This window comes from Artemia sp. Qi Xiang Cuo, chromosome 7, assembly GCF_049724085.1.
Source record: "Artemia sp. Qi Xiang Cuo chromosome 7, ASM4972408v1, whole genome shotgun sequence".
Classification (NCBI taxonomy): Eukaryota; Metazoa; Arthropoda; class Branchiopoda; order Anostraca; family Artemiidae; genus Artemia; species Artemia sp. Qi Xiang Cuo.
The window spans coordinates 51227116-51489600 of record NC_142800.1 but is presented as its reverse complement, the minus strand read 5'-3'; the positions used below and the strand labels follow the sequence as shown (position 1 = coordinate 51489600).

General features: G+C 36.4%; 4 protein-coding genes across 6 annotated transcripts; 3 read left to right on the top strand and 1 right to left on the bottom strand.

Moving 5' to 3' along the window:
* The first annotated feature begins 36222 nt into the window (after nucleotides 1-36222).
* Nucleotides 36223-135124, top strand: flfl (serine/threonine-protein phosphatase 4 regulatory subunit 3 flfl). 3 transcript variants are annotated; one of them, XM_089092381.1, is made up of 16 exons: nucleotides 36223-36313; nucleotides 71704-71850; nucleotides 77633-77787; nucleotides 80057-80200; nucleotides 83108-83244; nucleotides 87012-87173; nucleotides 89405-89585; nucleotides 91695-91844; nucleotides 105149-105310; nucleotides 107319-107511; nucleotides 115196-115399; nucleotides 122440-122609; nucleotides 125982-126124; nucleotides 127388-127548; nucleotides 130787-130911; nucleotides 133710-135124. In XM_089092381.1, exons 2-16 carry the CDS (start codon nucleotides 71709-71711, stop codon nucleotides 133791-133793), a joined length of 2313 nt encoding a protein of 770 aa, XP_088948507.1. In that variant the 5' UTR covers nucleotides 36223-36313; nucleotides 71704-71708; the 3' UTR covers nucleotides 133794-135124. The 3 variants fall into 3 exon arrangements, with proteins under 3 accessions (XP_088948507.1, XP_088948505.1, XP_088948506.1); XM_089092379.1 differs by having other exon boundaries at nucleotides 77618-77787; XM_089092380.1 differs by having other exon boundaries at nucleotides 77618-77787; nucleotides 89405-89589; nucleotides 91699-91844.
* On the top strand, nucleotides 51791-52471 carry LOC148950395 (uncharacterized). The gene has a single exon (XM_089091860.1). It carries the CDS (start codon nucleotides 51791-51793, stop codon nucleotides 52469-52471), a length of 681 nt encoding a protein of 226 aa, XP_088947986.1.
* A 7051-nt stretch (nucleotides 135125-142175) lies between the features above and the next one.
* On the bottom strand, nucleotides 142176-187332 carry LOC148950393 (BTB/POZ domain-containing protein KCTD3). The gene is made up of 8 exons (XM_089092378.1): nucleotides 187154-187332; nucleotides 180343-180518; nucleotides 170887-171027; nucleotides 157061-157177; nucleotides 154447-154606; nucleotides 150565-150757; nucleotides 146946-147828; nucleotides 142176-142411 (listed from the first exon to the last, which is right to left on the bottom strand). The coding sequence occupies exons 1-8, from the start codon at nucleotides 187198-187200 to the stop codon at nucleotides 142239-142241; spliced, it is 1890 nt and encodes a 629-aa protein (XP_088948504.1). The 5' UTR covers nucleotides 187201-187332; the 3' UTR covers nucleotides 142176-142238.
* Nucleotides 187333-187408: 76 nt separating this feature from the next.
* Mdh1 (malate dehydrogenase 1) lies at nucleotides 187409-255816 on the top strand. Its single transcript, XM_089092377.1, has 7 exons — nucleotides 187409-187484; nucleotides 192625-192820; nucleotides 241074-241210; nucleotides 242844-243005; nucleotides 246789-247077; nucleotides 249891-250000; nucleotides 255611-255816. The coding sequence occupies exons 1-7, from the start codon at nucleotides 187482-187484 to the stop codon at nucleotides 255713-255715; spliced, it is 1002 nt and encodes a 333-aa protein (XP_088948503.1). The 5' UTR covers nucleotides 187409-187481; the 3' UTR covers nucleotides 255716-255816.
* The last annotated feature ends 6669 nt before the right edge of the window (nucleotides 255817-262485 follow it).

The following is a 262485-nucleotide window of genomic DNA, read 5'->3' as shown; positions in this document are numbered from 1 at the left end:
TTCCAGAATGTAGGAGGACACTAAATCTGATTCTGATACTATTTCTGAAATAAATTCACTTCGGATTTGAATTTCTACGTACTCACTATTAAGGTCCTCCAGCATCTTCATCCTTTCCCTTTCGTTTCTGCAGTCTCTAACAGCAACATATTGAAACATCTATAGAAGAGGGGAAAGTGACATAGTTACGTTGCTCATAGCTTTCAGTGGATCCAGGAGTTCTGAAGATGTATGAACAGGTCCATCTAGTATTATCCTAGTATGGATCTTCTTAGCAAGTTCAATAAGATAAGCAAGGCAGGCTTTTCGAATAGCTTGCACCCAGTGACGTCAATCTTCCACTGACAGGCTTACAAGGTGCAACTCGGTATTCATCCCAAGTCTAACATTTTCAAGCTTCAAAAAGTTTTCAGGACTGCTCACGTTCAGGGAAGTAAAGTTACCTTTGAGCCTCTCAGGACGAAGGAAACACAGCAGAGTAGACGAGTAAAGCTCATGGGTACGTCTCAAAAGGCAATGAATCCTTGTTCCGCTTGACTGGAACTCAAGGTTGAATTTGTTGATCTTCGCCAGTATATACGAGAGGAAGTATTAGTAGGCCTGATTCACATCCATATCCATCGCACTTAGCAGCTATTTGGCTTTATCTCTTGTAGAGATGTCAGACGATATTAGGGACAACTCTGTCAGATATAAATGCAGGACTAATCTATTCAAGTTATCTGTTAATTCTGGCTTCAAGCGACAACCAGCGCGTGTTGCTAATTTGCAGAAGTCTGTGGTTGGCAATTTCACAAACTCCTGGAAAACCTTCAGTTCCAACTGTCTCTTAGGGCTTGCGCTTATGAAGTTGATGAGTTCCTTCACGAAATTTCGACTTTAGCAGGTAAGTGCTTCGCGGCAGAAAAAGCACACAATGCAGCAGTATGGCAAGTGCAACCAAAGACAAACAGCTGCGGATTTTCACGCAGCAGCTGGGCTGTGAGGCCGTTTTAGCGCCCCATATTGACCAACGCATTATCAAGACCAATCCCAATCATATTTTCTAATGGAACATCAACTTTCTTAAAGTACTTTCTCAGATCCTTTGCCCACTTACAGTTGCGTTGTCCACCTTTAGTAGTGCCAGGAATTCTTCCCGCACGGTATTCTCACTGTCTACCTACTTCACAATAACAACTAGGGACTTTGTATCTGATCTGTCTGTGCTTTCGTCGGTGATTATTGAAAAAAGGTTCTTCTGAAGAACAGATGCTAAAGTGTTCTTGCCATGGAATCCTATAACATTTTTAATAATGCCAGTCAATTTAGTTTGCTTCATTTCAGTATGTTTGGCTGTAGCTGAATCCCCAAAAGACTTTTTCAAAACGGGAACAAAGTATCAATTTTTGTCAAAGGAATATCTTCAGCTGCAACTCATGGCGCAAGGCGTAATTCAGTAGCTGACACCATCCTATCACTGTTCTCTTTTTCTTGCCTTTGCTCGTTTCCAACTGCTCCCTCAACTGTCAGTTGTCCCAATGCTGCTTTTACGTTCTTCTTATGAAGCTAGCTTGTTGCTTGATTCTTCATGACAGTCAAACTTCCCATCAGTTTTTGCTGACAGTATCTGCAATAGGCCTTTTTGCTTCCGTCTGGCGATTGAATAAGGAAAGGTTTCAGCACTGAATCAGTCAACCACTCTGGTCAAAACTTCTGTGCATAGTGCATCTTCTTAGACTTGTGACCAACAGACTTCCCCCGCGTCTCTAAGTCCTCCGTCAGATCGATTGTGGCAGATGTAGATGCAATTTCATCGGATTCCTGCAAAACAATGCTTTCCAAAATTGCTATTGATTCTTGAACACAGTCCAGCCCAGTTTGATAATGGTGCTGATTAGCAAGATTAGCTATCCCTATAGTGTAGGGTGCCTGATAGAACCAGAATAGACATTAAAAAATGAGTTGTTCATATCCTGTATCTACTGGGCAGCATTTCTGTAACTTTACAGTACATGTTACTGAATAACACAGATTGAGAAATGAGTTGTTTTTGGTTAAGTTCAAATATAGGATGATAATGAGATATTTAGGAAATAATCATACCATTTGAATCAGAGTTTAATGCTGTCTCCAAGTATAGCAATCGTTTCCTGTGTAAACTCATCCTCTAGATTCTATAAGTCAAGCTTTTAAGGGGTACAAAGGGATTCAAGGGTGGGCTGCAGGGTTGTAAGTGTGGTGGCCTAGACCATGAATTCCAAGTAAACCAAAAACTAAACTGAAAATAGGGTTTTCTATCTGAGAATCTGGAAACTCCAGGCCTTTTAAAATTTCTGGAATTAATATTCTCGAGAAATGATTTTTATATTTGGACTGAGGGTTGAATTTGGTAAAATTCTACTTTAGCTACTTTTGGCTGTCTTGGAAAGGGGTTGGGTTAGGAAAATGAAACTTTCAGGTTTGGGTCTACAGGCTAAAGTATGTCTGGGAATGTATTTTGAAGTATTTACCTCCACTCCTTCTCTCTCTAGAAGGTCCTGGAAATTTGCCCACATGGCAGGTGTATACCCATTGAAATTTTGACAAAAGAATATTTTACCTTAATTTTCGGTTATCAGTTTCTTTTTCTCTGGCTTTAGCTCTGAAAATGCAATTTCAGTTATTTGAGTAGAATTTCAAGTCATATCAATGTTTTATTTTAAAAATTTAGGAAATGTATTCGCATATCCTTAAAACCTTATAAATCGGGATTGAGCAAAGTTGTGAAGCTGAAAACAATTTTGTTATAATTCATTTAGGCAGAAGATCTATTTTGCTAGGTTTCACTTCTATAACTCATAGATTTTTAAAGGTCATCAAAGGTCAGGACCCACTAGAGGGAGAAATGGAGATAGGTACTTCAAAATACCATACTGGGAAATATTTTAGCCTGTAGACCCATCCCTGAAAGGGAGAATTACAAGGAAATACAAATAGACTAGAGGAGACTTAAGAGAAGGATAAACACAAAGGGGTCACTCCAAAAATATTCAACAGGCATTCAGCCTGCAAACATGAACATACCTTTTATGACTTATCGCCTAATTATAAAATGAAAAATTCAGATCCAATAAGTCCAGATCTTGATTAAAAAAACAGATTTCAAAAGTGTCGAGTTTCACGCCAAAGGACTTGAGCAGTTTGTCGTGTTTTGTGACCACAGAATAAATGTCATAGGAGCAGTAAGACAACAGTCAACTGCCTCCGGTACGTTTTACCAACAAAATACTTTCAGATGAGGTTAAAAAATTGACTAGATTTTGGCAAAAATTTACTAGATTTGTTTGATTTTACTAGATCTGACCCCCATTTTACTAGATTTACAAGGTGGATATGCTTTTTACAAGATCTAGTAAAATTTTACAAGGGGTGACAACCCTGTCCTGAACATCAGATCATTTGCCCCTCTTCTTTCTGGGTTGGGTTCAGAATTGCCACTCAACAGGTTTTTTGGTACCACTTTCGGTGGCAAAATAGTGTCACTTTCGTATAAAAAGTGTCATTTTTCAAAAATTTGCCACTCGCGACGCTTTGCGTCGCTCGCGCTGGTATCAACAAGCTTTTCAAATTGAAAGTATTGGCCAATCCTCTCGGGATCACCTCCGCGCGTTTTTCCGTATCTTTAAATTGACCAGCAAGAAAAGTCGGCTCTAATTCCATCTATCAAATATAAAAAAGTAATATTGAGTTTACTTAGGTAGTGCTAATGCATCCACTTTGCACAGCATTTCAAATTTTGTCAACTTTTCAGCCCCCCCCCTAAAAACCCGCTAGAAAGCAAACGGTGCTTACTGCATAATATGGAAATTCGTCCCACAGAGTAATTTCTTCTTTTTTTCTGAGCAGTCTTTGCTCATAGAAGGCAAAAGGAACAAGAAAAGAAAAGAGGAAAAGCCGTCAGTTTCTTTTTCTATTGAGAAAACGGAAAAAAGGGACAGCTATACTCGTCTACATTGTGATTTTTTCATCCAGTTTTTCCACAAAATGGACTATCTAGACTATTACAGTACGTTCGTGTACTTGAAACTTTTCTTTTCTCCGAAATACTCAAGAGAATGTCACGAACATAAATAGCAGCTATTGATGACCCTATGATAAATACAACTAATAATCGATCACACACTAACTCTTTTAAATAATTTACTTGGCAAAAACTTTAGGATATCCTTCTGCTGAGGTATATGGGAGACAAAACTTAAGGAAATTATGACTTATTACACTAAAAATTTCGTGACCAGAAAAGACCTAGAAGGAGGAAGTGCGTCCAAATTCAATGTATGAAACAACGCAGCAAACAATTAATACCGCCAAGGGTTTATAGAAGAAATATGACAAATCCAAATGGGAATATTGGTTTTCTTACTCTTTCCTTTTTTGAATTGCGGTCAATCTTCAACTTGTCCTACATAAAAATTGGATTTGGACCCGCTCAAGAATTGCGACCTGCTTGGCTGTTTCATCATCTACGAGCCTACGAATTATTGCAAAATTACGAAATAGTGGACAAAAAATGACTTCAATAAGACAGCTATATCATCTAATCTGTTTATCACAACCTGAATAGAATTAGTTTCACGAGAACTCCCGGTAAATTTTTCTTTCCAACATCTCCAGGGACTAGAGCATAGGAACAGTCAACGAACATTTTAAGCATCCGTATGAAAGCACCTTTCTAATAAAAAACGAGCATCTAGAGTATCAGTATGAAAGCAAATTTACAATCAAATATTAGTGGGAATGATATAACTAAAATGAGAAAGTATGTCAGAATTCAATTTATGTAACGATTCAACATAAATTTAAGTAAGAGAAAAAAAAAAAAGATTGTGATTTTGCTAATGATTGCATTGGATTTAAGATAGTGGAAGTTTTGTTATCATTTCAGTTTTTAGTATGATGCCTGTGTATGGCCGTTCATTCTTTTATTGCCGAGGGTTGAAAGAAGAAATGTGAAAAATATGAACGGAAATGTTAGAGCGTATTTTTGCGTCACTGAAGAGGTCACTGGATATTCTTGCGGCACACCAGTGACCTCAGTGGATGTTTTTGCGTCGCTGAGTCTTTGTGTGATGTCACCAGTGGGATTTTCAGTCACTAGGCTTGAAGAGCTCCAGTCACTGAAATCAATGAAAAGACGCGTAAAGTTAAGCAGTCATAGGCCCAGTGACTGGTTAACATGGTAACGGCTATTAATATAGTGGCGTAAAAATGCGCTCTTTGCTTTTCTTACTCTTTTCTTCTTTGAATTGTAGTCGACCCTCAACTAATAAAACATAAAAATTGCATTCTGAACCACTTAAGAATTGCATACCGCTACTGCCTTATCATCTACGAGCTTACAAATTATTGCATTAACACAAAAAAGTTGAACGAAACAACTGAAAACAACTGAAGGCTTCTTCACCATATTACATTTAACTATGTGTGTCTGTCTTCTTCATTGATAAGTATTTTGTACCGAAGATCACTGGGTATGATTAATGTGAAGATGATGATGAAACATAAGATTTATGATCAATATTATGGAGCATTAAAATAGCAATAGACCGTTTCTGAATCTGAAGACAGAGAGATGGAAAATGAAAGAAAAAAGGATATCGATGCATATCTACATTGAAAGTTTTACTTCCGTTTTTTTGGTCTGAAAAAATTTCTTTTTTTGTAAAAAAGTGCTCTTAGAAAAAAAGTGCCACTTTTGCTAAAAAGTGTCACGTTAACCGAAAAGTGTCATTTGAAAAAAAGTGCCAAAAGTGACACGAAAGTGTTACCGGTGGCAACCCTGGCTGCTTTGACAATGTACCCCAATCTTTGAATTTTTCTTCTTCTTCTTCTTCTTCAATTATAGGCTTCGAATGAATCCATTTAACCTTTTTCGTATTGTCTGATTATGTCAGGGGTGTCCTGGGAAATCAAATATAGAGATTAGACTATTATTATTCAATAATAGATTTTATACATTTATTTCTTCTTCTATTTCACAGCAGGCGGGCTTTTCAGTTGATACTATTTAGCCCTTTTCCTTTTGCTTCACTCTGTGGGCTACAGAGCTACTGGCTTGGTTGTCTCTTATTTGTTAGATATTCTCAGATATCTTTCAGTACGTCTTTCGACTCAAGGAGTTCAAATATAAGGTGATAGATGTCGATTTCTATGCTCTGTGTGCAGGTATAGTTGGCTAATAGTGACTCTTGGCTATATTAACTATAGTTGGCTATAGTTTGCTCTTGGCTGATAGTGAGATTTTGTGGTGTTTGAAGCAATTTAACAGTTTACAAAGCAAGGTATGTTGTGCAGACGTCAGCATATTACATTCAAATAGGCAGTGGTCAATTGTTTCATTTTTCATATTACAATACCTGCAGAAAGGGGACGGGGGAACTGAACCACTTGAATTAGGAAACTGGTACGAGAATGCAATAAAATTTAGTCCATTTGTTCCAGAACAAAGTCTATGATAAATTTTAGAAAAATACTTATTGGGAAAGGGGGAAAGGATAGGATTATTTTTATTAAACATAGTATCTGATAGTCTCCATCGATAAATATCTCTAATGGGGATTGGTCTCCCACTTGGCTGGTTGATATTTATAGCATTTTTTGTTATTTCATCAACCTGATGATTACCACTTATACCAGAGTGGCTAGGAATATACTAAAGATAAGTTCTTATGCCACTTTAAGCAATATTATCTATAATACTAAGACAATGATAAGTGTCAATATCCAACTTATACTGAGGAGCTGAAGACAGCAACTCAATGCTTGATAAAGAGTCGGAATAAACTATAATATTATTAGAATTAGCAATCAGAGGTTGGTTTTCCATAAGGTGTTCTAATGCCATGATTATGGCATTTAACTCTGCAGACATTATAGGTACATTATTATACAATCTCCCACCCATTGCAATTTTCAGATTAGGAAGGAAAGCACCACTTGCTACCTTCTCATTTATTTTGGACCCATCAACAAAGTTTTGGAAATGGTTTTTATAAGTAATGTGTTAAGTTCGGCAAATTTTTTCTGGACAAAAGCGATGGGGGTTAAATCTTTAGTCCACTTTGAGAAATCAGTATTTATTATGGGGATTAACAAATTCCATGGAGGGGATTGGGGGAAAGTAGGTGCTATAGAATTTGCGGGTACAGGGAACTTCTTCTGAATATTGGCATTTATCTAGACCTGTGGACGTTTGACACATACAAAATTAAACTTCAAAATACAACTTAAAAAAAAGAGATTCGCGTCTCATATGCCATCTTCTATTCGAAGTACCAACTCCATAACTCGTAATTAGCAGACCCATATATACGATGGATATGTCTTTATATCCATGTTAAAAGCCAAAACAAGAGAAATTCAAGTTTTGTGACAAAAACCAGTTTTTGAGGTAGTGCCTAAACGTACCGCATTTCCATAGAGTCGCTTTTGGTTTAGAATTGATATGTTATCACCTTCGTATTAGCTTCAGAAACAAAACAAGTCTTGTGACGTCAGCTCTTAAACATGCCCCTTTTCGACAAGAATTCATTTATGTTTAAAAGCGGCTTGGCCGCATCAAACCTGTTTCAAACAGGCCACAAAGCGGCTGATTCTTTTTTTGACCGACCCCACATACAGTCCAAAGAGACGCACGCAACCCGAAAAGAAACACAAAGCCTAAGAAGTTACACAGCCCAAACAGACACACAAAGCCTAAAGAGACACACACAGCCCAAAGAGACAAACACAGCCCAAAGAGAAACACACAGCCCACTGACACACACACTAAAAGCCCAAAAAGACACACATAGCCCAAGGAGACACACAAAGCTCAAAAAGACACACAAAGCTAAAAAAGACACACCCATCCCAACGAGTAACACACAGCCAAAAAGGACTCACACAGCCAAAATAGACACACACAGCCCAAAGAGACACAAAAATTCAAAAAACACACAAAAATCAAAAAGAAACACCCAGCCCAAAGAGACACACACAACCCAAGAGACAAAACAGACAAAAGAGACAAACACAGCCCAAAGAGAAACACACAGCCCAAACAAACATAAGAGCCCAAAGACACATAAGCAGCCCAAAGAGACATACTTAGCTCAAGGAGACACACGCTGCCCAAAGAGACATACATAGCCCAAAGAGACATACATAGCCCAAAGAGACACAAACAGTGCAAAATGACAAACACAGCCAAAAGAGACACAAACAGTCCAAAGAGACACACAAAACCCAAGAAGACACATATAGCCCAAAGAGACACACCCAGCCAAAAGAGACACTTACTTCCCAATGAGACACACACAGCCCTAACAGACAGCAAAAAGAGAAATAAGAATACGAAAGAAACGCAAACACCCAAAAGAGACACACACTTTCCAAAGAGACACAAACAGCCTAAAGAGACACACGCAGCCCAAAGGGACAAACTCAGCACAAAGAGACAAAAACAGCCCAAAGAGACACACACAGCCCAAACAGACACACAAAGCCCAAAAAGACAAACCCAGCTGAAACAGACACACACAACCAAAAATGACACCAACAGCCAAAAGAGACACGAAAAGCCCAAAGAGACAAACACTACCCGAAGAGACAAACATAGCACGCGCAACCTAATGAAAATCGCAGAGACAAAAGAGACACACACATGCCAAAGAAAAATACACAGTCAAAAGAGAAATACATAGCACCAAGAGACACAAAGTGACATATTCTGCTCAAAGACACCCTCAGCCCTAAGAGACAGACACAGCCCAAAATGAGAAACACAAAAAGAGACAAATGCAGTCCAAATAAAGACACACAGCCCAAGGAGACACACACAGCCCAAAGAGACGCATACAGCACAATGAGACACACACAGCCCAAAGAGACAAAAACAGCCCAAAGAGACAAAAATAACCCGAAGAGAAACACACAACCCAAAGAGACACACACAGGCCAAAGAGGCACACAAAACCCAAAGAGACATATACAACCCAAAGAAGCACACGCAGAACAAAGAGACACACAGACCAAAATGACACACACAGCCCAAAGAGATACAAACAGTGGAAAGAGACACATGCAACCCAAAGAGACACAAAAAGTCCAAAAAGACACACAACCCAAAGAGATGCACATCCCAAAATGACATACACTGACCAAAATGATAGACACAGCCAAAAGAGACACAAACATCCCAAAGAGAAACACACAACCAAAAGAGACAAAAACAGCCAAAAGAGAAATACACGGCCCACAGACACACAAAAAAGGAGCCAAAAATACACACACAGCCCTAAGAGACAGAGACAGCCCAAAATGAAACGCACAGACGAAAGAGACACACACAACCCAAGGAGACACAATTAGCACAATAAAAGGAGCCAAAAAAACCCACACACACCCAAAAGAGACAAACACAGCCCAAAAAGACACACACAGCCCAAGGAGACAAACACAGCCTTAAGAGACAAAAATAGACCGAAAAGACACAAGCAGCCCAAAGAGACAAACACAGCCCAAAGAGACAAAAAAGGCTTAAAAACCACACAAAGCTCAAAAAGACACACCCTGCCCAACGAGACACACACAGCAAAAAATGACTCGCACAGCCAAAATAGACACACACAGTCCAGGCAGACACGCACAGCTCAAGGAGACATATTCTGCTCAAAGAGACACACAAAGCCCAATGACACATAAGCTGCCAATACACAATACATTGCCCAAAACGACACACAATGCCCAAAGAGACATACATAGCCCAAAGACACACAAACAGCCCAAAATGACAAACACAGCCAAAAGAGACGCAAACAGCCCAAAGAGACACATTAAATCCAGGGAGACACACATAGCCCAAAGAGGCACACACAGTCCAAAGAGATATACACAGCCCAAAATGGCACAAACATCCAAAAAAGACACACCCAGCCCAAAGAGAAACACACAGTCCAAAGAGGTACGAACAGCCAAAAGAGACACACAAAGTCCAAAGAGACACACACAGCCCAAACAGACGCACAAAGCCCAAAAAGACACACCCAGCCGAAACAGACACATACAACCAAAAATGACACCAACAGCCAAAAGAGACACGAAAAGCCCAAAGAGACAAACACTACCCGAAGAGACAAACATAGCACGCGCAACCTAATGAAAATCGCAGAGACCAAAGAGACACACACATCCCAAAGAGAAATACACCGTCAAAAGACGACACACGGCACCAAGAGACACAAAGAGACATATTTTGCTCAAAGACACCCTCAGCCCTAAGAGACAGACACAGCCCAAAATGACAAACACAAAAAGAGACACATGCAGTCCAAATAAAGACACACAGCCCAAGGAGACACACACAGCCCAAAGAGACACATACAGCACAATGAGACACACACAGCCCAAAGAGACAAAAACAGCCCAAAGAGACAAAAATAGCCCGAAGAGAAACACACAACCCAAAGAGACACACACAGGCCAAAGAGGCACACAGAACCCAAACAGACATATACAACCCAAAGAAGCACACGCAGAACAAAGAGACACACAGACCAAAATGACACACACAGCCCAAAGAGATACAAACAGTGGAAAGAGACACATGCAACCCAAAGAGACACAAAAAGTCCAAAAAGACACACAACCCAAAGAGATGCACATCCCAAAATGACATACACTGACCAAAATGATAGACACAGCCAAAAGAGACACAAACATCCCAAAGAGAAACACACAGCCAAAAGCCAAAAGCCAAAAGAGCCAAAAGAACAGCCAAACAAACAGCCAAAAGAGAAATACACGGCCCACAGACACACAAAAAAGGAGCCAAAAATACGCACACAGTCCAAAAGAGACAAACACAGCCCAAAATGACACACACAGACAAAATAGACACACACAGCCCAAATGAACACACACAGCCCAAGGAGACAAACACAGCCTTAAGAGACAAAAATAGCCCAAACAAAGCCCAAAAAGATACACCCAGCCGAAACAGACCCACACGACACAAAATGACCCCAACAGCAAAAAAAGACACAAAAAGGCCAAAGAGACAAACACTGCCCAAAGAGACTAATATAGTCCAAAGAGACACACACAGCCCAAAGAGACCAAAGAAATACACAGAGCCCAAACGGACAAACACAGACAAAATGACACACAAAGACAGCCCAAATAAAAACTCACAGCGTAAAGAGACACAAACAGCTCAAAATATACGAATAGCTGAAACAGACACACAGAGCCCCAAGAGGCACACACAGCCCAAGGTGGCATACTTAGCCTAAAGAAACTCACAGAGACCAAAGAAAGACACACATTTCAAAGAGAAATACACAGTCAAAAGAGAAACACACAGCACCAAGAGACACAAAGAGCACAAAGAGAAAAATTCAGCATGAAGAGAAGCACACAGCCCTAAGAGACACACACAGCCCAAAAAGAAGCACACATCCCAAAGAGACATATTTTGTTCCAAGAGATACACACAGCCCAAAGAGAAACAAGCAGCCCAAAGAGACACACAGAGCCCAAGGAGACCCATACTTTCCAAAGATACAAACATAGCCCAAGAAACGTAAACAGCCCAAAAAAGATACATAAAGCCAAAAAAGAAACATAGCTCAAAGAAACACACACAGCCCAAGGAGACACACACAGCCAAAAGTGATACCTACAACAAGACGAGAAACAGTCAGCTCAAAGAGACACACAAAGCTCAAAAAGATACACAAAGCTCAAAAAGACACACTCAGCCCAACGAGACAAACATAACCAAAGAGACAAGCACAGCCCAAAGAGACACACACAGACGAAAGAGACGCAAACAGCCCAAAGAGACACACGCTACCCAAAGAAAAGCATAAAGTCCAAAAAGACACACATAGCCCAGACAGACACAAACAGCCCAAAATGACGCACACAGCCAAAAGAGACAAAAACAGCCCCAAAAGAAACAAACAACCCAAAGCAACACGCGCAGCCAAAATAGACACACAAAGCCCCAAAAGACACACAACCCAAAGAGACGCACAACCCAAAATTACATACACAGACCAAAAATACACAAACGGCCCAAAAATACACAAACGGCCCGAAGAGACGCATACAGTCCAAAGAGACGCACGCAACCCAAAAAGAAACACAAAGTCTAAGAAGTTACACAGCCCAAAGAGACACACAAAGCCCAAAGAGACAGACATAGCCCAAAATGAAACACACAGACAAAAAAAAACACGCAGCCCAAATAAACACACACAGCCCAAGGAGACAAACAAAGCCCAAACAGACAAACACAGCACAAAGAGAAACACACAGAATACCCAAAGAAATGTACAGCCCAAAATGACACACACAGTAAAAAAAGAGACATACAAAGCCCCCAGAGACACAAACTGCCCAAAGAGGCACAAACATCCCAAAGAGACACAAACATCTCAAAGAGACACACACAGCCCAAAGAGAAACAAAAAGCCCAAAGAGACACACAGAGCCATAAGAGACACATACTTTCCAAAGATACAAACATAGCCCAAAGAAACGTAAACAGCCCAAAAGAGATACATAAAGCCAAAAAAGAAACATAGCTCAAAGAGACACATACAGCCCAAGGAGACACACACAGCCAAAAGTGATACCTACAACAAGACGAGAAACACACAGCTCAAAGAGACACACAAAGCTCAAAAAGATACACAAAGCTCAAAAAGACACACTCAGCCCAACGAGACAAACACAGCTAAAAATGTGTCACATAGCCAAAAGACACACACATTGTCCAAAGAGACACGCACAGTCCATAGAGACATACACAGACGAAAGAGACGCAAACAGCCCAAAGAGACGTATGCTGTCCAAAGAGAAACATAAAGTCCAAAAAGACACAAACAGCCCAGACAGACATACACAGCCAAAAGAGACAAAAACAGCCCAAAAAGAAACAAACAACCCAAAGCAATACACGCAGCCGAAATAGACACACAAAGCCCCAAAAGACACACAACCCAAAGAGACGCACCAAAGAGACACACACAGCCCAAAGAGACGCAGACAGCCCAAAGAGGCACAAACAGCTCAAAGAGACAAACACAGCCCAAAGAGACATACGCAGAACAAAGAGACACGCACAGCCCAAAGAGACCCACAAATCCCAAAAAGAAACACACGGCCCAAAGAGATATACACAGCCCAAAATGGCACATACATCCAAAAAAGACACACCTCACCCAAATAGAAACACACAGTCCAAAGAGACACGAACAGCCAAAAGAGACACACAAAGTCCAAAAAGACACAGAGCCAAAACGGACACACACAGCCCAAAATGACACCCACAGCCAAAAGGGACGCAAAAAGCTCAAAGAGAAACACACTGCCCAAAGAGACAAACACTGCCCAAAGATATTAACAGTGCCCAAAGAGACAAACACAGCCCAAAGAGACACACAAAGCCCAAAAAGACACACAACCCAAAAAGACACACAGCCCAAAATAACATACACAGACCAAAATAACTCACACAGTCAAAAGAGACCTACACATCCCAAAGAGACACAATCATCCCAAAGAGACAATAACTTCCCAAAGAAGCACAATCATCCAAAAGAGACACATAAAGAATAATGAGACAGACACATCCGACAGGAGACAAAACAGGCCAAAGAGACAAACAGCCCAAAGAGACACACACGGCCCAAACAAACACATACACCACAAAGAGAGACACACCGCCCAAAGAGATACACAAAGCCCGAATAGAAACACACTTCCCAAAGAGGCCCACTCAACCCAAAAAGACACAATCAGCCCAGGAGATACACACAGCAACAATGACACACAAACAGCAAAAAGAGACACACAGCCAAAACAGACACAAAAAATTCAAAAACACACAAAACTAAAAAAGAAACACCCAGCCCAACGAGAGACACACAGCCCAAAGAGACACAGGCAGCCCAAACAAACACACACGGCGCAAAGAGAGACAGACACAGCCCAAACAGAGACACACATCCCAAAGAGAGACACACAGCCCAAAAAGACACACAAAGCCCAAGGAGACACAAAGCTCAAAAAGACACACAAAGCTAAAAAAGACACACCCATCCCAACGAGTAGCACACAGCCAAAAAGGACTCGCACAGCCAAAAGAGACACACACAGTCCAAGGAGACACAAAAAGTTCAAAAACACACAAAAATATAAAAGAAACACCCAGCCCAACAAGACGCACACATCCAAAAATCATTCACATAGCCAAAAGAGAAGCACAAAGCCCAAAGAGACACACACAACCCAAGAGACAAAACAGACAAAAGAGACAAACACAGCCCGAAGAGACACACACAGCCCAAACAAACATAAGAGCCCAAAGACACATAAGCAGCCCAAAGAGACATACATAGCTCAAGGAGACACACGCTGCCCAAAGAGACACACCTAGCCCAAAGAGACACAAACAGTGCAAAATGACAAACACAGCCAAAAGAGACAAAAACAGTCCAAAGAAACACACAAAACCCAAGGAGACATATATAGCCCAAAGAGACACTTACTTCCCAATGAGACCCACACAGCCCTAACAGACAGCAAAAAGAGAAATAAGAATACGAAAGAAACGCAAACACCCAAAAGAGACACACACTTTCCAAAGAGACATACACGGCACAAAGTGACACAAACAGCCTAAAGAGACACACACAGCCAAAAGAGACAAACTGATCACAAAGAGACAAAAACAGCCCAAAGAGACACACACTGCTCAAAGAGATACAACAAATAGCCCAAAGAGACACAAAAAGCCCAAAAGACATACACAGCTGAAAGAGACAGACACAGCCCAAAATGACACACACAGACAAAAGAGACACACAGATACCAAAGAAACACTCACAGCCCAAGGAGACACAAACAGCCCAAAGAGACATACACAGCACAACGACACACAGCCCAAAGAGACAAACACAGCCCAAATAGAAACAAAAAGCCCAAAAGACACACACAGTCCCAAGAGACAGACACAGCCCCAAGAGACAGACACAGATAAAAGATACACACACAGCCAAAAGAAAGACACACTGCCCAAAGAGACAAACATTGCCCAAAGATATTAACAGTGCCCAAAGAGACAAACACAGCCCAAAGAGACACACAAAGCCCAAAAAGACACACAACCCAAAAAGACACACAGCCCAAAATAACATACACAGACCAAAAGAACACAGATAGCCAAAAGAGACATACACATCCCAAAGAGACACAATCATCCCAAAGAGACAATAACTTCCCAAAGAAGCACAATCATCCAAAAGAGACACATAAAGAATAATGAGACAGACACAGCCGACAAGAGACAAAACAGGCCAAAGAGACAAACAGCCCAAAGAGAGACACACACGGCCCAAACAAACACATACACCACAAAGAGAGACACACCGCCCAAAGAGATACACAAAGCCCGAATAGAAACACACTTCCCAAAGAGGCACACTCAACCCAAAAAGACACAATCAGCCCAGGAGATACACACAACAAAAATGACACACAAACAGCAAAAAGAGACACACCCAGCCAAAACAGACACAAAAAATTCAAAAACACACAAAACTAAAAAAGAAACACCCAGCCCAACGAGAGACACACAGCCCAAAGAGACACAGGCAGCCTAAACAAACACACACGGCACGAAGAGAGACACACACAGACCAAACAAAAACACACAGCCCAAAGAGAGACACAAAGCCCCAAAAGAAATATACATACCAAAAAGACACACAGCCCAAAAAGACACACACAGCCCAAGGAGACACACAAAGCTCAAAAAGACACAATAAACCTAAAAAAGACACACCCATCCCAACGAGTAGCACACAGCCAAAAAGGACTCACACAGCCAAAATAGACACACACAGCCCAAAGAGACACAAAAAGTTCAAAAACACACAAAAATCAAAAAGAAACACCCAGCCCAACGAGACACACACAGCCAAAAATCACTCACATAGCCAAAAGAGAATCACAAAGCCCAAAGAGACACACACAACCCAAGAGACAAAACAGACAAAAGAGACAAACACAGCCCAAAGAGAAACACACAGCCCAAACAAACATAAGAGCCCAATGACACACAAGCTGCCCAATGAGATATACATTGCCCAAAACGACACACACTGCCCAAAGAGACATACATAGCCCAAAGAGACACAAACAGCCCAAAGAGACACAAACAGTGCAAAATGACAAACATAGCCCAAAGACACACAAACAGCCCAAAGAGACACACAAAATCCAAGGAGACACATATAGCCCAAAGAGACACACCCAGCCAAAAGAGACACTTACTTCCCAATGAGACACACACAGCCCTAACAGACAGCCAAAAGAGAAATAAGAATCCGAAAGAAACGCAAACACCCAAAAGAGACACACACTGCCCAAAGAGACACACACGGCCCAAAGTGACACAAACAGCCTAAAGAGACACACACAGCCAAAAGAGACAAACTCAGCACAAAGAGACAAAAACAGCCCAAAGAGACACACAAAGCCCAAGGAGACACACAAAGCCCAAAAAGACACAATAAACCTAAAAAAGACACACCCATCCCAACGAGTAGCACACAGCCAAAAAGGACTCAAACAGCCAAAAGAGACACAAACAGCCCAAAGAGCCACAAAAATTCAAAAACACACAAAAATAAAAAAGAAACACCCAGCCCAACGAGACACACACAGCCAAAAATAACTCACATAGCCAAATAGAAACATAAATCCCAAAGAGGCACACACAGCCCAAGAGACAAAACAGACAAAAGAGACAAACACAGCCCGAAGAGACACACACAGCCCAAACAAACATAAGAGCCCAAAGACACATAAGCAGCCCAAAGAGACATACTTAGCTCAAAGAGACACACGCTGCCCAAAGAGACATACATAGCCCAAAGAGACACACATAGCCCAAAGAGACACAAACAGTGCTAAATGACAAATACAGCCAAAAGAGACACAAACAGCCCAAAGAGACACACACAACCCAAGAAGACACAAAAAGCACAAAGAGACACACCCAGCCAAAAGAGACACTTACTTCCCAAAGAGACACACACAACCCAAACAGACAGCCAAAAGAGAACTAAGAATCCGAAAGAAACGCAAACACCCAAAAGAGACACACACTTTCCAAAGAGACATACACGGCCCAAAGTGACACAAACAGCCTAAAGAGACACACACAGCCAAAAGAGACAAACTCAGCACAAAGAGACAAAAACAGCCCAAAGAGACACACACTGCTCAAAGAGATACAAAAAGCCCAAAGAGACACAAAAGCCCAAAAGACATACACAGCTGAAAGAGACAGACACAGCCCAAAATGACACACACAGACAAAAGAGACACACAGATACCAAAGAAACACTCACAGCCCAAGGAGAAACAAACAGCCCAAAGAGACATACACAGCACAACGACACACAGCCCAAAGAGACAAACACAGCCCAAAGAGAAACAAAAAGCCCAAAAGACACACACAGTCCCAAGAGACAGACACAGCCCCAAGAGACAGACACAGATAAAAGATACACACACAGCCAAAAGAAAGACACACAGCCCAAGGAGACAAACATTGCCCAAAGATATTAACAGTGCCCAAAGAGACAAACACAGCCCAAAGAGACACACAAAGCCCAAAAAGACACACAACCCAAAAAGACACACAGCCCAAAATAACATACACAGACCAAAAGAACACAGATAGCCAAAAGAGACATACACATCCCAAAGAGACACAATCATCCCAAAGAGACAATAACTTCCCAAAGAAGCACAATCATCCAAAAGAGACACATCAAGAATAATGAGACAGACACAGCCGAAAGAGACAAAACAGGCCAAAGAGACAAATACAGCCCAAGGAGACAAACACAGCCCAAAAAAAACGCATACATCACAAAGAGAGACACACAGCCCAAAGAGACACACAAAGCCCGAATAGAAACACACTTCCCAAAGAGGCACACACAACCCAAAAAGACACAATCAGCCCAGGAGATACACACAGCAACAATGACACACAAACAGCCAAAAGAGACACACAGCCAAAACAGACACAAAAAATTCAAAAACACACAAAACTAAAAAAGAAACACCCAGCCCAACAAGAGGCACACAGCCCAAAGAGACACAGGCAGCCTAAACAAACACACACGGCGCAAAGAGAGACACACACAGACCAAACAAACACACACAGCCCAAAGAGAGACACAAAGCCCCAAAAGAAATATACATACCAAAAAGACACACAGCCCAAAAAGACACACACAGCCCAAGGAGACACACAAAGCTCCAAAAGACACACCCATCCCAACGAGTAACACACAGCCAAAAAGGACTCGCACAGACAAAATAGACACACACAGTCCAAGGAGACACAAAAATTCAAAAACACACAAACATAAAAAAGAAACACCCAGCCCAACGAGACACACACAGCCAAAAATCACTCACATAGCCAAAAGAGAAGCACAAAGCCCAAAGAGACACACACAACCCAAGAGACAAAACAGACAAAAGAGACAAACACAGCCCGAAGAGAAACACACAGCCCAAACAAACATAAGAGCCCAAAGACACATAAGCAGCCCAAAGAGACATACATAGCTCAAAGAGACACACGCTGCCCAAAGAGACACACATAGCCCAAAGAGACACAAACAGTGCTAAATGACAAATACAGCCAAAAGAGACACTAACAGCCCAAAGAGACACACAAAACCCAAGGAGACACATATAGACCAAAGAGACACACACAGCCCAAAGAGACACTTACTGCCCAATGAGACACACACACAGCCCTAACAGACAGCCAAAAGAGAAATAAGAATCCGAAAGAAACGCAAACACCCAAAAGAGACACACACTGCCCAAAGAGACACACACGGCCCAAAGTGACACAAACAGCCTAAAGAGACACACACAGCCAAAAGAGACAAACTAAGCACAAAGAGACAAAAACAGACAAAAGAGACACACACTGCTCAAAGAGAAACAAAAAGCCCAAAGAGACACAAAAGCCCAAAAGACATACACAGCTGAAAGAGACAGACACAGCCCAAAATGACACACACAGACAAAAGAGACACACAGATACCAAAGAAACACTCACAGCCCAAGGAGACACAAACAGCCCAAAGAGACATACACAGCACAACGACACACAGCCCAAAGAGACAAACACAGCCCAAAGAGAAACACGCAGACCAAAGAGACACAAAAAGCCCAAAAGACACACACAGTTCCAAGAGACAGACACAGCCCCAAGAGACAGACACAGATAAAAGATACACACACAGCCAAAAGAAAGACACACAGCCCAAGGAGACAAAGACAACCCAAAGAGACACACACATCATAAAAAGTTACATTAAGCCCATAGAGACAGACGCAGCCCAAAGAGACAAAAATAGCCCAAAGAGATAGACACAGCGCGAAGAGACACACACAGCCCAAAGAGGAACACGTAGCCCAAAGAGACACACACAGCTAAAAATGAAAAACACAGCCAAAAGAGACACACACAGCCCAAAGAGACACACATTGCCCAAAGAAAAACTCACAGCCCAAAGAGACAAACAACGCCCAAAAACGCACAGAGCCCAAACAGACACACAGTCCAAAATGACACAAACAGCCAAAAGAAACACAAACAGCCGAAAATACAAAACCAATCCAAAGACACACACACTGCTCAAACAGATACACACAGCCCAAAGAAACACACGCAGCCCAAAGAGACACAGAAAGCCCAAATAGACAAACCGAAAGAGACACAAAAAGCACAAAAAGACACACACAGCCCGAAGAGACAGACACAGCCAAAATGATACACACAGAAATAAGAGATAGACACGTTCCAAGTAAACACACACAGCCCAAGGAGACACAAACAGCCCAAAGAGACACATACAGCACAAGGAAAAAAACAGAGAGCCCAAAGAGACAAACACAGCCAAAAGAGACAAAAATAGCCCAATGAGATATGCACAACCCAAAGAGACACACGCAACCCAAAGAGGCAAACACAACCCAAAGAGACACACACAGCCAAAAATGACAAAACAGCCAAAAGACACACACAGCCCAAAGAGACATACATAGCCCAAAGAAAAACACACCGCCCAAAGAGACAAACAACGCCCAAAAAACGCACCCAGCCTAAACAGATACTCAACCAAAAATGCCACAGAAAGCCAAAAGAAACGCAAACAGCCCAAAAGACAAAACCAGCACAAAGATACACACACTGCTCAAAGAGATACACATATCCCAAAGAGACACACAGAGCCCAAAGAGACACATGCAGCCCAAAGAGACACACAAAGCCCAAAAAGAAACAAAACCCAAAGAGACACAAAAAGACGCTTGACACTTAGGTTTTGATAAGATTAACCAAAATATCCGACAAAGGATGTTGACATAGAATCTAATCAATGTTATATTTAGATTTTGTGAATGTTATCTGATGTAACATGCAAAATAAGTTAATAAAGAATTCCTTCACTCTGATACTTACATTTTGATGATGTTATCCGAAGTATCTGACAAAAGATACTGAGAAAGAATTTATTCAATCTGATAGTTAGATTTTGTCAATGTTATCTCATGTATCTGACAAAATAAGTTGATAAAGAGTTTAATTGATGTAACAGACAAAGGAAGTTGATACAGAATTTATTCACTCTAATACATAGATTTTGACAATGTTATCCAACGTATCCGACAAAGGAGGTTGATAAAGAATTTATTCAGTGATACTTAGATTTAGTCAATTTTATCCGATGTATCTGACAAAGATGTTGATAGAAAAATTTATTCACTCTGACACTTAGATTTTGTCAATGTTACTCCATGTATCTGACAATAGATGTTGATACAGAATTTCATCACTCTGAAACTTAGGTTTCGATAACGTTAACCGACATATCAGGCAAAGGATGTTGATAAAGAATCTATTTGCTCTGATACTTAGATTCTATCAAACCTATCCTGACCTATCCGACAAAGGGTGTTGATAATGAATTTATTCATTCTGATACATAGATTTTCTCCATGTTAACCTATCTATCCGACATATGATGTATGCAAATTCCTTTTCTTACACCCCCGATGTTTCAATAGAGATTCTAAACGTTTGATATGGTAGCATACTCTAAAAATAATGAACACGTAACAATGTAATGCATAATATATTTTTAATGAAATAATGTCATGTAGGATATTAATACAAAAAAATATATTATTATACGTTATTAATATAAATGAACAACTTTAGACATTTTAAATCTGTTCCATAAAATAGCTCACCATGTCCTCTCTTGATATTGTAGCTATTGTCTTCTCTTAGTTCGTAATCAGTAGAATATTAATTCATTAATTTATTTTGAGTCATACACAACTTTTACGGAGGGGGGGTCATCCACATGTTCATTATGCATTTCGTCTTTGATATTGTTTGGTTTATTGACTATTTGATCAATAATGGTAGTAGCGTTTGCTGGCACTTTTTTCATCGATTCATCTTTATATTCCTTAGTGATATTTTCTACCAATGCCCTTTTTATTTTTCCGGCAATTTCACTGTCTACATTTCACTGTTACACAGGTAACAGTTCTGGCACGTAGACAAGATATGGTTTATTATATTAGTCGAAGAGTAGGCCTGACTTCTTTTGACCTTTCGTTGAATGCTAATACCCGAAAGCTGACGATAGGATGTATCAATAGGTAATGTGTTACCTGCAACAGTAGCAAGGAGTTGTCCTCTATCATCAACGATTATTTTTATGTTGGCATTCTCTTTGAGTGCCATCATCTCCGGATATCCCAATCTTGCATATCCACCAACATAAAAGCTGAATTTTTTTGGTACTCCAATGGAATTTGATTCCTTACTGTCATGAAAATGCACGCATACGTATCCGATAGTTCTACCACTTGTACTTGTTTCATAGTTCAAATACTTCTCTTTGTCAGCATTCAATGCTACAATCATAGGCGTAGGCAGCATATTGTCTAGGGGGGCAGTCGATAGTGTGATGGAGGGCCTTTTATCAGCTGCTTTTCCAACATTCTGCTTTTCAGCCATATCTAATGTAAATTTGAAGGTTTAGGGGGGGGGGAAGCTACCCCCCCTCCCTACGCCCATGGCTACAATAACACTATCATGTGCACACACTTTCTTAGAATGCTTCATCTTCACTTTTTTAAAGATATGAGTTATGTGTTTATCCTTCCACTGCGTAAAAAATACTGATTTAATACATGACACTAAACTAGGTAGTGTCGATAAGCCGCCATAGAGTACCATTGGGAAAGCCGCATCATTTTTCTGAGCAAGCATAGTAGCAAGATATGAGCAAGATTAGTAGAGCTGCAAGCATATTTCATGTCATTTTAAGATACGCAAAAAAAAGTTGAATAAATTCCAAGTCCAACAAATTCAGTCCACAAAAAAAAGAAAGTGCTACTACAAACATTATTTTTCTAATTGTAAAAGTCATGACTAACATATCTATACTATTTTCATTTTGAGTTTGGAAAATATTGAATGTAAATTTCTTATGTTTTAAGTTTGTTTTATCTTATTCTAAGACATGTAAAAAAAATTTTAAAGAAATATACCATGTTAAGAAAATAATAATAAAAAAAAATTAAAAAAAACTTCAAAAAAAGTAAAAAAAACTGGGGGGAGGGGGGCCCACAGAATTTGGAAAGAGGGGCCCCTTGGAGATAGGGGATAGGGGACCTTTGGAGGTTGCGGTCCTTGGTGTTTAGGGTTATTGATGATTGCGATCCTTGATGCTTCAAACCTTTAATCTTCCCACTACTTGATTTCTAAGGATTGTTCTGAATTTCTTTATTAAAGTTCTTTTCTTGGCATCTACATCTCTATTAGTATCAACTTTTTAGTATACTACAATGTAAGGGCATATTTAATATTGAAAACACTGTTGACATGGTATTTGTGTATTATACAGAACACATCCAAGAAGTAAAGCTAGGTTAAGTGACAAGGTCATTTTGTCATCGTTAACCATTTCCATAGATTGATGCTATTCCATACTTATAATAAATTGCCTATGAGTTAACAGCCAAGACTGTTGAAGACACATATAGTTTTCAGTAAAGCGCCAACGACACAAAAGGCTTGGACTTTTACAGTGAGAGAAGGAGGTGATACCCAAACTCTTGTTTGTAGTGATTTTTTTTCGTTTCAAGCTTGATTTGTATATTTGATTTATGTTTCATACATTTTGAGATTTATTTATGAATTTACATTAATATCTATTTTATGTTTGTTTGCATTGATTGTTTATTTCATTTCTGTTCGTTTTAAGTTTCATTTATGCTTCAATAGGATTTTTTTTTTCGTTTTATGCTTGATTTTCATATTCAATCTAAGCATTACTCGCTTTAAGATCTATTTATTCATTTATATTGTTACTTGTTGTATGTTTTTTTGCTATGGCTGTTTATTTCATTTCTATTCGTTTTGGGTTTCATTTATTCTTTAATAGTAATTTCTAATCATTTTGAGTTTGAATTTTAACAGGTATTTGTATTTGCTTAGCTTAAGTTTAAAATGGCCTTTACTTTTCTTTGAAAAACTTATTTTTCTGAACGTTTTTTTATTAATTAATTTTTGTTCGTTTTTGATTGCAAAAATCAAAATCAAACTCTTCTAAAAAAAATCATATATTTATCAAAATATAAAAAATGGTAATAAAGTAACAATATCAAAGTGAAAAAATGGGTTTGTGTCAACCTTGGAGTTTTTATTATCTGATGTTTGGACTATTTTTAACAAAATGGCTATCTCAAAATTCTTATTGGATAGGTTTTGGGCGAATTGACGGGGGGGGGGGGCTAATTAACCTGCGGTCACTTTTGACTCTTTAAAAGTGAACTAGAACTTTCTATTTTCAATCAAATGAGCCCTCTCTGAAGTTATACGAGCATTCCTTCCATAAAAACTGTATATGCCCCAAGAGCATTACTCATAACGCCTGCTCCGGGCCCTGTGGGGTTGTGTTGACACCGGAGTTTTTGTTATCTGACCTTTGAACTATTTTGAAAAAATGGCTCTCTCAAAGATCTTATCGGATGGGTTTGAGGAAAATAGGTTTTGGAGAGGGGGGCTAGTTGCTCTCCCATCTCTTTTGACTCTTAAAAAGTGAACGAGAACTTTCAATTTCCAATCATATTTGAACCATTTTTAATGCACTGGCCATACGTAAAGGAGTTTTTGTTATATGATCTTAGAACTATTTTTAACAAAATGGCTACCTTAAATTTTTTATCAGATGTATTTGGGGAAAAAGGGTTTGGGGGCTAGTTGCCCTCCGATCACTTTTGACACTTAAATAGGGCACTATAACTTTCAATTTTCAATTGAATGAGCCCCCTTTGAAGTCTATACGACGACCCGTTCTATATGAAGTGGGGAAAAAATTAAATGGTGTGTGTGGGGAGGCTAGCTGCCCTCCAATCACTTTTAACTCTCAAAAAGTGAATTACAACTTTCAATTTCCAATCAAAGGAGCCCTCTATGAAGTTTATACAAGCATCCTATCCATGACAACCATACACGCCCCAAGGGCATAACTTACAACGCCTTCCCCCGAGCCCTGGGGGGCTGGGTCGACACCGGAGTTTTTTGTTATCTGAACTTTGAACTATTTTTAACAAAATTTCTATTTCAAAATTTTTATCTGATGCATTTCGGGCGTGGAGGGGGAAGGGGCTAGTTGCCCTCCGATCTCTTTCGACTCTTAAAAAACGAACAAGAACTTTCAGTTTCCAATCAAATGAGCACTCTTTGAATTTTATACGAGCATCCCTTCAATAAGAACCATATATACCCCCAGAGCAATACTCAAAACGCCTGCCTCCGGGCCCTGGGGAGTTGCGTCGACAAAGGAGGTTTTCTTATCTGACCTTTGAACTATTTTTAATGAAATTGTTATTTTAACAATTTTATCGGATGGGCTTGAGGAAAAAAAGATGTGGTGGGCGGGGGGGGGGGGGTGCTAATTGCTCTCGGATGTCTTTTGACTCTTAAAAATTGAACTAGAACTTTCAATTTCAAATCAAATGAGCCCTCTCTGAAGTTTATACGAGCATCCCTTTTATAAGAACCATATATGCCCCCAAAACAACACTTACATCGCCTATCCCACGGGCCCTGGGGGGAGTTTTTGTTATCTAATTTTTGAACAATTTCCAAAAAAACTGGCTGTCTCAACATTTGTAGCGGATGGGTTAGGGGAATAAGGGCGATGGGGGGGGGGGGGGCTAGTTGCCCTCGACTCTCTTGACTCGTAAAAAGTAAACTAGAACTTTCAATTTCCATTCAAACGAGCCCTCTCTGAAGTTTATACGAGCATCCCTTTCATAAGAACCATACATGCCCTTAGAACAAAACTTAGATCGCCTTCCCCTGGGCCCGGTGGGGGGGGGGGGGCTGTATTGACAACGGATTTTTTCTTATCCAACCTTTGAACTATTTTTAACAAAATCTTTATCTCAAAATTTTCATCAGATGGGTTTGAAAAAGAAGGCGTGGTGGGGTGGGGGTGCTATCTATTCTCGGATCCTTTTTTACTATTAAAAAGTGAGCTCGAACTTTCAATTTCCAATCAAATGACCCTCTCTGAAGTTTTTTACGAGCATCCCTTTCATAAGAACCATATATGCCCCAGAGCATAACTTACAACGCTGCCCCCGGGCTCTGGGGGGTTGTGACGCCACCTGAGTTTTTGTTATCTGACTTTTGAGCAATTTTTAACTTAATAGCTATCTTAAAATTTTTGTTGGATGCATTTGGGGAAAAAGAGGCATGGGGGGGAGGCTAGTTTCCCTCCAATCTCTTTTGACTCTTAAAAAGTGAATTACAACTTTCAATTTCCAATCAAAGGAGCCCTCTATGAAGTTTATACGAGCATCCCTTCCATAGCAACCATATATCCCCCACGGCCTAACTTACCACGCCTTCCCCCGGGCCCCGGAGGGCTGTGTCGACACCGGAGTTTTTGTTATCTGAACTTTGAACTATTTTTAACAAAATGTCTATCTCAAAATTTTTATCTGATACATTTAGGGCGTGGAGGGAGGGAGGGGCTAGTTGCCCTCCGATCTCTTTTTACTCTTAGAAGTGAACAAGAACTTTCAATTTCCAGTCAAATGAGCCCTCTCCGAATTTTATACGAGCATCCCTTCCATAATAACTATATATTCCCCTAGAGCATTACTCATAACGCCTGCCTCCGGGCCTTGGGGGGTTGCGTCGACGCAGGAATTTTTTATCTGACCTTTGAACTATTTTTAATGAAATGGCTATTATAAAAAAAAATATCAGATGGGCTTGGAAAAAAAAAGATGTGATGGGGGGGGGGGTGCTAGTTGCCCTCGGATATCTTTTGACTATTAAAAATTGAACTAGAACTTTCAATTTCCAATCAAATGAGCCCTCTGTAAAGTTTAAACGAGCATCCCTTTCATAAGAACCATATACGCCCCAGGACAACACTTACAACGCCTATCCCACGGGCCATGGGGGGAGTTTTTGTTAAATAATTTTTGAACAATATCCAAGAAACTGGATATCTCAAAATTTGTAGTGGATGGGCTTGGGGAAAAAGGGCGAGGGGGGGGGGCTAGTTGCCCTCGACTCTCTTGACTCTTAAAAAAAGAATTAGAACTTTCCATGTTCAATCGACTAAACCCTCAATAGTGTTTATATAGGTGTTCGTTTCATAAAAACTTTACATTGTCTAAGGGCATAACTTAGAATGCCTTCCCCTGGGCCCGTGTGTGTGTGTGGGAGGGGTGTATTGACAGCGGAGTTTTTCTTATCAAACCTTTAAACTGTTTTTAACAAAATGTTTATCTCAAAATTTTCAACAGATGGGTTTGGAAAAAGAAGGCGGGGGGGGGGGGTGCTATCTGCCCTCGGATCTTTTTTTACTGTTATAAAGTGAGCTCTAGCTTTCAATTTTCAATCAAATGACCCTCTCTGAAGTTTTTACGAGCATCCCTTTCATAAGAAACATATATGCCCCAGGGCATAACTTACAACACTGCCTCGGGCTCTGGGGCGTTGTGAAGACACCTAAATTTTTTGTTATCTGACTTTTGAGAAATTTTTAACTTAATGGCTATCTCAAAATTTTTGTTGGATGCATTTGGGGAAAAAGAGGCGTGGGGAGGGGGGCTAGTTTCCCTCCAATCTCTTTTGACTCTTAAAAAGTTAATTACAACTTTCAATTTTAAATCAAAGGAGCCCTCTATGAAGTTTATACGAGAATACCTTCCATAGCAACCATATATCCCCCAGGGCATAACTTCCCCCGGGCCCTGGGGTCTGTGTCGACACCGGAGCTTTTTGTTATCTGAACTTTGAACTATTTTTAACAAAATGTCTATCTAAAAATTTTTATCTGATACATTTAGGGCGTGGAGGGGGGAGGGGCTAGTTGCCCTCCGATCTCTTTTGACTCTTAAAAGTGAACAAGAACTTTCAATTTCCAATCAAATGAGCCCTCTCCGAATTTTATACGAGCATCCTTTCCATAATAACTATATGCCCCTAGAGCATTATTCATAACGCCTGGCTCCGGGCCCTGGGGGGTTGCGTCGACGCAGGAATTTTTTTATCTGACCTTTGAACTATTTTTAATGAAATGGCTATTATAAAAATTTTATCGGATGGGCTTGGGAAAAAAAAGATGTGATGGGGGGGGGGGGGGCTAGTTGCCCTCGGATTTCTTTTCACTCTTAAAGAGTGATCTAGAACTTTCAATTTCTTATCAAAATAGCCCCCTGTGAACTTTATACAAGCATACCTTTCAATAAGAGCCACATACGCCCCCAGGACAACACTGACAATGCCTATCCCCCTGGCCATGGGGGGAGTTTTTGTCAAATAATTTTTGAACAAAATCCAAAAAACTGTCTATCTCAAAATTTGTAGTGAATGGACTTGGGGAAAAAGGGCGAGGGGGGGGATAGTTGCCCTTAACTCTCTTGACTCTTAAAAAGTGAACTAGAACTTTCAATTTCCAATCAAATGAGCCCTCTATGAAGTTTATACGAGCATCCCTTTCATAAGAACCATACATGCCCTTAGGGCATAACTTAGAATGCCTTCCCATGGGCCTCTGGGAGGGGTAGTATTGACACCGGAGTTTTTCTTATCCAACCTTTAAACTGTTTTTAACCAAAAGTTTATCTCAAAATTTTTAACAGATGGGTTTGGAAAAAGAAGGCGCGGGGAGGGGGTGCTATCTGCCCTCAGTTCCTTTTTCTACTATTATAAAGTGAGCTCGAACTTTCAATTTCCAATCAAATGACCCTCTCTGAAGTTTTTACGAGCATCCCTTTCATAAGAAACTATATGCCCCAGGGCATAACTTACAACACTGCCCCGGGCTCTGGGAGGTTGTGACGACACCTGAGTTTTTTGTTATCAGACTTTTGAGCAATTTTTAACTTAATGGCTATCTCAAAATTTTTATTGGATACAGGTGGGTAAAAAGGGGTGTGGGGGGGGGGCTAGTTGCCCTCCAATCTCTTTTGACTCTAAAATACTAAACCAAAGCTTTCAATTTCCAATCAAATGAGCCCTCTCTGAAGTTTCTACGAGCATCCCTTCAATAAGAACCATATATTCCCCAAGGGCATAACTTACAGCGCCTGCCCTCGGGCCCTGGGGGGCTGCGTCAACCCCAGAGTTTTCGTTATAGGGTCTTTGAACTATTAAAAAATGGCTATCTCAAGGTTCTTATCGGATGGGTTTGAGGAAAAAAGAGTGTGGAGAGGAGGGGAGGGGGGGTAGGTGCTCTCCGATCTCTTTTGACTCTTAAAAAGTGAACTAGAACTTTCAATTTCCATTCCAATGAGCCCTCTTTGAAGTTAATACGAGTATCCCTTCCATAAGACACATATATGCCACCAGGCATAAATTACGACGCCTGCCCCTGGGCCCTGGGGGGCCCTGTCGACACCATAGTTTTTGTTGTATGATCTTTGAAGTATTTTTAAAACAACAGCTGTATCAAAATAATTTATCGGATGCATTTGGAAAAAAGGGTTGGGGGGGGGGGGAGCTGGTAACCCTCCAATATCTTTCGACACTTAATAAGTGAACTAGAACTTTCAATTTCCAATCAAATGAGCCCTCTTTGAAGTACATACGAGAATTCTTTCCATAAGAACCATATATGCCCCCAGGGCATAACTTATAACCCTTCTCCTAAAGACTGTGGGTGAGTGTCCTGCTCAAAGATATAATTTCCAGAACTTTCAACTACGTTGAACAAAATGGCTATCTCAAAATTTTGATTGGATGTGTATGGGGAAATGGTGGGCGTGGAAGGGGTGTTAGTTGCCTTTCAATCACTTTCTACTATTAAAAGGAGAACTAGCCATTTAAATTTCCAATCAAATGAGCCCTTTCTGAAGTTTCTACGACAACGCTTTCTATAAAAACCTTATTTTCCCCCAAGGCATAACTTACAACCTTTGCCCTGAAGGTTGTTGGGGGGGGGGGGGTTTGGTATGCTCAAAGACCTAGTTTCCTTAACTTTCAACTAGGTTGAACAAAATGCCTATCTCAAAATTTTGATTGGATGTGTTTGGAGAAAAGGTGGGCGTGAGAGGGGGGTTAGTTGCCCTCCAATCACTTTCGACTATTAAAAAGGGCACTAGCCCTTTGAATTTCCAATCGAATCAGTACTTTTTTGAATTTTCTGTGACGAAGCTTTCTATAAAAAAACCTTATATGCCCCTAGGGCATAACTTACAACCCTTGCCCTGACCGCTGTGTGGAGTGTCCTCCTCAAAAACATAATTTCTGTCTGGAAATCAACTACGCTGAACAAAATGGCTTTCTCAAAATTTTGATTGGATGTGTTTGGGGAACTGGTGGCCGTGGAAGGGGTATTAGTTGCCTTCCAGTCACTTTTGACCCTTATAGAGGACACCAGAACTCTCGATTTCCAATCGAATGAGCCCCTTTTGAAGTTTCTACTACGATCCCTTCCATATCAAGTTTCTCTGGGGAAAAAAATATTAACACATTGGAGCCGTATGTCCTTTACTATAGGCAACGCTATAGCATTACCTCTGATCCCTTCTACAAGAGCCATATATTCCCCCATGGCATAACTTGCAAAACCTGCCCTCGGGCCCTGGGGGGCTGTGTTAAACCCGGAGTTTTCGTTATATCGTCTTTGAACTATTTTTAAAAAAAGGGCTATATCAAAGTTCTTATCAGATGGGTTTGAGAAAAGCAGGGCGTAGAGGGGGGGGGGGGACGACGAGTCCACCGGTTGTGTTGACACCGGAGTTTTTGTTACCTAATTTTTGAAAAAAAATTTTAAAACTGGATTTTCCAAAATTTGTAGCGGATGGGTTTTAGGAAAACAAGGCGTGTGGAGGGGGCCAGTTGCCCTTAAATCTTTTGACTCTTAAAAAGTGAACTAGAACTTTCAATTTTCAATAAAATGAGCCCTCTATGAAGTTTATGGGAGCATCCCTTTCATAAGAACCATACATGCCTTTAGGGCATAACTTAGAACACCTTCCCCCGGACCCTGGGGGGTGTATTGACACCGAGAATTTTCTTATCTGACTTTTGAACTATTTTTTTTAACAAAATGTCTATCTCAAAATTTTCATCAGATGGGTTTGGAAAAAGAAGGTGGGGGGGGGGAATAGTTGCCCTCGGATCTCTTTTGAAATGGCTATCTGAAAATTTTGATTGAATGTATTTGGGGAACTGATGGCGTGGAAGGGGTGTTAGTTGCCTTCCAATCACCTTTGACCCTTAAAAAGGGCACTAGAACCCTCAATTTCCAATCAAACTAGCCCCCTTTGAAGTTTCTACGATAACCCCTTCCATATGAAGTGCCTCTTGGGAAAAAATAAATAAATAATAAAACATTAGAGCCGTATGGCCTTTACTATAGGCAACGGTATAGCGTTGCCTCTGATACAACCCTAAGAGGAAAAATGAAGTATTTGAAAAAAAGCACATTTTATCGAGTGGTGAACGCCAAGAGGGGTCATACATTTTTGTTGTTCAATTGGCAGTGATGTTTAAAGGTAAGTAGACTGTACCAAGAGAGGCTTAACCAGAACAGTTAAAATAAAATAAGACAAGTTTTTTCAGCTCAAAGTAAGGAGCATCATTAAAACTTGAACCGAACAGAAATTAATTTGTGTGCGAGGGGAGGGGGGGGGGGGCTGCCCCTTCCTCAGTGCTCATTCTTTACGCTAAAATCTTAAGGCTTCTTAAGAATATTTTTAATCCAAGTTCACTCTCATTTTCTGTGACAAAATTTAGCGTAAAGGGTTGAGGGAGGTACAGCCCCATTCATATTTGGTATAATTTATGAGTGTTTTAAGTTTCCAATTTTTTATAGTTTCTGTTGCTCTTGAGACGATCCTTACTCATAATAGTTCGTTACCATGAACAGTTTGATAAGTTTTGGAAAGCAAATGTGGATTGAAAAAGCGGGGAATAAGGAAAAAGAAAAAGTTCGAGTCCTAGCACCAAAAAACTTTTTTTATATGCTAATCTGCTTCAAAATATCAGGATTTGTAGACATTTCAGTTAAAACCTCAGGACCAAGGAAACCTTAATAAAAAAATTATGGCAAAAGTTGTAGTTGTATTGATTCGTCAGTTACTTTTTAAAGACGCTAAAATAGAGCCCTCTATAATAAACGGCTTAGACTTGCATTGGTCGAAGATCAAAACATTTCCACCAAAACATAATACCTTATTTTAATAAAACTATGGATTGAGATCCACGTATATTCAGAAATGTGTAGAAAATTTGGTTTAGGAGGATTTGGATTTATAAAAGAAAAATTACAATTTTGTACAGCACAACATATCTGAAACTTTTGTTTTTCATGGTTATTTAAGTATTTTTATTATGTTATTTCTGTAAGTTTATGGGCTATTTAAAAATAAGGATACAAAAGCTTCGACAATTGATCAATTAAAAGTAATTTACCAATCAGAAACAACCTCAGGTTCTTTTGGACCTAAAATAACCCAGTGCAATAGGCCAACATGACTTTCTGGCACACATGTTCTAGTCGTAAAAGGCGAACTATTTTTGTTTCGTCAAGTTAACTATTTGCGGTGGTTGCGACATAGAAGTTTAGTTTTACTAGATTTTCTGCATAGATTCTCATCATTGCGAAATGAAAAAAAGGACTTTATCTGTACTTCGAACTGTTTTTAACAAAATGTCTATCTCTAAACTTTGATCTGATACATTTAGGGCGTGGAGGGGGGGGGAGCTAGTTGCCTTCGATCTCTTTTGACTCTTAAAAATGAACGAGAACTTTCAATTTCCATTCAAATTAATCCTCTCCGAAGTTTATACGAGCATATATACCCCCAGAGTAATACTTACAACGCTTGCTTCCGGGCCCTAGGGGTTACATCGACACAGGAGTTTTTCTTATCTGACCTTTAACAACTTATATTGAAATGACTATTTTAAAAATTTAATCGGATCGGCTTGGGGAAAAAAAGGGTGTGTGGGGGGAGGGGGCTAGCTACCCTCGAATACCTTTTGACTCTTGAAAAGTGAATTAGAACTCTCAATGTTCAATCAAATGAGCCCTCTCTGAAGTTTATACGAGCATCCCTTTCATAAGAACCATGTACGACCCCAGGATAACACTTACAACGCCTACCCCCCGGGTCCGGGGAGGGGAGTTTTGTTAATTAATTTTTGAAAGATTTTTTAAAAACTGGATTTTCCAAAATTTGTAGCGGATGGGTTTTAGGAAAAAAAGGCGTGTGGAGGGGGCTATTTGCTCTTAAATCTCTTGAATCCTAAAAAGTGAACTAGAACATTCAAATTCCAATCAAATAAGCCCTCTATGAAGTTTATGGGAGCATTTATTTCATAAGAACCATACATGCCTTTAGGGAATAACTTAGAACGCCTTCCCCCGGGCCCTGGGGGATTGTATTGACACCGGAATTTTTCTTATCCGAGCTTTGACCTATTTTTTTTAACGGAATGTGTATCTCAAAATTTTCCTCAGATGGGTTTTGAAAAAGAAGGCGTGGGGGGGGGGGGAGGGGGCTAGTGGCCCTCGGATCTCTTTTGACTATTAACAATTGAACTCGAACTTTTAATTTACAATCAAATGAGCCCTCTCTGAAGTTTATACGAGCATCCCTTTCATAAGAACCATATATGCCCCAGAGCATAAATTAGTCTGCCCCCAGGCCCTGGGGGGTGTCAATACCTGAGTTTTTGTTATCTGACTTTTGAAAAATTTTTAACTTAATGGCTATCTCAAATTTCGTATCGGATGCATTCGGGAAAAAGGGGCGTGGGGGGCTATTTGCCGTCCAATCTCTTTTGACTCTCAAAAACTGAAGTAGAACTTCCAATTTCTAATCATATGAGTCCGCTCTGAAGTTTTTACGAGCATCCCTTCCATAAGAACCATATATTCCCCCAGGGCATAACTTACAACGACTGCCATCGGGCCCTGGGGGGGGGGCTGTGTCGACCCCGGAGTTTTCATTATATGGTCTTTGAATTATTTTGAAATAAATGACTATCTCAAATTTCTTAGCAGATGGGTTTGAGAAAAAAGGGCGTGGAGGGGGGGGGCTAGGTGTCGTCCAATCTCTTTTGACTCTTAAAAAAACTGTCAATTTCCAGTCAAATGAGCCCTCTTTGAAGCTTATACGAGCATCCATTCCAAAAGAACCATGTATGCCCCCAGGGCATAACTTACAAAGCTTGTCCCCGGGCGCTGGGGGCTGTGTCGACACCGGAGTTTTCATTTTATGATCTTTGACCTATTCTTAACAAAATAGCTGTCTCAAAATTTTTTGTCGGATGCATCTGGGAAAAAAGAGCGTGGGGTTGTTATCGTCTTGTTATCCTCCGATATCTTTTGACGCTTAAAAAGTGAACTAGAACTTTCAATTTACAATCAAATGAACCCTCTGAAGTTTATAAGAGTATTCCCTCCTCAAGAACCATATATTCCCCCAGGGCATAACTTATAACCCTTGCCCTGAAGACTGTGGGGAAAGTGTCCTGCTCAAAGATATAATATCCAGAGCTTTCAACTACGTTGAACAAAATGCCAATCTCAAAATTTTGATTGGATGCGTTTGGGGAAATGGTGGAAGTGGAAGGGGTGTTAGTTGGCTTCAAATTACTTTTGACTATTTAAGAGGCACTAGCCTTTTAAATTTCCAATTGAATGAGCCCTTTTTGAAGTCTCTACGACAACGCTTTCTGTAATAAAAACAAAAACTTATATTTCCTCAAGAAATAACTTATAGACCTTGCTCTAGGGGACGTGGGGGGGGGTTCAATATAAAAGACCTAGTTTCCTGAATTTTGAGCTATGTTGAACCAAAAGGTTGTTTCAAAGTTTGTATTGGATGTTTTTCCGGACAAGGTGGGCGTGAGAGGGATTTTAGTTACCCTCTAATCACTTTTAACTATTAAAAACGACACTAGCCCTTTTGTATATCCAATCGAATGAGTCCTTTTTGAAGTTTCTGCGACAAAGCTTTCTATAAAAACCTTACAAGCCCCCAGGGCATAACCTACAACCCTTGCCCTGAAGGTTTTGGGGGAGTGTCCTCCTCAAAAACATAATTTCTATTTGGAAATTGACTACGCAGAACAAAATGGCTAAATGAAATTTTTGATTGGATGTGTTTGGGGAACTGATGGGCGTGAAAGGGGTGTTAGTTGCCTTCCAATCACTTTTGACTCTTAAAAAGGGCACTAGAACTCCCGATTTCCAATTGAATGATCCCCCTTTGAATTTTCTACGACGGCCCCTTCCATATGAAGTGCCTCTTGGAAAAAAATAAATAAATAATAAAACATTAGAGCCGTATGGCCTTTACTATAGGCAGCGCTATAGCGTTGCCTCTGATACAACCCTAAGAGGAAAAATGATGTATTTGAAAAAAGCAGATTTTATCGAATGGTGAACGCCAAGAGGGGTCATAAATTTTTGTTGCTCAATTGGTAGTGATGTTTAAAGGTAAGTAGACTGTACCAAGAGAGGCTTAACCAGAACAGTTAAAATAAAATAAAACAGGTTAATCGTTAAAACTTAAACTGAGCAGAAATTAATTTGTGTGTGAGGGGAGGGGGGCTGCCCCTTCGTCAGTGCTCATTCTTTACGCTAAAATCTTAAGGCTTCTTAAGAATATTTTTAATCCAAGTTCACTCTCATTTTCTGTGACAAAATTTAGCGTAAAGGGTTGAGGGAGGTACAGCCCCATTCATATTTGGTATAATTTATGAGTGTTTTAAGTTTCCATTTTTTATAGTTTCTGTTACTCTTGGGCCGATTCGTTCCTTACTCATAATAGTTCGTTACCATGAATAGTTTGATAAGTTTTGGAAAGCCAATGTGGATTGAAAAAGCGGGGAATAAGGAAAAAGTTCGAGTCCTAGTCCCAAATTTTTTTTTTTTCTGATCTGCTTCAAAATATCAGGATTTGTAGACATTTCAAATAAAAACCTCAGGACCAAGGAAACCTTAATAAATAAAATTATGACAACAGGTATGGTTATATTGATTCGTCAGTTATTTTTTAAAGACGCTAAAATAGAACCCTTTATAATAAACGGCTTTGACTTGCATTGCTCGAAGAACCAAACATTTCCACTAAAACATAATAGCTTATTTTAATAAAACTATGGATTGAGAACCACGTATATTCAGAAATGTGTAGAAAATTTGGTTTAGGAGGATTTGGATTTATAAAAGAAAAATTACAATTTTGTACAGCACAACATATCTGGAACTTTTGTTTTTCATGGTTATTTAAGTATTTTTATTATGTTATTTCTGTAAGTTTATTTCTGTAAGTGGGCTATTTAAAAATAAGGATACAAAAGCTTCAACAATTGATCAATTAAAAGTAATTTGCCAATCAGAAACAACCTGAAACAACCTCAGATTCTTTTGGACCTAAAATAACCCAGTGCAATAAGCCAACATGACTTTCTGGCACACATGTTCTAGTCGTAAAAGGCGAACTATTTATGTTTCGTCAAGTTAACTATTTGCGGTGGTTGCGACATAGAAGTTTCGTTTTACTAGATCTTCTGCATAGCTTCTCATCATTGAGAAATGAAGAAAAGAGGCTAAAATGGCGCTTATTTGGTGTTAATTTTAAATGTTTACAAACATTGGTGACATATATTGACTTTGTATAGGTTTGGATCTTTGAATTAATTAACAGATACTATCTTGCTGAAGAACTTGTCATTATTTTATTAACTGTTCTTGTTGGAACATTGTCTAGCTCCAGCAGTTTTACTTCCATTGCATTAGCACATTTAAACTGCTTTTATTTTATTCCTGAAGGTCTAGAGACGAGCGTGTTTATGCCAAGCTGGACTTTTAGATACTTTAGAAATCAAAAAATTAAAACTTTCTCTTGTCAGCCCACTAGGCATTTTCATCTTGACCATGTTCTACCCTTGAATAGGCCTAGGTGTGTAGCCTATGCCCTTAGCTGCTTTGTATAAGCAATACACATTTCCCCAGAGGGAAGTGCTGGCCATTTAGTTGTTTATTTTCAGAACAAGATAACCTAATTTATTTTAGTTAGGATAAGATGTTTTAAAAAATTGTCTCAGTAGGCCTTGTAACCTATTCAAGCACACAGTAAATTTTATGTTTTCATATGACTTAGCAAGGAATAAAAGTGGTAAAATTCTACTTTAGTTACTTTTGGCTATCTTGGAAAGGGGTTGGGTTAGGAAAATGAAACTTTCAGGGATGGATCTACATGCTAAGGTATGTCACGGGAAGGTACTTTGAAGTAACTACCTCCACTCCCCCCCCCCTCTATATAATGGTAAATTACTGCACATTACTAGTTGTTTTAGCTCACATCTCATCCTATATTACAATCATAATTATAAATCACTGCTTACCTTACACAACTTCAGCTTTTAACCTTGTTCATTGAAATATATTCCAAAATCCTATTTTCCTTTAATATTCTTCCCTTTAAACTTATTTACTATGTAGCTAATCTGCTTATGAAACCCGTTTGTGATGTCAGAACTTTGTTATCATAACTTCTTTAAGGGTATAATGCAAATGCAATGGGGTAGAAGAGCACATTGATAAGCAAGACATTTAAACTATTAGTTAGGGAAAGGATTTGACAAGAGATAAGACCAGTAAAAAAATCCAAATTGTTATGATAGGACATATTGTGTTATGAGATGTTTTTATTTTTATCGGTCCATGCGCTTATAAAGTTTCTGTTGAGTGTATTGAAACACTAGAATGGACTTTGTTTAGTTATGGACTCTCCATCAAATATTAAAAGTTGCAAAGATACACCTTAGCCAGGGGGGACGTTGTGCTTGGGGTGGATTTCTAAGGGTAGAATGTTCCTTTGGGAGGGAAATTTCAAATGAATGAACTTTCTGGAGGAAATGTTACACTGGGGGGTATTGACGGAATTACTATATGAAATTCTTTTTAATTGTTTTACATTCTCTTTGCCAAATTTTTTATTTGGAGATGTTCCAGGGGCTTTTTCCTGTGCGTTTTGTTTTCTGGGAAATAATTTCCACGGAAGGGGGCATTTCTAGAGTGGCCAAGAAACCGATATATAGATTAAAGTCTTATTCCAACAAAATAATGCTAAGGAGAATTTTTCAGGGTGAGTTGTCCACAAGCAATTTTACAGAGAGGGGAGATTCTCAGCGAGGAAAAAATTGTCTGGAGGGAATTTGACGGGGGGAGGTGCACTTTACGTTGGATGAAATTTCCAATGTAAATAGATAGAGTGCTAAAAACATCAGAATCGACTTCAGAGGACATGTTATATCATAGGAAGAGGTTTTGAAAATCCCCCTTCCCCCCAAACTCAAAATTTTAAAAAAATCTACTTTAGAAGCTTTTAAAATATTTATAAAGCACTAATAGATAGAGTGCTAAAAACATCAGAATCGACTTCAGAGGACACGTTATATCACGGGAAGAGGTTTTGGAAATCCCCCTTCCCCCCAAACTCAAAATTTTCCAAAATTTTACTTTAGAAGCTTTTTTAAATATTTCTAAGGCGCTAAGACACAGAGCGCTACAAACCTCAGAATTGACTTTAGAGGACAATTTATGTCATGGGAAGATGTTTTTTAAATTCCCCTTCCCCCAAACTCAAAATTTTCTAAAATTCTAATCTAGAAGCTTTTTAAATATTTCCAAAGCACTACAAGATAGAGCGCTAAAAATATCGAAATTGACTTAAGAGGACAAATTATGTTATGGGAAGATGTTTTTGAAATCCCCCTTCCCCCAAACTCAAAATTTTACTTTTGAATCTTTTTTAAATGTTTCTAAAGCTCTAAGACATAGAGCGCTACAAACATCAGAATCAACTTTAGAGGATAAATTATGTTATGGGAAGATATTTTTGAAATCCCCCTTTCCCCCAAACTCAAAATTTTCCAAAATTCTACTTTAGAAGCTTTTAAAATATTTCTAAAGCACTAATAGATAGAGCGCTACAAACATCAGAATAGACTTAAGAGGACAAGTTATGTCATGGGAAGATGTTTTTGAAAGTCCCCTGCCCCCAAACTCAAAATTTTCAAAAATTATACTCTAGAAGCTTTTTAAATATTTCCAAAGCACTAATAGATAGAGTGCTACAAATATCGGAATCAACTTGAGGGGATAAAATATGTTATGGGAAGATGTTTTTGAAATCCCCCTTCCCCCAAACTCAAAATTTTACTTTTGAAGTTTTTTTAAATATTTTTAAAGCGCTAAGACATAGAGTGCTACGAACATCAAAATCAACTCTAGAGGATAAATTATGTTATGGGAAGATGTTTTTGAAATCCCCCTTCCCCCCAAACTCAAAATTTTCCAAAATTCTACTTTAGAAGATTTTAAAATATTTATAAAGCACTAATAGATAGAGCGCTACAAACCTCAGAATCGACTTAAGAGGACAAGTTATGTCATGGGAAGATGGGTTTTAAATCCTCCTTTGCCCCAAACTCAAAATTTTCCAAAATTTTACTTTAGAAGCTGTTTTAAATATTTCTAAAGCGCTAAGACATAGAGCACTTCAAACATCAGAATCAAATTTAGTGGATAAATTATGTTATGGAAAGATGTGTTTGAAATCCCCCTTCCCCCAAACAAAAAATTTTACCAAAATTTACTTTCAAAGCTTTTTACAATAGTTACAAAGCTCTAATAGATAGAGTGCTAAAAACATCCGAATCTACTTGAGAGGATAAATTATGTTACAGGAATAGATTTTTTAAATCCACCTTCCCCCCAAACTAAAGATTTTTCAAAATTCTTCTTTAGAAGCTTTTAAAATATATCTAAATCATTAACAGATAAGAGAACTTAGAAAATCAGAATCGACTTCAGAGGACATGCTATCTCACGGGATGATGTTTTGAAAATCCCCCTTACCCGCAAACTAAAAATTTTCCAAAATTCTACTTTAGAAGCTATTAAAATATATCTAAAGCAGTAATAGATAGAGTGCTAAAAACATCAGAATCGACTTCAGAGGACAAGTTATGTCACGGGAAGAGGTTTTGAAAATCCCCCTTCCCCCCAAACTCAAAATTTTACAAAATTATACTTTAGAATATTTTAAAAGATTTCTAAATCAGTAAGACAAGGAGTTCTAAAAACATCAGAATCGACTTCAGAGGACACGTTATTTTATGGGACGAGGTTTTGAAAATACCCCAGCACCCCAAACTAGAAATTTTACAAAATTCTTCATTAGAACCTTTTAAATTATATATAAAGCACTAATAGATAGAGTGCTTAAAACATCAGAATCGACTTCAGAGGACATGATATATCACGGGACGAGGTTTTTAAAATCCCCCGTCCCCCCCAAACACAAAATTTTCCAAAATTATAATTTAGAATCTTTTAAAACATATATAAAGCACTAATAGATAGAGTTCTAAAAACATCAGAATCGACTTCAGAGGACACGTTATGTCACGGGAAGAGGTTTTGAAAACCCCCCATCTCCCCAAACTCAATTTTCCAAAATTATTCTTTAGAAGCTTTTAAAATATTTCTAAAGCACTAATAGACAGAGTGCTAAAAACATCAGAATCGACTTCAGAGGACATGTTATATCAAGGGAAGAGGTTTTGTAAATTCCCCCTTCCCCCCAAACTCTAAATTTTCCAAAATTTTACTTTAGAAGCTTTTTTAAATATTTCTAAAGCTCTAAGACATAGAGCGCTACAAACATCAGAATCAACTTTAGAGGATAAATTATATTATGGGAAGATATTTTTGAAATCCCCCTTCCTGCCAAACTCAAAATTTTCCAAAATTCTACTTTAGAAGCTTTTAAAATATTTCTAAAGCACTAATACATAGAGCGCTACAAACATCAGAATCGACTTAAGAGGACAAATTATGTTATGGAAAGATGTGTTTTAAATCCCCATTTGCCCCAAACTCAAAATTTTACTTTATAAGCTTTTTTAAATATTTCTAAAGCACTAAGACATAGAGTGCTTCAAACATCAGAATCGGCTTGAGTAGACAAATTATGTCATTTGAGGATGTTTCTGAAATCCCCCTTCCCCCCAAACTAAAAATGTTACCAAATTCTAATTTAAAAGCTTTTTTAAATATTTCTAAAGCGAAAAGACATAGAGCGTTACAAACATCATAATTAACTTTAGAGGATAATTCATGTTATGGGAAGATGTTTTTGAAATCCTCCTTTTCTACAAACTCAAAATTTTCCAAAATTTTACTTTAGAAGCTTTAAAATATTTCTAAAGCACTAATAGATAAGAGTGCTAAGAACATCAGACTCGACTTCACAGGACATTCTATCTCACGGGATGAGGTTTTGAAAATCCCCCTTCCCCCCCAAACTCAAAATTTTCCAAAATTATACTTTAGAAGCTTTTAAAAAATATCTAAATCAGTAAAGTCGATTCTGTTGTTTGTAGCGCTCTATGTCTTAGCGCTTTAGAAATATTTAAAAAAGCTTTTAAAGTAAAATTTATGAAAATTTTGAGTTTGGGGCAAAGGAGGATTTCAAAACCATCTTCACATGACATAACGTGTCATCTTAAGTCGAGTCTTATGTTTTTATCGCTCTATCTATTATTGATTTACAAACATATTAAAAGATTTTAAATTATAATTTTGGAAAATTTTGAGTTTGGGGGGAAGGAGGATTTCAAAAAAATATTCCCATAACATAATTTATCCTCTAAAGTTGATTCTGATGTTTTTAGCACTCTATGTATTAGTGCTTTAGAAATATTTAAAAATTATTCGAAAGTAGAATTTTAGAAATATTTTAGCTTGGGGGAAGGGGAATTACAAAAACATCTTCCCATAACAAAATTTATCCTCTAAATCTGATTATGAAGTTTGTAGCACTCTATGTCGTAGTATTTTAGAAATATTAAAAAAAGCTTCTAAAGTAAAATTTTTGAAAATTTTGAGTTTGGGACAAAGTAGGATTTCAAACACATTTTCCCATGACATAACTTGTCCTCTTAAGTCGATTCTGATGTTTGTAGCGCTCTGTGTCTTATCTAGATCCCAGCACCATGCCGGCGCATCAACCAAACGCCGCCAACGAGAGGCTTGGTTGACCGTCACTGTAGTGTCACAACATTGCTGGAACGCCTCGGGAAGAGGCGGTGGTGTTTGGTTGACTTTGAAATAATTTTACGGTAATTCGTTATTGCGTCAACCGCAAAGTCAAAGCTTTTCTTTTCTCGTGTGGTTTAAGCATTTCGATTTTCCTGATTAGAAATCAAGCAGGGCTTGCACTATTCCCAAATTTTCGGGGATTTCCCCTGATATCTATGTGCCACCCCAAAAAAAATTTGGTTCCCCAAATCCCTGAAAATCATCCAATCATGGTGCCACCTCAAATGATTTATTACTAGTGACTATCCTTGCCAAATATTACTTTGTATACCATAATTCTTCGCTACTCTCTTGTATATTAATTTTCGCCTCTTGTGCTACTTTGCATATAAACCAGACAGATACAATTGCAATATACACGGTTTTTCATATGCTGACAAAAGTATTATTTTTATGAGATTAAGTAATAAAAACAAGTTTTTTTTTTAACTGAAAGTAAGGAGCGACATTAAAACTTAAAACAAACAGCAATTATACCGTATATGAAAGGGACTGTCTCCTCCTCCACGCCTTGCTCTTCACTCTACTTTATCATAAAGAGCTTAGGGTTGAGGAGAGGACAGCCCCTTTTCATATACAGAATACTTACTGTTCATTTTAAGTTTTAACGTCGCTCCTTACTTTCAGTTAATAAAACTTGTTTTTTATTTAATTTCTGAACGTTTTTCAACTAATGCTGGTTTGATTTTGGCTCACAGTGCATTAAAAATTAAAACACAATTGGCATATTAGTTTTGGAAGATTTATTCCGGATATGAAGCGTTGCCCCTCTTCAATACCTTGCTCTTTGCGCTAAAGCTGTTGGCACTTTTAAAAAAGCTTCCTATTCTAATTAAAAAGCCCCTTTTTTCAATTTTAGTTAACAGCCAAACTTTAGCATAAAGAATAAGGTATTGAGGAGGGGCAATCCTTCCTATATGTCATAATTTCTTTTTATTTGTTAAATAATGCTGCTAAATCTGGCTCACTCTCTAGGTAATATACCTCTCACCCTCACGAAAATCCTCCGTGAAACTCTCATGCCAGGTAATGTGCACCTTCCCCCTGTCAGAGTTCCTCCCGACAATTCTTTCCTCGCTGAGAATCTTCCCTCTGTAAAATTGCTTGTGGACAACTCACCCTGAAAAATTCTCCTTAGCATTTTTTTGTTGGAATAAGACTTTAATCTATATATTGGTTTCTTGGCCACTCCAGAAATGCCCCCTTCTGTGGAAATTATTTCCCAGAAAACAAAACGCACAGGAAAAAGCCCCCAGAACATCTCCAAATAAAAAATTTGGCAAAGAGAATGTAAAACAATTAAAAAGAATTTCATATAGTAATTCCGTCAATACCCCCCAGTGTAACATTTCCTCCAGAAAATTCATTCATCAGAAATTCCTCTCCTAAAGGAAAATTCTCCCCTTAGAAATCCACCCCAAGAACTACTTTTCCCCTTGCTAAGGTGTATCTTAGCTCTTTTAAACATTTTATTGAGAGTCCATAACAACACAACATCCATTCTAGTGCTTTAATAAACTCGACGGAAGCTTTATGAGTGAATGAACCAATAAAAATAAAAACATCTTCTCATAACACAATTTGTCACATCATAACAATTTGGATTTTTTTACTGGTCTTATCTCTTGTCAAATCCTTTCCCTAACTAATATTTTAAATGGCTTGCTTATCAACGTACTCTTCTACCCCATTGCATTTGCATTATACCTTTAAAGCAGTTATGATAACAAAGTTCTGACATTACAAACGGGTTTCATAAGCAGATCAGGTATATAGTAAATAAGTTTAAAGAGATGAATGTTAAAGGAAAATAGGATTTTGGAATATATTTTAATGAACAAGGTTAAAAGCTGAAGTTGTGTAAGGTAAGCAGTGATTTATAATTATGATAGTAATATAGGATGAAATGTGAGCTAAAACAACTAGTAATGCGCAGTACTATACCATTATAGAGAGGGGGGGAGGAGTGGATGGATTTACGTCAAATTACCTTCCTATGACATATCTTAGCATGTAGTGACATTCCTGAAAGTTTCATTTTCCTAACCCAACCCCTTTCCAAGATAGCCAAAAGTAGATAAAGTAGAATTTTACCATAAAAGTAAATACATCACTTAATGCTTTTTAATGCTCATTCTAAGTTCTGGAATAAAACTAACTTTTTGCTTTGTTCATAGTTTTAGACTATGATAGGCCTATATGGGCTTGTTATTAAGTTGATAGGCCAAAGGTCTAGACAATTGAGAAGGAATCTTGTTAAGAAAACAATTCTTGCTTCATAATTTGCAGAATAATTTTAGCTAACACATTTCAACTACAGTTTCACTATACTTTAACCCCCCCCCCCCCTAATGTACAAATTATGCATCTTCCATGCACTCTGCCACATGTATCTCTTATGTCAACCCATAATTTGAATCAACTGTGGTAAAACAAGAGTGATCCATGGCAGAATACATAGGCTAGGAAATATTTTAGCCTATTTGGCCTACATATATCCTATGTGACCATATTTGAAGGGGTTGAGGATAAAGTACAGTAGAGTTACAGTCCAAATGCGTCAGCTACAATTATTCTGCACATTTTGAAGTGAGAATTGTTTTCTTAACCTGTTTCTTTGAAATAGACCCAATTATATACCTTTACAAAAAAATAGCTAAAATTTTGTAATTCAATAATTAAATCTGTTACTTTAATGAAATATATACTAGGCATTTACTTACAGGATCCTCAGTGCCTTTGGGGAAACATCCCTGTTATGGCACTCTCTAGATGGCTGTCAGTTTGTTTGTCAAGTCTTACTGACTAATGAATTTATTCATTCATCCCAAATCCATACAATCTAATTCAATAAGCAATAGAATTTGCAGAAGTTATTCTGATCCCAAATGTTTTCCTGATGTTTGCATGTAAGGGCATGTTTTCTGCACAATAATGTTTACTGTGACAAAACAATAGAGAACCGGTCAATATCTACCAAATCATATTATTGAGTTAGGAATAAAGTGAATACGCCATTCGATACCTTTTTTTATGCTGTTTACGAATATAATAAGAATTTCTATTAAAACTGAATTTATGCCCCCCCCCCCCGATTATTGGGAAAACTAAACAAAACCTGAAATTGCCTAGCGAGGGGGGGGCTGAAACTCATTTACGATAGAAAATCTTATTATATTCGTAATCAGCATAAAAAAAGGCATCAAATGGTGTATTCACTTTAGTCCTAACTCAATAATTTGATTTGGTCTATATTGACCTTAAAAAACCTTAAAAATCTGCACAAATGAAAAAACTGAGCAAAAAATAACTAGTTGCCTTCCTTCTACAAAAATGATGGAAGAGTAGCTAAATTACACAATGAATGAATTAAGAAATTATGAGGATAAATAAAAAGAGAAACATAATCTTCAGGCTTGTAAGTTTCAAGGAAGAGAAACCTAGGAATGTAGGCCTACTGCTTCAGGTACATGCTCTGATACCTGACCTCTTAGTATATTTTTCAAAAATTGCCACAGCCTCCCAACACACTAAGTTTAAATCTTCAAGTTAAAAAGCTTTCCTAATGAATAATTTGGTGGTGAGAATAGCTGAGTTCTGGTAGACCAAAGTAGGTTCCCCAACACTCAATCATTATTGTTCAACCTGGCTATATATATCACACTATAAGAGAGATCAGAGTTGTTCCATCCTGTTTCAAAGTCTCCCAACTTCCCAGGAAAGGGATTATAAATTCATTTGCTGATCCTTCCTCTAAATTCCCAAATTTGGGTGAGAGGCTTCCCCTAGTTAAAATTCGGACAAACTAATACACTTTCATCTATTTTGACAACAGTGCTCTCACCACCAATGGGCTCTTGGTGTGCAACATGATGCTAGGCCTATCCCCCCTCCCTGAGAAAATCCAGATATATATAAACATAATGATGAAAAGAATGGAATGTTCCAATATAGGCAGAATATATTGTGTAGAATGTCTTATACTATTTATTTTTATATTTTTGTTTCATTTTAATTCTTTTTGTATGTTTCTAGAGATTGAGCCATCATTACAGGGTAAGATAAGTTTAATATTGGGATTATGGTGGTGATGTCAACCCCAAAGGCACACTTAATGTGTGAATTAATTAAAAAAAACTTTTTCCACAAAATAAGCTTTTCAAAGAAAAGTCAAGAACTCCATTAAGCCAAAAATGAGCAAAATAAAAATCAAATAATCTACCAAGTGTGAAACTACTACAAATCAGCATCAATAAATAAATGAAACCCAAAACAAACTTTATTAAATCAAATAATATTAACATTTTTATTAATACATATCAGTATATGCATATTAAACTGACAATGCACATTCATTTCTATTTTATTCAGTAAAGTGCAAATTATGTTCTGGTCTTGGGAGTTTTGAGCCCTACTCATGTTAATCTCTGCTTGTTTTAAGTTTGATTTAGTTATTTATTGTAATTTCTATTTGTTTTGGGTTTCATTTGTTTATTGATGCTGATTTGTGGTAGTTTTATGCTTGGAAGATTATTTCACTTTATATTTGCTCATTCTTGGCTAATGGAGCTCTTTACTTTTTTTTAAAAAACTTATTTTGTGGAGAAAGTTTTTTTAAATTAATTTTTGTTTGTTTTATATTGACATAGTCTTTTCAGGGAAAAAGAAAATAATAGTTTAAATCTTTTCGTTTTTTAAAGACTTTATAGTTTGGCCTGCTATTTGTGTGCTGGAGAAAATTTTTCAGTAATTTTTAACAGCGTACATCCTTTTAAAAATCTGGACACAAATAGTAGTGTTTAATTTAGTTTCATACCTCCTCTGGTTGATTTGAAATAGAAAACTTGATACCATTTGGAAAAAAATCTGTTTACTTTCTTTGATAGCTTGGATACACTTTTGCTATTTTGATTTGGTTAAATTTTAAGAGCAGAAGTAGCCCTGAAAGTTTGAACATAATACCCTCAGTCATTCTTAGGATACTGCTGAGATGCCTTGTTAGGAATTAGCATTAACAGGGTGCATTTTGATTTAATCTTAAGACAACATTTAGTTTTTAAACATAATGGGCAAATGGGAGGGTGGCCATGAGAGAGGGATTAGTTGCCCTCCAATCACTTTCAACTATTAAAAATGACACTAGCCCTTTGTATTTTCAATTGAATGAGCCCTTTTTGAAGTTTCTATGACAACTCTATGACAAAATGGCTATCTCAAATTTTGATTGATGTGTTTGGGGAAATGATGGGCATGAGAGGGGTGTTAGTTGCTCTCCAATCATTTTCAACTATTAAAAAAGGCACTAGCCCTTTCAATTTCTAATTGAATGAGCCCTTTTGAAGTTTCTATGACAATGCTTTCTATAGAAACCTTATATGCTCCCAGGGCACAACTTACAACCCTAGTTCCGAGAGCTGGGGGGGGGGGGGGTGTAATCCTCAAAGACCTAATTTCCGTAATTTTCAACTATGTTCAACAAAATTGCTATTTCAAAATTTTGATTGAATGTGTTTTGGGATATGGTGGGCATGAGAAGGGGGTTAGTTGCCCTCCAATCACTTCCAACTATTAAAAAGGCACTAGCCCTTCCAACTTCCAATTGAATGAGCCCTGTTTGAAGTTTCTATGACAATGCTTTCTATAGAAACCTATTATACCAGGGCATAACTTACAACCCTTGTCCTGAGGGCTGCGAGAGGGTTGTCATCCTCAAAGACCTGATTTCCAGAACTTTCAACTACTTTGAACAAAATGGCTATCTTGAAATCTTGATTGGATGTGTTTGGGTAAATGGTGGGCATGAGAGGGGAGTTAGTTGCCCTCCAATCACTTTCAACTATTAAAGAGGGCATTAGCCCTTTCAATTTCCAACTGAATGGGCCTGTTTTGAAATTTCTTCAACTCCACTTTCTATAAAAACCTTATATGCCCCCAGGGCATAACTTACAACCCTTGTCCTGAGGGCTGTGGAGGAAGAGTCATCCTCAAAAACATAATTTCCCAACTTTTTAACTACTTCAAACAAAATGGCTATCTCAAAATTCTGATTAGATATGTTTGGGGAAATGGTGGGTGTGAAAGGGGTGTTAGTTATCCTCCAATCACTTTTGACTATAAAAAAGGGCACAATTCCTTCTTATATCCAATTGAATGAGCCCTTTTTGAAGTTTCTACAACATCGTTATCTATAGAAACCTTATATCCCCCCAGGGCATAACTTACAACCCTTGCCCTGAGGGCTCTGAGGAAGTTATCATCCTTAAAGACCTAATTTCCAAAATTTCTCGCATATGTTGAACAAAATGGCTATCTAAAAATTTTGATTGGATGTGTTTGGGGAAAAGGTGGGCATGAGAGAGGGGTTAGTTGCTCTCCCATCACTTGACTACTAAAAAGGGCACTCTCCCTTTGAATTTCCAATCGAATGAGCCCTTTTTCAAGTTTCTATGACAGAGCTTTCAATAAAATATATCCCCAGGGCATAAATTACAACCCTTACTCTGAGGGCTGTGAGGGGAGTGTCATCCTCAAAGATACAATTCCTGGACCTTTCAACTACTTTGAACAAAATGACTATCTCAAAATTTTGATTGGATGTGTTTGGGGGAAATGGTGGGCATGAGAGGGGGGTTTGTTGCCCTCCAATCACTTTCAACTATTAAAGAGGGCATTAGCCCTTTCAATTTCCAACTGAATGGGCCTTTTTTGAAATTTCTTCAACTGCACTTTCTATAAAAACCTCATATGCCCCCAGGGCATAACTTACAACCCTTGTCCTGAGGGCTGTGGAGAAAGAGTCATCTTCAAAAACATAATTTCCAGACTTTTTAACTATTTCAAACAAAATGGCTATCTCAAATTTTTTATAAGATGTGTTTGGGGAAATGGTGGGTGTGAGAGGGGTGTTATCCTCCGATCAATTTTGACTATAAAAAAGGGCACAAGTCCTTCTAATTTCCAATTGAATGAGCCCTTTTTGAAGTTTATACAACGTCACTATATATAAAAACCTTATATGCCCCCAGGGCATAACTTACAACCCTTGCCCTGAGGGCTCTGAAGAGGTTATCATTCTAAAAGACCTAGTTTCTAAAACTTCTAACTATGTTGAACAAAATGGCTATCTAAAAATTTTGATTGGGGTGTTGGGGGAAAAGATGGGCATGAGAGAGGGGTTAGTTACTCTCCCATCACTTGACTATTAAAAAGGGCACTCTCCCTTTGAATTTCAAATCTAATGAGCCCCTTTTCAAGTTTCTATGACAAAGCTTTCAATAAAAAACCATATGTGTCCCCAGGGCATAACTTACAACCCTTAGTCTGAGGGCTGTGGGGGGAATATCATCCTCAAACATACAACTCCTGGACCTTTCAACTACTTTGAACAAAATGACTATCTCAACATTTTGATTGGATGTGTTTGGGGGAAATGGTGGGCATGAGAGGGGGGTTAGTTGCCCTCCAATCACTTTTAACCATTAAAAAAGGGCATTAGCCCTTTCAATTTCCAACTGAATGTGACTTTTTTGAAATTTCTTCAACTGCACTTTCTATAAAAACCTCATATGCCCCCAGGGCATAACTTACAACCCTTGTCCTGAGGGCTGTGGAGAAAGAGTCATCTTCAAAAACATAATTTCCAGACTTTTTAACTATTTCAAACAAAATGGCTATCTCAAAATTTTGATAAGATGTGTTTGGGGAAATGGTGGGTGTGAGAGGGGTGTTAGTTATCCTCCTATCACATTTGACAATTAAAAAGGGCACAGGCACTTCTAATTTCCAATTGAATGAGCCCTTTTTGAAGTTTCTACAACATCACTATCTATAAAAACCTTCTATGACCCGAGGACATAACTTACAACCCTTGCCCTGAGGGCTCTGAAGAGGTTATCATTCTAAAAGACCTAGTTTCTAAAACTTCTAACTATGTTGAACAAAATGGCTATCTAAAAATTTTGATTGGGGTGTTTGGGGAAAAGATGGGCATGAGAGAGGGGTTAGTTACTCTCCCATCACTTGACTATTAAAAAGGGCACTCTCCCTTTGAATTTCAAATCAAATGAGCCCCTTTTCAAGTTTCTATGACAAAGCTTTCAATAAAAAACCATATGTGTCCCCAGGGCATAACTTACAACCCTTAGTCTGAGGGCTGTGGGGGGAATATCATCCTCAAACATACAACTCCTGGACCTTTCAACTACTTTGAACAAAATGACTATCTCAAAATTTTGATTGGATGTGTTTGGGGGAAATGGTGGGCATGAGAGGGGGGTTTGTTGCCCTCCAATCACTTTCAACTATTAAAGAGGGCATTAGCCCTTTCAATTTCCAACTGAATGGGCCTTTTTTGAAATTTCTTCAACTGCACTTTCTATAAAAACCTCATATGCCCCCAGGGCATAACTTACAACCCTTGTCCTGAGGGCTGTGGAGGAAGAGTCATCATCAAAAACATAATTTTCAGACTTTTTAACTACGTCAAACAAAATGACTATCTCAAAATTTTGATAAGATGTGTTTGGGGATATGGTGGGTGGGAGAGGGGTTTTAGTTATCCTCCAATCACTTCTGGCTATAAAAAAGGGCACAAGCCCTTCTAATTTCCAATTGAATGAGCCCTTTTTGAAGTTTCTACAGCAATGACCTCAGCACAGTGGATTGGGGAAAAGAGTTCAGTTTGACTGAAAACTGTAAAGAAATGTACTTCAAATTCCTCTCTGTCATGTCTCAAGCTGAGGAGAAACATGTACCAGTTGCCAAACATTATAAAAGATCAACCCTACCACACGCTGTTTTGGACCTCATCAAAGAAAAAGCAAGCCTGTTGGAAAAATTATGTAGCTGACCAGTTGAGCCCTCTCAATGCAAGAGCCTACCACAGGCTACAAAATAAGGTGAGGCGACAAACTAGGCAAGCAGCTGGCATGCGAGAGCAAAACCTTGCAGAATCTATCAAGACAAACCCCAGTACGTTTTGGAACCACATTAATTCTAAATACATTGCAAAATCTGACATTCCAAGCTTAAAAAACCCTATGACTGGACTCCTGATTGAAAGATCTGTAGAAAAAGAAGATTTACTAAACACGTATTACACTACCGTCTTCACCCAGGAACCTATTCAGTCATCACTACCAATCCTGCAAACCATAGTCTCTGAATCAACACCCAGGGTCAAGATAGACCCACAGGTGGTCCTGAAGAAACTCAAAGAGCTAAGGATAAGCAAATCGCCAGGTCTGGATGGACTTCATCCCAGAGTGTGAAATGAAACTGCAGATCTAATTGCAGAGCCTCTACTGATGATTTTTCAAAAATCCTTACAATCGAATGAACTCCCTAGTATCTGGAAAAAGGCAAAAGTGATACCATTGCACAAACAGGGAAACTGCCACAATCCTCTAAATTACTGCCTGATCAGTCTAACCTGCATATCCTGCAAAATACTGGAATCTATCATATCTGACCATATCCTTGAGCACATGAGCAAAAGAAAGATAATCACTAGCAAGCAATTTGGTTTCTTGAAGAGAAGGTCTGCAGAGTCACAGCTTCTTATTGCGGTGGAAAACTGGAAAATGCATGCAGATAAGGGTTATCAAATCAATGTCATTTACATAGACCTTAAAAAGACCTTTGACAAAGTACCTCATTGTTGCCTCTTATACAAACTCTGCAACCTTGGTCTGGGAACCACAGTTGATTGGATTGAACAGTTCCTTATTGGAAGGTCTCAAACAGTATCAGTACACAGAGTTTTGAGCACACTTTAAGTAGAGGTAATCAGCAGTGTTCCCCAGGGCTCAGTCCTTGGCCCTCTCTTATTTAAACTTTATCTCAATGATCTAGTAGAAGGTATCAACTCAGAGATTCTACAGTACGCAGACGATAGCAAGCTGTATAAAGTAATCAAAACAGCTACCGATGCACAATCTCTGCAAGAGGACCTTGAGAAGCTCAATAATTTGATGTCCAACTGGCAGATGGAAATCAATATTAACAAGATTCACAAGCTAACGGTAGAGAAACCTACTATCCACTATAAATATAGATTAGGAGACTTACCAATCACATCCTGCCGGGAGGAGCACAACTTGGGAGTTGTCATTGACAGCAACCTTGACTTCCAGGCCCACTACAACAGCATTATTGGGAAAGCAAATCGTGTTGCAGGAGTTTTAAGGCGCAACTTCACTTTTGGAAATGATAAGACCCTTTGCCTTCTCTACAAAGCTTTGGTACGGCCAATCCTTGAATATGGTCATTGCACTACACGTCCCTTTTACAACAAAGACATTGAAGCTCTTGAAAAAGTTCAAAGACGAATAACAAAGTTCTGTCTGACTTTGAGAAATTTATCCTACAAAGATAGGCTCCAGAAGCTCAAACTCCCTTCACTAGCTTACCAACTGCACCAAGGAGACCTCATTGAGGTATACAAGCTTTGCTATGCTGCCTACAAAAACATCCAGGCTACCAATGTTCTCAGCTTCAGCCACACGAACCTTTGTGGTCACAACCTCAAGCTTCAAGAGGAGAGGTTCCAAAAGGACATCAGCCGTTGGGCATTCAAGAACCAAGTAACACAACACTGGAACAAGCTCCCCTTTGAAGTCATCAATGCCAACTCATTAAACTTGTTCAAGCAGGAACTGGACAAATAATATGGTGAAAGTGCCAACAATTTTTTTCAATTTAAAAGATTTTTGTAGAGGCCCTGTGGCCTATTTGTTTTGCATTATATTACTATTATTATCACTATCTATAGAAACCTTATATGCCCCCAGGGCATAACTTACAACCCTTGCCCTGAGGGCTCTGAAGAGGTTATCATTCTCAAAGACCTAGTTTCTAAAACTTCTAACTATGTTGAACAAAATGGCTATTTAAAAATTTTGATTGGGTGTGTTTGGGGAAAAGGTGGCCATGAGGGAGGGGTTAGTTGCTCTCCCATCACTTGACTATTAAAAAGGGCACTCTCCCTTTCAATTTCCAATCAAATGAGCCCCTTTTTAAGTTTCTATGACAAAGCTTTCAATAAAAACCATACATGTCCCCTGGGCATACAACTTATAACCCTTGCTCTGAGTGCTGTGGGGGGAGTGTCATCCTCGAAAATACAATTCGTGGACCTTTCAACTACTTTGAAAAAAAATGGCTTTCTCAAAATTTTGATTGGATGTGTCTGGATAAATGGTGGGCATGGTAGGGGTGTTAGTTGCCTTGCAATCACTTTTGACTATTTAAAAGGGCACTAGCCATTTCAATTTCCAGTCAAATGAGCTCTTTTTGAAGTTTCTACAACAATGCTTTTTATAAAAACCTTGTATGCCCCCAGGGAATGACTTACAACCCTTGCCCGGAGGGCGGGGGGGGGGGGGGTTGTCATCCTCAAAGACCTAATTTCCAGAACTTTCAACTATGTTGAATAATTTCCCGACTTTTTAACTACTTCAAACAAAATGGCTATCTCAAAATTCTGATTAGATATGTTTGGGGAAATGGTGGGTTTGAGAGGGGTGTTAGTTATCCTCCAATCACTTTTGACTATAAAAAAGGGCACACACCCTTCTAATTTCCAATTGAACGAGCCCTTTTTGAAGTTTCTACAAGATCATTATCTATAGAAACCTTATATGCCCCCAGGGCATAACTTACAACCCTTGCCCTGAGGGCTCTGAGGAGGTTATCATCCTTGAAGACCTAATTTCCAAAATTTCTAACTATGTTGAACAAAATGGCTATTTAAAAATTTTTGATTGGATGTGTTTGGGGAAAAGGTGGGCATGTTAGAGTGGTTAGTTGCTCTCCCATCATTTGACTATTAAATAGGGCACTCTCCCTTTGAATTTCCAATCAAATGAGCCCTTTTTCAAGTTTCTATGACAAAGCTTTCAATAAAAACCTTATATGCCCCCAGGGCATAACTTACAACCCTTACTCTGAGGGCTGTGGGGGAAGTGTCATCCTCAAAGATACAATTCCTGGACCTTTCAACTACTTTGAACAAAATGACTATCGCGAAATTTTGATTGGATATGTTTGGGGGAAATGATGGGCATGAGAGGGGGGTTAGTTGCCCTCCAATCACTTTCAACTATTAAAGGGGGCATTAGCCCTTTCAAGTTCCAACTGAATGGGCCTTTTTTGAAATTTCTTCAACTGCACCTTCTATAAAAACCTTATATGCCCCCAGGGCATAACTTACAACCCTTGTCCTGAGGGATGTGGAGGAAGAGTCATCCTCAAAAACATAATTTCCCGACTTTTTAACTACTTCAAACAAAATGGCTATCTCAAAATTCTGATTAGATATGTTTGGGGAAATGGTGGGTGTGAGAGGGGTGTTAGTTACCCTCCAATCACTTTTGACTTTTAAAAAGGGCACAAGCCCTTCTAATTTCCAATTGAATGAGCCCTTTTGAAGTTTCTACAACATCACTATAAAAACCTTATATGCCCCCAGGGCATAAGTTACAGCCCTTGCCCTGGGGGCTGTGAAGAGGTTATCATTCTCAAAGACCTAGTTTCTAAAACTTCTATCTATGTTTAACAAAATGGCTATCTAAAAATTTTGATTGGATGTGTTTTGGGAAAAGGTGGGCATGAGAGAGGGGTTAGTTGCTCTCCCATCACTTGACTATTAAAAAGGACATTCCCTTTGAATTTCCAATCAAATGAGCCCATTTTCACGTTTCTATGACAGAGATTTCAATAAAAACCTTATATGGCCCCAGGGCATAACTTACAACCCTTACTCTGAGGGCTGGGGGGGGGGGGGAGTGTCATCCTCAAAGATACAATTCCTGGACCTTTCAACTACTTTGAAAAAAAATGGCTATCTCAAAATTTTGATTGGATGCGTCTGGATAAATGGTGGGCATGGGAGGGGTGTTAGTTGCCTTGCAATCACTTGAGTATTTAAAATGGCACTAGCCATTTCAATTTCCAGTCAAATGAGCTCTTTTTGAAGTTTCTACAACAATGCTTTCTATAAAAACCTTATATGCCCCCAGGGCATAACTTACAACCCTTGCCCTGAGGGCTGTGGGGGGGGGGGGTTGTCATCCCCAAAGACCTAATTTCCAGAGCTTTCAACTATGTTGAACAAAATGGCTATTACAAAATTTTTATTGGATGTGTTTGGGGGAAAGGTGGTTGTGAGAGAGGGGTTAGTTGCTCTCTAATCACTTTGGGCACTAGACTATTAAAAAGGGCACTAGCCCTTTGAATTTCTAATCAAATGAGCCCTTTTGCAAGTTTCTATGACGAAGCTTTCTATAAAAGCCTTATATGCCTCAGGGCATAACTTATAAACTTTGCCCTGAGGTCTGTAGGGTGAGTGTCCTTCTCAAAAGTATAATATTTATGTGGAAATCAACAATGCTGAACAAACTGGCTATCTCAAAATTTTGATTGGATGTGTTTGGTCAAATGGTGGACATGGATGGGGTGTTAGTTGCGTTCCAATCACTTTTGACTGTAAAAAAGGGCACTAGCCATTCCAATTTCCAATGAAATGAGCCCTTTTTGAAGTTTCTACAACAACTCCTTCAACACAAAGTGTCCTGGTATGGAAAGAAAATAATTCAATACAAAGTCCCCCAGAAATGTTTGGGGGAATGGTGGACATGATAGGGGGTTAGTTGCCCTCAAATCACTTTTGACTATTAAAAAAGGCACTACCCCTTTGAATTTCCAATCAAATGAGCCCTTTTTCAAGTTTTTACAACAATGCTTTATATAAAAACCTTATATGCCCTCAAGGCATAACTTACAACCCTTGCCTTGAAGGTTGTGGGGGGAGTGTCAGCTCAAAGATATAACTTCCAGACCTTTCAACTACATTGAACAAAATGGCTATCTCAAAAGTTTGAATGGATGTGTTTGGGGAAATGGTGGGCATGAAAAGGGTGTTAGTTGCCTTCCCATCACTTTTGACTATTAAAAAGGGCACTAGCCATTTCAATTTCCAATCAAGCCCTTTTTGAAGTTTCTACGACAACGCTTTCTATAAAAAAACCTTATATACCCCCAGGGCATAACTTACAACCTTTGCCCTCAGGGCTGTGGGGGGTTGTCATCCTCAAAGACCTAATTTCCAGAATTTTCAACTAGGTTGAACAAAATGGCTTAATGAAAATTTTGATTGTATGTGTTTGGGGAAAAGGTGGGCATGAGAGGGGGGTTAGTTGCCCTCCAATCACTTTCGCACTATTAAAAAGGGCACTAGCCCTTTGAATTTCCATGCAAAGGAGCCTTTTTTGAAGGTTCTACAACAATGCTTTCTATAGAAACCTTAAAGGGCATAACTTACAACCCTTGCCCTGAGGGCTGTGGGGGAGTGTCCTCCTCAAAAATATAAGTTCTGTCTGGAAATCAACTATGCTTAACAAAATGGCTATCTCAAAATTTTGATCGGATGTGTTTGGAGAAATGATGGGCATGGAAGGGGTGTTTGTTGCCTTCCTGTCACTTTTGACTATTAAAAAGAGCACAAGCCACTACAATTTCCAATTGAATGAGCCCTTTTTGAAGTCTGTACAACAAATCCTTTGATACAAAGTGCCCTGGTGTAAAGAAAAAAAAAACAATAAATAATACATTGTGCCAGTATTGTTTTTTACTTAGGCATCACAATTGCACTGCCTATGAAACGGATATCTCAAAAGTTAAGTTGATATAGGGATTAGAGGAGAATGTGGCAGAAAAGAAACAAGGAGAGAGGCTGATTGTCCTCCAGTAGCTTCTGGCCTTCTAAAAGAACACAAGAACTTTAAGTTTTTCATCAAATGACCCCCCTCCCAAGTTTTTAAAATATTCCTTCCAATTGAAGTGGGTAGGAAAAAAGATTTGGCACTTTCCTGGCGCTTTTTGGGCTGCATTTTCAGGGAAAGCTATATTTTCCTTCTGCATTGGGGATCCCTTAACCCAAAGTATAAAAAAACATATGTGAAAAATAACAATAAATAGAAACTGAAAAAAGTGATGACTATTAATTGATGTAAACTGAAAGAAAAAAAAACATACTTGACCAAAATAGCAATAAATATAGCCTCAGACAATAATAAATATTAACTAAAAGAAAAATAAAACATACCCCTAAAAAAATAACATTAAGTATAAACTGAATAAAGCAGTAAATATAAATGAATGTGAGCTAAAAAAAAGAAATATACCTAAAAAATCAATATTAGTATCATTTTTTCAAAAAATTTAGTTCTGCCTCAAGGTACATGCAGGTACAACCTTCACAAGTTGCTATGGCCACCATCTTTGAAAATGGCAGTGTATTTTCACTTTTTTGACCATATTTAACTAACCATTGGAAACACAAAACAAAAGTTAAAGAACACACAAAAAAATACATCTTTTTATTCCTTTTGACTGTTGTCCTGTCTCTAACAGTTATAGAGAAAAATTCAAATTATTATTAACAAAACTTGAATTTTGGTAGTTTAATTTTTTCTCAAAAAACACACTGCAGTTGTGCTAAGTGAAAATTCACTTGACAGCTGGGTCTAGGTGTAAAATGTATAGATAAAAACATATATTCAGATATTCTAAAAAAATTAAATGGTAATAGTAATAATGTATGTGTCAATGGTTACACAATTGTGGTAAGATACTGGGTGCAAAATTAATTTTTACAAAACAGTGTTTTCAATGACAGATATGCAACCACGCAACAAATTGCAGCAGCAGGAGAGACCTTTATCATTGCTTTGTATGGTAAATCAAAGAATAAATATTTTATGAACACAGATTTTACATGCACCCCCAGCATACCACTAAGAAAAGGCTGCAAGCAAACTTTGATTTGGCTATGCTACCACGAACTTATGCACAACTGATGCTTCTCAACACAACTTCTGTGTATATATCTAAGTTCAAAAATGGCTTGGAAATGGTTTAGATCTGTGCCATTGGGGGGGGGGGGAGTTTGGCTGACAATTCACTGCAACTACTCTTCCACCAGCACCCATAGGAGTCCTGCATTTTATTTCTTGTAAGAGTAAGAAGTATTCTGACTACTGTGAGTGTAAATGTGGTGTTCAGCAGTGTGTGGTAAATATGACAGATTATCATATGAGAATCATCTGTTGTGTTCAGCAGTGTGTGATAAATGTGAGGGAATATAATGTGAGAACTTGCCATAGCTGAATGTGGATGAATCCAAGATTGTAGAACAAGATGAATAATCAAAATGTTTTAAGTATGGCACATAAGTCTGGCCATAGCATAACATCCACAAATGTTGATTTTTAATATGTAGTTACTGGGTTCTAGTACTATGCATAAGCAAATTTTTCCTTTTAGAGAATTATTTCCATGTAGAGGTTTTTTTTTTCTAAAATGACTAGATTGTTTTTAGAAGTGCTTGCTTTTTTCAAACAGGCAATGCACCCTTTTTTTACAAACCCCAGGAAAACATTTGACATTTAAGGATAGTATTTATAAATCAAATTTTTGTGGAATCAGATTGTGATAAATCTGTGCCTTTGGAATATATTACTTTTAAATAGTTGATTTACAAATGAATGCTTTTTAATGTTTTTAACAAGTTTTAAAACCTGTTTCTAGTGATTACCTTAATTACCTGCCATTAATTACTTAATTACCTGCCATTTCTAGTGATGATAATTTTTTTTTTGTGTAGTGACAAAACTAAGATATATCTTTTGGGGCCTGTTTAATGGCTAAAAATAGAATTTTTCCCACAAGCAATTATTCCAGAGAGAGAGAGATATTTATTAAACCAAAAAATAACATCAGTATTAACAGCCACCCTGAGAAGTAGAAAAACTTGTCCAAGGGGGTTTGCAAAAATACATTAAAAAATAATACAGGACTAAATAAATTACGAAACAACTAAGACAAATCATACATCCTAATCAGCACCACACACCTTACAGCAAAACAAATTCAACTTTGCTGTTACTATCATACCCCAAGAGGCCATAATAAGCTACTCACTTATTTATTTGACATTATTTATTTATTTAAAAAAAAGCAACAAAAGAACTAGAGTTCATACTCACTAAAAAGGATCTCTTTAATTGCACTCTTTAACACAGAAATATCACTATTATTTTTGGTACTTGTCTATATAAAATGCGCTTTATCCTAGAAGTAAAGTTTGGTGACAATAAAATATGATGAAAATAGAATACTTTATAAGCAAAATTATGAAGGTCATTTGTGAAATATTAAATTGGGAGCTTGGCATTGGCTGACTGTCTCAAAGACAAAGAAAACTTCATTATTAACATCTTGACCTAGTTCATTTTAGTTCATTATTAATGTGATTCTTGAGGACACTGGTTTGTTTGCTTTGTCTAGTGATAGAATATAGTGTCTCACCATGGAAATTCAAAAATCATTTCAGAATGCTGGAAGGGCTACAACACAACTGAGCTAGAACAAACAGGTTTCACTCATTTAAAAATGAACCACAATAAGAATTTTGTTGATCCAGGAACGAGCATCTCTACCCAAACAGTAGAGAGAATGTGGGGTTCTGCAAAGGGGAGGAACAAACAGCACCAAGGTACATCCTGCGATCATTTACCTTCATACTTAGTAGAGTACATGTGGTGGGCAGCAGTAAAGCCATAAGGCCAAGTTCATTTTAATGTGATTCTTGAGTATATTTCTGTGTTCTGGGAGGATATTTTCAAGTTGTACCCAAATTTGTTTCTAATTTATTATATTTTCATCATAATTTTGTTTTATTTCATTAGCATTCACCAAACTTCACTTCTTGAGTGTGTTTTATATTATAGACAAGTACCTTATTTTTAATACTCTGATCTAGATGATTCCACCTTTGAATCCCCCTATGAAGCAAAGAAAATGTTGACTGGGTTGAAACAATCAATCAAGTACAGAAGATTGAGTATCATAGTTGTGGATCATGGATCTCAAATTAATTAAACTGTCAATACATGAAAGATTTGTACTGGGTTGTAGTCTAAAAATAAACAACAGTGTACATAGCTCCAGAAGCTGGCAGTATCCTTATTTGCTTGTAGATTTTCTAGACTGAATCCCAGGGTTGCAGGCCAACCAACAAAAAAACAGTGTTATTTTGAAGAACTCGTACAGGCCAGACAATGGAAGCAAATGTACCAAGCCAAACATTACTACAGTACAGAATATCTCGATGGATAAGGGAAAAATAAAGGAGGCATAGGACATATGTATGGAAAAATGCTCAAGTTTTCTCATTATTCCTAGGTTATGAGACAAAATCTTACTCACAGACTATGCATGGCACTTGAATGATAAAATCTCATCAATATAAACCCCCAATAAAGCATGCTTTAAAATTCCACAATGTGTTCGAATTTCGTGAATCCAAGGATAAAAACAGGAGATCATGAAAAAATAACAAAATTTGACTTACCAAGATTAATCTTAAGCCTGTTTACCCTCAACCAGGAATGTAACCTATCCACATTATCTTTCATTGATGTCAGGAGTAAGGATTTGCAAGATTTGTTCTATTCAGTTCTGTGCTGTAAACTGACAGGAAACACCATTTTTCTGTTGTGCAATTCTGGGCTACTTAAAAAGGGCACTAGAACTTTGAATTTTGCTTGAGTTTGCTTTCTTTCAGTTTCCTAGGACCATTGGTTCAATACAATCACCCTGAAAAAAACAAAAAAACAAAGGCATCAGGCATGATCTTTCTTCTTGGGGAAAAAAAAAGCAAAATTCTAAATTTTTTAGATATGAGCTTGAAACCTCTGAAATAGGGTTGTGTGTTATACTGAGTCTGGTGGTGTGATTTTCATCATGATTACTCACCTTTTAAGGGTTGTTCTTTCCCTCTTTCAAATATCAAGCAAATTTTCTCAGGCCTGTAGCCTCTGATGGGTTGTATTAAACTTAATGAATTTTATATATTTAATGTCAGCAATCAAAGTTGATTCCTTTGACTTATTCCATGTTGTCAAAACCGCTTTTTTTACAGTTTCAATTATTATAAACCCATGTTGCTCCTTACTTATAGTTTTTTAACACTAATTGTTTGAACATACCTGAAAAAGTGCACCACTTAAAATATTTTTGAGGAGCAGGGGGGGGGGGATCTGAAATATCAGAAATCCATATTAGGGTAATAATTTTTGCATTTTTCAAGAAGTGCATTTTTTCAAAACATGCAATTTTTGCATTTTTTCAAAACATGCATGTTGGATACTCTCACGATTACCTAAACTTTCACAAAGTGTCATGGACACTGTCCCTTTTCAGATTCTCTGTATTTTTCTACATATGTGTGCCAATTTTCGTGCTTTTACCATAAAATATACAAACCTTATGGAAATTGGTGCTTATATACCTAACTAATAAGTTAACATGGTATTCATGTGATGGTAAGACAGCAAACCTTATTGATTATGTTATAGTAAACTGAAGACTAGCAGGATCAATACAATATACTAGGGTGTATAGGAGTGCTGTCATTGATGTTAAAAGTAAAGACCACCATCTAGTAGTGTCTAGGGTTAATCTAAAGCTGAAGTTTTTGAAGGGTAACTACCTCCCAGGACGTTATGATGTTGGTAGACTTCAGGATGAGAATCTGAGAGAAACTTTCCATGAACAGTTGAATGCTAAACTTGAGGGTTTAAAGTTTGACAATGTAGAAGATGGTTGGAATAATTTTAGAAAAACAATTTGTGAAGTTACTGATGGTGTCTTAGGGAAGAAAGTTGGGACTGCAGCTAGGAATTAGTAAGAAAGTTTTATGTTTAATAGAGAGAAGGAGGCGCTTGTACAATAATTATCTGAGTGATAGATCATATGAAAATAAAAGGAATGTAAAGAAAGTGTAGAAAGCATTAAAATATTAACTAAGGAGGTTTGAAGTAGTTGCCATGGATAAATTTGCTGAGGATCTGGAAGATGCAGCTAGACAGCATAATAGTAAAATATTGTTGTGGCATGTTAATAAATTCAAAGGGAGCAGTCAATTTGGACTTGTTCCAGTTAAAGATAGTAATGGGGCTACAGTTAGTGATAAGGAAAGAGTTAAAGAGAGATGGGCTAAACATTTTGAGAATGTGCTAAAACCAAGATAGAATTGAAGGAAAAGATATAGAGGAAAATGAAAAAGTATGTGATACCTTGGATGTGAAGGAAAATTTGTTTTGTGAGGGAGAATTAGCAACAGTACTAAAAGGATTAAAAAATAATAAGGCTCCAGGTGCTGATAGTGTGGTAAATGAGTTTCTTAAATATGGTGGTTTTGAGGTTAGAAATAAGTTCCTGAAGATTATGAATATGATTTTTGAAAAAGGAGAAAAAGTGCATAACGATTTTAGGAAAACCTTAATAAACCATTGCATAAGAAAGGTGATAAGAGTGAGTGTGGTAATATTATCAAGGCATTAGTCTGTTCTCTGTATGTAGCAAATTACTTAGTAATATGATACTTTCTAGACTGAGAGATCTGTAGACAAAGTTTTAAGAGAAGATTTAAAACTTTGATCTTAAGAGAAGATCAGTGCATCTTGATCTTAAGAGAAGATTGCACTGATCTTAAGAGAAGATCAGTGCATTTTTAGAAAAGGTAAAGGATGTGTTGACCAATTTTTCCCTCTTAGGCAAATAATTGAGAAGTGCCTGAGTTGTCAATCACCTTTTGCCCTCAGTTTTATGGATTATGAGCAAATATTTGATTATGTTGATTTAAGAGCTTTAGCAAAGGTCTTATCTTTGTATGGTATACCAGACAAATACATTAAAGTGATTAGTGATATGTACAAGAATAAAACTGCTGCAGTTAAGGTAGGAAATGAGATTTGCAGCTGGTTTTGTATTGAATCAGGAGTTAAGCAGGGTTGTGTTCTATCCCCCTTTATATGGATCATTTTGATGGACTTTGTCTTGAGGAGCACAGGAACAGCAATGGGAGACCATGTAATCAAATGGAGAGGAAAAACCCTCCTAGGCTTAGATTATGCTGATGATTGTAGCATCCTCGGTGAAAATATTAGCGATATGAACTAGTTTTTAGAGGTTTTGTGAGTTCAGGGTGCTAGAATAGGTTTGAAAATTAATGTTAAGAAGACTAAGTCACAAAGGCTGGGAATAAGGAAAGATGAAAAGGTGACATTGGGTAACGAAAAGATTGATCAGATGGACAGCTTCACTTACCTTGGTAGCATTATTAGTAAAGACAGTGGGAACAGTGAAGCTGTTAAACGTACAATAGCCAAGGCTCAGAGTGTTTTTTTTTGTTTTTTTCACAGTTAAAAAAAGTTTGGAAAAATAGGAAGATAAGTCTGCAAACCCTAATTAGAATATTGAAAGCTACAGTGATGACAGTGGTCAAATATGGCCCTGAAGCATGGGCACTCCAAAAAGCAGATGAAGATTTGCAAGATGTTTTCTTGAGAAATTGCCTATAGATTGTTCTGGGTACCCAGTTGACTGACCATATTTCAAATAGAAGCTGTACAAAAATGTGGTTCAATCTCCCTTTCTAGGGCTTTAATGAAAGAAAGGTTGAGATGGCTAGGGCACATTCTGTGGATGAAAGATGACAGATTTCCAAAGATTGTCCTTTTTGACCAACTGTCTAGGGCTAAATGGAAAGCAGGTCGTCCTCCTCTGGGGTCGAAGGATGTCCTAAAGAAAGATTTAAAGGAAATGGGACCTTTCTGGGAGGGTGTAAACATGGAGACTTTGAATAGACTGGGATGGAAGAGGAGTGTGCATAGTTGTGTTGGCCTCAGACAACTTGATGCTGTGGTGAGTTGTTAGTAGTAATAGTTTGCAGTGCTGATAGCCACAGTGTCATCTGCAAATAATGGCACAGTTTTTATTCTGGAGACCTTTAGTCATATCACTAACACTAAAACAACAACTATGGATAATATTAGGCATATCATTAATAAATAAAAGGAAGCGAATTATGGCCAATAACATATCCCTGTGGGACACCACAAGTGACTGTGTGCAATTTACATTTTAAGCAATTCATCTCTACAAACAGGTACTGTAAAAGCATAATGAAACTCTATATAAGACCAAGAGCTTTACCTTGGATCCCATACACCTCGCATTTTTCCAAGAATAGACCATGGTCAACTGTGTTAAAAGCCTTCATTAGGTCTAGAACGACTGCACCAGCCTTAAATCCTTTGTCTAAAGCCACACTAATAATACTTGTCAAAAATATTAATGCATCCTCCATCTTCCTATTCTTCTGGAATCCAAACTGATTAATATTCAAAAGATTAAACTTCTCTAGAAATGTGGCTAACCAAGAACTAAAGCATTTTTCAATAAAACAAGAAATAACTAGCAAAACTGATATGGGCGATAATTGCCAAGATTATTTATATCACTGCCTTTATAAACTGGTGTCACTCTTGCATATTTTAAAGAATCTGGAAACTTACCCTGTCGGAAACAATCAATAATTAATGATGTTAGAAAGCTAGATATGGATGGAAAAATACATTTCCAAATTTTTAAACTCATCAACTCACTACCAGACAAACTATTTTTCATGGCATACATAGTATCCCTTGGCTTGTCCATGGTAATCATTTTTACAATGGTATATCAATAGGGGATGGTAAAGTGGATCCAAAAGGTAGATATTCTGGAAATGGGGAAATTGCACTGACTATTTTTGAACCTACTGAAATATAATGATTCTGGAACTCATTACAAATTGTAAAACCATCTAAAGCCATGACCTCATTCACTATCACTTCAGATGGTAGTATATTAGGTCTCTGATTGAACACTACGGATTATTTGCCAGGTCTTCAATGTATTACCTTCAGCTTCCTTAAATTTCATGCTAAAATACTTTTTTTTTGCCTCTTGGAGAAGATTAGTCAAACCATTATGAAAAACACAGCATTGTTCTTTATTCTCATCTGTAGGTTTTAAAGCTTGTAACTTACACGATCAATCTCTTAAATTTATTTATTAAAGAAGATCCAGTGTTATCCATGGGCTCTTCCCATTATGTTTTTTGCCCTTTCATATTCTTAATTAGTCCCACCTCCTTAGTCTTTTCTGATAACTTACCGTAAAAAAGCGCAAATTTACTGTTTGTATCTTTTTCCTCTCCAATCAGTGACATCCAGTCAACTTGAACCATATTATTATTTAGTTTTAGGAGGGCATTTTGATCAAAAACTACAGTCCTTTTACTCAAGCCAGAAATTACTTGCTTATGAGTAAATACCTCAAATTCAGCAAAAACACCAAAGTGGTCAGATTCAACATTTACAACACCTCTTGGAGATCTAAAAGGTACATTTGAAAATATATTGTCCAAAAGCTTTGCAGAAGTTCTAGAAACTAGTTGGAATGTTAATCATAGGGATTGAACCATAAGAAAGACATAGACTTAAAAGTTGAGAAGTCACCGAAAACTCGATATCTAATATGTTGATGTTGAAATTACCAAGAATGAAACAAGCCTTATTGCTAAATTCCACTTTTGCCATCTGTTTATGAAAATTCTCAAAGAATTCTTGAATAGAGCTAAATGGGAGACCTGTACACAATGACTAAATAAGCATCAACATTGTTTAATCTAGCTTGTAGAACTAGTGTTTTACACACCATTTCATTATATTTGCTCAGATCATGACGGATTTTCACGTACATAGGCTGCAAGACTGTGCTGACATAGCTCTCGGTTCCGAATTTGGAAAGAGCATAAGAAGAGCAATTCCTGTGTAACTAAATAATATGAAAAAGTAAAAATTTGGCAAACAGTCTAGGCCAAGATACCCAGTAGCTGGTTTAACAATTTTAAATGCACAGATAATCAACATTGGAGCTTAAGCATGGATACATGTGTTAAGTTTGAGCTAAAGCCCTGAAAATGCTGCCAAATCTTGGACATTGGATCTTAAAGTTGGAACAAAGGGAAAAACTACAGGAGAAAATTTATGAAATTATATTTATATTTCTACAGCCTAGTTGAAACTGCATTGTGAATGCATATTTTGCACATAAAAAGAACCCATTCCTTCTATTTATGTTATTCTTGAGTTAAACAAGAATCACCTAAACCACTAGATTTTGGGTAGACTCAAAGATATTATGTTTCAATGATTTGAAATGCCTGCCAGCAAAGAATGTTACGAAAATATCAAGCACAGTTTTGTATCACCAATGATGAACTTTTGCTGTTCTACTGCGCCATCTACAGGCTCAATTCAATCAAAAACCCTGCTCAAACAGTTTGTGGTAACAAACTTAAATGCATTTAAAAGAATCAGTCCCTTATGGTGAAATCAAGTTTATACACTTCAGCATATTTTAAAGTTACCCATCAAGGGCTACAAGCCAGATTTTTCGAAAAGGGGCAAAACACCCCCAAGAGGGTATTGACCTTGACAAAAGTCATATCATCAAGCTCAGCATATCAGAGAATCCTATCATAAAGGTTTCAAACTCCTGACAACAAAAAATGTGGAATTTGATATTTTTTTCAAGAAGAAAGATTGTGGTTGATCATTCAAATAGAGATTAAAAGTCCTAGTGCCCTTTTTAAGTAGCCAAAAAGATCACAACACAACAAAGCAGCGTTTTCCGCCATTTTGTGGTGCTATACAACAATGTCGACTAAGAGGAACAATTTGCAATCAATTAAACATTCTGAGATAGCCATTCAGTGAAAAAAACAACTTTATTTTGCTAAGTTGATTCACTAGATTTTTGATAAGATTTTCCACAATAATGTATAATTTGTATTGGGGTGCTGCCATTTCGAACAACCGTCACAAGCAACAAACGCCATAACATCCAACCGTTAAAACCACCAACCATTACAACATCCAACAAAATTTATAAGTTTATATAATAGTAATAAGTCTATAGTAGTTTAGAAACAAATTTCGACGATATATTTGCACATCAGGGGGGTGGGGGTAAAGAATAGCATATAATAAATACGTAACCTAACCTTGGTATCTTTTTCCCCCTCAACCCCAAAAAACTAAAGTTTTAAAATTTTGGGTGTTGTAATGGCTGATGGTTCTGACGGACTTTTTTGTCAATGTTATGACGGATTTTGTGGATGTTATGACGTAGGATGTCCTGGCGGTTGGGTGTTATGATGCCTTCCCTTTGTATCAGCTATATGGAGGAAGGCCAGTGGGGGGGGGGGTATAAATTAAGGCTTGAGGCAGGAGAGGTAGAAATTAATCTCTAAACTCCCTTTGTTTGCCCTAAGCGCCTCTGGAGGCACGGGAGGATCTAAGGTCTAAGTTAAGGTCTCCCTTTGTTTGAACTAAGCCTGAATATGGATACTGCATCGTAATAGCTTCCATCTCCTCTTACTGGAGGAACACATAAAACATAACATTTGTAACATAAAAGATTACATTCACATGCTTGCCAGTACAAATCGTGGGAAGGTAGGCAGGAGAGGGATCATGACCACCATCAGGGAATTTCTCATAGGGGGGGGGGGTGGGCAGCAAGTGTTGCCAGAGAACCTAGTTTTAATTGGTATTTAAGTGGAAAAATTGGATTTCATGGTGATTTCATATATGTTTAACAGTTGATGGTTTTAACAGTTGACAAACTGCAAGTAAGGAACAACTCATGCTAATAGTAATCACAACTCTTAAAAAAGGTGTTTTGAAATCAGTATGTACATTAAAAGAATTGTTTTTTTATGGTGATTCCAATTCATAAAGTTTAATAAATTTAAATTTACCTAGAAAAAGTGGCTTGCCTGAGAAAATTTGCCTAATTTTGGAAAAGGAAGAGAAAACTTCATAAGGACAAACGCCTTCATTGAAAAGCAAATAATCAAATTCAGCATATGAGAGAACTTCAAAACAGAGCAGACCTAGTCTCACAATCTGTCCTTAATCATGAAACTGTGTGGAAGTGATTCAAGCTATCAAAGCCTCAAGCAAACCCTTCAATTAATATACATGAGCAGCAGTGACGTAAACATTAAAGTAATGTTTTTGACTGAAAATATGGTAGTGTTTTCAGTTGAAAACATAAGAAACTAACTAAACAACTTGAAACACTACTGCAACAAAAAAATTACTTTACAGTATCCAAGTCTCAATTTTTTTTTATCAGATTAAGCGACTGAAAAGAGGGTAAGTACTAGCCTCCTGGGACCTGGTGTCCACGTCTGTGGACACCCCCATAAAATATTTTTTGTGCAAAGGCCTCGCCACCTAGCAAAGATTTCGTTGTTTCAACATGCTTTTTGGACCTGGAAAGTCATCTACGATTTTTTTCAGAAAGTTTCTGCGACTTTTAGTGGTGTTTTTACAAACTAGAAAAGGATAAAATAAGGAGATGAAAAAAAGCCAAGGTAAGAAAAAAGAAAAAAAAAAGAAAGTGGTGAGAACGAGTTCTGAGAAAAATCAGGTGTACTCTCTTGATTGTAGACAGTGCTTAGATAGTTTAAAAGCAGTTAGTTCGATAAGTACCATCTTTTGGAACTTGGAAAATCTCCATGTCCACGTCTGTGGACAGGCGGTTCCAATCGAGTAAAAGGCTAGGGTTGATTTTTTGTAGTTCAAATCTTGATTCTAATGGGGATAGCAGAAGCCAATGATTGTTTTATTTACTAAATTGGCGACAACCTAGCCGCCACTCACCCATAAGAAATCGCCACCCCTGTAAAGTGTCCCCACCCACCCCCATTCTGTCTCCCATACCCTTTTCTTCCTTACTTTATAAAAAACTTTTATTCCCTTTTTTTCAAATAAAATCAACCAAAATCACAACCCGTAAGTCTGCTAAAAATTAAACGATTTTGTATATATTATTTTTTCATTGTTGAATATTTGGTTATTTTATTTCTTACCCTTTTTATCTTTTTATATTATGACCTTTAAAATATTTTATAGTTATGACCTATATTTATGACTTTTGTATTTTGTATTTTCTGACTGTTACCTGTCGTGTTTTTGTTACAGTGGTAACTCTGTGTTGTTATTGTATTATTTTGTTATTGTATTTTTTTTTTACTAAGAAAAGCAAATTTGGTCCACTAGGGTTTGTGATAGTTATTTTGCCAATCACTATCTATCTATCTATCTATCTATCTATCTATCTATCTAGCTATTAGTTCAAGCTTACTAAACCTGTTCCTTTATTGTAGTTTCCCTTGATGACGCCCTTGGAATGCTCGATGAGAGTGACCTGGACATCTCTGATTTAGATGATGATGAGGAATGGATAAAAAACCACTCCTTGTCGTCTTCAGACTCTGACGGTGAACCAGCTGTTGCAGCCATTCTGTCATCAAGCAGTTATGCTGTTCCTCCAAATGTTGAAAGTGAATAATCTGATGACAACGCACCCTTAGCAACCCGTGCCAAACGCTTGAAGGCTGACAAAGTATCAGCAACCTTGTCCTGGAGGAAGTCTAGGCGGTTCGATAATCATCGTGGCCCGGACGTGGGCCCCGCTCATTTCCAGGACCACGACGATTGGAGTACAGAACCATTCTTTTTGCAATATTACCCGGAGAGCTTCTTCGAACGTATAGCTTTTTGTATGAACTGCAACTATCAGTTGGCCCACCACAAAAGCTTGAATGTAACTCCAGACGAGCTGAAAATTTTTGTTGGCATTGTCATCCTCATGGGGAACCTCAAGTTTCCTTGGATCCGCATGTACTGGTCTGGGAAGTTTAGGGTGGAAGCCATATAACAAAATATGACTCGAGACATATTATTCACAATCCGGTCTAACCTTACTTTCGTTTTTTATTCATAAATCACACACTAAAAAAAAAAACAAAAAATAGGGTTTGGAAGGGGCAGCTGATCCTTGACAACTTCAGGAATATCTGTCTCCAGTTGCCACGGGACAGGAACTGTTCAATTGACGAACAGATGATACCCTTCCAGGGTATGTCGACTCTCAAGCAATATGTCCCTAACAAGCCCAATCCGGGTGGATTAAAGAATTTTGTCCTTGCCAGCTCCTCAGGGCTGATACTTGACTTCCAAATCTACCAGGGAGCCACCACCCTGGGAGAACAGCTAGTAGCACATGGCTTGTCAGCTGGGATCGCACTACGCTTGTCTGAGACCCTACCAGAAGGTACATACCTCTATTTTGACCGATTTTTCTCGTCTGTTAAGCTCCTCGACATGCTGGCTGAAAGAAAAATAAATGCGACCGGAACTATCATGAAGAACCGTTTGGGTGCCAACGGTCCAACGCTTTTTACAGAAATGAAAAGAAAGGGCAGAGGAACCTCTGTCATGTCTGTGCGCTCAGATAGAAAAGTAGCCGTGACCCAGTGGTATGGTAACAATGTGGTTCTCCTGTCTTCAAACTGCAAAGGTAGAGAAGAGTAGACAGAGTTAAAACGGTATGACAAGTGCCAGGGGTCTTACGTGCAGGTCAAATGTCCACGAATAGTCTCCGACTACAACCCCTACATGGGTGGGGTCGACCTTGTGGACCGCATGGTCAGCTATTACCGGTTTGAGACACGTACTAAAAAATGAACTGTGCGTCTGTTTCATCATTTTGTGGATGCTGCACTAGCCAAAGCATTTCATGAGCTGAAGGGCCATGGGCCAGAATTTTCTGGGTGACCTCAAACAGCTCATTGATCTTCGTTTCAACGTGGCCGAGTTTTTGCTCAATTCTGGAAGCTCGGAGTCACGAGGTCAAGAAAATAGCAACGAAGAGCCATTGGGTGAAACTCAACACCGTGTTTTGAGTTTGAAAAAGAGGCCAATCACTCCACCATATGCCAGAGCTGCACTGCATCTACCAGAATTTTGTGACTTGACGAATGCAGCTCGGTGCAGAAGGCCTGGATGCTGCAAAAGGTCAAGATGGATGTGCTCGCAGTGTAAAATCATTCTCTGCTTGACGCGAGACAGCAACTGCTTCAAGAAATTTCATGAAGAGTAATGTTTTGTTTTCAACGTTTTGACTAATCTCTTTCAATAGACGAAACAGATTTTTACTATACTCTTAGCTCGACAGGGACCCAATGTCCACATCTGTGGACATCCTCCAGAGGGAGAGGGGGGCACAACTTTTTTTTTTAGTTGATCAATGGTCAAAATGATTTTTTTTAAGTCAACTACAAAGAAATGAACATAATCAGAAAAGTATTTCTATGGTCAGGTCTCAGGAGGCTAGAGTTTGATGGAATATTTAACATTGCTGTTTCAAATGTGTTGATTCTGCTACATTTTCTAAATCCTTTTGTACAGTTAATGTGTCAAATATTAAAAAAGGGCAAAGAATAAGAACGCTTTCAGGAGCTGTTGGCTAATTACAGTTCAAAGCCCATAAGGCAAGATATTGAAAGACTCCAGTTACCTGAGTTGTTACGAAAGTGTAAAATATATTATAATTAATTTGGTTTCCAGTGTAAATTAGTGATTGTTTTTTGAAATCATCATCTAACAAGAATTATCATCAGTATACAAATAGTCAAAAATGTTTTTATTTTTTACGTATATACTATTGAAGTTGACATATCAGCAGCTTTTGATTCTGTGATATATTCCAAAGTGATCCTTAATCTGTTTGATGAAGGTGCATATTGCCCCCATATTGCCACAGGGGTTTAGTTTTGAAATTCAAATAGTTTCATACTGCTACAATAGTATAATTTCATCTGGTCACCACTAGTGAAATTAGCCTTGGATTACATCAGGGATCAGTTTTAAGCCATGTGTTTTTTAACTTGCTTATGCCTAATAAAGCAATATTTTTGAATATAACATTACTTCAAAAAATTGCAAATACAAACAAGTATACTCTAAGAGGGAGAGGTGAAGAATGGCATTTCCATTTAAGTACAGTTTTTATTTCTGATTTTTAGCTGTAAAATTATTTTCAAAAACCAATATTTTTATGCATCTTAAGCAATCTTATCATGTTTCAGAAAGTATGACAGATACAAGGAGAAGAGTAAAGCTTTATGCCTTGAATGCAGATAGACAGTGGGATGACAGAGGTACAGGGCATGTACAATCTTTATATGTCGACAAGTTAAAAGGAGTTGGACTTGTTGTAAGAGCTGAGTCTGATGGTAAGTTACTATAAAAATGCTTGTTAATTTTCAGGAGTTAAATGACCTATAATTGTATCTTGTTGACTGTGAATGAGTCCTGAGTCAAGGAGGACCCACAGGCACAGAGTGTAGTGTTTTTCTTTTTTTTTCATAAAATCTCCATTTAAAATGATAATCCTTAATATTGAATGGATATTATTTTACTGAACTGACTTCTGGTAAATGTCATCATGTGGTCATTGAATTTAGGAATATAGAAGACTTATAGGTTTAGATACATACAATTTATTTTGCTTATTTATTGGTTAGCATCTAAAACAGTAACCACACAATGCTTGTTGTTTAAAAATACATGAACAATGACAGATAAACAAATGAAAAAGATTCTAAGAATAATTTCTATGTCTCTTAAGAAAATGGTTTGATGTACTGTAATGAGTAGAACAGGGTATATAATTGATATTGAAATCCTATCCCTCTTGATTCCTTAGAGTATTAATCTACTCGTTTTTTATTGGTGCTGGGGGTTAATAGTACCCCTCTTATTTTGAAGGACTTTTTCTATGTAGCATAAAATATTGTGTTCATATGCCTGCCTGCACAGAGATGGAAAAGGCCTAACAGGGAGTTATTAGACTTACCAGGAAATTTCTGGCATGTGAGGGGATTGGCAAGTGCTTCACTGAGCTTTGTTTTTAGCGATTTTAAATGGTAATGTTTCTCTTCCTATTTATATTCAATGTATTTAAACGTATTTATACCATGTATTTGAATATCAGAGATCCCTATTGTAGAGGTTGTAATGACTTCAGCCACACAGAATATTCAATGTATTTAAATGTATTTATACCATGTATTTGAATATCAGAGAACCCGATTGTAGAGGTTGTAATGACTTCAGCCATACAGTATATTCTAAGTTATGTAGAATTTATGTTCATATGAACATTAATACCCCTCTCCATTTACCCAACATTCTGCAGTAAAAATGTTAGTAATTTGTTCAACAAAACTACTATTCATCAAAAAGTTTGACCAAACAATCAAATTTTGTCAATAATTTAGAATTAGAATCCCAGTATTTAATTCTTTAGTAGAAAAACTGAAAAAGTGGGATGCTACCAATCGATTTACAGCTATTGATATATAAAATTTAACACCAAGGATTTTGGGGTTTATGGGGCTGGCAGCCCAAATCATATTTTGGTAAGGCCTGGACAGGATTTAGAAAATGACCCGAAACTACATAAAGAAATTCTACTTAAAATAAGGAGCAACATTAAAACTTAAAACGAACAGAAATTATTCCAAATGTAGTGGTGGCTTCCCCCCTCCTCATACCCTTTCTCTTTATGGTAAAGTTTGACTTTCTGTCCTAATTCTCTAAGAACAACTGCTGATATACAAGGGCCATTAAATTGGAATAAGCTTATTTAAAGCACTGAAGTATGGTAGCTTAATGAGCGTATAAGGAATAATTTCTGTTAGTTTTAAGTTTAAATTTTGCTCTTTACTTTCAATTGAATTGTTTTTTTTCATTGAATTTATCCTATAAGATTTATTTTTATATCTATTTTCTTTAATTCCTCTTCTTGTGTTTTTTGGGGGCTTGGGATGAGTTATGATAGTAGTGTGTGATAAAAGTAAAAGAAATTAATTTGCTTGTTTGTTACAAATATGGAGTTCCATTCATCTTAAATTTTCTTACTTCTGTCTTAGAGTTTGACTCTATGTTATTAAAATTAAATTAAAAATAATGCCTCTTAAAGGTACTTTAGATAGAAAAATGTTTTGATATTTGCCTGTTGGACAATACCCAATTCTTTTTTGTGAACAGGGTTTCATGACTTTTTGAAAACTTTTTTTTTATTAAACGATTGATTGCTTATTTGGAATAAGAAGTTCTGTCAATTTAAGTTTACTTGATTCTGACTTAGATTTTGATTCTATGTTATTTAAATTAAAAGAATTAAGGAGGGTGTAAACTTTGAGACTATCATACTGATATTGAATTACAAAATAAGTTTCCGATAAAAATATTGGTTAATAAGAAGCTTCCTGGCTTCCCTGGGTGTCATGGATAGTGTGATAATGTAATAAAAAAAAATATGTATTGTGCCAGACAGAACCATCTATCTTGAAAAGGTAATTTTTTTTCTCATTTTGGGGGGTTGAGTTGTCGTAGCAAGGTAAGATAAAGTTTGAAGAAAAAAAAAATTAATAATAAGGAAGGTTGTAGGTAATTTGTTTTTACTGTAAATTTTTCAACAAATCCCATATCAACTAGTAATCTATCAGAAGTAGGGCTAGGTAAACCTTCCCTGAAGTTCCCATGCTCTTTTAGAAGAACTATAGTTTCATTTGAACTGTGTTGGAAGATGACCACTTTTATTTTCAAGCCCCCCCCCTTCAAATAAAATTCTTGCTTATGTGTTTGGGTCTAATCTCTTCAGTTTTGACAAAAATTTTGAGATCTCTGGCTGTATTGATGAATGTTATGCTATATTTTGGAAAGTTGTGCCTAAATCTTTCCTGAAGCAACCTAGGATGGTTGTTGCTTCTCCTTGAGCCACAAAGCCAAGTTCAAGCAGACAAGCAAAGCAACACCAAGTTCTGATCAACTTAAATTCTGATTGAAATCTGAACTTGCTTAAGATGGGTGCAGTTCCATGGCTCAAATGCCATGAAAATACAAAGAATAGAGATCCAAAAGATCGGAGCATTTTCCGATGGGTCAGGAAAGGCTACCATCTACTAGTATAAACCATTCATGTTCATAGTCATGGTTGAGCTTATTTTGTTCAGTGTAAAATACACATGCGTAAGCTTAGCATTTCCTCTCTTATATGTGGTAGAGTATAAGGGAGAAATTTCCAAGCTCGTGAGCAAAGCCAGCTTAGTTTTCCATCTGGTCTTGGCAACTAGCAAGAAACTGAGAGGCTGATATTCACGAAAAGCAAATAATTGGTTAGGCTTGGAAAGTGAATCTAGGCCATTAGTGGATAGTGTTTTTGGGTAGCGCTTTTTTGTGCCAAATTCAAATGATTACAATCATGACTCTAGAACAACCCACGAATTTTACTCTTCTTCATTTTTTAAATCAATAGCTTCATGAATTGAATAGTATTTTTGAAAACCTTGCAGAATCATAACTGAGACCCAATTACTAATTCTTATTTTTTTGAGATACATTGATTGGCATAATTGAAGCATGGACACTTTCAAATAAATACAGTCGGTATTGACGGGAAATTTATTACTCCTTGGGCTTATAACCCTGCTTTGCTTTCTGTTGGATATTTGCGATGGGCACATTTTGCTATATAGACATGGCTTGTCGCAAATGACCCATTAAATCTGCAGCTCCCCTTATTTTTTGGTAAGAAAAGCGCCTTTTATCCGTATGTGATTATTGACATTTAATTCTTCCAATTTGAAAATTAATATGCCTGATCTCAAATGGCAAATGTCTTGTGAATACATTTTATGAGCAATGTTCGTACGCTTTTATTCTTTTTCTAATTGATTCATAATATTTCATGGTACCGTTAATTTTCTTGGCCTGATTGCAGTTGGCTCATTATTTCTGTTCTTGTAAACCTTAACTGGTCAAGGAAATACTCCATTTGCTTCTGGAACCCAGAAACTCTGCTGCTTAGTTGGAGAATTAAGTTGAACTTTGTGTTAATATCCTCGAGAAATCAGCCTATTGCTAATGGGTTCTTCAAATCGACGCGGAGCTGCCATACTAACTTTAGATGACTGTGCATGTAGCAAAAAAAAAAAAAACGAGCTCGTATGCCTTTGTTTCTGCTAGCAGAGTTGTTTTAACCTATTGCGCTGTGCCCCGAATCTGATCTATTAGCTCTTTTTTGCACCTCATCAGATGAGGTGCAGTATTATTCAGACCGTCATATCAAACGGGTATGGCTAATTCATTTGAATGCTGTTAGTTTGCTAAAACTGGTAACTAATTTTAGCAACATGGTGCACATTAAGTCCCCTGACTTTCAAACAAATCCTGTCAAATGATCGGTTTGCTTATGTCACAATCTGAAAGCTTTAGCTTAAAACTGGCGTATAATATAATTGAGTCATACTTGCAGCAGTAGATGCAACCTAGAAGAAAGCAAACCACAGACCATAGTAGCCGAAATTTAAAAATGGGTTTCTAAAGAAACTGTCTAGTGGCAAGTATTTCTCATATAACACTATTTCGAAAATGTTAATTGTCGTTTAGATTCAACTGAACAGGAATCTGCAACTACAATAAGAATTTCTTGAGTATTTCAAAGAGCCTGAAACCAGGCGCGTACGCCCCAAAATCCTAAATTTTTCAGATATGCCCCCCCTCCCCACACTTAGATATGACCTGCTTGTGTATGTACCTGTTGAAACATCAAATAGAAATTAAGAACAAGGAAAATCACATTTTTGCATGGGTATCACTGAATTAGTTCTGATATACATGCCTTTTTTCGTTTCTTCTTTTAGTCCAAGGGTAATTGTACCAAACCAATGGTTGTTTGATAGTGGGAGAGGGTTCATTTGAACGAAGTGAAAACATCTTGATGACTTTTTCAGTGATGTTAACAGAGGAGACGTTGTTGGGGAAATTACCCTCACTCCTCCAAGACGATAAAACTGTTACAAGACACCTCTACCAGGGGAATTTAAAAGATTAGTACCCAGAAAAGAGGTTTTTAGGCATTTGACTGATTCCCCTTTAAAACTTTCTAATACCTCTCTCCCCCAAGGCTAGAGCAGTATGCATCATTTGGGGAGTATAAAACTTATATACAATCGGGGGTTGATTAGTGGTGACCAAATTATTGGTTTAGAGTGTGCATGCGCTTAATTTTCTTTTTGGATGGAATGGGGGAGGGTTGGAAATTAAAAAACACAAAATACAGAAGAATCATATGTGAATTATTGTTAGTTGATAAAAATGTATTTTCTTCGACAGAATATCTAAGTATTTTCCTGGGGTATCAGCGTTAATGAGGAAAATCCTAGGCTTCTTTTACTAATCAAACTGATAAGATGTTACTTAAAGCTAATCAGATAACCAGGTGCTTAACTGTCAGCTGTTTTTTTGGACATCATCAAGCTTCTTTCTAGTAGATGAATTAGCAAGACAGGATCCTGCTATTTTACCCCCGACCCTTCAAGAAAATATATTTTCTTGAGAAGGGCCACTGTTTGGCTCATATTTTACGATCTTCATGAATGATGGGGTCAGTTGACCCCTGCCTTTTTCTTCCAATGACGTCCTTGCAGTTCTGTCGAATCCCTTTTATAAATGATCCCTTACGTATATACAGGCTGGGGCTTGCATTGCTTGAAGTTTATGGGGGAGGGAATCAAATGAGTTCTTTGGCAGATCTGATTGTAAACAAAAGTGTATTTATGGACTTGGGAGTCTGGGGTTTTCCCAGTTCATATTGTATTTCTTCCAGAGTGTTGCTTTTACGTCATTGGGTGGCTCTTACAAGGATGTCCACATTTTCGACTACCCCCAATTCTCCCCTAAGGATCATATGTATGTTTACCATACCTCCTTAAAAGGATTTTTGAGATATATTTATTCACTAATTAGTGTTGGAGAATGCTTCAATAATTTGATGTCTGCCGGTTAGGCAGAACTTAAAATCTATTTCTTTTCTACTTTAAGCTTCTTTTTCTTTTCTTTGTTTTCTTCTGTTTTCTTGTGTTGTATTTCTGACTATTCCTTGAACTAATTGATTGACTGATGAATGCTGTTAGAATATTGACGGAAAGATAGAATTATCTGTTTTAGGCAATGTTCTTCTTGAGTCGAAAATTCAGCCAGATACAGCTTACCAAAAGCAACAAGAAACTCTAATAGTATGGTCTGAAGGTGACAATTACGATCTTGCCTTAAGTTTTCAAGAAAGAGCTGGCTGTGACGAGATATGGGAGAAAATCTGTCAGGTAATATGGACATATTGATTTTTACTTCCGTTTTGTTTGGCAAATTAGTCTACTAAAATATTTTTAATATAAATTATTTGCCTTACAATTGTCTGTATATGTGCACTATAGGTGTAGACGCTTGGAGCCTTCATTGAGATACACGATGTTTATAAAAGCGGGTTGTTAGGTCAAATGAACCAGGTTTCTTTGCATTTTATGACGTTTTCCAAAAAAATGTCTTTGGGTGTTTAGTTAACCAATCTTGATGGGGAACCGGAATTCTGATTATGGATTCCTCCCCCCCCCCCTCCTGTGGCGTTACAACTTGTTCTGCATCCATAAAGCGACTTAGAAATCTCCTTTAGGTGGAATACTTTTTAATGAACCACACTTAAATTTTACCTAAAGAGTGCTAAGAAAATTTGTATGTTTCTGGAAACTTAGTATATTTTAGTAAATAAGCTTAGTAAATAAGTTTTGAAGATCTGACATCTATTTTAGATTCATTCACCAGTTATTCATCTGTTTTTAGCATGCTAGCTAAATGGCTATAACATGGCTATATGACATTGCTCGCCAACCTAAGCCAGGGGGAAGGGGACAAACTGGTCAGTGCTGTTTCTCTGTTTCTCCGTTTAATTGTATGGTATCTTCCAGGTAAATTTATGCTGCCAGCTGCTTCAAAAGATAACTTGTTTTTAAATGCTATTGAGCATGTGATTAATTAAACAGATAAAAAAGGAGGTTGTGACCAAATTGAGAATACCAAGCAAACATTGGGTATATCTATTTTTTTGGATACAAAAATGATTTTTTTTTCCGTATGTTGGGGTTAGAAAAACAGACAAAAATTAAATGAAAAACCTAGGTTATGAAAATGAAAATAAATATAATTATATTTACAATAAAGAATTAGTCTTTCTTAGTCATTTAAATTACTTTAGAAGAAATCTGAAATCACACAAAATCAGAACTGTGAGGTGCTATGTGCATTGGGTTTCGGAAAAAAACAATCTTCCACCCCATTAGTAGTATGAAATCAAACCTGGCTGGCGTTTTAGGTGCGTATGTCTACTAAACGAAATGGTTTATAGCCATAGAGCATTGACTTGGGGCTTCAACCTTGGCTTAAGGAGAGCGAGAGCCAATCTCACAAAATAACTGACTGTTTGGTTGACGATTTTAATGTCCGCGCGGAAACAATAAAAGAAAGTGCTTCCCAAATTTATTTCGGGTTATTTTGATCTTTAGCCTTCCCTTAATTTTTAAGTATTTTTACCTATCTTAATTTAAAATGCTTTAATAGTAGGAATACATTTTTATGCATTTTTCATATTTTCAAACAGGTTTTTATAGATATTTCAAGATGCGATTACGTGATATGATTTGGTTAATAATACTGTGTTTCGTAATATAACTGTAATAATTGTTGACACTAGAAGAAATGCCACTAATAAATCATTCTAAAAATTCGTAAGTGCAAAAATCATAGTGTTTACAAATGTTTTGTTTTTTTCTTTTGGTGGAGCGCTTGAGAAAAAGAATGAAAATTAATCTAACCAGTTGACTTAGACAGTGTTGGCCATGAAAAGCCTTGTTATTGAAAGTAGCTGTAACGTTTCTACGTTTCTTATTATGAGTGAAAAATCCGAAAAGTACATTCCTTCTCGAAAACTTTGTAGATGCGGCTATTATACAACTTCGGAGCAGAGTGAATTCTGCAGTGTTTGTTCTCGAAATAATCGGAGGAAGTTTGCTGACGAATATCCCATTGAAAAAGAACAAAATGCCATTGGTATTGAATCTAGTTGTGGCACTAAATCAAAAGTAAGAACACCTAGATGTGGAATGTGCAAGAAGAAAATTAAGCTAATGCCCTGTGAGTGTAGATGCAACAAAGTATTTTGTTTGCAACACAGAGCAAGGGAGGATCACGACTGCACTTTTGATATCCTGGGAAAAGGGGCTGAAGAGTTGAGTAAAGAGATCCCTCTTGTTGTTGCTGATAGAGTGGAAAAAATTTAAACAGTTTTGAATTTTTGACAAGCATAAAGAGGAGGGAGGGATCTACGGTCTTAGACTTCAAAAACTTCCGGAAAATCGCCAACTTTATAAAGGTTGAATGACAAAAATCTCAAAATCATTCCTGATTCCTGAAAAACAAGTACATTGCATGCAATTTTGTAGATCCACTGAAAAAGCAAACTTTTGCTACAATTCTAGCTGGATGTAATCTTTTCCATAGGATTTCAATTCACATTTTCTAAGATTAATATGCTAATTTTAGGTACAAGGAAAGGATCCAAGTGTTGACATCACTCAAGACTTCGTTGAAGATGATGAAGATGAAAGGTTTGATGAGCTTTCAGATCCATCACCAGCCGTTGAGCTACCCAATCCAGAAATGAGTAAATTAGACCAAATTAGCGAGGCAAGTAGTGTGTTGCTAACTGCATTTAAATATGCTTCAATTTTCGCCTTGGAAATCGCCTACTATTTGTTGTATGCATCAGATCGCTTGCATAGCGGTTTTGTACAATAGCTAAGTAATGTGTAGGTTCTGATGTAGATTTTAGCTGAAAGTCTTCTCTTCTTCAAAGCGTTAATGTTTTTTTTCTTTCGAAAAAATATTTTTTGCTTGGCTTTACGCTCCTTTAAAGGGAGTGTAAACTGGTCTCAACTGATGAGCCTAGGCTAAATTGCACCAGCTATTACTAGGTGAATTGCTTGTGCCATAAAGTTATATACATTCGGATTAATTGTGTGAAATATCCTCAACGACTCTGTAAAGTTTTTATTGCACATTGGAATTGTTGTCTGTACATGGCCGGAAAGGAATCGTCTTAATGAAAAAGAATTGCCGCCTGAAGCTAATCAGGAATTGTAACGTTTTTCCAGGTTCCTCAGTGTCGACAGTATTGGAACATCGTAGAGAGATCATTAGAGGCTCAATTGGAAGTTAGTGCTCACATGTAATTACTTCTTATAAACTCGTTCTACCAGCACTAGATCAAAGTGGAATATGGTAAAACTTCATTATTTGATGCATCATGTCTGTATGATTCATTGTCATCATCATCATATTATATACTCAGTTCCCATCGTTTATTATTCACGTTTAGAGACCTAATGTTTCTAAGCCAGGATATACATACTCTTTGAGGTTTAAGAAAGGAATTCTTACGATTTTAGAAAGATAGTGCACATTTAAAGTAATATTTGAGTATGTTTTTTCTGCCTCTGACGGTGATTGTGACTGATTACTACACAGGCTGCGGACTCGTCAAGGTTGGTAGTATGGTTGGTAGTAGATGAGAGGTTGGTAGTCGTTTTTGACTGCAGGCCAAAAGGCAAATCCTAAAGGAATGTTTGGGTCAGTGGTACTTTCATTTAGTCTTAGTGAATGGACTTTTATCAACTGTTATAGTAATTACGTCATAAGACAAAAATTTTGTTTGACGTATTCCTCAATATTTTTGGCCATATCTTTAACGCGAACCTAACAATGGCAATTGCGTGATTCTCAATGATTTGTTTTTATTTGTGAAGTCATTAATAGTGTTTTTAACAGTCTGTGCACTCATTTTCCAAAAACTCGCAGTTTGCAAATGGTGCTATGAGGCAAGGAAACAGTTCAAAGCTGCCAGTAGCAGAATTTGACAGAATTCCAAAAACTGCCGACACTTTAGCAGCACAGTTTGTGTTTTGACAGGTTTTCTTTGAACAATAAATATTTTTATATTTAAAAATGGTATTTTCAGACAAAATCTGCCAACAAATTTGAAAACTGCCAAGTAGCATTGTTACTTTGCTACGGCACTTTTTCCACTGCAGGGTGCTTTATTGGCACCAACGCAATAAGTTGAAAAAGAACCTGATAGGCAGCGTGGTTGTAGCTGGTAGCAAAACTCTTAAAGAACTTGTATTGTTTCCCAAAATATAATGTATGTTTAGGAATTTATTTAGATTTGTCGGAATTTGTTAATCTTTATATTCCGAGGAATATTGTCCTTTAATATTTAATTACATCATATCAAGTACACATTAACTTGTCACATTTTTTGATAAATCTGTATGCTTTTGTAAAATATTTTGAAATTACCATGGTAATATTTTATCATTTGTAACTCCATGGTAATATTTCGTTTTTATAATATCTATAATTGTTTCGCTTAGGTAACTCCATAATAATTATTTAGCGGCGCATCAGTGTGGTTATATTTGTGTTGTCGAGTAAAATCTATAGTCGAGAGAAAAATACGCAATGCTTGCCTAATAATGGTAAAAGTTTCACAGAATAGTGTTGTTTTCCCCGCAACTCATCAAACTAAAGTATTCTCTTTAGTACGTGTTTATCTATTTTCAATTTCTTTTTTTTTTCTCAAAATATTCGTTTCATTTTTGTGTTTTATAATTTATTTTTATATATCATACCTTTTTTTCGGAACGGGTCACTTTGAAATTAGTAAATGGAGAACCTCTCGACCTGCAGGTCATAAGTTGACCTGCAAATGGGTAATTTATTTTCACTTCCATTTTGAGATGCATATCCACTTTGTAGACACAAACTGTGTTTTAAGACGAGACGTGTTCTCTGAAGGGGGCTCTCTCCTTTTTGTTTGCAGGTATATTATTGGATATACGTGCTTGGTGTATCAGGATATTTGTAGTTTTATAATCCTTTCAGCACATTTTGATGTAGGCACTTCTTCTTGGTTGATAAAAACTTAAGTCTAAAATTTCAAATTTGACACTTATGTTCATCCGCAAGACATTTTTTCTGTCACTGTTACAACGCCACGTTTGTCATGAAGGCTTTTAAAAAGCCTTAATAATATAATAATCAGGAATAATCATGTATAGAAATGTTGTAATTTAAAACTTTTAAACTATGTAAAAAAAATTTTTTTGCACATAACACTAAAATAGGCAGCACAACATACATCCCTGAAAATATTACCTTTTAAACCATGTTTTGTCTGATTGGACCAAAACTAAAAAAAAGTTCTTTGAGAGTGCCCATAAATTTCTTGATATACTTTTATATTTGTATATATGTCTTTTTTATGTTTTTATATTTTATGTTTGTAGCTGTTTAAAGACTCGTGTTAAAGGAAATTGCTATATCTAATGCCTTTTATAATTAACAAAACTCAGCATTTAAATAAAATCAGTTTTAAAAAAAAAAAAAAAAAACTGGATCTTCGTATACAAGGTGACGAATCACGTCATAATCGTAGGTTACAACCATAAATGACTTGTTATAGTAATACACTTTAAAGCGTGCCCGGGATAGCAATGACAACGTTAGGTCGTTCTTTACTATTGTTTTTTTTAGATTGTACATAGTTGTTTAACTACTGCAGCAAGGAGAGAGAAGTTGGCATTAGCTTTAGAAACTGATAACTACATTAGAAAACTACTAGTTTTATTTCACGAGTGTGAAGACCTTGACAATATCACTGGCCTACATAGGTAAGCAAGAATAAATTTCAATTATGTTCATAATGCCGAATATGTCAAAGATATATTTTTCTTGTTTCTATAGTTTCATAAAATCGACATATTTTTGAAAAAACGTTAAACAATTGTAATTTGGAAGCAAACAATTTTTGCAATTCACAATCCAGGACTTCTGGAATGCCTGTAATTGACGTCGAACACCCCCGTGCTACACAGTCATTTGCACCAGAAAGAGGGAACCCCCCAATTCTAAGTGAGGCCATATCTGAACATTTCATAGATTACAACTTCTATAAATTGTAGAGAAGCCACAACGAGTCGACTCCAACGTATCACGAACTACCGCGCGTATCTTAAGGGCGGAGAAAAAATAATCTGAAGGAAGCACAAGGGACTGAATTCTAAACACGAATACACTGATGAATTGCACTATTTTGACACACCTATTATTTGACTTGTCAGAGGGAAGATGTCCATCTAAGTGTTTTAATAATGAAGGAACTATGGGTGTATAAGTGAAAATGAATGGTTCTTAAAACACTCAAAGGGAACGAATATTTTTGTGTTCTTATAATTCCTAAATTTCCGCATAATTTTGTACTGTTGTTTGCCTTATCAAGGAGGCACACTTGTGCCTCTATAAAGAGGCGACCCACCACAATGTTAAGCGATTTCAGGTCCTAGAGGTCGCAGAGAGACGGCGGTAATCGCATTTTGTAGCCCAAGCTCAGACTAAGAAACTTGAAAAATTTCATCCTCCTCCGACTTTATCTTCATGGGGTAAACTGGGCCAGAAGTTTTGACCCTCCCACCACAGCCCCCCTTTAACGTTGTCCGATTGCGCTGAAATTTAGAGGTTAAGATTTTCTAGGGCCCGGGAGCTTATCCTCGAAATTTCAGCTCAATCCGATCACTCCTTCCCTGTTTTCAAAAAACCAAATATAGCCACTTAAAATTCATTTCTTTTTTTTTTCTTATCCACGCCTACAGACCACAGTTGGAAATTGATCCATGTGAATGAGGACTCATTCGAAGCAGAATTCGACCTGTAAGGGTCTTTTGATATTTTCAGACCGAAAAAATTATCCCCAGAATTTATATTTACGAAAAACCTCGTTTTCCTATAATAGCCCATGTTAATTTTTCCCACCACAACCCCCTTTAACGTTGTTCTGATCGGGCTGAAATTTAGAGGATAAGCTTTCCTGGGGCCTGGGAGCTTATTTTCGAAATTTCAGCTGAATGCTGATCACTCCTTCCCTATTTTCCAAAAACCAAATATCAAGTTTTGTGGGAATTTGCTTGCGTCAAAAATAGATTCCATTTACTAAAAAACATTGACAATTGTGTCTCTTTAGTCCTGCGGTTGATACTCCAGACTGTCAGGCAGAAAACCCGGGTTGGATTCACTGTCAGAGCAAATTTTTTATATACTGAATTTAAACTTTAAAAAAGAAACTCAGTTTCTTTTTTAAATTATTTGAAAAAAATTACGTTTTCTAAAGAGTTAAAGAGGCTGAGTTACTAAATTATTTGAAAAAAATTACGTTTTCTAAAGAGTTAAAGAGGCTGAGTAACAAGGTCGACCCTTAAAACGTACAGGGATTAGGAGGCACAGTTGGGGGGCTGTTAAAGAGGCTGAGTCACAAGTTCGAACGTTAAAACGTACAGGGATTGGGAGGCACCCTGTACGACGTGATTTGAGTAATCAGGAATTAAAAGTCTTAACACTAGAATGTTCAAGAGCGGGGGGTTTGGGGGGCGGCAGCCCCCAACTTTAACTCCTGACACGATCAGCTAACAGTTAGTCAAGCAATAATAAGTAATAAACTGTACAAAAAAGTGCAGAAATTATTTGAAAAAAACTACGTTTTCTAAAGAGTTAAAGAGGCTGAGTTACAAGGTCGAACCTTAAAACGTACAGGGATTAGGAGGCACAGTTTGGGGGCTGCCGCCCCCCAAACCTCCCGCTTTCGCAGCCTTTAAATAAAAAAGTTCTTTAAACTGAAAGTAAGGAGCGACATTAAAACTTAAAACGAACAGAAATTATTCCGTATATAAAAGGGGTTGTGCCCTCCTCAACGCCTAGCTCTTTACGCTAAAGTTTGACTTTCTCACAACTCTTTTTTTTAAACAATAAAAACTTTAGCGTAAAGAGCGAGGCGGTGAGGAGGGCACAGCCCCTTTCATCTACGGTATAATTTCTGTTCGTTTTAAGTTTTAATGTCCCTCCTTACTTTCTGTTTAAAAAACTTTTTTTTTATTTAAAGGCTGCGACAGCGAGGGTTTTGGCGGACGGCCGCCCCCCCAACTGTGCCTCCAAAACCCAGTACGTTTTAAGGTTCGACCTTGTAACTCAGCCTCTTTAACTCTTTAGAAAACGTAGTTTTTTTTCAAATAATGTTCTCTTAAAGACACAGTCTCATGTGCCGTGAGACCTAAGTATCTTACAGATCTAACTCTTGATATCTCTCCATTTTCTGTTGGCATCCCTGTAATCTACGGGCAATAATTCGTAGATCCAGGAAAGACTGTATTTTGATCTACTTGTATTCAAATTTAGCTTATTAAACTTTACTCAAGAGTTTATATGATGTAGAAAATCTACTTAATTTGTCTCTAATAAAGATACTGTCTTAGCTGTGACTGAAATTAGGGTATCATCAGTGATTGAAGGTGCAATGTTGTTTAAATGTGTTTTCGTATCAGCGTAGCGGAAAGTGTTACCCGGAATTGATCGATGTAAGTCATGTACAAGCAACAAACAAGTAAAGGAACTAAAACTGGTCCCTGTGGAACTCAAAATAGTGTATTACTAGTATCTGATGACTAATCATGCAACATTGGGTATGGGGTCCTATCAGATAGAAAAGATATAAAAATTGAGAAGTACTGCTATGGTTCTGTTGTATGGAAAGTTTGGATAGAAGAAGGTCACGGCTAACCGCATCAAGAGCCCTAACAAGATCCAACAAAATAGCTACTCTTTTATAATCTTTCCCCATACTTGCTCTATTGTCACTTTCTTTTCCTAAAACCAAACTGCATATTGCTTATTAGCCAAGGATTTTCTAAGGGCTCATACACTAAAACGTTTCTCAACTCATCCAAAAATAACGGACAAAGTTTCAAGGCCTTGACAGTGTCAGGGTTTGATTGGTAGCAAATAAACAAAAATCAAACGATTGGTCACGCCACTCCCCCTGACAAATTAAAAAAGGACTGGCCTAGGTACGCACTTTTCGTGTTTTGATGCATTGTGCCCACACCCCTACCCAAGATTGGACCCTATTGCACTCGTGCATGGTATACTTAAAAGAAACATTGGAAATAGTTGCTTTAATTTCCTACGCTAGGGTCTTATACGCTTATCTTATTTTTGCCTAAAATTCATCAAAATTAGCATTGGGGATATATCTTGTCTTGGAAAAACTGAATGAAACAAGGTCTTTATTTTTTCTTCTCTATTAAGTAGGTTCTTAGGAGGGGGTGAAGCTTTGAATAGATTGTGGTGATGGAGGAGTGTTCGTAGCTGCGTTGGCCATAGGTGAGTTCTAGTAGTAGGCCTAGTAGTTGAACCAACCTTTGCAATTTATTATGCATCTCATCTTTCCTTTTTTTCACATTTCCTTCCATTTTTGGGTTTTTTTTGGAAAAGTTATCTATGGCAACCTTGTTTGGCAATTGTTTTACCTTGCCAAACTGTTTTCGAATCTTTGATTTAAACTTATTTATTTTTACTGCATTGGAGTCCTTATTTACTTGTTTCTTTATTCCAGGTTATATGAAATTTTTAAGAACATCTTTTTATTGAACAAAAATGCATTGTTTGAGATAATGTTTGCTGAAGATGTAATATTTGATGTAGTGGGTTGTTTGGAGTACGATCCAAATGCAAAGAAGCCTAAATGTCATCGGGAATACCTTAGAAAAATGGCCAAGTAAGTTTGACCTCTGTCTTTTTGTTTTTAGTTTCCTTCTTTGGTTATGTTCTAAATTTGGGTTCATCTTCCTTTCTTCTTTTTTATTCTTGAACCATCCAATCCAGCATATGTACTTCTTTCTTTTTTCTCTACTTGTTTTACTGTTTAATTTATTTGATTTTTCATTACGCCCTGCATTATTGTCATTTATTTCCGAGCACATGTATGAATAATATATGTGCCGCTTACCACTTCCACAAAGTGGAAATCAATAAAATAGTAAACAAATAATATAAAAAGAACGAAAACAAAATATGTACAACCCTACATTGCTTCAAGGATGCGGCTAAATCTGTGCTATTGTTGTGTCTAAATGTCCTTTACGTTATCAATCGTTGGTTTTTTTTTTTTTTTTTTTTTTGTTTTTTTTTCTTTCTTTCTTTCTTTCTTTCTTTCTTTCAAGAAAAGAACTAAACACTGGTGAGATAAAATCAGCCAACTTCCGTCATTGATAAACAAATAAAAATCGATTGACTGGTAGTTGAAAAAAACGTATATATATATATATATATATATATATATATATATATATATATATATATATATATATATATATATATATATATGTATATATGTATATATGTATATATATATATATATATATATATATATATATATATATATATATATATATATATATATATATATATATATATATATATATATAAGTATATTGAAACATGTTCAAATCAAAGTGAATATTATGTAGAAGATGATTTCCTCTGGTATGATTGACATTTTTGTGTCATAGTTTTATTTTTTTTTTATTTTTTTTTTTTGGAATCAAGCTGAAAAAACTTTTAGTTTCATAAATTTTAACCACGCAAAAGGTTGTAATCTACATATGCATATAAAAAATCTTGGTCTTTATGTGACGTCAACGGGTATATGACATCAAATGTTGAAGAGGCCCTCGTTGCTTGGGAGAGGGTCCCTTTTATTTTAGTGTTTGTTTTCAAGGCTATTATTTTTATATTATCCTCAGGACTCTTATGTGTGCTTTTTTTGTATTCTGAACTCAGCACTGAGACCGAAATGTTTGAATTTTTCTCTCTTTTGTCGGTGGTTCTGATTTACGTCGTCTTTTCTTCGTTTTCCTCTGTTTTCTCGTTTAATTGTGCTTAGTCAGTGTGGTCTCAGAAATCGTATAAAAAACCTATATAAATGGGGATAGACGCAAGCCTGCTCGACTCGAGATTCCACACTGGAATCACTTCAATGTACCTATTCGGTATACCATACATTGATAGGACATCCATTAAAGCTTTTCTATCAGTTGAATTAAATGTCTTTTTATAGTCTATAAGTAGTATCGCACTAAATTATTTGCTTCCTTCCAAGATAAAGCCAATTTCTCTGTAATTATTTTACTTTCTCTTATCATCTTTCTTATAAAAGAGATTTATTAAAACAATTTCTAATATCACTCGAGGTATCTCGCTTTTTCAAAATAGTGTTCGCAATTTTTAGTATCTTCAAGAAAAGATTTTTATTTCATAATATGCAGATAAATGGCTGCTAACATGTCTTGAAGCCGCTTCCGCTGTATTATAACCCCCCCCCCTCCCCACAAAAGTGCAAATATGCAAATATGTACCCCAAATTATACATTCCCCATGTTTTTTTCTGTTTCTTGGTTTCGTCAACTTTGATTCAATTTATGGGTATCGAGTTGAAACACGAGTGGCGCATGGCAAAATACATATGAAATACATAACGTGGTTTATATATTTGCACATTAGGGAGGGTTGGGGGTACAGTATAGTTGAAGTGGCTTCAAAATGTTTGAACAGCAATTTATATGTATATTATGAAGTAAGAATTTTCTTAACATGTTTCCATCCCAAGAGCTCCAATTATGCATTAATACCCTTTCAATCCAGACGTAAGTGGGTATTAAAACTTAGAGAATGTGAAATAACAGGCAAGCTTTCAAGAACACTAAAGTCAAATTACTACATGTCTAGACTTGAATACCCTGCCCTAGTTTTTCGGCCGATGTAAATAGAACTTTTGATTCGCCGTACATGCGATAGCGACATATGTAGAAACATGTTTGACGCAATAGCATGATTTCCTGATCAAAAAAAATTGTCCTACATCCCCTGTTTTTAATCATCTAGGTTTTTTAAATATAAAGATATTTTGAAAATTGTTTTACGTGGATAACTAGTTGTTTTTCTTTTAAGATTCAGAGAAGTAGTGTCTATCAATAATCCTGAATTGTTATCCAAAATCCATCAGACGTACAGAGTTCAGTATATACAAGATGTCATATTGCCACCACCATCAGTTTTTGAAGAGAATCTGATGTCTTCCCTTTCGTCTTTCATATTTTTCAACAAGGTTGAAATAGTTTCTTTAATACAGGCAAGTTACTAAATCGTTTTTATATTGTGATTTTCCAAGAATAAGTGATACAAACAGAATGATAGTTTGTTGTTAATCTTGGGAAAAGAGTCTACACTGCCATTTAGAGACTCGGTCTTAATGTGATTAGACTATGGGTGGGTTCCAAAAGCAAATTAAGGTTTCACGGAAATTAGTCACTAGCTATTATTGGCGTTCCAAAACACTAGATAATATGAAGTATTTGCTCGATATTCCGTATTTTTAGTGCGGAAATAACTAAAACGTTTTTTTTTTTCGTTAGAAAAGGAAAACAAAAGACTATAATTCTCCGAAATGTTATTTTTACCTATGGAGGTTCCAGTGGTGCAATTTTGTTGTTTTATATTCAACCGCCACTTAACAAAACAATTGTCTGTTTATGCTCGCATAAGAATTGAGAAGAGTTGAGTGTACCAAGGAAAAGATAAAACCTTGGCACTTAACAACTCAGTTATCAATTTATCATCGATACCGGGGGAGTGGGGGGCGGGGGGTACCCAAAAACATTTAATGGAGGAAATACTAAAAGACTTTTGGTTTGGGGGGATTATGAGTTTTTACCTAAACTTTCGATTGCAGAAGAGTTTGGATAATTTGCACCAAGTTTGATCAGGAACTTGATGCAAGTACAAAGATCGCTGTTTGCTAAGAAAGAGGAATAAACTTTATCCCTAAGCTGTCAAAGGATTTTTTTAATGGTTTAATCCAGGAAATAATATCATTCCAATGCATCATAAAAACCAGGTCAATGATGACCCAAATTCGCTGTAATCATTTTTTCCTTTGTGTATAGATTTTGTTCTAATTCTTGTCCTTGTTAAGTTTTGTTATTACCCCTCTTTCCCTGTCTGTTTTGCATAGATTAGGATAGAAATATCACAATGAAAACAATATCTTTCAGGTTGACTTAATTAAGCGACAAAAAATACAATTAGGGACACTTAAAATTGGTTCTTGTTATGTAAAAAGTAGATGGCAATTTTACTAATTTCATGGATTATTCGCAAATTAACTAGTGACAGATAAAAGTTGGCATGTTTAAAAGTAAAATAAATGTCAAGTATTTTTTTTGTCTCAAATACCAAAAAGTAAATTCTTAGTTAACTTTCCTTTAATTTACTGGGGAGGGTTTGTCGAATCAGTTTCAAGAAGAGGGATTTTCCCCTACCTCTCCCTGTGTGCAGTTATGTTTACATTCTTTATATTTTAGCTAGGACTACCTCACGACTAATTGCAAACTGAGTTGATAAGTGACATGGTCTTATTTTTTCCTTCATACGCTCAACCTCCAACTCTTACTTCTACTTTTCTATATTTATTTTACTATTATATTTACTACTTATATTTACTTATCTTAATAATATTTATTTACTATTATATATCTTTATCTTATATATCTATATTATCTTACTTCTGTATTTCTACTTTTGTAAACTGGTCTGATTTTGGGTAATTAGACTTCATGTGACTTAGTTTTTGCTCTTTGCATGTCCATTCGCATAGTGTCCTTGTCAGTGTGGATAGGAGTTCGGTTCCTGGTGTCGGTGGTTATTTGATTTGGAAAGAGGGTCAGTGCCGCGACTCTGTAAGCTCAACCAGAGTTGAACCAGCTCTAAATGGGTACCTGGAGAAATCTGGGGAAGATAAACAGGAAGGTTGTGGAAAATCACAGGATGGCTGCCCCCCCCCCCCCCCCATTGCACTTCCTGGCCATGTAACGGAGACCAGCACTGCTGATAGGGACTGTAAAGTCCAACGCCGTATTCCTTACCTTTATCTTTAATGCTTTTCTACTGCTGAAAATTTATCACAACCTTTACTGATTATGTCAAAAAATATGCAAGTGAGTCAAAAAGATTTGGGGTTATAAATTGTTTGAAAATAAAATTTCTCATTCGATGTACCATTACTACGTCTTAAAGATTGATAAATGCTTAAGCGAATATTTCTACTAGTAGTAAATTTTGTTGCAGGCGTGAGCCTGGTTTGGTGGAAATTTTATGTCCATTACTTTATGCATTTACATATAACTTGACTAGGAATTAAATTCTAATTGCAATGAATTTATTCTGAATTCTTTGTTTGTAGGAAGATGAAAGATTTTTATCAGAGATTTTTAACCAGCTATCCGACGAAACTTTGGATGACCAAAAAAGACGGGACTTGGTCTGCTTCCTAAAAGAGTTCTGCACTTTCAGCCAAACCTTACAACAACAGAGTCGAGAGGCATTTTACAAGGTTACTATTTTTACACTTACTCTTTCTGTGTCTTCTTTCACATAAGTTTTTATGTGTTATGTTTGTGTACAAATTGTGCTTAGTGTTATGATAAACAATTAATCATTAACAATTAATCATAGATAATTAATCGTCAACAATTAATAATAATTTAATATTTTGGTAAAACTTCAGAGGAGAAACTTTCCACTTATTCGAAAGCTGCTCTGCTAGGTGAATAAGGTGCGCTCAGGAATGAAAGTACAGTCTAAACTAGGGCTAAGGAAGGGATTTTCAAGTACCCGCCCCCTAACATTTTGTTAGTGTTAGGGGGTGTTTTCAAGTACCCATCCCCCCAATTCAGAAGAGAAGCTTTCCACTAAATTCGAAAGCTGCTCTGCTAGGTGAATAAGGTGCGCTCAAGAATGGAATTACAGTCTAAACTAGGGCTCAGGAAGTACCCACCCCCTAACATTTTGGTATTGTTAGGAGGTGTTTTCAAGTACTCATCCCCCCATTTAAGAGGAGGACCTTTTCGCTAAATTCGAAAGCTACTGTGCTAGGTGAAGAAAGTGCACTCATGAATGGATTTACATCTTAACTAGGGCTCAGGAAGGTGTTTTCAAGCCCCCCCCCTAACATTTTGGTAGTGTTAGGGGGTGTTTTAAATTACCCATCCCCCTATTTCAGAGGGGGACCTTTCACTAAATTCGAAAGCTATTGTGCTAGGTGAACGAAGTTCGCTTAGCAATGGATTCACCGTCTAAACTGGGGCCCAGAAAGGTGTTTGCAAGTACCCATCCCCCTAAAATTTCGCTAAAATTTCAGAGGAGGACCTTTTTACTAAATTAAAAAACTACTGTGCTAGGTGAATAAGGTGAGCTCAGGAATGGATCCACAGTCTAAACTAAGGCTGAGGAAGGTGTTTTCAAGTACCAATCCCCTTTCTCTGTAGGATAGCGACTTTAAGTGAAATTAGAAAATGTGTGTGCTAGGTAAATAAAACTCGGACATGGATATACAACCCTAATAAGGATCCAAGAAATGGGATTTCAGGATTCTACCTCCATTCATTTTCTGTTTGCAAGATGTGAAAGACTCTTCCAACTTTGAAATTAGCTCAAGTTTGGCTAAAAAATTTGGGCTCAAACCCTTGGTCCACAAATTTGCAAATGAATGACTAAATGTGAATAAGTCTAATTATCGGTTACTGTAGCAAAAAACTCGTATCTGGTTTTTTGGCTAAGAATATGGCTTAAAGCCTAGAACCATAAATTCGCGGATGAGTTATTAAAACTGAAAAATATTAAATGTCGTTTAATGCAGCAAAACCTCGTATCAGGTTCTTTTTCTTACAATATTTATTTTAGTGAATTTCTACATGGTACTTGTATTGATGAGAATTGCTATAATGGACGCGATGGTCCTAACTTAAAAGTCAGGGAGTGCCTCCTTGTGTCTTGAGTGTTTATATAAAGTTTTATGAATTTGTTTGCAATATTTTGACTAATTTTAAAGAAAAAGAAAGATTAAAATGTAGAAACGATATTTTTGCTGTCCACTAGTAACACCAAATTATAGTTTGTTAGGCGCAAGATTATTGATGTGTTTCCAAGATTATTTTTGTTTAATGACGATGTGCTAAGAGTACATACTAGAGTCCCTAGCGTACGAGAAAGCCCTGTAAACCTTGTCATAATTTAATAGGCTATAGGGAATGGAACAAAGTTCTGTAAAAGTTGAAAATTATTTGAGGACATTAAATTGCCAAGATAATTCAAGTCTGAGGGAGTATTAGGCGCATAGGTTCACATAGATCTGGCCGACGAAGGCCAGATAATCATTTTCTTTGGAAGGTAGAGAAACGAAAAATTAGAATGTGGATTTGTAAAGTATAGTTTCTGAATTTGCATGCGTTTGTACAAACTGGGAAATTGTGCACAATAGAACATTTGAAATATTGTGCAAAATGAGGGATATGCGCCCCTGTCTATTGAAAAATCAGGCAAAGTTTTTGACTAAATACAAATTTGTCATGAGTAAGCATGGGCACTGTTCTGTTTTTCTGAAGAAACAGAAAAAAAATAAACAGGGCTTGAATAAAACAGAACAGAAACAGAACAGGTCAACAAAAAACAGAATACCTGTTTCTGTTTCTGATCTTTTTTTTGGCAAAAACAGAAAACAGCTGTTTTTTTTCAAAAAACAGCTTTTTAAACAGCTTTTTTTTATCAAAAACTACTCTTGCCATGGGTAGTGCTTTTCTGTGGTGGTAACACTTTTGAGAAAACCTAGTACTCTTGGAGCATTTTTTCCACAAAAAGAGCAGTTTTTCTAATATAGGGACGAAAAATTGCCTGCGCACATAAATATTGCTATCATTTTTTTCTTTATGGTTATTTTTCTTTCATTTTCCCATTCCAAAAATAGACTTTTATGTTTATAATACATATTAGTTATTCGAGACATTTGGGAAAAAAAAATTTCAGTATGAAATTACGCAGTCAGCTCAAAGTCATTAGTATTTAAGCAGAGCATATAGTTGATTTGGGAGGAAAAAATTTTCCCCTCCAGACAATACTTCCCCCCTCCACTCTATCCTGATGTGTGGAAGTCATCTTAAAAGAAAGTAAGAAAGAAGAAAAATGCACGGGAAAATGACACTTCATACTGCCAATTAAAAAATTTTTTGTTACCTTACAGCATAAGGCAGCCTTTTAAGATTAATTATTTCCAAGCCAATTTGTGTGAAAATTTTTCAAATAGTACCCCTCAAATAAACCCCTATGCCTTCCCAAGGCCAGAACGTAATTTGCACTTTACTGAAAAAAATATAAATGTTTTTACTTTTATAACTTTGATAAATCAAATAATATTAACATTTTGATTGCTAGGTATAAGTACATGTTTGTCAAACTGACCCTGCATTTGTATATTTTTAATCAAGATGACACTTCGTTCTAGGATTGGGTAAGAATATGTTTTTTGCACCCAGTTTACTTTAGTTTTATCTCATTTTCAAATTGACTTGGCTATCTATTGTAACTTCTGTTTGTTTTTGGTTTCATTTATTTATCGATGCTGATTTGTGGTATTTTCACGCTTGGTAGATTATTTGATTTTATTTTTGCTCATTTTTTGTTTAATGTAGTTCTTTACTTTTCTTTGAAAAATTTATCTTGTGGAAAAAGTTTTTTAATTAATTTCTTTTCGTTTTATATTGACATATTGACAATTTTTAACAACCTACACCCTTTTAAAAATCAGGACACAAATAGTACTGTTTGCTTTAGTTTCATACCTCCTCTAGTTGACCTGAAATGGAAAACTTGATACCATTCGCAAAAAAATCTGTTTACTTTCTTTGATAGCTTGGATACACTTACGGTATTTTGATTTGCTTAAATTTTAAGAGCAGAAGTAGCAACGAAAGTTTGAACATAATACCCTCAGTCGTTCTTGGGATACTGCTGAGATGCCTAATTGGGAATTGGCATTATCACAGTGCATTTTGATTTTATCTTAAGGCAACATTTAGTTTATAAACATAATGGGCAAATGGGAGTGTGGGCGTGGGAGGGTGGGAGTGGAAGGGGGATTAGTTACCCTCCAATCCCTTTCGACTATTAAAGAGGGCATCAGCCCTTTCTATTTTCAATCGAATGAGCCTTTTCGAAATTCCCACGACAACTCCTTCAATACGAAGTGCCCTGGTCTAAATAACAACAGGAACAAAAATAATGCATTATACCCACATCGATCTTTACTATAAAAATGTCAAACCTTCCAATCACTTTCGACTATTAAAAAGGGCACTAGGCCTTTCGATTTCTAATCGAATGAGCCCTTTTGGAAACGATAACGCTTTCTATAAACATCTTATATGCCCACAGAGCAGAAATTACAACCCTTACCCTAAGGTCTGTTAGGGTGGTTGTCATCCTCTAAGACCGAATTTCCAGAACTTTGAACTACGTTATACAAAATAGCCATCTCAAATTTTGATTGGATGTGTTTGGGGAAATGTTGGGCGTTCCATTCATTCAAATTCCAAAGCTGAACAAAAGAGCTATCTAAAAATTTTGAGTGGATGTGTTTCGGGAAATGGTGGGCGTGGAAGGGGTGTTAGTCTCCTTCCAATCACTTTCGACTATTAAAAAGGGCACAAGCTACTCCAATTTCCAATTGATTCAGCCCTTTTCGAAGTTTCTACGACAACTTCTTTGATACGAAGTGGCCAGCTCTAAAGGAAAAAATTATAAAATAAAAAATTGTGCCAACATCGTTTTTACATGCCCCCAGGGCATAACTTAAAACCCTTGCCCTGAGGGTTATGGGGGAGTGTCCTCCTCTTTACTTAGTCCCCGTTTCTTGTCTCGTTCTCGAGTGTCCCCGTTTTTTACTTAGGCAGCGCAATCGCGCTGCCTATGATTTATACAACAACTTTCTATATAAACCTTATATGCCCCAGGGCATAACTTACAACCCGTGCACTGAAGGCTCTGAGGGGGGTTATCATCCTAAACGACCTAAGTTCCAGAACGTTCAACTACGTTGAACAAAATTGATTTCTCAAAATTTTTATTGGATGTGTTTTGGAAAATGGGGGCCGTGAGAGGGGCCTTTGTCACTTTCCAATCACTGTCAACTATTAAAAAAGTCACTAGCCCTTTCAATTCCCATGTGAATGAGCCCTTTTTAAGTTTCTACGACAACACTTTCAATAAAAACCTTATATGCCCCCAGGGCATAACTTACAACCCTTGCACTGAGGGCTCTGAGGGGGTTATCATCCTAAAAGACCTAATTTCTCCTTCCAATCACTTTCGACTATTAAAAAGGGTACAAGCCACTTCAATTTCCAATTGAATGAGCCCTTTTCGAAGGTTCTACGACAACTTCTTCGATACGAAGTGGCCTGCTCTAAAGGAAAAAATTATTAAATAATACAATGTGCCAACATCGTTCTTATATGCCCCAAGGGCATAACTTAAAACCCTTGCCCTGAGGGTTTTGAGGGAGTGTCCTCCTCTTTACTTAGTCCCCGTTTCTTGTCTCGTTCTCGAGTGTCCCCGTTTTTTACTTAGGCAGCGCAATCGCGCTACCTATGATTTATACAACAAATTTCTATTTAAAGCCTATATGCCCCAGAGCATAAATTAAAACCCTTACACTGAGGCCTCTGAGGGGGGTCATCATCCTAAAAGACCTGATTTCCAAAAAGGTTCAACTACGTTGAACACAATGGATTTCTCAAAATTTTTATTGGATGTGTTTTGGAAAATGGGGGCCATGAGAGGGGCCTTTGTCACTATCCAATCACTTTCAACTATTAAAAAAGGCACTAGCCCTTTCAATTCGCAATTGAATGAGCCCTTTTTAAGTTTCTACGACAACGCTTTCAATAAAAACTTTTTATGCCCCCAGAACATAACTTACAACCCTTGCACTGAGGGCTCTGAGGGGGTTATCATCCTAAAAGACCTAATTTCCAGAACTTTCCACTAAGCTGAACAAAGTTGATATTTCAAAATTTTTATTGGATGTGTTAGGAAAAATTGTGGGCGTAAGAGGGCAGTTAGTCGCTATACAATCACTTTTAAATATTAAAAAAGGCACCAGCCCTTTCAATTTTCATTTGAATGATCCCTTTTGAAGTTTCTACGACATTGCTCAATAAAACCCGTATATGCCCCCAAGGCATAACTTAAAACCATTGCCCTGAGGGCTGTTGGGGAGTGTCCTCCTCAAAAACCTATTTTCTATCTGCAAATCAACTACGCTGAACAAAATGACTCTCACAAACTTGTTATGGGAGTGTTGGGGGGGAAGTAGGGGCGTGGGGGGGGGGGCTTTTTGTACTCCAATAATATTCAACAATTAAAAAGGGCAGTAGCCCTTTGAATTTCCAATCGAATGAGTCTTTTTTTAGTTTGTACGACAACGCCTTCTATAAAAACCTTATATATCTCCAAGGCATAACTTAAAACCCTTGCCCTGAGGGTTATGGGAGAGTGTCCTCCTCAAAAACGTATTTTCTATCTAGAAATCAACTACGCTGAACAAAATGGCTATCTCAAAATTTTGATTGGATGTGTTTGGGGGAATGATTGGCGTGGGGGAGGGGCTAGTTGCTCTCCAATCACTTTCGACTATTAAAAAGAGCACTAGCCCTTTGAATTTCCAATCGTATGAGCCTGTTTTGAAGTTTCTACAGCAACGCCTTCTATAAAAAAAAAAACCTTATATGCCCCCAAGGCATAACTTAAAACCCTTGCACTGAGGGTTGTGGGGGAGTGTCCTCCTCAAAAACATATTTTCTATCTGGAAATCAACTACGCTGAACAAAATGGCTATCCCAAAATTTTGATTGGATGTGTTTGGGGGAATGATGGGCGTGGGGGGGAGGGGCTAGTTGCCCTCCAATCACTTTCGACTATTAAAAAGGGCACTAGAACTCTCGATTTCCAATCAAATGAGCCCCTTTTGAAGTTTCTACGACGACCCTTTCTATAGGAAGTGCCGTGCTCTAAAGGAAACAAAATAATAAATGATACATTTTGCCAACATCGTTCTTATATGCCCTCAGGGCCTAACTTAACCCCCCCCCCCCCTTGGGTTGTGATACGAAGTGCCCGGGTATGGAGAAAAAAAAAAAAACATTGTGCCCACATCGTTCTTTACTTAGGCAGCGCTATCGCGCTGCCTATGACTAGAAATAAGGAATAGTCGTATGTCTACTCTTCTTATTCTATATTTAAATAATTCATTATCCTCTTTGTTACTTGCTATGCTATTGGGAGCTTTCTTTAGGGCAGCAGCCTGACTTGACATATATATTTTTTGAGTTGGTTTGGGTTTGTTATTTACTTCACCAGCCGCATATACTTTATTTTTGTGCACATCAATTATATCCTTCCTTTTAAGATGGTATATAAATGTCATGGTAGAGACTCCCTTAGCCTTTAGAGACGCTTTGCAGAAATTTCGCCTGATACTTTCTGTGATTCCTTTTTCAAATAGGATACCCAGAGAGATAGCTTAGAAGTTTTAGTTGGAAAATTCAAGTCGTCATCAGAAAATGATATCATGCTTGTCTTAAAATGAAAGTTGATTTTAGGATTTTTTACAAAATTAGAAGCACCTTCCAGTAGCCTACTATTTTAAAAATTGCAACTCCACCCAAATATCTGACCTCTTTCACCTCACTGGCATAACTAGGGGGAAAGGGACCAATTGCCTCCTTAACTGTTTTGTTGGCAGAATAAGCCAAAGAATCTGTCTGCTTATAAAAGGAAAATGACATATCCCAACTACAATTTCATACCAACTTAGACCATTTGAAGCACAATATTAATTTTTACGGGAATTAGCTTGTCTATAATTGGTATTTATGAGACTGATACATGAAATAACTCACTGCTCAGTGTTACTTTTTTGAATTTCTTTTTCTGTATGGTATAAAATACTGTGTTCACCGGAAGATTGGTATCCTATTGAATGAGAGAAGAATATCAGCATTTTATAAGAATTTGTTCCTTCCAGAAAATCAGCTAGTTTCAACTCTAGACTTTTCCTTGAAAGGATTTCTATGGATTTTAGAGATGATTTTAGTAACATGAGAAAAAGTATATTTGGCTATCTTGTTACGTTGATGCAAAAAAGATTTGCTAGCAAAAACTTATATTTCTACTGGACAAGACTTCAATACATTTACATTGCTCTCTGACTAAGCATTTAAGAGAATTTTACAAATTAATAATCAGTATTTATCATGTATACGTCAGCACGGTAATCGTAGCAAGTCAATGTTATTTAGCAGCATAAATTCCATAAAAAAGGTTAGAATAAAGTTCTCGCCGCTAAAGGTGCAAATTATTTCCCATATAATGTAGGAGATAGAGGCCCTACCCCTACCACTAGAACCAGGATACACAGTAATAAGGGATTTGTTTGTATCTTGCTTCTCCTGGACAGTAACTGGGCAACTTTCCTGCTTAATTGACGGAGTAATAGCCTATACTGTAAGCAATACGTCGTTTTAGTGGAATTAAACTGCACCTTTACCGTCTTAACATTCAGGGGCGCATCTAAAATAAAATCTCTGGCGAGGCCTAATTTGACAAGGCCACCAATGAGCAAAATCTTGGGGGGACCCAATGTGACAAAGGTACCAATAATTAACGAAATTGACAAATTCATTCTAAACAAAGGAGTGAAAAAAAAGTAAGGAATGAGGGTGCAGGAAAAAATCTTAGGGGGGGGGGGCGGGTCCTCCATGTATTCACCACTGCTAACACTTACGCAAATACCTACTATCATCTGACTCCAAGTCCCTAATTCTGCCTAGCTGAAACAATCAAGCAGCACTATTTGATACGCTTGACAGACTGAGTTCCATCATTTTACTTACGTTCCAATTCTAGAAATCACATGAGGCATAACCACGCTTCTACACAATTTAAAATTATGTTTTAAAAATCATTTTGTAAGTTAAAAATTCTCAAATATCTCATTCTCGTATCACTTAAATAAAATCAGAAACAGAACAGAAACAGGACGAAATAGCTATTATAAAAACAGAAACAGAACAGAACAGGCAAATAAAAAACAGGTCATCTGTTTCTGTTCTGTTTCTGTTTTTTTTGCATGAACAGAACAGAAACAGGTACCTTAAAAACAGAACAGAAACAGTGCCCATGCTTAGTCATGAGTAAATTTTTGACCTAACCTTCTTTTTGGCTTTGGGCTTCTTTCCTATAATTTTAATGGCTTTCTTTTTATTTAAAAATCAGGCAAAGTTTTTGACTTAGTGCAACTTTCTAATGAATAATATTCAATGACTATTTAACGTACATTTTGGCTTTTAGCGCTTTGAGTGAAGTTTTGATTCAATGACTACTTAACCTACATTCTAGCTTTTAGGGCTTGCTTTCTTTTTAATTTTAATTGCTTTCTTTTATTAAAAATCAAGCAAAGTTGTTACTTTGTCACGAGTAAATTTTCAATTCAATGACTATTTAACTTACTTTTTAGCTAATATGGCTGGTGTTTCCTGCATAGGGGCGCAAGGCCTAATTTCAAAATTTCAAATGATAGCCCAAAATAACCATGACCATTTAGATTCTATGGCAAAAATGAAGCGTTTTTTTTTCCTCCAAGGATCGTTTTTTGGCAATGCTCGAAAGTTACAAAGCTTTTGAAACATCTGTAAAATTAAAACTTTTTTTTGTGATTTTTGACGTGTCAAAACCGTTTGCGAATTTCAGATAAGTTTTAGAAAAAACTTCTATATTACAAAAATACTGTCCATTTTCCACGTGAAGTCCGAACCATCCGAAGAAAAGGATTTATCCCTGTAGCCCATGAAGCTTGTGCCGATGTCCCTTTCGAATCATTTTTTTTTAAGCTTCCCTGTGGCAACAAGTATGAGTGTAAAAATATTCGCTGCTAGTTATTTAGCAGTGGTCTATGTATGTAAGGCAAAGATTATTGGGTTGTAGACCATGGGTCGGCAACCTTTTGTTGTAAAAGGGTCAAAAGTTTACGTTGGGATATTACGCGGGCCGCACTTAGGTCACAAGTCATTAAACTCTAGCTGTACGTCTAGTATTGTAGGTAAATTATAATAAGTAGAGTATATCTACAATATTTATTTACAAATGCGTTTGGATTGAAAATAAGCGGCTTCATTTACGGTTTTACTACATTTTTTCTCTTTTATACAATCAATAAGATTTTCGTTGTTGCATTTGACTTGCAAGTCATTTTCTACACTACCTTGCATTTGACTTGCAAGTCATTTTCTACACTACCTTGCATTTTTGTAGTAGAGACGTGTAATATTGCGTCTAAATGTATGTCCAATAACCGAGAACAGTGTTTGTTTTTTCGATAATTCAAAATTGAAATAGTTTGCTCACAAATATATATACTACAAAACATAGTAATCAATTGCTCATCAATGGTTTTTCCCTTAAAAGCTTTTCCTAAAAAGTTTTTCCTAAAAAAAATCCACCAAGTTGGTTTTTCCCTTAAAAGCTATTTTAAGTGTGGTGTCACTTCGCAAATCTATCACCTTGATTTGTAAATCACTTGGTAACTTGCTGATATCCACTGCGAAGGGCTTTTCAAACTCAGTTTGAAGTTGTATTAATGCACTTTTTGTTTTTGTATTTTGCCAAACAAAATTTATAAAAGCTTCTTCTACTGCTTTGTTGCAATTTGGAAAATAATCGATGTGAATATATCCTTGAAGCGATGAATATAGTTCAAAAATAGATCTTGACTGTTCCAACTGGATGATCAGACTCCACCTGCTGAGTTTGCTGGAGCACCAGTTAGAATTTGAGGCTGAAAAATTTTCCTTGTAAATATAAATTAAGGTGATAAATACTGACTGCTTGCAGAAACAGTCCTGACAATGGTCACAAGGACACCTCTCTCGGATGATGTTGCCTTGCACAATATCATTTGAACTCTCCCCCTAAACACTTTAGGAGGAACGTCAACTGTGGTCACAGAATTTTCGTCATAGTTGTATGTGTCATTTGCATTAAAAGGAAGCTTTTCTAGAACTGACTTCGGGTTTGAGAATAACTGTTCAATGTTGACTTTGTTAAAGCTCGTTGCATGACCCAATCTTGTGGGTTCAGGCTTGCGTAGTAACAGTTGTTGATTTTAAGCTCGAAAACCTACCAGCCAGTCCATCCCTGCCTCTTTGGCATTGCTCCAGTTTGAAGGATTTTCTTGTTGTTTGCTATAGCAAAGTAGTTGATACAGTCAAAGCCACATGCACTGGCAACTGTAGTCACAACTAGTTGGGGTCGTGGTCACAATCAGTCACATTCACAAGTATTTGCAGTTGCAAGTAGTCACAAATTCAAACAGTTAAAAGCAGTCACAGTTTGAAAAAGTCACAATAGCAGTAATACTAATTGCATAAGTAGGAGTTGTAGCAGCCCTCAAAGGTTCAATTTATTCCTTTCAGCTGTTTTTCAGATATTGTTCATATGCCCTTTTGACGATCTGCATGCATAGAGTACATATTGATTCGTTCAATATACTTTGCAATATCCCTTGATAGTTTCGCCTTAATGTGCTTAGCCATCATATATATATTGCAGATAGACCATTTCAACATCCATATTTAGTTATAAATTCCCCTCAGTAGGTCCCTAGGTTTCAACTAAATACCTTTATCCGTTCCTAAGATGCCGTAATATGCCCCTATGGCAAACTTGGACGGACATACAGTCTTTTGATTTAGTTCAGCATCCCCAGTAATATGCTCTGTAAGTTCCAACATACCCCCCTTTTTTCCTGGGATATTGCACATACACCCTTTTGACAATCTGGATATGTATTCCCCTCTAGGTTTCCTGAAAGTGGAAACTTAATGCCTATTCTGTTCCTGAGATGTTATATCTATGCTCCTTTGACAACCTGGATGTACTTAAACCTCTTTGAAAACAAATTACCCTCGATTTGGTAGATTGGTTTTCATCTGGTACATGCTGGGAAATGTTCCAGTGTGTACCATATCTTCCCGTCCCACTATATGCTAGATGACACCCAACTGCAAAATCAAGCGTTATTTTTGTCTTCGGAATGTTTTGCCACAAGATGGCCACATAACATGACCAGATAATTTGGCTTTCATTTGGTATCCCAAACACTAAATTTTACTGAAATAAAAAATAAGTAAACAAAGAAAATCAAAAAACAAAATATTTTTTGAGGTGTATTTCCCCAACTTTGAGAAAGGGTTGCTGAAAAACAAAAATTGTGACATACCAAAACAATTGGTCTGGACTGGATTGTTGAAAATCAAACTAACTATGCTAGATGAGGCTTACGGATTTTTTTTGACAATACTAGATGGCACCCCCTTTCACTTCGTTGTGTATTGTTATGGTGAGTAATATGGTCCTTCAAGTGCGTTGCGGCGAGGGTCTTGCGGGCCGCATCAATACGCCTCGCGGGCTGCATGCGGCCCGCGGGTTACCGACCCATGTTGTAGACCAACGCTATTAAAATCTTTTCGATATTATTGAATTATTTTTGTATATATATATTTATGTCGATTAGCTGTATATAACAGTAATAACAATAAGCACAACGAGACTGAGTCTTATAACGTTGGACTCGTTAACGACATTACTTCTTAGGGGCCGAAGATAGTAAATTTTGTGTTTCTTTTATAATTTTTGGAAATAATTCCGGAAAGGTAAAAGAAGGGATATCGTAAATTCTTTAATATATTATTATTATTATTTTTTTCAATATAAAATTTTCAGTTAAATTTTCTTTATCTTAAATAAAGCTAGGGCTCAGAATTACACTGTGCAGCTGCAGTCAAAAAATGGTTATGAGGAATCGTTTGCAGATTTCTGCCATTTGTAAATCTACCAGAAGGTGGTATCAAATCTCAACTAAACTTAATAGGAATTAAAATTTAGGCTCCTAGTTGCGCATCGGGAACAACTTACCCCTCGTACACAATCCTACCACTGTGGGGGAAGGGGAGGGGGAACCGTAGATTGTTATCATCAAGTCATCTAGCAGAAGGGATTGGCGAATCTTGATCGTACCTGATGGCTAGATCTAGCATCCAAGTTATGCCTTTTGGGGTATCAGAACCTGATTCAACCTCATGAAGGGAGTACCTAAATTCTTACCATCAGGATGTATAGCAGAAGAGATTGACAGATATCCATCAAACTTTAGGGAAAGACAGAGTAAGTTTCCTGGATGTACTGTAAGCGTTTTGTTACTATTAACCAAAGCATTTTTCCAAAATTAGAAAACAACGACAGCTTTTAAACAAAACCTGTGGCATTTTTAATGGGAATCCAACTAGAAGAAAGCTTATGCACATTTCTGTTTGTAATTTTGAAGTACCTTCTGCCGTAATTAACCGTGTTAGGTTAGGGTAGCCCGTGAACCCTATATTTTATGATTCTGAACTTCCTCGCAAGGTTAATGAGCAGGAATATATATATATATATATATATATATATATATATATATATATATATATATATATATATATATATATATATATATTTATATGTGTGTATTTATATATAAATATATATATTTTTTGGACGCTGTAATAACTTAATGCAGATTTGTTTATATATATAGGTATGCACAAGTATTAGATTGGTGATCCCCTCCTAGGTTTCCCATGTTTTCTGGAAATGCAGAGGTGAAGTTTTTCGTGCTTTCATTCAAGGGGAAATCTTCTGATGCCACCCCTTCCAAGGATCACGAACCTTGTACACCTATTTTCATATGTAAATATTTTCTTCCTTTTTCAGACTTTGACCAGCTTAGGCGTCTTAGCTGCTCTTGAGACGACGCTAGCAGCAGACGACTTATCAACTAAACTGGCTTCTATTGATATCCTTTCTTATATAGTCGAATTTTCTCCATCTCTTGTTCGAGAGTATGTTCTCCAACAAAATACCAATTCAGAAGATGTAAGTTTTATTTTATTTGAATTTATATATACACATATATATATATATATATATATATATATATATATATATATATATATATATATATATATATATATATATATATATATATATATATATATATATATATATATATATATATATATATCTATATATCTATATATCTATATATATATATATATATATATATATATATATATATATATATATATATATATATATATATATATATATATATATATATATATATATATATATATATATATATATATATATAATAGAACTGTTTCTTATATATTTGTGTCGGTAGTTCAATAGAATTAATAATAGGCAAGGGGCTGGAACATGTGAGCTGTGAGACTCATTTGAAATGAATGGATTATTGATCCTTATAACCTTGATATTGGATGTGATCCTGTAGCACCAATCAGACAGAGTTAGAGGATTCAAATCTGTGGACGCATGAGCGCCCGGAAAATTTTTACCTTTTGTAGAGGGTAAAGGGTTGAAAATAATTGATTTCTACTAGAAAGGATTAAAATTATTTAAAATTGGTATGTGAAAAATGGGGAATGCGGACCGGATTTTAAGCTCCCCCTGTACATTTAGATGTAGCCTTTGATCTGAAATGGTGATGTTCGAATTTTCTTATTTTTCACACAAAAAACATTACGTCTATGCAACTATCTGAGCCACGTACTTCAAAGACCAATTTTCCATGTACTTCATATATCTTTGGGATTTCCTTTTCTCTCTACGACCCACAGGAAAAAAAGCACTAATTTCATTCTAAACTTACTTATAAACATATTTAACCAAATATAAAAATAAGAATTAAGTAGAGTCACTTTAATATTGAAAAGTGGTGACTTAATGAGATAAAAAGATATAAAGCAGGCATATTTTGAAGTATTAAACCTTTTTCTTACTCATTTTGACCCAACACCATCTAGATTTGATATGATCTTGATGTGTTCTTTTGTCAATTGATACCAGCATTTAGTCGGATTTCAGCCCATTGATGCATTTTAAAAGAAAAATTAGCTCAATTGAATTTGATGCCCATTATTTAGAGCATTAAAGGGTTTAGCAATATTTTCGCACAGCTAGAATGAAACTACTTTGTATCTACTACCCCTGTATTTTCCAAGGAGCTATTAGTAATTTTTAAAACATTCTACCCCTTCAACTTTAAAACTCCTGTTAGTCAAATAATTAAAAGCATAATTTCAATCAGTCGAACTACCAGTTCTTGTTTGAATTTCTGTTTTAATGGAGACTTTAAACTTGACAGGTTAATTTTGGAAATTTGGCATTGTTTATCCGATGGATCGACGATTTAGAATTGATTTGTCCGAGTCTCAGAGGTTTGATTGTCAAGGTCCCAAAAGTTGGTGTTGCCTGTACATACTTGTCTATTCTCGCTCATTTGACGCCTTTACACAGACAATGAGGCCGCGTTTACAATTATAATTTGGCAACTCTGTGTATTCTGTGGAGTAGTTCTAGTAGTAATATTAGAATTTTCTTCCATCTTAGAAGTTTTTTCTTATTAGAACTAGGGTAAAAAGTCACTTCTGGACACACTTTAATGTAAATAGTAGTCAGAGGAATACAATCCTAGTAGCAGCTCAGAAAACATTTCTGACAATCTTTTGGAGTTTCATTCACCGTTCTCAACCTTTCGAATTTGAAAATACACAATTTTATGTAGCTTAAGACTGATAATGAAGCTCTCTAACAGTGTTCATTAGCTTCTTTTACCGGCTATTCATTATGAAAATCATGAATTATGAAAACTGAATTATGTTAAAAATCGAAGAAAATTATGATAGTAATCGTAAGATGGTTAAGATTGGGATGGCCTCTGATATTGTCATGCTTGATACCATAGAAGGGGCTACTTCATTGAGTTTCGTTTAATGTTTATTCGCATGTTAATTTGTCGATCCTAGTTTCTCATTTTGTTACCTTAATACTTCTTGATTGTTTCCCCTTGATGTTTTAGGAAGCTCTTCTGTTGAATGTAATAATTGAACAGCTCGTCTGTGATAATGACCCAGAAATAGGAGGTGCTGTACAGTTATGTGGGATCCTTAGGATATTACTAGATCCAGAAAACATGATGGCCTCTATGAACAAGTCAGAAAAAACCGACTTTCTCTCTTTCTTCTATAAACATAGTGTGCATGTCCTTATAGGTAAGTCATATGGTTGGTTTTGTTTATATTAATGAAGGATTATTTTGATAAAGGTGATATAAATGATGAATGAAACGGTGCTGAAATTTGTCCTGATGCAGATTCTGATTCTACATCCCGTTGCCAATAGTATTAGCTAAAGTGAGCGTTCTATACTATTAGTATTTTGTATTTTTACTTAGTGGTAGCTGAAGTGCTTGTTAATTTCCCCCCCCCCCCCTTCCCTTCTAATAATGGCTTACTTTTGATTGTTTTAAATTTAATTGTTCTTAGTTCAATTTAAAAATATCGATTGTGTTTTTTATTCAATTAGTATTTCTGTTTACCATTTTTATGTCAGCAAATGAAAATATAACTTCTTTACGAGATTAATCATAAAAACTTTTTTGCACAAAATAAAATTTTCAAAAAAAAGTAAAGAACTCCATTAAACCAAAATGAAAAGAATTTTAGTCAGACTATCTCCAAATTATGCAAGAACCACAATCAGAGTCAATATATTGACAAAGCACAAAACAAACAGAAAATTGAATAAGTCAAACTCAAAATAATCATAGATTAATATGAGTAGGGTTCGGAACCCTATGCTTTCTAAAGGTCAAAACATAAATTGTACTTTACTGCAACAAAATTCAAATGAATTTACTGGGAAAAATGTGCATTGTCAGTTTAATATACATATGCTGATATTTATTCCTTAAAATCTTAACTGATATTTTATATCAAAAAGTTATAAAAGCGAAAATATTTAAAAGAATTTTTTTTCAGTAAAACACAAATTATATTCTGGCTCTTAGAAATCATAGGGTTTAGAACCCTACTCAGATTAATTTCTGCTCGTGTACTCAGATTAATTTGTGGTAGTTGTATGCTTGGTAAGATATTTGATTCTATTTTTGTTCATTTTTGGTGGAATGGAGTTCTTTACTTTTTTTTGAAGAACTTATCTTGTGCAAAAAGTTTATTTGATTAATTTCTGTTCATTTTATATTGACATAGTCTTTTTCATTGAGAAAGAGGGAGCCTCTTCTAAAGTTAAACAACCATCCCTTCCATAAAAACCTTTAATACCCCCTTGCCCCTAGTCTCTAAGGTTTGTTTGAATCCCAAAAGCCTTGTTATATGATATTTAGACTATTTTGAATAGAATGGCTGTCTCAAAATTTCTATTAGACGCACTTCGGGACAATATGACGTGTGTGTAGTGCACTAGCGTGTCTGATTGTCAATCCAATGAGCCCCCTATGAAGTTCATACGACCAATCTTTCTATAAAAATCCTATATGTTCCCGGGACAAATCTTAAAGCGCTTGCCTTCAGGGCTGGGGGAATTTGTTATCCTAAAAGATATAATTTCTAGACCTGTCTGATAGGCTTATATGGCTAAATGGCTATATCGAAATTTTGATTGGAACTGATTGAGGAAATGATAAGCGTGGAGGGAGACATTTGCCCTCTGATCACTTTCGACTAATAAAAAAGGCACTAATACTTTCAATTTTCAATCGAACGAGCCCTTTTTGAAGCTTTTACGACAAAAATTTCTATAAAAAATGTTATATGCCCCAAAGGCATAACTTGCGATCCTTGTCATGAGGGGTATAGGGGAAGGGTTGTCATCCTCAAAGACATAATTTCCAGACCCTTCAAATATGTTGAACAACATGGCTATCTGAAAATTCTGATTGGATGTGTTTGGGGAAATGGTGAGCGTGAGAGGGGCTTTAGTTACCCTCCAATCACTTTCAACTATTAAAAAGGGCACCAGCCCTCTCAATTTCCAATTGAATGAGCCCCTTTTGAAGTTTCTACGACGACGCTATCTATAAAAACCTTATATGCCCCCAGGACATAACTTACAACCTTTGCCCTCGGGGCTCTCGGGGGTTTATCATCCTCAAATACATAATTTCCAGAACTTTCAACTACGTCGAACGAAATGGCTATCTCAAAACTTTTATTGAATGTGCTTGGGGAAAGGGTGGGCGTGAAAGGGGGGGGGGTGGCAGTTGCTCTCTATTCACTTTCGACTATAAAAAAGGGGACTATCCCTTTCAATTTGCAATCAAATGAGCCCTTTTTGAAGTTTCTACGACGAAACTTTCTATAAAAACGATATATGACCCCAGGCCATAACTTACAACCTTTACCCTGAGGGTCGTGGGGGAAAGGGGGGGTTGTCTTTCTTAACGCCCTAATTTCCAAGCCTGTAAACTACGTTGAACAAAATCAGCATCTTCAGATTTCTATTGGATGTGTTTGGGGAAATGGTGGGCGTGAGAGGGGGTTAGCTGTTCTTCAATCACCTTTGACTATTAAAAAGGGCTCTAGCCTTTCCAATTTCCAATTGAATGAGCTCTTTTTAAAGTTTCTGCGGCAAATCCTTCTATAAAAAATTCATATGCCCCCAGGGCATAACTTACACCCCTTGCCCCGAGGGCTGTGGAGGGGTTGTCATCCTCAAGAACCTAATTTTTAGAACTTTAAACTACGTTGAAAAAAATGGCTATCTCAAAATTTTGATTGTATGTGTTTGGGGAAATGGAGGCCGTGAGAGGGGGTTAGTTCCCCTCAAATTACTTTTGACTATTAAAAAGGACACTAGCCATTTCAATTTCCAATCGAATAAGCCCTTTTTGAAGTTTCTACGACAACACTTTCTATAGAAACCTTATATGCCCCCAGGGCATTACTAACAACTCTTGCCATGGGGGCTGTGGGGGGGGGTGTCATCTCTAAAGACCTAATTTCCAAAACTTTCAACTAAGTTGAACAAAATGGCTATCTCAAAATTTGATCGGATGAGTTTGGGGTAAAGGTGGGCGTGAAAGTGGGGTTAGTTGGTCTCCAATCACTTTTTTCGAGTATTGAAAAGAGCACTAGCCCTTTGAACTTCCATTCAAGTGAGCCCCTTTTCAAATTTCTACGACAAACCTTTCAATAAAAACCTTATATGCCCCCAGAGAATAACTTATAACCCTTGCCCTGACGACTTTGGAGGGATTTTCCATCTCAAAGATATAGTTTCCAAAACTTTCAACTATATTGAACAAAATGGCTATCTCAAAATTTTGATTGGATGTATCTTGGGAAATGTTGGGCTTGGAAGGGGTGTAAGTTGCTTTCCAATCACTTTCGACTATTAAAAGAGCACTAGCCATTTCAATTTCCATTGGAATGAGCCCTTTTTGAAGTTTCTAGGACAACGCTTTCTATGAAAACCTTATATACCCCCAGGGTATAACTTATAATCCTTGCCCTGAGGGCTATGGGGGGGGGGGGGCCTGTCATCCTCAAAGGCCTTATTTTCAGAACTTAAAACTACGTTGAACAAAATGGCTATCTCAAAATTTTCATTGAATGTGTTTGGGGAAAAGGTGGGCGTCAGAGGGGGGTCAATCACTTTTCAATATTAAAAAGGACACTAGCCCTTTGATTTACCAATTGATTGAGCTCTTTTTGAAGTCTCTACGACAACGCTTTCTATAAAATCTCATATGCCCCTCGGGCATAATTTACAACCCTTGCCTTGAGGATTGTGGGGGAGTGTCCTCCTCAAAAACATAATTTCTATCTGGAAATGGGGAAATGGTGGGCGTAGAAGGGGTGTTAGATGCCTTCCAATCACTTTCGACTATTAAAAAGGGCACAAGCCACTCCAACTTCCAATCGAATGAGCCCTTTTCGAAGTTTCTACGACAACTCCTTCGATACGAAGTGCCCTGGTATGGAAGTGCCCTGGTTGTGCCAACATCGTTCTTTCATAGGCAGCGCTATTGCGCTGCCTATGAAAGAATATTCTTGGTTCACAAAAATCTTGCATCTTCTCGTTATAGTTAATAACTTTTGAATTCTTTGATGTTTTTTCTTTCATTTCAATGCTAACATGATAAAATGATGTCCCGCTTAAATTAGTGATTTTGCGATAAGTCTACAATTGTAACATGCACCAAATTGAATCGATATGATTGGGTTTATTGATGTAAGATTGCTATTAAGCTATTAATTGACTGTTTCTTGAAAAAAGGATCTGAACCTGCTTAAGAAACTGTAGAGTTGCCATGTTTCAACAATTTTTAGCCAATATTCAACATATTTTCAATCTATAAAACCATGTACACTGAATTTCAGAAATATTATTCGGTAGGGGGATAAAGCTGAATCTCAGCTAAGTAATAATAATAAAATTGTGGTTATTCATGAATATATCAAAATTGTACGAGAGCAAAATAAGAACATATCAAAAATTGCACAGGGAACATAAATCTTAATAGGATTTAAAGCGCGATTAGTCCTCCTTTGAAGTAGAAGAAGGCAGAAATATAGAAGCCACCAATAACATAAAATTAGAGGAAGGGAGAGAAATGAGATATAAAGAGAGAAATCACAGAGAGGGGATGGAGGAAAGAAACAATGTCTGAGAAGCAGTAGAAAGTGGGGAGATCTAAAAACAGTAGCAAACTCAAACTAACTCAGTAACAACAACTGGATTGCAAAACACACACACAAATAGGGGAAATCTCGAATTTCGTGAAGAACCAAAATAATAATCTGCATTAGAACTTGCTGGGATGGAAATACACAATGAACTAGAATATTCAAAGTTGCTAATGAGAATTTAGAGTGACTAGAAACAGCATCACGTGTGACTATAATACAGTTAGCAACATTTAGTTTTGTTGAACGGTTTTCCGAATTCTGAAATTTCGTCAAAACGGTTGGAAAACCTATGACTTGCTCAATTTAGTTATGCTAACGTGAAAAGATTTTAACTTTCTTGTTAAGAATAAACATTTTGGTTCATATGACCAACTTGATTTTGCACTTCAAAAGGCATGGACAAAACTGAGTCTTTACTGTTACGACCGATCTTCACATGCATAAAACTATATTAGTTTGCAGGGGCGTCCCGAGGCTCATTTTATTTGGGGGCGATCTTAGTAAATTTTACCGAATCGCTACCTGATTTATGCCGAATTTTCTGTAGAAATCAAGAATTTTGCTAAATTTCTGCCGAAATTGTCGCCTTCGGCGAAAATTTTACCGAATTCCAAAAAATTTGGGAGGGTGGTGCGCCCCTCCCTCCCCTTTCGGGACGCCCCTCTTCGTTTGTACATGGTTCACCTCATTCACAAAGAAGAACTAATCGACAATTAGAACCGGGAGAAAGTTAGCTGATCTTCTATCAGAGACTTGCCGAAAGTCCAAGCAATTGGTATATTTGCGTATTTAATGAGACCAAGACACGATATCTTTTAATTTAAAACGGAAATTTATTATATAATCGTTATGAGAATCACAAAAATGAATCCTATGCCAATTTAGATTCCAGAAAATCACCTGATTTCAATTATTTATCCCATTGGTTGTGTAAACCCCCTAAAATATAATGTTAGTGACATATTTTGTCGACCTGCACAGATTTTGTATATATATATTGAGAGCCATAGTCTGAAGGTTGTGAGATTTAAATTGACTTCACAAAACTTTTTTCTCGTATGTACCTGCAATCAAGAGGGAATTCTGTGTCCTACCAACTTGAGTTTTTTGATCACTTTTTGGAGGAGTTTGTCATCCACCTTTCTATAAAAAAAATCAGATAATTCCCTTTCCTTATAAAAAGTTTCCTAGCTTCTATGGATAAACTTTTTAGTTTGCTGGCTATAATAGTTCATTTTACTCATTTCAACAGGAAAGCCAAAAAATGAGCACCTGTTAATTGATTTTTATTATTATTGTGTGCTTTTTTTTATTGAGAAAATTAAAATTAGTAGATGAATACTAGCTAAAAATAAGAAACCCTTCCGTTACAACCTATTTCTGGGTGTGCCCATTTTCGTTATGCTTTATGCTTCGTGAAATTAGAAAGTTCTTCTCAAAATAATTTAATCAAGTGTCAGTGAGTGAGAGGTGTCCTATTACCATAATAGGAATTTATTTCGTTACAAAAGGAGAATATAAAGAATTTTAGAATTTATAGCCTTTAAGAATGGTCCTTTTTGTGGAAATTTCCTAAATAATATTTTGTCCTTTTACAACCCTTGAATAAAATAAAGTTTTTTTTGTTTAGTTCAAGTTGATCATTGTGCTTTTATTTTATAATTGAAGACCGATTTTATTAAAAGGAAGCTGAATAGACGAAAACTCATCCATGAGAACTCGAAAACCATAATTAAAACTTGTAATCGTTTATTATCAAAATTCCTTATTTTGATTAAATAAATGTGCAAATAAATAAAATCCCTTCTGGGTATTGCGATGGCTTCAATTTTCTTCTGACTTTGGCAATTTTTTTTTCATGTTATGACTTGATAAAAATAACTAGAGGATTGGAATAGGATGCATTTATTTACTCTAAGCAACAGGTTCCAGCATATTGTTTTACATCTGGGATAATAGCGTTTCTCTAAATGGACTCTATTGCTGGTTTAGAAATTGAAATGAAAGTTTTGTTATGCTGGAGTCTGATTTTTTTAAGGATTAAATATGGTCGTACCTCTGTTTCATTGTATCCTTTCCCTGAGCTTTTTTTTAATAATAATTATGTATACCCATACCTCTATTAATTTGGAACTTTTTTATTGTGTTTTAATGTAACTTTTACACTGATATTAAATAAAAGGATTTTTTTCCCAGACCAAAATTTTGAGTATTGTAATAATAATTAATTTTTTTATCCACTATTTTATAAAAGCTAAGTTATAAAAAGGGGGAAAAAAATCAAAAGACCACAATCATCAGTGATAAAAAAAAAAAAAGTCAAATGACACAAAACACGAGAAAATGAACCTATTTATGAGAAAAGGCGGATGAGACGGTGGAATGTACCAAGGCGTATATTTCTAGGTGAATTCATATTAAATTTTTAAAGAATTTGCTTTAGTAAGTGCAATTTTAGCTGTTAAAATCTTCCTTGGCCGCTTTACCTAGTACGAATTTTTACATTGAATTAAAGAATACCATAAGAATTTTTCTATCTCTCATAGTTGCCATGTCATGCAGGTTTTAAACCGATTTCTATACAACTGCATTGACATGCATCATGATTAAATGTGTAGAACCGTATCCTCTGTTATGTGTTATATCTAAACCAAGAGTTTGATAGTAACAAATTGATTGTTTGATCATGGGCGCCCATAAACTGAATTCTAGGGTGGGGGGTATAATTGGCCCTTCCAAGGCTGTATAATAGAAATATCAAAACAAAAATATAAAAATGTAAGGCAGCATCATTCATCCGGGGGGAGGGGCTGGCGCCCTACTGACCCCTTATGGGTGCCCATTTGTTTGATAGTAAAAGAGGCCACATGTTAAGTGCAAATTGCAATATCGTCACTGTTGCGCCTAAAGGTCGTATCTCACATTTTCAGACGTCTAAAGTATTCGCCAAAAGGCATTTGCTAAGATATTGTACAGGGAGGATTAGCATGGTAATGTAGACCACGAGGATCGAAGTGTAATTGAATGTAAATTGCCTAGCTAATCCTCCCTTTGATTGCAGCTCAGCAAACAGTTTTAGGCAATTATTTCATAACTTTGAAAATGTCAGATACGGTATTTAGGCATAACAGCGACGACATGTTATATGTTAAAGAGCACTTGTAACATGTTGATTTGAAACATGACTGATGCACATTGATTATTTACTAGCTTTATTTGAAATACATTTGATTTTTTTTTTCAGCTCCACTCTTGGCAAACACATTAGAAGAGGACAGGCCGGGAAGAGAAGATTTTTCGACAGTGCAGCTACTTGGTCAGGTTCTTGACCTCCTTTCCTTCTGTGTGGAACACCATGCTTATCATAGCAAAAATTTCATTCTCACTCGAGACCTAGTTCGAAGGGTTCTTGTATTGATGAAATCAAGACACACATTTCTCGCATTGAGTGAGTCGTACTATTAGTGTTTTCTATCTAGTTTTTACCAGGATTGGGGAATATGGAGTAAGGGGCTTTTTCAAGAGTATTAGTAGGAAGGAGTCACTAAATTTGTTGCTCTTGCTAATATGTACCAATTAGCTTTATTAATCAGTCAGTTATTTCTAGTGTAGAAGAGCCACAAGTCTCTTCATAACGTGTGTGATGAATATGACAACTTTATAATATTAAATTCATCTTTTACATAAATGTGCCTATAGTCCAAATTCACTAATAATTTACTTATATGTCGTTTGTTTTTATATATTGGTTGGTCCAAAACGAAGAGTGGCTCATTTCAGTTTTTAAAGCTTTTCTTGGGAATTTATTCAAGGATTTAAAGGGAAAAATGTATAAGAGAACAAAAATATTTAGTTGAATAATGTTGATGCGTTTGGATTTACAGTAAATAAAACTATGTCAGTAAGTCTTTAAGCTAGAAGTTATTGTTTTTCCCCTAATGTCGATTTCCCCTAATGTCGTTTTCCCCTAATGTATATATATGCTTCTGTAAATGCAACAGTAGGGAATAAGAATTTGCTTCAAAAATCTGTCTCACTTTTCAATTTATTTTCCAAAAAGAGTGGACGTGGTAGCGAATGAGTAACTTTGCAATAGCAACTTTTCATCAAAGAGAAAATTTTGAGTCAGATAAATGGGCGAGTAAAAATTGAAGTATTGTCACATTTAGAAAAAAATAGCTTATTGATAAGTGACGATTTCGATTCTTGGAAATTACCGATTTTACAGATTCTAATAATCCCAGTGAATAATCCTGTCTCTTGTATTATGGTTAACCCTTTTTCTAAAATTGGTTCCATGTATAATTATAATAATAATAATAATATAAGTGTATTTAAAAGCCAGTGGTCATATACACAAAACTCTGAACAAAAACAAAATAAACCACGCAATAACACTCAACAAATTTAAGTTGCTGCTTTCCGTACTTCCAATCCTCTCTCTAAGAAGCAACCTAGTGCAATAATTAGGTCACGTGAGGTAGTCCTCAAAATACCAGGAAGCAGCGGTACCTCCCCTCGAAAAAAATTATGCCTCAAAATCCCCAAACTTTGGTATCTGCTCAAAAAATGGTCCAGCCCATTACCCAACTCCCTACAGAGGGGGCAAGTACATTCGCCTCCCGAGCCGTCATCATCACATGACTCCCAATATCTTTTACGCAGGGTATACAATTTGCTCGTGCCTGCAACCAACACTTAAGGGCTCTCCACTGTAGGTTCAGTTTCAAATAAAACTTCTCTCCAAACACAACTTTAATCTGCCTATAAAAACGAATGTTACTGGATTTCTCCAAACTAGAGAGCCAAACCTGAATCACCTGATCCCGAAGGCGCGAAGCAAACTTACCAAGGAAATCTTCGGGGTTGCCTTCGGGACTTGGCCATCATTCCATGCCCAAGAAAGTCCAGCATTATCCAGCAGGCCTTTAACCTGTTGTGGCCATAATGTTTTTCTAGTACAACCCAACATCTCTATATAAGCCGCTTTCGCCAGACGGTTATCCGGCAAACGTGTTACCTGGAGCCAAAACTTGATCACTTGGATGGCCCTCATATGGCGCAGATCCATTAGGCCTAGGTTACCTTTGAGTACCAAACTACTAAAATTATTTTGGAGGCCTATAACTCTTTTAAAATACATAAACTGAAGAGATTTTAGTTGTTTCACTACAGCAGTCCCCCACAACTCGCAACCATAATGAGCAACAGGTAGGACTTAGGTCGTAAATAGATACTTGTGCATCTTCATATTTTTTATTCCCATGATACATTTTTGCCGAAGCAGAGCACAAGCCGTTGCGTTACCACGTGAAATCATCAGTTTAATATGCTCGGTCCAATTCCTGCTTGCTGCAACCACAAATCCCAAATATTTATACTGGGGTACACTTTTATTGGTTGGCCTTTATAGGTAAATGAAAAATCCTGGAGTCATTGGGCTTCTTACTTTGGAAGATGACAATCTCTGTCTTAGATGCATTTAGTTTTAACTTCTTAGAATCTAGGTAAGCTTCGGTTAGATTCAGAAGAGCTTGGAGGTCCTCAGCTGACTTGGCCACTAAGGCTGTTTCGTCAACGAACAGCAAACTCGGCAATACAACATTCTCTAGTGATGCTACTGGGGCCCATCTTCTTTTCAAGGAACTCTGCGAAATCACTAATATACAGAGTAAAAATTTTTGGTGACAGCGTACATCCTTGACGAACTCCTCTGAATGTTCTAAAAGGTCTAGATACGCCCTGCTTAACAATAATAACAACAGATAAGTTATCTCATACATATAAATAAATAACTTAATAAACTGTCTAGGTAGGCCTATCTTAACAAGGTAACAAAATGAAATAGGCCTATCAATGCTATCGAATGCCTTTTCAATGTCTAAAAAGGCAACATACAGCTTACCGTTTCCCCTAGGCCCTACAGTATTTTCCAATGAGGGCCTGGAGTATAAACACACGATCTGTTGTTGAATAGCCCTTTCGGCATCCTCCTCGTGTTTCACTAGTACTATTTTGCTTATCCAGCCAGCACCCTAGTCTAACATCTAGAACCCTTTCGAAAAACTTATTAACTGTTGGCAAAAGACTAATGGGGCGATAGTTACTATGTATCATACGGTCGCCCTTTTTAAATAACGGCATTATCATCCAAGTATTCCATGCTGCTGGCCAACTACAGGACCACATTAAATAAAGTCAAAAGAACTGGTAACAGGGGCCCCATTAATTTCATATACATTGTTGAAGGGATTCCATCAATTCCCGGAGACGATCCTCCACGGTGGCTCTTTTTGTTTTCTTTCAATTAACTCTCAGATATCTCCTGTATTAGCTGGTAAGAATGCTCTGGGAGCGGAAATTCGCTGACCACTGCATCTACCGGCTCGCTGTACACTTGGGGGTAGATGGGATCCTGGCCAGCTAAATCTCTATGGTACTCCAGATTTTCAAAATAGGTCGACCAAGAGTCAACTTCTGGGGTAACTTTTGACTGGTCACGTGGCTTCATACTGGCTGATCTATAAGCTTGGAAACACTTCTCTTGTTCTTTAATTTCATATAATGCTTTCTTCCTCTTTAATAAACCCTTATGTTCTTTTCTAGCTAATCTAAATGTTGTAAGAGCTTCTTGTCGTTGCTCGGGGCTATTAGCCTTTTTTTACCATATCAAGTAAACTAAATAGGCCAACCTTACTGATTTTATACTCATTATCAAAAGGGCCCGTTTTTAACGGTATTGGTTTCAGAACCTGGCCAGCTTCCTCATGGAGGAGTTGCGACAGGGAGGCCGTAATTATTTCAGGGTCCGAAGAAAGCTCACGTAAATCCTTTAGCTTATCCAAAATTTCTTCCGAGCAAAACCGATCTTTCAGTGTTTTCGTTTCTTCATCAGGCCAGTCATGTCGTAACCGCCTTGTCGCTAGAGTACGGGATGTAAAGCTAGGGTGGGGGAAGAAAGGAATATTAAATACCCTTGAAAGTTGGAGAGAAAGTTTTATCGGAAAAGGGTCTAAACCCAGCACATGAAGAACCTCAAAATCAACAACGCAGGCAGCGAACACCACATCCACCAAAGTGTAATCAATGACACTTGGGTTAGGCCCCGATAAGCAAGTGTACTCACCTCTACCTCTGTCTTCACCAAATCTTCCATTACAAATTGCCAGGCCATTTTCTTCAAAATATGCCAATAAATGTTTTCCCCAAACATTAATTCTTCTAAACTGATCGTCGCTGCTCCGTGGTATCCTGAAGACTTCCGGCTGAACCTCTGCACTCACATCTGAAAAATATTCGGGAGTTACCTCTAATACATTTGAAGTATACGCATTAAAATCCCCCACTACAACTAAACGATCCCCCGTGAACTCATGTTGTATTGATCGAGTTTCTTCATGTAATATAGTCCATGTGTCTTCTGACGCGTAAGAACTATTTTGCGGGGCGAGATACACACAACCAATAATAAAAAATGAATTCTCTCACTTGAATCTAGCCCACACAATATTCTCTGAACGGCTCCGTAGCCTAACTGCCGAAGAAAACGAATTCCGGTTGAAATACACGACTACGCCTCCGTAATACCGATTATTCTTGGAAATGTTTCTATTCACTGCATAAAATGAATAATTTTGTAAAGAGACTCAACCAGGCAAATAATATCCAACTCACACAATTTAGCTAGTAATGTAGTTTTCTCTTTGAGATCTTGAATATTCCAGCACCCTATTCTAATTTCACGATACATGATAACAGGTACATGGCCACACGGATTCTAGTCCTCGTCACTCATATTCTCGGGAGAATTCACAGCGTCATCAGTTGGGGTGAATCCACCCCAACTGTTCGGTTGATCAGTAGTTGCATTTTCTCCGTAAATTACCGACTTGCTATTTTTACGGACATTTCTGTTTCCGGTTTTATGCGCGTCTTCGGGGCTGATAATCGTTTCTAGACCTCTCTTAGCCTTCCCGTGGGTAACCATTTTGTGCGTTTGATCTGGCTAAGTAAGAGGCGTTCCGGTAGCTGCGTTCATACTAGAGCTGGCCCCGTGTTCTACAATTTGAGGGTTCTGGGTCCCTGGAGCTTGCGGGTGAACTTGCTGAGACTGCAATCTTGGCGCTGTATTAGGTTTCGCAGCCGACCTTTCAACTCTAACAGTGACTTGGTTATACAGAAATGTTTGGGCGTCAATCGAGAGGCGTGTTCCTCTTAATTTGGCGTCCTAACCACGCGGCAAAGCATCATTTAGCATCGGTTTGAGCTCCTGACGCATTTTACGCTCTAAATGGGTGTAATCCGGGGCTACCGAAATATCAAACTTTTTAAGAAGCCGGCCACTACGCAATATTATATTGCGAAGTTCGCGATTGATTAATTTCACCAAGACAGGGCGTACTTCACCCGGTTTACTTGATCCAAGACGGAAAACGTCCTTGAAATCGCGCCTAGAAAGACTTAGTTGGGATAAATAGCGATTTATCGCGGCCATAACCTCTTCTACAAGACTTCTTTGTGGTGGATTTGCCGGCTTCAAGTTATAGATAATTAAATTTTGCTGCTTCATCTCTTTTTCTAGTTGCTCTGATCTCTTTTTTTCTTCAGACAATAGGTTACGCAAATGGTCAATTTCAGATTTTACAGCATCACCACGGCTTCTATTCTCGGTTTTGAGGGACGCTAGTTCCGATTCGATTGCAGAAACGCTAGTTTTAACATCTTGAAGCTCGTTTAATTTCGCGTCCATTTGCGACAATTTTTTCAGAATCGCGGCAATTCCCGTCGATTCAGCCCTCTCTTGTATTTTCCTTCAACACCTTCAAAAAAATTATGTTAAAAAACGAATAGCAGTAAACGAAAACTTACTGGCTGGCAAGGGGGGCAATTAAATCCCACCGTTTTCCAAAAGTGCCTTGCAATAAATCACGTCCACCAGCGGTTAGTTTGCTTATCCAATAATTAGCTTGCTTATCCAATAGATTACGTCACAGTGTACTTGGCACGGAATTCAGCACTGGTAAAGTTTCGAACTTGCTTGGTTGAATGCTAATTGTATAGGTAACATGAAGAATTGACAATTGCTATAGATACTAAAGGGCATGCATTTAGATTAATTCTTATCACAAACACTTAAATCACGGCAATATTGAACTGAACCAGCATGAGCCCTTTAGTTATTAAATCAATTTCTCCGATGAAAATAAATGAGAAAAGTAATTCTAAATCTGCTATGGCCTTGCTTTACCGGTCATTAGAGGAGTAGGGGGGGGGGGTTGTCGTTTTTTTTTTCCTAATGTGTTTGAGTACTGCACGTACAATTCCTTAGGCCAGCTTTACTGCTGGACATAAATAGAATACGTTAAAGAACCAGTCGGAATATTGCTAAAAAGAAGAGTTCATGTCTAGAAATCCACTGCTGTAGGGGAGCTTAAACACCTTTTTCTGATTAAAGAGAATATATTGAGGTACACTTGAATTTGATGCTATCCAAAGTAAGTTTAAAAGGAATTCTTGCAAATTGGATTAGTGTTCGCCTGTCTTATCTTTTCAGTCTCGTCAATTAAATTTGGTCGATTTAGTAGTCATCCAATTTAGTCATCAAACGAAACTAGTATTGTCTAATTTTTTTTCTACGTCTCGTCATCTGTCAAGTTTGTGAAAAAAAAAGTCAGGGTTTGAGATAAATAGAAAAAAGAGGAATGACTGGTTTGGAAACTAGTGTCTGATATCAGGGATAAAGGCGAATAGTCCCTTGTTTGCTTCACGATTTGGTATGTATTTTTTTGAATGGAGTAACGCGGCGTTCTTATGCGTTTATTGTTGCTGTTCAAAGTTTGGAGGCAATGGATTTTTGCGGTATGGCTGTCGACTCGGTTTTGTGGGTCTGGCCTTAGTATAGTAATAATGCTATTCAAGTTGTAAGAGCCACAGCTTGTCTAGGAATTTTAACCAATCAGAATAAATATGACATTTTAAAGATGTTTACTTTTTAATCTACGTCTTCTCTGTTGGTTGAAGTTCTGTCCAGAGTTGTTATTCTTACGGCTTGAATTGAAATAGACACTCCTGTTTTCACTTTGGTGAGATAATATGGGCCGAAACTGAAAAGAAGTTAATTGGATACAACTTACGGTATTCTTTGGCCAATAGTTATGAGATATTAACTTCTTTCAGCATGGAGTTAAATTATTGAAATATGAGGGTATTTGTGCAATAACATAAAAAAATGAAAAAAATAGGTTTTGCGTACGAAAAGTTCTGATTGCTTTTTTGGCACAAATTTGTGATATCGCAGTAGATGAAGCTGCGTCTGGAAACCCTGGACGCTGCGGTTCAAACCTGCCTGCTCTATGGCCTTCTTTTGACGAGGGGTGACGCTCAATTTAAATATAGCCAAGAGACTGACAGGGCTTTGTGTCTGACGATTCCTTAGTAGTAGAAAGAGTAGTATCATCTCTTTTAACTTGATTTTTTTTTTCTTTTTAGGTGCCCTTAGGTTTTTACGGAAGATAATTGCTTTAAAAGATGAGTTTTACAATCGGTACCTGATCAAAGGGAACTTGATAGCTCCCGTTGTGGATGCGTTTTTTAGAAACCAAGGGAGATATAATCTTTTAGATTCAGCCATCATCGAATTGTTTGAGTTTATAAGATTGGTAAATACTTTTTCTCTCAATATAGTTTAGATAATTTCGGAGACCACACTGCCTTTTCATGACGATAAATAAAAGTTCAAATAAGGATAAAATCCTTTTAATAGACAGTGTTTCATAAACAGTGATAAAAATTCACAAAAAAATACCAGATATTTCGGTCACATATGCAGTGCCCGTTATGCAGTGACAGTTTTACTACTGATGACGGTTACTGCATATGTGACCGAAATATCTGGTAATTTTCTGTGAATTTCTATCACTGTCTGTGAAACACTGTCTATTAAAAGAATTTTGTCACTATTTGAACTTTTATTTATCCTCAATATAGTTTTTAAAAGTGTACATAGATGTTCATCAATGTTTTAGTATTTGAGGGTTGGTTTAATCAAGACTATTTATGAAACCGATTGATCGCCCAGATAATTAAAAATTAGTGAAGATAGGAACGTTTCCCGTAGCTCTTAATGCGTCTAATTTTTAGTTGAAATTGTTGTCTCAAACAAGACTTCAATATAGCGTGTTATCTATGGCTGCTGTCACAAAATATTTTTCACACTTGAAAATTCCATATTATTGTGCTTGCAAGCGCTGTAATCGTCATTACTTCATTTTTATAAGGATTGAAAACGTTCATTGGATTTAATTATTTAATTATCAGTTGGATTGGCTTAAGAAAATTGGACACATTCATGCTTATAATGGGAGATTTGAGAATATAATATATCTGGCGCCCTCTCTTCAACGTGGTGATTGGTAGGAGCTTCGTAAAGCATCACTTTTTGAGTAGTTACGCTACAAAAAAAGTAACTACAAAAAGTAGTTACTAAATTTAGTACTATGGAATATAGCCTATATTTGGCTTTTTTAATTGGACGCCAACTGCAATGCTAAGTTAAGGAATACTGGGCTAAGTAATACGTGTTTTTGTTTCGATTAACGAAGTAAATCGTGTAAGAGTATAGGAAATGATTCCAGTGTGGGGTTGTTTGGTACAACATTTATTCAACCTTTCAATATTATCAACTCTACTTCAGACATTTCGTAAAATGATTCATCACTAGATAACATGGTTTAAAGTTACACAGGAATGTTTCCTCAAAAAGAGTTTCTAAATAATCGTAATATAATCTGAGCCGTGTTTATATTTTGTTCTTTGTAAGAAAGTGAAAAATGAGTGTTATGCGTTTCCGATGAAGGAAGAATTCTCGATTACATTATGCTACATATTTAGTTGTTTTCTGCTGAATTATTTTTTTTAAAGGTAATTAGTATATGCATGGGCAACGGTATATATATATATATATATATATATATATATATATATATATATATATATATATATATATATATATATATATATATATATATTCTGGTCTGCCTATGAACTTGCAAACACAGGTTGTCTTAGGGGCGTGCCAGGAATAAAAAATTCCTTAAAACTCGTTATAAGCACTAACTAACTACACAACCAATGCTGATAATTTAAGTCTATACATACATAATTTCATTGACGAGTTGCTACTGGAGTCACCGTAATAAATAATAAAAAAACTAAACATTCCTCAATACTCTGTTCTGGTTACTTTGATAAAAACAAACCAATTATTTCATGCTTCTAGGACTACTAAAAAGGTACTTGTAACACACGGCATTTTAATTGTTTCTAATAGTGATTGCTTTTTGTTTTATTCTTGTTTTGTACAAGAAAGGGTGCGATGTAATACAGATGTACCTCGTTAGTTAGATTTAAATAAGACCGGAAAATTCTTGAAGTGAGGAAAGTCTATGTTAAACAGGGCTAGCACAACTGAATAAAATCTTACATGCTTATTATAAATCGTAATTATATAATTTTAGGTATACAGCTAAAACTTATGTCATGACACATGGATTTAAATATTTTTTAAATTGTAGCAAGAAGTGCCAATTAGGGAAAGGGGTGGTGGCAATCGCCCCCTTTAGATTAGAAAAAAAGCTATGCTTTGGCATTTTTCGTTAAAAGAATCGGAGAAAACAGAAATACCTTTTCCATACATTTTGGCGAATAATTGCCACTGCTTGTAACGACTAATCAAGCTTGATATTGGAAATTTCTCTGTACTCGTATACACAGAATCGCTTATCTCCATTTAATGTTGCTGTGAAAATGCTTTGAAGTGTGACTCTGTTTAGCTGGTTAAAATTGGTTTGAAAGTTCACATTTTTTCAGTAATTTTCAGCATATCTAGCTTTTAGAATGTTCACGCGAAAATTTAATAGTATAACCTGACCTGTCTAGCTTTTAATAAAGTTTATGCTAAAAATTACCTCCCGAGGTTGTAAAATAAATAAAATGGCGAGCGATGTGGGCAAAATGGATGGAAGGAAATGAATGTTCTAAAGAATTTAGCCAAGAATCATTGGAACTTAGATTTAATTAAAGGTGTCTATAAAAATTTTCAGTGAAGTTATACTAATATGAACAAAGTAAGAATGCTGTTGTATTATAGTTAGCTTAGAAAGGGAATGCTCCTGCTAGATAACTCATGCCTCTCCCACAATAAAAGAATACAATTAACTCAATACTCAATCACACTATACTCAGGTACTATCTTTGAGGTATATTCTATATTTGTGCCGCCATCTTTCTAGCCGATAAAACAAACATATTTGTTGTAACCTTATTACCTTCATATGGACACATATAGGACGTAACGCTTGAGAAGTAGCATTTTTGACACCGGACAACTATTCGGAACGGGTTTCCTTGGGAGGGAGGGGGGTATCCAATCTAAGTTATTTGTTGACTCTGAAAGAATATTCAGTGCATATATTCGATTTATAACCAGATAAAGGAATGTCCTTAAGTAAAGTACTTTTATAGCGTCTGTGTGCTATGAATTATGTTAAAACTGTATTATTATTAGTAAGGCTCTGATTCTGTCTTGATTGATTCATGAACCAATTTTGATTTTATGGAATTGATGAGGAGCATGGAACAAAGTAGAGAAGCTGTGCTGTACTTTTTAAATAGAAAAGGGTAAATTGAGTACTTTCTTTGTTAGCAGTTTTTTCTCCTTGCGGTAGTTGGTGAAGGGATCAAAAATAACTTTCATTTGTGTTGACAAGGGACTTTAAAAACTATTTCCTGGGTAATTTTCTACAGCCTCTCTTTGTACATCTATCGATAGTTTTCTAAAACATCTCAGTGCTGCATTTCTAAAAATCGTTATGATGTTTTATGTTATGAATATTATTTTATATTTCTATTGTCCTTTATAAGCCCAAGTTTTGAGTTTCTTTGCATTTTTTTTTATCAAGTTGCTTTTTACTTTGATAAGTAAAGCTCCTTAAATCGAAGAAATAATATATCATCCGTTATTTTTTTGCTAGGAGGACATTAAATCGTTGTGTACGTACGTCGTAGATACATTTGGAAAGCAACTGGAATCAGTGAATTATGTTCAAACATTCAGAGCCTTAAGGACGAAATACGAACAACATCAAGATAGACTCAAAGATAGATCTCTGGATGGGTAAGTCCTTGCCCCCCCCCTCTCTCTCCTCTCTTTTTCGCCCTCTCTTTCACTCCCTCTAGTTTTCTAGCTGTGTCCTCACTATCTCTCTTTAATTCTAGAACTGTATGGCTCTTATGTTATCCCACCGTCATTGACTGTCTGTCACTGTCACTATCTTGAAGTTTTTGGTTGTTAACTAATAACTGGTTTTATCCAGATTTCCTTTCTGGGAAAGCCTTATTGTGAAAAAAATATTATCTACAGCTATCAAAAAGCGTGCATTTTTATTGAAAAAGAAAATCAAATTTTATTGGATGATTTTGGATTATCTAACTTCGCCTCTGTTTTTAGATTTACTTCGCCTCACTGTTTATTTGAAAACGATTTAGTAAATCAATTTCTATAAGATGGATCACACCAACTACTAATCCACATCCGATTGTTCATTGCAAAACACATCTTTGTTCTTCAATCACATCCTAAAAAAACTTAAGTTTTTTAGACTAAAGTTACAAGTTAATAAACAGCAAATGTGAAACTGGTTATCAAGATTAAAAATTTTGAGATTAAAAAGCGATTTCTTTTGCCGTTCTTGCTTCTCTCACTTAGTTTTTCTGTGTTGATTTGGTTGAATTCATGTCTCAAAATGTTCTGCTGGTAATCTAGGGTTACATGGGTTGGGTTGTACGCCTGTTTAGTTGTAATGGATCAGGTCCAAAGAACCCTTAAAAAAATTACAACCATTTGGATTAACCGTCACATATTTTCATGAATTATAGATCCCTCTCCGAAAAAGTATGTAATAGTAACAATAATAACATTTATTCACCCACCATCTACAAAAAAAATTATAATGGAGCACTACAGAAAGAAAAAAGAAAAGAAAAAGAAATCAGCTTCAAAAAGATAAAGATACAACACTCGTTGTTATTCACGACACTCAAATAAATGCAGGTGAGAAACGTCGTCTATCTAATTTAACTTATAGCACTGAATTATTTCGAATGCTAGACCATTTTTTGGATGGCTCTTTAAGACCATATTTTTGAAGGCGGGAATTTCTATAACGTTTGTGTATGCCTAGTAAAAATTTTGCAAATTTATAGTAGCATTTTTTGACGTTTTCAGTGTCTTTCACTGACAGCATGTGGGATGCACCGGCAAAGTAGGTTATGTGTGGTAAGCACACTGAACAATAAATCGAGGCAAGAGATAATGCTTCTTTTACCTAAAATTTTGACATTGCGAACCTATAAAGGATCACTTTTTCTTTCTTCCAAGTGGTGTTCCGCCTATCTTACGACCCTCGAGGTTTAAACGTGATCCTCGGCAACCAGAAGAAGATGAGGAATTATGGTTTGCCACAGATGACGACCTTGAAGAAGAACCTATTGGCCCAGGACCAACTGTGCAGACCATTCTCAGTCCTGTTTCTGAAGAAGGTATTTTTTTCGGCCTCTTAGCATAAAATTCAGAAGATTTTAGGACTCTATAGGCAGGGAGGAAATACACAGTGCAAGCTGTAAACTATTTTTGTTGATTTTTGTATAATCTTTGCACTCTCCCTAGGGCCATTTGCTAGGCTTGAAACATACTTAATAGGGACTAGATATACAATTTTCACAAGCCTTGCCGACATCTGACTTGAAAAGTATTTAACTCTTAAAAAGGTGGTCTGGCAGTTGCTCCATCCCCATCCCCTAAGGGACAGCTGGCCCAAAATGGAAAATTGAACTATGTGATTTTTCTAGGTCAGGTTTCAATGCCAAGTTAATTTATGAAGTCCTGGTGAGGTTTGGATCTTAATCTCCGAGGATACTCACAAGTATACACAGGTATAAGTGGATGTGACTACTAACAATCACTCAACATCCTAGATCTTTTTTGGCAAATTTATTATAACTGAAAGTGTCAAACAAGGCCGTATCCAGGGGGGAGGGGGTAGGAGTTTGACCCCCCACCCTCTCCCTGAAATGTTTGTTCGACTCGTAAAACCGTAATAAATATCACCCAGTATATTTTTGACCCATTAATTCTTTTCCAGAATTGTATAAAAAAATTGACATTTTCTGCTATGACCTCAAGAAAAAAAAAATTGACCACATTACGCCCTTTAGAAATTAATACTTTCAAAAAGGCTCATAAAGAGGATTAAAACATGAAAAGCATTATACCAAAAGCGTTATACCATTACTTGATTGGATTTAAACATTAAGAATAAAGATAATAAGCTAATGAACTAATTTCATTAATTCTTTTCCAGAATTGTATCAGAAAATTTGACATGTACTGCTATGACCTCAAGAAAAAAGATATGACCACATTTTACCCTTTAGAAAAAGAGCATTAAAACAGTTTTTTTTTTCGCTTTGAATTCGGATTTCTGGTCATATGTGCGATTTCGCATGGATGGGACGGAATTTTAAGACCTAATATATGCGTAGAGAAATTTTCTTCTGTTAAAAAAATTAGGCGTAAATAAGCGTTTCCAATTCTCGGGCTTTCAATTTTAATCCTTATTTCTAATGCTCCCCAGAAACTATTGACAATGCGGACCTGTACTCTTCAAAGCATCTTATCGGCCACATTCATGGCTCATAGAATGTGGTAGCTTTTTTCTTTTTTCGTCGGAGTTTGTGACCTTTGGAAGCATTACGAATAATTTACATCTCTGTTTAATGGTATTTGTTTTAAGCAGCTCAAATTCTCTATCCCCTCCCCCCTCCCATAAAAAAATTCTACTTGTTTTGTTAAGAAAGAAGTTTGAAATATTTCTAGTTACTTATATTTTACAAAACACAATTTTCGATTAATCCCAGGCTTCTGTGGCTGCAGTTATTGAAAAGAATTATGTGAGATTATTTGTCAAATTTTGATCTGTATTCTGCCATTAGGATTTTATATCTTCCCATGTCCATGCGGGCTAAGAGAATAAATGACAAAAAAGCAAGTTATATCCTCGTACATTTTCCGGGCAAGTAATTGGACCGTTATGACAGTAATTGTCGTTATGGCCTTATGAGGAAAAAAACGTGTCAATACGGTTTTTTGTTCTTCAAAATTTGCATTTTGTCGTGCTTGTCCCTTTATCGCACATATACATGCATAAGTATGTTAGGTATACTGCGTCTTTTAGAAAAATAGCTGTAAAAATTGTTTTTTGTTCTTTGGTAAAATTTGCATTTTGTTGTGTTTATCCCTTCACCTACCTTGGTAGCCTTATAACGTCCGATAACAACCACTCGAAGGATATTAGGAGTCGCCTGGCGCTTGCCAACTCTAGCTTTAAAGCCTTGATGCCGATCTGGTGGAACAAGAATTTGTCGACACTGCTGAAAACAAGACTCTTCAACACACTCATTGTCTTCATTGCCATTTACGCTTGTGAATCATGGACCCTCAAAACAGATGACCAACGTCGCCTAGCCGCATTCGAAACAAAGTCACTTCGCCGTATTGCGGGCATTACGTACCTGGACAGGGTCTCTGCAACAACTTAGGTGGCTAGGCCACATCCAGCGTATGGAAAATTCCCGTCTTCAAAAAAGTATTCCATGGTTGCGTGCATGGTTCTCGCCCCAAAGGTCCGCCCCCGAAGAGATGGAAAGACAACTTCTCTACACTCAACCTGTCGTAACTTCTACGCCTCTCTGAAGATAGATGCTCATTCAGACGCAACATCAATAACATAGTGAATGAAGAGACCTCAAAACAGCCTTTGAGGATGGATGGGACTTAAGTCAAGTAAGTCAAGTCCCTTCATCACACATATAGAGCGGTATCACCCTTTGCCATTGAAAAAAAAAGTTGAAAATTGGAACGTTTAGTATTAAAATTTACAAACCTACATGCTGAATGTGTGGATGATTGCTCAGTGCATATTATGTTTAGAAAATGGAGAAATCAGAACGACAAAGTACCTCTTTCTTCTTCATTCATAGCAGCGGAGTAAAGCAGTAACATTCCTTGTCAAATATTGTTTATTTGACATGGAATAAGACCGTTTAAAAAAATTACATTGAATCAGAAAATCGAAATCACAATTTTCATCTAAATGAAAGCAAAGGGCACCAAATAGCTCCAAGGTAAAAGTATAAAAAAAAGTTTCCTGAATATAATAAAATCTTGTACATAAAGATTACTGAACATAATAAAATAAATACCAGAAATTGTCATAAAACAAACAAACAACTAAATATATTTAAATTCTTCTTGTGGCAAAACGTTATCACGAGAACTAAGCCCTGCTAAGCAAATCAACTGAGTCTATTAAGAATTAATCCCTTAAAACGGACTGAAAGAGACAATTCATCATTCCCAGGAAAACGATCCCTTACTCCGACAAATCCCATGCTCTGGATTTCCCTTGTCCACGATAAAATTGAGAAGTGAATCTCCTGTCGTAAAGCCTTTTCATTCAGTCCTATACTCCCGATCTTGCACACAAGGCTACTGGTCCACAACTGCATTCAGTAGGTGATGTATATATAGCCCTAAAACTCGATAAAGTAAATTTATCTGACCGATTACTACTTTGACGTCATTATACAGTTTTTTATTCTATATATCGACTTTCTCCCTTAGGAATTAACAAATTTAAAGCTTATTTAGTTATGTGTATTTATTGATTTTATCTTGATAATGTTGCTGTGAATGATAAGAATATTTTTTTATTTCTAGGTCGCAAACCTTTAACCCCATCCAACTCCCCGAAATCGGGGAGCGCCTTGCTTACGGCTTTAAGCAATAATAACCCATCCACTTTATCTGGTGTTGCACAAGAACCAAAGAACTCCCTAAAAAAGGTAGACTATGTTTTTTCTGCTTTGTAGTTTTGTTGCTGTTTTTACTTTTTTTTTTCTTACTTTTTTCTTGAGAAGAAGAGCAAAAAAAAAAAAAAATTGACAAAACTTCAACACAGTCTTGATGATTTGCATTTGGCTCAAAATCTATTCAGAATTATTCACACTTAACTTAGAATTATCCACACTTAAAATTGACTTGAGCTTTAGAAAAAAAGTAGTCGAAATGTCAGTGTGGTCTTTTGTTTTTCTATATTTGTCAAACAAAAATACAAAAAGTAGATTCAGCAAAGGAAATAGAGGAAACGTGAGAATAATTTCTAGGCGATTTGTTAAGTTTTCATAGTGCACTTCGCCATATAGGAAAAAGTGCTTTGTCTTGATTTTTTTTTTTTTTTACTTTTAGTTGCAAACAAACTACAGTCGTTAGTCTTTTTTCGCTTCTCTGCACAGTAAGATTCCATATTAATAGTTTCTTGTGCTTTAATACAATGCCTTAGTAAGAAACAAAAACAAACTTTATTTTGTGAGAAGAGCACCAAGTTTGGCTTGCATCATGCCAAAATCAATCATGAGAAAGGGATGGCCGTAATAATTAAGGTCAATTTCTGCTTGATGAATCTGTCCTGAATCTGCTCATTTTCTCTTATTGCCCCATCTTTTCGTATTTTTCAACTCAAAGCTTCAGTCATTTTGAGCGAGGCTTATTTCTACTGTCTCTTTAGAATCTATAACCTTTTCCGCCTCTCTTTGATTCCTTGAAAAATCCTTTTCACTACTTTCACTTCCCTTTCGACTGAATTCTTTTGGAATAGATTTTCTCGCAGGTATTCAAAGGTCCTTTTCTCGAACAATATCTTCTATTTTTCCGCTTTTTTTCTTGCTTTGTTTTCTTTTACTTGTTTACTGTTGGGCTCCTCCCCTCCATGTCTAGTGCACGAAGCAGTTTTTAACTCTGGTAAGCATTCCACCTCAAAGACAATAAATCTTTGACAAGAGGAACTACCTGGATTGTTTTAAAACTTACAAGAACACAGAGATTATCAGTCTGGCGTAGAGCATTTTCACTTCAACCGAAGATTTTTCCTGAGTAAAAATCTATCCTGACTAGGGAAAAATCGCATCTACCATCGGTGCTCCCGTGTGACATGTAGAGATATGCTTTCACTTTCATTAAGATTGTGGGATATTGTTTATATCCCTGATAGTTTACCAGATTGTAACTCTGCATCTGGTTTGGGAAACTCAGCTACCATTGTAGTCAATGCGTCACAGAAATCTGTTTCTTTAAAGAAAAACAAAATTTAAGTAAACGCCTGCAACTTTTGTATTTTAAGTAACCAAAGAATTAGTTAATCCCATAGCTCAAATGCTTTTTTTTCGCTATGTCTCTGTTGATTGTTACTAACTTAAATCAGTAATAGTTGTAAGGCAATCGTGCTGCCCAAATTTTTTTTTTTTAAATGACTTGAAAGCAATGTCAAGATGTCTTTTAAGCGTGTAGGGGCGAATAGGGACTGTTCCTTCCCTTTTGCTAAAACTCAGCTTTGCACTCGCTTTTGAGGCACACCCATGCCTATGATTGTAAAGCTCGAAACTCCATTTTAAGGATGAAAGCAGTTAGTGATAAAAATTTATCACTGGCTTGAGTGCAGATAATAAAAATGATGAAAAGTAGTATTTAAACGTGGGCGCCGAACAAGCACCACTTGGATTTTTGTGTGCAATTTGTGGTATCAATTTATTAAAACTGTTAGCTTTAAAACTCGCTCAGCGGGAGAATGATGCAATTATATGACTTTCAATCATCTGCAATCACATTATTGATAGCAAACTTGAATAGAAATTGTAAAAAGGTATTAGCCACAGCAAACCTATCATTTAACTTTTTTTGTGTTAGTTAATTTAAAAATAAAACTTGTCAAAATTTGGTTTTATAGGAAGTTAGGGGTTTCAGGTAGCTGGTTTTCAGAGTATGTTAGACGGTGACTATTAAGGGGAGTGCGCATAGTTTCGAGAGTCAAGGGGCCCTTCAAGGTTTAAACCTGGGGCAATGCCTGAGTATGACCAGCAATTTCTATTAATATGACTAATAAATGTGAATATTATTATGTCTTTAATAGGGGATCAAAGTATTGCTGGGGTGATGGGTTACACTGTCATTATTAATTACATTATGCAGATAGTGTTCAACATATTTTCTTCAAGTCAAGGCAAATATTAGAATAAAGATGTCTGTTTCTATGCTCTTCTTTCTTGCGCGTGGTAAATATATCCCAGGTTAGATGACTGTATTTCCTCCATGTGGTTTAAGTGTGCTCCCCTTCAAAGCCTTTAGTTTAAGTCTGAAATATTGTGTGCTAAATCCGTCTTTGCTTTTAGTGTATACCCTTTATCAGGTATAAAACCCATCTTGGCTCTATGACCCCCACCCCTGAGTATTAAATAAGAATTTAACACATACAAAAAGCCAACCTTACCCATTCTAATATCCTCAGATTATACTCTAGTGCCTCCCCCCCCCCCGAAATAGAAACATTCAAGGTTTTTTTGGGGGGAGGGGAGGGATGGAGGCTCCTCTTGCGCATTTGTATATTGGTTGCTGTTCATATAGAAAATACTCGCTTTAGCATACGCTATATTGTCTCATCTTTGACAATACATGGATTCGGCAAAGTTTAATTTGAAGTTATTTCTTTTTTTCTGTATCCCAGTCCCAGTTGCTTGTTTTTGTTGCAATTATTTGTGAATTGAAGTTCAGCGACAACTAATATCCCTGCTCATGTTCTTTGTTTTGCTAGGGCCTCGTTGACTACGAAGGTGATTCAGATGAGGAAGAGAACGAAAGTACTGAAAGTGAAACGAAGCGTCCCAAAATCTCCTAGAAACTTAAGTTATCGCGTCTGATAAAGATGCCGTGACTCATTAAGTAGTGCAAAGACGTAGAGAATTTCGATTGCCATAGTTTTTTCTTCCGCTGTGGATCCGTTTTTTATTACCAGAAAGAGAAAAAAAAAGAGGATTAGGTTATCTGCAATTACGTTTACCAACTCCACGCTTTGCACTCAAATCTATGTGGTGCTAGTTTTATTTAGATCATATGAATGCATCATTCTAATTCTACCAAGGACTGAAACAATACAGTGAAGTTAAGAAAAATCAAGATTTATTGCACTCTGGTCCATTTCCAAGTACAATTCAAGCATGATGCATTGAAGTAAGGTGTACACATCTATGTGTGTTTGGTTAACAGCGCATGTTTTTCTTTTTGTGTCAGTTTTATATCAGTGGATATTAGTGTTTTGTACTGAAAGTGACTATCAGTTTAAAAAAGGACTCATATTCCAATTTTTAGCAAAAATTATCTTCTTATTCTAATTTTCAAATTGGGTACCAAGTATTTTGTTTCAGACTGTTTTAATTAGTAATAAGCTAAATATTTAAAGAGAATGTTTACCCTTATTTACCTTTCAATTGGTTACGTTACTTATTTTTACATTATTTATTATCGTCTTTAACTCATAGCTAATTTCAACTTCGCTTTAAGCCTGGCCTTATGTTAGATTGATCAGCAGATATTTTGCTACATTCGATTGATAGTATAATACCTCCAGATGAGTTACGATTGAAACCATACTTTGTCCGGAACTATTATTTTTGAGAATAGCCATTTGAAATTTTCCAAATAACCACTGTGTAACCTATAATAAAAGATGAAAGTTGTTGTTTGGATGGTATGCGTCAACTTTGGTTAGGAAATAAGATTTGGCATTAGGTAGAACCCTTGCTCCTTTTTCGGACATAGAATAGGTCTGGCTGAATTGTAACCTAGCAAAGCAAATATGGACAAAACCAAGTAAAATTTGGTAAAAAATGAAAAATATATACTTTTCTTTTTATAAAATAGGAATATCCTGTGGATATTGGGTAGTTTCAAGTAGTAGTACCTCACAGTTAACTGGCCATATTTTACTTTTATCTTGCTTTACTTGTTTTTTTTTTTTGAGTTTGTATGATTGGCTTCTGTGTCAATGCTAATTGTACAATACTAAATAAGAGCTTAGGCTAGACAAATGTTGGCGTTTTCTTCCAGCGTTTTAAGACTGTATCTCTGCTAGCGGGTTTTTCCATACGAAAACTATTGTTTTATTGGCAACTACTTTAAATTTAAAGCATGGATACTTGAATAAAAAACGGTAGATCAAGTAAGTCATTATCAAGCATTTGGAATGAGATTGGGCTAAACTCTAAAACTCTTGAGTTCTGTAGACAAGTTCTGTGTGGGACCATACAGTTTTACTGAGTTGAACTTTAAAACACAAAAAAAGGAAAGATTCTTTTTTGTAAAATACGTCGCTTTTAGCCTGGAAAACGCTATATATGTCTGGCCCTTAACTTTAAATAAGAGAAAATAAGCTTACAACTTCAAAAGTTCTTCCTTTCATGTAGAAGTTTTCATAAATTCGAATATGTAACTGAAGTTTGTGGTGACCTTCAAGAAGAAGCAGAAAATGATAAAACTACATAAAATTGATATAAAAAGAAACTGTTAGTTATTACCTTCTTCTAAAAAAAAAGCGTTCGCTAAAGTAGAACAAAATATTCTGAAATAATAAATTAGAACCTCCATGAAATTTGTTTTTGGGTAATTGGAAATGGAAAGAATTGTCGTACAAATTGTTAACGATCCGGTAGTTATTTAAATTATTTTTGACTAAAATGTGATCTTGAATAAGATCGGTTGACTTCAACTGCCCTCTCAAACCTGAAAACTTTATCTTGAACAAACGTAAGCTTCAGCAACGTTTGGCATTTTAGTGAAGCCATTTATTGTAATTTTAAAATATATCTTGTATTTCAGTGATCCTTCTAAGCAGGATTCTAGCTTTATTATTTAAGAATGATCTTTTAAAAGTTGATCTTGACGACAGATTTCAAGTTGATTAGAACGAACTTAATCTAATTCGCTTCAAAAAATTGGTCAAATGCTTGATGGCGAACAGTTTCTTTTTAAACTTAAATTTAGAGAATAACTGTAATGGCTAATTTGAAGTCAAGAGCTTTAACACTAAAAAAATAAGGGTAAAGAGTGAGCTTGGCCAGATTGTGCTCTAAAAGGTCCATTTATAATGCAGAAAAGATTAAAAACACAAAATTGGACATGTTTTTTCCGCTTTGTAAAGTATATAAATCTGAATGTCAGCTTACGCTTGCTTATGACAGTCGTCTAAGCTCGGTCCGATTCATAATATATTCTTCCTTTCTTCTGCCTTTTGTAGTTCTCTTGCCTCATAAAACTAGAGGAAATAACTTGGTTATTTCAAATCACTGTGCAATCTATTCTCAGTTGTTCTGTTCTCGTTAGGGATAGAATGATGTTTGTATGGGTAATGTTATTGCGTAAATTGAAATTACGGATGAATGGTACGTTATTATACCATGGGCCGAGCTAAATTTGAGCTCATTTTTTTGCTAACCTTATTGTTTTACGGACATTTTTTGTTCACCATTGTAAAAAAAAAGAATAATATAAACTTTGTACAAATCAAAATAATTACTGTGTACTTATATTGTGTAGGAAATATAACCCGATAATTTTAGAGTTGCTTGTGTAAACCCAATGAATTGTGGGCTTTTATACCACAATTCATAAACGAGAATACCCCTTATGTGTGATTTTCTTCTTTGTTTTGGCTTTGTGGTTATTCTATTCAAGTTACGAGCAGTCGTACTGCAGCAATTAGGGAGTAAAAGGGTGGGGGTGCGAACCTTTCTATAAAATCAAAGCAAGATTTATCCTAAACAAATAAGTAGAACAACAGGGAAATTTTTATACAAGACAGTGGAACGCAGTCTTGTATAAAAATTTCCCTGTTGTTCTACTTATTTGTTTATGATGGAAAGGCAGTGTGGTCTTCGTCGCTATTTGAAGATTTATCCTGATAAACTTTTGGAAAACTTTTTGTGTGGAGGGTTCAGCATTAAATGTGAACCAAGCAGCCCAGCAAAAGTACAACATTTTATTGATAGTTTCTGGATATGGCGGCTAGAACTGCACAATTTCCTGAGCTATAATTTTGTAAGACCGGTAAATAGTTTAGAGATTACCTGGTTTTCATAAAATATGTTTCTGGTACAGGCTTAAAAACAAAACAAGGTCAGGCCAATTGGGTTCTGTGTTATCAAGAAGGGAAATCTTTTCCTCCTTGAGTCCAAGTTAAATCCTCGAAATACCAGCGCAAATTTCTGTGTTATTGATGCAAGTCAAGTGGCTGCATAAACAAAAATCCACGCAGCTGATCGTAGCCAAATGGAATCAGTTGAGAAACTTATAGCTATCCTTTTTGAATGATTCATTTATGCTAAGGTGAGATGTCTAATTTTTTTTTCATTTTGTTGCACAATTTTGCTGCGTTGAACTAGTTGGGTGATGTGACATTCTGGAGCGTTTCTGGTGAACGCACCCGAAACCGACGCATGCAGTAAAGCCCTTGACACACTATATGACCCACCTCTGGGTTAGAACCCTTGAGGATTGAAAATATCAAAAATGGTCGAAGTACGAATATGAGCTTAATTATTATTCATGAATTTACTGTAGATAACGCCTCAGCCATCTTGGTAATATGTTTGAAATGTCTGAAATGGACTTACGACTGCTTTGTTTTGGATTATTTCAATTGTAAAGTATCATAAAGATTTAAAATGAAAAATATTATAGTCTCAGTCACGAACATAAATCTTGCCATTTAAGGCTCAGGTGTCGCATTCTACTATTTCTTCTAATTAGGCCCGGATTTCACCTAACTTTCTTAAATTTAAATTTTTTAGGCAATAGTTTTGTGAAAGGAAAAAAATAATAGAACTAATAAGATACCGTAATTTTACAAAAAGAAATAAAAAAAACTTTTAGCCATCTAGCATCGCTTTTCATGGTTGACATGGGCGTAGGAAGCATCTTGTCTAGGGGAGGGGGGGGCAGCCGATTCTGTGATGGAGAGTGGGTGATGTTATATTGGTAATAGCTCTTGGCTCTTTTCATTAAACTTATTTGAAATACCACGAGGTAGTGTTGTGTACAGGGTCGCCACCACGGTCAGTTCCTAAAGTGCTAAAATTGCACAATTTTGCGTCCTACACACGTTATTTCGGTGCTAAAGTAAACAAAAATGCGCGTGTCGTGGCCTGCGCGTGCACGGCCCGTTTAAGTGTACTTGGATTAGTAATAGGTCAATATTTTAATCTTTTATGCGTGGTTATTTAAACTTGGTACCAATCTTCTGAAATGAACACGGCAAAAAGGCGGCCCGTGTTTTTGTTAGCTCCTCTGCCTTTTTCAAAATCTTAAATCACATTACGGTTATATAATACCTTCATGTTCTAAGAATTCAATTCAAAATTATGCTAGGAGGTTGATATCTCGTGTATTCTTCGGACTAGCTGAGTACTAAGCCTCGGTAAAAGAAGATCTTGACATCACTTACAGGTGAGTAGATAGTGTTCTGGGATCTGGCACACCTCACACTGCAGTTTGTGTATCTTTTTTGTGGCTAAGCAGAGAAATCAACTTTTTTTTTTAGAGAACAATTAATTTGATCTCATCTTATTTAAGTGTCCTATTTTCGAGAAGAAAAGATTTTTCATTTTCACTGGACCTTTTTTAGTTTGTTTCTTTTAATAATTCCAATTTTCTTTGGTTTTTAGAGCTGGAAAAGATCATTTATAGCTAGAATATGATCTCCTATGAAACAACTGACAATCCTGAGCAATACTACTACCAAGCCAGATACTTCTGACAGAGGAGACACGAGAGCCTGTAATCTTGTTATACACTTTTCAGGTGTCAAAGGACACAAAGACCTAACATCCCCTGAAAAGGCATGGGACCTGTTCATCACAGCCGAGATCCTTGAGAAGAGCGTTCTTCACACCAATGCTAAGACTGACGAGTACCACCTGCATTATAACTTTTGTATTGTAGATAAGCCAACGTACTTGACACCAGTCGACATCATAGAGATAAGAACCTTTTTAGACCTTCTTCATCTCTATAGTGTTCAAGTCGGGCAGTGAATATTGCGAAGGTCTCTTTGCAGCTGATAAAGCTGGGCGGGACATTTTCCACGCTACAATGAGTCTGAAAACTCTCCAGTTGAATGACATGCACAGACATCACGAAAGAGGCGGACCTCCAGCTCCCATCAAAGAGGTTTTTGACCTCTTCATCGCAAACTGCAAAACAAATCACTCACCAGACGAGTACTTGGTGATTAATGAAATGCTAGTTGCATTTAGAGGACGATGCAGTTCAAGAAAGAAATTTGTTTGGATTCAAGATTTAATCTCTAGCGGTCTTGAAGACATTTTATCTATCTAATGTCTTTGTCTACACTGGAAAGGAAACATCTATGGTTGAAATCCACAATACTTCAGTTCCAATGTGAACATGACCCTTGTCGATCTCTTGAAGAGCTGGAAATCCAACATCACAGTTGGTATCTGGTTCACGTCCATAGATCTCATTGAAATGATCAGACCCTTGAGAATGACATACGTAAACACGATGAAAAAGAACGAAAGAGAGATCCACCCTTTTTCCTTGCTAGTCCTACAAGGGATTCCAACTCGTCAATCTTCGAATTTAGAGACCATCTGAACTTGATGTCATATCTTCCAAACAAAAACAAGCCGTTATTATTGCTTCGTCGATCCCCTTTCCTGCGGAAATTGAGCATGAGAGTAGTAAACCAGAGATCATCATGATGTACAACGCAACCAAAAATAGAGTGGACTCTCTAGACCAAAAGTGGTCCACTTACACGACTAGCCGCCGCACGAGAAGACGGTTCAAGGGGTGTGGCATGCGATCATGGACATAGGTGGTGTCAATGCCAATGTCATTCTGAGCTACTTAACGCCCCAAGAAAAGACTTGACCCGAAGAAAAAAGCTGATAGAGCTAAGACGATCCCTCATCAACCCGTAACTTAGGATCAGAGCAACCCCACAAAGGATCCCATGAGCACTGCGTAATTTGATCAAGAACCATATATGATCTTCAGTTAAGAATGTCCCCCACGTTTCTTCTACAGGTACCAATGAACAAAAAGGTCGTTGTATCATTCGTCTCCTAAGCAAGGACAGAAAATCCAAATATACCTGCAGGTCGTGCCAAAAATGTATGTATGGAATATGCCAAGTTCCTCTACCCAAATGCGAATAGTGGAATTATTTTTGTGTTTTAGTATTTCTAACCGATATATCCGGATTAGTGAATCATGTTATCTCGATTGGTGAATCTTTTCTTAACACTTATTGGGTTGAATATGGAGTATCCCAAGCATCGGTTTTGAGTCCGACGCTGTTGTTATTTATGCTAATGAACTTTTATTAGCAGTTAAAAATCGTAAACCGAACCATGCTGTCTTCTTTCTCAGCAAGCCAATCAAAAATTCTCGAGGTATGAGTCTGGATCTGACGATAGTCTGGTGACTTTCGCAGATAATAGCATCATAACCACTTTGGATACAGGTGAGATCAGTCCGTGGCTGAATTTGACATTTCTTTTCAAGCATGTTGTGCCCTGGTTTTAGGTGAACCATCCTGTATTAAATGTTGCATAAAAAGTCAAAATCAAAGCATCTTTTTTCTAGAGTATCTCAATCTTGTCCTGGTTTAAACGAAATCTGGACTTCTCGAGGATTCATCTCTAGACCTGACGGTGGATCTGTGCAATTCATGAGAATTCCTGTCGATGAAAATCTATCATTTAAAAACCATAATAATATGATCATCGTTTGATTGTTTCACGGAGACTATCAAAAACTCACCGCGATTTCAAGCTGCTTGAGACCGAGAAAATGGTGAATATTCTTACTCTGTTCCACTCTGCATAAGCTGATCCCCGAAAAAATAGAGCAACTATCTAGCTGTTACAATGAACTATACGATATAAATAACTACAATTCATATTCAAAGAAGAAGAATTCCCTGGTTTTGAGGGCTTGAAGTTGAATCATTGATCATTAGTATGATCAGTTGAACCCTTTTGGTCAGTTGAATCATTAGAATGGGAAATAATAAAAAATTTATTTTTCAAATAGTTACGAAATATTGATTATATTGTAGTCCCGGAAGCAGGTTTTATCATTCCCCCTCCCTAAGCAAAAAATAGAAACACCAGGACTCTCACTAAAAGTTCTAATTTTATTTTAAATATTTTTTTTTCAAACCCTCTCTCCCTCTATTGTCGATGGTTGGGGTTCATATTTCTACAGCTGACTCTTTTAGTTAATTACGTTTTTTTCGAATTTTTTGGAATAATCAGTTTGAATTACTTTTTTAACAACTGAATCTTTTAAAACTGTGTTTTTTCAGAACGTATGTGAATCTCCAGGGACCTTGTTTATTTTCCTTGGGTCCAAAATCGAATTTCCCAGGGAAATATGAAACTAGTTGATGCAGCTTTGTTCATCAAGTTACTATTTTGAGGTTAAAATTACGTATTCTGTATATTATTAAGAAAGACATGAAAGCAACAGTTACCCCAGGGCTCATGTCTGAAAGAGCTACAGTACGAAATATTTATATTGGGAAAAATTACATCAAACATTTTTATTTTACAGTCTAATCTATAAGCGAAACACTTATTTGAGTTCTTTTTATTGTCTGTTTTCCCAATGAACAGAAAATTGTCTAGGCAGCGCAGTCTTGGTCGACCTTCTGTTGCGGCTCTTCATTAACATACAATTTCGAATCTACAACAATGGTAACATTATTACAAAATTGTTTTTAAAAATTTAACGAAAGAAAATTACAAGTTGTATTCAGCTCATCTTTTTAAGTATCATATTCAGCTTCGTTAATTTTGACTTGTATTTTTTTTTCATTCACAGGTTAATGAATAAAAATAACGCTTTTAAAGCTTAAATGCTTTTCATTTTAGAAGCCCGGTCAACTTGTACTCGAATTATTTATTTTAGTGCTTGCAGCTTCTCTACAATAAAACTAGCATATCTGATTCCAATTTGTCTGTTAGAGACATTATAGCATATAAAACCAAAACTAGGCATACCAGCTTAAGGTGCTAAGAAAAAGGATGGACGCCTCAGATTGAGGTAGGATGAGACTAACAAATAGCTTTATGTCTTTAGGGGAATTTTTCGGGAGCTAGCCACTTCAACTTTTCAAGTAAGCATTACGTCCAAGAGTCATTTTTACCAATTTGTGTATATACAGAAACGTACTTTAGACTTTTGTTAGCGATAGTCCCATGATCAGCCTATAATTAACAATTCACAGCCCATTAAAACCCATTTGAAACTTGAAATCTTAGACAAAAACATTTTCCTCATTATTATGAGGAGAAAGTTGACTTAGTCGAACACGGATTGCGTGTCCTGGTCCAGGCATGACTGGTGTGGAAGTTCCTGATGTCACCAAATCACATGATTCAACCAAGCGAAGCAGCTCAGCAGAGTCGGGGCCACCGGGTCCAGTGTAAGCTAAAAAGGAAAATAATTAAAATTATTCAACTGTTTCGTCAGAAAAAAAGACGCTCCCGCAGTTGTCATGAATTTAGCAAACCTAGTACGTGTCGATTTTGCCAAAATTTAACAAAAACTTTCCCCATTTGCTTTAAAGGAAATTCGCCAATTTGCTTTACAAGCTGTGCTGCGCGGTGCAATGAAAATTCCAATATTTAGTCTCTATTACCTACTACTAAAAAAAGAGAAACAAAATCTGCAAACAATCGATCATCTTTTTCTTTTCTACGAAAACCAAAGTGAAACTTCTTTTCTATGAAAAACTTCAGACACGTTTCTGAAGTCGAATTGTATTTCCTAATATTCGAAGAAAGAAGTTATCTCTCAAAATTAGGAAGAAATTAATGTCTCGAATAAAGAATCAAATTCCCCCCCCCCCTCCGGAATTATCGATTCCAAGCTATAAGTTTAATTTAATAGTTTGGTTTTTATTGACTTGCATCGTTTTCAAGTATTGGTGGATTCCTATGGAAGTTTGCCTTTTGAAAACTACAAGGAATTAAAAAGGTTTGCTGAACAATTAATTACTATGTTTGGTAGTACATATATTTCTGAACAAACTTTTTTCAATTCTGAATTATCGAAAAAAACAAACACTATTCTCGGTTATTTAACATACATTTAGATGCAACATTTCACGTCTCTACTACAAAAATACAAGCTAATGTAAAAAAAAAACTTGCAAGTCAAATGCCACAACGAAAGTCTTATTGATTGTATTAACTACAATAAATTTAATACAAATTTACATTAAGCGTTTTATTTTTAAACCTAAAATACTTGTATATAAATATTGCAGATGTACTCTACTTATTAAAATATACCTACAATACTAGACTACAGTGTAATGACACGTGACCCAAGTGCGGCCCGCGTGATATCCCAACGTAAACTTTTGGCCCTTTTACAACAAAAAGTTGCCGACCCATGTTTTAGAGTGAAGTGCTTTATACTTTCTTACTTTCATTTCAGATTATTAAATAATTCGATTTTATCACAATTACGCGGAAACCAAATACATACTTCATAAGCTTAGCTTAAAAAAAGCTAAAACTTGGAGTTTATTGCCTCGAATGCAAATAAAAATTAAATTTCCCACTAAATAAAAAAAGGAACCAGTTATCAAAGTGTTTACAATCGTGAAGACCCAATAAAGAGTTAAAACCTGTAGTAAATATTCATCCGGTATAGTAGGCTAAATCCCAAAGCTGGGTTGATGATACGCATAATTCCGATTTGGTAATTTCACAGTGGATAATTTGTATGACTTGGCCAACGGGACTCACAAACTGCAAGGGAGCAGCTACTCCCCCTGGAGGACCAACATTTTATGAAAAGCAACAATGGAAAAACCTGTTGGGTAATAATATCTAGAAATCTGGCCCGCATTATGATGCCACTTACAAGGGTTGAGCTTCCAAAAAGAAAAAAAAAATCATTAAAAAAGCTTTATAAATCAGAAAAAGTAATTTAGTATTATTTGGATCAACTAAATGCAAAGAGAAAAGCCATCTTCACACATCCTCAGATCCACAGATAACGAAAAATTTGTCAACCATGATTATCGTATTTATCTGCGTGCCCGAGACTGGTTTAATTTACCAACCGACAAATTTCACATTCATTTAAAAGCTATTTTAAACTTTAAACCGCCTCCCACTGGTCTCTACTAACCAAAGTGCATGTCTGCCCGACCTTTAGGATGGAGCATTAGATCTTTTTTCGAAGGGGGAGGGGGAGGGTCTGGCCAAGCAAAAGTATATTAGGGTCGAGAATTCTATTGGGATCTTAGGCAGGAGGAGTCAACTAGCTCTTTGCAATACCATCTGCATTAAATTTCTTTGTAATTTCATTCTATTTCCATATCTTATTTGATTGCATTTAATTTCATTTTTGTTTTTAATTTCACTCCTTTTTTGTATATTTTCTCGATTAGTATACTCATAGGGGCACAAGTTCAAAGTTGTTGGGCGTATTCTTCCGACTGATTTTGTAGAATTTTTCTTACTTCCTCAAAATTAGTTAAAATGGCCCGGTTCCTCTGATTATGACTGGCCCCTGTTTTGCATAGGACCTCATATCCCTTTCGCAGTTTTTAAGCCCACTAACTGCGCTGATTTATGATGAATGAAATTCGATTTTTATAACTACAATTCATTCACTGAAAAAAAATATTTGTTTTAAGACGTATTTTTAGAACCTAGCCATTAATTCCGTTTCCGAAAGTGTAAGCAAATTGGCACATTGTGCACGGTGGCACGTTCTTTTCTAAAAAAGTTCCGTAACCCTACAAGATGAATGGTTAACACAGACATTTATTCTAAAGTTGCATTAAACTAAGCTCATTAACTTAATGTCGAACAAAATAATGCACAGTGATGTAAAATTGCACACAGCTGTTACGAAGGAGGGGCGATAGGTCATTCAGTAGGTAGGGGAAGGGTGCTATATACCTAAAAGAGTCTGTTTTTATGTCCAAATTGTCTAACCCTTCAAGAGCCTTTAGATTAATATAGAAAGAGGTTTGGGGAGAGGGGGCGTAAGAATTGATCTCTAATCCCCCTTCACTTGAACTAAGCCAGAATGATAGCTTTCTTCTTATTACAAAAAAATGCTTTCTTTTGTAACATAAAATATTTCATTTATATTCTTATCGCCATAAAAGTTATGGGGGGGGGGGTAAGGATTTATGAGAATCGTCAAGAAAATTACCAAGTGCGGGAGGCAGCTGACACCAGGAACTTGGTTTTTATAGACTTTTAAATGAAAATATTAGATTTAATCTTCTTCTTTTTTAATATTACATTGTTGGTGGTAACTAACTGTAAGTAATGAGCAACTCGTGCCAAAAGTAAATAAAACTCTAAAGAAGGAAGTTTTGATAATATTATATGCAACAAAAATTGAATATATATTGTAATCCCAAACAAAGTTATCTATCGAAAGTGACTAGCCTGAGAAGATATGTTCAGTTCTCAAAAAAGGGGGAAAGCAATCCAAAAAGGGCGAGTGATTTTGCTGAAAATTATGCCATCGAATTCAGTAGATAAGAGAACTCGATGGTAAGGTTTCAATCCCTTGTCTACAAATATTGGAAGTTTCGTGTTTTTCGAGAAGGGATGGCTAGGGATGCGTATTTATTTGTTTTAATTAACCCCAGGGAGATTTTTATCGAACCAATGATTATAGAATATGGGAAGAAGGCTCAGTAGAAAAAATTGAACCTTCTCTTGATGTTTTTAATTGCCAGAAAAGATATTGCCGAGGCGGTGTAAAAAAAAAACAACAACAAAAACTTCAGCGTAAAGGATGCCGAAAAGCCATCGAGTGAAAATCCTGAGATCGTCAATTGATTTAAATTCATCGAAAAACTATACGTTGAGATTTCCACTTTCAGATATAGTAATGTCTCACGCTGGCGCATTCTTAGTGGAAATGATATCTGCAAAATGGGAATTTTTCTTCTGAAGTGAAGGAACATATATTAATGAAAACAATCAATGAGCATATATATATATATATATATATATATATATATATATATATATATATATATATATATATATATATATATATATATATATATATATATATATGTGTGTGTGTGTAAAAAAAATACACCTGAAAGAACACTTATTCTATAAACATTGTTGTACAAAAGTTAACTTTAGCACAAAGAGAAAGGGGTTGAGTAGAAAAGCAACCCCGCCCTCTAATATTTAGATTATTAGCCTGAATATGGCATTAAAATTGAAACTTCGTTTTTATCACGCTGTTTCAAGAATGAAAGAGCTTATAATTCGCATTTGTTTTAAACAAAAAAATATTTAGTTCAAGACGTAAATAATTTCTTAGACCACACTACTTTTCCATTTACGAAAAATTAAGCAAGAAAAAACGGGTTTAATTTTAATAAAGCAGTGAAACAATAAATAACAACAAATTAACACTTAATTAAAAAAATACTCCGAATATTTCGGCATCGGAGTATTTTTTAATTAAGTGTTTATTTGTTGTTATTTTTCGTTTCACTGCTTTATTAAAACTAAAACCCGTTTTTTCTTGCTTTATCTTTAGTTCAAATGTTTTGAAAGGCAGATTGTAAATGAAACACTCGATATATTTTGCACCCTAAAACACTTTCAATAATGTACGTGTGGGGGGGGGGGGTATCCCTCTTCATACATTGAATATATTTTCTGTTCTTTATATGTTTTAAATGCCGGTCTTTATTTTCGTTGAAATATATTCTTTTCTTTAGATTTAATATAAGATAACGTGCTAAAAAAAAAAAAAAAAAAAAAAAAAAAAAAACACTTTCAAAACTGGTCATTGAAAAATCAGTTTAATTCGCGTTACAGCAGAAACTAATTTTTCTTTGCTTGTGCTTCTGCCATATTCAAAGATTCTGTGATATTCTGTCACAAAGAAAACATGCTTCTGGCATTGGGGTTTTCAATAAAACGTAGGGTGTATGAGTATAAGATGATACCTGCTTCTTTGTGATCCAATGCAGTTGAGAGATCCCACATTTGAACAGTTCCACTTTCATGGCCAGTTAAAAGAAGTCTTCGAGGGCGCTGACTCGATCTTGTCACACTTTCACATTCGTATAAACATGAGCATGAAATTGATGAACCATCCACAGATTTAATTACACATATTCTTTTCCCATTGCTAGCCAGTCGAACATATAGCAAATCACTGTCAGGAACAACTCTCTGAAGAAAGATTTGATCATCATCTTGTTCTCCAAAGGGCCCATTATCCCATAATCCATTATCAAGCGTAAGGGTGTGAAAAGAAGCGACAGGAATAGGTCCTGGCTGGGTGGATACCATACCTCGGAATCGAGTGACGGACCACGTCCGTACATGACCACCATCACTACAAACTGAAACAAGGTGTTTTTCACTTAGCCTGACCTTGGAAATCGGGCTTCTATGGACGGTAAATGTTTGGAACAAGGAAGGTCCATGACCGACTGTCTCTGGGTGTTGGACAATGACACGAACCACACCCGAAACCGTACCATAAGCAATTTCAATCCAATTTCCACTCAAATTAGTCTTCGGGGTTAAATACACAGAAATCGAAGTTATTGACTCGGACTCAGGATCCTTGTACAGTTCACTAACTAATAAATCATTATCTTTCATCCTTAGTGGAAACTTCTGCATATCAATATAACAGATAGTCCCTGATGCACTTCCAAGCAGAAGGAATGAGCCAGCATAATCCCAACACGTGACAGAAACGGCACTCTGAGTTTGCCAATGTTTTGTTGTACAATGCCATACTCCAATTGTTCCGATTGGAGCTTTTCTAAGGGCTACTAAATGATTCCCGATGAAGAAGAGGTCATCCGCATGTCCCTGGAAGCAATAAATGATGCAAATTAGTAATTCTTCTTTTTACCTTTTTTCCCCTACTTTTTTTTACTAGAAGTCTTTTTTCTTTTTACCAAAATGTGCTGCTTAACATTAATTATTCAATAGTTTATTGGAACAGTAGCTTGGAAGGGAGCTCCTTCGATCGGAAATTGAAAGTTCTAGTCATCTTTTTAAGGACGGAAACTTATTAGAACCCAACCAACGCCTTTCATTCCCTGTTTGGCCCCTGGTTACCTGTGTGACCCAATGATATCGAACCAAAATTTTGAGATTACCATTACACTCAGAAATGTCGAAAGATCTAATAAGCATACCTTCGGGGTGGCATAACCTCCACAGGCCAAGAGGCAATGACCCTAAATCTATGTAAGTTATACGTTTTTCATAGAAAGATTTTCAGAAGACGCAATCTAGCGTTTCCCCTTCCAATTTGTAAGGAAAAGGCATCCATAGGAACTTCAGAGGGGGATGATTTGACTAAAACTGAAAGTTTTTTTTTAAGAATCGATAGTGATTGAGGGTAACCAATACCCCTCCCGGGCCCGTTTTTGCTACCCCTGCCCCAATACCCTCAAAACATCCGATCTAGTCTTTAGTTAGTGATTTTGTTAAATATAGTTAAAAGGTCAAGCAAATATACTCCCCTGGAATGATATGACCCCCATAGCTCTTGTGGAGAGGGCCCTAGGCCGTATTAGTCACAATGAAACAAGAAAAAAAAGGTTTGTTCGTTTGATTTTGGATGTGCGATTGGCTCAAAGCTTTCAGGGATCAATCTCTGAGTCAAAGGACCAACCATTTTGTTGGTCCTTTGTTGGTCCTTTTGTTGGTCCCAAAAAGATTTTCATTACTGATGAGGTTGAGACTTCCAATCGAAAATCTTTGGTCCAAGAGTACTAACGTAAAAAGAATGTTACGGGGTACGATACCCCACCCCTCCTAAAAAGGGTCCAAAACAGGATCAAAACACTTTTTTTCCGATCGGATCGAAACTTATATCCATAAATCTTTGAGATGTGTCAAACCCAATGCAGAAGGCAAATAGGGACAACATATTTTTGGTGCTCCCCGAAATGGGACCGACAAAGGGCCAAAAACTTTACTTCCCTGATCAAATTGCATGGAAGGGTACCCATAGAAACCTGGGAGGGGTTCAACCGAGATGAGATTGAAAGTTTTAGTACCGTCTTTAAGGATCGAAAGTTATTGGAGAGTAACAGCCCACCCCAGTGCCCTTTTCTGCTAGCCGTCCCCTTCTCATGACCCCATTATATAGGATCAAATTTTGAGATTGTAATTTTCTTCAAAAAAAAAAAAAAAAAAAAAAACCAAAGGCCTAATAATAACGCCTCTGGGGTCGACATCAGTCCCACATCCCTAGGGTTAATAACCGTAATTCATGTAAATTATCACTGTTCACAGAACGATTATGGTAGAAAAGACGGCCATGTTTGGTCTAGATTGTTTGATAAGCTAGGAGCTCAAATGGCCTGATTCGCTGGGCCAGGATCCCAAGAGGTTTCAAGGGAATGCTATAGAAACGACACGCGTCCATGAAAAAATCAAAAGACGTCATATGTACCCGAGTTTTCGAATTGCCTGCAATATCCCAGGGGATCGGAGGGGGGATGGTTTAATTGGACCTCAAATTTTGTGCTGTGAAGGAGGATTGACTTAAAACTTTCTGGGAATATCTTGGAGAGGGGGGGGGGGAGTCAAGAGAGCCTCAAATTTTGCGTTTGGGCTAAATAATTTCTATGTTTGATCTACCAAAACATTTTTGCACCATTCCTATGGGACCTACAATTTATACACAATTAAATTGCGAGGCAAATTAAAAGATAATATTTGATGCCATATTATCAAAAAAGCGTATTCACTGTATATCAGAAATGACCTAGGGCAGTGGTTTTCAAACTGTGGTACGCGTACCCCTTGCGGTTACGCAAAAATTGTTACGGGGTACACGGCCGGCCAACACAAAAATTAGACAATCCTTTAACTCTAGGACTGGCAATTTCATTTATATTTTAGCTATAGTTTACTTAGTACCGGTAACTGAGAAGGGGTATCTAACATGTTTTGTGGGTAAAAAGGGGTACAGTGTCTAAATAAGTTTGAGAACCACTGGCCTAGGGTATCAAGTTGAAAATTTCAGGGGTGTTGGGGGGCGGGGAGGGCAAGTGGACGTACAATTATAACTTGGAATGGTTTATGTTAAAAAAATAAAATAATAAAGAATTTAAGTGTTTTGTTAGTTGTGAGGTTAAGCAAAATATTCTAAGTGTCATAAGAATATAAAATATTGATTTTCTCGAACTCAGTTTGTTAATTGTTCACCAAAACGTAACATTTCTTCGTTGGCTATGAAGAAATGTGCGTTTCTCTGTCGGCGCACAAATTATCCGTTTTGTCAACAAGGTTTATAACTGGAACAATGTATGAAGAGCCAGTAGAAATCGGCTAACTTATTAGTTTAACTGTCTTTGCGAAAAAATTCCCATATATATATATATATATATATATATATATATATATATATATATATATATATATATATATATATATATATATATATATATATATACATATACATATATATATATATATATATATATATATATATATATATATATATACATAAATATATATATATATATATATATTGTTTCTATTCCATATTGGTATTAAAAATAAGACGAAAAGCAATAAACCAACCTGGAATTCAAATGGGCCAAGCTTTGATGGGCTAAAATCATCCGATATTTGCCAGAGATGAATGGAGCTTCCTGAGCTGACGGCTATCATACAGCATAATGCGCTGGTACGATAGTTAATAGCAAGCCTATCAATTTCGTCGTCAAGTGTAGAAGAAGTGAAGATGGGCAACCAGCCGCCGGTCTCTCTTTGTCTTAAAAAGAAGTTAAATATACAGTACCAAAATAATATTTAAAAAAACTCACTTAATGTGAAAAAAACGACAGATTTATTCTGAACCGTTTTTGTCTAAGCCTCATCTTCGGATATCTGAATTATTGATGGGCATGAAGTCCACGAGTTGACCTTTTCTACAACTCCAGTTTTGACAAGCTTTTTGAAATGTTTCTTTTTTTCTTTCCTTTTCTTTCATATTTGTTTTTCATGGTTTTTCTTTATAAATCAACATTTATTACATAAATTTTGACTTCAAATTTGGATTTATTAGCAAATATAGGAAGATACTCGACTTTAAGAGCTTAAGTACATTTCCTTTGACTCTTTAAAACAAATTTTTAAGTTCATTTTTGTACAGTCATGAATGTAAAACCTTGCACGAACACAGGATTTGTTTTTATTGCTTAGGTGAGGGCGTGATTTTATCAAAGCCCCTAAAATTGGCGAATTCAATAGAAACTTAGGAGATACGAGAAGAATCTGGGCATTTTGTGCTGGTCCAACTCGAAAAGTCCCCCTGTGTAGGCATTTACACCATTAAATGAAAATAAGGGATATGAGAAATAAATCGTTTTTAGTATGGACTATTACTTCAACAACTACGCATCGTCATTAACTTGGTCTGTTCATTCGGTTCCTATCCCCACTAACACTCAATAGTTATTTTCAGCTTAAGTTGCTTTTCTAGTCACTCTAAGGCAGTGGTTCCTAACTTTCCCTTAATAAGAACCTATTTTAAATTTTTGAATGATGTTTACGATTCGCTTTTCTTATCCGCAATATTTGATAAATTAAACCCAAAATAGGGAGTTTGACAATATATTTTCAGACAAAACAAAGTAGTGATATTTTTTTAGTATTAATTATCAATGTGGCGATTGAGTTTGTATTTCTTTCAGCAAGAGTTATAAGTGTTGTTTGAACTTTCGTCAAAGCCAATCCCGTGCCATTTTATACATCTAGCTTATTCATGCCTTTGGTCTCGATTTGCAAAAGAATTGAATATTCAGTTCTGCACAGGCAGGTAAAAGCAAAGGCATCAACGTCTGAAAAGAAAGCATCGAAGCTTTTGGATAGGAATGACACATTGCATAGCGCAACTGAGATATCGATTTTGTTGAAATTTATTACGCTCCAATGAATCATGTCGTAGCTCTAAGAATTCATCCTGTGGTTAATCGCGAACGAAAGCGCCGTCTAAGGACACATGAAATAGATTTCGAAGTAAAGCAGCTTCCTGTTCAGAGGATTTCGGAAAATAACACTGAACTTCGGGTTCAGGGCTTGAAAGTGGTTATTAATTTCCTCCCTTAGATTATCGGCGATTACCGTCTCCGGTTTTTCAATTTCAGAGCTAAGGTATTCAAACATGGCAAAGATTTCAAGATTTTCTTTACGGCGCCAGTATTGGTGCTTAAAAATGAAAGCCTGAATATGAGAGTAAATAAAGTGAGTTTTTTTTTTACCTTGCAGTTTTAAATTTAGCTTTTTAGTCGATCTAAGATGTCAAATAAATAAGGTATCCTTTGGATCCAGGTCTGATCATTAAAGCATCTAATAAACTCATATTTTCTTTTCATTTTTAATAACTATTTTATTTCTTTTTTCACGAAACCTTGGTTTGCCCCCCCCCCCCAGTTGAAATTCAGTTTCTTGAAAATCTTGCCAAAAATAAGATAAACCTGCATAATTCAACCATCAACAGAAACAGATCAGTTTGTTTTTAGTACAAATTTACCTTTACAGTACTATAAAGTACCTTTGTAGTACTTCTATAGTGGTAAACAGTACCTTTATGATACCAAATAGCTTATTTTTAGTTTTTACTGTCATTTTCGCTTGATTAGGGAAAATTGGCTCCAACCTTAACCGCCCCCCCCCCAGAATTTTGACGAAATTACGCCACTGGGTAGGAAAATCTCTATTTGTGAGAGAATGTATAGAAGGTAAATAATGGCAGGCAATCACTAGTATATTAATAATTCCTGGATCAAACAAGACACTAACTAGTAGCAAACCCAACAAACTTTTCAAACGCAAAGAGGAAAAAGAGCACCATGATGACTTAATTGTCAGCAATAGTTTCCTTCTATGAACTATAGCGGAAAATCATTTCTACTAGTAGGGAATCAATGGAGCAACCATACTCTTTAGAGGTTGAACTAGAACTATCTCTCCATAATCACGGTTCAAATACAAAGATGTCAAAATACCACCTCCAGATCGCCCTGGAAGCTTCCCCATTTCTAACCAGCAACCAGTAATTGTATGGTGAAGAGCGAATAGAAGAAAAGATTGTCTTTCTTGCAGCCCAAGTTGAAAAAAAATTGGGTGAAATAATACCTCTGAAATCACGAAGCGCTAGCTCCCATAGATGTATATTTTTGCCAATCAAGAATGATGGTTTTGATGTCTTTGCTCATAAGTGTTCTTCTAACCGGAATGAAAGTAATGTGATAAAAGTGAAGCGCCGCAGATCAATTATTTCAACAAAAGCAGGCATTGAATTGCTTCGCACCGAAACAGAGCTTTCCCAGAAGAGCTCTTCCCAGCCAAGCCCAATTCAATTACCAATCCATTAAAAGCTAAGACAACTCCCTTGGCGTTTGTGACCCAACAACTAGGAGCCAACTAGGAGCCAACAAGGAGCCTCGTCGGATTAAAACTTGGCTGCTATGCATTTTATCTTACTTTGAAATTCCTGCCCTGGTACTTAATCTAGATTATTCTTTTGGTTCTTATCTTCAAGTCTATAAAGTTTTTTTTTCTTCCTGATTTGCATTTTACAAAGACTTAAGGCTCGACCATTGTCCAGGCGCAGCAAGGGTCGTTGGCGAGAACCGAAGCCCTAAACTGCCGACCGAAGCGATCAAAGCCGGCCGAAGAAGAAAAAGAGCCAGATTCACCTCTTTGGCTAGTTTAATGTACACTGAAGACAAGCCCAAGAGCTTGTAGTGCTTAGCTCTTGGGTAGGGTCTTGCCATCTCGTTTCGCTTGGGAGCTTGGGCATTTGGCTTCATATGGCATTTTTATTCATCTTTCTTTTGTATCAGCCGTTTTCAGCATTTTTTTTTTTTTTAAATCTACTATGATTCCCATGGTTCCAAGTTCTCACTGCAAGAATAGACACATAATTTTACATCTTTAAATAGAAGACAAGTTGAAGAGTTTGTCTGTCTGTCTATTCTTACAATGAATAAATAGACAAGCTCTCTAAGCTAAAAACTTAGCCATTTTTTATTGTAACAACTTTGAGACCATCAGAACAGAGAAAGATTTCTTGAATTTCAAAACTACAAACAGAAAAAAAAGACATTTAAAAAATCAAGCTATGACGTCATGATTTGAACTCTTGACTATTATAACCCTACACGTGCTTCATTTTACTGCCTGGGGGACTCACGGAAAGGTAATGATGTTCTCAGTGAATTAAGGGTCGAGGCATCTTGGCGCGGAAGCGAGCAGAACCAGCATTCACAATTTTTGGCTTAAAAAAGTCTGCAAAAGTGGCTTTCTGTTTTTTTTTTTTTTTTTTGCTAGCCAAGAGCCAGTGAAAAAAAGATATCAAAGAAAGCTCTAGTTAGAAGTATTCATGGAATCTCACTCCTTTTCAAGTGACTGGTTCATATTTGTATATAGTTTAGAATTTGATATCTCAAAAAATACCTGTAGACAACAGCTGTGTGGGCATATGCCACAGCTATGCACTGCAGATGGGCCTTTACAACTCGAACTTTTTCACTTGATTTGTTTATGCTCCAATCAAGTCGAGGGACACGACTATCCCAGGAAGCATTTCTTGAATGACCGGCTCCCTGAGCTAGACCTGAAAATAATGATACTATGGGAAGTCTTCACAGTCGTATACTAAGCAGTTTTTCTATTCAAACAGCACACGGACACATAAAGATTGGCACTCATACATACAGACACAGCACGAGAGGCTCAGAACGAAAATTAAAGCTTAGATTTATAATTTTTGTAAAAAGAGTAAAATAACCAGAAGATGGAACATATTTGTGTAAAAAATATATCAGTGAATTCATCGGATCAGAGAACCTTAACAAATTGATGGCGGAAAAGGAAACCAATGCACTTTGTTTTGATTTAACAGGTTGTCCATCCGTTTACTTGACCTGAATTAATGCTCTTGCTGGTGGTGCAGCGTAGAGAGACACGTGACTCTTCGCATCCATTGGGAACGGTCTTCAATAAGCGTGACTGCTTCTTATAAATCAGTACTAATCATTGAGAGGTACTTGGCAAGGCTGTTCCTTCATCTGAACCGGGGTCTTCCGCAGGGGCGCTTCCAGCCATACGCAAAGGGACCAAACTGAATAGTGTGCTGGCGAGTGTCTCTGCTGGCATGCGGACCAAATGACCGAACCATCGTAGGGTTCACACAACGAGCTGACGAGAGTTGGGAGTCGGATCTGTTAGTGTCAGTAGTCGGCCGTTCGAGACAAAGTCGTATCACATTATCTCTTCAATACATCGCAGGAGCTTTGCTTGGGCCACGTCTATGGCACCACAAACAGAATCAGCAGCCAGCCAGATCTTAGCCCCGTAGAAGAGAACTTGAGTTGCCGTGGTGTTGAAGATTCACATTTTGGTTTTTCAGCTGATATTGGGCTTTGACCACACCAAACGGCACAGTCGTTCCATAACTAATGCGGTTTTGCCAAGGCGCGACTGAACTTCAGTTTCAACTGAGCCGTTATCCGTGATGACAGATCCGAGGTACATAAATAACTTGACGATTTCGACATCAGCTTTTCGTGCCAGTGTAGAGCGCCTTGAACAGGCAACAGTATTTTACCGGGAGACAGTTCGTTCTAGTATCAGGCATAGAAACTCACGGTCGACCGACCGACAGGAATTGACTGGAGGGTGGTTCCTCTGCAATTGGAGCTATCATTTCGACTACCTATGCGCTTCCACAAAGGGATTATTATCCCTTCCTTCCATTCTTGTGGAATCAATTCAGTTGTTCAAATGAGGGAGAAGAGCATGTGGAGTCATAGTAACATCGTCCGTCCTTTGAATTTTATCACCTTCACGGTGATTCCGCAGATTCCTGGCACTTTGTGATTTTTCATCCTCCTCAGAGAATTCTGGATCTCTTTACAGAAGGAGGATCAGGCTCTAGAAGATTTTCACGTGTTATGTGATGAGCGAAAGGAATTAGGTCAGGATTGAGGTCAGCTCTTTCGGCGTTCAGCAGCTTTTCGAAGTACTTCTTCCATCACTCTAGTTGCCTGGTTTCGTCTTCAAGCATTACGCCGGAGGCGGATTTAACTGCTCCTATCTTTAGAGGTGTCTCCTCGTTGAGGTCTCTGAAATGCTTAAAAATTGACGTGATGTCACCTATTCGTGCTGCATCTTCAATCTCATATGCTTTTTTGTCAAAAAGTTGCTGCTTGCCTTGGTGAATAGCTTTTGGCGAGTGTCCAACTTTGGTTTGCGTCGTTTCTAATACTAGGCTTTGAGTCGCAGGTAGAAATTCACAGAAAATAATCTATGGTCGATATTCCCGAACTCAGCGCAACGATAAGCTCCACAATTCGTGACTGATTACCGTCATCTTTGGTTTACTATGATATAGTCAATCATCTCTCACGAGCACCTGTCAATGATATACAATGTTGGCTTATGAATATATTTCCTTTGAAACAGGATGTTCCACAATGACTGATGTAATGACCGTTTCATACATGGCACACAGCTAGGAGTCGGATTCCATTTTCGTTCAAAAAGTCAAGGACAACCAGACCGGTTTCAGATTTAAAAACTCCACTAGGGTCAGATGCAGTTGCATTGAAGTCACCTACAACGACCAAAACATTATTCGATTAGCTGTTAGATAATCGATTTTGAATCTTTATCATATAGCAGCAGTCAAAATAACATTTAGGCAGCTGCAATTATTAGCCACGAACGAAATATTTTTACTAGATAATATTGTTGAATGCATATTCGTTCTTCTGCATTAAAACTTGCCATGTGCCAAATACATGTGGCATAGACTAAAGTTTTGGATTGTCGTTGTTATTTATTTGAAGCGACAGTATTTTGACTTTTTTCCCCCAGTTTTCACCGGTATTATTGATACTGCTAAAAAAAAAAAAGATTGGGTAAATTAGTTGCTAAAAGAAAATTATTAAGACCAAATATTCCCATTGATTAGATTCGCAAGATCAAATATTCAGAAGAGGGAAACTTTCTACTCCCTTAAATACATTCTGAAAAAAGACTAATAGATTACAAAATTGAAAAATACCTCTGGATTGGCCAAAATTCAAGAATCTTGAGTCGACGGATGAATTTCTTGAATGATTTCGTGACGTCGCAACACTGTCTATTCGATTAATTCCTTCCAGATTAAACGAGTCTTTCCCTAAGAAGATAGATTAATAGGCATTTGCGACTGAAACATCATAAGAACACGAAAGAAATTTTACAATTTTCCAAACCTAAACAAACTATTACGTCGAACAATACGTCTTTTGCAAGAATATTACACATATAATCGATAGTATTGTCGTTTTTCAAAGTTTCATAAAGCGGTCGGGAGCTAGGTAAACATTTTCGACAGCAGCAGAAACTTTCACGGTAAATTCTCTCTATTTTCAACTGCAAATGTGGGGATAAGTTAAGAAAGGCAAAGTATTAACTGAAAGGCAATATTGGAGTAAACAAGCAAGGTATACACAAAAAGTCCTATCAAGGGAGCAAATTAGTTGAGTACATAGCACATCATGCTTAGCTAGATTTACATTGCTCGGGCAATATGAAACATTGCGGAAACTTTTGGTTGGCTTCGTTGACAATTTTTAAAACGCACCTTATACAATAACTAATACTTTATTACTTTGCCCCTAATCATAAAACGAAACAAAATCATGTTATTATTTCTAAAATTCCAGAATTTAAAAGTTAAGGCTACGTTACTTTGCCTAAACATCTAACACCTGTTGGTTGTCTTACATGTACTTCATCACGAAAAGAATTTGATTGTGTGTTGATGCCACATAAAAACTTTACTAATAATTGCCAAACTACTTCATTGTCTCGCATCATTATTTATAATTGATGCATAACCATTTGTATAAAGAACATTGCCTCCTTTAAAATGCATCGGTATTCGGTACTGAATATAAAGGTAAGCCAATTAGCATAAGTACGCAACCCGTTATCCCTGAAGAAAACAAGCTTTACGATTCTTGTTTACAAGTCACTCTTGGTGATAGATGACAAATCCCGGAATAATGAAAATTCAAAGCCTGCATAGCACCTGAGCTGTAAAGTTCAACGATTTAAAACTTCTCAATTAACTTCTCCTGACTGTAGATGTCTTCTGACCAAATTTCCAGGAAATGCAGAAACCTCATAGCGGAAGATAGTTGGAGCTCAGAAGAAATGGGTAACTTAGGAAATCTATCCCCACTGTCTTCTTGCTCCAGAAGTTTCAAGCAGGTTATAGGTGAAAAATGGGCAATACACCCTGAAAATTATCATTCTCGTGTCCCACTGGCCCAAGGGACTTGACCCATGTGTTTCAAGCCAACTAGTAAAAAAGGGGAAAAAATACCTGCCAACCTTTCTCCTAAGAAGTTGGGGAGGAGTGCCAACCATACACATAAAACATCTCGCTGTGAAGGGGAAGGTGTCTTCGAGGAGCCAAGGTGACTCAACTCATAGAGATTGAAAATTATAGCAAGTTTGCGATTCAAACATGGTGCAACATGCCTAAACTTAAACTTAAAAGTAGAAGGCTATAGGTGTGGGTGATTTCGAAAGGGTAACTGCCCCACTTTGGAACACTAATTACGTAGATGGAAAATCCATGATTGATTCTTTTTCAAAAAAGGGACCACATGCCTACTTTTCTGCTAAATCTGGTGTTGCAAGAGGAGAGGAGGTGATGTTAAAGCATCTAAGGACCCCACTTACACCTCCATCAATACGCCTCCAGTCACGATTTGAAAATCGTCGCACGACTTCACTTCAAACAAGGCGCAACATGACTAACTTCCTAGTAAAATATTAGTGAGACAAGAAGGCTGTTTAGTGGGGTCATGGATCCATTTTATGCATCAAATCCTGCAGAACAAAATAATTGTAAGTTTTTATTTAACCAAGGTGGGACATACCTTTTCTTCTGCTAAAAAGTAGGAAATGGGAGGAGCAGGGACTTTTGATGGGGCCATATGCCCACTTTGGCCAACCAGCCTTATATATTAAGTACCCTTGTATGATCATGGTAAAAAAAAGGGTACAATGATTATGGACCCACTTTGCGCTTCCAAGCAAAAATAACTGAAAATCCTTGCACGATTTTGTTTCACAGAAGCTTCAACATACCTAGCTTTCTTTTAAAAGCTATCAGTAAAAACGAAGGGGAGAGGGAGGTGCCAAAGCCCTCTTTGGCTCTTCAACCATACAAATTGAAAATGCTACCATGATGCTGACTCAAAAGATGTGATATACCCAGATTTTTGCCGTAATGATGAAATGGAGGTGGGGTTGCTAGAGGGACCAAGAGCATACTTTTTACCTCCAACTGATTTTTTTTTTTCCAACGAATCAGGTCGATTTAACTCTTTCCGACGTGTACCACAATGAAGAAGTTCTTCATTGACTGTTTCAAATGGTGTATCTAATGATATAAGAAAAGGAAACGATCAAAAATGGAGTTTTTAAGGCCAAACGAGATTACTGAATAAATAAAAAAAAACAAATATTTCGAGAGGACAACCGCCTCTCTTCTTCAGCGCGAAACTAAATAATATATTCAAGGAAAGTGCCTAAAAAAAAACAAAAAAAAACAAACAAAAGAAACAACAAAAACAAACGCGGAAAGTCAATTTGAAAAGAACCAAAAAACCAATGAAAAAAACAAAATTAAAAGATGAATAAAATTCAATAAAAGCCAAAAATTATAAGAACTAAAACCAAATACCTAACAACCATAAAAGCGAGTCATTCGCCAATATCCGCGATTTGCACACAATCCAAAAAATTATGAACTGCCATCGACGGATACTCGTATCGAGCGGACAATATAGTTTTTGGTTTTTTCATTGTTTTTTTGGTTCTTTTCATATTGACCTTCCGCGTTTTTTTTCGGCACTTTCCTTGAATAAATTATTTCGTTTCGCGCTGAAGAAGAGAGGCGGTTGTCTTCTCTAAATATACGTTTTCTTTGCTTATTCAGTTTTCTCGTTTGGCCTTAAAAACCCCATCTTTTATCGTTTCCGTTTCTTTAATTATGGCAGGCCAATGTGGTTTAACAAATTGTCTTTGTATCTAATGAACGATTTTTTTTGTAACTGACGCAATGTATATTATATTGATCAGTTCTTCATGGAGTGTCAAATCAGCATAAGAAGAAAAAGACCCGCACTATTAGAAAATCAACACGTTCAGGCAGAAAATTTACCAGCGCTTCCTAGCAAATCTGAATACCTGATTCTTGTTATTTGACTTCAATGCTTTAGTTGCCAGGACTGAGTGAAAAATACCAAAGATAAGTTTTAATGTTACTATTAGTAAATAAAGAGGATTGAAATCTTCCTATGTGACATAGCTAAAATAACATTAGCTGATTGTAGTGCTTCTTGTGGCTAACAGAATTGAAAGACATGGTAAAAAAGCTCTCAAGTTATGTTCTGAAAATCCTCATGTGTTCAAGAATTTATTGCACTGCGTCGACTTAATATTACCAACTTTGTAGTAAAATTTTTTGATTAAAACCTGAAATGCCACTATTTTCCTCTAATATTGTTGATGGGGATGAATCTTTTCAAATAGAAATGCTTTGAGTTCACTGCCTTGTTATTTGCTTATGGCCATAGGACAATCACTTATAAAATAATCTCTAGAGCATCATTCTACCGAATAGAAAATAAGTTTGATGAGGGATTTGAAGAGTGATACTCTCGTAAAACCATTCATTTCTCTGATCAGAGAAGAGAGAGGTACGACGACAGCGAAAAAGGAAATCCGCCCAAGAACCAAAACTTTAATTATCTGATGAGCTTGAAATCCATTTTGACTCATCAGGAAAAGAAGACTTCACTACTTTCATTAACAAGTATCAAACTTAATAATAAAGTGTAGTTGACTGTTAGCGTTACCATTATTTTGATTTCTTTTTTTTTAAATTCAAATTTGTATCAATACTACATTCTTACGGAACTGCAACTTCTTATGGAACTGCATTACACACATTCTTATAAAACTGCTTTGTGTGGAGACTTGCATGCTAGACAAAACAAGCTAATCTTTAATTATTAGCTTTTGCGGCAGCGTACTCAGTCCATGTTTAGACACTGTAATTTTAGGACCAGCGCCTGCTCAGACATGTTAAAGTCTGTGTAAATAATTGTTTGTTGAGCATTTTTGGTATTTAAAAAATTTTAAATCAGGATCTTTTCATGGAATAGTTTTATTTTATAGCAATAGTTATAAACTTTTAACAGGGCTCTCACGAAAAAATATATCAGCAATGAAGGTACATTCATTTCATTGTAGTTGTACAAAGTTTTCGCTGAATAATTTGTGCTCTATCTTGCTTTCATTGGGACTGTGTTAGCAACTATTATTAAAACCTATATGCTTGTTCTTTGTTCAAAGGTATATAAATAAAAATACACTGTGATGTTTTTTCTGTCTCTAGTATGATAAAAAAAACATAGTATTTAGAGTAATTTTTTCCCTTTGTGTTCAAAAAGCATTTTCTTATTTCCTGTCGATTTCTGAGAAATTTGTGTTCAATCTAAGCTCTATTACTGAGCTCAAAATTATTCAGTTTGAAAATAGCTCATAAAAAGCACGCAAATATAGGATGCCTTGAGCCATGGTTCCAACTAAAAAAGAAAAAAAAAACTGACAGTACTGCTCCACGTTGTCCCAATGAAAATCCTATGTCTTATAAAACTAAACTGTGAAATTGCAGAAATTGTCATTAATCGAAATTAAAAATTAAAGTTTTCAACATAAAAGTTGTGATTAATCTGTTTTTTTTTTTTACTAATCACCAATCGTTCGTAATTGCATTTTTTGCCACAGCTGATGGCAAATAGTATTTTGAATGTCTTACTATCGTACCTTATATAACAATTCCTATCTAAATTTTACAATGATCCAGTACACATAAAAAGGATCAGGTTATGTGTATTGGTAATTTTTCTATATTGCAATAGGCAGTTTGTACTTGCCATTAGCAGCATTTGTAGCATTTTGATTTAGATGAGTTTCTCATGGCACTGGTAATTTGAGTTATACTTCAGTCATAGTAAATCACTAAAGCAGCACAATCTTTACGGGAGTATCTTTTAATAATCTTGGTGTTTATGGACCATGACGTTAATAGCATTGCGGTTTATAGTACCGCTATTATAAGAATAAGATCATACCCAATACAACGACATATACGACTAACATATTCGTGATACTGCACATGCCCCCCCCCCCAAAAAAAAATCTTTAAATGGTCTGTTTTGTCATTACGTGATACTATCAGCTCCGATTTGACATGTTATACAACATTAAATATTATATATCATTGTACACTGAATTCTTAAAAATCAGAAAAGAGCTTCAACACTTTGAAAGAATATTACTCGTAATACGCCATAGGTGATATAAAAAGTTTTCTATACCATTGTTGAGGCCTTTTCACTATTCACACATTAGTTCACACACAATGTAGAGACAGACTAAATATTCATTTAGTTGTTTACACTTTTAAAAGCTAAAATAATGAACTTTTGAAGCCTTCCAAGTTTGTGAGTTACAATCCTTAGGCATAGTACGATCAAAATATCCTCTCGATTAAAATAAACTCCTAATTATATTTGCCACAAAAAAGTGTCACGCTAAGAATTTATTTGTTGTACTTACTTTGTATATGCAAGCTAAATATTCTGAAAGTGCTAAATCTAAATCCGAATTTTTTTTTTTACTAAAACCATAGCAGGAATATTTTTAATATTATTTCCCCAGAAGTTGTGTGTTTTGGACTTGAAAAAGCTAAAAATTTTTTGTTTAGGATGCCTTCCTACATGAGAATTTTTGTAGTGAACTATAATCCTTTTTTCTGTTTTTTTCAAGCATTCGCAGCGTCACGCCTTGACTTTTCAGTTTTATGATATTATTTAGCGTTTAAGACAAAAAATAAAAACAACTGTACGTAGTTTATAATAAGAAGAGACACTGTACCCAATAGATACAATCGAAGTCCACATATTTCCATTCGGCTAAAAAATTTGCAATAGGAAAACTTCCTGAGCGTTTAGACATTTTTTATGGTTGAGGTTCCCGGATCTTGTAAAAAAAAGAAAAAAAAAACAATTCAAAAATTATTACTTCAAAACTACACATGAAAAGTTTTTCGCATTTCTGCATTTTTCTGACTTAGCAAATGTAAAGAAATCCAAAGATTCTTTTTTGGCTTCTTTGGAAACAATTATTTTTGGGTTACAAGAAAGGATCACATTTCTGCAAATATGTAAAAGACTACCAAATTGTATTCTACAAGAAAAATCACAAAAATTCTGAATAAACCTTGTAGATAACCCTGAAGGGTTATCTACTAGAAGCTCTTCCTGAACCAAAGTTTTATCACCAGCTGTGTATTGCTAATAGTGAACGACTATTAAACTATATTCAAGAAGAATCCCTAATATGCCGAATGGACCTTGTCGATAAATAGTCAGGGAGCCACACGAGAGAAATATTGATATTTAAGGTTTTGGGTGGTCAGCAAGCAGCAAAAGGTTTGAAAATGCTATCTAATGTAATCGATCATGCTGAATACGAAAATCAGCATTATATAGTTGACAAATTGGTGCTACATCCCCATTTCCTCAATTTCCCTAAAAATCCATCTCAACTGACCAAAATTCCCTTAAAATCAATAAAAAATTAAAAACTGATCCAAAATTGCTCAATTATAGGTCAATTTAAAGGAAATTGAATAAAGTCCAATGTTCTTCTTCTAAAATTGTTTCATCTTTATTTGTTCAGTTTTAATCTTTAAAAATAGATAAAAAACATGACATAATTTATGTTGTTTTGGGAATAATCTTGATTTATCTTGAAAATTTGCCTACATAATCTATATTTTTTATTAATGGACTCGGGACAAAATTTATCGTTCTGCAAAATGTGTGATCTAGAAATTCTTTAACCCATTTAGCAAAGAACCAGAGTGACCCAATTTTCAGCTCGGATAACCAGAGGCATGTATCCAGCACGAATGTTGTTGTTGTTTGGGGTTTGAAGCGTTCTACCAAGCGGTCATATCCTTACGTATCTTTCGATTATTCTGTGCCTTCTGTAATCACTAGCTTGCTTGGGTGTCACTTCAGTCAATATTCATTGAGCCAGATCAGGTATCACTTATCCAGCACGAATACGCATGCCCCGATAGATCTCCTGGACTTAGCTGAATATAAAAACTCTGGCAAAGCAGATTATTTAGCGTTTAAGACAAAAAATAAAAACAACTGTACGTAGTTTATAATAAGAAGAGACACTGTACCCAATAGATACAATCGAAGTCCACATATTTCCATTCGGCTAAAAAATTTGCAATAGGAAAACTTCCTGAGCGTTTAGACATTTTTTATGGTTGAGGTTCCCGGATCTTGTAAAAAAAGAAAAAAAAACAATTCAAAAATTATTACTTCAAAACTACACATGAAAAGTTTTTCGCATTTCTGCATTTTTCTGACTTAGCAAATGTAAAGAAATCCAAAGATTCTTTTTTGGCTTCTTTGGAAACAATTATTTTTGGGTTACAAGAAAGGATCACATTTCTGCAAATATGTAAAAGACTACCAAATTGTATTCTACAAGAAAAATCACAAAAATTCTGAATAAACCTTGTAGATAACCCTGAAGGGTTATCTACTAGAAGCTCTTCCTGAACCAAAGTTTTATCACCAGCTGTGTATTGCTAATAGTGAACGACTATTAAACTATATTCAAGAAGAATCCCTAATATGCCGAATGGACCTTGTCGATAAATAGTCAGGGAGCCACACGAGAGAAATATTGATATTTAAGGTTTTGGGTGGTCAGCAAGCAGCAAAAGGTTTGAAAATGCTATCTAATGTAATCGATCATGCTGAATACGAAAATCAGCATTATATAGTTGACAAATTGGTGCTACATCCCCATTTCCTCAATTTCCCTAAAAATCCATCTCAACTGACCAAAATTCCCTTAAAATCAATAAAAAATTAAAAACTGATCCAAAATTGCTCAATTATAGGTCAATTTAAAGGAAATTGAATAAAGTCCAATGTTCTTCTTCTAAAATTGTTTCATCTTTATTTGTTCAATTTTAATCTTTAAAAATAGATAAAAAACATGACATAATTTATGTTGTTTTGGGAATAATCTTGATTTATCTTGAAAATTTGCCTACATAATCTATATTTTTTATTAATGGACTCGGGACAAAATTTATCGTTCTGCAAAATGTGTGATCTAGAAATTCTTTAACCCATTTAGCAAAGAACCAGAGTGACCCAATTTTCAGCTCGGATAACCAGAGGCATGTATCCAGCACGAATGTTGTTGTTGTTTGGGGTTTGACGCGTTCGACCAATCGGTCATATCCGTTCGTATCACTCAATTATTCTGTGCCTTCTGTAATCACTAGCTTGCTTGGGTGTCACTTCAGTGAATATTCATTGAGTCAGATCAGGTATCACTTATCCAGCACGAATACGCATGCCCCGATAGATCTCCTGGACTTAGCTGAATAGAAAAACTCTGGCAAAGCATATTATTTAGCTTTTAAGAAAAAAAATAAAAACAACTGTACGTAGTTTATAATAAGAAGAGACACTGTACCCAATAGATAAAATCGAAGTCCACATATTTCCATTCGGCTAAAAAATTTGCAATAGTAAAACTTCCTGAGCGTTTAGACATTTTTTATGGTTGAGGTTCCCGGATCTTGTAAAAAAAAGAAAAAAAAACAATTAAAAAATTATTACTTCAAAACTACACATGAAAAGTTTTTCGCATTTCTGCATTTTTCTGACTTAGCAAATGTAAAGAAATCCAAAGATTCTTTTTTGGCTTCTTTGGAAACAATTATTTTTGGGTTACAAGAAAGGATCACATTTCTGCAAATATGTAAAAGACTACCAAATTGTATTCTACAAGAAAAATCACAAAAATTCTGAATAAACCTTGTAGATAACCCTGAAGGGTTATCTACTAGAAGCTCTTCCTGAACCAAAGTTTTATCACCAGCTGTGTATTGCTAATAGTGAACGACTATTAAACTATATTCAAGAAGAATCCCTAATATGCCGAATGGACCTTGTCGATAAATAGTCAGGGAGCCACACGAGAGAAATCTTGATGTTTAAGGTTTTGGGTGATCAGCAAGCAGCAAAAGGTTTGAAAATGCTATCTAATGTAATCGATCATGCTGAATACGAAAATCAGCATTATATAGTTGACAAATTGGTGCTACATCCCCATTTCCTCAATTTCCCTAAAAATCCATCTCAACTGACCAAAATTCCCTTAAAATCAATAAAAAATTAAAAACTGATCCAAAATTGCTCAATTATAGGTCAATTTAAAGGAAATTGAATAAAGTCCAATGTTCTTCTTCTAAAATTGTTTCATCTTTATTTGTTCAATTTTAATCTTTAAAAATAGATAAAAAACATGACATAATTTATGTTGTTTTGGGAATAATCTTGATTTATCTTGAAAATTTGCCTACATAATCTATATTTTTTATTAATGGACTCGGGACAAAATTTATCGTTCTGCAAAATGTGTGATCTAGAAATTCTTTAACCCATTTAGCAAAGAACCAGAGTGACCCAATTTTCAGCTCGGATAACCAGAGGCATGTATCCAGCACGAATGTTGTTGTTGTTTGGGGTTTGACGCGTTCGACCGATAGATCGTATGCGTTTGTATCACTCAATTATTCTGTGCCTTCTGTAATCACTAGCTTGCTTGGGTGTCACTTCAGTCCATACTCATTGAGCCAGATCAGGTATCACTTATCCAGCACGAATACGCATGCCCCGATAGATCTCCTGGACTTAGCTGAATAGAAAAACTCTGGCAAAGCAGAATAGCCTATATGAAAATATGATTGAGTGTGCTGCTGCTAGCTAAAAAGAGACTGTTACGAGTGATATAATTACTGATAGTAAGTTTTACATGTGATAATTATGAAACATTTATCACTCAAAGTGCAAAAGATTTTTATGTGTCCTCTGTTTATCCTTACAATCATTTGCATGTATAGGCTAGCTCAGGGTTGGGTTTTTAAGAACCCAACCTGTGTTGGGTTTTCTCCTCTAATATTTATTAATCTCCTTTTATCCATTCTCTTTGCTCTAAAATCTTACTCTTTTTCCACTTTTTATGGAATTGAAGAGATTATTAACCTCATTTTCAGTTGCCAGACTTGGAACCAGTTAATTTATGGGCTTATTTGAAATGTTAGACTATAATGAGATAAATAAGAAACTAATATTCTATTAGATTTAGAATTCAATTCTTTATCCAATTATAACAATCATCTCCTCTGTAAATTGGTAAATTTGAATTAGTAGCAGAATTGAAAATAATTATGGCTGTGTTCAGCACAATGGTCACTGCTGACTGACTACAAGCCACTTATGAATTGAAATGAATCCAAGGTATTACTGGCTGGTCATAGGTTATACTAGTGCTGGAAAATGCAGCTATTGTTAGGCTAATAGCTCCAATTTTAACTGCCACTGACTTCCCCAAACCAGTTGTCTTTTATTTTTTTTCTTGCTTTGTAAATTGCCAGATGCTTATCATTCCATGTTTTTTTGTGGTAAATAACCTTATTGTAACTCTTAAGTGATAAATTTGAAAACTTCAAGTTGTTTTCATCTAAAAATGTATTCATTCATCTGGTCATAGACAACTGGCTACAAGCAATTTATAAAATTAAATGGTTATTGAGCAACCACTGGAAACTAGTCAGAGGTAATTGGCAGCTGATATTTGAAAAAGCAGCTAACCATGCAGGAATACCAGCCCTTTGACAAATTCTTATATCTAAATTCAAGAATTTTTATGGAGTGAGGGGGAAATTGGCAAAAAAAATTTACATTCTTATCTCAAGTACTTCTATTTAGATCTAAGAAGGATGTCACTACTCCTTTTTCTTTGGGATGAAAGTACCAACATTTGAAAGCAAGGTCAAATTATGTACATTATGTTAAAGTAAAGAAAAAAGGTTTTAAGTGGAGAAACTTTCCAATCATGAAGAGCGAAAAACTAAAAATAGAAACATATCACTAATAAGTGCATTATTCTGTTGTATTTGCTTTAAGTTTCTTAATATAGCAATGTGCTAATAATGATCTGAATCTTCAAAGATTCAGCAATATGAAATGTGATTCAGTTTTTTTTTATAATGAATGAACTGGAATGGTCCAGAATAATATTTTCTGGTGTACAGAAATGCCTTAACTAGAAAAGTCAACATTAAGTTCTGTGTTTTCTTATGTATGTGACATCACAATGGCATCACATCATGATTTTTTTTTAATTCATTGTTAAAAAATTTCTTGGATGTTGGGAGGGTTTCTTAAACTCCAAACAAATTGTTTTCCCCCAGCAGTGTTTGCTCTGCTATAACAACAACTATTTAAGATAATCTCCTCACCGATTGATTCTTTCAGATGGATAAACTACAGAGAAAGCTTGGATTTCTTGGAAGTCCACAAAAAATCAGAGACAGATTTTCCTTTGTGCTTTCTTTGCTAAGATGAAGGAAAAGAAAAGCTATCATTCATTAAGAGCTCTGATTAAAGCATCAAAAGAGAGTTTTTTGTTGAAAAATCCAAAATGGCATAGCAGCTGTCACTGCCAGCTTATGTATGCCCTCAGTAAAGAATCTTCTGTCCCAGAGCAATCTACAAGCTCTGGAAATGTCAACACTACCAGAAAAAATGCTCGTTTAGAGGCTGCAGATGTTTTCTTCTCATACAAAACGCGTTGCTTGTTTTGCTCTAAATCAGGGAGTAATAAAAAAAGCCTCTCTTAAGCTTATTAATGTAGAAACGCTTTCCTGCAGTGAATCTATTGTGTTTTGTGCTGAAAGCAAATCTCCTTTGGAGAAAAAACTGCCAGAAGTAATCAGCAGAGTTAGTGGGATTGATCTAATGGCAATTGCATTGACAAATTTATGGCTACAAAGCCAAAATGTGATAATTTGCCATTTTATTATCTAAAATTAACAGTTTCTCCTGGGCTTATGGCTGCACAAATGAAGTAAATGATTTGAAGACAATGAGAATTTGAAGACAATGGTATTCTGATAGATTCAGATGATGTTAATAGAGACTGCTCTGATTCAAATGAGATAGACCCTGATGTACTTGGACAATCCCCTGAATTAGTGACATCAAGTGATGATGAACTTGGTGGCAGTTTGTATATTGGCATGCAAAATGATGAGAAATAAAGTGAATACATAACTTCACCAAGGTTTTTGCAGTCTTCAGGGCCAACAAGTTATGGTCCTAGTAGACTAAGTTATATATTTGAGATGGAGGAAAGAAAAGGCTTCTTTTATTTAATGACTAAAGCCAAGACTCAATTAGTAGAAAGTGTGAAGAAATTCAGAGAAAGCAAAGGTAGCATTGATTAGAGAGGGATATCAGTACTGTATATATCAACACCAATGACACAGATATTGCTGTCCTTTTGCTGTATCATTATATGCTTTTTCTGGGATACCACTCAAATAGTGAAGAATGGAAGGTTTTTGTCCAATCCGTGAATAGTTAGTGCCTATACATCAACTTTGCAAAAACTTGCCAAACGATCTATTTTTTTCCATCCGCCTTCTTCATGCTCTTTCTGGTTGTGATACAGTTGGTTTTATGTTCTCCAAAGGAAAAAGAGTGGTGGCTAAGGCTGTCGATAAATGGGGATTGCTGGAACAGATTGCTCTGCTTATGAAAGAGATAGATAGGCTAAAGCTTGATCCTTCTGGGCAAGAAAACTTTCTTTTTATTTGCAAAAAGTCATTGTTGCTGCATATGGTAAAGATCCATGCCTCTTTACCTCTCTTGATGACTTGCGAGCACATTTATACCCTCGAAAGTGGGAGCTCAAATATTTAGCGCCATCTGATGCTGCCTTTGAGTGCCATGCTAAGCGTGCTTATCTCCAGTTAGACATCTTTTAGAAGCAAATTAACCAAAGCCTCAGTTTCTAGGTCCTCTGCAGTTTGGGTGGACTTTCCAGGATGGTGAGGTTAGGCCAGTTGTGTCTACTCTTAAAGCATTCCCAGATGGCGTGGCCTCTGAATACTGTAGGTGCGAGTGCTGTAAAACACATTGTTCATGTGCAGGAAATAGACTGTGTGATTTACTTTGTGATTTTGGTGGGAAATGCTTATTTTATGCTCTATAATTAATATTTCTTGTTCTATAATTTTTAAAGTTTTTTGTATCTATGATTAAGGGTTGGGTGGAAAACCATATACTAGCCAGTATCTTTTGAAAATGTGGTTGTTAATAAATATATCACACGAAATAGCTAGCAGTTGCTATTAGAAGTAGTCAAAGAATAACTTTCCATTACTTGCCAAATAGTGGAATGTCTTCTTTGTTTGCTTATGAATGAAAAGAAAAAATTGCAATTTCCATGGTCATCATCATTACGTAGTACTCATTATTAGTGGTATCGATTACAATAGGCTGCGTGATCATTGTTGACACTTTTAGCAAAGTATATTATTTAAGAGATAAAAAGTTTTTTTTCGAATTTATAAGACTAGCACCCCCCCCCCCCCCGCCTGAGTATATAACGCTTATATTCATAATCAGCGCTATCGATTACCACGTTTTCCGTCGTCAAACCTTCTGCTGCTCACTGACCACCTACTAGTCACATTTTCAGCAAGTGGCTCCCTGACTAAAATATGAAAAACCGCTTCACTGAATCTAAGCTTTCATCACCAGCTGTGACACACTTAAGCATTCCATAATCAAATACAAATTGTTAAAGTTAGTCTATACAATATTAAAGATAGTTGATGAAAATAGAAAATTTTACTTAAAGCGGGAAGAAGGCCATAGAAGAACAGATCTCCACACGCTGAATGCTTCAATTCTTCACAAAGAGTTAAACGCTTAACCAGCGGAGAAATACCGTAGTACTCAGCTTCATGTTTTAGCTGAATCAGGTTTTCTTCTCCTGAAAAACGGACACTTTCATATATTGAAACTTAAAACAAATATTCACCAAATTATCAAAAGACCTTCGATCATTTAAAAGGACACAAACAAATACAATAACAAATGATGGATTAAAAGCGTAATGAATGATAACTGGCTTGCATAATCTAGAAAGAAACATGTAAGGAGCAATTCAGATGAGTTGAAAGTTCACATTGTTGACAAAAAAGTCAACTACTCCACAACCAATACAACTACAATCTCAAGCTTGGTGAGGGTCAACAATACAAATATTTTGTAGACAGAATAAATTATACACTCCATCAAGAGAAATGTATTTAATTTTTCATTACTAAAAGAATGCATTGCAAAATCCCCATTGTAGTTATTGAGGAGTGGCGCCCCTCGAGGAAATTATAGCCTAGTAAACGACACAGCATTCGCACGGGATTCTGACTAATGGACAATTCTTCTGGGATTGGTATGTTTTGATGGGCGTCTTTGGACTGAAAAACCTCTTCCTAGCTAATTTATCTATTACATAATGCCTCCCTGTAGTAACATGATATTTTTAGGCATAAAAATGTAATAAATTAGATGTGAAAGGCTTTAAACTGTCTGTCCAAGATTTCGACTCTTGTACAGAGAAGAGTATCACCGAGTGCTAAAAACCATGTTGTGACCAAGATGGGCACAGGATTGCACAAAGCCTCCATTCATGGAGGTCCCAGGGACCTCTTGCTGTCCGGTTCTAAGCCGGCTTAAGCACTTCGGTGTAGACTTGAGAAGATTTGTGATCCCCGTCCTGCACTGGTATCCGGGATCATTGCTTTTCCTGAGGCGAAATTAGTTTCAATGATTTAAAGAACATGAAAATTGAAACTTTGAATGTTACGATGTTAAAAAATGGTTATCATATCGACATTTTGACTGACGAAATCAGACGGTTTTAACTCAAATTATTCGAAATTTCAGAAACTCGTATCAATGGGGTAGCAAGCCTGAAAATAGGTGATATAGAATTTATTTACTAAGGCAGGAAGGATGGGGTATACAGACAGGGAGTAGGGCTCATGATGAATAAGGAAGCTGCTAAGTCTTGTTTAGGGTGGGAAGGTATTGATAATAGAATACTAATTGCTCATTTTATGACTAGAAAGTTCAGGGTATCAGTTATAGTAGTATACGCCCCTGTAGAACCGACTGATGGAGATACTAGTGACTCAGATGAATTTTACTTACAGTTACAGGAGCAAATAGACAAGGTCCCAGGCAGAAATATGATGTTATTACTGGGAGATTTTAACGCCCAGGTTGGTAGAAATAGGGATAGATGGTATCCCAGCTTAGGTAAATTTAGTGTAGGAAAAGAAAACAGTAATGGATACAGACTTTTGCAATTTTGTAGGTATAACAATCTAGTTATAACCAATATGGTGTTTGGTCATAAAATGGCTCATAAGCTAACATGGTATTCACGTGATGGTAAGACAACAAACCTTTATTGATTATGTTATAGTAAACCGAAGACTGGCAGGATCAATACAAGATACTAGGGCATATAGGAGTGCTGTTATTGATGTTAAAAGCAAAGATCACCATCTAATAGTGTCAAGGGGTAATTTAAAGCTCGAATATAGGAAGGGTAACTACCTCCCAGAAATTTATGATGTTGGTAGACTTCAGGATCAGAAATTGAGAGAAACTTTTCAGAAACAGTTGTATACTAAACTCAAGAGTTTAAAATTTGATAATGTGGAAGACGGTTGGAATCATTTTAGAAAAATAATTTGTGAAGTTGCGGAAGGTGTATTAGGGAAGAAAGCTAGAACTGCAGCTCAGAATATTAGTGAAAAAGCTTTATTTTTAATAGAAAGGAGAAAGGACTTGTACAAGAATTATCTGAGTGATAGATCGCATGAAAACAAAAGAAATGTAAAGAAAGTGGAGAAAGCATTGAAATATGAACTAAGGAGGTGTGAAGTGGAGGCCATGGAAAAAATTGCCGAGGATTTAGAAGATGCAGCATAATAGTAAAATATTGTACTGGCACGTTAACAAATTGAGAGGTATTTGTCACTCCGGACTTGTCCCAGTTAAAGATAGGAATGGGGTGGCAATTAGCGACAAGGAAAAAGCTATAGCGAGATGGGTCAAAGATTTTGAGAACTTACTTAACCGATATGGATTTGCAGGAAAAAATATAGAGGAAAATGAAAAAATTTGTGATACCTTGGATGTGAAGGATGATTTGTTTTGTGAGGAGGAATTAGCAACAGTACTAAAAGTATTAAATAATAATAAGGCTCCTGGTGCTGATAGGGTATTATATGAGTTTCTTAAATATGGTGGCTCTGATGTTAGAAATAAGTTAATGAAGATTATTATTATGATTTTGAAAAAGGGGAAGGACCTAAAGATTTTAGGAAAACCTTAATTAAGCCACTTTATAAGAAAGGTGATAAAAGTGAGTGTGGTAATTATCGAGGCATTAGTCTGGTCTCTGTAGGTAGCAAATTGCTTAGTAATATGATACTTTTTAGACTGAGAGATGCTGTAGACAAAGTTTTAAGAGAAGAGCAGTGCGGTTTTAGAATAGGTAGAGGATGTGTTGACCAAATTTTCACTCTTAGGTTAATAATTGAGAAGTGCCTAAGTTTTCAAACACCTTTGGTCCTCAGTTTTATAGATTATGAGCAAACGTTCGATTCTGTTGATAGAGGAGCTTTAGTAAAGGTTTTATCCTTGTATGGTATACCAGACAAATACATTAAAGTGATTAGTGTTATGTATAAGAATAAAAATGCTACGGGTAAGGTAGGAAATGAGGTTAGCAGCTGGTTTTGTATCAAAACAGGAGTTAATCAGTACTGTGTTTTATCCCCCTTTGTAAGGATTATTTTGATGGACTTTGTCTTAAAGAGCAGAGGAAATGTAATGGGAGACCACGGAATCAAATGGGGAGGAAAAAGTCTCCTGGAATTGGATTATGCTGATGATTTAAGCCTCCTAGATGAAAGTGTGAGCAAAATGAATGAAGTTTTAGAGGTTTTGCGAGTTCAGGGTGCTAGTATTGGTTTGAAAATTAATGTTAGGAAGACTAAGTCACTAAGGCTAGGTATACACGAAGATGAAAAGGTGACGTTTTGTAATGAAAAGATTGATAAGGTGGGCAGCTTCACTTCCTTGGTAGTATTATTAGTAAAGATGATGGGAGCAGTGAAGATGTTAAAAGTAGAATAGCCAAGGATCAGGGTGTTTTCTCACAGTTAAAGACAGTCTCGAAGAATAGGAAGATAAGTCTGCAAACCAAGATTAGAATCTTAGAAGCTACAGTGATGACAGTGGTCAAATATGGCTCTGAAGCATGGACGCTCCGAAAAGCGGATGAAGATTTGCTAGATGTTTTCCAGAGAAATTGCTTAAGGATTGTTCTGGGTACCCGGCTGACTGACCGTATTTCAAACAATAGGCTATACGAAAAATGTGGTTCAATACCGCTTTCTAGGTCTATAATGAAAGAAAGGTTGAGGTGGTTAGGGCATGTTGTGCGGATAAAGGATGACAGATTGCCGAAGATTGTTCTTTTCGGCCAACCATTTAGGGCTAAACGGAAAGCAGGTCGTCCCCGCCTGGGGTGGGAGGACGTCATAAAGAAAGATTTAAAGGAAATGGGAACTTCGTGGGCGGGTGTAACAAGGGAGGCTTTGAATAGATTGGGGTGGAGGAGGAGCGTGCTTAGCTGTGTTGGCCTCAGGCGGCTTGGTGCTGTGATGAGTTGCTAGTAGTAGTAGTATAAACCTATGCAATGGCAAAACAACATAACAAATTAGAATACACTATTTTAAGCAAGAATTAAAGAGCACTACATTACCATGGAGAAATACTGCTAAGAAAGAGAATACTGGGCCTATCTATTAGTTGAACTGGGGGGGGGGGGGCATCAGTAATAAAAAGACACGGGAGGAGCCAAAATTAAAATAATAAAGTAATGCAATAAAAAGTTACAGATATTTGTCAACTAGCGTAACATGTTTTATTTTCTTATTTAGCAGCAATTTAATATGTAGCATCACAACTTTTTTTTAAAGTCGACTCCAGTTCAGGTATAAAAATTGACACTATAAGCTAAAAAAAACCTTTTACTATTTCTTAAAGAAATTTGTTAGACCACACTACCTTTTCATTTACAAATAAAATGCCTTTTCCATATTATCAAGATGTGAGCTTTTTATTGTTTGTGTTTTTACCTTTTATTTATATGTTTTGTTTGATTTAGTTTGTTCTCCCACAGATAAAGGCTTCGGGACGTAGAACCGAAATATTAGGCCTTTTATTATTATTAGTGAAAAAAAAGTTTTTTATTTTTATCTTTCACTGCCTTACTTGAAATGCTATACCCGTTTTTCTATAGTTTATATTTCTTAAATAGTCAGGGGGTGCACCCAAACACTTTATATTACTTCATCAGTTTCTTGACAAATTTGGCATGCCACTGGGCAGCAGCACAGCGGCGATATTTCCTATGTTTTTATTACTATTAATTACAAAAAAATCCCACCTCCTTTCCTCTCGGTGAAACAATAATCTTTTTCAGTTAACATTTCAACCTTCAACCTACACTATATTAAAAACTTTTTTTTAATTTTTTTAAATTTCCTTTTAGAAAGCGATATTTTAAAAAATAAATAAAAAAACCAAGTTTTTTCAAGTGGAAGTATGAAGCAATATTAAAATTTAAAAACGAACAGAAACTATTCCGCACATAAGTCGGGCTACTCCCCCCAGGCCCTCACTTGTTACACTAAAGTTTCTAGTGCTCTAAAAAGTTCCTTATTCCAAATCAATGCGTTTCACCAGTCGTTCTGAAAAAATTGGAACAAAAAGTTAAACTTAAGTGTAAAGAGCGAGGGAGTTCAGGAGGGGGCAGGCCACCTACTATACGAAATAATTAATATTCATTTCAAATGTTAATATTGCTCCGGAAAAGACTTATTTTGTTCTTATTTATTTAATTTACGATCGTTTTTCAACTCATGTCCAGGCCTAACCAAGATATGACACGGGGTACCGGTCCGATAACGCCCCGATTTCTTGCTGATAAATTGTATATCAATAATTATAAATTGATTGGTACTGACCCATTTTTACATTCAATTACGCTTAAGAATCAAAATGTGAGATTGCAATTAAATTTTGGACAAAATTTGAATATTTAGTCAATTTTTCAAAGAACAGTAGTTTTGTTGAACAAGTCCTTACTGAAGCCATTGCGACCTATACAATAGGGTTTTCTGACGTTTAAAAATGGTAGATTTTATTCATATGTTTAAATACACCGAAACACTGTACATGAATAGGAAAAGAGAACTGTTATCATTTAAAATCACTGAAAACCAAACTCCTGGTAGCACTCCCCCCCGCCCCAAAAAATCTTCTGGCGAGACTCATGATGCCCCCCTCCCTTTGTCCGCCTCTATCCCGATAGACAGGTAAATGTAATTAAATATTGCCGCAATGGGGAAGGGCACTAATAGTGTCGCCCTCCAAAGCTGCAATAACAAAGGCGTAGACCAAAAATGTTCCCGAGAATCAAAATGGATTAGATATCCATTTCTACCACAACCCTACTCCTGCTTCACCGAAATTCATTATGTGTTTATTTGAAGGTTCAATGAGACTTAGGATATTTAGGAATCAAAATGGACTCTTTGAAGGATGTGCCCACCACCTACAAAATGACCCACCACCCTCCTTCAGAACAGTTGATACACGCTTACAAAAAACTGCATAATTTTATGAAGTATTTAGCAAATCAGATTAGTTAAATGAAACTTTAAAATAAATGTCAAAAACATTTGTCAAACATCGTGGTAACGAACTGTAAGTAAGGAGCGACCCGGCTCAATAGTAACCGAAACTCTAAAAAACGGAATTTTGATACCAGTAGATACAGTAAAAGAATCAGATTTTTATGCTGATTTCAAATATATAAGTTTCATCAAGTTTGTTTTTACCCACCAAAAGTTACGGGCCTTGTCTTGTCTTGACACACGGCACTTTGGAAGGATATAAAAATTGGATGCGAGAAGTTGTTTCCATTCCGGACGAAGTTAACAAATAAGATTACTTGGCGACTCCAAAGGCTAGCAGCACTGTCTGTGAGCCCTATAAATTTTAAATAAAGCCCCGAACAAAAAATGTTTTTATATTCTATTCAATTAATCCCGTTGTTAGGATAAAAACATATTCTTAAATAAATATCTGGAGGTACAACAAGACTGTCGGCTATGGATTTGTTATCTATTTCAAAAATTACGTTACGGTCTTTTTTAGCTTCATCATTTTTTTTCTTCAATTATGATGTATAACGGCCACCATTTGCTACAGTTTCATACAAAATGTACCTCTTCCCAACTCCCTTAAAGGTCTTGATCCCCGAAAGCCACTAAAAAGAACACCAGGTCTTACATCCCACTAAGTCAGGTTGCGAGATCCAACCAATCTTCTGGTAGATTTTCTGGGTGACAATAGTTTAGGGACTCCCTTCACAATGTTTGGATTGTGCAATGACACACACCTGGCACTCATTTAGCATCTGAAATTCATATCTTACGCGTTGAGACACATATTTTTTTGCGAAACCTACGACAGGTATAGAATTGTCTGTCTTCAATGCAATCTTTCAAGTCTTAGAAATAGCTAATAGTTAAAATTTGAGTTTAAAGAGATCTTTTTAGGGATAGTTTAAGCTCTGAATCTATTCCTGCAAGTTCAACTCATCTGGCTCAGCAACAATGACGTATTTTTAAGTACCAAGTTACAACCACATGTGACATGATGAAGAAAAATATCAATACAAAAATAGATGAAGGTTTAAGTTGCCTGACTGTATTTTCAATGGTAAAACTGAAACTAAAAATAATACTGAAATATGGTAAAATTTGGTTGACACTGTAGTCAAGAATATCTTGTAGATATTCTGATGACGCTATTCCAAGTAACGTTCGTTGCTACAGTCTAGGTCTGTGACCCTTATTGAAATTTCTGAAGTGACATTTAAGATTGCACAAGCGATCTTTCAACAATTATTTTCTGGAAATCTAGAAAATAGACATAATTCTGCTCTTGGGGCCCTGTGCTATATGAGTCTAATTATTCAATCCCTATGAAGTTTTACTTCCAGAGCTCTGACAGTTGTATACACTAGACTATCTAACTATTGAAAAAAAAAACATTAATTTTCTGAATGAATTATTTATTTTTTTTTTTCCTTTAAAAGGTAAATCCCTAGAAATAAAAAAAACACGTGAACTTTTCTTCCCTATTTCACGGTCTTCATGCCAGAAAAAACTTAAATTTTCGTATCCTACTGTTAGAGCTCCAAACCAATCATCATTATGAGGGAATCCACAGCAGAAGGCTAAGTCATTCATTAGGAAAAATGCACGGTGTTTCAAAGGAAACTATAGGCTACGCATAATGACAGTAAAAAACAACAACAAAAACTAGAAACACTTAAATTTCCTACTTGTTTTTAGTAACTAAATCGATCTAAAAAACTATGAATTGTATGGATACACTTTAAGTCAAATTTATCAGCGTCAATTTAACGTTAGTGCTAACAGCGGGCAAAATGTTGAATCAAATTGTGCCAACAATTTTCAAAACATTCTCAATACTTTAAAAAAGGATTTAACTAGGCTATTTATTAAAAGAATTTAATTAACTTAAAATTATTTTTAAAATTAAAAGCAATGACATTAAAATGTTAGCCTAAAGCTCGCATACTATCCACAATACATAAAAAAAGATCACAATATTTCAGAAAAGAAAGATAAAAGTTGATGAGATCATAGTTGGATTATTCCAAGTATTTTAGAGTTTATTCTTGCCCTTTGGTCCAATCCTTAATGAAGAGGGAGCCTTAGAACCTCTTTTTATAAGGGGAGGGGATTCTAACACGGAAAATATGCGTTTATGAAACAGTTTCTAAACTAATTCATTTTACTCAGGGGGAATGGGGGGATAAAGACCCTCAGGATCAGCCTAGTAACCCCTCCCCCTGTGTGTGCAGGCTTGTTAGAGTTGTTTTCGCTAACTAAGGGCATATGAGGAAAGCAAACACATAATTTACGATTTCCATTACCGTATACAAAGTAAATTACAAAAAAGTTCAAATAATTAGATTCGTTCTATCTTTCTATCTGTTTGACCTTTGGCACCTCTGATATTTATCTTGTAAAGCAAAAACCTAAGTGCATTAATAGACTGAAATATCTGTTTTTATTTCACCTTCTTATTGTAATACTTCCAAAAAGATGAATTTTGATAAAAAAAAATGTCTCTCTCCCTCCCTGAAGTGCAGGCCTGTGGTGAATGAATACTGCTTAAAATTATATTTATGGAAAATCAGACAGATATAACCTATAAAAAGCTACTGCAACATGTCTTTTTACACACTCTCGATTTTTCCATCATTTTCAAGGAGACACATAAATTGTTGTGGAGCTGAGCTAGGAAGTATTTTGAAAATTTCCGCTGATACAAATTTAATGCTATCCGGAACTAAGACGTCGAAAAGTGTCGGCGCCAAGTTGGGCTTAAACAGCCTGTGTCTTGTCTCAAGTAAGTAACAAGTAAGTAGTACTGAAAGAAAGTTAGCCGTTTTGAAGAACAGGAGTCACATTGTTTGACTACCCATATCATGATATTATTTTCAAGCTTAGAGCAAAACAGCCTATGCTTCTTCTTGAAGGTTAACGTGATTCCAAAAGCATTCAAGAACTTGAAAGGTCTATAACCGATAAGGAATACAAATTTAAAAGAAAGTATTACTCTCAAGATCCATGAGGTTCGAATGGCTTGGGCCAAATTGAATACCAAAAGAACAAAGTTCTGGCATGCGAGAATCATACCTGTAAAATAAATATGACCTCAAATTATTGAAAGTTATTCAAAAATATGCCGGTTTGATTCTTTAAATGTTATCCTATCAAGAAAAAAAAAATTCAAAATTGACCAGATGCTTCCATTCCAGCCTAGATTCAAGCATTTGGTACGAAGAATTATACATGCAAAAATAAATATAACTTTCAATAATTATGGTGACTGGTAATAAAAAAAAATATGCTGATTTTGTTTTATTTAGTCAACTGACCAAGGTTGATGATGTTCCAAGTCCAGGCAAAGTTCAAGGATAAAAACATAGAATTAAACATATTCAGAAAGTATAACCTCTAATAATTATTGTACAGTATAACCAAAAATGTACTGATCTTTTTCATATAGTTATTATATCCAAAAAAAGAAAAATTAAATAAAAACAACTGACCAGAGAGCATGATGTTTCCAGTCCGTAGGTAGCCAAGAATTTGAGTGAAAACTGTCGGATCTCTGTCAATAAAATATGCTCCATTTTCATCTAAAAGCGATGGTATTCTTCCACTTAAAAGTGCAGTGAAGAAGGTGTCAGGAATCCATAAAAGGGTTTGCTTCGAAGTGCTAAATCTTAAAGTGCATAGATTTAGAATAATAAGCTATGAATGCTTTGAAGGAAAACTTTTTAATGGCCTAATAAAGCAAAAGTAGCCTGTATTTGGTTCATAATGTCAACCAGTTTTTGAGAAACTTTTACACTGTCATTGCAAAGCAATAATTCATATGCTTTTATTTTCCAAGACATGGTCCGAAAAATTGATCAGTATTTTTTCAACTACTTTGACACTGCAGTTTTTTTGCTGTAAAGCTGAGCCATGCAACTCTGCACAGCATTTGACATCACTTCACAGCAGAAGCGCATCCAGGATTTTTTTTCGGGGGGGGGGGGGGTACTAATTTTTTATAGGGGGGGTACATAAAAAACCTCAAAAAAAGCATACAAAATTTGTTTATGTCCATTTTTGTTGCGTTTTTCATTTCGGGGGGGGGGGGGGTTCAAACCGGGTAACCCCCCCCCCTGGATACGGCCTTGCTTCACAGTTGGTTCATTTTATGAACCAGCTTTTGAGATATTCTTGAGTTCAGAGAAATAATTCCACTGTTTTTTTTTCCTGAGCCATAATCCAAAAAAGGGCTGAAAATTTTATTCGCCTTGACACCCCAAAACATCTTATTTTTTTGCTCAAAGGTCGAGGCTCACAATCTTCCGCAATATTTGGAACAATATTGTAGTTGATTCATATTATGGACCAACTTTTTAGAAAAGATTATATAAGAATTCCGAAAAAACAATCTCTTTGTTTTATTTTTATGAGCTATGACCCAATAATTGCTGGATATTTCATTCATCTTGGTATTCCGAACATTTTAAGGTAAAGTATTTGGAATACATTCTTTTTTCTTTGCACAATTTGCTGATTAGTCTAACTCTAATAAATGTTTAATATTACAACCAGCACAGTGTCCTGAAGGTCCCTCTACGAGGAATCAGGGTGCCTTTAGAGTTTCAAGCAGAATCAAGATACAGGATATTTGGATTCTACAAGAATTAAATAAAAAAACAAGTTTTTTCAACTGAAAGTAAGGAGCAATATTGAAACCTAAAACGAACAGAAAGTATTCCGTATATGAAGGGATTTCCCCCTCCTGAACACCTCGCTCTTTACGCTTAAGTGTTGAACTTTTAAATAAGTTATTTATTGTTCTAATTAAACGACCCTTGTGTTCCAGGAGCCATTCTTATATAATTGGGACAAAATTCAAACTTTAGAGTAAAGAGCAAGGTATTGAGGAGGGGGGAACTCCCCTTTATATATGTGATAATTTCTGTTCGTTTTAAGTTTTAATATTGCTCCTTACTTTCAGTTAAAAAAAATTGTTTTTTTTAACTTAATTTCTGATCGTTTTTAAATGATGCCAGGAAATCTGGCTTCACCTCTACCAAGAAATCCCCCTCCCCACGGATTATCCTCTGGGAAATTCAATCCCCATGATAATTTGCCATGGGAAATTACCCTAAACAAATCCACGCGTAAAATGCCATATCCAAAGGCTATGTTATTGGGGATTTTAACTATGATGAACAAAATTGCCATCTCAAAATTTGGATCAGACAACTTTGGGAAAAAGGGGCGGGGAGGGGGCCTAGTTGCCCTCCATTCTTTTTGGTTACATAAAAAGGGCACTAAAACTTTTAATTTCTGTTCAAAGGAGCCTTCTTACGATGTGGGTTGATACAATCACCCCTGGAGAAAAAAAATCAAATAAACAAGCAGCCATGATCTTTCTTTTGGCAAAAAATACAAAATTCCAGAGTTTTACAGATAGGAAATTGAAACCTCTACAGTGGGAGTTTCTGATACGCTGAATCTGATGGTGTAATTGTTAGGATTCTATGTCTTTTACAAGTTGTTTCTCTCTTTTTGAAAATAAGGGAAGTTTTTTCAGGCTCATAGCCTTTAATGGGTAAAACTAAACTTAATGGAGCTTATATATTTGAAATCAGCACAATCAGCCGATTCTTTTGATATATCTATTGGTATCATAATTCTATTTTTTTAGTTCCATTTACTATTGAACCTTGTCACTCCTTACTTACAGAACAGTTGAAAAAATGTTACACATTTTTTTTTTCAAAGACAAATCTGCCAAAAATTACAAACAGTTTAGGCCTTAAATTTAAATTTGGAGTTTATGTTTACCGCGGGTATTATTCTCATTTCATAAAGTCAATGAAATTTATCCAAGACGAAACTTGACTTCAGATAGCAAGTAAATTATAGAAGCTTATAATTATGGTCGGATGCCCAAAATTTGAAGATACTTTCTACACACAAAACAAGGTCACAAAGATCACACTGAAACTGGTTCAAAGAGACAAGAAGAATCTCTTTTATCCTATATAACAACTTTATAGCAATTTCTTATTTTATGGGGTTGGACAGACCTATTCTCCCATTTGCACTGCAAATGGGAGGATATCATAATTAATGTGATCAAACATGTTCTGTTTTCTTCATAAGAAACCTTTATAGGTTACTGTAATTTTTTTGCCGTAGGATTATTTTTAACAAAAATAGTTATTCCAAATTTGATCTGGTTCATTTGAGGAAAAATGGTGTAAGGGGGGGGGGGTGCCCTCTCAAAAACCTTTACTCTGAAAAAGGTACGTGATAACTAGTCGAATGAGCTGTTTTTTTTAAAATGAGGAGTTCTTAGAAGAAGGACCAATAGTTTTGGCTGTGCAAAACCTTCCAGTTGGTGGCCCTGTTTTTACTGATCTTATTGCAAAACTAAAAACAATACAACATTGAAACCTTATGGCCTTTATGGCAATAAGGAAATCCTTTTATATAGAGGCAAAATCTACAAACAGAAAAAAATTCTTTTAGTACCTAGAAAGAATTATATAATCGTTGCAGTATATAAACCTATCCTCCAATTTGTGCTGCAAATGGGAGGATATTAGGGGGTCAGGTTTAATGCTAAGGGGTGGATGGCGGGGTTGGCTGTGCAAAACAAAATGAAGAGTTTTTAGAAAAAGACCCAATAAAACATTAAAGTCTTATGGTCTTTATGACCTTTGGTCTTCTATTGTCTAAGACTTAGTAACAGAAAACATTAATTAAAAAAAAAAAAAATAGCTTTATAAAAGAGGTAACCATTAACAAGCAGTATGTAGAGCAATCCTCCCATTTGCGCAACAAATGAGAGAAGGGGGTCGGGTTTAGTGCAAAGGGGTGGGCGTACAGGACTGGCTGTGCAAAACCTTCTAGCTGGTGGTCCTGTTTTCACTGATCTTATTGCACAACTAAAAAAACAGTAAAACATCAAAACCTTATTGCCTTTATGGCAATGAGGAAATCCTTTTATATGGAAGCAAAATCTACAAACATAAAAAAATTCTTTTAGCATCTCTAAAGAATTATATAATCGTTGCAGTACATAAACCTATTCTCCGATTTGCACTACAAATGGGAGGAGGGGGTTGGATTTAATGCTAAGGGGTGGGTGGACAGGTCTGGCTGTACACAAACTTCTTGTTGGTGGTTCTGTTTTCACTAATCTTAGTGCAAAACTAAAAAACAATAAAACATCAAAACCTTATTGCCCTTATGACCTTTAGTTTTCTATTGTCTAAAACTTAGTAACATAAGAAAATTAATCTAAAAAACTAAATAACTTTACACAAGAGATAACCATTCACAAGCAGTATATAGAGCTATCCTGCCATTTGCGCTCCAAATGCGAGGATATTATGGGGTTGGACACACCTATCCTCCCATTTGCACTGGAAATGAGAGTATATCAGGGCGTTGGGTTTAATGCTAAGGGGTGGACAGGCAGGCTGAACGAAACAAAATCAGAAGTTTTTAGAGAAAGACCCATTAAAACATTAAAGCCTTATGGTCTTTTTGACCTTTTGTTTTCTATTGTCTAAAACTTAGTAAAAGAAAAAATTAATTAAAAAAACTAAAATAACTTTACACAAAAGATAAAAATTAACAAAGCACTATATAAGGCTATCCTCACATTTGCGCTATAAATGGGAGGATATTAGGGGGTTGGGTTTAATCCTAAAGGGTGGGCAGATGGGGCTGGCTGTGCCCAACCTTCCTGTTGGTGGCCCTGTTTTCACTAATCTTAGTGCAAAACTAAAAAACAATAAAACATCGAAACCTTATTGCCCTTATGACCTTAAGTTTTCTATTGTCTAAAACTTAGTAACATAAGAAAATTAATCTAAAAAACTAAAATAACTTTACACAAGAGATATCCATTCACATGCAGTATATAGAGCTATCCTGCCATTTGTGCTGCAAATGCAAGGATATTACAGGGTTGGACAGACCTATCCTTCCATTTTCACTCCAATCGCTTTTGACTATTAAAAAGGGCACTATCCCTTTGAATTTCCAATCAAATGAGTCTTTTTTGAAGTTTCTATGACAACAACTTCTATAAAAAACCTTATATGCCCCCAGAACATAACTTAAAACCCTTGCCCTGAGGGTGGTGGGGGATTGTCCTCCTCAAAAACATGTTTTCTATCTGAAAATCAACTATGCTGAAATAAATGGCTATCTCAAAATTTTGATTGGATGTCTTTGGGGGAATGATGGGCGTGGAGGGGGGCTAGTTGCCCTCCAATCACTTTCAACTATTAAAAAAGGCACTATCCCTTTGAATTTCCAATTGAGTGAGCCTTTTTTGAAGTTTCTATGACAACACCTTCTATAAAAACCATATCTTAAAACTCTTACACTGAAGGTTCTGGGGGAGTGTCCTCCTCAAAAACACATTTTGTATCTGGAAATCAACTATGCTGAACAAAATGGCTATCTCAAAATTTTGATTGGATGTGTTTGGGGAAAGGATGGGCGTGGGGGGGGGCGGGGGCTAGTTACACTCCAATCATTTTTGACTATTAAAAGGGGCAATAGCCCTTTAATTTCCAATCAAACGAGCATGTTTTGAAGCTTCTACGACAACACCATCTATAAAAATCCACTATGCCTCCAGTGAATGACTTAAAACTCGTGCCCAAAGGATGGAGGGGGATTAACCTCCTCAAAAACATATTTTATATGCGGATATCAGCTACGCTGAGCACAATGGCTATTTGAGATTTTTGAGTCGTTGTATTTGGGTAAATGATGGGCGTGAGGGGGGAGGGGGGGTTAGTTGCCCTCCAATCATTTTCAACTATTAAAAAGCGCACTAGCCCTTTAATTTCCAATTGAATGAGCCTGTTTTGAAGTTTCTATGACAATGCCTTCTATAAAAACCTTATATGCCCCCAGGGCATAGCTTAAAACCCTTGCCCTGAGGGTTGTGGGGGAGTGTCCTCCTCAAAAATATATTTTCAATCGGGAACTCAACTATGCTGAACAAAACGGCTATCTCAAAATTTTGAATGGATGTGTTTGGGGGAATGATGGACGTGGGGGGGGGGTTGCTAGTTGCCCTCCAATCATTTTTGACAATTAAAAAGGGCACTAGAACCCTCAATTTCCAATCGAATGAGCCCCCTTTGAAGCTTCTACAATGACCCCTTCCATATGAAGTGCCTCTGGGAAAAAAATAATAATAAAACATTGGAGCTGTATGGACTTTACTATAGGCAATGCTACAGCATTACCTGTGATAGATGATGTACTATTATACACTTTTCTTTTTATTTGTCTTGGTTTTCCTTTAAATACTTAATTTTATGTTTCGGGGAATTCCCAGGGGGGAAGAACAAGCTGGACCCCAATATAAATGGTAAATTTATAGGTGGCACTATAATTTAGCTAGGATGAAAGTGACAACATCATATGATGCCTTTTTTATGCTCTTTCATAATACAATAATTGCTTCTGTTGCAAATTGCATCTTCAGCCCTTAAAGGTGCCCTAAAGGTATTTTAGGCTATATGAATTATGAAAGAGCATAAAAAAAGCATCAAATGATGTTTTCACTTTCATCCTAGCTAAACTATATGATCTACTGCAAATTTACCATGAAATTACCTCCTCTCACCCCCCTAATCTGCAAATATATACTTTAAAGTGGAATATACCCTGAATTGTCAATGGCAAAGTTTTGAATTGCAAAATTCAGTGCTATTTTTGTTGACAGCATTTGAAAAGCTTGAAATGGTAGAAAAAATGGTTTGAATTGAAAATCAAGTATTTTGTAGGTTACATTATAACTTCTTTGTGTGGTCACAAAAATAAAATACCTTTGGGGCCCCTTTAAGGGCTCAAGATGGAATTTGCAACAGAAGCAATTATTGTATTATGAAAGAGCATAAAAAAGGCATCAAATGATGTTTTCACTTTCATCTCAGCTAAATAATAGTGCCAACTAGAAATTTAGGCCTACCATAGGCCTATCTACTGCATAAGAATTTCATTGTTGTAATTTTTTGTTTCTTATATAAGCTATTCCTAGGGCTATATGTGAGACCATCAGGGAGGTTTGGGTGCTTTGTTGGAAAAGTGAACATGATAGGCTATTTGAAAAGAACATAAAATAGCCTAATGAATTGAATGGTAAATATAGGCTACTTTATTATGTCTTCCTTCAGAAGAGGCTAACCACTAAATGTTTACCGAAAGAGCCGGACTTTTTTTGCTTTCATACAAAAATTCTAGCCTGATTAGTCTTGTTTAAATAAAGTATAGGCTAATAAAAGTAGTTCAAGCCTAGGCTATTACTTTTTGCCACCAACATTGAGGTTGATAATTTCTCTCGAGCTTGTCATGTCTACTTTTAGAAAAAACTTTGCGATCTTGTGCAATTTAATTACTTAACATCAGGTTTCTAACAACTGGTAACTCTTTTATTTGACTAGTTTAACTGTTGTTCATGCCAAAAATTTTCAAAATTATTGCTATGAAAGAGACATCAATGGGGAGGCCTAATTTTTTTGCGTTCATAAGCCATCTATTTTTAAATATCGGTGAGAAAGGATTAAAACATTTTCAGCAGTTTTGTTTTATTTGTAAATTGAAAACTGAAAAGCATTGAAGTCGAAATATCAATATGGTATAGACTTTGGCTATTTATTTTTATTATTTGTTCTGGTAAAATTCTATTTTAGCTACCTTTGGAGAAGGTGTGGAAGTACGTAGGCTACTTCAAAATACCTTCCTGGGACATAGGCTAGGCTACTTTAGCCTGTAGACCCATTACCTTAATTCGCATTGGGATACCACCAGATGGCTAATTTGACAGTGTATATAGCCTATATACAAATCTGTGAATTAGCCAACTGACCAACCAGTATTTTAAGCCTAGGAGTCCAGCTGCACATAAGGAAACATATTAAACAAACAACCTAGGCTCACAAAATATATACCCCCACCCCCCGAATGTGCAAATATATACCCAGAATTGCATCCTGAATCTAAACATAACATTCATTTGCATCACAAATGAACTTTACTCCCATATTAGCCATGTGGTGGATGTCCATCTTTTTTGTAACAAATGAATTTTACCCCCACCCCTATATAGGCCTAGACTATAGCCTACCAATTCAGGGTAGACCTAGGCTATATATTTGCTTACATTTTTTGTTGTTCATATTATTGACTTAGGCCTATGAATAAAGTAACCATACCACTTGATGCCAATTTTTATTCTCTTTCCAAATATAATAATCATTTTTATTGAAAATGAATTTTAACCCACCCCTAGGCTATATAGGCCTATTTGCTTACATTTTTTGTTGTTCATATTATTGACTTATGAATAAAGTAACCATACCACTTGATGCCATTTTTTATTCTCTTTCCAAATATAATAATCATTTTTATTGAAAATGAATTTTAACCCACCCCTAAATATACCAATTCATGGTATATGTTTGCAAATTAAATGAGGTGGGGGGAAAGTTTAAACTTACCTCTCATTTACATCAGAAATAAAATTAACCCCACCCACCTAATGTGCAAATATATACCCTGAATTGGTATATATAGGAATGGGGGTACAATTCATTTTTGACAAAAATGATTATTATATTTAGAAAGAGCATAAAAAAGGCATCAAGTGGTATGTTTACTTTATTCATAAGTCAATAATATGAACAATGGACAATTTACCTATATTTGCATATTAGGAGGTTTGGGGTAAATATTAAACTTAATTATGGAAAATACCAGCCCATCATGGCTGGTTGGTCTTCAATCACTTTGGACTTTAAAAAAGAACTAGAACTCTCAATTTCCGATCTAATGAGCATCCTCTGAAGTTTCTGCAACCATGAGATGGAGGTGTGGATGAGGAATAGGCAGTCCCCTTTTCCTATACAGAATAAATTCTGCCCGTTTTGGGGTTTAATGTCACTCTTTACTTTCATAATAACAGCATAGACCAGAAATACTTGCAGAAATCATAAGGAGGTATATATCAATCTCACATTTTGATGCATTTTTAAAGTTTTCTTTTGTACACCCCCCCCCGCCCCACAAAAATCCTGGTTACAGCTCTGGATATTATACATTAATTTTTACCTCACCCTCCCCTTGTCTCTCCCTTATAACTAGTTCTGTATTTATCTGATGGCTGAATGAGAGCTGGGATGCTATGGCATTAAAAGGGGCCCTTTGAGGTATCTTCCTCCCTCCCTAACTACAAAACAATCATAGAACCCCATTGTGGGAGTTAAAGTGTCTAGTGTCTTTTTAAGTTTTGTAATTTGTCAATTACTTACAGATAGTATTTCTTATTGGGAAACATACAGAAATTTTTTGCAGGGGAGTTTTCTGCTGGGGGGAATTTTCAGCAGGGACAAAATTTTTGGAAATTATTGCCTTTCAGTGGGGATGAAATTTTCTGGCAAGAATTTTCTGTGGGTAATGTCCACAAGGGTGCTGCAAGGTGACACTTTCCTTCTGATTGCACAAAAATGTTTCTAGCATTTGTTTTAATCATGTGTTTAATTGAAGTGGTTTGTCTCATAATGCAGCTGTCTGTTGTTAAGGAGAGGTGGTAGATCTTTATGTAGGGAGGGGGTAAGATACCCAAAGGAGTACATTTCAATGGCCTAATTTTCTAAGCTTAAATGATTATTTGAGACTGGTTGTCTAATTCTTTGTAGTTTGCATGTATATTTTCAGTCTACACCTTTATTTTTGGCGCTGAGGCAGGAGAGAGTAGTAGTGTTCTAGTAGTGACCAGGTTGATTCAGGTTATGTTTGATGAAAGTGTCTTAAAAAATTGAATTGCAGTTTCTTTCTAAATTTTTAAGATACAAGATGGGGAGACAAGATAATTATTTATTTAAAAAAAATTGCTATCACAAGCCCACAAAGGGCCAAATTCAGACTTTGGAGTCGACAATATAAATGGTTACACTAAAAATGCAAAGAACAACAACAAAATACAGAAAACCATAATGAACAATCATTTAAAAGTCAATAATTAAAACTGTAAAAAGTCAATTAAAAAATTAAAAAGATAAAAACTTGTCAAACTAAACTTAAAGCGAGACAGAAATGCAATAAAAACTGGTCAAACTAAACTTAGAGCAAGAAATAAATGCATTTAAATTAAAAGGGATATTAAGAAAATGTCAATAATTCAACTACAGTAAATCAATAAAAGAGTTAAAAACAATAAAAACTGGTCAAAAAAGGGGGGGGCAAGCAAATGAGTGCAAGAACGTGGCAGTACCATCAGCTAATAAAAAAAAGAGGGGGGGGGAGAAACTATTGAGAAATTTTATTTATTTTTTTCTGTAATGAAGGGGATAAAAGTTCTTTCATATCTGGAAGTAACACAGCAAATGGGGGACAAAGCAGGGAAGGGCTGAGAAACAGCTCGAGGTGGCTGTAGTCTGGATGGGGAGTGACGTTTGGGGAAAATACTTGCCATCCAAGGGTTTGTTATGGCATTTTTTGCAAAACAGAGGCACAATGAAACCCTCCTTTGCTCTAGGGTTTTCAGACTAGCTTTTTTTAGGAGCAGAGAGTATGGCACCTTGCCTTCTTTGAAAATTATTTGCAAGGCCCTTTTCTGAATTGATTCAATTTTTTCTGATTCTTCGTAAGAGATACTAGGGTGCCAAACTGGACAAGCGTATTCTAGATGCAGGCGGACAAAAGACGTGTAAATCCTTAAGGAATAGGAAGGAGGGGCGCTAAATCTATTTAGGAGCTTAAGGAGGGCGATAGACACATTTTCTCTAGGGATGATATATAAAACATGGATATCCCACTTTAAATTTGAAGAAATTGGGACTCCAAGTAGTTTAAATGAGGAAACAGACATTTTAGGAGGGATAGGATTAAGAAAGCATAGCGAGAATTTGAGGAAACAAATGGGCATTATCATGGACTTAGAGGCGTGTACTGTCATGTCTAAGGCCTTGTCTCCAATTTCATTGGGGATACTCATAGGGTCACTTATTAAATTTCTAAAGCAAGTTTCAACAACCATTAGGTCATCAACAAATTTCCATCAGTCAGGAAATTCCTTTGTGAGGCTGTTGATCATTACTGAAAAAAGGAGGGGACCTAGAAGAGTACCTTGGGGTATGCTATTGTGGACAGGGAGAGGATTTGAATAATGATTTTGGTATTTGACAACTTTACGATCTATTTGTTAAGAAGGAGGCAACCAATTTCACCAGTAAGGGATCAATATTGAACTCGCTGACAAGTTTCTCAATTAAAATATTGTGGTTAACAAGGTCGAATGCTTTCTGAAGATCGACGGAAATTAAATTGAGCCAGGAATTAGGCTTTTAAAGGGTTTTCCTGATGTGATCAATAAGAGAAACAAGGTAATGGGAAGTAGAGGTGGATTTTAGGTTCCCAAATTGTTTCAAGTCAGTAAGAGGTAGGATTGTTTCCTTTAGTCAATCTGCAAGTAATCCTTCATAAAGTTTCGAGAAAATAGGAGTAAGAGTTATAGGACAAATGCCTTCAAAACCAGACTTTCCATTTTTCTTTTTCAAAGGTGTTATGAAACCCTGTTTCCAAATTATAGATACTTAGGGTGCGTTAATTCCTCTTTTTCACTTTCCTTAGCACTTCTCAACAATTGTAAAAAGCACAACTCAAGTAAAATTCTCAAATTTGGAAAACCTTAGTTTACTGGGGGGGGGAGGTATTTTGTTGGGAAGGTAAATGCCAAGAACCATATAAGTATCAGTGCAAATTGAAAGGCTTCCCTGTATTCTAACCCAGGATCAGCATTTCTGCACTTATGCACTAATAGGGTTTCTGTAATCATTATCAACCAAGTGAATGAAGTAGGTCAAAAGCCTTTTGTTAATTCTGTTGTGTAAATAGATGCTCTTGAAACTATTATATTAAAATTGTAAGTTAAGCTATAATTCTTTGGGAAGAAATTGTAAATAACTTCAATTGTCAAATACTAGTTTTGTCTATGAATTCATCCAAATATCTTATTTGATGCTGATCATGTGGATCCCATAAAAATTGAATAGTAAAGTTCTTTTGTATATAGAAAGAGTTAGATTATCTAATTTGGTCTGCTTTGATAAAATGAAAACAGGTCTCTTTTATTCAGCATAGGCATTCAGAGGGTCCATCAGTTAGAAGCTAGGTTGTTTTTATTGCCCTTTAACCATCTAACACGTCTTAGGTCTTTTTGTGAATAAATAAGGTTACTTAAATGTTGACATCAATATCTATCATCCTTTTTATTGGTCATCTGGATATGCCAATTATGTAAATCCCTGTGCCTCATTGGCCAGTTTTGGAAACCCTGTTGTTTTAAATACCCCCAAATTTGAAAGTAAGCGATAATCCCTGAGTTTGGTTTGAAGAAGCCTCTTGTATACTTTGACCCCCACCCCCTTGTAAGGAGTGTGCATACAAAGACTTTTAGTAAATTAGGGAATGTATTCTTTCTTTATGAGCTTAAAAAAAACGCTTTCAAAGGATTGTGAAGCAGAAAGTTAAAGCAACTAAAGTTCTGAGTTTATTTATTCAGCAAAAATAGGAAAATCCTCAATCATATTGCCCTGTGAGGCTCTGCCAGGAATACCATACACATTTCAAAATAGATAAGCAAACCAAATTAGATTATATCTCTGATGACTAAGATAACCTAGTACCTTGGCTTTACACCATTGCTCCCTCAATCATTACATTTTATGCTTTTTATCAAAATAGTAAAATAAAGCAGCTAGCAGAAACATTAATTGCAGGCAGATGTCATCAGAGTTGTTGTTACTGGAGCAGCAGGTCAAATTGCATACTCTCTTCTGTATCAAATTGCAAAAGGTGATGTTTTTGGTCATGATCAAAAATTGGCTCTTCATCTTTTGGATATCCCTCCAATGATGGGAGTTTTACAAGGTGTTGTGATGGAACTACAAGATTGTGCACTTCCTTTGCTACAAGGTAAATAGTCTGTTCTGCTATTGTCTGTTGTAGAGCAATGCTGCTGCTTTAATTTTGTTTTCTCCTTGCAATCAGTTTCCTGTAGGTTTGTAATGTTCAGAGATTAAAATGCAAAACGTCTTTCTGTTTTGGTGAGCATGATACAGGGTAGAAAAAATCCCAATTAGTTTTGTAAAATTTTCTGTATTTTTTTTTCAGAAAACAGAACAAATCTGTCCTTGCTTTGTCAGTAGACTTCTTAGGGCCTGTGTAATGTTGCACTTGCATAAAATATTGTCTTATTCCTTTTGAAAGCATTAGCAAACGCTGGAAGTAAGGCCTAGTGCCTTTTTTGGGTCTTTACGTAATCTAACCTCTGTAAGGAAGAGGAGGGATGAGGGCCTTAATGTTTACTACCAGGGCACAAACGATAAGGGATTGTTGGATCCCAACCAAAGTATTTAGGAAGTGAAAGTTTGTGTTTTAGTCATGTCATTTGGGGATGATGACTCAATCTGACTTCTCTTGGGCAGAAAAGGAGTGGATGCCCAACACCTAGTCATCAGGCCAATTCCAAGGAAGGGTGGTTAGATCTCCACCAAACTTTATAGGAAGTAATAGCTACTACTACAGTTGTATTTTTTGGGGAGTATAACCAGATTTGATATTTACAGGCTGAGGGAATCCATGGGGTTTACAGCTTTGAACCCTAAATTCTTGTCATTATGCCTTCTACCAGAAAGAGTTGTTATATCTTAACAAACATAGGTAAAATAACTTAGAATAAGTTTCTTTGTTATGCATTTCGAGGATATATGCTTGCCTCTTTGGGGGAAGTGTAAATTCTTGTCCTTGAGAGAATCTTTCAGAATGTGCCATCAGATCTTGACCAAACTTTATGGGAAACAAAGCTTAGTATTCTAGTTCTGCCTTTTAAAAGTTGAATGTATATCTGGTCCAACTTTTGTTGGAAAGGGAGAGTCCCTAAATTTTTCATGTCAGCACATCTCCAATAAGGCAACTTCAGATCCCAACCAAACTTTGATTGGAAGTAAAAGCTTATGTCTTAGTTTTGCCTGGTCAAAGTTTTGCCTTTGCCTAGTTTTGTTTAGGTGTCTGGTCAAAATGCGACCTCTATAGGGGAGGGTAGGTATGGAGTTTTTTCCATGACCTAGCAAGTTAGAATGTAAAACCACCTTTTGATGCAGCTATTTCCAAATATACCTATTTGCTACCTTTGCAAATTTTATTTTGAATACTTCAAGTAACACCTTGTTCCTTATTATTTGCTAGTATACAATGGTTAATTATAAAATTTTAATGTAAATCCTATTTTCTTCCTGTTAGTTTTTAATTGCTTAATAAAAGGAATAGGTCTAGATGTAATTTTTTTTTTTCTCCTTAAGAATCAAGATTTTGGCTCGTTATTTATGTATTGGATAAAATTCTGTAACACATTTTGATAATGATAGTTGTTCTATTGAACATAGGATGAATGGGTACATGGAATGTTATTTAAATAAATGGATTGAAAATCTGAATAATCTTTAGGCTTCTGTAGGGTTGAAGGCATTCTGACCACCATCATGTTACAACCCTGAGTATAGACAAATGTTAATCGACAATCCCCCTCAGCATGCACCAAAAGTTTCAGCTCAACTCCCCTAGGCATTGCAGATAAAACTTCTTGACAACCTTGATTATATGTAGTGTCTTTTGATTTAGTTGAACATCCCCCTCAATATGATCTGGAAGTCTTAACTTAATTATTTTAACTGTTCCTGAGATATTGCAGTTACGTCCTTTTGACCATCTGGATGCACATAGGGACTTCTGATTCCCTTGACTTACCCTGAAAGTTTCAACTTAATACTCCTGTACATCTTATGATGTTGATCTGTGGTATTTTACGTTTGGAAGATTATTTGACTTTATTTCTTCAAAGAATAAGTCTTCAAAGAAAGGGTTTCATATATAGCCTTATATTTGTTATTGGGAAATATTTGGACATTTTCTAAGGTGGGGTTTTTGTAGAATGGATTTTCCATGGGAAAATAGTTTCTAGGGTACTTTGCAGGAGGGGGAATGGGAATTTCCTAGCATTATATGAAAACTGTCACAATTAGAACAAAAAACAACTGGAAGTAAGGAACAACACTAAAACTTAAATCGAACAGAAATTGTTCTGTATATGAGGAGGGGAGCTTCCCCCTGGTAAAAGAATAAAATAGATCATGGCAGTGTTTGTTCTACATTAAACATCAATTAAAAACAAGCAAAGATTAATTAAAAAAAAGTTTCTCCAAGGGAAGTAAAGAGCGAAGTTGAAACTTAAAATGAACAAAAATTATTGCTTCACAGTCTATCTAACGTATATCAATAGAACTAGTGCAAATAAACTAACTGATAATATTTCCCTATATTTGTATGATTGTAGGAAACTAGCGCTTTACTGAAAACACACAACAACCAGTATAAAAAAAAACAAGAATACTGATTTAGGAGTCAAAAGTGAGTACATAGCCTGACAACAACAAATCAATTTATAACGCTTTTCATAGTCTTACACCAGCTGTGAAATCAGTTATTTCCAGTATAAAATTAAAATTAACTTAAAACTTTGGCATAAAAATAAATATTATTTTAATAGCTACAAAATCATTGAACAGCACACACAAATAATGGATTGTTTTATAAGGCAACATTTTGGTCTCAACAGCTATACCACCAATAGTGAGTAATATACAATTTTAAATTGTAAAAACATGCTTTAGTGTTACTCGAAATGAAGAACAAATAAACCATAATATGAACTCCGGAAATCCGGTTATTTCTCTCTATACAACGGATTATTACAAGTTGTGATATACATTCTAAAGCTAGTCTGTAGTCCTAATACTATCAAGATGGCTTCACTCCGGACATGTCTGCAAACTAAACATAAAATGTCCTTTTCAGAGCCAAAACGAGATTCAATCATCAGACTGAGCTCATTGTGCAGAGGTGATACCAAATTACACGAAAAAAATAATAAAGCAACAATTTTGAAATGCTTTATTTTTTTCTAAGTGTCCTTAATCTGTTTGCTTCCACTGTACCAAAACTCCTAAATTGTATTGTGTTTTCAGTAGAGCGCTAGTTTTCTATAATCATACAAACATAGGGAAATCTTGTCAGTTTTTTTTTTTTTGCACTACTTTTATCAATGTATGTTATGATAGACTTCGATAGAGTTTTCTATAGATCAATGTATGATAGACTGTTAAGCAATAATTTTTTTCGTTTTAAGTTTCAACTTTGCTCTTTACTTCCCATAGAACAACTTTGTTTATTTCTTAATCAACACAATTAGCTGTTGCTATGACATTGCTGATTTGTCCTTTTGATAACCTGTTATTCATATACTTCTTGAAAATTTCATCTTAATGCTTTTAGCCTTACAGGTAGTTGCAATAGAAGTAGTAGCAGTAAATCTAGTGGTGGTAGCAGTAAATCTAGTGGATTAGTAGTAGCATACACATGTTGCTTTTTGTCATCTTCCCCTTTAATTTTCTCTGAAAGTTCCAACTTTATACCCAAATTCATTCTTGAGATACGCCTTTTTGACAATCTGTATGCACATAGTGTCTTTTGGTTTTAGTTCAAAACCAAACTTTAGTTTGGATTTAGTTCAAATTTCTCCTCAATAATCTCTCAAATTTTCACCTTTATAGACTTAGTCTCTATAGTACTAGTATCATAGTAGTGGTGGTGGTACTAATAGAAGTAGTAGCAGCGGTATTAATAACAGTAGTAGCAATGTTCTCTCTTACTATTAACCGTGATGGATCTCTGCTAATAGCTGTAGAAGATAAGAAATCAGCAGATACAATAATTAACCTAAAATCCCTTCTGCATACCCCAATTATTGCATCTAATTGGAACCCAAAACAATCACCAACAAAAATAGTAGTTTATAATGTTCCCCCAGAGATATCCACTCAGGAGTTAAAAGAAGGGCTCTCAGATAGGGCTGGAAACACAATCCCAGTTGAGGATGTTACCCAACTTGCCAAACCTAACTCTAATGGCCTAAAAACTAGTAGATCTTTCTTATTCACACTGAAGGAAAAAATTAATATCCCAGAAAAATTATTCCTATTTGGGCAAATCAAACCACACAAGGAATACAAACCTAAGCCTATCCAGTGTCTCAAACTGGGACACACAACAAACAAATGCAATGAAATTCTCCAAGAATGTAGTAATTGTAAAGCTTTCCATCCTAAAGAGTTGACAACTTGTAACAACACTCAGCCTACTTGCATCAATTGCAAAGGCCCACATGAATCTACAAATAAATTAATATGCCCTGCATACAAGAAAAGAGCTCTAACACTCCAAATATCAACAGAGAAGGCCATCCCATACCCCTTTGCAGCAATGGAAGCAAATGCTGCCCAAAAATACCAAATAAAGCATGTAATGAAACCAACCAAAACCCCCCAGTCAACCCCCCCCCCAATGCATCAAACACCCCATATATAACACCATCTTCTAAGCCCCCTAGCTCCATTCCCTATCAAAAGGAGTCACCTAGTCAACAAGCCTCCTTTTCCGGTGATATGAGGTCCGCCTGGCCCCCCCTCCCAAGAAAAAACGAACAAGAAACACTACCAGGAATTAATCCCTTAACCGACAAACAGGATACACAACCAAAAATGCAATCCCCAAATATATGCTTATTCATTCTAAACTGTAATGCAGTTCAGGCCATGAACATGCATCAACTACAGAAAACAAAAATCATTGCAGAATTGGCAAAAATCTACATCCCAGATGATATGCTCATTCAAGCAAAAAAAGATCTTGCTTTACTTTTAACAAAGCTGAACATTGATACACAGCCATATGAAGAATAAATCAACGACACAACATATATCAATACTCCAATGGAATGTAAGATCGCTCACAGAAAATAAGCTAAATCAACTAATATCTTTTATGAATAATAATTCCATTAATATTGCTTGCCTCCAGGAAACTCATTTAACCCAAAATCAACAAATTAAGTCTCTGGGATATACTATCCTCAGAAAGGATAGATCTTCAGAGAGAAAAGGAGGTGGGGTAGCTTTATTAGTTAAAAATAATAAAAAATGTTGTGACATCAATTTTCCAGATTTTGCAAATGATGTGGATGCAATTGGTATCAGTGTTTGGCTGAATAATTTAAAAACCTACATAATAAGCTTTTATAACCCTAATGGCCAAACTACAGATGCCAAGGATTTCTTTAATTATATAAATAATTCTAATATGTTCAAAAATATCATTATTTGTGGATATTTCAATGCCCACAGCCTTTTGTGGGGGAATAAACAAGCAAATAAAGCTGGTAAATTCATTGAGCATGACTTCAAATAATAATGAATTAGCTGTTGCTACCCCTCCAAACCTGAATACATATTTCAACCCCAAAAGTGGCAGATTCTCCACAATTGATCTACAAATTGTGTCATTAAATTTTTTGAATAAAATTTACATAAATAAAATAGATAGTTTATGTACTGACCACTTTGCTATAGTTTGCTCCCTAAATGAACCTTCTGAAACTTTATCTCATACCTCCAAATATATCAACACTAAAGCAAATTGGTCTATGTTCCAAAATAAGCTAAATGATGAAATTACAAGTTTCACCCATATTTCATGCATTTCTAACACAACAGTTGACACATATGCTGAAGCCTTGACATCTTTACTAATAAATTCAGCTAATCATGGTATCCACAGGACAACACATAAGAAAACTTTCCATAAAAACCTTACTGTGGCATGGTGGACAAGTGAGTTCCTAAAATAAATGAATGATAATAAAATCATCTTTGACAGAATTCATAAAAAAAACCATCAATAACGACATATTTAAAAAAAATTACAATCACAATCTAATCTAAAAAGGACCATTATAAATGCTAAATATAAATACTGGAATAATTTTGCAAATAATCTCTCCAGAGAAACACATGAGCCAATTATACATAAAGTCATAAGCCGCATCTGTGGGAAAAAGACTTCCCCCAACCCACTCCTGTATGAGCTTATACATAATAATACCCATTATGACAATGATAATGAAAAAGCTAAGCTATTTGCCACTCTTTCAAGGAGGCACACTTGTGCCTCTATAAAGAGGCGACCCATCACAATGTTAAGCGATTTCAGGTTCTAGAGGTCGCAGAGAGACGGCGGTAATCGCATTTTGTAGCCCAAGCTCAAACTAAGAAACTTGCAAAATTTCATCCTCCTCCGACTTTATCTTCATGGGGTAAACTGGGCCGGAAGTTTCGACCCTACCACCACAACTCCCCTTTAACGTGATCCGATTCGGCTTAAACTTAAAGGTTAAGCTTTCCTTGGGCTTGGGAGCTTATCTTTAAAATTTCAGCTCAAACCAATTACTCCTTCCCTGTTTTAAAAAAAACAAATATAGCCACTTAAAAGTCATTTCTTTTTTTTTTAGCCACGCCTACAGGCCACAGTTGGCAACGGATCCGGGTGAATGAGGACTCATTCGAAGCAGAATTCGACCTGTTAGGGCCTTTTGATATTTTCAGACCGAAAAAATTATCCCCCGAATTTACATTTACGAAAAACCTCGTTTTCCTATAATAGCCCATGTTAATTTTTCCCACCTCAACCCCCCTTTAATGTTGTCTGATCGGGCTGAATTTTAGAGGATAAGCTTTCCTGGCGCCTGGAAGCTTATCCTCGAAATTTCAGCTCAATCTGATCACTCCTTCCCTGTTTTCCAAAAATCAAATATCAAGTTTTGATTGCGTCAAAAAAAGATGCCCCTTACTAAAAAACAATTATAATTGTGTCTGTTTAATCCAGCAGTCGAGACTCCTGACTGTCAGGCGGACAACCCGGGTTCGATTCACCGCTAGAGAAAATTTTTTATATACTTAATTTAAATTTTAAGAAAGAAACTCAGTTTCTTTTTTATATTATTTGAAAAATATTACGTTTTCTAAAGTGTTAGAGAGGCTGAGTTATAAGGTCGACCCTTAAAACACCCTGTCGAGAACGAAAGGAATAATACACAATCATCTAACAGTTAGTCTAGCAATAGTAAGTAATAAACTGTACAAAAACGTGCAGAAATTATTTGAAAAAAAACTACGTTTTCTAAAGAGTTAAAGAGGCTGAGTTACAAGGTTGAACCTTAAAACGTACAGGGATTAGGAGGCACAGTTGGGGCTGCCGCCCCCAAACCCCCGCTTTCGCAGCCTTTAAATAAAAAAAAAATTTTAAACTAAAAGTAAGGAGCGACATTAAATCTTAGAACGAACAGAAATTATTCCGTATATGAAAGGGGCTGTGCCCTCCTCAATGCCTCGCTCTTTACGCTAAAGTTTTTATTGTTTAAAAAAAAGAGTTGTGAGAAAGTCAAACTTTAGCGTAAAGAGCGAGGCGATGAGGAGGGCACAGCCCCTTTCATATACGGAATAATTTCTGTTCGTTTTAAGATTTAATGTCGCTCTTTACTTTCAGTTTAAAAAACTTTTTTTTTATTTAAAGGCTGCGAAAGCGGGGGGTTTGGGGGCGGCAGCCCCCCAACTGTGCCTCCTAATCCCTGTACGTTTTAAGGTTCGACCTTGTAACTCAGCCTCTTTAACTCTTTAGAAAACGTAGTTTTTTTCAAATAATTTGTTAATAAGCTAACATCAAATAATCAATGCAAACTGTCCCCAATTCCTATGAACCCAAGTTACCAACCACGCCCAGGATCCGAGTACATAACTAATCTATTTTCAATCCAGGAATTGAATAATGCAATACATCATATTACGACCAAAACTAGCGGCAGCTATGACAATATACACCCTACATGGATAAAGAATCTCACAACTTCATACAAACAAGAACCGCTAAATTGTTATAATCACGCTTGGGCATCTTCTTTGTTCCCCAATATATGGAAATGTTTGTCCCTCCTACCAATCCTAAGAAAAAATGAACCAAAAGATAACCCTGAGTCTTATAGGCCCATAATGGTTACTCCTGTGATGGGGAAAATAATGGAGAAAATAATCTGTCACAGACTCCACTGGTTTGTTGAAAATATAATATGACACCTCACACTCAAACTGGTTTCAGGAAACACCATTCTTTAGCAGATGCTGTCATTTCGCTAACAAATGCAGCAAATAAATCTTTCTCAAAAAATAATGTCTTAGTAGCAGCTTTTTTAGATTTTGAAGGGGCATATGACTATGTAAACCACCAAATAATTTTGAACAAACTAGCAAACCTTGGAATACCCTCTAAGCTAGTATCTTATATTAAATCCTTCATAGAAGTGCGAAGTTTCATCGTTTTTGTTGGTTCAGCCTCTTCACCCCAAAAGACAATAACCAAAGGGCTACCTCAGGGAGCAGTCCTCAGTTGTCTCCTATTTGCCCTATATCTCTGGGACATGAACCTACCCCACACGAATCTACAATATGCTGATGATCTGGTGCTGTGGTCATCTGGCAACACCTTTCAGATAGCACAGTCAAATCTGCAAAAGTCACTTTTCCAGTTTGAAAAATTCTCTCAACATTAAGATTTACCCATTGCACCCACCAAGTCAAAAATAATCCAATTTCACCGGAACCGAAACCATGTTAATGCAAAACTAACTCTAAATAAAACAACTATTCCAGAAGATAATCATATTAATTACCTAGGTCTCATGCTTGACCAAAAACTTAATTTCCACCTCCACATTTCAAACACAATAAAAAAATGCTATAGAAAAACAAATAAACTAAAAAGACTTCTTTGCACACCCTGGGGTTGTAAGGAGAAAACCTTACTCCAATTTTATAAATCACATATAAGACCCCATATTGACTATGGGCTCATCGTCTATGGTGCATGTGCAAAGACCCTGATACAAAGAATATAAACAACACAAAATGATATAATGTGTCTCATATTTGGTCTTAGGAAACCCACAAGCACAAAGTTTCTGCTTATGGAGAGTGGATTAACAACACTAAGGGAGAGGCGTAGCTTTCTCTCGACAAAACTTCTTACAAAAATTAATCAAATACCTCACACATACTGCGTAATTAGTTATTAAAACCAGTCATATATGAAAGCATTGCAGACGTGTATATCAACATCAAGAACAGGTTCTCCATACCAGCAAAGTCTATTGCACCCACTTTCCCCCAATCCCCCCCCCCCATGGAATTGGTCAAGTCCCATAATAAATAATGAATTCTCAAAGTGGAATAAAGATTTAACCCCCATTGCTTTTGTCCAGAAAAAATTTGCAGAACTTAATACAATTACCTATAAAAATCACTTCCAAATATTTGTTGATGGGTCAAAAATGAATGAGAAGGTTGCAAGTAGCGTTTTCCTTCCTCACCTGAAAATTACAATGGGTGACATTTTACATAATAATGTATCTATAATGTCTGCTGAGTTAAATGCCGTTATCATGGCATTAGAATACCTTAAGCAAAACCAATTTTTTATTGTAGATTCTAATAATATTATCGTATACTCTAACTCTTTATCAAGCCATGAGTTGTTAACCTCGGCTCCTCAGTATACGTTGGAGATCGACACTTATCATTGTCTCAGTACAATTGATAATTTTGCTTCAAGTGGTATAAAAACTTACTTTCAGTACATTCCTAGCCACTCTGGCATAAGTGGTAATCATTAGGTTGATGAAATAGCAAAAATGCTATAAATATTGACCAGCCAAGTGGGAGATCAATCCCAATTAGAGATATTTACCGATGGAGGCTATCAGATATTAATTTTAATAAGATTAATCCTATCCTTTCCCCCTTTCCCAACAAGTATCTTTCTAAAATTTATCATAGAATTCGTTCTGGAACAAATGGACTAAATTTCCTTGCAGTCTCATATAAGTTTTCTAATTCAAGTGGTTCAATTCCCCTGTCCCCTCTTTGCAGGCCTTGTAATATGAATAATGAAACAATTGACCATTGCCTATTTGAATGTAAATTGCTTACGTCTTCACAACATACCTTGCTTTGTAAACTGTTAAAATGCTTCAAACACCACAAAATCTCACTATCAGTCAAGAGCCTAGCCAACTATACCTGCACACAGAGCACAGAAATTGATATCTATCATCTTATATTTGAACTCCTTGAGTCGAAAGATCTACTGAAAGATATCTGAGAATATCTAATAAATAAGAGACGACCAAGCCAGTAGCTCTGTAGCCCACAGAGTGAAGAAAAAGAAAAGGGCTAAATAGTACTAACTGAATAGCCCGCCTGCTGTGAATTAGAAGAAGAAGAAGATATACATGTTGTCTTTTGGTCAGTTGAAGAACCCCTCATGATGCCCCGGGAGTTTCACCTTGATACGGTAAACCATTCCAAAAATATTGCTGATTTGCCCTTTTGACCCCTTTTCATCCTAATACTCATAGCTTTAAAAGTAGTTGCCATTGAAGTAGTAGTTGGAGTAGCTTAGTAGCAGTAGTAGTTGCAATAGTAGTGAAAGTAGCAGTGGTAGTAGTTGTAGTAATAGCATGCACCTATTACCGATTGGTCAATTGATCTTCCCCTTTAAGCATTCAACGGAAGTTCTGACTTAATACCCAAATCCATTTTTGAGTTATGCCCTTTTGACAATCTGCATGCACATAGTGTATTTTGATTTAGTTCAAATTCAACCTCTATATTCTGTCAAAGTTTCACTTTTATACGCGTAGCCTTAATAGTACCAGTAACTAGTATCATAGTAGTAGGAGCAGTATTAGCAGGAGACTCCGTGAAGTCTGTCAAAAAATATAAAGCCCCGGGTGAGGACTCCCTACCGGCAGAAATATACAAAGCAAACCTGGCGCTCGTTGAAGCCCTAACGAACCTAATTAGCAAAATCTGGCACTCTGAATATGTTCCCCAGGACTGACGTAACGCAACTGTAATCTCTATATTCAAGAAAGGAAATGAAGGAGACTGTAAGAAATACCAGGGAGTCTCACTAATAGACAGCTTGGAAGATTGTTGCAATAGTGTTAGTGAACCGCTTTAGAAAAGAGCGAGAATAACCGACAAGAAAAACCAGGCAGGTTTCCGCCCTGGGATGGGATGTGTAGACCATATCTCTACTCTGCTAATTCGTTTTCACCAAAGTTTCATTCACGGATTGGATACCTTCATAGTCTTTCTTGACTTCGTCGCTGAATTTGACTCGATATTACACCCCTGTTATGGCAAATAATGCTTGAAGACGGTGTTCCAACGAAAATAGTCAACCTGCTAAGAGCATACTATGAGAATACCCTGAGTAACGTACGAATATATGGTGAGCATATGGCATCCGTTAAGGATGTCCGGCATCGCCAATTCTTTTTAACTATATTATAGATTGGATCATGAAAACGCATTGAAAAAAGATGATGTCGCCTTTTCAGTAAAAGAAAAATTAGCTGACATCGAATATGCAGACGACGGTACTCTACTCGCAGACTCCGCTCAGAAAGCACAAAATATGATAGAAAGAGTAGCAAAAACGGCTAGTGAGACAGGACTCGCGATCAGTATTCCTAAAACAGTGTATCTTTCAACCAAAGAGAACACTTCTATATACATCGGTGGAGAACCTATTGAGATTGTGGAAGAGTTCAAATACGTAGGGTCATCGATAGATGCTAATGGTGGAGCCACTAGTGAGATTCAAGGCAAGATTAGCAAAGCTTGGTCCATGTTTGGCCAGCTCTGCAAACTACTTTGGAATAGAAGGGAAGTCAACCTCGTGACGGAGCTCAGGATCTATTCAGCATGTGTGCATTCATTGTTGTTATATAGATGTGAGACCTGGCCCCTCAAGATGGAGGAAGAGCGTCAGCTTGTTGTTTTTTACCGAAAATGTCTACGGGCTATTTGCAACATACGGCTGGCGCAAAAAAATCAGCAACCAAGAGCTTATGAAAGCATAAGGACAAAACCATGACGTTTCCACCAAGATCAAGAAAAGACGTCTCAAGTGGCTAGGTCACGTAATGAGGCACCCAGAAGAGACCCTGACACGTCAGGTACTGCTAGCAGCCCTCGCTTCCTCATGCAAGAAAAAACCAGGTGGCGAGATGAAATGTTGGCATAACGTCGTCAGAAAGAATATCCAACCGCTTGGGGGATTCCGAAAGTATGGTCACAAGTGGCACAAGGCGTGGCTTGAGTTTCTTCGACCACTCACAAGACAGAATCCAATGGAAGCATTTGGTCGAGCAGCTTCTTGAGGCCGAGTTGGACTGAACAGCTTGTCTCGTCTTAAGTAAGTAGGTAAGTAAAGTTGTAGCAGCAGTATTAATAGCAGTAATAGCAGGTAAATGTTGCCTTTTGGTCAGTTGAGCATCACAATCATGAGGCCCCAGAAGTTTCATCTTTGATGCGGTAAGCTGTTCCAAAAATATTGCTGATATGCCCGTATGAGCAATCTGTATGCGCATAGTATGTTTTGATTTAGTTAGACTTTCCCATCAACGTTTCTTCAGATGTTCATTTCAATAACCTCAGCTTTTGTAGTACTCGCTTTAGAAGTAGTAGTTTTAGTGGTAGCAATGGTAGTAGTAGTGGTAGTTTTAGATATAGTAGTAGTAGCGTGTAAGTATTGCCTTTTTGGTCGTTTGATCATCTTCCTTATACAAAAACAGGAACAAATACGTGCAAATTAAAACTCAATAAACAAAACTATTCAGAAAATTAAGGCACTCCAAGGGTTGTAAACCTCTTTAAATGTATCATACAAATAAATAATACAATTAAAAAAAATAGTAACCCAGCAAAAATAAATAAAAAGGAAACTAGCATTGAAAGAAAAAATCCTTCCAAGGGTGGTTCGACGGATAACCCGTAATCTTAGAAAAAATCTTATCTGCAGCATCAAGAGGATCCGGCAAGCTGTATCTCTCCCGCAGTCTACCATTCCTAGTTCAAGGAGGAACCCGTATAAGGAACTTTAAATATTTAAAATAGGCCCTCCTGATTTCTATTTTATCCGACTAGTTAAAAATGTCCCAGAAAGGAACCAGGTATAGAACATGAGAGAGAGAAACAGCATTATACACTTTCACAAGGTGGCGTTTACCAAGATTCAGCCGTGATACAACTGCACCATCATACGCGTTACGGATCCTACGTACGGTTCGGGCAATAAGTAATTTCCGAGTTGACTTTAGGGATGTACCAATAGGCAAACCAAGGTACACAAGCTCCTGCAGTGGTACAACATCAGAATCACCCAGATTTACTCTATCAGGGATTTCACAACGGTTAAAATTAAATAATAACACTTGAGACTTAGCCGCATTTAAAGAAAGACCAATCTCATTATAATTCTTCGCAATCTCGCTAAAAGATTTTTTCGAACTAAACATAGCCCTACTTAGGGTAAAAACGTCATCTGGACAACAAAAAACAGACACACTAACAGCATTCAATATACAGCAAGGCGATGAATCCACTTAGGCTCTTAGGGTCGCGTTATTATAAATAGTAGGAGAGGTAATGGCCCCTTGTTTAACTCCAATATTCACACGGAGTTCTGAAGGAAGAAGCGAGGATCCAATCTTTAAACGTACACAGAGGTGTCTATACATACAATAAAGAGGTCGAACTAGATCAACAGATCCCGCTTTTTAATAGCTCATGCATAGCCTGAGAATGGATTTGAGATCCGAAAGCATTACTAATGTCATATGCAACAATAGCCAAAGGACTATCTAACCTTTCAACATCCTTTAGTATTGTACATTAACCCCTTAAAGTATGGTAGCAACCAGGACGCAGTTGAAACCCAAACTTAAGAGGAAACATGACACGTTTCTGTCCAATATGGTCAATAATCAACAACTCAAAAATCTTTGAAAACACACTAAAAACTATAATAGGCCTGCAGTACGAACGTTGGGAAAGTATTTTCCCTTTTTTCAAAAGTAGAGTTACAACACCCACACATAAGCAATCGGGCACAACTCCGAACGCGGAGCAAAACAATAAACAAACACTTCAGTCTGTCTGCCAACCTATGATCCTGGGGCATAACGACCCTTGCCACTGGGCTCTGGGGGTTGTGTCAACTCTGTAGGCATTATTATGTGTTCTTTGGACTATTTTGAACAACATGGCTATCTCCCAATTTTGATCAGATGCGTTTGGGAAAATAGGGCTTCGGGGGAGGGGCCTAGTTGCCCTCTAGCACTTTTGACTCTGTAACTGAAACTAGAACTTTTAATTTCCAATCAAATGAGCCTCCTTTGGAGTTTATACGACCATTCCTTCCATAAAAGCCTTATATGTTAAGAACGGGCATCTAGTGTTACTTATAGTCCTTGACCTTAGGGCTTTGGGGGGTTGTCATTCCCAAAATAATAATTACTTATTTTTTTTGAGATTTCTACTATACAGCATTGGTAGTGCCGATTAGACCAGGTAAGCCCCTCACTCTAAAATTCAGCTTATAGGCGCCCATGTTTCATTAAAATGGTTGCAACAGTTTTTTTGTTTTTTTTTGAAAAATGAATGGAACTGGGGGAAAAGGATGTGCTTGCATCTGTTTCCTAACGGTAGCAACCTTTTCGAAGGAAAAAAAAACAATTTCAATGCCCTACCAAAAATTCCCAAATTAAGTGACAAACTAGGTATAAGAAGGTCCTGAGTTTAAAGCATCACTCACAAGTGACAGCGAAGCATAAAGGGCATAAACACAGGCGTGTCCATTGAGGAGGGGAGGTGCAATTTCCCCTTATATTTCGAACATATCTCTTTTGGCATTTTGATTTTTGCTTCCCTCCATGATTTTGAAATCCTTTGTATCTATCATCGTGAAAGAATATGGAAAAAATCCTGGCCTGACCTAGTTTATGAAATTAACTGATAAAATTCTAAAAATTCGTAGCCTCTGCTGGAACATCAACAGATTCACACAATAAAACTTCCATGATGCTGGGTTAGCAGAGGCCCACCTTAAACCATAAAAACTTGGCAAGGAGTGGGTTCAACCGATCCTAGGAGTACCCTCCTCACATCCCGAGCAGAGATGCAATGTCAATTAAAAACGTTCATTAAGAGTGTCGAAATTTAAAATTTTTAATCTTTAGAGTTTTTAATGCACGATATTGCAAAAACATGTCAACATATTTTGTACTTTGGACATAATTAAATAAAAAAAACAAGTTTTTTAAACTGAAAGTAAGGAGCGACATTAAAACTTAAAACGAACAGAAATTATTCCGTATATTAATGGGGCTGTCCCCTACTCAAAGCCTCTCGAGTAACTATAAATTTTCTTTTATTTTAAAAAAAAAAAGTCTTTATACAGATTAACAAATAATCTTAAATGGCAAGTGGGTTTGGAGGGACCCGCCCCGTGAATAAAAGGTATAATTTCTTGTCGTGTTAATTTTTAATGTCGCTCCTTACTTTCAGTTTAAAAAACTTGTTTTTTTTATTTAATTTCTGATCGTTTTTTAGTTAATGCAGCTTTTATTTTGGCTCACCGTCATTGAATAAGTAAACAAAATTTGCATAAATATTTTACTTTTCTTTTGCTAAATGGCTGTCTCTAAATTTGGTTCTGACGTAATTTACAAATTAACTTACGTAACGAACTTCTATAGTCGTATATTTTTCTTCTGGAAAAAAATACAAAGTTGCCGATTTTGCAGATATGAGCTTGAAACCTATGTTATAGGGTTTTCTGATACGCTGAATCTGACAGTGATTTTCATTAATTTTTTTTCACTTTTAGGGGATGTTTCCCCCTCTTTAAAAAATCAGGTAAGTTTTCTCAGGCTCGTAGCCTTTGATGAGTAATACTAAACTTAAAAAAATTTGTATATTTAGAATCAGCATTATAAGCCCATTCTTTTGATACATTTATTGACATCAAAGTTCCGTTTTTAAAACTTTCGCTTACTATTGAGCCGTTTCGCTTGTTTTTTTTATTGTTTTTTTTTTTATTACGTTTATGTTATTACGTATATGATGGGGTTCTCCCCTTAGTCAAAACCACGCTCTTTACGTTAAAAGTTAAAAAAAAATTTAATTAACACACCCCTGAATCACAAAGGCCGTTTAATTAGAATAGATAGCTCTTTTGAAAGCACTAAAAAAAACTGTAGCGTAAAGAGCGAGGTATTGACTTGGGGGAGAAACCCCTCATATACGTAATAATTTCTGTTCATTTTAAGTGCTAATGTTGCTTCTTACTTTCAGTTGAAAAAACTTGTTTTTTTTAATTTAATTTCTGATCGTTTTTTAAATAATGCTTGGTAATCCGGCGCCCCCTTCATAGAAATGTCCCTTACCCCAAAGAAACATCCTCCACGGAAAGATTCTCCCAAGTAACCCCCTCCTCAAGCCCCCCTCCCCCCCACCAAAAAAAAATTCTTCCTGAAAATGTCTGTATACTTCCCAATAACCAAAACAATATGCAAGCAATGGGCAAAGTTCATAACTTGCAGCCCTTCCCCTGGGAACTGTGGGGGATTAAGTCATCGTAAAAGACATATTTATCAGATTTTCGACTATGCTAAACAAAATGGCTATCTCAAAATTTTAATTGGGTGACTTTGAGAAAAAAATGAGCGTGGGAGGGGGCCTAGTTGCCCTCCATTTTTTTTTGTCACCTAAAAAGGGCCCTAAAACTTTTAATTTCCGTTCCAATGAGCCTTCTTACGATATTCTAGGACTACTGGGTCAATACGATTACCCCTGGGGAAAAAAAACAACAAAAAAACAAACAAACAAATAAACACGCACCCGTAATCTTTCTTCTGGCAAAAAATGCAAAATTCCCCGTTTTTGTAGATAGGAGCTTGAAACCTCTACAGCAGGGTTCTCTGATACGCTGAATATGATGGCGGGATTTTCTTTAAGGTTTTATAGTTTTTGGGGGTATTACTCACTTTTTTCGAAAATATGCCTCATTTTCTTAGGCACGTAACTTTTGATTGGTAATATTAATCTTGTTGCAACATATATTTGTAATCAGAATGAAAATCTAATTATTTGGAAGTATCTATTGGTATCGAAATTCCGTTTTTTAGAGTTTCGGTCACCATTGAGCCGGGTCGCTCCTTACTTACAGTTCGTTACCACGAACTGTTTGATATTCATCAACGATAACAAGACCGACGGCATAACTTTTATGTCTAGGCTAGCTAATTTGTAATGTTACTCATGGTTTCTCATCCTGGTTCAGCCCATATTTGATGTTATTTAGTAAACAGGCTGACCCCTTCGATTTCGCAACCGCATTACCTTCTGTGCATTCCATTGAGTCGCGACGAAGTTAGACAAAAAAAAGAAACATGAATTACTTGATGGTCTTAACTATTCATAAATGTGAAAAGGGTGTTTTGTTTTTTAATAAAAGGAAAGAGCGACATTCAGGCTTAAATCAAAACATATGTATATGACAAAGATGCCCCTTCCTTAACCGCCCTGTTCTTTACGCTAAAGTTCTAAAATTTTAGCTAAAAGCATTTATGAGTGCAACAAATGTAATCAATGTGTAAATGCAAGTTGTTTTTTTTTACCGATAGCCTTTTGCAACATTTTGAACTAAAAACTCAACTGTTTAAAGCAAATACCCCCCCCCCCCCCCTAATAAGTTGCTTCATTCTAAAGCATTGTGAAAACTACTTTTATTAGTTCTAGGCGAATACCCCCCCCCCCCGGTGAATACTCCCCCGGAAAATACCCCCTCCCCCGCGGAAGATGCCCCCCAGAAAATAACCCCCCGCGGAAAATACCCCCTCCCCCCACACGAAAAATACCCCCCGTGGAAAATAAGGCTCTCCAAATTTCAAAATTTTATTTGAGTTTTATTTTTTTAATTTCCGTAGGGGAATGGAATTTTGGTACTTGTGTATTATGCGCCACACTCAATTTTACGCTGTGTAAAATTCGAGAACACAGTTTTTTTTGTTAGTTTCTTGGTTACTTTAGAAATAAATTTGCGCTATAGATTTGCACATTAGGGGGGTTGGGTAAGCATAACGGGTCTGCATGCAAAATGTCTTTGGTACAATTATTCTGTATATTAGATAGATAGACAAATAAGTGTATTTTAAAGCCAAATATACGGCCATGAACACAGTAAAATAACATAAATGAATATAGTGAATAGGGGGGTGTTTAACTCCCCCCCCCCAAAAGAAAATGCCCTCCCCACGAAAATACCCCCTCCTTGGAAAATACCCTCCCCCCTGTGGAAAAGTAGGTTTCTAAATTTGAAAATTTTATTGGAGTTTCTTTTTATTTTCGTTGAAAAGTGCTAATGAACGGGAAAAAGAGGAATTTACACACCAGAAGTGTCTTAAAAACTTAAAAAAACAAAACAAATCCATTTGTGTTGAAAAGGCTACCATATGATTTTCTGCAATGTTTGGCAGTAGCGGGTGCCAAATAAAAAAAAATGAAGAAGAAAACAATTTAAACAAACAATCATCAATATTAAGCTAAAACATATGGCATCAAAGAATTTAAGAAGGTTTTGCTTTCTTTCGAAAAGATAGCTGTCTTTGGAAACCATCAAAATCTAAATTACTTGAGTTTTTACGGACAAAAGCGTTGTCAAATTCTTCGAGTTTGTTTTTCTTATCTTCCAAGTGCAAAACTACCACAAATCACCATTAACAAATAAATGAAACCCAAGACTAACAGAAATTATAATAGATAGCCTAGTCAAACTCAAAACGAGCAAAATTTAAAAGGAGTATGGCAGACAACACCCATGTCTTCTTCAGACCAGAAAATAATTTGCACTTTACTTAAAAAAAAACTTGTATTGTCAGTTTGATATACATATTGTGATATCTACTCCTTATAGTCTTAATACTTCTTTATTTGTTGAAGCCAAAAAACTGAAAACACTTAAAATGTGTTTTGTTTTCAGTAAAGTGCAGATTACTTTCTGGTCTTGAGGAGGTGAGTAGTATCCATCTTTTGAATTTGGGGACTTTATGTTCCTTCCGGTTTTTCTGGTAGTCCTATTCTACAGGTCATTACACCTTTGCCAAGAGGAACGAGTACAACTCGATTGGTGATTAGGATTTGAATAAAAGGAATAGTTTTCTTTACAATTCATATTAGTAAGAGAATTTAATTCAAAGATAATAGGTTTTATTTGTAAGGATATTAGTGGAGAAAAAAAAATGAGTGGTGCATTTACATTATTGGAGATTAATGATGGAACCGACAGCAGCAGCAGCAACGATATACGAGTACCTAATGTAGCTGTGGAAATAACTGCTGGCTGTAGACTATGTCTTGGCTGTAGACTGTGGCTGTAGACTGTATCGAAATATATTGATGAGAACAAAATGCATCAGTGAATATTATTATTGTAATTATGATCAATAAAACTGTTTCTAAATCAATGGTATTTTTTCTTTTTCTATAGTAGACTAGCGTATATTTTCTAGAGTAGAAAAAAGAAATTATGTTTAGTCTGAAGTTGATCGTGAGAAAGTTAGGACAAAAAAAAAATGAACAGATTCGAGAAAGATCAAATCATGAGGAATCTAGTTATTATTTACAAATGTTTAATTCTAGACGATAATTTTCTAGAGTTTTCTATTCAAATGAAGATATTTTCTCGGGGAATGCTTGTCGATATAATGAAAACTGATTCTCCATCATTAGACTATTGCATGAGGGTTCTACATTGTGGTCCAAATGTATTTACACAATTTATTGATATATTGATCACGACACGGCAAAAAGATATTGTGGATATGCTTTTAAACATTAGTTTAGAAATTTAGGACTTTTTTTTCATAAGAAATATGGTGCTCAAGGATGATTTACTCCTCTCTCTCTCTCTCGGACAATTTTTTTTTGTTGCTAGCTCAGTTTCATTGTGGTATTGAGAGTGTCAACACATGACAAAATGTTCCATACATGTCCGTTATGTATGTACACACTGGACAGATGGTCATCATATGAGAATTGCAAAATGATTGATGAGTATGATGAAAAGTATAGATTATTCAAACCATTTAAATTTAGTATAGGATATGCTGTGTAAAATAAAGCTTGTACTTCCTGACTAGAAGAGGTGTGTGACTCTCATAATATAGTCTACATATGCTCATAAAGTCATTATTATAAATTTAAGCAACTTGGGAAAACAGATTCAGCTATGATTGTACAGAATCCTCTCTAAGATTTTAGTGGTGAATTACGACATCAATATCTTCGGGACTTTAAATTGGTTATGTTTCAGTAAGCAAGCCAACGATTTAAATTCCTGAACAACAAAAGAATATAGTTTCCAAGTCATTTCTAGGAAGACTCTGAATGTTATGATTATAATCACACTGATTTCTATTTGGCTGTGACAAAATGTGATTCGCCACTTGAGGACACTGTTTGTGAAATTGCTTCAAATAGGCAAATTGAAACATGTGAATTCTATAGAATGAATGAGAATAGTATCACTGACTATACAAAGAGATATGACAAGAGTGAAGTCACACTCTACTGTAGAAAATGTGACCCTGACATTGCACTACATCAGGATCAGTACACTGTGAATTCAGATAATCTACCTGCACTAGTTGTTGTCGACAAACACCTAGTAGTAGTGGATGAAATCTAAAGAGTAGAAAAGTCGTTTTATCATGTATATAAAATTTTTTTTGTGTGAATAAACAATTTCACATACATCTTTAGAACATTTTATTATCAGGGCACTAAAATAAATATTAAATACACTTGTAAGTATTTTCTCCACTAGAAATTCGTTCAATTGAGGTAAGTCAACGTAGATGTTGAGAAACTGCATGTAGGTGTAGCCACGACATCTGAACATGAAAAAACGTAGAGCATGAAAGCCACATGTCTTAGTCGTTAAATCCTGTACTCTTCGTTGATTTTGAATAATGGTTTTCCCTCTGCTTTCAATAAAGTTGCTGATGTGTGGAGCGTAGAATTTATACGATAGGCCAAGAGGATCAAAAAATTCAATATTATTTGCTGTTTGCAAGATGGATAGCCAATGACCGGTCTTCAAAGTCGATGGACTGCTATTAACAATGATTAGGGCATTGTTAACGCTTGGAATTTTTTCAATGAAGTCCGAAGGTATGCAATAGAACTTGTACTGGGATATGTATGGATCCATACTAAATACCTTGATTATTTGGTTTGTGTTCATGGTGCTAGCTCTAGTAGAACACTGCCGTTGGGCGTGATTTCCCAATAGGTTTCAAATTGACTCAGTGATATTAGCGTGATACTCTCAGTCAGAGCATTGGCAAATGTACACTCTAAACGTACATTCCCTGTTCGTACTATGGTTATATCTTGCATGCCTGACAAATCCAAAACAATAACCCCATGATTTTTTGAAAACATTGAATCGGTTATTCCATTTTCAAATAGTTGAGAGTCATGATCCAGGGATTGCATGGTCTACTCGTACAGAGTTCTATAGGATTTTTTTTCAAATGATAGAGTGTACAGTGGAATACCATTCACTTTGCACAAAAGGCTGGATATGCCGAAAAAAATAAAATCATGGGGGGATTCAGTCTAGGATTCAACGGCACTGCCACTCTTGACAAAGGCCAATGCCAATTTTGATGGGATTTCTTCATTGATAAATGATGAATCGCTATAGCTACGACAATCGGTGGCAATGTGACGTTGGTTGGTGATTGTATGGGGGACAAGAAGTTTAATGTTTTTACCATTGGCTCTTAGCTTTTCCACTGCCAATGCAACAGAGCTCATAACCTGTTGTTTTAGGACGTGGAGAATTGCCGATGCGATAATAACATTCGCGTCGGGTGCTGCAGGAAGTGTTTTTCTCAAAATGAAATTCGATGGGGCCAGCTGTAACCTTATGTCAATATTGACATTGGGGGGTAGCCATTGGGATATATTGAATATTTCATGATTTAATTTTCCAACTATATGATACTCCTGGGTCACTGCAGTGAGTAGTCAAATCACCGTCAGTATCAACACCTGTTCGATATTCATAGCCTAATGATTGTCCTCTCAACACTTTTTAAGCCTTTGGCGTCATCATCATAAATTGTATGTAGTTTGCATAGTTTGATAAATTAGTGCTAGTGCTCACCAATGTTCCATTAATAAATACATTAATTTGTTTGAATAGGTTGTGTAGAATACAGTTTACATAGGAGAGACCATCTCCGGCATTTAGAGTTGTATTATCAGACTTTCTTCACCACAACATTTAAATCAATAAATGTTGACGACAAATCAATGAAATAGTCTTCATTGGAAAATATTTGAAAGTACATATTTTCCGAGAGCGGGGGTTAGGGAAGAAATTGCTCTTGGTAGCAAGATTTTAAAGTTACCTCAACATTCTCAGCACTGCACAGTGTCTAAGAGGAACTAAGCGAGGGACAAGAGTCCTTGTGAGGGAGATGGGTCGTACTGAGGAAATTGATCCATCTTCGATCTATACATCTTTTTCTTTTTCTTCTTCTGCTGCTGCGTATTGATCCTCATTGTGTTGTTTTTCAATGTCAGTTTTGACGTCCTTAGCTTCCTGCCCGGGTGGAGACTGATGAGTGAATGACGCGAACGCATCCTTTTCAATCCCTCCCCATTTTGTCGAGATTTTAATTGTTCACCAACAGCTCTTGCTGAAGATCTAATATTTTCCTTAACACTCTATTTGAAATTCTTGCCCGACCCCCAGTCCTGTAGTGTGGAGGCAGCAAAATTTGAAGTAGCAGGTACAAGATATTTTCTGGCAAGCGGTCGTGCAGAAAGAAATAGCAAAGCAAACCAGCTGCCAACACCATAGCCAGACATTGTAGTACACCCTTTGTAATAGTTCAATCCTTTGCCTATTTGACTTGGATTCAATGCACCGAGATAACAGTCAATATTGGGACAGATAAATGGAATTCTTCTATTGTTCATTTTAGGTTATTGTACCGTCGTCGTTGACAATGGGTTGAAAATGACATGTAATCACAGCTAGGCCTTTTTCTATCGATAGAGGATCATCCAATTCACTTCTTAGTGTTAAATGACAGAGTTCCAAATAAGAAGTGTTTACAGGAACATACTGAAGATGCTTTATATTATAGTGATGAACAAGTTCATGAGTCGTTTTTCGTTAAATAACACGTATGAGGGGGACATTTTAATTACCGACTCGACGTTTCCACAAGGATGCATAGAGAAATATACAAGAGTCCGAGGCAAAACCAGGTGGATAATCAGCAAAAAGAACTTGATCCATCCCGTAAACGGTGCCAGCATTTTTCCCATGGATCATATTCTGTTTAAAGCCAAGAACATCTCTCAAGTTGTCATTGAGAATAATTGTTTCAGTGTCAACAGGTGAGCTAATGTTAATCCTATCATGTTTTAGTGAATAGTTAAAATGGAATGTACCATTCCGACGATATGAGATTTTTCTAAAGATTGTACGACTAAAATCCGCCATATTATCATATTCAATATATTTCAATCCGACATATGGATAGTCACGAGATTTAAGTGCTTCAACCTATTCATAGTCGGCATAGTCCAACCCGTTCATATTCCAATCGAATGGTAAAACTTTTATGTCATACACATAATCCTTTCTCAGGATGTCATAGGTATTTTGAGAATACAGTCGACAAGAGTCACTACATATGCACCGTCAAATTTGACGGCGGGTGAGAGTTTTGTCCAAAACTCACTTGTCATATTCAAGTCATTGTAGAGAGGATCGCAAATGTTGGACATGAAAGTTACATAGAAATCATTGGGCATTGTCAATATCTTCAACACCAATCCAAGAATCAAAATCAGAGTTGTATCCTAGCCATTGAACAAGTAAATGTTTCTTACCCCCGCGAGTACGTGTTTTTAATATCTTTTCAATTTGATAGATTTGACTAGCATTTTTAACTTTTTGCAATTCATAGTCATAAAAGCCGCCGAGAATCTCTTCATCTTTGGTATCACGCAAACGATAAGTTATGGGTTTAGTGTCTAGGATTTTTGCCACTTTAATAAGTTCAGTGGACCACAAGTAATTCCCCTTTTCAAAAAAATTAGTTGTTCTATTAATTCGAACAGTATCACCAACATTGAATTTATTTTTCTTCTTCTTGGCTTTTGATTAATTGGAAAATTGTTTAAGAAATGTGTCAATTGTGTTATGATTCGAATTATAAAATTCTGTTGGTGTAGAGTTGGACAATAATCGATGAGGTCGTTGATTATAAATCAACATGATTTTATCCAGATCTTGAATAAAAGCCGGCGTATTTTTCAATTTACAATATCTTGAAATTAAAAGTCGAATATTTCTTATCAATCGTTCGGCCAATGCAGCCTTTATAGGACTATGACTATGATAAAGCAGTGTACTATATTTCTCTAGTACTTTTGCAACTTGAGGATTAACAAATTCACTACCACAATCCGTTTGAATTTTTTTTATATGAATCCTTTTCGAGAATACATTCAATGGCCTGAGCAACTTCAACACCTCTCTTTGATCGCAATGGAATTGCATATGCATAGCGACTAAAAAACCCTGATTGCAAGTAGAATGTACTTGAACGGTGTATTGTGACGTCTTTGAAGCTCATCTAGAGTCAGGAGATTTGCTTGCATTATATGCAATGGGTAAAAGGCTTTAGTTTTTCGATATTGATTGGCACGAAGTCTATGATTTATATGCAGAGTGTAACTTGATTCATTTTGTAGATAGTCCCGTATACTTTTAGTGTGAACACCCGTGACTTTGGAAAGAGTTGCGGGGGAACGTAAACTCCCCGCCTTGCCTATATTTTCATAAACACCTTTCGGAACTTCAGCCATTTTGAACGTAAACACGATTTATGATGGCCGTTACCCTTTTGTATACGGACTGGTGATGGTGACGCTGACTTGATACGTCTTTGCTTTTGTCTAGCCACCAGTGGTGTGCTAGTATTTTCCTAAATTGATTTACAAGTTTTTTCTTCTTTAACCTCATATTTTAATGTTGATGATGATGATGATGCAGCTTCATTAAATTTTTTTAGAATTTTTCTATTGCCAAAAATACTTTTGTGGAAGTTTAATGTATTTAGAAAGTTGTATAGACGAGTGTCAAATGATAATAGTCCTTTACGATTTGTAACCATGTCATACATTAAATCAAGTAGATTATAGCTCTTGCCTTGAATTATAATCCTTTTCCCATTGCTCTCAACTTGAATTTGATCACTTTCCAAGAGATAGATTAGGAGTCGCTTTCTTTGTTGACGATATTAGTGGGGCATTAGATTTACAATTTTAAATAAAAATTAATCCCATTACTTCTTCTTTAATTGTGTTACAGCAGCAGTAGACTCTTGAGAAGATGATTCTATTTTGGGATCAGCAGCAGCAGCAGTGGGCTTTGATCGATATTGTTTGTCCACTCGGCGAAGTGAATCTTGAAGTAAAATCTGATTTATATAAACATCAATAGTTTCATTGTCGAGGAATTGACTCAGATTGTCCTCAAAGTGTTCGACGGGTGAGAGAGCGAGTTCTATTGGAGTCAATTTATAGGGTTTTGCCATCTAGATAAAACTGTTTACAAGTCCTGCAATTATTGGCAGTAAAAGTGTGAAAAAGCTACCGCCCCCTGAAGAAGTCGTTTCCTTTTAAAAATCTTTCATTTCTTTTTATAGGCCAATGTACATACAATGGAACGATGCTTATTTGCCTGTTGCTTAACTACTTCTTGAACTTGAAAATTACCCTAGGTCAAATTTAATCAAAGTTAAGATATTAGATTAATAAAATCATTGTCAATACCATTTTTGAGCATTGCTTTTCTAAGCAGATGTTTTGAAGTACTTAGAACTGAAAACAAATGCCTATTTTCATGTAGTCTCTTCAGTGTCATGATAGTTACTAATAGGTCTTTTTAGCGTTCACTGGGAGATATACTGTAATTTCATTGTCGAAAATATCTGTGACTAAACGCAGATCCTCGGATGTATTTTGATTAAGATCCAATAGGATATAGCCGTGGGGTTTATTAGTTGCCTGATTGTATGCTGAGAGCAGAAATTTAGGGGCTCCTGGATAGATTTGTTTATTGAGGGTTATTAGCGAGCTAGAATCACGAACAACTCTGTAGATGATATAGTAGGTACAGTTCAAAGCAAGTGTTCGCATACATTTGCTCTGATGAAAGAGATTGTGTAGAACCAGAGTAACGGATATCTTTTCATGATGAGAGCGAACAGTGAACAATTGCAAAATTTGCTGAGACCATTGTTCAATAGATTCAGCCAGATCGTCAATGATCAGCTAAGAGTTTGGTTCAGTAATTTTGAAAAAATCAAGTACCTGTATGAAATGTATCTGCACCAACCCCATGGTGGCTGCAGCAATTGCTTTTGATTTGTTGTATGATTCCTGCCAAATATTATAGCAATAGTAAATTTTTTTCGGCTTTTCCACAAACATTTTATCACAATTTTTAATTATTTTATTTAAGAGCGCTTTTTTTCCTGTCTTTGAGGGTACACATTGAAGCTATATAAACTGTTTTTTAAAATGATACAAGCTCCCTTCAATGGTTAATTTGTACAAAAAAATATAGACTCTAACGTTATTATGACTATGTAATTTTTCCCTACTACTATGTTCTTTAAAAAGACAAAGACAAATACAAATAATAATATTTTTTTTTCTTTTATTATATGCACATAGAAAAGTAACAATAAATTGAAAAAAAAAACACTTTTTAAAATTTATTTATAGTAAAAAATACAAAAACATTTACATAGGTGCAGAAAAAACATTAAATTAGAGAGAGAGAGCACTTGAAAAAATACACTTTTTTAAATTTATTTACAATAAAAAAAAATACAACATTTACATAGGTACAGAGAGAAAAAACACTTTTTTTGTTTATTTATTTATTTATAGAGAAAAAAAACATTAAATTAGAGAGATGGCACTTGAAAAAAAAAAATCTGCTCTAAGTCCAAAAAAAAAGATAACTTTGGTGACGGAGCGCCCCCCCCCCGCGCTGGCGGCGGCCGCCCCCCCCCGGGCCACGAGCCCCCCCCCCCCCCCCCCAAAGGCCGCGAGGCCCCCCCCCCCAAAAAAAAGAAGGGTTTTTAGGAAATAATTTACAGGACTTTATTTAAACCGAGACTTTCCCTGTGGGCAATACATTCGATCCGGTCTGAAGTTAAATAGTGTCCAAGGGGGAGGGTGGTCACACCATCTTGACAAACATAGACCTTGTCGGAAATGGTACTCATGGCTATTTTTTCTACATTTACAGTAAAGTTCTTGTAGTTCAATGAACGAATTGCCAACAATTTGGCTCGTGGAATTGCATTTTCAACAATATAATTCCTATAAATGTTCATGTAGAAATTCTTGTCTACATAGTGCGTGGGTACTCCTTTGCAACATTTCTTGATGTCCTCGTCGTATGTCTGTATAAAGTACACCTTCGGACCTACAAACATACCGCGGGAAATCAAGTCGCTTCCGGTTTCAGATTTAAAAAATAAAATCTGATTGGGCGCCCGATGTTTTACTATCTCAGGGTAAAGACCACCCCTCCAAATTGGGTACTCCATCCTTGAACTGATAATTTAACCATGCGCCAAATCATCAATGAGATTTGGTGTTTTTACTTTGAGCAGTAGAGAATCCGTGTCACCGTAGCAGACCTCTACTTGCCCCTTTTCCGGCCACCGTACCCTAGCCACATTGTAGTATAATTCCAACTTGAGCTTTTTTGAGATCTCCAAGATAGCACTGCCTGCTACAATATTTTTATCCAAGACAATGCGTCTTTTTTTCCTATTCAAAAGTACCATGTCCTGGCCAATGAATGTAAAGGAAGTGTAATTGGGGTCGAAAATAATTCCAGCACATTGTTCTGGATTGGTCACAACGTCACAACGATTGCTATTGTAAATACTCTCACACATTTCGCCGGAAGCAGAATTTAAAATGAGTTTATACATTTATTTTTCGGCCTTGGTCTGTGCTACAGAAATTTTGCTAACAAAAGTGCCCGGAAATATTTTCAAATAGAGTTTTTGACTAAACTCAAGTGCTCTATGAACCTGTGTGACGTTGAAACCATTGCTACACATCCATTTTAACGCTACATGATGTACAACTATGTTTTTTTTGGCAGAAGGTCAGCAATAAGTTTTTGTTTTGAAGGTGCCCAATGCAATCCGTCCACTTCGACTAAACGCCTATTGCGAGGACTCAAAGAGTCCTTAGTCACAGGTCTATTGATACATGGGAAAACAAAATCCTTTACTAAATCGTGAAGCTCGACTGGTATCTCTCCATCAATTTCAAAAAACCATCCTACCGGGCCATTCTTCTCAACACTGTCAATGTTGAGGAAATGGAGAGCTTGAGGGTCATTGAGACATTTATAGTCGCCGCAAGGGAGTGAATAATTAACCATGGCTGAGGGTTAGAGATAATTCATTTCTATTAAACATGCTTCCGTTTTTTGCCCCTTATTCTCCCTCTTTTGTTCAGTTTACAATATACTGTACCCGTTAAAAACAAACCCCCCCCCCTCATTGACGTCTCGATGAACAGATGCTGATCAATGTCAGTAATTAGCCCAATTTTTTCCTCACTAATTTTCAGGATAAGGTCCATCACTAGATGAGGCGAAGAAAAATAATAACCCAAATCAAGATTAAATTCCTCATAGATTTTATCCGTATTTTTACACATAATGTCTAACAGGGTTAACACGTCACTCGACAAATACAGCTTGCAGTAGTAAAACCCATTTTTACACCCTCCCTCTGCCCAAACTTTTTTAGCAAAACTGTATTCCTCGGGGGTGCAACTACGATCGTGAAGACTGTCGTAAAACGATTCAATACAAGGAACAGTCTCCTCGGTGACTCTCGACATGGAACAATAATAATCATAAGGATAGATGCCCTTGACCGTTAACAAATCATATAAATCATTTGGAAATTGTTGCTTGAGAAGGGGAAAGCATTGCAACCGTCATCGTTTTTCTGCACTTGAATTAATTCGCTCAATGATTTGGGGAAAAAACTGTAGGAATTTAAAAAGCAAATTTTATTCGTGTACTCAACGCCGGCTTCAACAAATGTCCACATAAATTCGAAAACAAGTATATTTTCTGCTGATTTAGGCATGATTTTGTGCGTAAAGCTGTCTATCGCCCAGGCATCATCCACCGTTCCATTTCTTTGAAGATGTGTCAATACAGGTAGCCCATACTTCAGATCGTAGGTAGAGTTATGTATAAAAACCAGTTGAAAAAGTTGTTGTTTAATTTTTAAATTACACGAATTGTGATCCCACCCACGAAAGTTACTTTTTCCCGTTGAATTGGGGTCAATAAGGTGATTGTGGTCCTGCACCGCGTCTTTTGGGGCAAGGGTACCCCTACACACCCAGCAAATTGTTCCCTTTTCCAGCGCCAGTTGCTCTTTATCCGACAATGTCATTGGATAATTGGAATGACGTAATCGTGAAATTGCCTTGTTTGTCGTTTTTATTAAGTAAACCAATAACTATTCCATGCTGTCCACCACGTCCATAGTAAAAAAAACGTACAATCTCATTTTCTTGTTGGTGTCGTGACTGGCGTGCACATAGGAACATGCAACTAGTGTGTGTTCCTTGAGTATATTTGGCCTTGATGGGTCCGATATCTCAACCAGTCTTGTTTCACAATCCAAAGACATTTTATCAGATTGCAGAAGAGAATTTTGAAAATTTTTAAACTGTAAAGTGTCTTTGCACTCTGCTAGCATTTCTATTCTCTAATTTCCATGAAGTTTGCAATGCTCCACGTGATTTGAGAATGTTTGCTCAGATGTGAATGAGGAAAGGCCCAGGGGACAATAGAAACATTCCCCAAATTTTTTGCCTCGAGATAGGAGTCGACTTATTGCCGTAACGGGGAAAAAATGACCATAAGAATTTACATCTTTGGGAGGCTCGTAAATAATCCATACCCAATTTATGACATTTTTCACCATCGGTGTCCTCACTGAGTACAAAACCCCTTTTTTATTTGGTTTTTTCCCCCCATCTACAAATTCAGTGTCATACTGGAGAACAACCACCCCCACCCCAACATTTTACATTTCGTTCTCGCATATTGTTATTTATTTCAATAAAACCCGATACTTTACCACTAAAAAATAAAAAATTAATTTATGGAAATTTTTCCCACCGTTACGTGCAAGTCTGTCAAGATTTTTCATTGATGATTCATCTTTTAATGTCTTATGGGCTGCTGCTTAAAACGAGTACTTAAAACATTGTAGTCCCGTTTCAAATCTGAAGCCTTGAACCCCTCCTGTAGTCGACAAATCTGGGTGGTATTTTATTATTCGACTACCTGCTCCCCTTAAAAAAAAGTTTTTTTCTAAATCCACTGACATTCAGATCCATGCATTCAATGTATAAATTTGTGGCCCCACTACCTCTATAATTAATTTTATCCAATTTTTAAATTAGTTTATTAACCCTTTTTAAATATTTTTATTAAAATTATTTTAGACCTGGTTATAATGTGTGGTTGCGTGTATAAAAATGAAAATAAAAAACGTCCCCAGATGTCCCCTTTTTTAAATAAACTTTTTGATTCACCGATGCTTTAATTCCCCCTCGACCTCCCCAATTCTGGATCTGAATATCAATAAGGGCTCGAATTCTGTCGATATAGCTATGGAGAACTTTCACGGGGTCATTTAAAATAATGCTCGTGTTTTCCTCGGGAGGGTTAAAATCTACCCTGTATGTTTGCAAATGGCTTAGAGCAGATTCTAACAAATAAAAATCAGGCAATTCCGGGGACGTAGCACTATTTTCATGTCCTGACCCTGTTTTTTCAGGACTCAATTCACTAATTGTAAAGTTGCTGTTAAAAATGTCCCCGGAAAAATAAGCTGCTGTTGTATTACTACTACTATATATGCTAGTAAGTGGAATGGCGAAGGTGGGTGACAGGGAATTGTTAATAACACCACTCCCAGTCTGTTCAATCAAATTGGGGGGATGTGACATGAGGTTCCCTAGTACATGCTCCAAGGTTTTTTGGAACAATTGGCCGAGCCAGCCTGCATTGTCCTCTGATGGAATTTTGCTATGAAGACCCAGTTCAGATTTACTTGTAGCATCAGTTAAATGTTCACGCATAAAATTATCTGCCTACTCTGGGCCCTCAAGCATGCCCATATCGCAAGTTAAGTCCTCCAGGCTGGCCATTTCCCCAAAAACATCGTTAAGGAGCCCTCTATGCCACTCCAAATTCTCTAGAACCAGTGTAGGTTCATCCCTGAACTCTGCTGGTGGTGACAGAATTGGTTCTGTAAATACACATGCTTCATCACTCAATGGTGTCGCTGGTGGTGCTATATTTTTAATCTGTAGAAAAAAAAGTTTTTTATTTTTTATGTAAAATAATCTTCTTTTTTTTTATAGTTAATAAACTTTGTCAATTTCTCATAGTCATTGTCCCACCATCATCACCTGAACAATTAAAAGAAGAAGAAAAAAAAAGTTAAAGTGCCTTATGTCTTTAATAATTTCAACTTAACATGTTAAAAAATATATATTGTTTTTTTTTTTTTTTTTTTTAGTCAGGAAAATGTATTCTTTTTGTTTGAAGGGTAAGTTAGAAAAAGAGAATGTTAAAAAAAATTAATGGTTTTATTAATAAAATTTTTTAAAATAAAACTTCGAAATATGGGTCCATTTCAAGTGTTTGACCCTCTTCATTATAACTCTCAATGACATTTTACCATTATTCGACTGACGTGGTATGCTGTACGAACAGTTGCTCCTCAGCTTCAGTTAATGGACACGAATCCCATATGTCGGCGGTTGGTGGTATAACTCTCTCAACAATCTGTATTTTCCTGTGTCTTTTGCCAACGGATTTGTTTGAAGTTGTTGCGGATGTAGTTGACCTGGGCTAAATAAATGATTGTAAGAGAAAAGAACTTTTTTTCTCCATCCATATCAACAATTAAAGTGCAATTAAAATGTTGGATGGTCATATTTAGAGCCCCCTCCCCCCCCCCCTTCCCCCCTGGGAGAACCCTTGGGAACCGGGAGCTTCCTTTGAGGTAGGAGGATCGATGCCCTTTTGAGTTGGGATATCGGACTTCACAACACTGTTCAAATAGAACAGCCTCAAATTCTTTCTCGAAAACACCTAAGTGTTTCAATGAAATGAGTTCACCCCAAATAATGTTTCTTGACAACACTGTGAACACATAATTGGAGATTACTAAAAACCTTCTTCCTGTCACAAGAACCCCCCTTAGAATTCAAAGTGGATTAAAAAGCGATGGGAGATCTGATAAGGAGCGGATGCGCGCAAATGGCTTAGCGCAAAAATACCATTTTAAGACTGCTTGTCAACTGTTAAATAGCAAATCGTTTTTTTTTTTAAAATAGTTAGTTTTTTTTTAAAATGAAAATTTGAATTATTTCATTATAATGCATATTTGTTAGAATTTAAGAGGCAAGGTTTTTTTTTTTTTTATATAAATGCATGATAATAATTACTTTATATAACGTTAATTTGTTTAATTAAATAGAATGAAATAGTTTAGAAACAAATTTTAAATTTTACTCATCGAAAGCTATGCGCCTGAGAAAATTTACCTTATTTTTGAAAATAGGGATAGAAAAAAAAATTATGTATATACTTACAAATTCTGACTGGGCTTCTATATCTGAACTCCTTGGCAAAACATGAAGGGGGTCAAGCTCACGATCCTCAGAAGGCTGAACTGAGGCATTTTGAGAAGCAGTCCATTCTCTCTTCAACTTCCTTCCAACTTGCGTGGAGCTAACACTGGCGTCAGAGGAACCTGGCATTAAAAGATTCACAGCTAATGGCCGGTTAAGGTCATGTGTAATTCTACCAGCGTATTTGATAATAGATGGCCTTGTGGCTTGCATTAGTGCAGGTTCGCTCCATCTCGCCTTCTTTTCCAGAGGGGCATTATAGCATGTATCTTCTTCCTTTAAAAAAAGAGAAAAATTTAGCATGAAAAAAAGAAATGCATTTTGGGTTTGGAAAATAATTCAGTTTATGTTAGGCATCTAAAGATGTGTAAAACATTTTTTTTTCAATTAAATAAATATTTATATTTTCCTTTATTATCAAAATAAAAATACTCATTGTTACAAATTTAGATTTTTTAGAATGATTTTCAGCTCTTAAACTAAGGTAAGCAGCATAGATTCTAAATTGTTTTGGTTCTTCTTCTAAAGACTAAAAGCATCATTAGGCTACTATGATCTAAAATATCACTGAAATACATTTTCCAGCAGTACATGGTAACGAACTATAAGTAAGGAACAAATCAGGTTAATAGTAACCGAAACTCTAAAAAGGAAGCTTTTGTAACAATTAATACATTAAAAGAATCAACATTTTATTCTAACCTCAAATTACCGAGGTACCATTTAACTTGTAAGATTAATCACGTATGTAGTTCTTTTTTTTTTATAGAAATGCATGATAAGCATTCATTTATATCCCGAGAAATTGTTTAATGGTTTGGTTTTTTTTGTTAATTGTGTTATATAACGGATTGATTAAAGTGAATTTATATAAAAAAAAAAACACACATTATTTAAGTTTTAATGAGCCCTACTCCCTGTCTATGTACCCCATCCTTCCTGCCTGAGTATCTTGTAAAATAAAACTTAAACCAACCATTTTGTGAATTAAAAACAAAAAATGCCAATAAGAATTTTTATCCACGCACTTATCGAAGGCGAAAGAAGTCATAATATATTCTAAATTGTTTTGGTTCTTCTTCTAAAGACTAAAAGCATCATTAGGCTACTATGATCTAAAATATCACTGAAATACATTTTCCAGCAGTACATGGTAACGAACTATAAGTAAGGAACAAATCAAGTTAATAGTAACCGAAACTCTAAAAAGGAAGCTTTTGTAACAATTAATACATTAAAAGAATCAACATTTTATTCTAACCCCAAATTACCGATCGAAAGCTAAGCACTTTTTTTCAAAAACATCCCTAAAAAGGTTAACTGATCTTGATAAAAATCGCACCGTAAATGCAGACTGGCCTGGAAGTATTTTCAAAAACATCCCTAAAAAAGCCATTGATCTTGATAAAAAGGAAGCTTTTGTAACAATTAATACATTAAAAGAATCAACATTTTATTCTAATCCCAAATTACCGATCGAAAGCTAAGTACTTTTTTCAAAAACATCTCTAAAAAGGCCCACTGATCTTGATAAAATTCGCACCGTAAATTTCAGCCTATAAGAGAACTATGTAGAGGTTTCAGCTCCTAAAAACAATAGGCTTCTAAGTGCATAAGTACCCTTAGTTCTAGTGTAAGGAAAGAATTTCTTCCTTAACTTAATGACAAGACAATTTCTTTTTATTATAATAATGAGAAAATTTTACTCACCAGAAATTGCTTAGAATTATCCATTTTCTATGTAAATGTTTACAAAAAATGTCAGTAGTGTTAAGTTGAATAAACTATTCAAAACTGTTGAAGAATCTAATTTGAAACCCGAATATATACAAAAAATAATTGCATAACAGCGAAACAAGACATGCTGGTTTTGATATATCACTAAAAAAAAGACATTGAACTTTGAAAGTGCGTAAATCTCTTGACAAAGAAAGAGTGTAATGACCAGTAGAAAAGAATACCTATCAGAAAAACCTGTTTGGTACTGAGGGGCCATAGAAATATAAGGCTATGTGAGAGGATACTCACTCTCTTTGAAAGGGTGTAATGCCCCTGTAGAATAGGACTACCAGAAAAACCGGAAGGAACATAAAGCCCCCAAATTCAAAAGATGGATACTACTGAGGTGTGGGGGTTGTCAGCCCTACTCATGCTAATTGTTGCTATTTTTAGTTTAAATAGGTTATTTATTGTTATTTCTGTTCGTTTTGGGTTCAATTCATGTATTTATGGTGATTTGTGGTAGTTTTACGCTTGGAAAATTATTTGAATTTATTTCTACTCATTTTTGGCTTAACGAGGCCATGGGCACCGGAAAGGGGGGGGGCAAAGTTGGTCATGGTCCCCACCTGGAAATCTGGGACTGTATAGTAATTATAAGGAAACCAGAGGAAAAAAGCAGAATAGGGGAAAACCATGGAAAAAATGTTTGTTACCCCATTGTTGGCTGACTACCAATAGATTGGCAGGAGGATAGACTTAGTCCCCCAAAGTTCCCGGGGAAAGGGCTGCAAGTTATGAACTTTGCCCATTGTTTACATATAGTATTGATTATTGGGAAGTATACAGATGTTTTCAGGAGGGATTTTTTATGGTGGGGGAGGGTCGGAGGAGGGGATTTCCGATGGAGCTGTGAAATGTCCCAGTGAGTGTATTACATCTTGATTGCAGCAATACTAGTGACCTACATTATCTTGCTTTTGAAATGGTCGCTTTCTAACAGATGCAAATTTCCTAGTGTTGGGCCCACATGCTTGACCCAGCGATTTGGCTTGTTTAGTCCCAGGTTGCATAAATTTCACTTTGGCAGAAACCGTAATGCTTTCGGGTCGGCACTGATGTTTGTTCAAAAAACACTTAAATGAAAAATTACATTTACTTTATACTAGGAATTTCTTTTTTTTTTAGTTAATAAAATTTCCAGATACCTCGCTGTTCTTCTGTAATTTTTTAGTGGCCATACACCTTGAAAGTATTATTTTCTGACTTCAACTATAAAAAAAAACTGACTAAAACTATAAAAAAAAACTGAAATAAAAGTTTCAAATTTAGAAACCTTATTTTCCACCGGGGGGAGGGTATTTTCCAAGGAGGGGGTATTTTCCGTGGGGGTTACTTTCAGAAGGAGGAGGGTATTAAACATGGGGGAAGGGCTCAACCCCCCCCCCCCCCTTTCACTATATTCATTTATGTTATTTTACTGTGTTCATAGCCATATATTTGGCTTTAAAATACACTTATTTGTCTATCTATCTAATATGCAGAATAATTTTACCAAACACATTTTGCATGCAGACCCGTTATGCTCCCCCCCCCTCTAATGTGCAAATCTATAGCGAAAATTTATTTCTAAAATAACAAAGAAACTAAAAAAAAAACTGGTGTTTTCTCGAATTTTACACAGCGTAAACTTGAGTGAGTGGCGCATAATACATAAGTACCAAAATTCCATCCCCCTGCGGAAATTAAAAAAATAAAACCCAAATAAAATTCTCAAATTTGGAAAGCCTTATTTTCCAGGGGGGGTATTTTTTTTGGGGGGGGGGGAAACGCCAGCCACCCTTTGTATTCTATTCCAATTGCTCTTGTGCTTCTTCTTCTTCTATTTAACAGAAAGCGGGCTTTTCAGTAAAACTATTTAGCCCTTTTCCTTTTGCTTCACTCTGTGGGCTACAGAGCTACTGGCTTGATTGCCTCATATTTATTATATATATTCAGATATCTTTCAGCAGATCTTTCGACTCTAGGAGTTCAAATATAAGATGATAGATGTCGATTTCTATGCTCTGTGTGCAGGTATAGTTGGCTAGGCTCTTGGCTGATAGTGGGATTTTGTGGTGTTTAAAGTATTTTAACAGTTTAGAAAGCAAGGTATGTTGTGCAGACGTCAGCATATTACATTCAAATAGGCAATGGTCAATTATTTCATTATTCATATTACAATGCCTGCAAAGAGGGGACAGGGGAATTGAACCACTTGAATTAGAAATCTTATATGAGAATGCAAGGAAATTTAGTCCATTTGTTCCAGAACGAATTCTATGATAAATTTTAGAAAGATACTTATTGGGAAAGGGGGAAAGGATAGGATTAATCTTATTAAAATTAATATCTGATAGCCTCCATCGGTAAATGTCTAATTGGGATTGGTCTCCCACTTGGCTGGTCAATATTTATAGCATTTTTTGCTATTTCATCAACCTGATGATTACCACTTATGCCAGAGTGGCTAGGAATGTACTGAAAGTAAGTTTTTATGCCATTTGAAGCAAGATTATCAATAATACTGAGACAATGATAAGTGTCAATGTCCAACTTATATTGAGGAGCTGAGGCCAGCAACTCAAGGCTTGATAAAGAGTCGGAATAGATGATAATATTATTTGAATTTTCAATCAAAGGTTGGTTTTGCTTAAGGTGTTCTAATGCCATGATTATGGCATTTAACTCAGCAGACATTATAGATAAATTATTAAATAGTCTCTCACCCATTGCAATTTTCAGGTGAGGAAGGAAAACACCACTTGCAACCTTCTCATTCATTTTTGACCCTTCAACAAACATTTGGAAGTGATTTTTATAGGTAATTGTATTAAGTTCTGCAAATTTTTTCTGGACAAAAGCAATTGGGGTTTAATCTTTATTCCATTTTGAAAATTAAGTATTTATTATGGGAAATGACCAATTCCATGGAGGGGATTGAGGGAAAGTAGGTGCAATAGACTTTGCTGGTACAGGGAACTTCTTTTGAATATTGGCATACTCATCTGCAATACCTCTATACATGGCTGGATTTCTGAACCAATTATGTAATGTGTGTGAGCTATTTGATTCAATTTTTGTAAGATATTTTATCAAGAGAAAGCTACGTCTCTCCCTTATTGTTGTTAATCCACTCTCCATAAGCAGAAACTTGGTGCTTGTGGGTTTCCTAAGACCAAATATGAGACGTATTATATCATTTTGTGTTGTTTCAATTTTTTGCATCTGGGTCTTTGCACATGCACCATAGACAATGAGCCCATAGTCAATATGGGGTCTTATATGTGATTTATAAAACTGGAGTAAGGTTTTCTCCTTACAACCCCAGGGTGTGGAAAGAAGTCTTTTTAGTATATTTGCTTTTCTATAACATTTTTTTATTGTGTTTGAAATGTGGAGGTGGAAATTAAGTTTTTGTGCTGTTGTTGTTTAAGTATTAGCGACATAAAAAATGGTTTTAGTGCAAAGAGGCGAGGGGTTTAAGGAGTGTGTAGCCCCTTTCATACTACAGAATAGTTTATGTTTGTACCGAAAGTGGTAGGTTATATTAGAATCCAGTAGTCACGCGATAAGTGAAGTTTCGTTAATGTTAATGAAATAAGACAAAATAGAGTGAAAATGTAATAGTTCAGAAATTTGGGCTATATATTTGCACATTAGGAGGGAGGAGGTAAAGTATAGCGTATATTAAATACGTGACCTAACCATACCTAGGTACCTTTTATTCCCCCTAAACCCCAAAAACCTAAAGTTTAAATATAGTTCTCGGAGTGAGAAACCCTTGGTTTATACAGCGTCTAGGCATTACCCGGTGAAATGCCTATCTGATGTTCAATACCGTTCTCGCGTAACTACTCGATTCTTCACAAGTACCTTAAAATTCCTCCGATATGTTCGGTTGATGACAATTTGACCCTGTTTTGGCAAAAATGCTAGATTGTCACTTTCTTGTGGCCTGATCTCTTTTGCCATGGTTGCAGCGGTAGCTGCAACCTAGTAAAGAGTAAACAACAGCCCATAGTAACTTAAAGTTAAAAAAACGTGTTTAGAAAAAAACTGCATAGTGAAAAAAAATTGCCATTTGACACTGATTCAAAAATAGTAACTTTTATCTCTATTCGTATTAAAAATAAAAGTTTATTGCGAAAAGAAATTTATAGTATTAAAAAAAAGCCTGAAACCCCTCGAAAATGGCGTCAGATAAAAATGATAAGTGTATTATCAACAATAGTTGTGGAATCAGCATAGTTAAAAACCTTTTTCAGGGAAATTACAGACCCCAACCTTGAAAATCACAACAAGGAAAATCACTTTTTTGCATGGATAGCACTGATCTGTCTGTTTTTTTTTTTTTTTTTTTTGTTTTTTTTTTTTCAGGGCTAGAGGTTTACCAGAACATCATAGAGAGATGCTTAATTGCTCATTAAAAATTTATTTCTCACATCTACGTGCTTTTCATGAATTCCACCATCTGCAAGTGCCATGTGGCACAAAATGGCACATTATGTGCCATTTCTCAAGGGGTGGGGCTAGAGGGCTACAAAAGACAGATGTTTACTAGCTCACATAAAAGCTATTTCTCATATCTACATTTTACTTATAAATTCCACCACCTGCAAGTGCTCAATGGCGCTAAAAATGGCACTTTTGATGCCATGTCTCAAATGGAAAAGCTAGGGGCTAGCGAGCTGCCAGAACTTCTTAGAGAGATGTTTAATGGCTGATTTGAAAGCTATTGCTCGTATCTACGTGCTTTTAATCAGTTCTACCATCCGTAAGTGCGATATAAAAACAACACTTTTGGTGCCACTTCTTGAGTGGAAAAACTTGGAAGCATAAAACGATACTATCGTAATTACTATGTTCCAAAACTTTTCCCTGGGGGTTTGCATGAAGCTTTCCCGTTTACCCTCCCCTCCCATCCCCATTAATCATGGCTGCAGCGGTAGCTGCAACCTAGTAAACAGCGAACCACAGCCCATAGTAACCAAAAGTAAAAACGCGTTTAGAAAAAAAACTATCTAGTGAAAAAAAATTGTCATCTGACACTGATTCAGGAATGTTAACTATTCTTTCGGTTCGTCTTAATAGTAAAAAGTTTATTGCGAAAAGAAATTTTTGATGATTTCGAAAAAGTCTGATACCCCTCAAAAATGGCGTCAGATCAAAACGAAAAGTCTACCATTGGAATAAGCAAGGTCGAAAACCTGGATACGGAAATTACAACTCATTCGAGCGGAAATTAAATTTGCTAGTGCCCTTTTAAAGTGACCAACAAGATTGTAGGGCAGCTAGCCCCCCCCCCCCCCCCTCTCCCCGAAGGCCCTCTCTCCCCAAAATCATCAAATCACAATTTTGAGATAGCCATTTTGTTCACTAAAAATGGTATTAAAAATGGCACTTTTGATGCCATGTCAAATGGAAAAGCTAGGGGCTAGCGGGCTGCCAGAACTTCTTAGAGAGATGTTTAATGGCTGATTTGAAAGCTATTGCTTGTATCTACGTGCTTTTAATCTGTTTTGCCATCCGTAAGTACCAAATCGCACAAAAAACGGCACTTCCTGTGCCGCTTTTTGAGCGGAAATGCTTCAAAGTATAAAACGATACCATTGTAAAAATTATGGTCCAAAATCCTTATCTGGAGATTTCGAAAGAACCCCTCCCGTATACTCTTCAAGTGCCACATGGCACGACAATTGGCATTTTGTGCCATTTCTCAAGGATTGGGGCTATCGGGCTAGAAGACGTAGATCGATATTTGATAGCTAATATCACTCAAGTCTACGTTCTTCCTATAAGTTGTACCATATGCAAGCGCCAAATGGCACTTTTGGTGGCGTGTCTAAAGTGTAAAAGCTGGAGCCCGTGGGCTACGAGAACTTTTTAGACAGGTGTTTAATGGCTCATTTTAAAGTTATCACTCATATCTACGTGCTTTTATCAATTCTACCGTCCGTAAGTGCGATATAGCACTAAAAAAGCACTTTTGGTGCCACTTCTTGAGTGGAAAAACTTGTAAGCATAGACCGGTATCATCGTAATAACTATGTTCCAAAACTCTTCCCTGGAGGTTTACAAGAAGCTCTCCCGTTTGCCCTCCCCTCCCATCCCCATTAATCATGGTTGCAGCGGTAGCTGATACCTAGTAAAGAGCGACCCACAGCCCATAGTGACCAAAAGTTAAAAACGCGTTTAGAAAAAAAACTATCTAGTGAAAAAAATTGTCATCTGTCACTGATTCCGGAATGGTAAGTATTATTTCGGTTCCTCTTAAAAGTTTTTTGCGAAAAGAAATTTATGATGGTTTCGTCTACCCCCCCCCCCCTTTCCTTGAAGGCCCTCTCCCCCCAAAATCATCAAATCACAACTTTGAGATAGCCATTTTGTTCAGTATGGTTCAAATGCCAAATATCTTTGTTTTGGCGATTATATGATTCTCCTTAGTCCCTGGGGAAAGGGCTGCACACTGTATCGTTATCGAACATATTGATATTACGCGTATCGGTATTGGCGTATTGTTATTGGTCGTATCTGTATCGCAGGTATCTTGACAGATTTTTAATAACTCATACAAAAGATATTGCTCATATCTACGTCCTTCCTATAAATTCAACTATCAGCAAGTTCCAAATGGCACCAAAAACGGCACTTTTGGTGTCATGTGTCAATTGGAAACAGGTAACATCTTGGTTTCACCTAGTATTACTCGAAATGAAGAACATATCAACCGTAATATGAACTCTGAAGTTAATTATCTCTGTAAAACGGAGGATTTTAAGTTGTGATACAAGTTCTAAAGGGAGTTTGTAGTCCTAATACTAAAAAGATTTCTTCACTTCGATCTTGTTTACAAAATACTCATCAAATGTCCGTTTCAGATCCAAAACGACAGTCAATCATTAAACTGAGCTCGTTGTGCAGAAGTGATGCCAAATTAAACGAAAAAAACAAATAAATCAAGCAACAATCTAAAACTGCTTTACTTTTATACTGTTAAAAGTGTTTTGCCGTACCAAAGTTTTTATACTTTTACCGTACCAAATCTCCATCTTGTTTTGTGTTTTCAATAAAGCGCTACTTTTCTGTAATCCTACAAACATAGGGAAATATCACCAGTTGATTTATTTGCATTAGTTCCATTGATATATCTTAGATAAGCTGTGAAGTGATAATTTTTGTTCGTTTTAAGTTTCAACTTCGCTCTTTACTTCCCTCCTAGTAATTATAAATTAATTACTTTAAGAGGACACTAGATATGTGTTCGTTCGAATGAATTCTCTTTTAATAACCTAAAACTGTGGACGATGAAAGGGAAAAATAAGGAAATTTAAAATTTTGTAGATGTGGTTTTAGGATTCTCACGTATGTTGAATTTCATCGCATAATTTTCATCAAGATCGCATTCTGTTTTGGAAGTGTTTAATTCCTATTTGTAGAATAATGCAAATTCTCATGTGCTAATATTTTTTGATAAGTAACTTTAAAATCTGTAGATTGTGTTGTTAGATACATTGTAATCAAAAACTTTTTTAAAGCTTCGATTTCAATCGACAAGGATTGCTCTTTACTTACAGTTTGTTACTACGAACTGTCTGATGCAAGGTTCTGGCAACCGTGAGGGAGACTACTACTCCCCCTTCAATCCCTATTTTTTAAATTCTAGTTTAGTATTCGTATAACAATACAATTATTCGATAATGATAATCGTTCCTTAAAATACACACTCCTTCAAATACTTATTAAAGTAGGGGGGGACCTTAAATAAGAAAATGAATTTTGGGATCGGTATTTCCACGGTTTTCAAGCTGAGTTCTTCGGACGGTCCTTTTTTTTATTGGGGTGACTTCCATGGACACCAACCACAAAGATCCGCCAGCCCTCCTCTGTAATAGCTGCTGCGTAATTATACACCACAGTACATAATTTTATCGAGTCGCATTGAATCATATTAAGTGAAGCTTAAAAACAAATTTGTATATTACCTGTTTATTTTGTATGGATTACGTCCATATTTATGTGCTGCCGCATTACTGCCCCTGAAACTGCAAGGCTCAATATACAGTTCTTGATAGTTTTAAATTGATTGCCTATATCAGAATTTTCACTTGATAGAATTTTGGCCAAAATTGTTATTTTGCGCCTCTTAATGGCAGAAAATGCAACTTCTACCTTGTCGCGCAATCGTGTTTGTTACTGAGAAAGGGCAGTAGAATTGTTAATTTCAGATCAAATGAACCACCTTTCGATATTGAAGGACCATTGACTTGATATGATCAATCGTTGGAAAAAAGAAAAATAAACACGCATCCATGATCGTCCTTCTAAAAAAAAAAAAAAAAAAAAAAAAAAAAAAAAACTTCCAGTTTTGTAGATTGGGACTTCAAATGTACAATAGGGTTCTCTTATATGCTGAAATTGATGGCATCATTTCATTAAAACTTAGCAGTCAGAGAATTTTTACGTATTTTTTGCCAAAAAGTTGAATGCCAATGAATTAGATTAGATTTTGGGAGTGCATTATGAAGATGCCACGAAGATTATGGTGTGGGGAAACATTAGTTAGGTACATAAGCGTTAGGTTTGTGCATTATACGGTAAAAGCATTAAATTTGACAGACATGTGCAGAAAAATATGGGTAATCTGACTAGGGACAGAACCACATTTACCGACGCGATTATCGCGCCGTTTTACGTTTTTCCGCGTGGGAAAAAATAGCTGACTTTCAGAGTGGGAAATTCTTCCGATCAGGAGTCCTTTCTGACTAATTTGTCTCTCTTGATCCCAAAAATCTGCTTGCTGTTTCGTCCGACTCCTGGTTACTGCGTTATCATCATTTTCATCACTATGCTGCATGCACTTCTGAGTAATTTCCGCTTTTTTACTTTGTATTTTTCATCGTAATCGCATAGAAACTGGTGAACATGTTATCGAAAATGTGAAGAATCGAATAAGTTGCAAATTCAAATTGGTCTTCGCTGTTCCGCGCTACTTTGCGTTTTTTCCGCGCGAAGAAAAAAAAGCGCAAATTTTCAGAATGAGCGGTGACCGAGTTTAATATCTCTTTTCTGACTAATTCGAGTCTCTTGATTCCAAAAATGTGGTTATTTTTGCAATCGGATTCTTGGTTCAGAATTTCTCAGTTTCATAACCACTGATTCTATGCCATACTCTAACAAGAACTCATACCCTCCCTATAATATTCCGAAGGAGATCACACGTTTTTGACTGTAAGTAATTAATTACCGTTTCAAGTCTCCTCAACAAGCATTCAGTAAAAAAAGCATTTATTGAGCTGAAACAGCTTGACTTAAGGAACTTCGGACGTAAGAAGCATACTATTATGAAGATAAATGTAAAATACTAAACTACTTCAGGTATTTCAAAATAGTTAAACAGTCACATAGATCATAGGAGTGAAATCGCCGATTTTGACTTGTTTCATCATAAAGATCGCTAAAAAAATGAGGTTCTCACGGACAGGATACAGGGCAAAATCGGCTTCTGACAATTAAAGCTACAAAAAGTGCACTACTGATTCTACTGACTATCGCAACCTTTGCACGAACAGAGGTCTGTGCATTTAAGGGAAGCTTTTGCACATTTGCACATGCTTTTACACTTTATTTTACTTCCACATTTGAGCAGTTCTTTGTGAATTGTCGCTGCCTCAGGAAGATTACTCCAGAAAGGCTCCCAGCTTCCGTCATGCTCCACCCAGCCGGATAAGCCTGGATCCAGTGGGGAAAGTTCCGGGCGACACGATTATGCCCATATCTGGGGCTGCAAGTAAGCGCGTTTGGTATGCTGCTCAATAGCAGTCGCTGCTGGGGGTAGTCTTTCCATTCCGGCTGTTTTTCGTTCACTTCAGACAAGCCGCTTGATTTTTCGTAAAGAACGACGACGAATCGCTGGATGTCTGTAAATTAATAATCTAGAGCGGGCTCCTGATGAACTCAGAGTAACGAAAGTCGAAAGAATGGATTCCACAAATTTCCAGGTCTTCCAAACACCATGCTTTCCATGAAAAGCAGAAGAAGGAGTCATATTGCATCCAGAGAAGGCATGCAAAAAGAGAAGGCTGCGAGACCTGTCAGGTCCTAGACGATAAGTAATATCGAGAATGGGCAGTATTTTCGTCTTTGCTCCAAGTCCATAGATGACAAACAGGTTTTCAATCTAAAGCTGCTGGAACAAAGCTGTTGCAATCACAACTACATCAGAATCCACAGTTCTGATGGCTATGAAGTTATAGCCACACTGGGTTTGATGGAAGGCATGGAGCAGCACATGAGTGTCACCTTCTTCGTGGTTGGTAAGGTTGAGGCCTTCGGGGAAAGCTATATTGAGCGTCGAAATGAATTCGTCTCAAAGAGTGGCCACTACAAAGATGTGCTGCAGTTTCTGGCCTACCATAGTCGCCAAAAAATGGAAGAGTCGACTCTTGTTTTCAGTTGATTTGAAAAAGTCACGCCTGTTCATCCGAAGAACGGGGGTTCGGTTTGTGACTTTCGCGGCGTAAGACGAAGTTACTCTGTGTTCACGCGCTCCGTTTTTAAGGCTGTCGTCAGTGTAGATGTCAAAGACGAGATCAATCCTTTGAGCTTCGGTTTGGGACTGTTGCTTTCCAATGCAGGTAGCGAAATATAAACAACTGTATTCATTAAAACTAATTTCAGGCTTACGGACGATGAGTTAAACTAGAACAGACCCTTCTAGTACAATTGAGTCGAACTCTAGGAGACTGTTGGGCAGTGGCTCTTCAAGCTCTGCCGTCAAACAGTCAACTATGTCAGATTTTTTTCCAAAACGTAGCTTGCTGTACTCGGACATGGAAGCTGGAAAAGGCTGGTTCTCGTGCTTGAAAAGTCGGTCAGATCAGCCCCTCTACCCTTGCAGCCTATGTACAAACGACTGAAGAGGCTGCAGTTTGACTGCATGTATTTTACATGTACGTATGTCATGATATAAAGACATTTATAAAAGAAAACAGCACTTATTAAATGTAAATCGTACGTTATTTGTTCTCTTCTCATATGCTTTTTCTTTAAAAGTACGTACCGTGCAGATTATCTTCTTTTCTTTGTTGAACCTATTAACGATTATGAGGTCTTTGGAGTCGCGTTCTTAAACCCACAAATGGTCCAATCATTCAGACACAATCGTCACTTGTAAATTAATGTGAACCAGAGTTTGTATTGTAGATGTATGAAAGACAGTCTACACCCGGCAATGATGAAATTGATGATGACTCAGTAACGGATGGTTGAATATTAAAAGTAAGCATATTTTTAGACTCAGCATACTCGATTTAGCCATGAAAGATACCCTAAGCGCATCTACTTCCTTAGCATACAGAAAAGAGTATGACCCACGGTGATGAAAATGACGATAACTCGGAAACTACTGATCTTATTTCAAAAGTGGGAACATGTTCAGAATAAGAAGACCCGAATCAATCAATAACGACCCTTCAAAAGTCCAAATCCTTCAATTTCAAAAATACACGATTTTCTGCGCGGTGAAACAGGGAAAGACGTGTTCAGAAAATGTGGTGCTGTCCCCTGTCAGATTCTCCGTATTTTTCTTCATATGTTTGCCAATTTTCGTGCTTTTACCATAAAATGCACAAAGCTTATGGAAATTGGTGATCATGTACCTAACTATATGGAATAATGAATTAGCATAATGACATTGCAAAGATGACAGGAAATGTTTTACGGGATCAAGAAGTATATTAGGTTGACATTATGAAAGAAGCCTCTCATCCTCTGGGCCTCTACGTGGTGTTAAAGGGGCATTTCTTATGGTGAATTTAAGTAACGGCGAATAGTTTACCACTTGGAGCACAATGGAAATATCTAAGGACGAGGCAAGGACAATATGGTCCTCAGTGTTGCCCTATGTGTATAGGTGTACATGTCAGTGCGGGTCATTGTGTGTTTGGGTTTCTGAAGAACGGAGTGAGTTGCGAAATAAAGTGTATGAAAAGAGTAGGATTGGTGAGAGGCGACTGGTGAGCACAAGAAGTGATGTATGTTTTGCAAGAATTGAAAGTATTTCGATTATTTGTGTAATGTTTTTGCTTTATGTAGTGCAAATTACCTAGAATGGAATTATTTTTAATTTTTATATGTATTTTCATGGCCCTAGGGCTTCAAGAGCAATAAAAGCTGTGATTATTGTTATGAACACCTTTTTTTAGAGATTCGATTACTATTAGCACGAGTCGCTTTACTTATTGGTTATCCGTTGCCACGGACAGTTTGACAGGAAATTTTTTTAACATATAATAACCTCCTATTTCAAGGATTGAAATTTGTGTAATGAAAGGAAACTGAAATTTGGATCCCTGGGCCTTTTTTTCTTACAGAAAAATTTTTTTCTTGAAATATTTAAGGTTGATGTTTTGAAAGTTTTTTTTTTACCGACAGTTCGGGGTGTACTATTATTCTATCTTGTGATGGATAATTTATCGGTTATTTTTTTCCATTAAATAAAAAGGGAAATTTTTGTCCTGGAGGCAAGAGGTAATTTAAATTCTCGTAAGACCTGAATATAGAAAAATTTCTCTCATCGTTATGGCTGTTTACATTGAAATTTTTTATTTTAAAAACTCATTTTGATTTCGCTTAAGAAAAAAAATTATAGTTGTGTCTGACACACATGTAACAGACACACAGTACCCGGTTAGTATGTGTCTCAAAACGATGATTGCTAACTATGCGGACCATAAGGTCGACGCTACCCATGCTGGTGTTGTAGTATGAAACTTCTTGTGGACATTTGGCCTGCACGTACAAGCTTTGGCGCTTTTCATATCGTATCATCTTCTATGCCGGCGCAGCTTAAAGACAGGAGAACCGCTTTGCTATTATACCATTCGGGAACGCTTAGACTTACCATAAATTCTCCCGCCCCTTAATTTTTATTTCTGCTTTAGTAAGACCTATTGGGCTATTGGCATCCAAACGGTTTTTCTTTATAGTTTCGGCTGCATTTATCTTCCTTTAGCCGACCCTAGGAAGCTAAGAATGAGACTTGGGAAGAATGAGAATGAGCTAAGAATGGGAAGTTCTGGATGAATTTTACCTCCACATTTGATACTATGTTCTTCTATAGTCTTTGCCGTGTTCGTTAGGACAAAGTCAATCAAAATACTCCATATAAACAGGGATTCATAACCCTGCTTAACTTCTGATTCCGCACCGAGCCAACTACTAACCTCACTTTTTGCCTTAGCCGCAACAAAATTATTCTAATGCTCAGAACTAATTACTTTAATGTAGTTATCTGGTGTTCCAAATAAGGATGGAATATTCACTATAGCTTTTCTACCAACTGAACTAAATGCTTGTCCGTAATCTATGAAACTGAGAGCTAAAGAGATGGGAGGGTTCAGACACTTCTCAATTATTAATCTAAGAGTGAAAATGTGGTCCACACATCCTCTACCCTTCCTGAAACTACACTACTCTTCTCCTAAAACTTCATCCACAGTATCCCTTAGCCCAGCAACACAGTTCTTCTCTTAAACTTTTATCTCTTAGTCTAATAAGTATCATCATGCTAAGTACCTTGCTGTCTTCTTTGCAGGAACATGACCCATGCCAAAAATCTCTGATTATCCCGATAGTTTTCTATATTTAAACTTTGTTCGCCTATTTTTCTGTTTTTTTTCTGTCACTCTCTACCTCCCCCCCCCTATAATTGTTTTTTAACATAAACACTTATATTTCAGAGGTAATTCCAACTGATAGTGTAGATACAGCATTCAAAGATGTTGACGCTGCCTTTTTAGTTGGGGCCATGCCAAGAAGAGAAGGAATGGAAAGGAAAGACTTGCTTGCTGCCAATGTTAAAATCTTCAAAGATCAGGTAAATAAAATGTCCAACCATCTCATATCTCTTGTAGGGTTCTAGCCTCATACTGTTAAAGTGTTTTCTTATTGTTAATAAAATAATTGTTTTTAATGGGGTCATTATGAGTATGATGGCTTTGGTGAAAAAAAAAATTGTGTTTGTAAACGAAGTTTAGAATTTTTTTGAGATTACGATCGCTGACAGATTTCTTCTTCTTCTTTTAGAGCATTATAAAATTGGAGAGAGCAAACAAGCAACCTAATTTTAAGAAATTTATGTTCTGCTCTATTCTTTTTTTGTTAGGAGTTCAGTGCCATATGTTGTCTTAGGTGTCTTGGATAAATTGTCTTGGGGTATTTATATATTTTTTTTTATTTTGATGGTAATATTACTGTTATTCTTTATGATACCTATTGTTTTCTTAGTTTCCATATCTGAAAGAGCGTAGATCTTTTCCTGATTAGAAAATTAAATAGTTACGAAATAAACATCTTTTTTTCTTTTGAATCGTTGCATAAAACCAGGATTTTAAATTACAGTATCTTCGCTAGGCATATATCCACAGAACCAAATTTCTAGTAGCGAGTTCTGAAACTAAATTAGGACAGACGTTTTTATGGCTAATTTGTTTCGAGGGGAGGCCCCAACCCGCTCCTTATGTGCCGTTTACACTTAGACAAATCTAATTCCTAAGATTTTTTTTTTAACGTGAATCGATTTTGATGTTGTTGCCTTTCTTTTTCATAATAAAACCTAAAGAATAGATATAATGACCACTTTAGGAAATATGCCTAAAAGGCTCATTGCTAGACACTAAATACCTTCAAGCTTTCCCAGAGAAAGCGAGAGGTGGTCAACGCCCCGCAATCTACAGTTTCAACCTTTTTTTGCGTTTAAAAACATATTTTATGTATCTCTGGAAGATGTATTGATTTGTCGTTTTTTCGTTTGCTTTTTTTTATAAACCAAATTTCTCGCTCTATACTCAACATAAGTTTTTTGGGATGTCCTTAGTAACTTACTTTGACGCTGCGAAATGGAAACCTGGACTTGGAAAAAACATAAATCGTGCATGATTTTTTCCAGACCTTTGCATATTTAAATATTTTAAATGACTCATTGGGATGCAGAACTTTTACTCATTTACTTAATTCTCATGCCGATGTGGCGTTGAGAGCGTCGTCAGCGTTCTCCACGTGGGGTGGTAAGCAGCAAGGGACTCTGCATCAGACGGTGGAATTCTAGCCGGGTTCAGGAAGTAGTTCTCGAGACTTTCATTCCACTGGAATTTGGGCCAGTACTATTATCCAGTGAAAATGGGAGAGGAGAACCACGAGATGCTTAAAATTATAGTTTAAACAATTCTTGAAAAAGAGTATAATGTCATCTATCATTTTATCTCAGATCATAAATGTTTACAGAGGGCATCGGTTTACACTCTTGAAAATTTTAGTAAGGACGACGGTTATGCTGTAAATTGACCCAGTGGCACCTGAATAGTTGATAGTCAATTGAATTGAAATTTATTGATATGTTTTCATGCATTATTTAGTATAATCCATGCCACTATCTTTTTCTCTTTTTCTGTTATCCAAAATATCGTTGAGATTTAATAAATTGTTCTCAATTTAACACGTGCATTTTCCAGGGAGAAGCCCTTAATAAATACGCGAAAAAATCTGTGAAGGTGTTAGTTGTGGGAAACCCTGCCAACACAAACGCTTTGGTATGCTCTCATTATGCCCCATCAATACCAAAAGAGAATTTCACGGCCATGACTCGCTTGGATCAAAACAGAGCACAATATCAGGTGAGTTGCTTTCATACCTTGATCCCAGGCTAAACAAAGGCTTAATTTGAAATTAAACAACTACATGTAATTTTAATAGAGTGGAACACGTTGAATCAATCTGCAAAGCTCAAGACAAGAAGGGCTGTCAAAAGACAATAAATTCAAACCATGCCTTACTTAGCCCATGCAAATTTCAAAGCTCCTAAATCCAATCATGGTTGCAGCAGTAACTGGCCCAACAGAGTATATAATCCATAGTAAGCAAAATTGAACATTCGCGAAAATGTTAAGTGAGAGAATTTTGCAGTGCAGTTTTGATTGAAAAAAATTAACGTTGGTTGTCGTAAGCTTTACAGTTCGTTGCCGTAAACCCTTAAGTGTTCGTTTTCAGGCCCAACACTAGCGAAAAGCATCTATTGCTTGAGGTTGCACTTCAATATTTCCTTCTTTTTATCTTTTTTGTCGTGTTTTCTCGGCACACCGTGTATTAAACGGGTTGTAGAAATTTGGGGAAGAAACAGTTAAACAAAAATTGAGTTCTACAGACCTTTTGTTATGAAACGAATTCGACTGTGACATTGCCAGTTAAGCCTGTACTAATTATTTCAGAAGCATAGAGTTACAAACCTTTATATGCTGAGTTGCAGCTTCCTTTGCTTAAGGAGTTGGAGAGGCCCTCCTTTTGCGATCCTGAATGTATTAACAAAAAAATATATAGTTTTTCTCACGGAAGTAAAGAGCAGATTGAAACTTAAAACGATGAAAAATTGTTGCTTACCAGATTACGCAAGATCTATATACAAAACTAGCTAAAATAAGCTAACTATATAGCTTCGAACATTTTTAGAATTCTAAAAGCAAGCGCTTTACTGAAAGCACAAAACCGACCTCCCAAAACATATTTTCTGTCTGCTGCGACCATGGTATTTGCACACGTTGTTTTTCTTCTGTTGTTTATAATTTTTCAAATTAATAGACTTGAGCAATCGTTCGTTTGAAGGAAAATTTCAAATTTAAATGTGCTACCACAATTCTATTGCCTGAGTTATCAGTAAAGCGCACATTCAGTTGCAATATTGAGAAATCTTTAATTGGGTTGCACTCTACTCCTTACCTTAGGTACTTTCTGTGCGATTTTTAAAATTGACGCAGGTAAGACTGAAAGAATAGAAAGTATTCATGTGAACCTTTAGGCTAAGTAAGGCTATATCAAGGTGAGATTTCACTCTAGCAAACGTAAGTACTCGAAAAGTTCAACCCAGGTAAAAAAAAACCTGCGCTGCAACAAAATTGTTTTTTTTTTTGTTTTTTTTTTTTACTGAACTTAAACTTCAGTAAACAGGTTAAACTTTAACATTAGAATTTACTTGAATCATGCTACCTTCTCTGGGGAAAAGCCAGTTCATCATTCGCAAAACGCTGGAAGAAAACTTAAAACGCTGGAATAAAAATGTCTTAAAACGCTGGAAGAAAAACGCGTCTTGCAATCCCTTTAGAAGAGACAGGAAGTCAATTGCTGTTTAAATAGTAAGATCGAAGAAGTGGGAATTAAATCTGCTACTGAAATCTTTGGATTACTCAGCTGAACATTTCATCTATTAATTCAGCTGAAACTTCTCAAAAACAACGTAAAACATTAGCTGCGTTCTTTTTCGCTGTTCGATCGCCATCCAATCCTCGGTTTTACTAATAAGGCCCTCGTTTATAAAACCTCGGCTTTACTCTGCGCTTTTAAGCTATTCTTTGAAATGCCATCCAACCATCGTTCGTTGAACGACGAATTGAGCCAGATACGTCGTTTCACTACTTCAGTTTTACCTTTGAACGCCAAATATTAAAATCAAACAACATGCACGAAAGGAAAAAGAAAGAAAATAGCAACCAGGCACTGAAAGTCTCACTAGTACCCAAAGTAAAAAAAAATTAATTAATTTAGAGAGGTAAAAATTTAACATAGATATTTTGTGGTAAATAGTTTAATTTTTCTAAAATTACCTAATTTTAATAATTGCATTTTTTTTTTTTTTTGCCTAAAACAGTATTTTCTGACACGAAGCACCGTAATAGCCTGGATTGGCCTATTACGCTCATTTGTTGGGGAATAATAAATCTTAAAATGTTGCATTATGCTGTGAAGTTGGAAAGAAAATTTTCTATTTTAGCAATATGAATGTTCTTTTTCGCTTGGAATTTTCTTCTTTCATACTCTTGTTTAAAGAGTATGTACTTCCAAACATCAGTATGGTGAAGGGGGTAACCAAGGTCTAAGGGGGGAGACCAACAGTCTTGGGGCCCGAGCTTCAACAGTAATGACTGCATCAAATCAATGACAAAAATCTTTTTATTATCAAAATGTCTGAAATAGCTCGCATACACTTGCAGGAAATTTTAAGAGTTAAACATTGCGCAAAGTTCAGAAATCTTCAGATTCTGTATGGATTTTCTGGATCCTGTGCAACTTGTATAATGTTTGCATCTATGCACTTTTCTTCTTATCGGGATTGAAACTAGCCTTTCTGGTGCCTAGAGCAAATGTGATGGATGACCCCCCCCCCCCCTCCCTAAAAGTAACATTACTTACATAGGATAGAAAAACATTTTACTGTTATAGTTTAGTCTAGTTTTGAAAAAAAGACAAGGCAATGAAGGCATTACCAATGACATCCTGACCCTCTTTTCATTGGGGGGGGGGGGGGGTGAACCGTATAAAATTTAACAAATATTGACTGTTACTGAAAAAAGTGAGTTTCCTTCAAGCAAACTATTGAAGAAAGTATGATTTACTTTAATCAAGATTAAAGTGAAATTTGATACATTTCAATGTTCTTCTACCTCTAGATTATCAGAAACAATGGTGTCATTGCTACTTTTTCTGTAGGTGGAGAGGAGGGGATGACAAACATATGCTTTTAAAATTGAAAATTATGAAGACTGTATATAAAAAAAACAGAAATAGGAATTTCTATTTTTGGGAAGAGGTGAGAAGAGAGACACTTATAAGGTGTTTTTTCAGTGCAGAACGACATTTGTAGAACATCGAAATAGAACGAAACATAAGAGTAAAACCAACAATAAATGTGTTGAAGTAAGAACGGTGAATGGTGAAAACGAACTCAGGTATTATATTGCTCGTGAAAAGTGGTATTCATATTCTGCTGTTTAGGAATCCCGTAGACCAGGGATCGATGTTGGTCAGACAAAAATCCAACGCTTATGTACGAAAGAGTCCTTGGTTTAGTTAATCAGCGCGTTTCAACTGACTGCATATACAAATATAAAGCTGAAAACTTAGAATTATAAAATTATTAGACTCTCTCCATAAAAAAAGATAAGTAGATTCAAATTATTGTTTCTTGAGAGAGGGTTTCGAGATAATTGGTTTCATTGTTTTCTTCTTTTTCTTTGGGGGGGGGGGGGTCGTGAAGACAAAATTTTGGAGAACAATGGCATAGACAGACTTTAAAGATCTAATTAAAGCTAAATGGCTGTTTTTTTATTAAGTGAAGCTTATGTCACCTTAGAGTCCTTTGCTTTCTAAGCTAACAGTTATGGAGAACTTTCTGAACTGAACTGACTGAACTTTCTGAACTTTCTACTGAACTTTCGTTCAGTAGTTGTATTTATAAACTAATAGAACAAAAAATTGTAATAGCTAACGTGTTTCTAGTAACCTCGAAGAAAATTTGGGAGTTAACGCACTGTTTTCTTGTTTTTAAACCTTTTTGGAAATATAGTTCACGTGAACTGATTTAATTGTAAGTCATATGTGGACGAAAGTCAAATGATTTTTTGAATTTTCAGGTTTCTGCAAAATTAGGCGTTGGAGTTAAAGATGTTCGTAATGTAATTATTTGGGGAAATCATTCAGCGACCCAAGTTCCCGACGTCGCCAATGCTAGTTATACGAAGAACGGACAATCAAAACCAGCTCTTCCAGATTTGGACAGTAATTGGGTGAACAACGAATTTGTTCCGTTGGTTCAAAAGCGAGGTGCTGCTGTCATTGCTGCTCGCAAACTCTCATCTGCTATGAGCGCGGCCAAATCTGCATGTGACCACATGAGAGACTGGTGGCAAGGCACGCAGTCTGGTAAGTTCATATTCTGAAGTTTATAATCATAAATTGCTGAACTTTGCCCACTAAATTTTTAATGTAACATCCTGAGTTATTATAGTAGGTCTATAACCAAGCTAGGAATAATTCACTCCGAAATCGTTTTTTTTTCTTTTGCGTAAAATAAGATAGAGGTTTAAAAAGACGTGTCACCTTGTGATATTTTTGCTAATAAATCCTTAATCTTGGTTCCAGGGCTCTAGGTGGTGCTGAAACGTGCTCCGAATGGTTTCTTCTGAATGGGGGAATGTTCATTCAAAGTCCAAAATGAAACGCGAAAACATTACTTTTCAATTATCTTTTATAATTGGAAGATAATTGAAGCTGTGACATACGGCTGAAGAATGTGTGTGATTTCATCTGAAGAAATAAATCCATTTTTATTGTAGTTCAGCAAATATATTCTTGTTTAATAAAAGAAGAAAATAAAGATAATAAAAGATAAAGATAATAAAAGAAATAAAAGAAGTGCATCTTAGAATAAGTCATAGGCGGTGGTCAGCCAAAGATAATCGTCAGTAATTATAATATCAAATCTTTTTTAATGTCAAAATGTTTCTTTTTTCTTTTTTTTTCAATTTAGTTTTATGGCTATAGATTTTGAACAAGCTGTTGAACTTAATAATCAACATGCCCCAAAGAGATAGTCCAGAGATTGAATGAAAAAGTCCCATTGAAATGCGTAGACAAATCATCTTTTTCTGACTACTTGTTTCGTAATAGAACACTGAATTTGATACCCAAGTATCAAAGTTTTTAGGGACTCGAGAAAAGTCTTTTTCCCCATTTTTAATCAATTTCAGTTACTTTTGAGAAGTTAAACCTATCAGACGGTTCATATATAATGAAAAGTAAGTTAGGAGAGACTCGTATTAAAAGTACCATAAAGAAATTACATGCATTGAAAAAATATTCTTTTTGTGCTGAGTCTAAATTTGTAAGATGTATTAAATGTTTATAATTTAAAAAGTTTTCTAAAGGGACAAAACAAATCCCAAAAAGGGTTCAATCTTGATCAAAATCGCACCACCCATTTTACAGGTTTGAAGTATCAGAGCGGAGGTTTCAGTTTTTTTTTTTTTTTTTTTTTTGTTATCTAGGGAAACCTTGAATTTCGTATTCTGAGAAAGATGGTCATAGATGCTTCTGCGTTTTTTTTTTTTTCGTCCGACTGGGTGTCTAGAATATCCTTAGGAGGCTTTTCCAGCGTCTTTGACGGCCATTTTGTAATCCAAGAACAAGAACCAAATGGGGATCACATGGAAAATTTTTACATTCACCTCTGTTAAAATTACCCTTAGTTCAAAGACTATGTATTTCCCTTAGTTCTATATATTTTTCTCAGTTCAAAACAGTATAATTATGCGTATTCTTTCTTTGTTTTTTCCTTTACAGACCAGAGGAAAATCGAAGTTTTTTTAGAGCATAAGTCAAGCCAGAAATCCCGTCGCACCTAAAGGAAAACCAATGGTTTTGGCAAAAAAAAAAAACCATCGGTTTTTCCCATTCGTCTAAATCAGGCATTATCGAAAATTGTTTGTGATTTGACTGGTTTTATGTATTGAGTCTTAGTTTGTTTTTGTACATATTTGCGTAGTTTCATACAAACTGTTAGGGGAGTGGAACCAGATATTTAATCCAGAGTAGAGGGCCTGAAAGAGTGCATTTGTTTACCAAAATTTTCAAGTTTCCCTGTGAGGGAAACTTGAAAATTCAATGTTCTGGAAACTTGAAACTTGAGGGAAACTTGAAAATTCTGAGTTTGCCACAGTGGCAAACTCAGAAGAGACCCCATTGTTGGGTAAAAGGGGTGTAAGTCTTGATGAGAAAAAAAAAAAAAAGTCCTGAAAGTTGACAATTTTACAAATATGTATTTTAAGTTACACACACACACACCGACTATCCCGAATAATTAGAAAATATTATTCTATTGTGTAAAGAGAGTGCGCGAAGTGCACACAGGGAAACACGCATGGACTCTAAGACCAAAGACTTCACTTTATACGAGTTGCCTGATTCAATTTAAATTGCGGGTGCCCGAAGGGCACCCGTATAGGTCCTAGAAAATACACTTAAATGAGCCCTCTTGTTCTCAAAACATTCTTGTAAAAATATTAAATATTACTGTGCCCCTCCTGATGGGATCAGCCCCCCTCTCCTCCCGTCCCTCATATTTGGAGTAACATTGAATGCGATATTGAGAAAGAACAAAAGAGTAAAATTTAAAACTGAAAAAAGCAAAGCAATATCAAGACTTCAAAAGACACAGCGATTGTCATGTATGTAAGAGGCTTTGCAAATACTTGTGCTAAATTTCGACTTTCTTCTTTATGCTTCAAGAATAGCTGCTCTATCACATGACCAACGTGATAATAACTTTAACTCTTTTTTTTTATCAAGAAGCTACGAGAACAAAAAGGCTCACTTGGTTGTAATCCCAACAGAAGACAACATTTTTATTTCAAAAGTTATGAAAGTTAATCAGTAATTAAGCCATTTGCAATTACCAATTGGCTATATTTGCTCTGTTTTAAAATACTCTCAGAAAAGTACTTGCCAATATTCAATGTAAAGAGCAGGAGGTTGAGCAGGATGGCATTCTGCTTCTTATTCAGGATAACTTCTGTTTGCTTTGAAGTCTGATGTCACAGTTTGCTGTAAAAAATTTGAACTTTTTTATATTAAATAACAGGCTGAAAATGTGTTTAATTATTGTACATGATTTAAATTTAATTTTAGATGTTGTTTTTCACAATTTTCAACTTTTTTATGTCCTTTTTCTCATTTAGGTTCATTCGTGTCAATGGCTGTTATTTCCGATGGAAGCTATGGAGCTCCAGAAGGGGTCATTTTCAGTTTCCCAGTCACCACTAGTGGCGGACAATGGACTATTGTTAAGGTTGATAACTTATTACCCAGCTATATATATATATATATATATATATATATATATATATATATATATATATATATGAAAAATGCATCATGAACACTTCACATGAGAACACTTCAATTACAATGAAACAAAAAACACTTAATGATTTATTCGGTATGAAGAAAAATGAAGTACCAGCTATTTTCTTAGGTAAAAATGAAAAGCTCATCCGTTTTAAATGTAATTAAATGAAAAAATATACAGACGGTGGTGGCTCCAAGCAGATGCTGAGATTTTCTTCCTAGTTCGTCTCTTTTATTCCAAGCAAATGTTAGGACACTTAGTATCAGTTATTGAGCTTAAGCTTTGATTTCCAAATGCTCACAAAAATTACCAAATTTAAGAAAGTCGCAACCATAAGTCACCTGTGGTCAAAATACTCAAAGACTCCTCTTTGATCCCCACCCAGGCTCAAAGATTCTGCTATTGTCATATCCATGGAAATTTCCAAAGTTTCTTTTTAAAATAGCTTTCAAGCGTATTTAGGGGTATTTAACCTTTTTTGCTTTTCTTCAAAGCTTCGAAAAGAGTTTTATAATATTCCAAATGTTACATTTGTTATATTTGTGCATATTTTTGGTAATCATTTGTGGGGTGATCGAAATTTCTAAACCACTGTAGATACGTAAGAACGTTGCAACATCTAGTACCCTGAGGTCATAAGACTGTCAAAGACTCCTCCTTGAACCTCCCAAATTGAAAGCTTTTATTATGACCTGGCCTTTTAATGTAACTTGGGCACCAAACCAAGGGCGCTATTGTCACTCGAGCGCAACGTTAGGCGGAGATGTCGATATCGCTTTCGTCACGCCATTTCGTCTCAGTGTGAATATGCCTGGTACTTATGAATGAATGTGTTCAAAGTAAACCCGTTTCATCAATAAGAAAAAAAACGGAATAGACGCATATGTCCCTTTCCCTTCGGACGATACAACTATACAAGTACTGTATCAAGTATAAATCACGAAAATCTTGTTAATTTTTGTCAACTTTTTGGCATCCCTACTTTAAATAAAAAAAAAAAATCATATAATAACTCACTATGTCCCCCCTCCCCTCTGGATACCATCTTGATAGGATACCGTCTCTGCTTTAAATAAAAAAATAATAAACTTATTGGCATCCCTGCTTTCAAAAAAAATTGAGGCATTATCATTTAGATATGATAGCTCACTGCCTCCCCCCTCTGTGGATAGCACCTTGATAGGATGCCGTCTCTGCTTTAAATTAAAAAAAAACTTTTTGGCATCCCTGCTTTCAATAAAAAAAAATTCGACATTATCATTTAAATGTAATACCTCCCTACCCCCCCCCCCCCCTCTGGATACCATCTTGATAGGATACCGTCTCAGCTTTACATTAGAAACATTAATGTACTTAATAATTAACTAGGTCACTATATGGTTCAAACAAACACGCAAAATAACGTTAAACAGCTTAGTGTTCCTTAAAAAAAAATTGAGGGTATGAGTAAAGGGGTACAAAGACAACAACAAAAATGTCGAAATTATTCAGATATACCTAAAATTATTGAAAAACTGAGTCATAGATTTGCCGTGGCATTGAATAAGATCCAAAGAATCTAATTAAAAGGGAGCACACACACAGGCCAAGTTAGGCCAGTCGCCTGTGAGAAATTGCAAAAGACCCAAGACAATGAAAAAGTCCTAATGGGGGGGGGCCCTGGGTCTATCAAAATATTCCAATGGTTTCCCAGGGAATTTGATATCATTTTCTTCTGCCTCCACTTTAAATGAAAAAAATAATTATCTTTTGGGCATCCCTGCTTTCAATAAAAAAATGAGGTATTATCGTTTAAAAATTATAGCCCCCTATCCCCCCCCCCTATAGGCAATAATATACAATTTATTTATGAATATTATTTTTGGGATAACTTCTGTTTCTATCTTTAATTCCCCAACCTTGTACATAGCTTAGTCTATAGCTAAATTTTGTCTCAATAGAGGTTTTTTTTGGGGGGGGGGGGGGGTAAAAATGTTTCAGAAAGAAGATTGTATTTTCTATCAGGCGTTCAACGATTGAGTATTAAACATTAAGAAAATCTTTATCTAAAAACAGCAAAAGAAAAAAAAAATTCTGCAAACTTACAGTTCAGCCGTAAAAACAATCTGCTGGTTATCAATTTCAAAATCCAACTGAAGGCTGAAGCTGTATAGTAGTGAATGCGTTCTATAATTCTATTCAACTTGCAAATAAATTCTTGACTACGAAACGAATTATGTAGCAATTGGGAAACTGCATTCGAAATAGTTCAAACTCATTTCATAAAGACGATACTTTTTTTGTCAACATATGAAGAAATGGATATATTATAATATTTACAATTGCATGTTGCATCTGTTTTGTTTCCATACAAAGTTATAAAAGAGACGAAAATTAACGAACAAGAGAGTAGTAAAGAATTATGGTATGCAAAGTAATATTTGGCAGGGAAAGTCACTGGTGATAAATCGCTAGGGGTCAAATCGATTGCGTGATTTTCGGGGATTCCGGGAACCAAATTTTTTTCCTGGGTGACGCTTAGATATATATATATATATAAATATATATATATATATATATATATATATATATATATATATATATATATATATATATATATATATATATATATATATATATATATATATATATATATATATATATATATATATATATATATATATATATATATATATATATATATATATATATATATATACACGGTATGCATTCTCCGGAATAGCCTTGAGAGCCGCGGTGCATGCTGCTTGGATCCCCTCTGTCGCTTAAAAATACTTTCATTTCGTCGGCCTTTTTTGGCGAGGAAACAAAAAAAGTCCGGGGGGGGGGGGGCAAATCTGGGCTGCAGGGCGGCTGCGGAAGCTTTGGCATGCCAGCCTTGGTCAGGTAGCTGTTAACGAGAAAGGAGGTGTGAGTCGGGGCGTTGTCGTGGTGCAACTTCCAGTTAGCTGCGATGTCTTGTCGGACCCGATTGACCTTTCGTTTGAGTCTCTTGAGCACATCCACATAAACTTGGCGTTGACGGTTTGTCAAGGAGGAACAAATTTATGGTGGATGATGTCTTTGATGTCAAAAAAGACAATGAGCATCGTTGTCACTTTGGATTTGCTGATTCTTGCCTTTTTTGGGCAAGGAGACGCCGACGTATGCCACTCGGAAGATTATATCTTTGTCTCGGGATCAAAGTCAAAGATCCAGCACTCGTTACTTGTGATTACGTTATTCAAAAATTGGGGGTCACTTTCACACATGTTCACATTTTCTTGGCACACTTCCACTCGCCCCAATTTCTGGTCGTGCACTTTTGGGAGTGAGCACTTTTGGGACCGTCTTCGCGCACTCCTTGCGCATGTTCAAATGTACCGTCACAATGTGTTGAACGTCAAATTTTGGTAAATTTAGCATTTGGGCAATTAAACGAATATTTAGTCGACGGTCTTAGTACAAAACTTTGCGCACACGAGTCACAATGTCGGTTTTTGTCGAAAAACCGACAGGTCTTCCAGACAGGTCGAAGGTCTTCCAGCATGGTCTTCATAGGCGACCTCTTCCCGGCCCTTCAAAAAGGCCTGGTGCCACCGAAGAACACCACTTCTTGCTAAAGTAACATCTGGGTAAGCCTACTTGATCATATCAAACGTCTTTTTCGCAGATTTACAGAGTTTCACACAGAGTTTAATCGCGTACCTCTGCTCTAACGAACGCTGCATTTTCGGCTTGCACCACTCACAGAAAACACGTTACGCAAAAAAGCCTGTCCTGACTCTCCAGATGCTCGGAGACAACTGACCAGCAGCTCTTTTGTTAGCTAGGAAAGCCCTCTACCAAATCCAGTCGGAGCATGCACGTTTCGAATTACAGTTGGTGATTTCCCCATTTAATTTCTTTCGAGTCAGAGTTCATATACGTTTGTATATACAGCACTTTATTTCGGCGAGAGCTGAAATTCTTAGAAACACCATAAAAAGCTGATAAATTCTGCCAAAATGTGATTGGGTAATATGATGAAAACCTTAAGCACCTTGAACAATCTTAAGTTGTCTTGCCTGGCTAGACCCGCATACGGTGTAAGTTTTAAATTTATAAGTTAAATCGTTGAAATACCGTCTTGTAAATTAAATTCCTTGGATTTATATGCATCTGGTAGAATATAATACAGAATCGCAAATGAACCCTTTTTTATGGGTAGCCAATTCGGTTTGGCCGTGTTTCAGTGACGTAATGTTGGAAAAGGGAAATAAGATAAAATGTTCCTCTTGTCTGTACCTTAATATCAAACATCAAATTTGTATCTTCAACTATAACCTGTCAAACCTATAAACATCAAACCTGTCTGTACCTTAGCATCAAATATCAAATCTGTACCTCAAACATCGAATCTTAAGTCGGCTCTCAGGTTATTGAACAAGTTGAATGTGAAAGTATGGGGGTTTATCCCCTTTTTCCGTTACGGTTGCATAGTTCTTGTCAGAAAGTGACAAATTTTCCTCCTGTCTGTACCCTAACATCAAATCTGTACCCTAAACATCCATCTGGTAGAATATAATGCAAATTCGGAATGGACCCCTTTTTATGGGTAGCCAGTTCGGTTTGGTCGTGTTTCAGTGACGTAATGTTGGAAAAGGGAACTAAAACTCATTTTAAATCGTTTTTTGTCCTCAGATACAAAGCTGTGCACTTAAAAAGAAGGAAATGTTCATTTGAGATGTAAATTCAACATAATTTTATATTTAAATCCTACATTGTTCCCTAAGAAGGCTGGGCTGAGTAAGAGGTTACCAACTCTGTCTCCTAAGATTCTATTTTGAGTTCAACTTTGTTTCTTCTTTCTGAAACTGTGGGTTATACCTACTCTGGATTAAACTTAGGAATACCGTAACATTTTCTAACTAAAGATATAAGGGCGGTGACCCTATCAGTTGAACTAACAAATTATTCAGTCCATGCATCTCAGAAGCAAGGAAGAGTACGCATGGTAAACATGTATATAAGATTTTAAATCATTAAACTCGCTAATGGCCTTTGTCAGCTATCTCTATCGTCTGCAATTATACACAGAAGCACTCCCTTTATTCACTAATTTTGAATTCGTTGAAGCCATAGGAGGTAGGAGACTGGCCATGACCGTAGCTGAAAAAATGTTCAGTGCCTCTGCCATAAAGACTATTGAGTGAATTGTGTGCCAAATTGGAGCCACATTATTAAGCTAAATAATTTTTTAAATCACACTGCTTTTCCATTTACAAAATTTGATAGAGAAAACGGGTATATTTAAATTAAACGGTTGAAAAAAAATTTGTTCACTGTTTTTATTAAATTATTCCCGTTATTTTTCTCTTAAATTTTATACACTATTAAGCTATCACTGTAATTTAAATGCATATTTTTTTTCTTAAAATTCTTCGATAAGGAAACAAAAAGCTTTATTGTGACCCTCCTTTAAAATAAAGGGTCTCAGATATCCCCTTTTGTTTTGGCTATGATTTTAAAAAGTGATAAAAAGCCAATTTATTGAACATTTCTTTCTTATTAATATGTAACTGTTTCCAGGGATTGACTGTTGGTGATCAGGTACGGTCCAAGTTGGAATTGACTGCTAAGGAATTGCTCGAAGAGCGTGAAGAAGCAATGGCTGTTTGTGAAGGAAAGTTGTAAGCCTGCTCTTTGGTTTAATTGAATGTAGCTGATTTTTGTGATAAACTTGTTATAATTCTTAAAATCTCCATGATTAAAAGCTAGTTGTTGTGTTGCATAAACTGACTTACTACAATAGCTATTGAAAGGATATACTGAGATATTCTACTAGTTTCAACAAGAACTGTATGCATAGGCACATATATGCCCAATCTTTTTATGGGCAAGGAAGTAGGTGGGAATAATTTTGAGGGGTCTGATGAGCAAAAAAAATTCTTGTCGTGAATTCTCCTGAGGGAATCCCTCTTTCCTTATGTGTATTCTCTCATTGTCTGAAAGGGAGTGGCTAACTACCCAATATTTTCACAACAGGGCTGCAAGTCAATAGCTGCTTACCAGTTTTTGCTTTCAAGTTATTTAATCTTTCTCATTGGCAATGTACCACTTCTCGGGTAGGTAAATTTCAGCTCCTCGATTATGAAAAAATCTTGACAGTATAACATTCTGTTTATGTTCCAAAGCACATTTTGGAATTTTTTTCCGCTGAAACGTATGACTTAGAATATTTTTGTTTATTTTGTGTCGAGGTTTATCTTGTCAGTGTTACAATCTGTTGATGTTTCAAAGTTATTCTTGGGATTTTTTCGTTGAAAAGTATGACTGGGAATATTTTTGTAGTGTTGTGTCGTGGTTTATCTTGTCAGTGTTACATTCTATTGATTTTTCAAAGTATTTTCGATTTTTTTTTTTTTTTTTTGCGTAAACGTATGACTTAAAATATTTTTGTAGTGTTGGGTCGTGGTTTATATTTTAAATTTTAAATTCTGTTGATGTTTTAAAGTGCATTTTAGAATTTTTTCATTGAAAGGTATGAATTGGAATATTTTGTCGTGTTGTGCCGTGGTTTATCTTGTCAGTGTTACATTCTGTTGATGTTTATAAGCGCATTTTGGAATTTTTTGTTGAAAAGTAGGACTTGGAATCTTTTTGTAGTGTTGTGTTGTTCTTTATCCTGTCTGTGTTACCTTTGTTGATGTTTCAAAGTGCATTCTGGAATTTCTTCGTTGAAACGTATGACTTGGAATATTTTTTTTAGCGTTGTGTCGTGGTTTATCTTGTCAGTGTTACTCTCTGTTGATGATTCAGTGTACATTTTGGATTTTTTCGTTGAAATGTATGACTTGAAACATTTTTATAGTGTTGTGTCCTGGTTTATCTTGTCAGTTTTACATTCTGTGTAAGTTTCAAAGTGCATTTTGGAATTTTTTCGTTGAAACGTATGACTTGGAATATTAAAAGAAAAGTTCAAAATAGGGATAAAATCATTTTTAATAGACAGTGTATAGAAATTCACAAAAATACCAGATATTTCGGTCAAATATACAGTGACCGTCATCAGTAGTAAAACTAAGCAAAAACAATTTAAAACAAAAGTTTATATACGCAATCAAATAAAACTACATATCGTTTAATTCTCTAAATCTTTTCAAAGCAAAGGCGGAAGCTTTTAAACGAAATTATCTACTTGGAATATTCTTACAGTGTTGTCGTGGTTTATCTTGACAGGTTTACATTCTGTTTATGTTTCAAAGCACATGTTGGATTTTTTTTCGTTGAAACGTATGCCTTGGAATATTTTTGTAATGTTGTGTCGTGGTTTATCTTGTCAGTGTTACATTCTGTTGTTGTTTCAAAGTGCATTTTGAAATTTTTTTCGCTGTAACGTATGACTTGGAATATTTTTGTAGTGTTGTGTCGTGGTTTATCTTGTCAGTGTTACATTCTCTTGATGTTTCTAAGTGCATTTTGGATTTTTTGTTTCGCGTAAATATATGACTTGGAGTATTTTTGTAGTGTTGTGTCGTGGTTTATCTTATCAGTGTTATATTCAGTTGATGTTTCAAAGTGCATTTTGGAATTTTTTTCGTTGAAACGTATGACTTGGAATATTCTTGTAGGTTTGTGTCGTGGTTTATTTTTTCATTATTACATTCTGTTGATGTTTAAAAATGCATTTTGGAATTTTTTCGTTGAAACGTATGACTTAGAACATTTTCGTAGTGTTGTGTCGTGGTTTATCTTGACAGTGTTACATTCTGTTTATGTTTTAAAGCGCATTTTCAAATTTTTTTCGCTGTAAAGTATACATTTTTGTAATGTTGTGTCGTGGTTTATCTTGTCACTGTTACATTCTGTTGTTGTTTCAAAGTGCATTTTGAATATTTTTTCGCTGTAACGTATGACTTGGAGTATTTTTGTAGTGTTGTGTCGTGGTTTATCTTGTCAGTGTTATGGTCTGTTGATGTTTCAAAGTGCATTTTGGAATTTTTCGTTGAAACATATGACTTGGAATATTTTTGTAGTTTTTTGCCGTGATTTATCTTGTCAGTGTTACCTTCTGTTGATGTTTCAAAGTGCATTTTGGAATTTTTTGGTTGAAACATATGACTTGGAATATTTATGTAGTGTTGTGTAGTGGTTTATCTTGTCAGTGTTACATTCTGTTGATGTTTCAAAGTGCATTTTGGAATTTTTTTTTATTTCGTAGAAAACGTATGACTTGGAATATTTTTTTAGCGTTGTGTCGGGGTTTATCTTGTCAATGTTACATTCTGTTGACGTCTCAAAATGCATTTTGGAATCTTTGTTCTTGAAATGTATGACTTGGAATATTTTTGTTGTGTTGTGTTGTGGTTTATCTTGTTACTGTTATATTCTGTTGATGTTCAAAAGTGCCCTTTGGAATTTTTTCGTTGAAACGTACGACTTGGAATATTTTTGTACTGTTGTATTGTGGTTGATCCTGTCAGTGTTACATTCTGCTCATGTTCAAAAGTGCATTTTGGATTTTTTTTTTTTCGGGTAAACGTATGACTTGGAATATTTTCTAGTGTTGTGTCATGTTTTCTCTTGTCAGTGTTACATTCTGTTGATGTTTCAAAATACATTCTGGAATTTTTTCGTTGAAACGTATGACTTGGAATATTTTTGTAGTGTTGTGTCGTGGTTTATCTTATCAGTGTTACATTCTGTTGATGTTTCAAAGTTTATTTTGGAATTTTTTCGTTGAAACGTAGGGCTTGACATATGTTTGTAGTGTTGTGTCGTGGTTTATCTTATCAGTGTTACATTCTGTTGATGTATCAAAGTGCATTTTGGTTTTTTTTATTGAAACGTATGACTTGGAATATTTTTGTAGTGTTGTGGTTTATGTTGTCAGTGTTTCATTCTGTTGATGTTTCAATGTGCATTTTTGAAATTTTTTCGTTGAAACGTATGACTTGGACTATTTTGGTAGTGTTATGTCGTTGTTTATCTTGCCAGTGTTACATTCTGTTGATATATCAAAATGCATTTTGGAATTTTTCGTTGAAACGTATTACTTAGAATATTTTTGTAGTGTCGTTTCGTGGTTTATCTTATCATTGCTACATTCTTTTGATGTTTCAAAGTTCATTTTGGAATTATTTCCTTGAAATGTAAGACTTGAAATAATTTTGTAATGTTGTGTCGTGGTTTATCTTATCAGTGTTACATTCTGTTTATGTATTAAATTTCATTTTGGAGTTTTTTCGTTGAAACGTATGACTTGGAATATTTTTGTAGTGTTGTGTTGTGGTTTATCTTGTCAGTGTTACATTATGTTGAAGTTTCAAAGAGCATTTTGGAATTTTTTCGTTCAAACGTATGACTTGGAATTTTTTTACATTGTTGTGTCGTGGTTTATCTTGACAGTGTTACATTCTGTTTATGTTTCAAAGCACATTTTGGATTTTTTTTTTTTCGTTGAAACGTATGCCTTGGAATATTTTTGTAATGTTGTGTCGTGGTTTATCTTCTCAGTGTTACATTCTGTTGTTGTTTCAAAGTGCATTTTGAAATTTTTTTCGCTGTAACGTATGACTTGTTGTTGTATGACTTTGTTGTGACTTGTTGTATGACTTGACTTGATATTTTTGTTGTGTTGTGTCGTGGTTTATCTTGTCAGTGTTACATTCTGTTTGTGTTTCGAAGTGCATTGTGGATTTTTTTTTTTTTTGCGTGAACATATGACCTGGAATATTTTTGTAGTGTTGTGTCGTGGTTTATCTTATCAGTGCTATATTCTGTTGATGTTTCAAAGTGCATTTTGGAATTTTTCTGTTGAAAGGTATGACTTGGAATATTTTTGTAGTTTTGTGCCGTGATTTATCTTGTCAGTGTTACATTCTGTTGATGTTTCAAAGTGCATTTTGGATTTTTTTTTTCGCGTAAACGTGTGCAAGGAATATTTTTTTAGTGTTGTCTCAAGGTTTATCTTGTCAGTTTTACACTCTGTTGACGTTTCAAAGTGCATTTTAGATTTTTTTTTTCGTTGAAACGTATGAATTGGAATATTTTTGCAGTGTTGTTTCGGGGTTTATCTTGTCAGTGTTACGTTCTGCTGATGTTTCAAAGCACATATTGGAATTTTTTCGTTGAAACATATGGCTTAGGATATCTTTTTAATGTTGTGACGTGGTTTATCCTCTGTGTGCTATCTCTGTTGATGTTTCAAAGTGCATTCTGGAGTTTCTTCGTTGAAACGTATGCCTTTAAATATTTTTTTAGTGTTGTGTCGTGGTTTGTCTCGTCTGTGTTACTCTCAGTTGATGTTTCAAAGTACATTTTTGAATTTATTCGTTGAAACGTATGGCATAGGCTATTAGTGTAGTGCTTCGTCGGTATATTTCTTTTCAATGTTACATTCTGTTGATGTTTCAAAGTGTATTTTGGAATTCTTTCGTTGAAACGTATAACTTGGAATATTTTTGTAGTGTTCGGTCGTGGTTTATCTTTTCAGTTTTACATTCTGCTGATGTTTCAAAGTACATTTTGGAATTTTTTCGTTGAACCGTGTGACTTGGAATATTTTTGTAGTGTTGTGTTGCGGTTTATCTTGTCAGTGTTACATTCTGTTGATGTTTCAAAGTGCATTTTAGAAATTCTTGTTTGAAACGTATGAAACGTTATACTTAGGATATTTTTGTAGTGTTGTGTCGTGGTTTATCCTGTGTGTATTACCTTTGTTGATGTTCCCCTTCTGAAGCCTATTGCTGATTCTAGGTGGGAGCAAAGGGCTAGCTAAGCCTGGAAATTTCCACGGCGGTGGTGGGCATCCAGGCAATGAGGCTTGACCCTCCGTCCCTAGCAGCATAGGAAATCCGCTAGCGCACCTCAGAGTGTTGAAGGGGTGTAAACATCACTGAGCTCCACGTCGAGTAAGGTGATGGCCAACGCTCTTCGGATGACCGCAAGACTGGGGACCTTGTGGTGTACCTTATCCCCAAGAAACGCTCAATGATGATAACAAATATGATGATGAAAAGTTTGGCTACGGCATCCCCGGTATTATGCGATGCGACGAGAATGGCGTTCTCGTCGAAAAGTATGCTAGCTACTGTTCTATCAAGAAGGCAAGACCTGAATATCGGCTGCTGGAACCCGTGCTCGAATAAATGTTTACTGACACAATCTTTTGTATCTGAGGAATTTTATCTTTATAACCTTGATATTCAGTGCGTTTCTGAGACAAGACTATATGAACGTAACATCTTGACCCTTACATCCTCGGCTGGGAAGGCGATCTTTTGTTATAACTCGGGATAATTAGATGGATCTGGCCGAGCATGAGTAGGTATCCTGTTGCCCCCTAAAGCAGTCACTGGGCTCATCGAATATGAGCCTGTGTCTGAGAGAATCGTACGGGCTAGAATTAATGGTCGCACGAACAATCTGACTATCCTTAGCGTTTACGCCCCAATAAGAGAAGCCACTGAACAGCAAAAAAATCAGTTTTACAGTGACCTGCAGACAGTCATTGATAATATTCCCCGGAAAAATATCCTCCTAATTGGTGGCGGCTTCAATGCCAGAATCGGCAGAAAGCTGAATAACTCGGAACAGGCGATCGGCAAACACGGCCGTGGAGACAGGTGCACAAATGGAAACAGGCTTTTGCTGTTCGCGATGCTGAACAATCTCGCTGTGGCTAACACCTGGTTTAGGCACAAGCCGTGTCACACGTATACATGTAAATCCTGCGATGGAAGAGTAAAGGCCCAAATAGATTATCTTCTTGTATCCCAACGATGGAAATCCATGGTGTTGGACCCGAGAGTGCACAGAGGTGCTGACACGGGATCGAAAAATGGATCTGACCACTTCTTGCTGAAGACAGGGCTAAAGTACAGACTTAGCTCAAGGACGACTACGATGCCAAACCAGAAAATAGACGTCTAGAAGCTGAAATTAGATGAGTACCGAGCAGCATTTGTCCTTGAACTCTCAAACCGCTTCGCTGTCCTTCAAGACGACACTGAGGAGACAACCCCGACTGATCAGTGCCCTAACTGCCCCAAGACAAAGATTGAGAAGAAATGGAGGAAATTCAAGGATCACATCAATGAAGCTGCCTCAAAGATACTTGGGTTTGTCCAGCGTAAAACCAAGAAATGGATCTCAGAAAAGACACTCAAACTCTCTGCCAAGAAAAGAGAAATGACCAACAAGAAGTCCCCCACATACAAAGTGCTACGACAAGAATGTCACAAATCAGCAAGAGCTGACATAAAAGTCTAATGTTGCCAGTGGTATGGAAAGAGCCACATCACGGAACGATACGCGAAAACTCTATCAGATACATGGAGAATGCACTGGGAAGAAGAAGCAAACTACCATCCCCTCGCTTAAGACGAAGGATGGGCAAATACTCACAAGCAGCGAGGAACGTATCGAAAGATGGCGAGTTCACTTCCAAGAGCTATTGAGAC

Coding starts and splice junctions, on each gene's coding strand:
- LOC148950395 (XM_089091860.1), top strand. CDS start 51,791: ATGGAAATCAATATTAACAAGATTCACAAGCTAACGGTAGAGAAACCT.
- flfl (XM_089092379.1), top strand. CDS start 71,709: ATGACAGATACAAGGAGAAGAGTAAAGCTTTATGCCTTGAATGCAGAT. Junction 77,788..80,056: donor TATGGGAGAAAATCTGTCAG/GTAATATGGACA, acceptor TGCTAATTTTAG/GTACAAGGAAAGGATCCAAG. Junction 89,586..91,694: donor AAATAGTTTCTTTAATACAG/GCAAGTTACTAA, acceptor CTTTGTTTGTAG/GAAGATGAAAGATTTTTATC.
- LOC148950393 (XM_089092378.1), bottom strand. CDS start 187,200: ATGACAAGCTCGAGAGAAATTATCAACCTCAATGTTGGTGGCAAAAA. Junction 157,178..170,886: donor TGGCCTTCTTCCCGCTTTAA/GTAAAATTTTCT, acceptor CTATCTTCTTAG/GGAAAGACTCGTTTAATCTG. Junction 147,829..150,564: donor TTGGCCCATTTGAATTCCAG/GTTGGTTTATTG, acceptor TATTGCTTCCAG/GGACATGCGGATGACCTCTT.
- Mdh1 (XM_089092377.1), top strand. Junction 241,211..242,843: donor TTAAAATCTTCAAAGATCAG/GTAAATAAAATG, acceptor TGCATTTTCCAG/GGAGAAGCCCTTAATAAATA. Junction 250,001..255,610: donor GACAATGGACTATTGTTAAG/GTTGATAACTTA, acceptor AACTGTTTCCAG/GGATTGACTGTTGGTGATCA.